Here is a 275,007-nt window from a genome sequence, read left to right as displayed (position 1 = left end):
GTTATTTTTCTTATTATACTTTATCGCTCTTTAGTAAGTTAGCAAGGTAGCGCAAGGAAACAGATGAAAGAAATGGCCCAACCCACTCACAAACACTGTATATACATAAACGCCCACACGCACACACATATACATACCTGTGCTGAGAGGTACAACTGGAGGGATGTCTGATCATTATCTTATGGAGGCGAAGGTGAAGATTTGTAGAGGTTTTCAGAAAAGAAAAGAGAATGTTGGGGTGAAGAGAGTGGTGAGAGTAGGTGAGCTTGGGAAGGAGACTTGTCTGAGGAAGTACCAGGAGAGACTGAGTACAGAATGGAAAAAGGTGAGAACAAACGAGGTAAGGGGAGTGGGGGAGGAATGGGATGCATTTAGGGAAGCAGTGATGGCTTGCGCAAAAGATGCTTGTGGCATGAGAAGAGTGGGAGGTGGACAGATTAGAAAGGGTAGTGAGTGGTGGGATGAAGAAGTAAGACTATTAGTGAAAGAGAAGAGAGAGGCATTTGGACAATTTTGGCAGGGAAATAATGCAAATGAGTGAGAAATGTATTAAAGAAAGAGGCAGGAGGTCAAGAGAAAGATGCAAGAGGTGAAAAACAGGGCAAATGAGAGTTGGGGTGAGAGAGTATCGTTAAATTTTAGGGAGAATAAAAATATGTTTTGGAAGGAGGTAAATAAAGTGCGTAAGACAAGGGAACAAATGGGAACTTCAGTGAAGGGGGCTAATGGGAAGGTGATAACAAGCAGTGGTGATGTGAGAAGGAGATGGAGTGAGTATTGTGAGGGTTTGTTGAATGTGTTTGATGATAGAGTGGCAGATATAGGGTGTTTTGGTCGAGGTGGTGTGCAAAGTGAGAGGGTTAGGGAATATGATTTGGTAAACAGAGAAGAGGTAGTAAAAGCTTTGCGGAAGATGAAAGCCAGCAAGGCGGTGGGTTTGGATGGTATTGCAATGGAATCTAAGGGGGGGGGGTGACTGTGTTGTTGACTGGTTGGTGGGGTTATTTAATGTATGTATGACTCATGGTGAGGTGCCTGAGGATTGGCGAAATGCTTGCATAGTGCCATTGTACCGGGGCGGAGGGGACAGGGGTGAGTGCTCAAATTGCAGAGGTGTGGGTTTGTTGAGTGTTCCTGGGAAGTTATATGGGAGGGTGTTGGTTGGGGGGGGGGCATGTGCAGAGCGTCAGATTGGGGAGGAGGGGTGTGGTTTCGGAGGTGGTGGAGGATGTGTGGCTCGGGTGTTTGCTTTGAGGAGTGTGAGTGAGAGGTGCTTGGAGGGGCGGATGGATTTGTATGTGGCATTTGTGGATCTGGAGAGGGCGTGTGAAAGAGTTGATGGAGATGCTCTGTGGAAGGTACTAGGAGTGTGTGGTGTGGGAGGCGAGTTGTTAGAAGCAGTGAAAAGTTTCTATCGAGGATGTAAGGCATGTGTACGTGTAGGAAGAGAGGAAAGTGATTGGTTCTCAGTGAATGTAGGTTTGCGGCAGGGGTGTGTGATGTCTCCATGGTTGTTTAATTTGTTTATGGATGGGGTTGTTAGGGTGGTGAATGCAAGAGTTTTGGAAAGAGGGGCAAGTATGCAGTCTGTTGTGGATGAGAGAGCTTGGGAAGCGAGTCAGTTGTTGTTCGATGGTGATGCAGCGCTGGTGGCTGATTCATGTGAGAAACTGCAGAAGCTGGTGACTGAGTTTGGTAAAGTGTGTGAAGGGAGAAAGTAAAGAGTGAATGTGAATAAGAGCAAGGTTATTAGGTCAGTAGGGTTGAGGATCAAGTCAATTGGGAGGTAAGTTTGAATGGAGAAAAACTGGAGGAAGTGAGGTGTTTTAGATATCTGGGAGTGGATTTGGCAGCGGATGGAGCCATGGAAGCGGAAGTGAATCATAGGGTGGGGGAGGGGGCAAAAATTCTTGGGGGCCTTGAAGAATGTGTGGAAGTCGAGAACATTATCTCGGAAAGCAAAAATGGGTATGTATGAAGGAATAGTGGTTCCAACAATGTTGTATGGTTGCGAGGCGTGGGCTATGGATAGAGTTGTGCGCAGGAGGATGGATGTGCTGGAAATGAGATGTTTGAGGACAATGTGTGGTGTGAGGTGGTTTGATCGAGTGAGTAACGTAAGGGTAAGAGAGATGTGTGGAAATAAAAAGAGCGTGGTTGAGAGAGCAGAAGAGGGTGTTTTGAAGTGGTTTGGGCACATGGAGAGGATGAGTGAGGAAAGATTGACCAAGAGGATATATGTGTCGGAGGTGGAGGGAACAAGGAGAAGAGGGAGACCAAATTGGAGGTGGAAAGATGGAGTGAAAAAGATTTTGTGTGATCGGGGCCTGAACATGCAGGAGGGTGAAAGGAGGGCAAGGAATAGAGTGAATTGGAGCGATGTGGTATACCGGGGTTGACGTGCTGTCAGTGGATTGAATCAAGGCATGTGAAGCGTCTGGGGTAAGCCATGGAAAGCTGTGTAGGTATGTATATTTGCGTGTGTGGACGTATGTATATACATGTGTATGGGGGGGGTTGGGCCATTTCTTTCGTCTGTTTCCTTGCGCTACCTCGCAAACGCAGGAGACAGCGACAAAGTATAATAAAAAAAAAAAAAATACCTTCCACAGAGCATCTCTATCAACTCTATCATATGCCTTCTCCAGATCCATAAATGCTACATACAAATTCATTTGCTTTTCTAAGTATTTCTCACATACATTCTTCAAAGCAAACACCTGATCCACACATCCTCTACCACTTCTGAAACCACACTGCTCTTCCCCAATCTGATACTCTGTACATGCCATCACCCTCTCAATCAATACCCTCCCATATAATGTCCCAGGAATACTCAACAAACTTATACCTCTATATTTTGAGCACTCACTTTTTTCCCCTTTCTCTTTGTACAATGGCACTATGCAAGCATTCCGCCAATCCTCAGGCACCTCACCATGAGTCATACATACATTAAATAACCTTACCAACCAGTCAACAATACAGTCACCCCCTTTTTTAATAAATTCCACTCCAATACCATCCAAACCTGCTGCCTTGCCAGCTTTCATCTTCCGCAAAGCTTTTACTACCTCTTCTCTGTTTACCAAATCATTTTCCCTAACCCTCTCATTTTTAATACCACCTCGACCAAAACACCCTATATCTGCCACTCTATCATCAAACGCATTCAGCAAACCTTCAAAATACTCACTCCATCTACTTCTCACATCATCACTACTTGTTATCACCTCCCTATTAGCTCCCTTCACTAAAGTTCCCATTTGTTCACTTGTCTTACGCACTTTATTTACCTCCTTCCAAAACATCTTTTTATTCTCCCTAAAATTTAATGATACTCTCTCACCCCAACTCTCATTTGTCCTCTTTTTCACCTCTTGCACCTTTCTCTTGACCTCCTGCCTCTTTCTTTTATACATCTCCCACTCATTTGCATTACTTCCCTGCAAAAACTGTCTAAATGCCTCTCTCTTCTCTTTCACTATTAATCTTACTTCTTCATCCCACCACTCACTACCCTTTCTAATCTGCCCACCTCCCATGCTTCTCATGCCACAAGCATCTTTTGTGCAACCATCACTGCTTCCCTAAATACATCCCATTCCTCCCCCACTCCCCTTACCTCCTTTGTCCTTACCTTTTTTCATTCGGTACTCAGTCTCTCCTGGTATTTCCTTACACAAGTCTCCTTCCCAAGCTCACTTACTCTCGCCACTCTTTTCACCCCAAAATTCTCTTTTCTTTTCTGAAAACCTCTACAAATCTTCACCTTCGCCTCCACAAGATAATGATCAGACATCCCTCCAGTTGCACCTCTCAGCACATTAACATCCAAAAGTCTCTCTTTCGCACACCTATCAATTAACACGTAATCCAATAACGCTCTCTGGCCATCTCTCCTACTTACATATGTATACTTATGTATATCTCTCTTTTTAAACCAGGTATTCCCAATCACTAGTCCTTTTTCAGCACATAAATCTACAAGCTCTTCATCATTTCCATTTACAACACTGAACACCCCATGTACACCAATTATTCCCTCAACTGCCACATTACTCACCTTTGCATTCAAATCATCCATCACTATAACCCGGTCTCGTGCATCAAAACTACTAACACACTCACTCAGCTGCTCCCAAAACACTTGCCTCTCATGTTCTTTCTTCTCATGCCCAGGTGCATATGCACCAATAATCACCCATCTCTCTCCACCCACTTTCAGTTTTACCCATATCAATCTACAGTTTACTTTCTTACACTCTATCACATACTCCCACCACTCCTGTTTCATGAGTAGTGCTACTCCTTCCCTTGCTCTTGTCCTCTCACTAACCCCTGACTTTACTCCCAAGACATTCCCAAACCACTCTTCCCCTTTACATTTGAGCTTCATTTCACTCAGAGCCAAAACATCCAGGTTCCTTTCCTCAAACATACTACCTATCTCTCCTATTTTCTCATCTTGGTTACATCCACACACATTTAGACAACTCAATCTGAGCCTTCGAGGAGGATGAGCACTCCCCGTGTGACTGCTTCTTCTGCTTCACCTTTTAGAAAGTTAAAATATAAGGAGGGGAGGGTTTCCAGCCCCCCGCTCCCGTCCCCTTTAGTCACCTTCTACGACACAAGAGGAATGCGTGGGAAGTATTCTTTCTCTTCTATCCCCGTATACTTTACCAAATTCTAACACAACCAGCACTGTATCAAAAGCGAACAAACACTGACTCATTTCCCAAGCCCTCTCATCCACATTAGACTGCATACTTGCCCCTCTCTCCAAAACCTTGCATTCATCTCCCTAACCACCCCACCCATAAACAAATTAAACAACCATGGAAACGTCACACACATCTGCCGTAAACCAAAATTCACTTGGAACCAATCACTTTCCTCTCTTCCTACTTGTACACATGCCTTACATCCTTGGTAAAAATCACTTGGAACCAATCACTTTCCTCTCTTCCTACTTGTACACATGCCTTACATCCTTGGTAAAAACCTTTCACTGCTTCTTGCAACTTATCTCCCATCCCACACCATATACTCTTAAAATCTTCCACAAAGAATCTCTATCAACCCTTTTATATGCCTTATCCAGATCCATAAATTTACTTATGCCTTACATCCTTGGTAAAAAGTTTTCACTTCTTCTAGCAACTTATCTCCCACACCAAATACTCTTAAAACCTTCCACAAAGAATCTCTATCAACCCTATAATATGCCTTCTCCAGATCCATAAATGCTACATACAAATCCATCTGTTTTTTTAACTATTTCTCACATGCATTCTTCAAAGGAAATACCTGATCCACACATCCTCTACCACTTCTGAACCCACACTGCTCTTCCCCAATCAGATGCTCTGTAAGTGCCTTTACCCTTTCAATCAATGCCCTGCCATATAATTTCCCAAGAATACTCAGCAAACTTATACCTCTGTAATTTGAACACTTACCTTAATCCACTTTGCCTTTGTACAATGGCGCTATATATGCATTCTGCCAATTCTCAGGCACTTCACCATGATCCATACATATAATGAATATCCTTACCAATTAGTCAACAACACAGTCACCCCCTTTTTTTAAATAAATTCTACTGCAATACCATCTAAAACCATCGCCTTCCCTGCTTTCATCTTCCGGAAAGCATTCACTACCTCTTCTCTGCTTACCAAACCATTCGCACACCATCCCAACCAAAGCACCATATATCTGCCACTCTATCATCAAATACAATTAACAAACCTTCAAAATGCTCACCCCTTCTCCTTCTCACTTCATCACTACTTGTTATTACCTCCACATTTGCCCCCTTCACTGATGTTCCAATTTGTTCACTTGTCTTACACACGCTCTTTACCTCCTTCCAAAACATAGTTTTATTCTCCCGAAAACTTAATGATACCCTCTCATACCAACTCTCATTTGCCATCTTTTTCACCTCTTGCACCTTTCTCTTGACCTCCTACTGCCCTCTGTTATATATCTCGTAGTCATTTGCACTAATTCCCAGCAAAATCATCCAAATGCCTCTCTCTTATCTTTCACTAGCGATCTTACTTCTTCATCTCACCACTCACTACCTGTTCTAATCTGCCCACCTCCCACCTTTCTCATACCACATTCATCTTTTGCACAAGCTATCACTGCATTCCTAACTACATCCCATTCCTCCCCCTTTCCCCTTACATCATTTGCTCTCACCTTTTGCCATTTTCCACTCAATCTTTCCTGGTACTTCCTCACACAGATCTTTCCAAGCTCACTTATTCTCACCACTGTCTTCTCCCAAACATTCTCTCTTCTTTTCTGAAAGCCTGCACAAATCTTCAACTTCGCCTACACAAGATAGTGATCAGACATCCCTCCAGCTGCCCCTCTCGGCACATTAACATACAAAAGTCACTCTTTAACAGGCCTATCTATTAATGCGCAATTCACTAACGCCCTCTAGCCATCTCTCCTACTTACATACATTTACTCATGTACATCTCTCTTTTTTAAACCAAGTATTCCCAATCATCAATTCTTTTTCAGCATATAAATCCACAAGATTTTCACCATTTCCAATTACAATAATGAACACCCCATGTACACCAAATATACCCTCAACTGCCACATTACTCACCTTTGCATTCAAATCACCCATTACTATAACCGTCTCGTGCATCAAAACTGCTAACACACTCATTCAGCTGCTCCCACAACACTTGCCTCTCATGATCTTTCTTCTCATGACCAGGTGCATATGCACCAATAATCACCCATCTCTCTCCATCTACTTCCAATTTTACCCATATCAATCTGGAGTTTACTTTCTTACACTCTATCACATACTCCCACAACTCCTGCTTCAGGAATAGTGGTACTCCTTCCTTTGCTCTTGTCCTCTCACCAACCTCTGACTTTACTCCCAAGATATTCCCAAACCATTCTTTCCCTTTACCCTTGAGCTTCATTTCACTGAGAGCCAACATCCAGGTTTCTTTCCTCAAACATAATACCTAATTCTTCTTTTTTCTCATCTTGGTTACATCCATACACATTTAGACCACACAATCTGAGCGTTCGAGAAGGATGAGCAGTCCTCACATAACGCTTTCCTGCTTCCCCTTTTAGAAATTGAAATACAAGAGGGGGGGGAGGGGGGGTCCAGCCCATGTGGACTCATGCCACCTTTAGTTACCTTCTATGACATGCGAGGAATAAGTGGGACGTATTCTTTCTCCCCTATCCCTAGGTTGGCGGGGTGGCAACAGGAATGGACGAAGGCAGCAAGTATGAATATGTATTTTATTTATTTTATTTTGCTTTGTCACTGTCTCCCACGTTAGTGAGGTAGCGCAACGAAACAGACGAAAGAATGGCCAAACCCACCCACATGCACATGTATATACATACACGTCCACACACACAAATATACATAACTATACAGCTCAAATGTACACATATATATACACACACAGACATATACATATATACATATGCACATAATTCATACTGTCTGCCTTTATCTATTCCCATCGCCACCCATGGAATAACAACCCCCTCCCCCCCTCATGTGAGCGAGGTAGCGCTAGAAAAAGACAACAAAGGCCCCATTCGTTCACACTCAGTCCCTAGCTGTCATGTAATAATGCACCGAAACCACAGCTCCCTTTCCACATCCAGGCCCCACACAACTTTCCATGGTTTACCCCAGACACTTCACATGCCCTGGTTCAATTCATTGACTACACGTCGACCCCAGTATACCACATCGTTCCAATTCACTCTATTCCTTGCACGCCTTTCAACCTCCTGCATGTTCAGGCCCCGATAACTCAAAATCTTTTTCACTCCATCTTTCCACCTCCAATTTGGTCTCCCACTTCTCCTCGTTCCCTCCACCTCTGACACATATATCCTATTGGTCAATCGTTCCTCCTCATTCTCTCCATGTGACCAAACCATTTCAAAACACCCTCTTCTGCTCTCTCAACCACACTCTTTTTATTTCCACACATCTCTCTTACCCTTACATGACGTACTCGATCAAACCACCTCACACCACACATTGTCCTCAAACATCTCATTTCCAGCACATCCATCCTCCTGCGCACAACTCTATCCATAGCCCACGCCTCGCAACCATACAACATTGTTGGAACCACTATTCCTTCAAACATACCCATTTTTGCTTTCTGAGATAATGTTCTCGACTTCCACACATTCTTCAAGGCTCCCAGGATTTTCGCCCTCTCCCCCACCCTATGATTCACTTCCGCTCCCATGGTTCCATCCGCTGCCAGATCCACTCCCAGATATCTAAAACACTTTACTTCCTCCAGTTTTTCTCCATTCAAACTTACCTCCCAGTTGACTTGACCCTCAACCCTACTGTACCTAATAACCTTGCTCTTATTCACATTTACTCTTAACTTTCTTCTTTCACACACTTTACCAAACTCAGTCACCAGCTTCTGCAGTTTCTCACATGAATCAGCCACCAGCGCTGTATCGTCAGCGAACAACAACTGACTCACTTCCCAAGCTCTCTCATCCACAACAGACTTCACACTTGCCCCTGTTTCCAAAACTCTTGCATTCACCTCCCTAACAACCCCATCCATAAACAAATTAAACAACCATGGAGACATCACACACCCCTGCCGCAAACCTACATTCACTGAGAACCAATCACTTTCCTCTCTTCCTACATGTACACATGCCTTACATCCTCGATAAAAACTTTTCACTGCTTCTAACAACTTGCCTCCCACACCATATATTTTTAATACCTTCCACAGAGCATCTCTATGAGCTCTATCATATGCCTTCTCCAGATCCATAAATGCTACACAAAAGTCCATTTGCTTTTCTAAGTATTTCTCACATACATTCTTCAAAGCAAACACCTGATCCACACATCCTCTACCACTTCTGAAACCACACTGCTCTTCCCCAATCTGATGCTCTGTACATGCCTTCACCCTCTCAATCAATACCCTCCCATATAAGATTGGGGAAGAGCAGTGTGGTTTCAGGAGTGGTAGAGGATGTGTGGATCAGGTGTTTGCTTTGAAGAATGTATGTGAGAAATACTTAGAAAAGCAAATGGACTTTTGTGTAGCATTTATGGATCTGGAGAAGGCATATGATAGAGCTCATAGAGATGCTCTGTGGAAGGTATTAAAAATATATGGTGTGGGAGGCAAGTTGTTAGAAGCAGTGAAAAGTTTTTATCGAGGATGTAAGGCATGTGTACATGTAGGAAGAGAGGAAAGTGATTGGTTCTCAGTGAATGTAGGTTTGCGGCAGGGGTGTGTGTTGTCTCCATGGTTGTTTAATTTGTTTATGGATGGGGTTGTTAGGGAGGTGAATGCAAGAGTTTTGGAAAGAGGGGCAAGTATGCAGTCTGTTGGGGATGAGAGAGCTTGGGAAGTGAGTCAGTTGTTGTTCGCTGACGATACAGCGCTGGTGGCTGATTCATGTGAGAAACTGCAGAAGCTGGTGACTGAGCTTGGTAAAGTGTGTGAAAGAAGAAAGTTAAGAGTAAATGTGAATAAGAGCAAGGTTAATAGGTACATTAGGGTTAAGGGTCAAGTCAATTGGGAGGTAAGTTTGAATGGAGAAAAACTGCATGGAGTAAAGTGTTTTAGATATCTGGGAGTGGATCTGGCAGCGGATGGAACCATGGATGCGGAAGTGAATCATAGGGTGGGGGAGGGGGCGAAAATTCTGGGAGCCTTGAAGAATGTTTGGAAGTCGAGAACATTATCTTGGAAAGCAAAAATGGGTATGTTTGAAGGAATAGTGGTTCCAACAATGTTGTATGGCTGTGAGGCCTGGGCTATGGATAGGGTTGTGTGCAGGAGGGTGGATGTGCTGGAAATGAGATGTTTGAGGACAATATGTGGTGTGAGGTGGTTTGATCGAGTAAGTAATGTAAGGGTAAGAGAGATGTGTGGAAATAAAAAGATCGTGGTTGAGAGAGCAGAAGAGGGTGTTTTGAAATGGTTTGGGCACATGGAGAGAATGAGTGAGGAAAGATTGACCAAGAGGATATATGTGTCAGAGGTGGAGGGAACGAGGAGAAGTGGGAGACCAAATTGGAGGTGGAAAGATGGAGTAAAAAACATTTTGAGTGTTCGGAGCCTGAACATGCAAGAGGGTGAAAGGCGGGCAAGGAATAGAGTGAATTGGATCGATGTGGTGTACCGGGGTTGACGTGCTGTGAGTGGATTGAATCAGGGCATGTGAAGCATCTGGGGTAAACCATGGAAAGCTGTGTGGGGCCTGGATGTGGAGGGGAAGCTGTGGTTTCGGGCATTATTGCATGACAGCTGGAGACTGAGTGTGAACGAATGAGGCCTTTGTTGTCTTTTCCTAGCGCTACCCCGCACATATGAGGGGGGAGGGTGATGGTATTCCATGTGTGGCGAGGTGGCGATGGGAATGAATAAAGGCAGACAGTGTGAATTGTGTGCATGGGTATATATGTATGTGTCTGTGTGTGTATATATATGTGTACATTGAGATGTATAGGTATGTATATTTGCGTGTGTGGACATGTGTGTATATACATGTGTATGGGGGTGGGTTGGGCCATTTCTTTTGTCTGTTTCCTTGCGCTACCTTGCAAACGCAGGAGACAGCGACAAAGCAAAATAAATGAATGTGTGTGGATGTAACCAAGATGTGAAAAAAGGAGAGATAGGTTGTATGTTTCAGGAAAGGAACCTGGATGTTTTGGCTCTGAGTGAAACGAAGCTCAAGGGTAAAGGGGAAGAGTGGTTTGGGAATGTCTTGGGAGTAAAGTCAGGGGTTAGTGAGAGGACAAGAGCAAGGGAAGGAGTAGCAGTACTCCTGAAACAGGAGTTGTGGGAGTATGTGATAGAATGTAAGAAAGTAAATTCTCGATTAATATGGGTAAAACTGAAAGTTGATGGAGAGAGATGGGTGATTATTGGTGCATATGCACCTGGGCATGAGAAGAAAGATCATGAGAGGCAAGTGTTTTGGGAGCAGCTGAATGAGTGTGTTAGTGGTTTTGATGCACGAGACCGGGTTATAGTGATGGGTGATTTGAATGCAAAGGTGAGTAATGTGGCAGTTGAGGGAATAATTGGTATACATGGGGTGTTCAGTGTTGTAAATGGAAATGGTGAAGAGCTTGTAGATTTATGTGCTGAAAAAGGACTGATGATTGGGAAAACCTGGTTTAAAAAGCGAGATATACATAAGTATACTTATGTAAGTAGGAGAGATGGCCAGAGAGTGTTATTGGATTACGTGTTAATTGACAGGCGCGCGAAAGAGAGACTTTTGGATGTTAATGTGCTGAGAGGTGCAACTGGAGGGATGTCTGATCATTATCTTGTGGAGGCTAAGGTGAAGATTTGTATGGGTTTTCAGAAAAGAAGAGTGAATGTTGGGGTGAAGAGGGTGGTGAGAGTAAGTGAGCTTGGGAAGGAGACTTGTGTGAGGAAGTACCAGGAGAGACTGAGTACAGAATGGAAAAAGGTGAGAACAATGGAAGTAAGGGGAGTGGGGGAGGAATGGGATGTATTTAGGGAATCAGTGATGGATTGCGCAAAAGATGCTTGTGACATGAGAAGAGTGGGAGGTGGGTTGATTAGAAAGGGTAGTGAGTGGTGGGATGAAGAAGTAAGAGTATTAGTGAAAGAGAAGAGAGAGGCATTTGGACGATTTTTGCAGGGAAAAAATGCAATTGAGTGGGAGACGTATAAAAGAAAGAGACAGGAGGTCAAGAGAAAGGAGCAAGAGGTGAAAAAAAGGGCAAATGAGAGTTGGAGTGAGAGTATCATTAAATTTTAGGGAGAATAAAAAGATGTTCTGGAAGGAGGTAAATAAAGTGCGTAAGACAAGGGAGCAAATGGGAACTTCAGTGAAGGGCGCAAATGGGGAGGTGATAACAAGTAGTGGTGATGTGAGAAGGAGATGGAGTGAGTATTTTGAAGGTTTGTTGAATGTGTTTGATGATAGAGTGGCAGATATAGGGTGTTTTGGTCGAGGTGGTGTGCAAAGTGAGAGGGTCAAGGAGAATGATTTGGTAAACAGAGAGGAGGTAGTAAAAGCTTTGCGGAAGATGAAAGCCGGCAAGGCAGCAGGTTTGGATGGTATTGCAGTGGAATTTATTAAAAAAGGGGGTGACTGTATTGTTGACTGGTTGGTAAGGTTATTTAATGTATGTATGACTCATGGTGAGGTGCCTGAGGATTGGCGGAATGCTTGCATAGTGCCATTGTACAAAGGCAAAGGGGATAAGAGTGAGTGCTCAAATTACAGAGGTATAAGTTTGTTGAGTATTCCTGGTAAATTATATGGGAGGGTATTGATTGAGAGGGTGAAGGCATGTACAGAGCATCAGATTGGGGAAGAGCAGTGTGGTTTCAGAAGTGGTAGAGGATGTGTGGATCAGGTGTTTGCTTTGAAGAATGTATGTGAGAAATACTTAGAAAAGCAAATGGATTTGTATGTAGCATTTATGGATCTGGAGAAGGCCTATGATAGAGTTGATAGAGATGCTCTGTGGAAGGTATTAAGAATATATGGTGTGGGAGGCAAGTTGTTAGAAGCAGTGAAAAGTTTTTATCGAGGATGTAAGGCATGTGTACGTGTAGGAAGAGAGGAAAGTGATTGGTTCTCAGTGAATGTAGGTTTGCGGCAGGGGTGTGTGATGTCTCCATGGTTGTTTAATTTGTTTATGGATGGGGTTGTTAGGGAGGTGAATGCAAGAGTTTTGGAAAGAGGGGCAAGTATGAAGTCTGTTGGGGATGAGAGAGCTTGGGAAGTGAGTCAGTTGTTGTTCGCTGAAGATACAGCGCTGGTGGCTGATTCATGTGAGAAACTGCAGAAGCTGGTGACTGAGTTTGGTAAAGTGTGTGAAAGAAGAAAGTTAAGAGTAAATGTGAATAAGAGCAAGGTTATTAGGTACAGTAGGGTTGAGGGTCAAGTCAATTGGGAGGTGAGTTTGAATGGAGAAAAACTGGAGGAAGTGAAGTGTTTTAGATATCTGGGAGTGGATCTGGCAGCGGATGGAACCATGGAAGCGGAAGTGGATCATAGGGTGGGGGAGGGGGCGAAAATTCTGGGAGCCTTGAAGAATGTGTGGAAGTCGAGAACATTATCTCGGAAAGCAAAAATGGGTATGTTTGAAGGAATAGTGGTTCCAACAATGTTGTATGGTTGCGAGGCGTGGACTATGGATAGAGTTGTGCGCAGGAGGGTGGATGTGCTGGAAATGAGATGTTTGAGGACAATGTGTGGTGTGAGGTGGTTTGATCGAGTAAGTAACGTAAGGGTAAGAGAGATGTGTGGAAATAAAAAGAGCGTGGTTGAGAGAGCAGAAGAGGGTGTTTTGAAATGGTTTGGGCACATGGAGAGAATGAGTGAGGAAAGATTGACCAAGAGGATATATGTGTCGGAGGTGGAGGGAACGAGATGTGGGAGACCAAACTGGAGGTGGAAAGATGGAGTGAAAAAGATTTTGTGTGATCGGGGCCTGAACATGCAGGAGGGTGAAAGGAGGGCAAGGAATAGAGTGAATTGGATCGATGTGGTATACCGGGGTTGACGTGCTGTCAGTGGATTGAATCAGGGCATGTGAAGCTGTCTGGGGTAAACCATGGAAAGCTGTGTAGGTATGTATATTTTGCGTGTGTGGAGGTATGTATATACATGTGTATGGGGGTGGGTTGGGCCATTTCTTTTGTCTGTTTCCTGGCGCTACCTCGCAAACGCGGGAGACAGCGGAAAAAAAAAAAATTCATACTGTCTGCCTTATTCATTCCCATCGCCACCTCGCCACACATGAGATAAAAACCCCCTCCCCCCGCATGTGCGTGAGGTAGCGCTAGGAAAGGACCCATTCGTTCACAGTCAGTCTCTAGCTGTCATGTATAATGCACCGAAACAATAGCTCCCTTTCCACATCCAGGCCCCACAAAACTTACCATGGTTTACCCCAGACGCTTCACATGCCCTGGTTCAATCCACTTGACAGCACATTGACCCCAGTATACAACATCGTTCCAACGCACTCTATTCCTTGCACACCTTTCACCCTCCTGCACGTTCAGGCCCCGATCTTTCCACCTCCTATTTGGTCTCCCGCTTCTCCTTCGTTCCCTACACCTCTGATATATATATCCTCTTGGTCAATCATTCCTCACTCATTCTCTTCATGTGCCCAAACCATTTCAAAACACCCTCTTCTGCTCTCTCAACCACACTCTTTTTATTTCCAAACATCTCTCTTACCCTATTATTACTTATTCAATCAAACCACCTCACACCACATATTGTCCTCAGACATCTCATTTCCAGCACATCCACCCTCCTCTACACAACTCTATCTATAGCCCACACCTCGCAACCATATAACATTGTTGGAACCACTATTCCTTCAAACATACCCATTTTTGCTTTCTGAGATAATGTTCCCGACTTCCACACATTCTTCAACGCTCCCAGAAATTTCGCCCCCTCCCCCACCCTATGATTCACTTCCGCTTCCATGGTTCCATCCGCTGCCAGATCCACTCCCAGATATCTAAAACACTTCACTTCCTCCAGTTTTTCTCCATTCAAACTTACCTCCCAATTGACTTGCCCCTCAACCCTACTGTACCTAATAACCTTGCTCTTATTCACATTTACTCTCAGCTTTCTTCTTTCACACACTTTACAAAACTCAGTCACCAGCTTTTGCAGTTTCTCACACGAATCAGCCACCAGCACTGTGTCATCAGTGAACAACACAGACTCACTTCCCAAGCCCTCTCATCCACCATAGACTGCACACCTTGCCCCTCTTCGCAAAACTCTTGCATTCATCTCCCTAACAACCCTATCCATAAACAAATTAAACAACCATGGAGACATCATGCACACCTCCTGCAAACCTACTCTCACTGAGAACCAATCATTTTCCTCTCTTCCTACATGTACACATGCCTTACATCCTAAATAAAAACTTTACACTGCTTCTAACAACTTACTTCCCACACCATATATTCTCAATACCTTCCACTGAGCATCTCTATCAACTCTATCACTTGCCTTCTCTAGATCCATAAATGCTACACACAAATCCATTTGCTTTTCTAAGTATTTTTCACATACATTCTTCAAAGCAAACACTTGATCCACACATCCTCTGCCACTTCTGAAACCACAATGCTCTTCCCCAATTTGACGGTCTGCACATGCATTCACCCTTTCCATCAATACCCTCCCATATAATTTCCCAGGAATACTCAACAAACTTATACCTCTGTAATTTGAGCACTCACTTTTATCCCCTTTGCCTTTGTACAACGGCACTATGCAAGCATTCCACCAATCCTCAGGCACCTCACCATCAGTCAAACATACATTAAATAACCTTACCAACCAGTCAACAATACAGTCACCCCCATTTTTAATAAATTCCACTGCAATACCATCCAAATGCGCTGCCTTGCCAGCTTTCATCTTCTGCAAAGCTTTTACTACCGCTTCTCTGTTTACCAAATCATTTTCCCTAACCCTCTCACTTTGCACACCACCTCGACCAAAACACCCTATATCTGCCACTCTATCATCAAACACATTCAGCAAACATTCAAAATACTCACTCCATCTCCTTCTCACATCACCACTACTTGTTATCACCTCCCCATTTGCCCCCTTCACTGAAGTTCTCATTGATTCCCTTGTCTTACGCACTTTATTTACCTCCTTCCAAAACATTTTTATTCTCCCTAAAATCTAATGATACTCTCTCACCCCAACTCTCATTTGCCCTCTTTTTCACCTCTTGCACCTTTCTCTTGACCTCCTGCCTCTTTCTTTTCTACATCTCCCACTCATTTGCATTATTTCCCAGCAAAATTAGTCCAAATGCCTCTCTCTTCTCTTTCATTAACAATCTTACTTCTTCATCCCACCACTCACTCACTACCCTTCCTAATCTGCCCACCTCCCACGCTTCTCATGCCACAAGCATCTTTTGCGCAAGCCATCACTGCTTCCTTAAATACATCCCATTCCTACCCCACTCCCCTTACCTCCTTTGTTCTCACCTTTTTCCATTCTGCCATTCTGTACTCATTTTCTCCTGGTACTTCCTCACACAAGTCTCCTTCCTAAGCTCACTTACTGTCACCACTCTCTTCACCCCAACATTCTCTCTTCTTTTCTGAAAACCTCTAAATATCTTCACTTTCGCCTCCACAAGATAATGATTAGACATCCCTCCAGTTGCACCTCTCAGCACATTAACATCCAAAAGTCTCTCTTTTGCGCGCCTATCAATTAACGTGTGATCCAAAAACGCTCTCTGGCCATCCCTCCTACTTACATATGTATACTTATGTATATCTCTCTTTTTAAACCAGCAGTCCTTTTTCAGTAAATAAATCTACAAGCTCTTCACCATTTCCATTTACAACACTGAACACCCCATGTACACCAATTATTCCCTCAACTGCCACATTACTCACCTTTGCATTCAAATCACCCATCACTATTACCCGGTCTCGTGCATCAAAACTACTAACACACTCACTCAGATGCTCCCAAAACACTTGCCTCTCATGATCTTTCTTCTCATGCCCAGGTGCATACGCTCCAATAATCACCCATCTCTCTCCATCCACTTTCAGTTTTACCCATATCAATCTAGAGTTTACTTGCTTACACTCGATCACATACTCCAACCACTCACGTTTCAGGAGTAGTGCTACTCCTTCCCTTGCTCTTGTCCTCTCACTAACCCCTGACTTTACTCCCAAGACATTCCCAAACCACTCTTCCCCTCACAAGTCGTATATGGCGACTAAAGGGGATGGGTGCGGGGGCTTAAAACCCTTTCATTTTTGTACTTCAAATTTCTAAAAGAGGAAACAGAAGAAGGAGTCATGCGAGGAGTGCTCATCCTCCTTGAAGGCTCAGATTGGGGTGTCTAAATGTGTGTGGATAGAACCAAGAAGAGAAAAAAGGAGAGATAGGTAGTATGTTTGAGGAAAGGAACTTGGATGTTTTGGCTCTGAGTAAAACGATTGTTTTGGGATTGTTTTGGAAGTAAAGTCAAGGGTTGAAGAGAGGACAAGAGAGAGGGAAGGAGTAGCACTACTCCTGAAACAGGATTGGTGGGAGTATGTGATAGAGTGTAAGAGACTAAACTAGATTGATATGGGTAAAACTGAAAGTAGATGGAGAGAGATGGGTTATTATTGGTGCCTATGTACCTGGTTATGAGAAGAAAGATCATGACACGCAAGTGTTTTGGGAGCAGCTGAGTGACTGTGTTAGCAGCTTTGGTACTCGAGACCCTGTTATAGTGATGGGTAATTTGAATGCAAAGGTGAGTAATGCGGTAGTTGAGGGTATAATTGGTGTACATGGAGTGTGCAGTGTGGTAAATGGAAATGGTGAAGAGCTTGAAGATCTGTGTGCTGAAAAAGGACTGGTGATTGGGAATACCTGATTTAAAAAGAGATATACATAAGTATACATATGTAAGGCATGTACAAAGCATGAGATTTGGGAAGAGCACTGTGGTTCCAGAAGTGGTAGAGGATGTGTGGATAAGGTGTTTTCTTTGAAGAATGTATGTAAGAAATACTTAAAAAACAAATGGATTTGTATGTACCATTAATGAATCTGGAGAAGGAATATGATAGAGTTCATAGAGGTGATCTGTGGAAGGTATCAAGAGCATATGGTGTGGGAGGCAAATTGCTAGAAGCAGTGAAAAAATTTTATCAAGGATGTAAGGCATATGTACGAGTAGGAAGAGAAGAAAGTGACTGGTTCTCAGTGAATGTCGGTTTGCGGCAGGGTTGCATGATGTCTCCATGGTTGTTTGATTTTTTTATGGATAGGGTTGTTAGGGAGGTGAATGCAAGAGTTTTGGAAAGAGGGGCAAGTATGCAGTCTATGGTGGATGAGAGGGCTTGGGAAGTGAGTCAGTTGTTATTCGCTAATGATACAGCGCTGGTGGCTGATTCGGGTGAGAAACTGCAGAAGCTGATGACTGAGTTTGGTAAAGTATATGAAAGAAGAAAGCTGAGAGTAAATGTGAATAAGAGCAAGGTTATTAGGTACACTAGGGTTGAGTGAGAAGTCAACTGGGAGGTAAGTTTGAATGGGGAAAAACTGGAGAAAGTAAAGTGTTTTAGATATCTAGGAGTGGATTTGGCAGCAGATAGAACCATGCATGCGGAAGTGAGTCGAAGGGAATGAAGGTTCTGGGAGCGTTGAAGAATGTGTGGAAGGCGAAAAAATTATCTCGGAAAGCAAAAATGGGTATGTTTGAAGGAATAGTGGTTCCAACAATGTTATATGGTTGCGAGGCGAGGGCTATACATAGGGTTGTGCGGAAGAGGGTGAATGTGTTGGTAATGAAATGTTTGAGGACAATATGTGGTATGAGGTGGTTTGATCAAGTAAGTAATGAAAGGGTAAGAGGGATGTGTGGTAATAAAAAGAGTGGTTGATAGAAAAGAGGGTGTATTGAAATGGTTTGGTCACATGAAGAGAAAGAGTGAGGAAAGATTGACGAAGCAAATATATATGTCAGAGGTGGAGGGAATGAGGAGAAGTGGGAGACCAAATTGGAGGTGGAGGGATGGAGTGAAAATGATTTTGAGCAATTGGGGCCTGAACATGCAGGAGGGTGAAAGGCATGCAAGGAATAGAGTGAATTGGAATGATGTGGTATTCCGGGGTCGACGTGCTGTCAATGGATTGAACCAGGGTATGTGAAGCGTCTGGGGTAAACTATGGAAAGTTTTTTGTGGCCTGGATGGGGAAAGGGAACTGTGGTTTCAGTGCATTACACATGAAACCTAGAGACAGAGTGTGGACGAATGTAGCCTTCATTGTCCTTTCCTAGCGCTACCCCGTGAGTGTGCGGGGGGAAGGGGGTTGTCATTTCATGTGTGGCAGGGTGGCAACGGAAATGAATAAAGGCAGCAAGTATGAATTATGTAGTGTGTATATATATATATATATATATATATATATATATATATATATATATATATATATATATATATATATATATATATATATATATATATATATATATATATGTCTGAGTATGTATATATATGTATACTTTGAAATGTATAGGTATGTACATGTGCGTGTGTGGAACTATGTATATACATGTGTATGTGGGTGGGTTGAGCCATTCTTTCATCTATTTCCTTGCGCTACCTCGATAACGCAAGAGACAGCGACAAAGTATAATAAAAACATATGTAAGTAGTAGAGATGGCCAGAGAGCGTTGTTGGATTACATGTTGATTGACAGACGCATGAAAGAGAGACTCTTAGATGTTGATGTGCTGAGAGGGGCAACTGGAGGGATTTCGGATCATTATCTTGTGTAGGCAAAGGTGAAGATTTGTAGACGTTTTCAGAAAAGAAGGGAGACTGCCGGGTTGAGGAGAGTGGTGAAAGTAAGTGAGCTTGGAAAGAAGACTTGTGTGAGGAAGTAACAGGAGAGATTGAAAGCAGAGTGGAAAAAAGTGAGAGCAAATGACGTCAGGGGAGTGGGGGAGTAATGGGATGTATTTAGGAAAGGAGTGATGGATTGCACAAAAGATGCCTGTGGCATGAGAAAGGAAGGTGTGCAGATTAGAAAGGGTAGTGAGTGGTGGGATGAGGAAATAAGATTGTTAGTGAAAGAAAACGAAGAGGCATTTGGATGATCTTTGCAGGAAAATAGTGCAGATGACCAGGAGACGTATAAAAGAAAGAGGCAGGAGGTCAAGAGAAAGGTGCGAGAGGTGAAGAAGAGGGCAAATGAGAGTTAGGGTGAGAGAGTATCATAAAATTTTAGGGATAGGGGAGAAAGAATACTTCCCACGCATTCCTCACATGCTGTAGAAGGGGACTAAAGGGGACAGGAGTGGGGGGCTGGAAACCCTCCCCTCCTTGTATTTTAACTTTCTAAAAGGGAAACAGAAGAAGGAGTCACAAGGGGAGTGCTCATCCTCCTTGAAGGCTCAGATTGGGGTGTCTAAATGTGTGTGGATGTAAGCAAGATGAGAAAAAAGGAGAGATAGGTAGTATGTTTGAGGAAAGGAACCTGGATGTTTTGGCTCTGAGTGAAACAAAGCTCAAGGGTAAAGGGGAAGAGTGGTTTGGGAATGTCTTGGGAGTAAAGTCAGGGGTTACTAAGAGAACAAGAGCAAGGGAAGGAGTAGCACTACTCCCGAAACAGGAGTGGTGGGAGTATGTAACAGACTGTAAGAAAGAAACTTCTTGATTGATATGGGTAAAACGGAAAGTGAATGGAGGGAGATGGGTGATTATTGGTGCATATGCACCTGGGCATGAGAAGAGAGATCATGAGAGGCAAGTGTTTTGGGAGCAGCTGAGCAAGTGAGTCAGTAGTTTTGATGGGTGATTTGAATGCAAAGGTGAGTAAGGTGGCAGTTGAGGGAATAATTGGTGTACATGGGCTGTTCAGTGTTGTAAATGGAAATGGTGAAGAGCTTGTAGATTTATGTGCTGAAAAAGGACTGGTGATTGGGAATACCTGGTTTAAAAAGAGATATACATAAGTATACGTATGTAAGTAGGAGAGATGGCCAGAGAGCGTAATTGGATTAAGTTTTAATTGATAGGCGCGCAAAAGAGAGACTTTTGGATGTTAATGTGCTGAGAGGTACAACTAGAGGGATGTCTGATCATTATCTTGTGGAGGCGAAGGTGAAGATTTGTAGAGGTTTTCAGAAAAGAAGAGAGAATGTTGGGGTGAAGAGAGTGGCGAGAGGAAGTGAGCTTGGGAAGGAGACTTGTGTGAGGAGAGACTGAGTACAGAATGGAAAAAGGTGAGAACAAAGGAGGTAAGGGGAGTGGGGGAGGAAAGGGATGTATTTAGGGAAGCAGTGATGGCTTGCGCAAAACATGCTTGTGGCATGAGAAGCGTGGGAGGTGGGTAGATTAGAAAGGGTAGTGAGTAGTGGGATGAAGAAGTAAGATTATTAGTGAAAGAGAAGAGAGAGGCATTTGGATGATTTTTGCATGGGAAATAAGGCAAATGAGTGGGAGTTGTATAAAAGAAAGAGGCAGAAGGTCAAGAGAAAGGTGCAAGAGGTGAAAAAGAGGGCAAATGAGAGTTGGGGTGAGAGAGTATCATTAAATTTTAGGGAGAAGAAAAAGATGTTTTGGAAGGAGATAAATAAAGTGCATACAACAAGGGAATCAATGGTAACTTCAGAGAAGGGGGCTAATGGGGAGGTGATAACAAGTAGTGGTGATGTGAGAAGGAGATGGAGTGAGTATTTTGAAGGTTTGTTGAATGTGTTTGATAATAGAGTGGCAGATATAGGGTGTTTTGGTCGAGGTGGTGTGCAAAGGGAGAGGGTTAGGGAAAATGATTTGGTAAACAGGGAAGAGGTAGTAAAAGCTTTGCGGAAGATGAAAGCCGGCAAGGCAGCAGGTTTGGATGGTATTGCAGTGGAATTTATTAAAAAAGAGGGTGACTGTATTGTTGACTGGTTGGTAAGGTTATTTAATGTATGTACGACTCATGGTGAGGTGCTGAGGATTGGCGGAATGCTTGCATAGTGCCATTGTACAAAGAGAAAGGGGAGGTGGAAAGATGAAGTGAAAAAGATTTTGAGTGATCTAGACTGAACATACAGGAGGGTGAAAGGCGTGCAAAGAATAAAGTGAATTGGAACAATGTGGTATACTGGGGTCAACATGCTGTCAATGGATTTAACCAGAGCATGTGAAGCGTCTGGGGTAAACCATGGAAAGTTCTGAGGGGCCTGGATGTGGAAAGGGAGTTTCGGTGATTATTACATGACAGCTAGAGACTGAGTGTGAACGAAAGTGGCCTTTGTTGTCTTTTCCTAGCACTACCTCGCACACATTTGGGGGGAGGGGGTTGTTATTTCATGAGTGGCAGGGTAGCGATGGTAATTAATAAAGGCAGACAATATGAATTATGTACATGCGTATATATGTATATGTCTGTGTGTGTATACATATGTATGTGTTGAGATGTATAGGTATGTATATTTGCGTGTGTGGACGTGTATGTGTATACATGTGTATGTGGGTGGGTTGGGCCATTCTTTCGTCTGTTTCCTTGCGCTACCTCGCTAACACAGGAGACAGCGACAAAGCAAAAAATAATTTTTTTTTTATTATTATACTTTGTCGCTGTCTCCCGCGTTTGCGAGGTAGCGCAAGGAAACAGACGAAAGAAATGGCCCAACCCCCCCCCCCCCCCATACACATGTATATACATACCTCCACACACGCAAATATACATACCTACACAGCTTTCCATGGTTTACCCCAGACGCTTCACATGCCCTGCTTCAATCCACTGACAGCACGTCAACCCCGGTAAACCACATCGCTCCAATTCACTCTATTCCTTGCCCTCCTTTCACCCTCCTGCATGTTCAGGCCCCGATCACACAAAATCTTTTTCACTCCATCTTTCCACCTCCAATTTGGTCTCCCTCTTCTCCTTGTTCCCTCCACCTCCGACACATATATCCTCTTGGTCAATCTTTCCTCACTCATCCTCTCCATGTGCCCAAACCACTTCAAAACACCCTCTTCTGCTCTCTCAACCACGCTCTTTTTATTTCCACACATCTCTCTTACCCTTACGTTACTCACTCGATCAAACCACCTCACACCACACATTGTCCTCAAACATCTCATTTCCAGCACATCCATCCTCCTGCGCACAACTCTATCCATAGCCCACGCCTCGCAACCATACAACATTGTTGGAACCACTATTCCTTCAAACATACCCATTTCTGCTTTCCGAGATAATGTTCTCGACTTCCACACATTCTTCAAGGCCCCCAGGATTTTCGCCCCCTCCCCCACCCTATGATCCACTTCCGCTTCCATGGTTCCATCCGCTGCCAGATCCACTCCCAGATATCTAAAACACTTCACTTCCTCCAGTTTTTCTCCATTCAAACAAAAAAAATACAAATGAATAAATAAAAAGATACTTTAGAAGGAGGTACATAAAGCGCATAAGATAAGAGAACAAATACGAACATTGGTGAAGATGGCTAACGGGGAGTTAATAACAAGTACTGGTGAAGTGCGAAGGAGATGGAGTGAGTATTTTGAAGGTTTGTTGAATGTGTTATATGACAGAGTGGCAGATACGGGATGTTTTAGTTGAAGTGGTATGTAAATTGAGAGGGTCAGGGAGAATGGTTTCGTAGACAGAGAAGAGGTAGTGAAAGCTTTGTGGAAGATGAAAGCTGGCAAGGCAGCAGGTTTGGATGTTATTGCAGGGGAATTTAATAAAAAAGGGGTGACTGTGTTGATGACTGGTTGGTGAGGAGATTCAATGTGTGTATGGTTCTTGGTAAAGTGCCTAAGAATTGGCAGAATACATGCATAGTGCCATTGTACAAAGGCAAAGGGGATAAAGATGAGTGTTCAAATTAGAGAGGTATAAGTTTGTTGAGTATTCCTGGGAAAATATATGGGAGGGTATTGATTGACAGGGTGAAGGCATGTACAGAGCATTAGATTGGGGAAGAGCAGTGTGGTTTCAGAAGTGGTAGAGGATGTGTGGATCAGGTGATTGCTTTGAAGAACGTATGTGAGAAATACTTAGAAAAACAAATGGATTCGTATGTACCATTTATGGATCTGGAGAGGGCATATGATAGAGTTGATAGAGATGCTCTGTGGAATGTATTATTTATTCAATCTTATCATACTTTGTCGCTGTCTCCCACGTTAGCAAGGCAGCGCAAGGAAACAGAAAAAAGAATGGCCCAACCCACCCACATACACATGTATATACATATGCTTCCACACACGCACATATATATACCTATACATCTCAACGTATACATACATATACGCACACACAGACATATTCATATTCATAACACTGTCGCTGTCTCCCGCGTTAGCGAGGTAGCGCAAGGAAACAGACGAAAGAAAGGCCCAACCCACCCACATACACATGTATTTACATACACGTCCACTCACGCACATATACATACTTATACATCTCAAAGCATACATATATATATATATATATATATATATATATATATATATATATATATATATATATATATATATATATATATATATATATATATATATATATATATATATATATATGCACGCATTCCGCCAATCCTCAGGCACCTCACCATGAGTCATACATACATTAAATAACCTTACCAACCAGTCAACAATACAGTCACCCCCTTTTTTAATAAATTCCACTGCAATACCATCCAAACCTGCTGCCTTGCCGGCTTTCATCTTCCGCAAAGCTTTTACTATGGAAAGCTGTGTAGGTATGTATATTTGCGTGTGTGGACGTGTGTATGTACATGTGTATGGGGGGGGTTGGGCCATTTCTTTCGTCTGTTTCCTTGCGCTACCTCGCAACCGCGGGAGACAGCGACGAGGTAAAAAAAAAAAAAAAAAAAAAAAAAAAAAAAAAATATATATATATATATATATTTTTTTTTTTTTTTTTTTTTGCTTTGTCGCTGTCTCCCGCATTTGCGAGGTAGCGCAAGGAAACAGACGAAAGAAATGGCCCAACCCACCCACATACACATGTATATACATACGTCCAAACACGCAAAATATACATACCTACACAGCTTTCCATGGTTTACCCCAGACGCTTCACATGCCCCGATTTAATCCACTGACAGCACGTCAACCCCGGTATACCACATCGCTCCAATTCACTCTATTCCTTGCCCTCCTTTCACCCTCCTGCATGTTCAGGCCCCGATCACACAAAATCTTTTTCACTCCATCTTTCCACCTCCAATTTGGTCTCCCTCTTCTCCTCGTTCCCTCCACCTCCGACACATATATCCTCTTGGTCAATCTTTCCTCACTCATTCTCTCCATGTGCCCAAACCATTTCAAAACACCCTCTTCTGCTCTCTCAACCACGCTCTTTTTATTTCCACACATCTCTCTTACCCTTACGTTACTTACTCGATCAAACCACCTCACACCACACATTGTCCTCAAACATCTCATTTCCAGCACATCCATCCTCCTGCGCACAACTCTATCCATAGCCCACGCCTCGCAACCATACAACATTGTTGGAACCACTATTCCTTCAAACATACTCATTTTTGCTTTCTGAGATAATGTTCTCGACTTCCACACATTCTTCAAGGCTCCCAGAATTTTCGCCCCCTCCCCCACCCTATGATCCACTTCCGCTTCCATGGTTCCATCCGCTGCCAGATCCACTCCCAGATATCTAAAACACTTCACTTCCTCCAGTTTTTCTCCATTCAAACTCACCTCCCAATTGACTTGACCCTCAACCCTACTGTACCTAATAACCTTGCTCTTATTCACATTTACTCTTAACTTTCTTCTTTCACACACTTTAGCAAACTTAGTCACCAGCTTCTGCAGTTTCTCACATGAATCACCCACCAGCGCTGTATCATCAGCGAACAACAACTGACTCACTTCCCAAGCTCTCTCATCCCCAACAGACTTCATACTTGCCCCTCTTTCCAAAACTCTTGCATTCACCTCCCTAACAACCCCATCCATAAACAAATTAAACAACCATGGAGACATCACACACCCCTGCCGCAAACTTACATTCACTGAGAACCAATCACTTTCCTCTCGTCGTACACGTACACATGCCTTACATCCTCGATAAAAACTTTTCACTGCTTCTAACAACTTGCCTCCCACACCATATATTCTTAATACCTTCCAAAGAGCATCTCTATCAACTCTATCATATGCCTTCTCCAGATCCATAAATGCTACATACAAATCCATTTGCTTTTCTAAGTATTTCTCACATACATTCTTCAAAGCAAACACCTGATCCACACATCCTCTACCACTTCTGAAACCACACTGCTCTTCCCCAATCTGATGCTCTGTACATGCTTTCACCCTCTCAATCAATACCCTCCCATATAATTTACCAGGAATACTCAACAAACTTATACCTCTGTAATTTGAGCACTCACTCTTATCCCCTTTGCCTTTGAACAATGGCACTATGCACGCATTCCGCCAATCCTCAGGCACCTCACCGTGAGTCATACATACATTAAATAACCTTACCAACCAGTTAACAATACAGTCACCCCCTTTTTTAATAAATTCCACTGCAATACCATCCAAACCTGCTGCCTTGCCGGCTTTCATCTTCCGCAAAGCTTTTACTACCTCTTCTCTGTTTACCAAATCATTTTCCCTAACCCTCTCCCTTTGCACACCACCTCGACCAAAACACCCTATATCTGCCACTCTATCATCAAACACATTCAACAAACCTTCAAAATACTTTCTAAAATGGGAAACAGAAGAAGGAATCACGCGGGGAGTGCTCATCCTCCTCGAAGGCTCAGATTGGGGTGCCTAAATGTGTGTGGATGTAACCAAGATGTAAAAAAAGGAGAGATAGGTAGTATGTTTGAGGAAAGGAACCTGGATGTTTTGGCTCTGAGTGAAACGAAGCTCAAGGGTAAAGGGGAAGAGTGGTTTGGAAATGTCTTGGGAGTAAAGTCAGGGGTTAGTGAGAGGACAAGAGCAAGGGAAGGAGTAGCAGTACTCCTGAAACAGGAGTTGTGGAAGTATGTGATAGAATGTAAGAAAGTAAATTCTCGATTAATATGGGTAAAACTGAAAGTTGATGGAGAGAGATGGATGATTATTGGTGCATATGCACCTGGGCATGAGAAGAAAGATCATGAGAGGCAAGTGTTTTGGGAGCAGCTGAATGAGTGTGTTAGTGGTTTTGATGCACGAGACCGGGTTATAGTGTTGGGTGATTTGAATGCAAAGGTGAGTAATGTGGCAGTTGAGGGAATAATTGGTATACATGGGGTGTTCAGTGTTGTAAATGGAAATGGTGAAGAGCTTGTAGATTTATGTGCTGAAAAAGGACTGATGATTGGGAATACCTGGTTTAAAAAGCGAGATATACATAAGTATACTTATGTAAGTAGGAGAGATGGCCAGAGAGCGTTATTGGATTACGTGTTAATTGACAGGCGCGCGAAAGAGAGACTTTTGGATGTTAATGTGCTGAGAGGTGCAACTGGAGGGATGTCTGATCATTATCTTGTGGAGGCTAAGGTGAAGATTTGTATGGGTTTTCAGAAAAGAAGAGTGAATGTTGGGGTGAAGAGGGTGGTGAGAGTAAGTGAGCTTGGGAAGGAGACTTGTGTAAGGAAGTACCAGGAGAGACTGAGTACAGAATGGAAAAAGGTGAGAACAATGGAAGTAAGGGGAGTGGGGGAGGAATGGGATGTATTTAGGGAATCAGTGATGGATTGCGCAAAAGATGCTTGTGGCATGAGAAGAGTGGGAGGTGGGTTGATTAGAAAGGGTAGTGAGTGGTGGGATGAAGAAGTAAGAGTATTAGTGAAAGAGAAGAGAGAGGCATTTGGACGATTTTTGCAGGGAAAAAATGTAATTGAGTGGGAGACGTATAAAAGAAAGAGACAGGAGGTCAAGAGAAAGGTGCAAGAGGTGAAAAAAAGGGCAAATGAGAGTTGGGGTGAGAGAGTATCATTAAATTTTAGGGAGAAAAAAAAGATGTTCTGGAAGGAGGTAAATAAAGTGCGTAAGACAAGGGAGCAAATGGGAACTTCAGTGAAGGGCGCAAATGGGGAGGTGATAACAAGTAGTGGTGATGTGAGAAGGAGATGGAGTGAGTATTTTGAAGGTTTGTTGAATGTGTTTGATGATAGAGTGGCATATATAGGGTGTTTTGGTCGAGGTGGTGTGCAAAGTGCGAGGGTTAGGGAAAATGAGTTGGTAAACAGAGGAGAGGTAGTAAAAGCTTTGCGGAAGATGAAAGCCGGCAAGGCAGCAGGTTTGGATGGTATTGCAGTGGAATTTATTAAAAAAGGGGGTGACTGTATTGTTGACTGGTTGGTAAGGTTATTTAATGTATGTATGACTCATGGTGAGGTGCCTGAGGATTGGCGGAATGCGTGCATAGTGCCATTGTACAAAGGCAAAGGGGATAAGAGTGAGTGCTCAAATTACAGAGGTATAAGTTTGTTGAGTATTCCTGGCAAATTATATGGGAGGGTATTGATTGAGAGGGTGAAGGCATGTACAGAGCATCAGATTGGGGAAGAGCAGTGTGGTTTCAGAAGTGGTAGAGGATGTGTGGATCAGGTGTTTGCTTTGAAGAATGTATGTGAGAAATACTTAGAAAAGCAAATGGATTTGTATGTAGCATTTATGGATCTGGAGAAGGCATATGATAGAGTTGATAGAGATGCTCTGTGGAAGGTATTAAGAATATATGGTGTGGGAGGCAAGTTGTTAGAAGCAGTGAAAAGTTTTTATCGAGGATGTAAGGCATGTGTACGTGTAGGAAGAGAGGAAAGTGATTGGTTCTCAGTGAATGTAGGTTTGCGGCAGGGGTGTGTGATGTCTCCATGGTTGTTTAATTTGTTTATGGATGGGGTTGTTAGGGAGGTGAATGCAAGAGTTTTGGAAAGAGGGGCAAGTATGAAGTCTGTTGGGGATGAGAGAGCTTGGGAAGTGAGTCAGTTGTTGTTCGCTGATGATACAGCGCTGGTGGGTGATTCATGTGAGAAACTGCAGAAGCTGGTGACTGAGTTTGGTAAAGTGTGTGAAAGAAGAAAGTTAAGAGTAAATGTGAATAAGAGCAAGGTTATTAGGTACAGTAGGGTTGAGGGTCAATTGAATTGGGAGGTGAGTTTGAATGGAGAAAAACTGGAGGAAGTGAAGTGTTTTAGATATCTGGGAGTGGATCTGGCAGCGGATGGAACCATAGAAGCGGAAGTGGATCTTTTTTACTCCATCTTTCCACCTCCAATTTGGTCTCCCACTTCTCCTCGTTCCCTCCACCTCCGACACATATATCCTCTTGGTCAGTCTTTCCTCACTCATTCTCTCTATGTGACCAAACCATTTCAAAACACCCTCTTCTGCTCTCTCAACCACACTCTTTTTATTACCACACTTCTCTCTTACCCTTTCTTTACTTACTCAATGAAACCACCTCACACCACATATTGTCCTCAAACATCTCATTTCCAGCACATCCACCCTTCTCTGCACAGCTCGATCTATAGACCACGCCTCACAACCATAAAACAGTGTTGAAACCACTATTCCTTCAAACATACCCATTTTGCTTTCCAAGATAGCGTTCTCAACTTCCACACATTTTTCAACACTCCCAGAACTTTCGCCCCCTCCCCACCCTATGACTCACTTCCACTTCCATGGTTCCATCCACTGCCAAATCCACTCCCAGATATCGAAAACACTTCACTTCCTTCAGTTTTTCTCCATTCAAACTTACCTCCCAATTGACTTGTCCCTCAACCCTACTGTACCTAATAACCTTGCTCTTATTCACATTTAATCTCAGCTTGCTTCTTTCACACACCTTACCAAATTCAGTCACCAGCTTCTGCAGTTTTTCACATGAATCAGCCACCAGCGCTGTATCATCAGCATACAACTACTGACTCACTTCCCAAGCTCTCTCATCCACAACATATTGCATACTTGCCCCTTTTTCCAAAACTCTCACATTCACCTCCCTAACAACCCCATCCATAAACAAATTAAACAACCATGGAGACATCACGCACCCCCTCCGCAAACCGACATTCATTGAGAGCCAATCACTTTCCTCTCTTCCTACTCGTACACATGCCTTACATCCTTGATAAAAACTTTTCGCTGCTTCTATCAACTTGCCTCCCACACCATATATTCTTAATACCTTCCACAGAGCATCTCTATCTACTCTATCATATGCCTTCTCCAGATCCAGAAATGCTACATACAAATCCATTTGCTTTTCTAAGTATTTCTCACATACATTCTTCAAAGCAAACACCTGATCCACACATCCTCTACCACTTCTGAAACCACACTGCTCTTCTCCAATCTGATGCTCTGTACATGCCTTCACCCTCTCAATCAATACCCTCCCATATAATTTCCCAGGAATACTCAACAAGCTTATACCTCTGTAATTTGAGCACTCACCTTTGTCCCCTTTGCCTTTGTACAACGGCACTATGGAAGCATTCCGCCAATCCTCAGGCACCTCACCATGAGTCATACATACATTAAATAACCTTACCAACCAGTCAACAACACAGTCACCCCCTTTTTTAATAAATTCCACTGCAATACCGTCCAAACCCGCTGCCTTGCTGGCTTTCATCTTCTGCAAAGCTTTTACTACTTCTTCTCTGTTTACCAAATCATTCTCCCTAAGCCCTCTCACTTTTCATACCACCTTGACCAAAACACCCTATATCTGCCACTCTATCATCAAACACATTCAACAAACCTTCAAATAACTCACTCCATCTCCTTCTCACATCACCACTACTTGTTATCACCTCCCCATTTGCCCCCTCCAGTGATGTTCCTATTTGTTCCTTTGTCTTATGCACTTTATTTACCTCCTTCCAAAACATCTTTTCATTCTCCCTAAAACCTAATGATACTCTCTCACCCCAACTCTCATTTGCCCTGTTTTTCACCTCTTGCACCTTTCTCTGTGGAAAGTATTAAGAGTATATGGTTTGGGAGGTAAGTTGCTAGAAGCAGCAAAAAGTTTTTATCGAGGCTGTAAGGCATATGTATGAGTAGGAAAAGAGGAAAGTGATTGGTTCCATGGGAATGTCAGTTTGTGACAGGGGTGCGTGATGTCTCCATGGTTGTTTAATTTGTTTATGGATAGGGTTGTTAGGGAGGTGAATGCAAGAGTTTTGGAGAGAGGGGGCAAACATGCAATGTGTGGGGATGAGAGGGCTTGGGAAGTGAGTCAGTTGTTGTTCGCTGATGATACAGCGCTGGTGGCTGATTCGGGTGAGAAACGTGCAGAAGCTGGTGACTGAGTTTAGTAAACTGTAAGAAAGAAGAAAGCTGAGAGTAAATGTGAATAAGAGCAAGGTTATTAGGTTCAGTAAGGTGGAGGGACAAGTCAACTGGGAGGTAAGTTGGAATGGAGAAAAACTAAAGGAAGTGAAGTGTTTTAGATATCTGGGAGTGGATTTACCAGCAGATGGAACCATGGAAGCGGAAGTGAATCACAGGGTGGGGGAGGGGGCAAAGGTTCTGGGTGCGTTGAAGAATGTGTAGAAGGCAAAAACATTATCTTGGAGCAAAAATGAGTAAGTTTGAAAGAATGAGCAATAGATAGTGTTGTACGGAGGGTGGATGTGTTGGAAATGAGATGTTTGAGGTGGTGTGAGGTGGTTTGATCGAGAAAGGAATGAAAGGGTAAGAGAGATGTGAGGTTATAAAAAGAGTGTGGTTGAGAGAGCAGAAGAGGGTGTCTTGAAATGGTTTGGTCATATAGAGAAAATGAGTGAGGGAAGATTGACAAAGAGGATATATACGTCAGAGGTAGAGGGAACAAGGAGAAGTGGGAGGCAAAGGTGAAGATTTGTAGAGGTTTTCAGAAAAGAAGAATGAATGTTGGGGAGAAGAGAGTGGTAAGAGTAAATGAGCTTAGAAAGGAGACTTGTGTGAGAAAGTACCAGGAGAGATTGAGTGTAGAATGGCAAAATGTGAGAGCAAATGACATGAGGAGAAAGGGTGAGGAACGGAATGTATTTAAGGAAGCAGTGATGGCTTGCGTAAAAGATGCATGTGGCATGAGAAAGGTGGGAGGTGGGCAGATTAGAAAGGGTAGGAAGTGGTGGGATGAAGAAGTAAAGTTGTCAGTGAAAGAGAAAATAGAGGCATTTGGATGATACTTAAAAGGAAGGAGTGCAAATGACTTGGAGACATATAAAAGAAAGCAACAGGAGGTCAACAGGAAGGTGTTGAAAAAGGTTGAAAAAAAGGGCAAATGAAAGTTGGGGTGAGAGAGTATCCTCAAATTTTAGGGACAATAAAAAGATGTTCTGTAAGGAGGTAAATAACGTGCATAAGACAAGAGAACAAAGGGGAACATCGGTGAAGAGGGAAAGGGGGGAAGTAGTAACAGGTAGCGATGAAGTGAGGAGATGGAGCATGTTTTTGGTCAGGGTGGTGTGTGAAGTGAGAGGGTCAGGGAGAATGGTTTGGTTAAGAGAGAAGAGGTAATGAAAGTTTTGCAGATGAAATCCAGCAAGGCAGCAGGTTTGGATGGTAATGCAGTAGAATTCATTAAGAAAGGAGCATACGACTGTGTTGTTGATTGGTTGGTACAGATATTCAATGTATGTATGGATCATGGTGAAGTCCCTGAGGACTGGCAGAATGCATGCATAGTGCCTCTGTACAAAGGCAAAGGGGAGAAAGGTGAGTGTTTAAACTACAGAGACATAAGTTTATTGAGTATTCCTGGGAACTTGTATAGGAGGGTAGTGACTGAGAGGGTGAAAGTATGTACAGAATGTCAGACTGGGGAGGAGCAGTGTTGTTTCAGAAGTGGTAGAGAATGTGTGGAACAGAAGTGTGCTTTGAAGAATGTGTGATAAATTACTTAGAAAAACAGATAGATTTGTATGTAGCATTTATGGATCTGGAGAAGGCATATGAGAGGGTTGATAGAGATGCTTTATGAAGGATTTAAGAGTATATGGTGTGGGAGGTAAGCAGCTAGAAGCAGTGAAAAGTTTCTACCAAGGATGTAAGGCATGTGAACAAGTAGGAAGAGAGGAGAGTGACTAGTTCTCAGTGAATGTCAGTCTGCGGCAGGGGTGTGTGAGTCCCTATGGTTGTTTAATTTGTTTATGGATAGGGTGGTAAAGGAGGTAAATATAAGAGGTTTGGAGAGAGGGGTGAGTATGCAGTCTGTTGTGGATGAGAGGGCCTGGGAAGTGAGTCAGTTGTTGCTCTGGTGGCTGATTCAAGTGAGAAACTGCAGAAGTTGGTGACTGAGTTTGGAAAAATGTGTGAAAGAAGATGAGAGTAAATGTAGAATTGAGGGACAAGTTAACTGGGATGCAAGTAGGAATGGAGAAAAACTGGAGGAAGTGAAGTGTTGTAGATATCTGGGAGTGGATATAGCAGTGAATGGAACCATGGAGGTGTAGAGTCACAGGATGGGTGAGGGGGCAAAGGTTCTGGGAGGATTGAAGAATGTTTGGAAGGAGAGAATGTTATCTCAAAGAGCAAAAATGGCTATGTTTGAAGGAATAGTAGTTCTAACAATGTTACATGGTTGTGAGATATGGGCTATAAATAGGGTTGTACAGAGGAAGGTGGATGTGTTGGAAATTAAATGTTTGAGGACAATATGTGGTGTGAGGTGGTTTGATCGAGTAAGTAATGAAAGGGTGAGAGAGATGTGAGAAAAAAAAAGCAAGTAGTTGAGAGAGCAGAAGAGGGTGTGTTGAAATGGTTTGGACATATGGAGAGAATGAGTGAGGAAAGATTGAAAGAGAGGATATATGTGTCAGTGGCGATGGAAGGATGGAGTGAAAAAGATATTGGGCGATTGGGGCCTGAACATACAAGAGGGTGAGAGGCTTGCAAGGAATAGAGTGAACTGGAACGATGTGGCATACCGGGGTTGACATGCTGTCATTGGACTGAACCAGGGCATGTGAAACGTCTGGGGTAAACCATGGAAAGGTCTGTGGGGCATGAATGTGGATAGGGAGCTGTGGTTTCGGTGCTATATACATGACAGCTAGAGACTAAGTGTGAAAGAATGTCGCCTTTTTTAGTATGTTTTCCTGGTGCCACCTTGCTGAAGCAGGGGTTAGCGATGCTGTTTCCTATGGGGCAGGGTAGTACCAAGAATGGATGAAGGGAAGCAAGTATGAATATGTACATGTGTATATACATGTCTTTGTACATGTATGTATATGTTGATATGTATATGTATGTATATGTGCATGTATGGGCATTTATGCATATAAGTATATGAGTGGATGGGCCATTCTTTGTCTGCTTCCTGGCGCTACCTGGCTGATGCAGAAAACAGCAATTAAGTATAATAAAATAAATGAAATAAATATCACATCCACTTACACTCATTCTTTAGCTGTCATGTGTAATGCAAAAAGACCACAGCTCCCCATCCACATCCAGGCCCCACAGACCTTTCCACAGTTTACCCTGGACGTTTCATATGCCCTGGTTCAGTCCAATAACAGCAAGTCAACCCCAGTGTACCACATCGTTCCAATTCACTCTATTCCATGCATGCTTTCCACCATCCTGCATGTTCAGGCGCCGATCACTCAAAATCATAATGAAGGTTGGAGGTGTAAGTATGGAATTGAAGAAAGGATTAAGGAACAACTTGGTCCTTCCAATCTTGACCTATGGAGCTGTAACATGGACATGGAATGAGTCATAGAGATCAAGAATCCAGGCTGTGGAAATAAGTTATTTAAGAGCTTGTGAATATGAAAAGATGGAATGAAGAAAGAAATGAGGGGATGTATGAGAGATGTGGTACGGCAGAGATTATTGAGTGGTAGAGGGGGTGAAATGTAATATTTTGAGACAGTTTTGACACACAGAAAGAATGCAAGACAAGCTTACAAGGAGAGTATATGAGAGTAAAAGTAAAGGGGTTGGTGTGAAATGAAGACCACCTGTGACATGGGTAAATAGGGTGAAAGAGTACTGGAAGGAGAGACAGTGGGGAAGAATGTGGGGAATAGTGTCGAGGGAGGCATGTAGGGACTGGGATAAGTGGACACTCTTTTGCCATGGCCATCCTCCTTTATGTGAGTTCCCAAAGGGAACAGGTGTGAGAGATATACACAGATACACAGTTGCCACCATCCAAGGCAAAACATGTATAGTTCTGGTATGCACTGGCTGCAACCAGTGCTTGCTGCCATCCACTGCAAAACATGCACAGTGTTAGCACCTATATTTAGCAACCAGTGTTTGCTACCATCCACAACAAAACATGCACAGTGTTTTTAATTCCTTCTTTAGGTATCTTATATATTTAGTAAAAGATCTTCATTCCAAAGCAAATTAACTTACTGTGTATGAAGCCTCCTTTCAAATTTTCAAATATATACAGTTTTATTCTTATGAGTGAGATTTTCAAATTTTGCTTTGTAAGTCACAAAAATGTTTAATCTTCCAAGAAAATAAGAACTACATGAGCACTTATTTTCTCATATTAAGAGGCTTTGATCAATTTCTATACAATTCTCATGTTTCTCTGTTGGTCACACAGATATGAGAGAAAAGACATTTTTAAGTAGATAAATGCTTATCAATAAAATTATGGATGAATGCATCATGAATCTCTAAATCAAAACAAAAGTGTAGGTTTCAAAGAGTTAGTAAAGTAATGAATGGAAAAAATGATCCAGATCAGCATCCACAAATCTGAAATTAGAAGACAAAAGAAAAACTGAATAGATAAACTCACTTGCTAATACCGTGGGCCATAATAAGGGCACTTAAGATGGTTTCACTGACTGGTATGTTCCACTGTTTCATGATGTTAAGAGTGTTGGTAGCCCCTGCTACATCCCCATGGTGACCCAATAACAGCATTAACGATTCCAAGACTCTTTTACTAGGTTCCAGTTGGTGATGCTCCAAACGGCTAAATATATCCTATGGAAAATTGATTTTGTAGTGATGGATAGAGAGAGAGTAAACATACATACAAACATATACATATTTGCACACAAACATTATGTTTAACAATGTTATTATCATTATCATTATTATTACTATCATCCTTGGGATAGGGGAGAAAGAGTACTTCCCATGTATTCCCATGGAAATCCTCCCCTCCAGTTTTACTTTTCCAAAAGAAAGAACAGAGTTGGGGGCCAAGTGAGGAATTTTCCATCTAAGACTCACTCATCTGTTCATGAATGCTACCTTGCTAATGTGGGAAATGGGTGGTACATATGAAAAAAATATACTTTTCATTATCATCATTACTATTATTATCAATCATTATCATCATTATTATTATTCTTATCATTATCATTATCATCATTATACATAATCACTGTTTCCCACAATAGTGAAGTAGCACCAGGAAACAAAGAATGGCCCATCCACTCATATACACACATATATACATGCTCACATATGCACATATACATACGCAAACATTACTTACATACATACACATGTATATATTCATACCAGCTTGCCTTCATCCATTCCTGTTGCTACCCCGCCCAACAGGAAAACAGCATCTCTATCCCCTGCTTCAGTGAGGTAGTGCTAGGAATACAGACAAAATGGCCACATTCATTCACACTCCTAGCTGTCATGTGTAATGCACCTGAAATCACAGCTCCCTATCCACATCCAGGCCCAAAAGACCTTCACATGCTCTGGTTCAGTCCACTGACAGCACATCGACCCTGGTATACCACATCGTTCCAATTCACTCTATTCCTTGCATGCCTCTCACTCTCCCGTATGTTCAGGCCATGACTGCTCAAAATCTTTTTCACTCCATCCTTCCACCTCCAATTTGGTCCCCGCTTCTCCTTGTTCCCTCCACCTCTGACAAATATACTCTTTTTGTCAATCTTTCCTCAGTCTCTCCATATGTCCAAACCATTTCAACACCCCTTCTGCTCTCTCAATCATACTCTTTATATTTCCACACATCTCTCTTACCCTTACATTACTTACTTGATCAAACCACCTCACACCACATATTGTCCTCAAACATCTCCTTTCCAACACATCCACCCTCCTCTGTACAACCCTATCTATGGCCCATGCCTCACAACCATTTAACATTGTTGGAACTACTGTTCCTTCAAACAAACCCATTTTTGTTTTAAAAGATACGTTCTCTCCTTACACACATTCTTCATCGCTCCCAGAACTTTTGCCCCCTCCCCCACCCAGTGACTCACTTCCGCTTCCATGGTAACTTCCACTGCTAAGTCCACTTCCAGATATCTTAAACACTTCACTTCCTCTAATTCTTATCCATTCAAAATTACATCCTAATCAACTTGTCCCTCAACCCCACTGAACCTAATAACCTTGCTCTTATTCACATTCACTCTCAGCTTTCTTCTTTCACACACTTTTCCAAACCAGTCACCAACCTCTGCAGTTTCTCATATATATCAGCCACTAGAGTTGTATCACCAGCAAACAACAACTGACTCACTTCCCCAGTCCCTCTCATCTACAACAGACTGCATACTTGCCCCATTCTCTAAAACTCCTGCAATTACCTCCCTAACCACCCCATCCATAAGCAAATCAAACAACCATGGGGACATCAGACACCCCTGCCACAGACCAACATTCACCAGGAACTAATCACTCTCTTACAACTCGTACACATGCCTTACATCCTTGGTAAAAACTTTTCACTGCTTCTAGCAACTTACCTCCCACACCATATACTCTTAAAACCTTCCACAAAGCATCTCTATCAACCCTATCATATGCCTTCTCCAGATCCACAAATACTACATACAAATCCATTTGTTTTTCTAAGATTTTCTCACATAACTGATCCTCTACCACCTCTGAAACCACACTGCTCTTCCTCAATCTGATGCTCTGTACAAGCCTTCACCCTCTCAATCAATACCCTCCCATATAATTTCCTAGGAATACCCAACAAATTTTTGCCCCTATAATTTGAACATTCACCTTTATCCCCTTTGTCTTTGTACAATGGCACTATGCATGCATTCTGCCAATCCTCAGGCACTTCATCATGATCCATACATACACTGAATATCCTCATCAACCTATCAACAACAAAGCCACCCTGTTTTAATAAATTTCACTGCAATACTATCCAAACCTGCCGCCTCACCGGATTTCACCTCCCACAAAGTTTTCACTACCTCTTCTCACTTCACCAAATCATTCTCCCTAACCCTTTCACTTTGTACACCACCCCGACCAAAACACCCTATATCTGCCACTCTATCATGAGACATATTCAAAGAATCTTCAAAATACTCACTCCATCTCCTTCTCACTCCATTACTATCTGTTATCACTTCCCAACTTGCCCCCTTCACCAATGTTCCCATTTGTTCTATTGTCTTATGCACGCTATTTACCTCCTTCCAAAACATCATTTTATTCTCCAAAAATTTAATGATACCCCCTCACCCTAACTCTCATTTGCCCTCTTTTTCGACTCTTGCACCTTTCTCTTGACCTCTTGCTGCTTTCTTTTATGCATCTCCTAGTCATTTGCACTAATTCCCTGCAAACATCATCCAAACGCCTCTCTTTCTCTTTCATTATCAATCTTACTTCTACATCCCACCTCCCTCCACTCACTACCCTTTCTAATCTGCCCAACTCTCACCTTTCTCATACAACATGCATCTTTTGCACAAGCCATCACTGCTTTCCTAAATAGATCTCATTCCTCTCCCACTCCCCACACAGCATTTGCTCTCCCCTTTTGCCATTCTACACTCAATCTCTCCTGATACTTCCTCACACAAGTCTCCTTTCCAAGCTCACTTACTCTCACCACTCTCTTCTTCCCAACATTCTCTCTTATTTTCTAAAAGCCTCTACAAATCTTCACCTTCACCTCCACAAGATATTATCAGAAATCCCTCCAGCTGCCCCTCTCAGCACATCAACATCCAAAAGTCTCTCTTTTACATGCCAATCAATTAACACGTACTTCAATAATGCCCTTTGACCATCTCTCCTACTCACATATGTATACTATGTCTATCTCTCTTTTTAAACCTGGTATTCCTAATCGCCAGTCTTTTTTCAGCACACAAATCCACAAGCTTTTTCATCATTTCCATTTACAACACTCAACACCCCATGTACACTGCCACATTACTCATCTTCTCATTTAAATCGCCCATCACAATAACCCAGTCTCGTGCATCAAAGCTGCTAATACACTCACTCCACTGCTACCAAAACATTTGCCTCTCATGATCTTTCCTCTCGTGACCAGGTGCATAGGCACCAATAATCACCCATCACTCTCCATCCACTTTCAGTTTTACCCAAAACAATCCAGAATTTACTTTTTTACACTCAATTACATACTCCCAAAACTCCTGCTTCAGGAGTAGTGCTACTCCTTCCTGGGCTCTTGTCCTCTCGCCAACCCATGACTTTACTCCCAAGACTTTCCCAAACCACTCTTCCCCTTATCCTTGAGCTTCGTTTCACTCAGAGCCAGAACATCCAGGTTTCCTTCCTCAAGCATACAACCCATCTCTCCTTTTTCCTCATCTTGATTACATCCACACACATTCAGACACCCATATCTGAGCCTTCAAGGAGGATGAGCACTCCCCGCTTGACTCATTCCTCTGTTTCTCTTTTTAAATATTTAAATACAAGGAGGAGGGGGTGTCCAGCCCCCTGCTCCCATCCCCTTCAATTGCCTTCTACGACATGTGGGGAATATCTGGGAATCATTCTTTCTCCCCTATTATTATCATTATCTATTTTATCTATTTTATTATACTTTGTCGCTGTCTCCCGCATTAGCGAGGTAGCACAAGGAAACAGACGAAAGAATGGCCCAACCCACCCATATACACATGTATATACATAAACGCCAACACACGCACATATACATACCTATTCATTTCAACATATACATACATATACTTACACAGACATATACATATAGATACATGCACATATTCATATATGCTGCCTTCATCCATTCCCACCACCACCCCGCCAAACATGAAATGATACCCCCTCACCCAGCATGCGCATGAGGTAGTGCTAGGAAAGAACAACAAAGGCCACATTCGTCCACACTCAGACTCTAGCTGTCATGTGTAATGCACCAAAACCACAGCTCCCTTTCCACATTTAGGCCCCACAATACTTTCCATGGTTTACCACAGATGCTTCACATGCCCTGGTTCAATCCACTGACAGCACATCGACCCCAGTATTATTATCATTATTTTATCTATTTTTATTATAATTAATCGCCATCTCCCACATCAGAGGTAGCGCGAGGAAACAGACAAGGAGTGGCCCAACCAACCCACACACACACATATATACATAAACGCCCATACACGCACATATACATACATACACATTTCAACATATATATACACATACATACGCAGACATATACACATATATATACACATGTACATGTTCATAATTGCTGCCTTCATCCATTCCCGTTGCCACCCCGCCACACATGAAATAGCATCCCCCCCCAGCAAGGCAGCACCAGGAAAAGACAAAAAAGGCCACATTCATTCACACTCAGTCTCCAGATGTCTTGTGTAATGCACCGAATGCTCCCTTTTTACGTCCAGGGCCCACACACCTTTCCATGGTTTACCCCAGATGCTTCATATGTCCTGGTTCAATCCAGTGACAGCACATTGACCCCAGTATTCCACATTGTTCCAATTCACTCTATTCCTTGCATGCCTTTCACCCTCTTGTATGTTCAGGTCCTGATCGCTCAAAATCTTTTTCACTAAATCCTTCCACCTCCAATTTGGTCCCCCACTTCTCTTCTTCCCTCCATCTCTGACACATATATCCTCTGTCAATCTTTCTTCACTCATTCTCTCCATGTGTCCAAACCATTTCAACACACCCTCTTCTGCTCTCTCAACCACACTTTTTGTCACCACACATCTCTCTTACCCTTTCATTACTTACTCGATCAAACCACCTCACACCACATATTGTCCTCAAACATTTCATTTCCAACACATCCACCCTCCTCCACACAACCCTATCTATAACCCATGCCTCACAACCATATAACATAGTTGGAAGCACTACTCCTTCAAACATACCCATTTTTGCTTTTTGAGATAACATTTTTGCTTTTTACACATTCTTCAACACTCCCAGAACCTTTGCCCCCTCCCCCACCCTGTGACTCACTTCCACTTCCATGGTTCCATTCACTGCTAGGTTCACTCCCAGATATCTATGACACTTTACTTCCTCTAGTTTTTCTCTATTCAAATTTACCTCCTAATTAACTTATTCCTCAACCCTACTGAATCTATAACCTTACTCTTATCCACATTTATTTTTAATGTTTTTCTTTCACACACTTTATTATCATACTGTTATTACTACCATTATCATTATTATTTACCCCTGCAGATAGGTAAGGAAAAACTATAAACATATTTCCTTCATGTCATACAAGGCAACTAGGAAGGGCAGTGATGGGAGGGTGTTGGAAGGAAAGGAAATAAGCTCCCTTACAACTGCATTCCAAAAGAGGGAACAGAAGAAGGAAGCAAGTGAGGATTTATCATTTATGGTTCAGTTTTCTCTTCTTGGCGCTATCTTGTTAAGGTGGGAAATAGCGATGTGGTAAGAAACATTACTATTGAGAAACATCAGCCAAAAGGATTAAGTAGAAAAATTAGGTTGGAACATTAGGCAGGATCATTAAGGCAGAAGTAGTAGGTTGGAGCATTAGGAAGAATCATTAGGTTGACTCATTAGGTAAAAGCAGTCAGTATGAACATTCAGAGCCTTAGGAAACACTTTACAAGAGTGGCCTATTAAGGGTGAGGCAGTAAAGGTTAAGAAGCAGCAATGGAGTTCACCAGCTATAGATACTCTTTTGCTGTGGCAACCCCTTTGAAGGAATTCCCACAGGGAATGGGCATCAGAGATATAGACAGATAGATAATGGACGTGAGTGTTCAAATGGGGAAGTTCAGTGGCTCGTAACAGGTAAAAGAGAAGAGCATGAGCAATACCTACAGGGACTGGAAGCTGTACATGAGAAAACTGTACACCAAAAGGAGGGCGCAAGAGCTGAAAACGATAAATTGGAGATGGGGTGAGAAAGTATCAGCGGAGTTCAGAATGAATAAGAAATATTTTGGTAGGAAGTGTATGGTGTGATGAGAACAAGAGAAAATAAAACTATCAGTGTAGGGAGCAGATGGATAAGTGGTATCAGGCAAAGAAGACATACAGAGGAGGTAAAGCAAGTATTATGAAGAACTGCTCAATATGTTACATGATAGACTGGCAGATGAGGAGTGTTTGGGATAGGGAGGTATGCATAACAACAAAATCTTCAAAAATTATTGGGTGAAAAGAGAAATGGTGAAACACTTATGTAGGATGAAGTGTAACAAAGCAGAGTGGATGGGATGGCCACTGAATTTCTCAAGAAGGGGTGACAGTGATAATGACAGGTCAAGCATGACCTTAAATTTATAAATAGCCCAATGTGAGGCACTTGAGGACTGGAAGAATGCATAAAGGCAAGGGGAACAAAAGTGAATGCTTGAATTATAAAGGTATGAGTCTGTTGAGTATACCTGGTAAGTTGTATGAGAGTGGTGAGTGAGAAGGGGTGGCATGCACAAAGCATAAAACTAGGGACAAGCAGTGTGGTTTCAGAAGCAGTAGAGGATGTGTGAAAAATGTCTTTGCTTTGAAAATTGTGTGTAAGAAATACTTGGAGAAATACACAGATTTCTCAAAAGCATTTACAGGTCTGGAGAAGTCTTGTGACAGTGAGGTCAATGTTCATGAGGAGAGAGACTAGAGGTGGGATGAAACTTTGTTCTGGCCAATTATATCTGGCTGGAACCCATTCTTTTTCAATGGTCTGGTTCCAGTCAAAATACAAACTTTATGAAGATAGACATCAAGATGAAATCAAACACTTTCATGGTGGAAAAAAAGGTTAACTGTAGGGTTTTGTGGTATATTCTTTCAGCAAGTAATGTTAAGAGATTTTTAAAATCAACCAAACATAACCTAGACATATGACAGAATCATTTGAATGTGATACAATTTGGCACATGTCCTGCCCTTCATTTGTATTGTTGTTATTTGTTCTTACTACACCACAAGTTGTCAATTTCTATTGGCAACTCTCATCTCCTAACCAGGATATGTGGCTCTATCACATGTCCAAGTTAGGTAAGATTTGGTTGGTTAATCTTAGAAAAAAATAACATTACCAGCTGAAACAACATATCTAAAAAAAACGTAAAATCAACTTTTATTTTTCAATGCTATGTGGCTCTATCACAAGTCCAAGTTAGGTAAGATTTGGTTGGTTAATCTTAGAAAAAATAACATTACCAGCTGAAACAACATATCTAAAAAAAACGTAAAATCAACTTTTATTTTTCAACGCATGAAAATTTTTGGCTTCAAAATAATATACAGTCCTTTAACCTGAAAAATTTTAATTTTGGCCAGAACTAGAGCTTAAAAGATGGGGTTCATTCAAAGGGGAAAGGTAGCTAAATTTTAGGTACAAGAACTTTGAAGCAGATGGGATTCATTCGAAGACCAGGAGCAAATTATAATCATCAATCTGATCCATATTGCTGCCTGCTGTGACCACTCTCCCAATATTCTGGATCTGCTTTTGTACCTCTAATCCTTTAGGCTCTAGCTACAAAACCTCATCCCCAAATGGTTCATCTGACCACACACATTAATGTATCTATTCTAATGGCAGCACCTTCTGAATATATATATATATATATTGGTACCTCAAAAAAGCTGACCGGAATAACTGACTAAAATCCTTTTCTGACTTTCCTTAGGAAGATATGACTCATGCGATAATGTTTCTATCTCCATCAAAGGCACAGCAGAGCTAATTGTGACAGGAAAATGAGCACTCATCCCCTCTTCCTCCAAGATGACCACTTCCACCAATCCATGTTTAAAATACTCCAATTCTGAGGCCATTTAGGCAAGGGATCAGGCATATCGGGTTGGAAAACCTCTCCTTCCTCAGACTCCCATTCAGCATTCAATCATAATCACTGCAAGTACATTATCTATATGAAGAGATGGACAATAAAGCGATAATCCAATAACAGATAATTAATTTTTTTTTTTCTTTTTTGCTTTGACGCTGTCTCCCGCGTTTGCGAGGTAGCGCAAGGAAACAGACGAAAGAAATGGCCCAACCCACCCCCATACACATGTATATACATACACGTCCACACATGCAAATATACATACCTACACAGCTTTCCATGGTTTACCCCAGACGCTTCACATGCCCTGATTCAATCCACTGACAGCACATCAACCCCGGTATACCACATCGATCCAATTCACTCTATTCCTTGCCCTCCTTTCACCCTCCTGCATGTTCAGGCCCCGATCACTCAAAATCTTTTTCACTCCATCTTTCCACCTCCAATTTGGTCTCCCACTTCTCCTCGTTCCCTCCACCTCTGACACATATATCCTCTTGGTCAATCTTTCCTCACTCATTCTCTCCATGTGCCCAAACCACTTCAAAACACCCTCCTCTGCTCTCTCAACCACGCTCTTTTTATTTCCACACATCTCTCTTACCCTTACGTTACTTAAAAAAAAGTGATTTATGAGTATAAATATTGTATTGCATATATATATATATATATATATATATATATATATATATATATATATATATATATATATATATATGGGAAACAGAAGAAGGAGTCACGCGGGGAGTGCTCATCCTCCTCGAAGGCTCAGAGTGGGGTGCCTAAATGTGTGTGGATGTAACCAAGATATGAAAAAAGGAGAGATAGGTAGTATGTTTAAGGAAAGGAACCTGGATGTTTTGGCTCTGAGTGAAACGAAGCTCAAGGGTAAAGGGGAAGAGTGGTTTGGGAATGTCTGGGGAGTAAAGTCAGGGGTTAGTGAGAGGACAAGAGCAAGGGAAGGAGTAGCAATACTCCTGAAACAGGAGATGTGGGAGTATGTGATAGAATGTAAGAAAGTAAATTCTCGATTAATATGGGTAAAACTGAAAGTTGATGGAGAGAGGTGGGTGATTATTGGTGCATATGCACCTGGGCATGAGAAGAAAGATCATGAGAGGCAAGTGTTTTGGGAGCAGCTGAATGAGTGTGTTAGTGGTTTTGATCCACGAGACCGGGTTATAGTGATGGGTGATTTGAATGCAAAGGTGAGTAATGTGGCAGTTGAGGGAATAATTGGTATACATGGGGTGTTCAGTGTTGTAAATGGAAATGGTGAAGAGCTTGTAGATTTATGTGCTGAAAAAGGACTGATGATTGGGAATACCTGGTTTAAAAAGCGAGATATACATAAGTATACTTATGTAAGTAGGAGAGATGGCCAGAGAGCGTTATTGGATTACGTGTTAATTGACAGGCGTGCGAAAGAGAGACTTTTGGATGTTAATGTGCTGAGAGGTGCAACTGGAGGGATGTCTGATCATCATCTTGTGGAGGCTAAGGTGAAGATTTGTATGGGTTTTCAGAAAAGAAGAGTGAATGTTGGGGTGAAGAGGGTGGTGAGAGTAAGTGAGCTTGGGAAGGAGACCTGTGTGAGGAAGTACCAGGAGAGACTGAGTACAGAATGGAAAAAGGTGAGGACAATGGAAGTAAGGGGAGTGGGGGAGGAATGGGATGTATTTAGGGAATCAGTGATGGATTGCGCAAAAGATGCTTGTGGCATGAGAAGAGTGGGAGGTGGGTTGATTAGAAAGGGGAGTGAGTGGTGGGATGAAGAAGTAAGAGTATTAGTGAAAGAGAAGAGAGAGGCATTTGGACGATTTTTGCAGGGAAAAAATGCAATTGAGTGGGAGATGTATAAAAGAAAGAGACAGGAGGTCAAGAGAAAGGTGCAAGAGGTGAAAAAAAGGGCAAATGAGAGTTGGGGTGAGAGAGTATCATTAAATTTTAGAGAGAATAAAAAGATGTTCTGGAAGGAGGTAAATAAAGTGCGTAAGACAAGGGAGCAAATGGGAACTTCAGTGAAGGGATCAAATGGGGAGGTGATAACAAGTAGTGGTGATGTGAGAAGGAGATGGAGTGAGTATTTTGAAGGTTTGTTGAATGTGTTTGATGATAGAGTGGCAGATATAGGGTGTTTTGGTCGAGGTGGTGTGCAAAGTGAGAGGGTTAGGGAAAATGATTTGGTAAACAGAGAAGAGGTAGTGAAAGCTTTGCGGAAGATGAAAGCCAGCAAGGCAGCAGGTTTGGATGGTATTGCAGTGGAATTTATTAAAAAAGGGGGTGACTGTATTGTTGACTGGTTGGTAAGGTTATTTAATGTATGTATGAATCATGGTGAGGTGCCTGAGGATTGGCGGAATGCGTGCATAGTGCCATTGTACAAAGGCAAAGGGGATAAGAGTGAGTGCTCAAATTACAGAGGTATAAGTTTGTTGAGTATTCCTGGTAAATTATATGGGAGGGTATTGATTGAGAGGGTGAAGGCATGTACAGAGCATCAGATCAGGGAAAAGCAGTGTGGTTTCAGAAGTGGTAGAGGATGTGTGGATCAGGTGTTTGCTTTGAAGAATGTATGTGAGAAATACTTAGAAAAGCAAATGGATTTGTATGTAGCATTTATGGATCTGGAGAAGGCATATGATAGAGTTGATAGAGATGCTCTGTGGAAGGTATTAAGAATATATGGTGTGGGAGGCAAGTTGTCAGAAGCAGTGAAAAGTTTTTATCGAGGATGTAAGGCATGTGTACGTGTAGGAAGAGAGGAAAGTGATTGGTTCTCAGTGAATGTAGGTTTGCGGCAGGGGTGTGTGATGTCTCCATGGTTGTTTAATTTGTTTATGGATGGGGTTGTTAGGGAGGTAAATGCAAGAGTCCTGGAAAGAGGGGCAAGTATGAAGTCTGTTGGGGATGAGAGAGCTTGGGAAGTGAGTCAGTTGTTGTTCGCTGATGATACAGCGCTGGTGGCTGATTCATGTGAGAAACTGCAGAAGCTGGTGACTGAGTTTGGTAAAGTGTGTGGAAGAAGAAAGTTAAGAGTAAATGTGAATAAGAGCAAGGTTATTAGGTACAGTAGGGTTGAGGGTCAAGTCAATTGGGAGGTGAGTTTGAATGGAGAAAAACTGGAGGAAGTGAAGTGTTTTAGATATCTGGGAGTGGATCTGGCAGCGGATGGAACCATGGAAGCGGAAGTGGATCATAGGGTGGGGGAGGGGGCGAAAATTCTGGGGGCCTTGAAGAATGTGTGGAAGTCGAGAACATTATCTCGGAAAGCAAAAATGGGTATGTTTGAAGGAATAGTGGTTCCAACAATGTTGTATGGTTGCGAGGCATGGGCTATGGATAGAGTTGTGCGCAGGAGGATGGAGGTGCTGGAAATGAGATGTTTGAGGACAATGTGTGGTGTGAGGTGGTTTGATCGAGTGAGTAACGTAAGGGTAAGAGAGATGTGTGGAAATAATAAGTGTGTGGTTGAGAGAGCAGAAGAGGGTGTTTTGAAGTGGTTTGGGCACATGGAGAGAATGAGTGAGGAAAGATTGACCAAGAGGATATATGTGTCGGAGGTGGAGGGAACGAGGAGAAGAGGGAGACCAAATTGGAGGTGGAAAGATGGAGTGAAAAAGATTTTGTGTGATCGGGGCCTGAACATGCAGGAGGGTGAAAGGAGGGCAAGGAATAGAGTGAATTGGAGCGATGTGGTATACCGGGGTTGACGTGCTGTCAGTGGATTGAATCAAGGCATGTGAAGCGTCTGGGGTAAACCATGGAAAGCTGTGTAGGTATGTATATTTGCGTGTGTGGACCTATGTATATACATGTGTATGGGGGGGGGTTGGGCCATTTCTTTCGTCTGTTTCCTTGCGCTACCTCGCAAACGCGGGAGACAGCAACAAAGTATAATAAAAAAAAAAAATAATATATATATATATCATCTTGTGGAGGCTAAGGTGAAGATTAGTATGGGTTTTCAGAAAAGAGGAGTGAATGTTGGGGTGAAGAAGGTGGTGAGAGTAAGTGAGCTTGGGAAGGAGACCTGTGTGGGGAAGTACCAGGAGAGACTGTGTACAGAATGGAAAAAGGTGAGAACAATGGAAGTAAGGGGAGTCGGGGAGGAATGGGATGTATTTAGGGAATCAGTGATGGATTGCGCAAAAGATGCTTGTGGCATGAGAAGAGTGGGAGGTGGGCTGTTTAGAAAGGGTAGTGAGTGGTGGGATGAAGAAGTAAGAGTATTAGTGAAAGAGAAGAGAGAGGCATTTGGACGATTTTTGCAGGAAAAAAATGCAATTGAGTGGGAGAAGTATAAAAGAAAGAGACAGGAGGTCAAGAGAAAGGTGCAAGAGGTGAAAAAAAGGGCAAATGAGAGTTGGGGTGAGAGACTATCAGTAAATTTTAGGGAGAATAAAAAGATGTTCTGGAAGGAGGTAAATAGGGTGCGTAAGACAAGGGAGCAAATGGGAACTTCAGTGAAGGGCGTAAATGGGGAGGTGATAACAAGTAGCGGTGATGTGAGAAGGAGATGGAATGAGTATTTTGAAGGTTTGTTGAATGTGTCTGATGACAGAGTGGCAGATATAGGGTGTTTTGGTCGAGGTGGTGTGCAAAGTGAGAGGGTTAGGGAAAATGATTTGGTAAACAGAGAAGAGGTAGTAAAAGCTTTGCGGAAGATGAAAGCCGGCAAGGCAGCAGGTTTGGATGGTATTGCAGTGGAATTTATTAAGAAAGGGGGTGACTGTATTGTTGACTGGTTGGTAAGGTTATTTAATGTATGTATGACTCATGGTGAGGTGCCTGAGGATTGGCGGAATGCGTGCATAGTGCCATTGTACAAAGGCAAAGGGGATAAGAGTGAGTGCTCAAATTACAGAGGTATAAGTTTGTTGAGTATTCCTGGTAAATTATATGGGAGGGTATTGATTGAGAGGGTGAAGGCATGTACAGAGCATCAGATTGGGGAAGAGCAGTGCGGTTTCAGAAGTGGTAGAGGATGTGTGGATCAGGTGTTTGCTTTGAAGAATGTATGTGAGAAATACTTAGAAAAGCAAATGGATTTGTATGTAGCATTTATGGATCTGGAGAAGGCATATGATAGAGTTGATAGAGATGCTCTGTGGAAGGTATTAAGAATATATGGTGTGGGAGGCAAGTTGTTAGAAGCAGTGAAAAGTTTTTATCGAGGATGTAAGGCATGTGTACGTGTAGGAAGAGAGGAAAGTGATTGGTTCTCAGTGAATGTAGGTTTGCGGCAGGGGTGTGTGATGTCTCCATGGTTGTTTAATTTGTCTATGGATGGGGTTGTAAGGGAGGTAAATGCAAGAGTCCTGGAAAGAGGGGCAAGTATGAAGTCTGTTGGGGATGAGAGAGCTTGGGAAGTGAGTCAATTGTTGTTCGCTGATGATACAGCGCTGGTGGCTGATTCATGTGAGAAACTGCAGAAGCTGGTGACTGAGTTTGGTAAAGTGTGTGGAAGAAGAAAGTTGAGAGTAAATGTGAATAAGAGCAAGGTTATTAGGTACAGTAGGGGTGAGGGTCAAGTCAATTGGGAGGTGAGTTTGAATGGAGAAAAACTGGAGGAAGTGAAGTGTTTTAGATATCTGGGAGTGGATCTGTCAGCGGATGGAACCATGGAAGCGGAAGTGGATCATAGGGTGGGGGAGGGGGCGAAAATTTTGGGAGCCTTGAAAAATGTGTGGAAGTCGAGAACATTATCTCGGAAAGCAAAAATGGGTATGTTTGAGGGAATAGTGGTTCCAACAATGCTGTATGGTTGCGAGGCGTGGGCTATGGATAGAGATGTGCGCAGGAGGATGGATGTGCTGGAAATGAGATGTTTGAGGACAATGTGTGGTGTGAGGTGGTTTGATCGAGTAAGTAACGTAAGGGTAAGAGAGATGTGTGGAAATAAAAAGAGCGTGGTTGAGAGAGCAGAAGAGGGTGTTTTGAAATGGTTTGGGCACATGGAGAGAATGAGTGAGGAGAGATTGACCAAGAGGATATATGTGTCGGAGGTGGAGGGAACGAGGAGAAGAGGGAGACCAAATTGGAGGTGGAAAGATGGAGTGAAAAAGATTTTGTGTGATCGGGGCCTGAACATGCAGGAGGGTGAAAGGAGGGCAAGAAATAGAGTGAATTGGAGTCATGTGGTATACAGGGGTTGACGTGCTGTCAGTGGATTGAAGCAAGGCATGTGAAGCGTCTGGGGTAAACCATGGAAAGCTGTGTAGGTATGTATATTTGCGTGTGTGGACGTGTGTATGTACATGTGTATGGGGGGGGGTTGGGCCATTTCTTTCGTCTGTTTCCTTGCGCTACCTCGCAAACGCGGGAGACAGCGACAAAGTATAAAAAAAAAAAAAAAAAAAAAAAAAAAAAAAAAAAAAAAATCATCATCCCTGGGGATAGGGGTGAAAGAACAGATAATTATCAAAGTTAATCTTAATGGGACTACTATTGGAAGTGAACTTCCATAATCATCACTGGACCAGTTAACTTCCAATAGCTCAATTCTTTAGTCAAATAATATCTATCAATTTTTTGAGTGACAAAATTTTTATCATTTTACATGGCTGACTCATGTGAGAAACTGCAGAAGCTGGTGACTGAGTTTGGTAAAGTGTGTGAAAGAAGAAAGTTAAGAGTAAATGTGAATAAGAGCAAGGTTATTAGGTACAGTAGGGTTGAGGGTCAAGTCAATTGGGAGGTAAGTTTGAATGGAGAAAAACCGGAGGAAGTAAAGTGTTTTAGATATCTGGGAGTGGATCTGGCAGCGGATGGAACCATGGAAGCGGAAGTGGATCATAGGGTGGGGGAGGGGGCGAAAATCCTGGGAGCCTTGAAGAATGTGTGGAAGTCAAGAACATTATCTCGGAAAGCAAAAATGGCTATGTTTGAAGGAATGGTGGTTCCAACAATGTTGTATGGTTGCGAGGTGTGGGCTATGGATAGAGTTGTGCGCAGGAGGATGGATGTGCTGGAAATGAGATGTTTGAGGACAATGTGTGGTGTGAGGTGGTTTGATCGAGTAAGTAGCGTAAGGGTAAGAGAGATGTGTGGAAATAAAAAGAGTGTGGTTGAGAGAGCAGAGGAGGGTGTTTTGAAATGGTTTGGGCACATGGAGAGAATGAGTGAGGAAAGATTGACTAAGAGGATATATGTGTCGGAGGTGGAGGGAACGAGGAGAAGTAGGAGACCAAATTGGAGGTGGAAAGATGGAGTGAAAAAGATTTTCTGTGATCGGGGCCTGAACATGCAGGAGGGTGAAAGGAGGGCAAGGAATAGAGTGAATTGGATCGATGTGGTATACCGGGGTTGACGTGTTGTCAGTGGATTGAATCAGGGCATGTGAAGCATCTGGGGTAAACCATGGAAAGCTGTGTAGGCATGTATATTTGCGTGTGTGGACATATGTATATACATGTGTATGAGGCTGGGTTGGGCCATTTTTTCGTCTGTTTCCTTGCGCTACCTCGCAAATGCGGGAGACAGCGACAAAGCAAAAAAAAAAAAATTCTTTTATCCTGGGATAAGTAAGAAAGAATACTTCCCACACATTTCCCACGTGTCGTAGAAGGCGACTAAAGGGGAAGGGAGCAGGGGGCTAGAAACCCTCCCTTCCTTGTATTTTGACTTTCTAAATGGGGAAACAGAAGGAGTCACGCAGGGAGTGCTCATCCTCCTCGAAGGCTCAGATTCGGGTGTCTAAATGTGTGTGGATGTAACCAAGATGAGAAAAAAGGAGACATAGGTAGTATGTTTGAGGAAAGGAACCTGGATGTTTTCGCTCTGAGTGAAACAAAGCTCAAGGGTAAAGGGGAAGAGTGGTTTGGGAATGTTTTGGGAGTAAAGTCAGGGGTTGGTGATAGGACAAGAGCAAGGGAAGGAGTAGCACTACTCCTGAAACAGGAGTGGTGGGAGTATGTGATAAAGTGTAAGAAAGTGAACTCTAGATTGATATAGGTAAAACTGAAAGTGGATGGAAGAGATGAGTGATTACTGGTGCCTATGCACCTGGGCATGAGAAGAAAGATCATGAGAGGCAAGTGTTTTGGGAGCAGCTGCATGAGTGCGTTGGTAGTTTTGATGCACGAGACCGGATTATAGTGATGGGTGATTTAAATGCAAAAGTGAGTAATGTGGCAGTAGAGGGAATAATTGGTATACATGGGGTGTTCAGTGTTGTAAATGGAAATGGTGAAGAGCTCATAGATTTGTGTGCTGAAAAAGAACTGGTGATTGGGAATACCTGGTTTAAAAAGAGAGATATACATAAGTATATGTATCTTAGTAGGAGAGATGGCCAGAGAGCGTTATTGAATTACATGTTAATTGATAGGCGCGTGAAAGAAAGACTTATGGATGTTAATGTGCTGAGAGGTGTAACTGGAGGGATGTCTGATCATTATCTTGCAGGAGGCAAAGGTGAAGATTTGTAGAGGTTTTCAGAAAAGAGAGAATTTTGGGGTGAAGAGAGTGGTGAGAGTAAATGAGCTTGGGAAGGAGATTTGTGCAAGGAAGTACCAGAAGACTCTGAGTGCAGAATGGAAAAAGGTGAGAGCAAAGGACATAAGGGGAGAGGGGGAGGAACGGGATGCATTTAGGGAAGCAGTGATGGCTTGCGCAAAAGATGCTTGTGGCATGAGAAGCGTGGGAGGTGAGCTGCTTAGAAAGGGTCTGAGTGGTGGGATGAAGAAGTAAGATTATTAGTGAGAGAGAAGAGAAAGGTATTTGGACAATTTATTTGTAGCGAAAGTGTAAATGACTGGGATATGTATAAAAGAAAGAGGCAAGAAGTCAAGAGAAAGGTGCAAGAGGTGAAAGAGGGCAAATGAGAGTTGGGGTGAGAAAGTATCATTAAATTTTAGGGAGAATAAAAAGATGTTTTGGAAGGAGGTAAATAAAGTGCGTAAGACAAGAGAACACGTGGGAACATTGGTATACAGGGCTAATAGGAAGGTAATAACAAGTAGTGGTGATGTGAGAAGGGGATGGAGTGAGTATTTTGAAGGTATGTTGAATGTGTTCGATGATAGAGTGGCAGATATAGGGTGTTTTGGTCGAGGTGGTGTGCGAAGTGAGAGGGTTAGGGGGAATGATTTGGTAAACAGAGAAGAGGTATTGCAAAGGAATTTATTTTAAAAGAGGGTGACTGTGTTGTTGACTGGTTGGTAAGGATATTCAATGTATGTATGGCTCATGGTGAGGTGCCTGAGGATCGGCAGAATGCATGCATAGTACCATTGTACAAAGCAAAGGGGTTAAAGGTGAGGGCTCAAATTACAGAGGTATAAGTTTGGGAAATTATATGGGAGGGTATTGAGTGAGAGGGTCAAGGAATGTACAGAGCATCAGATTGGGGAAGAGCAGCGTGGTTTCAGAAGTGGTACAGGATGTGTGGATCAGGTGTTTACTTTGAAGAATGTACATGAGAAATACTTAGAAAAACAAATGGATTTGTATGTAGAATTTATGAATCTGGAGAAGGCATATGATAGAGTTGATAGAGATGCTCTGTGGAAGGTATTAAGAATATATGGTGTGGGAGGCAAGTTGTTAGAAGCAGTGAAAAGATTCTATCGAGGATGTAAGGCATGTGTACGAGTAGGGAGAGATGAAAGTAATTGGTTCTCAGTGAATGTCAGTTTGCAGAAGGGGTGCGTGATGTCTCAATGGTTGTTTAATTTGTTTAGGGATGGGGTTGTTAGGTAGGTGATTGCAAGAGTATTGGAGTGAAGGGCAAGTATGTAGTCTGTTTTGGATGAGAGGGCTTGGGAAGTGAGTCAGTTGTTGTTCATTGGTGATACAGCACTGGTGGCTGATTCATGTGAGAAAATGCAGAAGCTGGTGACTGAGTTTGGTATAGTGTGTGAAAGAAAAAAGCTGAGTGCAAATGTGAATAAGAGCAAGGTTTTAAGTACAGTAGGGTTGAGAGACAAGTCAATTGGGAGGTAAGTTTGAATGGAGAAAAACTGGAAGTGAAATGTTTTAGATATCTTGCAGTGGATTTGGCAGCGGATGGAATCATGGAAGCGGAAGTGAATCACAGGGTGGAGGAGGGGGCGAAAGTTCTGGGAGCCTTGAAGAATGTGTGGAAGGCAAGAACATTATCCAGGAAAGCAAAAATGGGTATGTTTGAAGGAATAGTGGTTCCAACAATGTTATATGGTTGCGAGGCATGGTATATAGAAAGAGTTGTGCAGAGGAGGATGGATGTGTTGGAAATGAGATGTCTGAGGACAATATGTGGTGTGAGGTGGTTTGATCGAGTAAGTAATAAAAGGATAGGAGAGATGTGTGGTAATAAAGAGTGTGGTTGAGGGAGCAGAAGAGGGTGTTTTGAAATGAAGTGGTCACATGAAGAGAATGAGTGAGGAAAGATTGACAAAGAGTGTATATGTGTCAGAGGTGGAGGGAACCAGGAGAAGTGGAAGACCAAATTGAAGGTGGAACGATGTGGTATACCGGGGTCAATGTGCTGTCAATGGATTGAACCAGGGCATGTGAAACGTCTGGGGTAAACCATGGAAAGTTTTGTGGGGCGTGGATGTGGAAAGGGAGCTATGGTTTCGGTGCATTATACACGACAGGTAGAGACTGAGTGTGAATGAATGCGGCCTTTGTTGTCTTTTCCTAGCGCTAACTCGTGTGCATGCAGGGGGAGGGGGTTATCATTTCATGTGTGGCAGGGTGGCGACGGAAATGAATAAAGACAGCAAGTATGAATTATGTGTATATATGTGTATGTCTGTGTATGTATATATAAGTTAAAATGCATAGGTATGTATATGTGTGTGTGTGGACGTGTATGTATATACACGTGTATGTGGGGGGAGTTGGGCCATTTCTTTCGTCTGTTTCCTTGCGCTATCTCACTAATGCAGGAGACAGCGACAAAGTATGATAAGTAAATAAATCTATTTTATCATTATTTATTTTGCTTTGTCGCTGTCTCCCGCGTTAGCGAGGTAGCGCAAGGAAACAGACGAAAGAATGGCCCAACCCACTCCCATACACATGTATATACATACACGTCCACACACGCAAACATACATACCTATACAACTCAATGTATACATATATATACACACACAGACATATACATATATACACATGTACATAATTCATACTGTCTGCCTTTATTCATTCCCATCGCCACCTCGCCACACATGGAATAACAACCCCCTCCCCCCTCATGTGTGCGAGGTAGCACTAAGAAAAGACAACAAAGGCCACATTCGTTCACACTCAGTCTCTAGCTGTCATGTAATAATGCACCGAAACCACAGCTCCCTTTCCACATCCACGCCCCACAGAACTTTCCATGGTTTACCCCAGACGCTTCACATGCCCTGGTTCAATCCATTGACAGCACGTCGACCCTGGTATACCACATCATTCCAATTCACTCTATTCCTTGCACACCTTTCACCCTCCTGCATGTTCTGGCCCCGATCGCTCAAAATCATTTTCACTCCATCCTTCCACCTTCAATTTGGTCTTCCACTTCTCCTGGTTCCCTCCACCTCTGACACATATATCCTCTTGGTCAATCTTTCCTCACTCATTCTCTCCATGTGACCAAACCATTTCAAAACACCCTCTTCTGCTCTCTCAACCACACTCTTTTTATTACCACACATCTCTCTTACCCTATTATTACTTACTCAATCAAACCACCTCACACCATATATTGTCCTCAAACATCTCATTTCCAGCACATCCACCCTCCTGCGCACAACTCTATCCATAGCCCACGCCTCACAACCATACAACATTGTTGGAACCACTATTCCTTCAAACATACCCATTTTTGCTTTCCGAGATAATGTTCTCGACTTCCACACATTCTTCAAGGCTCCCAGAATTTTCGCCCCCTCCCCCACCCAATGATTCCCTTCCACTTCCATGGTTCCATCCGCTGCCAAATCCACTCCCAGATATCTAAAACACTTTACTTCCTCCAGTTTTTCTCCATTCAAACTTACCTCCCAATTGACTTGACCCTCAACCCTACTGTACCTAATAACCTTGCTCTTATTCACATTTACTCTCAACTTTCTTCTTTCACACACTTTACCAAACTCAGTCACCAGCTTCTGCAGTTTTTCACATGAATCAGCCACCAGCGCTGTATCATCAGCAAACAACAACTGACTCACTTCCCAAGCTCTCTCATCCACAACAGACTGCATACTTGCCCTCTTTCCAAAACTCTTGCATTCACCTCCCTAACAACCCCATCCATAAACAAATTAAACAACCATGGAGACATCACACACCCCTGCCGCAAACCTACATTCTCTGAGAACCAATCACTTTCCTCTCTTCCTACACGTACACATGCCTTACATCCTCGATAAAAACTTTTCACTGCTTCTAACAACTTGCCTCCCACGCCATATATTCTTAATACCTTCCACAGAGCATCTCTATCAACTCTATCATATGCCTTCTCCAGATCCATAAATGCTACATACAAATCCATTTGCTTTTCTAAGTATTTCTCACATACATTCTTCAAAGCAAACACCTGATCCACACATCCTCTACCACTTCTGAAACCACACTGCTCTTCCCCAATCTGATGCTCTGTACATGCCTTCACCCTCTCAATCAGTACCCTCCCATACAATTTACCAGGAATACTCAACAAACTTATACCTCTGTAATTTGAGCACTCACTCTTATCCCCTTTGCCTTTGTACAATGGCACTATGCAAGCATTCCGCCAATCCTCAGGCATCTCACCATGAGTCATACATACATTAAATAACCTTACCAACCAGTCAACAATACAGTCACCCCCTTTTTTAATAAATTCCACTGCAATACCATCAAACCCCGCTGCCTTCCCGGTTTCATCTTATGCAAAGCTTTTACTACCTCTTCTCTGTTTACCAAATAATTTTCCCTAACCCTCTCACTTTGTACACCACCTCAACCAAAACACCCTATAACTGCCACTCTATCATCAAACACATTCAACAAACCTTCAAAATACTCACTCCATCTCCTTCTCACATCACCACTACTTGTTATCACCTCCCCATTTGCGCCCTTCACTGAAGTTCCCATTTGCTCCCTTGTCTTACGCACTTTATTTACCTCCTTCCAAAACATCTTTTTATTCTCCCTAAAATTTAATGATACTCTCTCACCCCAGCTCTCATTTGCCCTCTTTTTCACCTCTTGCATCTTTTTCTTGACCTCCTGCCTCTTTCTTTTAAAAATCCACTCATTTGCATTATTTCCCAGCAAAAATTGTCCAAATGCCTCTCTCTTCTCTTTCACTAATAATCTTACTTCTTCATCCCACCACTCACTACCCTTTCTAATCTGCCCACCTTCCACGCTTCTCATGCCACAAGCATCTTTTGCGCAAGCCATCACTGCTTCCCTAAATACATCCCAAGTAAATAAACATGCTTTCTTTTAAGTATCTTCAGTATAATTGTTATTCTTTCTTTTTAATTCTATTTCTTGTAATAGGAAAATCCAAACTATAATCGGTTTATATAACGGATATAATCAATTTCTCCCCTATCCCTGGGGATAGGGGAAGAAGAATACTTCCCACTTATTCCCCGCAGTTCGTAGAAGGCGTCTAAAGGGGACAGGAGCAGGGGGTTAGAAACCCTCCCCTCCTTGTATTTTAACTTTCTAAAAGAGGAAACAGAAGAAGGATTCATGCATGGAGTGCTCGTCCCCCTCTAAGGCTCAGATTGGGTTGTCTAAATGTGTGTAGATGTATCAAAGATGAGAAAAAGGAGATATATGTAGTATGTTTGAGGATAGAAACCTGGATGTTTGGCTCTGAGTGAAATGCAGCTCATTGATAAAGGAGAGGAGTGGTTTGAGAACGTTTTGGGAGTAAAGTCAGGGGTTGGTGAGAGAAGAGCAAAAGAAGTAGCACTACTCCTGAAGCAGGAGTTGTGGGACTATGTGATAGAGTGTAAGAAAGTAAACTCTAGATTGATATGGGTAAAACTGAAGGTGAATGGAGAGAGAGGGGTGATTATTGGTGCCTATGCACCTAGTCACGAGAAGAAAGATCATGAGGGGCAATTGTTATGGGAGCAGCTGAGTGAGTGTGTTAGCAGCTTTGACACACGAGACCCGATTATAGTGATGGACGATTCGAATGCGAAGGCGAGTAATGTGGGAGTTGAGGGTATAATTGGTGTACATTGGGTGTTCAGTGTTGTAAATGGAAATGGTGAGGAGCTTGTGGACTTGTGTGTTGAAGAAGGCCTGGTTGAGGGTCAAGTTAATTGGGAGGTAAGTTTGGATGGAGAAAGACTGGAGGAAGTGAAGTGTTTTAGATATCTGGTAGTGGATTTAGAAGCAGATGGAACCTTGGGAGCGGAAGTGAGTCACAAGGTGGGGGAGGAGGCGAACTCCTGGGAGCGTTGAAGAATGTGTGGATGGCAAGAACGTTATCTCGGAGAGCAAAAATGGGTATGTTTGAGGGAATAGTGGTTCCAACAATGTTTTATGGTTGCGAGGCATGGGCTATAGATAGGGTTGTGCGGAGGAGGGTTGATGTGTTGGAAATTTGGAAATGAAATGTTTGAGGACAATATGTGGTGTGAGGTGGTTTGAAAGGGTAAGAAAGAGGATGTGTAGTAATAAAAAAAAAGTGTGGCTGAGAGAGCAGAAGAGGGTGCATTGAAATGATTCGGTCACATGGAGAGAAGGAGTGAGGAAAGACTGACAAAGAGGATATATGTGTCAGAGGTGGAGGGAACAAGGAGAAGAGGGAGACCAAACTGGAGGTAGAAGGATGGGACGAAAAAGATTTTGAGCGATTGGGGCCTGAACATACAGGAGGGTGAAAGGCGTGCAAGGAATAGAGTAAATTGGAACGGTGTGGTATACCGGGGTCAACGAGCTGTCAATGGATTGAACCAGGGCATGTGAAGCATCTGGAGTAAACCATGAAAGTTTTGTGGGGCCTGGATGTGGAAAGGGAGCTGTGATTTCGGTGCATTACAAATGACAGCTAGAGACTTGGTAAGAACGAAAATAGCATTTGTTGTCTTTTCCTACCGCTTCCTTGCATGCACGCAGGGGAAGGGGTGTGCTGTTTCATGTAAGGTGGGGTGGCAACAGGAATGGATGAAGGCAGCAAGTATGAATACGTACATGTGTATATATGTATATGTCTGTGCACATATATCTATGTATACGTTGAAATGTATAGGTATGTATATGTGCATGTGTGGATGTTTATGCATATGAATGTGTATGTTGGTGGAGTATCCCTTCTTTCATTATACTTTTATTATACTTAGTCAGCGACTAAGTATAATAATAAAAAATAATTCATTTACTTTGTTGTTCATCCTATTTGCTGTCATTCACATGTATATAAGATAATATGTCAAGTGTTATATAAATAAAGTAGATAGCTCAGATATATTGTTTCTTTGCTTCATACGACCAACGCAATGATGCAATGATTAATTCTTACTATTTCTGTATAGTGATGAAAATGATATGGAGAGAGATGGGTGATTATTGGTGCCTATGCACCTGCGTATGAAAAGAAATATCATGAGAGGCAAGGGTTTTGGAAGGAGCTGAGTGAATGTGTTAGCAGCTTTGATGGACAAGACTGGGTTACAGAGATGGGTGATTTAAATGCCACGGTGAGTAATGTGGCAGTTGAAGGTATAACTGGTGTACATGGGGTGTTCAGTATTGTAAAAGGAAATGGTGAGGAACTTCTGGATTTGTGTGTTAAATAAGGCCTAGTAAATGTGAATACATGGTTTGAAAAAAAAATATATATACACATCCACACACACAAATATACATACCCATACATCTCAATGTACACATATATATACACACACAGACACATACATATATACACATACACACAGTTCACACTGTCTGACTTTATTCATTCCCATCGCCACCTCGCTTCACATGGAATAACATCCCCCTCCCCCCTCATGTGTGCGAGGTAGCGCTAGGAAAAGACAACAAAGGCCCCATCCGTTCACACTCAGTCCCTAGCTGTCATGCAATAATGCCCGAAACCACAGCTCCCTTTCCACATCCAGGCCCTACACAACTTTCCATGGTTTACCCCAGACGCTTCACATGCCCTGATTCAATCCATTGACAGCACGTCGACCCGGTATACCACATCGATCCAATTCACTCTATTCCTTGCCCTCCTTTCACCCTCCTGCATGTTCAGGCCCCGATCACTCAAAATCTTTTTCACACCATCTTTCCACCTACAATTTGGTCTCCCACTTCTCCTCGTTCCCTCCACCTCCGACACATATATCCTCTTGGTCAATCTCTCCGCACTCATTCTCTCCATGTGCCCAAACCACTTCAAAACATCCTCTTCTGCTCTCTAAACCACGCTCTTTTTATTTCCACACATCTCTCTTACCCTTACATTACTTACTCGATCAAACCACCTCACACCACACATTGTCCTCAAACATCTCATTTCCAGCACATCCACCCTCCTGCGCACACCTCTATCCATAGCCCACGCCTCGCAACCATACAACAGTGTTGCAACCACTATTCCTTCAAACATACCCATTCTTGCTTTCGGAGATAATGTTCTCAACTTCCACACATTCTTCAAGGCTCCCAGGATTTTCGTCCCCTCCCCCACCCTATGATTCACTTCCGCTTCCATGGTTCCATCTGCTGCCAGATCCACTCCCAGATATCTAAAACACTTTACTTCCTCCAGTTTTTCTCCATTCAAACTTACCTCCAAATTGGCTTCACCCTCAACCCTACTGTACCTAATAACCTTGCTCTTATTCACATTTAATCTTAACTTTCTTCTTTCACACACTTTACCAAACTCAGTCACCAGCTTCTGCAGTTTCTCACATGAATCAGCCAACAGCGCTGTATCATCAGCGAACAACTACTGACTCACTTCCCAAGCTCTCTCATCCACAACATATTGCATACTTGCCCCTCTTTCCAAAACTCTTGCATTCACCTCCCTAACAACCCCATCCATAAACAAATCAAATTAAACAACCATGAAGACATCACACACCCCTGCCGCAAACCTACATTCACTGAGAACCAATCACTTTCCTCTCTTCCTACACGTACACATGCCTTACATCCTCGATAAAAACTTTTCACTGCTTTTAACAACTTGCCTCCCACACCATATATTCTTAATACCTTCCAAAGAGCGTCTCTATCAACTCTATCATATGCCTTCTCCAGATCCATAAATGCTACATACAAATCCATTTGCTTTTCTAAGTATTTCTCACATACATTCTTCAAAGCAAACACCTGATCCACACATCCTCTACCACTTCTGAAACCACACTGCTCTTCCCCAATCTGATGCTGTGTACATGCCTTCACTCTCTCAATCAATACCCTCCCATATAATTTTCCAGGAATACTCAACAAACTTATACCTCTGTAATTTGAGCACTCACTCTTATCCCCTGTGCCTTTGTACAGTGGCACTATGCACGCATTCCGCCAATCATCAGCCACCTCACCATGAGTCATACATACATAAAATAACCTTACCAACCAGTCAACAATACAGTCACCCCCTTTTTTAATAAATTCCACTGCAATACCATCCAAACCTGCGGCCTTGCCGGCTTTCATCTTATGCAAAGCTTTTACTACCTCTTCTCTGTTTACCAAATCATTTTCCCTAACCCTCTCACTTTGCACACCACCTCGACCAAAAGCACTATATCTGAGACTCTATCATCAAACACATTCAACAAACCTTCGAAATACTCAATCCATCTCCTTATCACATCACCACTACTTGTTATCACCTCCCCATTAGCCCCCTTCACTGAAGTTCCCATTTGCTCCCTTGTCTTACGCACTTTATTTACCTCCTTCCAGAACATCTTTATATTCTCCCTAAAATTTAATGATACTCTCTCACCCCAACTCTCATTTGCCTTCTTTTTCACCTCTTGCACCTTTCTCTTGACCTCCTGTCCCTTTCTTTTATACATCACCCACTAATTTGCATTTTTTTCCCTGCAAAAATCGTCCAAATGCCTCTCTCTTCTCTTTCACTAATAATCTTACTTCTTCATCCCACCACTCACTACACTTTCTAATCAACCCACCTCCCACACTTCTCATGCCACAACCATCTTTTGCGCAAGCCATCACTGCTTCCCTAAATACATCCCATTCCTCCCCCACTCCCCTTACCTCCTTTGTTCTCACCTTTTTCCATTCTGTACTCAGTCTCTCCTGGTACTTCCTCACACAAGTCTCCTTCCCAAGCTCACTTACTCTCACCACTATCTTCACCCCAACATTCACTCTTCTTTTCTGAAAACCCATACAAATCTTCACCTTCGCCTCCGCAAGATAATGATCAGACATCCCTCCAGTTGCACCTCTAAGCACATTAACATCCAAAAGTCTCTCTTTCGCGCACCTGTCAATTAAGACGTAATCCAATAATGCCCTCTGGCCATCTCTCCTACTTACATACGTATATTTATGTATATCTCGCTTTTTAAACCAGGTATTCCCAATCACCAGTCCTTTTTCAGCATATAAATCTACACGCTCTTCACCATTTCCATTTACAACACTGAACACCCCATGTATACCAATTATTCCCTCAACTGCCACATTAATCACCTTTCCATTCAAGTCACCCATCACTATAACCCGGTCTTGTGCATCAAAACCACTAACACTCATTCAGCTGCTCCCAAAACACTTACCTCTCATGATCTTTCTTCTCATGCCCAGGTGCATATGCACCAATAATCATCCATCTCTCTCCATCAGCTTTCAGTTTTACCCATATTAATCGAGAATTTACTTTCTTACATTCTATCACATACTCCCACAACTCCTGTTTCAGGAGTAGTGCTACTCCTTCCCTTGCTCTTGTCCTCTCACTAACCCCTGACTTTACTCCCAAGACATTCCCAAACCACTCTTCTCCTTTACCCTTGAGCTTCGTTTCACTCAGAGCCAAAACATCCAGGTTCCTTTCCTAAAACATACTACCTATCTCTCCTTTTTTCACATCTTGGTTACATCCACACACATTCAGACACCCCAATCTGAGCCTACGAGGAGGATGAGCACTCCCCGCGTGACTCCCTCTTCTGTTTCCCATTCCAAAAAGTTAAAATATATATATATTATTATTATTATCATTTTGCTTTGTCGCTGATGATACAGCGCTGGGGGCTGATTCATGTGAGAAACTGCAGAAGCTGGTGACTAAGTTTGGTAAAGTGTGTGAAAGAAGAAAGTTAAGAGTAAATGTGAATAAGAGCAAGGTTATTAGGTACAGTAGGGTTGAGGGTCAAGTCAATTGGGAGGTAAGTTTGAATGGAGAAAAACTGGAGGAAGTAAAGTGTTTTAGATATCTGAGAGTGGATCTGGAAGTGGATGGAACCATGGAAGCGGAAGTGGATCATAGGGTGGGGGAGGGGGCGAAAATCCTGGGAGCCTTGAAGATTGTGTGGAAGTCGAGAACATTATCTCGGAAAGTAAAAATGGCTATGTTTGAAGGAATAGTGGTTCCAACAATGTTGTATGGTTGCGAGGCATGGGCTATGGATAGAGTTGTGCGCAGGAGGGTGGATGTGCTGCAAATGAGATGTTTGAGGACAATGTGTGGTGTGAGGTGGTTTGATCGAGTAAGTAATGTAAGGGTAAGAGAGATGTGTGGAAATGAAAAGAGTGTGGTTGAGAGAGCAGAAGAGGGTGTTTTGAAATGGTTTGGGCACATGGAGAGAATGAGTGAGGAAAGATTGACCAAAAGGATATATGTGTCGGAGGTGGAGGGAACGAGGAGAAGTGGGAGACCAAATTGGAGGTGGAAAGATGGAGTGAAAAAGATTTTGTGTGATCGGGGCCTGAACATGCAGGAGGGTGAAAGGAGGGCAAGGAATAGAGTGAATTGGATCGATGTGGTATACCGGGGTTGACGTGCTGTCAGTGGATTGAATCAGGGCATGTGAAGCGTCTGGGGTAAACCATGGAAAGTTGTGTGGGGCCTGGATGTGGAAAGGGAGCTGTGCTTTCGGGCATTATTGCATGACAGCTAGAGACTGAGTGTGAACGAATGGGGCCTTTGTTGTCTTTTCCTAGTGCTACCTCGCACACATGAGGGGGGAGGGGGATGGTATTCCATGTGTGGCGAGGTGGCGATGGGAATAAATAAAGGCAGACAGTGTGAATTGTGTGCATGGGTATATTTGTATGTGTCTGTGTGTGTATATATATGTGTACATTGAGATGTATAGGTATGTATATTTGCGTGTGTGGACGTGTATGTATATACATTGTGTATGGGGGTGGGTTGGGCCATTTCTTTCGTCTGTTTCCTTGCGCTACCTCGCAAACATGGGAGACAGCGAAAAAAAAAAAATATATATATATATATATATATCAGCACATAAATCTACAAGCTCTTCACCATTTCCATTTACAACACTGAACACCCCATGCATACCAATTATTCCCTCAACTGCCACATTACTCACCTTTGCATTCAAATCACCCATCACTATAACCCGGTCTCGTGCATCAAAACCGCTAACACACTCATTTAGCTGCTCCCAAAACACTTGCCTCTCATGATCTTTCTTCTCATGCCCAGGTGCATATGCACCAATAATCACCCACCTCTCTCCATCAACTTTCAATTTTACCCATATTAATCGAGAATTTACTTTCTTACATTCTATCACATACTCCCACAACTCCTGTTTCAGGAGTATTGCTAGGACTGATGATTGGGAATACCTGGTTTAAAAAGCGAGATATACATAAGTATACTTATGTAAGTAGGAGAGATGGCCAGAGAGCGTTATTGGATTACGTGTTAATTGACAGGCGTGCGAAAGAGAGACTTTTGGATGTTAATGTGCTGAGAGGTGCAACTGGAGGGATGTCTGATCATTATCTTGTGGAGGCTAAGGTGAAGATTAGTATGGGTTTTCAGAAAAGAGGAGTGAATGTTGGGGTGAAGAAGGTGGTGAGAGTAAGTGAGCTTGGGAAGGAGACCTGTGTGGGGAAGTACCAGGAGAGACTGTGTACAGAATGGAAAAAGGTGAGAACAATGGAAGTAAAGGGAGTGGGGGAGGAATGGGATGTATTTAGGGAATCAGTGATGGATTGCGCAAAAGATGCTTGTGGCATGAGAAGAGTGGGAGGTGGGCTGTTTAGAAAGGGTAGTGAGTGGTGGGATGAAGAAGTAAGAGTATTAGTGAAAGAGAAGAGAGAGGCATTTGGACGATTTTTGCAGGGAAAAAATGCAATTGAGTGGGAGAAGTATAAAAGAAAGAGACAGGAGGTCAAGAGAAAGGTGCAAGAGGTGAAAAAAAAGGGCAAATGAGAGTTGGGGTGAGAGACTATCAGTAAATTTTAGGGAAAATAAAAAGATGTTCTGGAAGGAGGTAAATAGGGTGCGTAAGACAAGGGAACAAATGGGAACTTCAGTGAAGGGCGTAAATGGGGAGGTGATAACAAGTAGCGGTGATGTGAGAAGGAGATGGAATGAGTATTTTGAAGGTTTGTTGAATGTGTCTGATGACAGAGTGGCAGATATAGGGTGTTTTGGTCGAGGTGGTGTGCAAAGTGAGAGGGTTAGGGAAAATGATTTGGTAAACAGAGAAGAGGTAGTAAAAGCTTTGCGGAAGATGAAAGCCGGCAAGGCAGCAGGTTTGGATGGTATTGCAGTGGAATTTATTAAGAAAGGGGGTGACTGTATTGTTGACTGGTTGGTAAGGTTATTTAATGTATGTATGACTCATGGTGAGGTGCCTGAGGATTGGCGGAATGCGTGCATAGTGCCATTGTACAAAGGCAAAGGGGATAAGAGTGAGTGCTCAAATTACAGAGGTATAAGTTTGTTGAGTATTCCTGGTAAATTATATGGGAGGGTATTGATTGAGAGGGTGAATGCATGTACAGAGCATCAGATTGGGGAAGAGCAGTGTGGTTTCAGAAGTGGTAGAGGATGTGTGGATCAGGTGTTTGCTTTGAAGAATGTATGTGAGAAATACTTAGAAAAGCAAATGGATTTATATGTAGCATTTATGGATCTGGAGAAGGCATATGATAGAGTTGATAGAGATGCTCTGTGGAAGGTATTAAGAATATATGGTGTGGGAGGCAAGTTGTTAGAAGCAGTGAAAAGTTTTTATCGAGGATGTAAGGCATGTGTACGTGTAGGAAGAGAGGAAAGTGATTGGTTCTCAGTGAATGTAGGTTTGCGGCAGGGGTGTGTGATGTCTCCATGGTTGTTTAATTTGTTTATGGATGGGGTTGTAAGGGAGGTAAATGCAAGAGTCCTGGAAAGAGGGGCAAGTATGAAGTCTGTTGGGGATGAGAGAGCTTGGGAAGTGAGTCAGTTGTTGTTCGCTGATGATACAGCGCTGGTGGCTGATTCATGTGAGAAACTGCAGAAGCTGGTGACTGAGTTTGGTAAAGTGTGTGGAAGAAGAAAGTTGAGAGTAAATGTGAATAAGAGCAAGGTTATTAGGTACAGTAGGGGTGAGGGTCAAGTCAATTGGGAGGTGAGTTTGAATGGAGAAAAACTGGAGGAAGTGAAGTGTTTTAGATATCTGGGAGTGGATCTGTCAGCGGATGGAACCATGGAAGCGGAAGTGGATCATAGGGTGGGGGAGGGGGCGAAAATTTTGGGAGCCTTGAAAAATGTGTGGAAGTCGAGAACACTATCTCGGAAAGCAAAAATGGGTATGTTTGAGGGAATAGTGGTTCCAACAATGTTGTATGGTTGCGAGGCGTGGGCTATGGATAGAGATGTGCGCAGGAGGATGGATGTGCTGGAAATGAGATGTTTGAGGACAATGTGTGGTGTGAGGTGGTTTGATCGAGTGAGTAACGTAAGGGTAAGAGAGATGTGTGGAAATAAAAAGAGCGTGGTTGAGAGAGCAGAAGAGGGTGTTTTGAAATGGTTTGGGCACATGGAGAGAATGAGTGAGGAGAGATTGACCAAGAGGATATATGTGTCGGAGGTGGAGGGAACGAGGAGAAGAGGGAGACCAAATTGGAGGTGGAAAGATGGAGTGAAAAAGATTTTGTGTGATCGGGGCCTGAACATGCAGGAGGGTGAAAGGAGGGCAAGAAATAGAGTGAATTGGAGTCATGTGGTATACAGGGGTTGACATGCTGTCAGTGGATTGAAGCAAGGCATGTGAAGCGTCTGGGGTAAACCATGGAAAGCTGTGTAGGTATGTATATTTGCGTGTGTGGACGTGTGTATGTACATGTGTATGGGGGGGGGGGGGTTGGGCCATTTCTTTCGTCTGTTTCCTTGCGCTACCTCGCAAACGCGGGAGACAGCGACAAAGTATAAAAAAAAAAAAAAAAAAAAAAAAAAAAAAATATATATATATTTTTTTTTTTTTTAATTTTCCAAAAGAAGGAACAGAGAAGAGGTCCAGGTGAGGATATTCCCTCAAAGGCCCAGTCCTCTGTTCTTAACGCTACCTCGCTATCGCGGGAAATAGCGAATAGTATGAAAAAAAAAAATATATATATATATATATATTTTTTTTTTTTTTTTTTTTTTTATACTTTGTCGCTGTCTCCCGCGTTTGCGAGGTAGCGCAAGGAAACAGACGAAAGAAATGGCCCAACCCCCCCCATACACATGTACATACACACGTCCACACACGCAATATACATACCTACACAGCTTTCCATGGTTTACCCCAGACGCTTCACATGCCTTGATTCAATCCACTGACAGCACGTCAACCCCTGTATACCACATCGCTCCAATTCACTCTATTCCTTGCCCTCCTTTCACCCTCCTGCATGTTCAGGCCCCGATCACACAAAATCCTTTTCACTCCATCTTTCCACCTCCAATTTGGTCTCCCTCTTCTCCTCGTTCCCTCCACCTCCGACACATATATCCTCTTGGTCAATCTTTCCTCACTCATTCTCTCCATGTGCCCAAACCACTTCAAAACACCCTCTTCTGCTCTCTCAACCACGCTCTTTTTATTTCCACACATCCCTCTTACCCTTACGTTACTTACTCGATCAAACCACCTCACACCACACATTGTCCTCAAACATCTCATTTCCAGCACATCCATCCTCCTGCGCACAACTCTATCCATAGCCCACGCCTCGCAACCATACAACATTGTTGGAACCACTATTCCTTCAAACATACCCATTTTTGCTTTCCGGGATAATGTTCTCGACTTCCATACATTTTTCAAGGCTCCCAAAATTTTCGCCCCCTCCCCCACCCTATGATCCACTTCCGCTTCCATGGTTCCATCCGCTGACAGATCCACTCCCAGATATCTAAAACACTTCACTTCCTCCAGCCTCTCACCATTCAGACTCACCTCCCAATTGACTTGACCCTCAACCCTACTGTACCTAATAACCTTGCTCTTATTGACATTTACTCTTAACTTTCTTCTTCCACACACTTTACCAAACTCCGTCACCAGCTTCTGCAGTTTCTCTTATGTGAATAAGAGCAAGGTTATTAGGTACAGTAAGGTTGAGGGGCAAGTCAATTGGGAGGTAAGTTTGAATGGAGAAAAACTGGAGGAAGTAAAGTGTTTTAGATATCTGGGAGTGGATCTGGCAGCGGATGGAACCATGGAAGTGGAAGTGGATCATAGGGTGGGGGAGGGGGCGAAAATCCTGGGAGCCTTGAAGAATGTGTGGAAGTCGAGAACATTATCTCGGAAAGCAAAAATGGCTATGTTTAAAGGAATAGTGGTTCCAACAATGTTGTATGGTTGCGAGGCATGGGTTATGGATAGAGTTGTGCGCAGGAGGGTGGATGTGCTGCAAATGAGATGTTTGAGGACAATGTGTGGTGTGAGGTGGTTTGATCGAGTAAGTAATGTAAGGGTAAGAGAGATGTGTGGAAATGAAAAGAGTGTGGTTGAGAGAGCAGAAGAGGGTGTTTTGAAATGGTTTGGGCACATGGAGAGAATGAGTGAGGAAAGATTGACCAAAAGGATATATGTGTCGGAGGTGGAGGGAACGAGGAGAAGTGGGAGACCAAATTGGAGGTGGAAAGTTGGAGTGAAAAAGATTTTGTGTGATCGGGGCCTGAACTATGCACGCATTCCGCCAATCCTCAGGCACCTCACCATGAGTCATACATACATTAAATAACCTTACCAACCAGTCAACAATACAGTCACCCCCTTTTTTAATAAATTCCATTGCAATACCATCCAAACCTGCTGCCTTGCCGGCTTTCATCTTCCGCAAAGCTTTCACTACCTCTTCTCTGTTTACCAAATCATTTTCCCTAACCCTCTCACTTTGCACACCACCTCGACCAAAACACCCTATATCTGCCACTCTATCATCAAACACATTCAACAAACCTTCAAAACACTCACTCCATCTCCTTCTCACATCACCACTACTTGTTATCACCTCCCCATTTGCGCCCTTCACTGAAGTTCCCATTTGCTCCCTTGTCTTACGCACTTTATTTACCTCCTTCCAGAACATCTTTTTATTCTCCCTAAAATTTAATGATACTCTCTCACCCCAACTCTCATTTGCCCTTTTTTTCACCTCTTGCACCTTTCTCTTGACCTCCTGTCTCTTTCTTTTATACATCTCCCACTCAATTGCATTTTTTCCCTGCTAAAATTGTCCAAATGCCTCTCTCTTCTCTTTCACTAATACTCTTACTTCTTCATCCCACCACTCACTACCCTTTCTAATCAACCCACCTCCCACTCTTCTCATGCCACAAGCATCTTTTGCGCAATCCATCACTGATTCCCTAAATACATCCCATTCCTCCCCCACTCCCCTTACTTCCATTGTTCTCACCTTTTTCCATTCTGTACTCAGTCTCTCCTGGTATATATATATATATATATATATATATATATATATATATATATATATATATATATATATATATATATATATATTATCCCTGGGGATAGGGTGAAAGAATACTTCCCACGCATTCCTCACGTGTCGTAGAAGGCGACTAGAGGGGATGGGATGGAGGGGCCAGACATCCTCCCATCCTTGTATTCTAAATTTCTAAAAAATGGGAAACAGAAGGAGTCACGTGGGGAGTACGCATCCTCCTCGTAGACTCAGATTGGGGTGTCTAAATGTGTGTGGATGTAACCAAGATGTGAAAAAAGGAGAGATAGGTAGTATGTTTGAGGAAAGGAACCTGGATGTTTTGGCTCTGAGTGAAACGAAGCTCAAGGGTAAAGGGGAAGAGTGGTGTGGGAATGTCTTGGGAGTAAAGTCAGGGGTTAGTGAGAGGACAAAAGCAAGGGGAGGAGTAGCACTACTCCTGAAACAGGAGTTGTGGGAGTATGTGATAGAATGTAAGAAAGTAAATTCTCGATTAATATGGGTGAAACTGAAGGTTGATGGAGAGAGATGGGTGATTATTGGTGCATATGCACCTGGGAATGAGAAGAAAGATCATGAGAGGCAAGTGTTTTGGGAGCAGCTGAATGAGTGTGTTAGTGGTTTTGATGCACAAGAGCGGGTTATAGTGATGGGTGATTTGAATGCAAAGGTGAGTAATGTGGCAGTTGAGGGAATAATTGGTATACATGGGGTGTTCAGTGTTCTAAATGGAAATGGTGAAGAGCTTGCAGATTTATGTGCTGAAAAAGGACTGGTGATTGGGAATACCTAGTTTAAAAAGCGAGATATACATAAGTATACGTATGTAAGTAGGACAGATGGCCAGAGACATTATTGGATTACGTGTTAATAGACAGGCGTGCGAAAGAGAGACTTTTGGATGTGAATGTGCTGAGAGGTGCAACTGGAGGGATGTCTGATCATTATCTTGTGGAGGCTAAGGTGAAGATTTGTATGGGTTTTCAGAAAAGAAGAGTGAATGTTGGGGTGAAGAGGGTGGTGAGAGTAAGTGAGCTTGGGCAGGAGACTTGTGTGAGGAAGTACCAAGAGAGACTGAGTACAGAATGGAAAAAGGTGAGAACAATGGAAGTAAGGGGAGTGGGGGAGGAATGGGATGTATTTAGGGAATCAGTGATGGATTGCGCAAAAGATGCTTGTGGCATGAGAAGCATGGGAGGTGGGTTGATTAGAAAGGGTAGTGAGTGGTGGGATGAAGAAGTAAGATTATTAGTGAAAGAGAAGAGAGAGGCATTTGGACGATTTTTGCAGGGAAAAAAATGCAATTGAGTGGGAGATGTATAAAAGAAAGAGACAGGAGGTCAAAAGAAAGGTGCAAGAGGTGAAAAAGAGGACAAATGAGAGTTGAGGTGAGAGAGTATCATTATATTTTAGGGAGAATAAAAAGATGTTCTGGAAGGAGGTAAATAAAGTGCGTAAGTCAAGGGAGCAAATGGGAACTTCAGTGAAGGGCACTAATGGGGAGGTGATAACAAGTAGTGGTCATGTGAGAAGGAGATGGAGTGAGTATTTTGAAGGTTTGTTGAATGTGTTTGATGATAGAGTGGCAGATATAGGGTGTTTTGGTCGAGGTGGTGTGCAAAGTGAGAGGGTTAGGGAAAATGATTTGGTAAACAGAGAAGAGGTAGTGAAAGCTTTGCGGAAGATGAAAGCCAGCAAGGCAGCAGGTTTGGATGGTATTGCAGTGGAATCTATTAAAAAAGGGGGTGACTGTATTGTTGACTGGTTGGTAAGGTTGTTTAATGTATGTATGACTCATGGTGAGGTGCCTGAGGATTGGCAGAATGCGTGCATAGTGCCATTGTACAAAGGCAAAGGGGATAAGAGTGAGTGCTCAAATTACAGAGGTATAAGTTTGTTGAGTATTCCTGGTAAATTATATGGGAGGGTAGTGATTGAGAGGGTGAAGGCATGTACAGAGCATCAGATTGGGGAAGAGCAGTGTGGTTTCAGAAGTGGTAGAGGATGTGTGGATCAGGTGTTTGCTTTGAAGAATGTATGTGAGAAATACTTAGAAAAGCAAATGGATTTGTATGTAGCATTTATGGATCTGGAGAAGGCATATGATAGAGTTGATAGAGATGCTCTGTGGAAGGTATTAAGAATATATGGTGTGGGAGGCAAGTTGTTAGAAGCAGTGAAAAGTTTTTATCGAGGATGTAAGGCATGTGTACGTGTAGGAAGAGAGGAAAGTGATTGGTTCTCAGTGAATGTAGGTTTGCGGCAGGGGTGTGTGATGTCTCCATGGTTGTGTAATTTGTTTATGGATGGGGTTGTTAGGGAGGTGAATGCAAGAGTTTTGGAAAGAGGGGCAAGTATGAAGTCTGTTGGGGATGAGAGAGCTTGGAAGTGAGTCAGTTGTTGTTCGCTGATGATACAGCGCTGGTGGCTGATTCATGTGAGAAACTGCAGAAGCTGGTGACTGAGTTTGGTAAAGTGTGTGAAAGAAGAAAGTTAAGAGTAAATGTGAATAAGAGCAAGGTTATTAGGTACAGTAGGGTTGAGGGTCAAGTCAATTGGGAGGTAAGTTTGAATGGAGAAAAACTGGAGGAAGTTAAGTGTTTTAGATATCTGGGAGTGGATCTGGCAGCGGATGGAACCATGGAAGCGGAAGAGAAATCATAGGGTGGGGGAGGGGCGAAAATTCTGGGAGCCTTGAAGAATGTGTGGAAGTCGAGAACATTATCTCGGAAAGCAAAAATGGCTATGTTTGAAGGAATAGTGGTTGCAACAATGTTGTATGGTTGCGAGGCATGGGCTATGGATAGAGTTGTGCGCAGGAGGGTGGATGTGCTGCAAATGAGATGTTTGAGGACAATGTGTGGTGTGAGGTGGTTTGATCGAGTAAGTAATGTAAGGGTAAGAGAGATGTGTGGAAATAAGAAGAGCGTGGTTGAGAGAGCAGAAGAGGGTGTTTTGAAATGGTTTGGTCACATGGAGAGAATGAGTGAGGAAAGATTGACCAAGAGGATATATGTGTCAGAGGTGGAGGGAACGAGAAGTGGGAGACCAAATTAGAGGTGGAAGGATGGAGTGAAAAAGATTTTGAGTGATTGGGGCCTGAACATGCAGGAGGGTGAAAGGCAGGCAAGGAATAGAGTGAATTGGAACAATGTGGTATACCGGGGTCGACGTGCTGTCAATGGATTAAACCAGGGCATGTGAAGCGACTGGGGTAAACCATGGAAAGTTGTGTGGGGCCTGGATGTGGAAAGGGAGCTGTGGTTTCGGTGCATTATTACATGACAGCTAGAGACTGAGTGTGAATGAATGGGGCCTTTGGTGTCTTTTCCTAGCGCTACCTCGCACACATGAGGGGGGAGGGGGACGTTATTCCATGTGTGGCGAGGTGGCGATGGGAACAAATAAAGGCAGACAGTATGAATTATGTACATGTGTATATATGTATATGTCTGTGTGTGTATATATATGTGTACATTGAGATGTATAGGTATGTATATTTGCGTGTGTGGACGTGTATGTATATACATGTGTATGCGGGCGGGTTGGGCCATTCTTTCGTCTGTTTCCTTGCGCTACCTCGCTAACGCGGGAGACAGCGACAAAGCAAAATAAATAAATAAATAATATATATTTTTTTTTTTTTTTCAAACTATTCGCCATTTCCCGCGTTAGCGAGGTAGCGTTAAGAACAGAGAACTGGGCCACTGAGGGAATATCCTCACCTGGCCCCCTTCTCTGTTCCTTCTTTTGGAAAATTAAAAAAAAAATTGAGAGGGGAGGATTTCCAGCCCCCCGCTCCCTCCCCTTTTAGTCGCCTTCTACGACACGCAGGGAATACGTGGGAAGTATTCTTTCTCCCCTATCCCCAGGGATAAATAATATATATATATATATTTTTTTATACTATTCGCCATTTCCCGCATTAGCGAGGTAGCATTAAGAACAGAGGACTGGGCCTTTGAGGGAATATTCTCACCTGGCCCCCTTCTCTGTTCCTTCTTTTGGAAAATTAAAAAAGAAGAAAAAAAAAAAGCAGCAATTGAGTATAATTTGAAAAAATAAAAAATAATAATACAAACAAATATTAAAAACTGATTCATTTTTGCCTTAAATTTTACGTCAGTAATAACTCAGCCATTACTGACTCCCTTCCTGATCCCCGGTTCTAACTCCCACAGTCCCCTTTCCCTTTCCTCCCCTATACTGTTCCTGTACCAAATAGGTACAGGCAAGGTTACAAGCAGAGGCAGATGTGTCCATTGATCTTGTTGGTTGACAGTTGCCAATTATCTAGCCGGGAAAGAATTCTATTAAGACTCATGAACTTTTTAATTATCATGTAAAAAAGGTAAATAAAATACTTATAAGGATATACATTGGTTGTTCTTTTTTCTCATAATAAATAGGAGAACCAGATCTAAAAAAGGACAAACTGTCCTTAAAAGAACAGACCTAGTAACCCTGTCACACACTGTGGATTTGGCTGCATTGGCAGTAGTCGGTAACACTGTTCAAAATCACTGTCAACTTGATAGCATCCAGGTCTCTAACTTGACCCAATCACCTGGGCCACAAGCATGCTCTCCTCACCTGTATTAGTCTGGCTGGTTTCCAAACTTATGATGTCTTAAAAGAGGCATCAGTCCAGGTCAGCAAGTGATTCAACATTTAGGACAAGGTAGTCAGGACAACCACTGACAACGGGTCAAACTTCGTGAAGACTTTCATCCAGTATGATGGCCAGGTGGACCTGTTACCTGACCTTGAAGATGTTGGTAGACTGTCTGAGGCCAACTCAGACAACAAGGACACTGTGGCTGAGGGTGACAACATCATCAACATTGTTACCCTCGGCAAACTTCTTTGCAAGGAACCCAAGCACCCCAGTCTACCAGTCCACATGAAGTGTGCAACTCAAACCTTCAGTCTGGTGGCCTCTGTGGACTTGGGCAAGGGCCTCCTCAAGTAGACGGGCTCTGCTGTTGCTGCCTTCAATGCCCTCAACAAGAAGTTCCATGGCAAGGCTCAAGCACTCTTGAATGCCAAGGGGAGAAGCACTCAGATTGGCAACACCACTGAGAAGGCACTGGGCAGGAGGCCGGTGGTCCCTAGCAAGACAAAGTGGATTGACGTGTACAACTCAATCGTCATCCTCATAAACATCCTGGCCACCAAGAAGGGTGAGCTCAACAGATTCCTTAACCACATGGAGAAAACCTCTCAGCCTTCAATGACCAGGAAATAGCCTTCCTGAAGGAGTGGGCCAAAGTCATGTCCCATGTCGCTATCATCCTTGAAAGCATCCAGGGGGAGAAGAATGCCTACCTTGGAGCCCTCCTTCCCACAGGTGGCCATCACCCTTATGAAGGTCAGGAACTTGAAGAACAGCTTGGCCATCTGCACGCCACTAGTCAACATCCTGGCAGCAGCCATCACCACATGGTTCAACCACTCCCTGAGCAACCAGGACTACCAGCTGCCTTCCACCTAAAGTTCCAGCTCCACTGGCTGCATAGGCTTAACAGCAACCTAACAATCTCTTTCAAGCCGCCATGGAGGATGAGGTCAAGAGAGAGCACTGAGGGACCAGAAGGGTGACAGCACCACCTGCTCCAGCGACGGCAGCATGCAGTCACTGCTGTGCATGCCTGAAAACTTCTTTGTTGGGTGGACAGCCGCTGGCTCAAGTACCAGTGTCAAGCAGAGGGCAAAGAAACTTATCGACACCTTGCTGGACACTAATGGGAAGGAGGGCATAGCCAACTCTGACTTCATGGGGGAGGAGATCTTCATGAACCTCTTCCTGAAGTACAACACACCCATTCCGTTCTCTTCCATGGTGAAACGGTTATTCTCTCTTGGCAAGGACATCCTAAGGCCCAAGAGATCAAAACTGTCAGCTGGGCCTAACTTTGAGAAATTAGTCTTCCTGAAGGACAACCAGCACAAAGTGTGAGTGTGTGACTCATAGACTCGAAAAAGACTCATTGTCATAATGTGATTACTATATCATCTTAAGTTGTCAGTAATTAGTAATTACTTCTTTTACATTTCGAGTTGGCAAATTGTTAATTCTGAGTTTGTATCAAAATATTGTACCACACAGTACAATACACAGTACAATACCACACAGTACAATACGAGCAGTTTGGAAGACTCTTCTTCTAGTTTAATTTCCCAAAACCTTTAGCGGCATCTAACAGAAAACATCTTGGCATTTGCTAATCTGGTTGATATTTCCATAATTGAAGGTAGAGGATAGTGTTGGCTCTTCACAGCCTTACTTAAATCTCTTGGATCTAGGCATATCCTTAATTCACTTCCCTTATGCACAATAACTGTACTATTAACCTAATCTGTGGGATTACTTTCTCTAATGATAAAACCTTTCTTTTCCATGTCCTCTAATTCACGTTTCAATCTATCTCTCAGAGCAACAGGCACTTTACAGGGTGGATGAGCCACTCAGCTAATCCTTGAATCAACCTCTAGATGCAGTTCATCCTCTAGGCATCCTAATCCAACAAATACATTTTTATACTTGTGCAACACCTTATCAGTGGTTGTGTCTAAGTTGGTCTCTGACTTTGCTTGATTCATGAACTTGACTAACCCTAACAATTCACATGCATTCTTACTCATCTGTGGCACACAATTTACAACAACAATGAAGAAAGTGAGCTGATATTTGCCAGAGTTATGTAAATATATCATTTGACACTTACCAAGGGGTTTAATTTTACTTCCAGTGAAAGCAATCAATATAGTCTTACAGCCTTTGTGCATTTTAACTCGTTTTCTTTTTAGCTTGTCGCAGATTCTTTTAGGCAATACATTAACTTCAGCTCCTATATCAGATTGGAAAGACACTGGTTGATCATGAAGGAGAAGAGCAAACCAGTCTTCTGAATCTGGTCCTCTTAACTGGATGGAGATTACCTTGGACACTGCTTTTGCTGACTTCTTCAGGACATATAAACCTCTAGTAGCACCCTTCAGAGTCAAACGAAAAATCTTTTTTGCCAGGCTAACGGACACTCTTGCCTTTTCCTGAACTGCTAAAATTGTCACACCAACTCTTGAAATGCCCAGTCCTGCCACACCTCACACACTGTTTGTTACTAGCTGGGCAGTGTATCCTTCCATGCTTGAAGCCACAGAACTTACAGGTCCTTTGTGATGTGTTGCCAGGAATTAAGGACTGATACTCACTTTCTATTTTGACTTCACACTGTGGATATTCAAACTGCTTACAGATGCACCAAACTCCTTCATCTCCTCTTCAAATGCCTCATGAGCTCTACACAGTAGTACGACTTCATCAAGGGTCATGTCGCCTTTCCTCAACAGCTGTCCAAGTAGCTGATGATACATGTAATTCCTGTCTCTGATCATTTCATCCTTCGAGGCACCAAACTCAGTTTGTAGCCTTCTTTCTTAGGTTAGTAACAAAACTAACAATAGTTTCATCACCCTGTTGCACTCTACTATTAAAAATGTTTCTTTCATAAGCGACATTCTTCTTTGGCTGTAAACATTCATGCAACTTCTCAGTAAGAGTCTTGTATTTCTTTTTTTCAGCTTCCTCTACAGGCTGAGCGTTATATATATCTAGTAGCTCTCTTCCACCACGGTTTAGCAATAAGGCAATTATCACCTCATCCTACTTTTCATCTTTCTAGGAACTCAGTAGATATATCTCAACTTCCCGCTGGAATCTTCTCCAGTTCTCTGATGTGTTACCTGATAATATCAGGAGTTCAGGATGCTCATCCTGTATTTTCTAGGCAACCACAACAATGGCACAGGGAGAATGCCAGCACCTCAGTTCTTGCCACCAACCTTCTTCCCTCTCACACAAGTAGCTCTTCTTTATAGCCAAAAGCATGTGAGACGTCGACACACCTAATGCCATGTAATATGTGCCATGTCAGAAGGCTTTACAATGAACAAGGCAGAGGGAGTGAGAAAAACTATGTTTCCATAAGTGGTGCCAAGCTACTGTTATTGTTCCAACAATACAGAATCACACCTTAATCCCATGCATCATGATGTCTTTTAAAAAGAAACATGATAAAACTGCCTGCTATAAAAGCAACAAATAATACAAATATAATGTCATATAATGAAAATATAATTTCCATATATCCCTGGGGATAGGGGAGAAAGAATACTTCCCACGCATACCTCACGTGTCGTAGATGGCGATTAAAGGGGTACGGGAGCAGGGGGCCAGAAACCCTCCCCTCCTTGTATTTTAACTTTCTAAAAGGGGAAACAGAAGAAGGAGTCACGCGAGGAGTACTCATACTCCTCGAAGGCTCAGATTGGGGAGTCTAAATGTGTGTGGATGTAACCAAGATGAGAAAAAAGGAGAGATAGGTAGTATGTTTGAGAAAAGGAACCTGGATGTTTTGGCTCTGAGTGAAACGAAGCTCAAGGGTAAAGGGGAAGAGTGGTTTGGAAATGTCTTGGGAGTAAAGTCAGGGGTTAGTGAGAGGACAAGAGCAAGGGAAGGAGTAGCACTACTCCTAAATCACGAGTTGTGGGAGTATGTGATAGAGTGTAAGAAAGTAAATTCTCGATTAATATGGGTAAAACTGAAAGTTGATGGAGAGAGATGGGTGATTACTGGTGCATATGCACCTGGGCATGAGAAGAAAGATCATGAGAGGCAAGTGTTTTGGGAGCAGCTGAATGAGTGTGTTAGTGGTTTTGATGCACAAGACCAGGTTATAGTGATGGGTGATTTGAATGCAAAGGTGAGTAATGTGGCAGTTGAGGGAATTATTGGTATACATGGAGTGTTCAGTGTTGTAAATGGAAATGGTGAAGAGCTTGTAGATTTATGTGCTGAAAAAGGACTGGTGATTGGGAATACCTGGTTTAAAAAGTGAGATATACATAAGTATACGTATGTAAGTAGGAGACCCTTCATCAAGGGTCATGTTGCCTTTCCTCAACAGCTGTCCAAGTAGCTGATGATACATGTAATTCCGTCTCTGATCATTTCATCCTTCAAGGCACCAAACTCAGTTTATAGCCTTCTTTCTTAGGTTAGTAACAAAACTAACAATAGTTTCATCACCCTGTTGCACTCTACTATTAAAAATGTTTCTTTCATAAGCGACATTCTTCTTTGGCTGTAAACATTCATGCAACTTCTCAGTAAGAGTCTTGTATTTCTTTTTTTCAGCTTCCTCTACAGGCTAAGCGTTATATATATCTAGTAGCTCTCTTCCACCACGGTTTAGCAATAAGGCAATTATCACCTCATCCTACTTTTCATCTTTCTAGGAACTCAGTAGATATATCTCAACTTCCCGCTGGAATCTTCTCCAGTTCTCTGATGTGTTACCTGATAATATCAGGAGTTCAGGATGCTCATCCTGTATTTTCTAGGCAACCACAACAATGGCACAGGGAGAATGCCAGCACCTCAGTTCTTGCCACCAACCTTCTTCCCTCTCACACAAGTAGCTCTTCTTTATAGCCAAAAGCATGTGAGACGTCGACACACCTAATGCCATGTAATATGTGCCATGTCAGATGGCTTTACAATGAAGAAGGCAGACGGAGTGAGAAAAACTATGTTTCCATAAGTGGAGCCAAGCTACTGTTATTGTTCCAACAATACAGAATCACACCTTAATCCCATGCATCATGATGTCTTTTAAAAAGAAATATGATAAAACTGCCTGCTATAAAAGCAACAAAAATACAAATATAATGTCATATAATGAAAATATAATTTCCATATATCCCTGGGGATAGGGGAGAAAGAATACTTCCCACGCATTCCTCACGTGTCGTAGAAGGCGACTAAAGGGGACGGGAGCAGGGGGGCCAGAAACCCTCCCCTCCTTGTATTTTAACTTTCTAAAAGGGGAAACAGAAGAAGGAGTCACGCGAGGAGTGCTCATCCTCCTCGAAGGCTCAGATTGGGGAGTCTAAATGTGTGTGGATGTAACCAAGATGAGAGAAAAGGAGAGATAGGTAGTATGTTTGAGAAAAGGAACCTGGATGTTTTGGCTCTGAGTGAAACGAAGCTAAAGGGTAAAGGGGAAGAGTGGTTTGGAAATGTCTTGGGAGTAAAGTCAGGGGTTAGTGAGAGGACAAGAGCAAGGGAAGGAGTAGCACTACTCCTAAATCACGAGTTGTGGGAGTATGTGATAGAGTGTAAGAAAGTAAATTCTAGATTAATATGGGTAAAACTGAAAGTTGATGGAGAGAGATGGGTGATTATTGGTGCATATGCACCTGGGCATGAGAAGAAAGATCATGAGAGGCAAGTGTTTTGGGAGCAGCTGAATGAGTGTGTTAGTGGTTTTGATGCACAAGACCGGGTTATAGTGATGGGTGATTTGAATGCAAAGGTGAGTAATGTGGCAGTTGAGGGAATAATTGGTATACATGGAGTGTTCAGAGTTGTAAATGGAAATGGTGAAGAGCTTGTAGATTTATGTGCTGAAAAAGGACTGGTGATTGGGAATACCTGGTTTAAAAAGTGAGATATACATAAGTATACGTATGTAAGTAGGAGACCCTTCATCAAGGGTCATGTCGCCTTTCCTCAACAGCTGTCCAAGTAGCTGATGAAACATGTAATTCTGTCTCTGATCATTTCATCCTTCAAGGCACCAAACTCAGTTTGTAGCCTTCTTTCTTAGGTTAGTAACAAAACTAACAATAGTTTCATCACCCTGTTGCACTCTACTATTAAAAATGTTTCTTTCATAAGCGACATTCTTATTTGGCTGTAAACATTCATGCAACTTCTCAGTAAGAGTCTTGTATTTCTTTTTTTCAGCTTCCTCTACAGGCTAAGCGTTATATATATCTAGTAGCTCTCTTCCACCACGGTTTAGCAATAAGGCAATTATCACCTCATCCTACTTTTCATCTTTCTAGGAACTCAGTAGATATATCTCAACTTCCCGCTGGAATCTTCTCCAGTTCTCTGATGTGTTACCTGATAATATCAGGAGTTCAGGATGCTCATCCTGTATTTTCTAGGCAACAACAACAATGGCACAGGGAGAATGCCAGCACCTCAGTTCTTGCCACCAACCTTCTTCCCTCTCACACAAGTAGCTCTTCTTTATAGCCAAAAGCATGTGAGACGTCGACACACCTAATGCCATGTAATATGTGCCATGTCAGATGGCTTTACAATGAAGAAGGCAGAGGGAGTGAGAAAAACTATGTTTCCATAAGTGGAGCCAAGCTACTGTTATTGTTCCAACAATACAGAATCACACCTTAATCCCATGCATCATGATGTCTTTTAAAAAGAAATATGATAAAACTACCTGCTATAAAAGCAACAAATAATACAAATATAATGTCATATAATGAAAATATAATTTCCATATATCCCTGGGGATAGGGGAGAAAGAATACTACTCACGCATTCCTCACGTGTCGTAGAAGGCGACTAAAGGGGACGGGAGCGGGGGGCCAGAAACCCTCCCCTCCTTGTATTTTAACTTTCTAAAAGGGGAAACAGAAGAAGGAGTCATGCGAGGAGTGCTCATCCTCCTCGAAGGCTCAGATTGGGGAGTCTAAATGTGTGTGGATGTAACCAAGATGAGAGAAAAGGAGAGATAGGTAGTATGTTTGAGAAAAGGAACCTGGATGTTTTGGCTCTGAGTGAAACGAAGCTAAAGGGTAAAGGGGAAGAGTGGTTTGGAAATGTCTTAGGAGTAAAGTCAGGGGTTAGTGAGAGGACAAGAGCAAGGGAAGGAGTAGCACTACTCCTAAATCACGAGTTGTGGGAGTATGTGATAGAGTGTAAGAAAGTAAATTCTAGATTGATATGGGTAAAACTGAAAGTTGATGGAGAGAGATGGGTGATTATTGGTGCATATGCACCTGGACATGAGAAGAAAGATCATGAGAGGCAAGTGTTCTGGGAGCAGCTGAATGAGTGTGTTAGTGGTTTTGATGCACAAGACCGGGTTATAGTGATGGGTGATTTGAATGCAAAGGTGAGTAATGTGGCAGTTGAGGGAATAATTGGTATACATGGAGTGTTCAGTGTTGTAAATGGAAATGGTGAAGAGCTTGTAGATTTATGTGCTGAAAAAGGACTGGTGATTGGGAATACCCGGTTTAAAAAGTGAGATATACATAAGTATACTTATGTAAGTAGGAGAGATGGCCAGAGAGCGTTATTGGATTACGTGTTAATTGATAGATGCAAGAAAGAGAGACTTTTAGATGTAAATGTGCAGAGAGGTGCAACTGGAGGAATGTCTGATCATTATCTTGTGGAGGTGAAGGTGAAGATTTGTGGGGGTTTTCAGAAAAGAAGAGAGAATGTTGGGGTGAACAGAGTGGTGAGAGTAAGTGAGCTTGGGAAGGAGACTTGTGTGAGGAAGTACCAGGAGAGACTGAGTACAGTATGGAAAAAGGTGAGAACAAAGGAGGTACGGGGAGTGGGGGAGGAATGGGATGTATTTAGGGAAGCAGTGATGGCTTGCGCAAAAGATGCTTGTGGCATGAGAAGAGTGGGAGGTGGGTTGATTAGAAAAGGTAGTGAGTGGTGGGATGAAGAAGTAAGATTATTAGTGAAAGAGAAGAGAGAGGCATTTGAACGATTTTTGCAGGGAAAAAATGCAAATGAGTGGGAGAGGTATAAAAGAAAGAGGCAGGAGGTCAAGAGAAAGGTGCAAGAGGTGAAAAAGAGGGCAAATGAGAGTTGGGGTGAGAGAGTATCATTAAATTTTAGGGAGAATAAAAAGATGTTTTGGAAGGAGGTAAATAAAGTGCATAAGACAAGGGAGCATATGGGAACTTTAGTGAAGGGGGCTAATGGGGAGGTGATAACAAGTAGTGGTGATGTGAGAGGGAGATGGAGTGAGTATTTTGAAGGTTTGTTGAATGTGTTTGATGATAGAGTGGCAGATATAGGGTGTTTTGGTCGAGGTGGTGTGCAAAGTGAGAGGGTTAGGGAAAATGATTTGGTAAATAGAGAAGAGGTAGTAAAAGCTTTACGGATGATGAAAGCCGGCAAAGCAGCAGGTTTGGATGGTATTGCAGTGGAATTTATTAAAAAAGGGGGTGACTGTATTGTTGACTGGTTGGTAAGGTTATTTAATGTATGTATGATTCATGGTGAGGTGCCTGAGGATTGGCGGAATGCGTTCATAGTGCCATTGAACAAAGGCAAAGGTGATAAGAGTGAGTGCTCAAATTACAGAGGTATAAGTTTGTTGAGTATTCCTGGTCAATTATATGGGAGGGTATTGATTGAGAGGGCGAAGGCATGTACAGAGCACCAGATTGGGGAAGAGCAGTGTGGTTTCAGAAGTGGTAGAGGATTGTGGATCAGGTGTTTGCTTTGAAGAATGTATGTGAGAAATCCTTAGAAAAACAAAAGGATTTGTATGTAGCATTTATGGATCTGGAGAAGGCATATGATAGAGTTGATAGAGATGCTCTGTGGAAGGTTTTAAGAATATATGGTGTGGGAGGCAAGTTGTTAAAAGCAGTGAAAAGTTTTTATCGAGGATGTAAGGCATGTGTACGTGTAGGAAGAGAGGAAAGTGATTGGTTCTCAGTGAATGTAGGTTTGCGGCAGGGGTGTGTGATGTCTCCATGGTTGTTTAATTTGTTTATGGATGGGGTTGTTAGGGAGGTGAATGCAAGAGTTTTGCAAAGAGGGGCAAGTATGCAGTCTGTTGTGGATGAGAGAGCTTGGGAAGTGAGTCAGTTGTTGTTCGCTGATGATACAGCGCTGGTGGCTGATTCATGTAAGAAACTGCAGAAGCTGGTGACTGAGTTTAGTAAGGTGTGTGAAAGAAGAAAGTTAAGAGTAAATGTGAATAAGAGCAAGGTTATTAGGTACAGTAGGGTTGAGGGTCAAGTCAATTGGGAGGTAAGTTTGAATGGAGAAAAACTGGAGGAACTAAAGTGTTTTAGATATCTGGGAGTGGATTTGGCAGCGGATGGAACCATGGAAGCGGAAGTGAATCATAATGTGGGGGAGGGGGCGAAAATTCTGGGAGCCTTGAAGAATGTTTGGAAGTCGAGAACATTATCTCGGAAAGCAAAAATGGGTATGTTTGAAGGAATAGCAGTTCCAACAATGTTGTATGGTTACGAGGTGTGGGCTATGGATAGAGTTGTGCGCAGGAGGGTGGATGTGCTGGAAATGAGATGTTTGAGGACAATATGTGGTGTGAGGTGGTTTGATCGAGTAAGTAATGTAAATGTGAGAGAGATGTGTGGAAATAAAAAGAGTGCGGTTGAGAGAGCAGAAGAGAGTGTTTTGAAATGGTTTGGTCACATGGAGAGAATGAGTGGGGAAAGATTGACCAAGAGGATATATGTGTCAGAGGTGGAGGGAACGAGGAGAAGTGGGAGACCAAATTAGAGGTGGAAAGATGGAGTGAAAAAGATTTTGAGTGATCGGGGCCTGAACATGCAGGAGGGTGAAAGGTGTGCAAGGAATAGAGTGAAATGGAACGATGTGGTATACCGGGGTCGACGTGCTGTCAATGGATTGAACCAGGGCATGTGAAGCGTCTGGGGTAAACCATGGAAAGTGTGTGGGGCCTGGATGTGGAAAGGGAGCTGTGGTTTCGGTGCATTATTATATGACAGCTAGAGACTGAGTGTGAATGAATGGGGCCTTTGGTGTCTTTCCTAGCGCTACCTCGCACACATAAGGGGGGAGGGGGTTGTTATTCCATGTGTGGCGAGGTGGCAATGGGAACAAATAAAGGCAGACAGTATGAATTATGTACATGTGTATATATGTATATGTCCGTGTGTATATATATATATATGTACATTGAGATGTCTAGGTATGTATATTTGCGTGTGTGGACATGTATGTATATACATGTGTATGTGGGCGGGTTGGGCCATTCTTTCGTCTGTCTCCTTGCACTACCTCGCTAATGCGGGAGACAGCGACAAAGCAAAATAATAATTATAATAATTATCATTACAGTCACTACCTCACCATCATGCCCTAAAGACCATCAGCTGACCTCACAGGCATCATGTTGGCTGGAGGATGAATCCTAATATACCTTATTATGAAGAATGACATAGTGTTTTAACCCCTACTCTGGACATTCTCACTTAAATCCTCACAAGGATACATCTATAAGTGAGAGAGAAATGTTTCCAAACCACTAAGAGCTATTCTAGAACTCTAGGTTTGCATGAGATCCTGAGATAATGGCACAACTAGACCCACTTACAAAATTCCATACCTTACCTTTCCATAACTGTTTCTGTTTCTAATATCTATTCTACTTACATTAACACCTGAAATAATACATTTCCAGTTGTAGTTAACCAAAAGCATAAATGTCAATAACATCTATCAATACATCTGCCAGAAAACATCCCTTTCTAAACAACCTTTCAAATATAGAGAATCCATGCAAAATGAACATGAGAAACAGTAGATCTTTGGCTCATAGATTTAGAATGCTTTCTAACCTAGAACAAAGGCCCAGAATTAAGAAATACTCACACGGCAAAGAATATGTAAGGAAGGACGTCACATGCTCAACCAGTCTAGAAAAAAAGGTCTCCTACATAAAATCAAGATTAACAAAACAAGTAACCACATTCTAAATTCATGCTAATCAGGAACAAGATCTATCTAGGGCCATAATATGCTAGATCCTTTCAGTGTGGAGATATAAACCACAATCCCTTAAGTCAATGAGGACAAAGATTAGCATGCACTCATAGTGTAAGAAATTGCCCTTTTATAAGGTGTTGCACTGGTATTTTTAATACAGTATCATCATTTTCTCTTAATTTCAATCTTTAACCAACAATCTAACAATCAACATTAAATCATCTACTAATTACATAAGATGAGTCAAGTGCATACAGTCATGGAATTTCCAAAGGAATTAATTTTCCAGAATTAGGGAATCTAACCCTACAGGAAAGCAAGGGCAGGGATGTCCTATTCTCTGATGGAGAATCACTATTTCGCTTTAATGCAACCTTACAAATTACTTCAATATTTCATAATTTTCTGTGCTTACCTCGAAGGTGCAGGAAGATTCAGCAAGCAAACATGTCTGCAGGTACAGCTCAAAGTGCTCACATGTAAGATGTGCATCTGAAATGTTTAAAAGCAGCTGCTACAAACAAAAAGTTATACATCCAAAATCATTCACAGCCAAGAAAAAATATCAATCTATAATTCAAGAAACTAGGACTGAAAAAAAATCTGTAATTAATGAAATATCTGCTGAGTGAAATTATTTTCACAAGAAATGTTACAAGATAAGCAAAAATCGGTTAAAAGAGATGACATTAATTTCCAAAATATTAATCAATCATGAAGGCCAATGGTCAAAAGCCTTATCAGCCACACAATGTAAGGAATTTGTAGTTTCACTAAATTTTTTTAAAGTATCAAGGATATTCTCAAGTGACCTCTTTTGCAAAATTTGCAATAAACATTTAAACTCTCAAGCAGAAAAGTGTTCAGCCTTAAGTTGTTCACTTATCTACAAAAAACTCAACGCTAAGAAAGTGGAAAACATATAATGCTGCACATTCATCATGGTTAAAACAGGCTTTGTATTTATTTGAACAGAATTTGAAAAAGATTTCATAAAAATTTTATTCATGCATGTGTGTGTCTGTGATAACTGAATAATGGAGAGGACTTTCTTTACTTTCTTCACTCTCTGCATTCAGTGTTTCTTTGAGTAGCTTCTCCCATTCATTTATCACTTTATTACTAGAAAAAAATAATTTCTAGCTCATTTCTTGCTTTTTGTTTCTTGTTGAGCCTTTTCATGATTCTATTACTACTGAATTTAAAGAAATCATAAGTAAGTTGTGCAATTCAGAAATTGTACAGTAAAGGGATGGTGTTTTACATTCATGGGACCCCATCTCATAAATTTACTTTATAATCAACGGTGTTGTTAAGTTTTTGTAGTGAATGTATCCCTTGTCTCTTAACTTAATTTGCTCCACCCCAAAACAACTTCCTTATTACAAAAGCACTACTTCACATCTTTTCTGATTTACTAAGACACTTGCCACATCCTCTAGATGAACTAACATTCCTAATATCAAACTGCTGCTTACTATAAAATATCAACTTTGTCAAAATGATTACAAACCTTAAAAGCTCTAATCATGTCTCTTTTCTTTGTTCTCTACTTCAGCATAAGAGAATTTGTAGTTCATATCCTATCCCTCTAATTCAACTCCATTATTTTATGATCATTCTTTATTGCACTCTGTTGGACTTTTTCAATCAGTTGAATACATAAATGGTTCTTCAAGTAAGGTACCCAAAGTACTGATTCATACTTCAGCTGAGGTCCAATATATACTAACACCACTGTTTTTTGCAATTCAAGATACTGAAATGTCCAAAGAAAAAAATGTTTTTTCAATTTCTATTGGCAAACCCTTGATTATCTGAAAAAATTAGAAAAATAAAAAAAGATTTATAAAAATACTTCAAATCATGTGTGCACCATGCCACAACAATTAGTGTACTCACTACTGTGTTCTGTGGAAATGGTGACTGTTAAATCAAATTAAAGAATCAAAAGTAAGAGAAATTGATGATATTGTATTACAGAAACCAGTCCAACACCTTATAAAATGGCAACTTCATATACTGTGAGATCATATTAATCTTTCTCCTCATTGACATACAGGAATGAGGTTTAAAGTTTCATGCCAGGAAAAGACAAAAAAAAAAAAAATGCCACATTCATTCACACTCAGACTTTAGCTGTCATGTGTAATGCACTGAAACCACGGCTCCCTTTCCACATCTAGGCCCCTTACACCTTTCCATGGTTTACCCCAGACGCTTCACATGCCCTACTTCAAAACAATGACAGCACGTCTACCCCGGTATGCCACATTGTTCGAATTCACTCTATTCCTTGCACGCCTTTCACTCTCCTGTATGTTCAGGCCCCGATCGCCCAAAATCTTTTTCACTCCATCCTTCCACCTCCAATTTGGTCTCCCTCTTCTCCTCATTCCCTCCACCTCTGACAAATATATCCGCTTTGTCAATCTTTCCTCACTCATTCTCTCCATGAGTACAAACCATTTCAACACAACCTCTTCTGCTCTCTTAACCACACTCTATATAATACCACACATCCCTCTTATCCTTTCATTACTTACTCAATCAAACCACCTCACACTACATATTGTCCTCAAACATTTCATTTCCAACACCCCCCCCCCTCCCCCATACAATCCTCTCTATAGCCAATGCCTCGAAACCATATAACATTGTTGGAACCACTATTCCTTCAAACCTACCCATTTTTGTTCTCCGAGATAACGTTCTAACCTTCCACACATTCTTCAACACTCCCAGAACCTTCGCCCCCCACTCCCCCACCCTGTGACTCTCTTCTGCTTCCATGGTTCCATCCACTGCTAAGTCCACTTGGAGATATCTAAAATACTTCACTTCCTCCAGTTTTTCTCCATTCAAACTTACTTCCCAATAACTTGTCCCTCAGCCCTACTAAACCTTGCTCTTATTCACATCCACTCTCAACTTTCTTCTTTCACACACTTTACCAAACTCAGTCACCAACCTCTACAGTTTCTCACCCGAATCAGTGCTGTATCATCAGCGAACAACAACTGACTCACTTCCCAAGGTCTCTCATCTACAGCAGACTGCGTACTTGCCCCTCTCTCCAAAACTCTTGCATTCACCTCCCTTAACAACCCCATCCATAAACAAATTAAACGCCCATGGAAACATCACACATCCCTGCCACAAACAGACATTCACTGGGAACCAATCACATTCCTCTCTTCCTACTCGTACACATACATTACATCCTTGGTAAAAAAAATTCACTGCTTCTAGTAGCCTACCTCCCACACCATATACTCTTAAAACCTTCCACAAAGCATCTCTATCAATCCTATCATGGGCCTTCTCCAGATCCATAAATGCCACATACAAATCCTGTTTTTCTAAGTATTTCTCAAACACATTCTTCAAAGCAAACACCTGATCCATATATCCTCTATCACATCTGAAACCACAATGCACTTCCCCAATCTGATGGTCTGTACATGCCTTTACCCTCTCACTCAATACCCTCCCATATAATTTCCCAGGAATACTCAACAGACTTATGCCACTGTAATTTGAACGCTCACCTTTATCCACTTTGCCTTTATACAATGGCACTATGCATGAATTCTGACAATCCTCAGACACTTCACCATGATCCATACATACAGTGAATGTTCTTACCAACCAACCAACAACACATTCACCCCCTTTTTTAATAAATTCCACTACAATACAATCCAAACTTGCCGCCTTGCCTGCTTTCATTCTCACTTTGCACACCACCCCAAACAAAACACCCTATATCTGCCACTCAATCATCAAACACATCCTATAAACCTTCAAAATACTCACTCCATCTAACCATCACTACTTGTTATTACTTCCCCATTTGTCCCCTTCAAGAATGGTCTCATTTGTTCTCTTGTCTTACACACGTTATTTACCTCCTTCCAAAACATCTTTTTTATTATTATTATACTTGGTCTCTGTCTCCCACATTAGCAAGGTAGCTTGAGGAAACAGACAAAAGAATGGCTTAACCCACCCACATACATATGTATATACATAAACGCCCACACAAGCACATATACACAGCTATACATTTCAATGTACACATACATATACATTTTTTTTTTATTTTGCTTTGTCGCTGTCTCCCGCGTTTGCAAGGTAGCGCAAGGAAACAGACGAAAGAAATGGCCCAACCCACCCCCATACACATGTATATACATACACGTCCACACACACAAATATACATACCTATACATCTCAATGTATACATAAATATACACACACAGACATATACATATATACACATGTACATAATTCATAGTCTGCCTTTATTTATTCCCATCGACACCTCGCCACACATGGAATAACATCCGCCTCCCCCCTCATGTGTGTGAGGTAGCGCTAGGAAAAGACAACAAAGGCCACATTCATTCACACTCAGTCTCTAGCTGTCATGTAATAATGCCCGAAACCACAGCTCTCTTTCCACATCCAGGCCCCACAGAACTTTCCATGGTTTACCCCAGACGCTTCACATGCCCTGGTTCAATCCATTGACAGCACATCGACCCCGGTATACCACATCTTTCCAAATCACTCTATTCCTTGCACGCCTTTCACCCTCCTGTATGTTCAGGCCCCGATCGCTCAAAATCTTTTTCACACCATCCTTCCACCTCCAATTTGGTCTCCCACTTCTCCTCGTTCCCTCCACCTCTGACACATATATCTTCTTTGTCAATCTTTTCCCACTCATTCTCTCTCTGTGTCCAAACCATTTCAAAACACCCTCTTCTGCTCTCTCAACCACACTCTTTTTATTACCACACATCTCTCTTACCCTTTCATTACTTATTTGATCAAACCACCTCACACCACATATTGTCTTCAAACATTTCATATCAAACACATCCGCCCTCCTCCGCACAACCTTATCTAGGGCCCATGCCTCACAACCATATAACATTGTTGGAACCACTATTCCTTCAAACATACCCATTTTTGCTCTCCGAGATAACATTCTCGCCTTCCACACAGTCTTCAATGCTCCCAGAACCTTCACCCCTCCCCCATCCTCTCACTCATTTCTGCTTCCATGGTTCCATCTGCTGCTAAATCCACTCCTTGATTCTAAAACACTTCACTTCCTCCAGTTTTTCTCCATTCAATCTTACCTCCCAATTAACTTGTCCCTCAACCCACTGAACCTCATAACCTTGCTCTTATTAACATTTACTCTCAGCTTTCTTTCACACACTTTATGAAACTCAGTCACCAACTTCTGTAGTCTCTCACCCAAATCAGCCACCAGTGCTGTATCATCAGCAAACAACAACTGACTCACTTCCCAAAATCTCTCATCCACAACAGACTGCATACTTGCCCCTCTCTCCAAAACTCTTGCATTCACCTCCCTAACAACCCCATCCATAAACAAATTAAACAACCATGGAGACATCACGCACCCCTGCCGCAAACCAACATTCACAGGGAACCAATCACTTTCCTCTCTTCCTACACGTACACGTCTTACATCTTTGATAAAAACTTTTCACTGCTTCTAGCAACTTAACTCCCACACCATATACTCTTAATACCTTCCAAAAAGGCATCTCTATCATATGCCTTCTCTAGATGCATAAATACTACATACAAATCCATCCATTTTTCTAAATATTTCTCACATACATTCTTGAAAGCAAACAACTGATCCACACATCCTCTACCACTTCTGAAACCACACTGCTCTTCCCCAATCTGATGCTCTGTACATGCCTTCACCCTCTCAATCAATACACTCCCATATAATTTCCCAGGAATACTTAGCAAACTTATACCCCTGTAATTTGAGCACTCACCTTTATCTCATTCGCCTTTGTACAATGGCACTATGCATGCATTCCACCAATCTTGAGGCACTTCACAGTGAACTATGCATACACTGAATATCATTACCGACCAGTCAACAACACAGTCACCCCCTTTTTTAATAAATTCCATTGCAATACCATCCAATATTGCTGCCTTGCTGGCTTTCATCTTCCGCAAAGCTTTCACTACCTATTCTCTGTTTACCAAATCATTCTCCCTGACCCTCTCACTTTGCACACCACCTCGACCAAAACATCCTATATCTGCACTCTATCATCTAATACATTCAACAAACCTTCAAAATACTCACACCATCTCCTCACTTCAACACCACTTGTTATTACCTCCCCATTAGCCCCCTTCGCCGATGTTCTTATCTGTTCTCTTGTCTTACATACTTTATTTATCTCCTTCCAAAACATCTTTTTATCCTCCCTAAAATCTAATGATACTCTCACCCCAAATCTCATTCCCCCTCTTTTTCACCTCTTGCACCTTTCTCTTCACCTCCTGCCTCTTTCTTTTATACATCCAGTCATTCGTGCTACTTCCCTGCAAAAATCATCTAAACACCTCTCTCTTCTTTTTCAGTAACAATCTTACTTCTTCATCCCACCACTCACTACCCTTTCTAATCTGCCCAGCTCCCACCTTTCTCATGCCACAAGCATCTTTTGTACAAGCTATTACTGCTTCCCTAAATACATCCCATTCCTCTCCCACTCCCCTTACTTCATTTGCTCTCACCTTTTTCCATTCTTTACTCAATCTCTCTTGCTACTTCCTCACACAAGTCTCCTTCCCAAGCTCACTTACTTTCACCACCCTCTTCACCCCAACTTTCTCTCTTCTTTTCTGAAAACCTCTACAAATCTTCACCTTTGCCTCCACAAGGCACCCCGCCAGTTGCCCCCTCATCACATTAACATCCAAAATTCTCTTTCACATGCCAATCAATTAACATATAATCCAATAACGCTCTCTGGCCATCTCTCCTACTAAGATACATATACTTATGTATATCTCTCTTTTTAAACCAGGTATTCTCAATCATCAGTCTTTTTTCAGCACACAAAACTACAAGCTCTTCACCATTTCCATTTACAACACTGAACACCCCATGTACACCAATTATACCCTCAACTGCCACATTACTCATCTTTGCTAAATATCTAAATCACCCATCACTATAACCCGATCTCATTCATCAAAGCTGCTAACACATTCACTCAGCTGCTCCCAAAACACTTGCCTCTCATGATCTTTCTTCTCATGACCAGGTGCGTAGGCACCAGTAATCACCCATCTCTCTCCATCCACTTTCAGTTTTACCCATATCAATAAAGAGTTTACTTTCTCACACTCTATCACATACTCCCACAACTCCTGCTCCAGGAGTAGTGCTACTCCTTCCTTTGCTCTTGTCCTCTCACCAACCCCTGACTTTACTTCCAAGACATTCCCAAACCACTCTTCCCCTTTACCCTTAAGCTTCATTTCATACAGAGCCAGATCATCCAGGTTCCTTTCCTCAAACATGCTACCTATCTCTCCTTTTTTCTCATCTTGGTTACATCCACATACATTCAGACACCCTAATCTGAGCCTTCGAGGAGAATGAGCACTCCCGCATGACTCCTTCTTCCGTTTCCCCTTTTAGAAAGTTAAAATACAAGGAGAGGAGGGTTTGTAGCCCCCGCTCTAGTCCCCTTTAGTCGCCTTCTATGACACATGGGGAATGAGTGGGAAGTATTCTTTCTTCCCTATCCCCAGGGATAAACATTTTTTTATTCTACCTAAAATTTAATGATACTCTCTCACTCCAACTCACATTTGCCCTCTCTTTCACCTCTTGCACCTTTCTCTTGACCTCTTTTATACATCACCCGGTCATTTGCACTACTTCCCTGCAAAAATCATAGAAATGCCTCTCTCTTCTCTTTCACTAACAATCTTACTTCTTCATCCCACCACTCACTACCCTTTCGAATCTGTCCACCTCCCACCTTTCTCATGCCACATGCATCTTTTGTGCAAGCCATCACTGCTTCCCTAAATACATTCCATTCCTCCCCCACTTCCCTTGCATCATTTGCTATCACCTTTTACCATTCTATACTCAATCTCTCTTAGTACTTCCTCACACAAGTCTCCTTTCCAAGGTTACATACTCTCAACACTTTCTTCTCCCGAACATTCTCTCTTCTTTTCGCCTCCATAAGATAGTGATCAGACATCCCTCCGGCTGCCCTTCTCAGCACATTATCATCCAAAAGTATCTCGTTTACATGGCTATCAATTACCATGTAATCCAATAACACCCTCTGACCATCTCTCTTAATCACATACATATACTTATGAATATCTCTCTTTTCAAGCCAGGTATTCCCAATCACCTCTCCTTTTTCAGCATATGCCCATATACATACATATGCATAACAAAATATACACATATGCATACATATACATACACATAAACAGACATCTACATATATAAAGAGTCACATATTCATACTTGCTTGCCTTCATCCATTCCCGGTGCTACCCTGCCCCACAGGAAACAGCATCACTACCCCCTGCTTCAGTGATGTAGTGCCAGGAATAGATACTAAAAGGCCACATTCTTGAGCTGTCATGTGTAATGCATCGAAACCACAGCTCCCTATCCACATCCAAGCCCCAAAAACCTTTCCATGGTTTACCCCAGAAGTTTCACATGCCCTGGTTAAGTTCATTCAAAGCATGTCCATCCAGGTATACCAGATCGTTCCAATTCACAAAATTCCTTGCACAACACTTACCCTCCTGTATGTTCAAGCTCCAATTGTTTAATTCAATTTCACTCCATCATTCCACCTCAGGGGAAGTGAAGTGTTTTAGATATCTGGGAGTGGATCTGTCAGCGGATGGAACCATGGAAGCGGAAGTGGATCATAGGGTGGGGGAGGGGGCGAAAATTTTGGGAGCCTTGAAAAATGTGTGGAAGTCGAGAACATTATCTCGGAAAGCAAAAATGGGTATGTTTGAGGGAATAGTGGTTCCAACAATGTTGTATGGTTGCGAGGCGTGGGCTATGGATAGAGATGTGCGCAGGAGGATGGATGTGCTGGAAATGAGATGTTTGAGGACAATGTGTGGTGTGAGGTGGTTTGATCGAGTAAGTAACGTAAGGGTAAGAGAGATGTGTGGAAATAAAAAGAGCGTGGTTGAGAGAGCAGAAGAGGGTGTTTTGAAATGGTTTGGGCACATGGAGAGAATGAGTGAGGAGAGATTGACCAAGAGGATATATGTGTCGGAGGTGGAGGGAACGAGGAGAAGAGGGAGACCAAATTGGAGGTGGAAAGATGGAGTGAAAAAGATTTTGTGTGATCGGGGCCTGAACATGCAGGAGGGTGAAAGGAGGGCAAGAAATAGAGTGAATTGGAGTCATGTGGTATACAGGGGTTGACGTGCTGTCAGTGGATTGAAGCAAGGCATGTGAAGCGTCTGGGGTAAACCATGGAAAGCTGTGTAGGTATGTATATTTGCGTGTGTGGACGTGTGTATGTACATGTGTATGGGGGGGGGGTTGGGCCATTTCTTTCGTCTGTTTCCTTGCGCTACCTCGCAAACGCGGGAGACAGCGACAAAGTATAAAAAAAAAAAAAAAAAAAAAAAAAAATATATATATATGTATATACATACGTCCACACACGCAAATATACATACCTACACAGCTTTCCATGGTTTACCCCAGACGCTTCACATGCCTTGATTCAATCCACTGACAGCACGTCAACCCCGGTATACCACATTGCTCCAATTCACTCTATTCCCTGCCCTCCTTTCACCCTCCTGCATGTTCAGGCCCCGATCACACAAAATCCCTTTCACTCCATCTTTCCACCTCCAATTTGGTCTCCCTCTTCTCCTCGTTCCCTCCACCTCCGACACATATATCCTCTTGGTCAATCTTTCCTCACTCATTCTCTCCAGGTGCCCAAACCATTTCAAAACACCCTCTTCTGCTCTCTCAACCACGCTCTTTTTATTGCCACACATCTCTCTTACCCTTACGTTACTTACTCGATCAAACCACCTCACACCACACATTGTCCTCAAACATCTCATATATATATATATATATATATGTATATATATGTGGTTTTGATGCACGAGACCGGGTTATAGTGATGGGTGATTTGAATGCAAAGGTGAGTAATGTGGCAGTTGAGGGAATAATTGGTATACATGGGGTGTTCAGTGTTGTAAATGGAAATGGTGAAGAGCTTGTAGATTTATGTGCTGAAAAAGGACTGATGATTGGGAATACCTGGTTTAAAAAGCGAGATATACATAAGTATACTTATGTAAGTAGGAGAGATGGCCAGAGAGCGTTATTGGATTATGTGTTAATTGACAGGCGTGCGAAAGAGAGACTTTTGGATGTTAATGTGCTGAGAGGTGCAACTGAAGGGATGTCTGATCATTATCTTGTGGAGGCTAAGGTGAAGATTTGTATGGGTTTTCAGAAAAGAAGAGTGAATGTTGGGGTGAAGAGGGTGGTGAGAGTAAGTGAGCTTGAGAGGGAGACCTGTGTGAGGAAGTACCAGGAGAGACTGAGTACAGAATGGAAAAAGGTGAGAACAATGGAAGTAAGGGGAGTGGGGGAGGAATGGGATGTATTTAGGGAATCAGTGATGGATTGCGCAAAAGATGCTTGTGGCATGAGAAGAGTGGGAGGTGGGCTAATTAGAAAGGGTAGTGAGTGGTGGGATGAAGAAGTAAGAGTATTAGTGAAAGAGAAGAGAGAGGCATTTGGACGATTTTTGCAGGGAAAAAATGCAATTGAGTGGGAGATGTATAAAAGGAAGAGACAGGAGGTCAAGAGAAAGGTGCAAGAGGTGAAAAAAAGGGCAAATGAGAGTTGGGGTGAGAGAGTATCATTAAATTTTAGGGAGAATAAAAAGATGTTCTGGAAGGAGGTAAATAAAGTGCGTAAGACAAGGGAGCAAATGGGAACTTCAGTGAAGGGCGCAAATGGGGAGGTGATAACAAGTAGTGGTGATGTGAGAAGGAGATGGAGTGAGTATTTTGAAGGTTTGTTGAATGTGTTTGATGATAGAGTGGCAGATATAGGGTGTTTTGGTCGAGGTGGTGTGCAAAGTGAGAGGGTTAGGGAAAATGATTTGGTAAACAGAGAAGAGGTAGTGAAAGCTTTGCGGAAGATGAAAGCCGGCAAGGCAGCAGGTTTGGATGGTATTGCAGTGGAATTTATTAAAAAAGGGGGTGACTGTATTGTTGACTGGTTGGTAAGGATATTTAATGTATGTATGACTCATGGTGAGGTGCCTGAGGATTGGCGGAATGCGTGCATAGTGCCATTGTACAAAGGCAAAGGGGATAAGAGTGAGTGCTCAAATTACAGAGGTATAAGTTTGTTGAGTATTCCTGGTAAATTATATGGGAGGGTATTGATTGAGAGGGTGAAGGCATGTACAGAGCATCAGATTGGGGAAGAGCAGTGTGGTTTCAGAAGTGGTAGAGGATGTGTGGATCAGGTGTTTGCTTTGAAGAATGTATGTGAGAAATACTTAGAAAAGCAAATGGATTTGTATGTAGCATTTATGGATCTGGAGAAGGCATATGATAGAGTTGATAGAGATGCTCTGTGGAAGGTATTAAGAATATATGGTGTGGGAGGAAAGTTGTTAGAAGCAGTGAAAAGTTTTTATCGAGGATGTAAGGCATGTGTACGTGTAGGAAGAGAGGAAAGTGATTGGTTCTCAGTGAATGTAGGTTTGCGGCAGGGGTGTGTGATGTCTCCATGGTTGTTTAATTTGTTTATGGATGGGGTTGTTAGGGAGGTAAATGCAAGAGTTTTGGAAAGAGGGGCAAGTATGAAGTCTGTTGGGGATGAGAGAGCTTGGGAAGTGAGTCAGTTGTTGTTCGCTGATGACACAGCGCTGGTGGCTGATTCATGTGAGAAACTGCAGAAGCTGGTGACTGAGTTTGGTAAAGTGTGTGGAAGAAGAAAGTTAAGAGTAAATGTGAATAAGAGCAAGGTTATTAGGTACAGTAGGGTTGAGGGTCAAGTCAATTGGGAGGTGAGTTTGAATGGAGAAAAACTGGAGGAAGTGAAGTGTTTTAGATATCTGGGAGTGGATCTGGCAGCGGATGGAACCATGGAAGCGGAAGTGGATCATAGGGTGGGGGAGGGGGCGAAAATTCTGGGGGCCTTGAAGAATGTGTGGAAGTCGAGAACATTATCTCGGAAAGCAAAAATGGGTATGTTTGAAAGAATAGTGGTTCCAACAATGTTGTATGGTTGCGAGGCGTGGGCTATGGATAGAGTTGTGCGCAGGAGGATGGATGTGCTGGAAATGAGATGTTTGAGGACAATGTGTGGTGTGAGGTGGTTTGATCGAGTGAGCAACGTAAGGGTAAGAGAGATGTGTGGAAATAAAAAGAGCGTGGTTGAGAGAGCAGAAGAGGGTGTTTTGAAGTGGTTTGGGCACATGGAGAAGATGAGTGAGGAAAGATTGACCAAGAGGATATATGTGTTGGAGGTGGAGGGAACAAGGAGAAGAGGGAGACCAAATTGGAGGTGGAAAGATGGAGTGAAAAAGATTTTGTGTGATCGGGGCCTGAACATGCAGGAGGGTGAAAGGAGGGCAAGGAACAGAGTGAATTGGAGCGATGTGGTATACCGGGGCTGACGTGCTGTCAGTGGATTGAATCAAGGCATGTGAAGCGTCTGGGGTAAACCATGGAAAGCTGTGTAGGTATGTATATTTGCGTGTGTGGGCGTATGTATATACAAGTGTATGGGGGGGGGGGGGCATTTCTTTCGTCTGTTTCCTTGCGCTACCTCGCAAACGCGGGAGACAGCGACAAAGTATAATAAAAAAAAAATATATTTTATTTTTTTTATTATACTTTGTCGCTGTCTCCCGCGTTTGCGAGGTAGCGCAAGGAAACAGACGAAAGAAATGGCTCAACCCCCCCCATACACATGTATATACATATGTCCACACACGCAAATATACATACCTACACAGCTTTCCATGGTTTACCCCAGACGCTTCACATGCCTTGCTTCAATCCACTGACAGCACGTCAACCCCGGTATACCACATCGCTCCAATTCACACTATTCCTTGCACTCCTTTCACCCTCCTGCATGTTCAGGCCCCGATCACACAAAATCTTTTTCACACCATCTTTCCACCTCGAATTTGGTCTCCCTCTTCTCCTCGTTCCCTCCACCTCCGACACATATATCCTCTTGGTCAATCTTTCCTCACTCATTCTCTCCATGTGCCCAAACCACTTCAAAACACCCTCTTCTGCTCTCTCAACCACGCTCTTTTTATTTCCACACATCTCTCTTACCCTTACGTTACTCACTCGATCGAACCACCTCACACCACATATTGTCCTCAAACATCTCATTTCCAGCACATCCATCCTCCTGCGCACAACTCTATCCATAGCCCACGCCTCGCAACCATACAACATTGTTGGAACCACTATTCCTTCAAACATACCCATTTTTGCTTTCCGAGATAATGTTCTCGACTTCCACACATTTTTCAAGGCCCCCAGGATTTTCGCCCCCTCCCCCACCCTATGATCCACTTCCGCTTCCATGGTTCCATCCGCTGCCAGATCCACTCCCAGATATCTAAAACACTTCAATTCCTCCAGTTTTTCTCCATTCAAACTCACCTCCCAATTGACTTGACCCTCAACCCTACTGTACCTAATAACCTTGCTCTTATTCACATTTACTCTTAACTTTCTTCTTCCACACACTTTTCCAAACTCAGTCACCAGCTTCTGCAGTTTCTCACATGAATCAGCCACCAGCGCTGTATCATCAGCGAACAACAACTGACTCACTTCCCAAGCTCTCTCATCCCCAACAGACTTCATACTTGCCCCTCTTTCCAAAACTCTTGCATTTACCTCCATAACAACCCCATCCATAAACAAATTAAACAACCATGGAGACATCACACACCCCTGCCGCAAACTTACATTCACTGAGAACCAATCACTTTCCTCTCTTCCTACACGTACACATGCCTTACATCCTCGATAAAAACTTTTCACTGCTTCTAACAACTTTCCTCCCACACCATATATTCTTAATACCTTCCACAGAGCATCTCTATCAACTCTATCATATGCCTTCTCCAGATCCATAAATGCTACATACAAATCCATTTGCTTTTCTAAGTATTTCTCACATACATTCTTCAAAGCAAACACCTGATCCACACATCCTCTACCACTTCTGAAACCACACTGCTCTTCCCCAATCTGATGCTCTGTACATGCCTTCACCCTCTCAATCAATACCCTCCCATATAATTTACCAGGAATACTCAACAAACTTATACCTCTGTAATTTGAGCACTCACTCTTATCCCCTTTGCCTTTGTACAATGGCACTATGCACGCATTCCGCCAATCCTCAGGCACCTCACCATGAGTCATACATACATTAAATAACCTTACCAACCAGCCAACAATACAGTCACCCCCTTTTTTAATGAATTCCACTACAATACCATCCAAACCTGCTGCCTTGCCGGCTTTCATCTTCCGCAAAGCTTTCACTACCTCTTCTCTGTTTACCAAATCATTTTCCCTAACCCTCTCACTTTGCACACCACCTCGACCAAAACACCCTATATCTGCCACTCTATCATCAAACACATTCAACAAACCTTCAAAATACTCACTCCATCTCCTTCTCACATCACCACTACTTGTTATCACCTCCCCATTTGCGCCCTTCACTGAAGTTCCCATTTCCTCCCTTGTCTTACGCACTTTATTTACCTCCTTCCAGAACATCTTTTTATTCACCCTAAAATTTAATGATACTCTCTCACCCCAACTCTCATTTGCCCTTTTTTTCACCTCTTGCACCCTTCTCTTGACCTCCTGTCTCTTTCTTTTATACATCTCCCACTCAATTGCATTTTTTCCCTGCAAAAATCATCCAAATGCCTCTCTCTTCTCTTTCACTACTACTCTTACTTCTTCATCCCACCACTCACTACCCTTTCTAATCAACCCACCTCCCACTCTTCTCATGCCACAAGCATCTTTTGCGCAATCCATCACTAATTCCCTAAATACATCCCATTCCTCCCCCACTCCCCCCACTTCCATTGTTCTCACCTTTTTCCATTCTGTACTCAGTCTCTCCTGGTACTTCCTCACACAGGTCTCCTTCTCAAGCTCACTTACTCTCACCACCCTCTTCACCCCAACATTCACTCTTCTTTTCTGAAAACCCATACAAATCTTCACCTTAGCCTCCACAAGATAATGATCAGACATCCCTCCAGTTGCACCTCTCAGCACATTAACATCCAAAAGTCTCTCTTTCGCACGCCTGTCAATTAACACGTAATCCAATAACGCTCTCTGGCCATCTCTCCTACTTACATAAGTATACTTATGTATATCTCGCTTTTTAAACCAGGTATTCCCAATCATCAGTCCTTTTTCAGCACATAAATCTACAAGCTCTTCACCATTTCCATTTACAACACTGAACACCCCATGTATACCAATTATTCCCTCAACTGCCACATTACTCACCTTTGCATATATATATATATATATATATATATATATATATATATATATATATATATATATATATATATATATATATATATTCTTTCTTCTTTCACACACTTTACCAAACTCAGTCACCAGCTTCTGCAGTTTCTCACATGAATCAGCCACCAGCGCTGTATCATCAGCGAACAATAACTGACTCACTTCCCAAGCTCTCTCATCCCGAACAGACTTCATACTTGCCCCTCTTTCCAAAACTCTTGCATTCACCTCCCTAACAAACCCATCCAAAAACAAATTAAACAACCATGGAGACATCACACACCAATGCCGCAAACCTACATTCACTGAGAACCAATCACTTTCCTCTCTTCCTACACGTACATATGCCTTACATCCTCGATAAAAACTTTTCACTGCTTCTAACAACTTGCGTCCCACACCATATATTCTTAATACCTTCCACAGAGCATCTCTATCAACTCTATCATATGCCTTCTCCAGATCCATAAATGCTACATACAAATCCATTTGCTTTTCTAAGTATTTCTCACATATATTCTTCAAAGCAAACACCTGATCCACACATCCTCTACCACTTCTGAAACCACACTGCTCTTCCCCAATCTGATGCTCTGTACATTCCTTCACCCTCTCAATCAATACCCTCCGATATAATTTACCAGGAATACTCAACAAACTTATACCTCTGTAATTTGAGCACTCACTCTTATCCCCTTTGCCTTTGTACAATGGCACTATGCACGCATTCCACCAATCCTCAGGCACCTCACCGTGAGTCATACATACATTAAATAACCTTACCAACCAGTCAACAATACAGTCACCCCCTTTTTTAATAAATTCCACTGCAATACCATCTAAACCTGCTGCATTGCCGGCTTTCATCTTCCGCAAAGCTTTTACTACCTCTTCTCTATTTACCAAATCATTTTCCCTAACCCACTCACTTTGCACACCACCTCGACCAAAACACCCTATATCTGCCACTCTATCATCAAACACATTCAACAAACCTTCAAAATACTCACTCCATCTCCTTCTCACATCACCACTACTTGTTATCACCTCCCCATTTGCGCCCTTCACTGAAGTTCCCATTTCCTCCCTTGTCTTACGCACTTTATTTACCTCCTTCCAGAACATCTTTTTATTCTCCCTAAAATTTAATGATACTCTCTCACCCCAACTCTCATTTGCCCTTTTTTTCACCTCTTGCACCTTTCTCTTGACCTCCTGGCTCTTTCTTTTATACGTCTCCCACTCACCTGCAAATTTTCCCTGCAAAAATCGTCCAAATGCCTCTCTCTTCTCTTTCACTAATACTCTTACTTCTTCATCCCACCACTCACTACCCTTTCTAATCAACCCACCTCCCACTCTTCTCATGCCACAAGCATCTTTTGCGCAATCCATCACTGATTCCCTAAATACATCCCATTCCTCCCCCACTCCCCTTACTTCCATTGTTCTCACAAGTTAAGAGTAAATGTGAATAAGAGCAAGGTTATTAGGTACAGTAGGGTTGAGGGTCAAGTCAATTGGGAGGTGAGTTTGAATGGAGAAAAACTGGAGGAAGTGAAGTGTTTTAGATATCTGGGAGTGGATCTGGCAACGGATGGAACCATGGAAGCGGAAGTGGATCATAGGGTGGGGGAGGGGGCGAAAATTCTGGGAGCCTTGAAGAATGTGTGGAAGTCGTGAACATTATCTCGGAAAGCAAAAATGGGTATGTTTGAAGGAATAGTGGTTCCAACAATGATGTATGGTTGCGAGGCGTGGGCTATGGATAGAGTTGTGCGCAGGAGGATGGATGTGCTGGAAATGAGATGTTTAAGGACAATGTGTGGTGAGGTGGTTTGATCGAGTGAGTAACGTAAGGGTAAGAGAGATGTGTGGAAATAAAAAGAGCGTGGTTGAGAGAGCAGAAGAGGGTGTTTTGAAATGGTTTGGGCACACGGAGAGAATGAGTGAGGAAAGATTGACCAAGAGGATATATGTGTCGGAGATGGAGGGAACGAGGAGAAGAGGGAGACCAAAGTGGAGGTGGAAAGATGGAGTGAAAAAGATTTTGTGTGATCGGGGCCTGAACATGCAGGAGGGTGAAAGGAGGGCAAGGAATAGAGTAAATTGGAGCGATGTGGTATACCGGGGTTGACGTGCTGTCAGTGGATTGAATCGGGGCATGTGAAGCGTCTGGGGTAAACCATGGAAAGCTGTGTAGGTATGTATATTTTGCGTGTGTGGACGTATGTATATACATGTGTATGGGGGTGGATTGGGCCATTTCTTCCGTCTGTTTCCTTGCGCTACCTCGCAAACGCGGGAGACAGCGACAAAGCAAAAAAAAAAAAAAAAAGAAGAAGAATATATATATATATATATATATATATATATATATATATATATATATATATATATATGTGTGTGTATGTATATATATGTATGTGTGTGTGTGTGTATATGTGCGTATGTATGTGTATGTGTGTGTATGTGTATATGTATATATATATGTATATTATCCCTGGGGATAGGGGTGAAAGAATACTTCCCACGTATTCCTCGCGTGTCGTAGAAAGCGACTAGAGGGGACGGGAGCGGGGGGCCAGAAATCCTCCCCTCCTTGTATTAACTTTCTAAAATGGGAAACAGAAGAAGGAGTCACGCGGGGAGTGCTCATCCTCCTCGAAGGCTCAGAGTGGGGTGCCTAAATGTGTGTGGATGTAACCAAGATGTGAAAAAAGGAGAGATAGGTAGTATGTTTGAGGAAAGGAACCTGGATGTTTTGGCTCTGAGTGAAACGAAGCTCAAGGGAAAAGGGGAAGAGTGGTTTGGGAATGTCTGGGGAGTAAAGTCAGGGGTTAGTGAGAGGACAAGAGCAAGGGAAGGAGTAGCAATACTCCTGAAACAGGAGTTGTGGGAGTATGTGATAGAGTGTAAGAAAGTAAATTCTCGATTAATATGGGTAAAACTGAAAGTTGATGGAGAGAGGTGGGTGATTATTGGTGCATATGCACCTGGGCATGAGAAGAAAGATCAAGAGAGGCAAGTGTTTTGGGAGCAGCTGCATGAGTGTGTTAGTGGTTTTGATGCACAAGACCGGGTCATAGTGATGGGTGATTTGAATGCAAAGGTGAGTAATGTGGCAGTTGAGGGAATAATTGGTATACATGGGGTGTTCAGTGTTGTAAATGGAAATGGTGAAGAGCTTGTAGATTTATGTGCTGAAAAAGGACTGATGATTGGGAATACCTGGTTTAAAAAGCGAGATATACATAAGTATACTTATGTAAGTAGGAGAGATGGCCAGAGAGCGTTATTGGATTACGTGTTAATTGACAGGCGTGCGAAAGAGAGACTTTTGGATGTTAATGTGCTGAGAGGTGCAACTGGAGGGATGTCTGATCATTATCTTGTGGAGGCTAAGGTGAAGATTTGTATGGGTTTTCAGAAAAGAAGAGTGAATGTTGGGGTGAAGAGGTGGTGAGAGTAAGTGAGCTTGAGAAGGAGACCTGTGTGAGGAAGTACCAGGAGAGACTGAGTACAGAATGGAAAAAGGTGAGAACAATGGAAGTAAGGGGAGTGGGGGAGGAATGGGATGTATTTAGGGAATCAGTGATGGATTGCGCAAAAGATGCTTGTGGCATGAGAAGAGTGGGAGGTGGGTTGATTAGAAAGGGTAGTGAGTGGTGGGATGAAGAAGTAAGAGTATTAGTGAAAGAGAAGAGAGAGGCATTTGGACGATTTTTGCAGGGAAAAAATGCAATTGAGTGGGAGATATATAAAAGAAAGAGACAGGAGGTCAAGAGAAAGGTGCAAGAGGTGAAAAAAAGGGCAAATGAGAGTTGGGGTGAGAGAGTATCATTAAATTTTAGGGAGAATAAAAAGATGTTCTGGAAGGAGGTAAATAAAATGCGTAAGACAAGGGAGCAAATGGGAACTTCGGTGAAGGGCGCAAGTGGGGAGGTGATAACAAGTTGTGGTGATGTGAGAAGGAGATGGAGTGAGTATTTTGAAGGTTTGTTGAATGTGTTTGATGATAGAGTGGCAGATATAGGGTGTTTTGGTCGAGGTGGTGTGCAAAGTGAGAGGGTTAGGGAAAATGATTTGGTAAACAGAGAAGAGGTAGTGAAAGCTTTGCGGAAGATGAAAGCCGGCAAGGCAGCAGGTTTGGATGGTATTGCAGTGGAATTTATTAAAAAAGGGGGTGACTGTATTGTTGACTGGTTGGTAAGGTTATTTAATGTATGTATGACTCATGGTGAGGTGCCTGAGGATTGGCGGAATGCGTGCACAGTGCCATTGTACAAAGGCAAAGGGGATAAGAGTGAGTGCTCAAATTACAGAGGTATAAGTTTGTTGAGTATTCCTGGTAAATTATATGGGAGGGTATTGATTGAGAGGGTGAAGGCATGTACAGAGCATCAGATTGGGGAAGAGCAGTGTGGTTTTAGAAGTGGTAGAGGATGTGTGGATCAGGTGTTTGCTTTGAAGAATGTATGTGAGAAATACTTAGAAAAGCAAATGGATTTGTATGTAGCATTTATGGATCTGGAGAAGGCATATGATAGAGTTGATAGAGATGCTCTGTGGAAGGTATTAAGAATATATGGTGTGGGAGGAAAGTTGTTAGAAGCAGTGAAAAGTTTTTATCAAGGATGTAAGGCATGTGTACGTGTAGGAAGAGAGGAAAGTGATTGGTTCTCAGTGAATGTAGGTTTGCGGCATTGGTGTGTGATGTCTCCATGGTTGTTTAATTTGTTTATGGATGGGGTTGTTAGGGAGGTAAATGCAAGAGTTTTGGAAAGAGGGGCAAGTATGAAGTCTGTTGGGGATGAGAGAGCTTGGGAAGTGAGTCAGTTGTTGTTCGCGGATGATACAGCGCTGGTGGCTGATTCATGTGAGAAACTGCAGAAGCTGGTGACTGAGTTTGGAAAAGTGTGTGGAAGAAGAAAGTTAAGAGTAAATGTGAATAAGAGCAAGGTTATTAGGTACAGTAGGGTTGAGGGTCAAGTCAATTGGGAGGTGAGTTTGAATGGAGAAAAACTGGAGGAAGTGAAGTGTTTTAGATATCTGGGAGTGGATCTGGCAGCGGATGGAACCATGGAAGCGGAAGTGGGTCATAGGGTGGGGGAGGGGGCGAAAATCCTGGGGGCCTTGAAGAATGTGTGGAAGTCGAGAACATTATCTCGGAAAGCAAAAATGGGTATGTTTGAAGGAATAGTGGTTCCAACAATGTTGTATGGTTGCGAGGCGTGGGCTATGGATAGAGTTGTGCGCAGGAGGATGGATGTGCTGGAAATGAGATGTTTGAGGACAATGTGTGGTGTGAGGTGGTTTGATCGAGTGAGTAACGTAAGGGTAAGAGAGATGTGTGGAAATAAAAAGAGTGTGGTTGAGAGAGCAGAAGAGGGTGTTTTGAAGTGGTTTGGGCACATGGAGAGGATGAGTGAGGAAAGATTGACCAAGAGGATATATGTGTCGGAGGTGGAGGGAACAAGGAGAAGAGGGAGACCAAACTGGAGGTGGAAAGATGGAGTGAAAAAGATTTTGTGTGATCGGGGCCTGAACATGCAGGAGGGTGAAAGGAGGGCAAGGAATAGAGTGAGTTGGAGCGATGTGGTATACCGGGGTTGACGTGCTGTCAGTGGATTGAAGCAGGGCATGTGAAGCGTCTGGGGTAAACCGTGGAAGGCTGTGTAGGTATGTATATTTGTGTGTGTGGACGTATGTATATACATGTGTATGGGGGGGGGTTGGGCCATTTCTTTCGTCTGTTTCCTTGCGCTACCTCGCAAACGTGGGAGACAGCGACAAAGTATAATAAAAAAAAAATGTATATATATATATATATATATATATATATATATATATATATATATATTTTTTTTTTTTTTTTTTTTTATACTTTGTCGCTGTCTCCCGCGTTTGCGAGGTAGCGCAAGGAAACAGACGAAAGAAATGGCCCAAACACCCCCCCCCCATACACATGTACATACACATGTCCACACACGCAAATATACATACCTACACAGCTTTCCATGGTTTACCCCGGACGCTTCACATGCCTTGATTCAATCCACTGACAGCACGTCAACCCCTGTATACCACATCACTCCAATTCGCTCTATTTCTTGCCCTCCTTTCACCCTCCTGCATGTTCAGGCCCCGATCACACAAAATCCTTTTCACTCCATCTTTCCACCTCCAATTTGGTCTCCCTCTTCTCCTCGTTCCCTCCACCTCCGACACATATATCCTCTTGGTCAATCTTTCCTCACTCATTCTCTCCATGTGCCCAAACCATTTCAAAACACCCTCTTCTGCTCTCTCAACCACGCTCTTTTTATTTCCACACATCTCTCTTACCCTTACGTTACTTACTCGATCAAACCACCTCACACCACACATTGTCCTCAAACATCTCATTTCCAGCACATCCATCCTCCTGCGCACAACTCTATCCATAGCCCACGCCTCGCAACCATACAACATTGTTGGAACCACTATTCCTTCAAACATACCCATTTTTGCTTTCCGGGATAATGTTCTCGACTTCCACACATTTTTCAAGGCTCCCAAAATTTTCGCCCCCTCCCCCACCCTATGATCCACTTCCGCTTCCATGGTTCCATCCGCTGACAGATCCACTCCCAGATATCTAAAACACTTCACTTCCTCCAGTTTTTCTCCATTCAAACTCACCTCCCAATTGACTTGACCCTCAACCCTACTGTACCTAATAACCTTGCTCTTATTCACATTTACTCTTAACTTTCTTCTTCCACACACTTTACCAAACTCCGTCACCAGCTTCTGCAGTTTCTCACATGAATCCACCACCAGCGCTGTATCATCAGCGAACAACAACTGACTCACTTCCCAAGCTCTCTCATCCCCAACAGACTTCATACTTGCCCCTCTTTCCAAAACTCTTGCATTTACCTCCCTAACAACCCCATCCATAAACAAATTAAACAACCATGGAGACATCACACACCCCTGCCGCAAACCTACATTCACTGAGAACCAATCACTTTCCTCTCTTCCTACACGTACACATGCCTTACATCCTCGATAAAAACTTTTCACTGCTTCTAACAACTTGCCTCCCACACCATATATTCTTAATACCTTCCACAGAGCATCTCTATCAACTCTATCATATGCCTTCTCCAGATCCATAAATGCTACATACAAATCCATTTGCTTTTCTAAGTATTTCTCACATACATTCTTCAAAGCAAACACCTGATCCACACATCCTCTACCACTTCTGAAACCACACTGCTCTTCCCCAATCTGATGCTCTGTACATGCCTTCACCCTCTCAATCAGTACCCTCCCATATAATTTACCAGGAATACTCAACAAACTTATACCTCTGTAATTTGAGCACTCACTCTTATCCCCTTTGCCTTTCTACAATGGCACTATGCACGCATTCCACCAATCCTCAGGCACCTCACCATGAGTCATACATACATTAAATAACCTTACCAACCAGCCAACAATACAGTCACCCCCTTTTTTAATAAATTCCACTGCAATACCATCCAAACCTGCTGCCTTGCCGGCTTTCATCTTCCGCAAAGCTTTTACTACCTCTTCTCTGTTTATCAAATCATTTTCCCTAACCCTCTCACTTTGCACACCACCTCGACCCAAACACCCTATATCTGCCACTCTGTCATCAGACACATTCAACAAACCTTCAAAATACTCATTCCATCTCCTTCTCACATCACCACTACTTGTTATCACCTCCCCATTTACGCCCTTCACTGAAGTTCCCATTTGCTCCCTTGTCTTACGCACCCTATTTACCTCCTTCCAGAACATCTTTTTATTCTCCCTAAAATTTACTGATAGTCTCTCACCCCAACTCTCATTTGCCCTTTTTTTCACCTCTTGCACCTTTCTCTATAAATATATATATATATATATATTATCCCTGGGGATAGGGGAGAGAGAATACTTCCCACGTATTCCCTGCGAGTCGTAGAAGGCGACTGAAAGGGGAGGGAGCGGGGGGCTGGAAATCCTCCCCTCTCTTTTTTTTTTTTTTTTCCAAAAGAAGGAACAGAGAAGGGGGACAGGTGAGGACATTCCCTCAAAGACCCAGTCTTCTGTTCTTAATGCTACCTTGCTAATGCGGGAAATGGCAATTAGTATGAAAGAAAAGATATATATATATATATATATATTCCCTGGGGATAGGGGAGAAAGAATACTTCCCACGTATTCCCTGCGTGTCGTAGAAGGCGACTAAAAGGGAAGGGAGCGGGGGGCTGGAAATCCTCCCCTCTCGTTTTTTTTTTTTTTTCTTTTTTTTTTTTTCTATTTTTTATAATTTTCCAAAAGAAGGAACAGAGAAGAGGGCCAGGTGAGGATATTCCCTCAAAGGCCCAGTCCTCTGTTCTTAACGCTACCTCGCTATCGCGGGAAATAGCAAATAGTATGAAAAAAAAAAAAAAAAAAAAAATATATATATATATATATATATATATATATATATATATATATATATATATATATATATATGGTGATTGGGAATACCTGGTTTAAAAAGCTAGATATACATAAATAGACGTATGTAAGTAGGAGAGATTGCCAGAGAGCGTTATTGGATTACGTGTTAATTGACAGGCGTGCGAAAGAGAGACTTTTGGATGTTAATGTGCTGAGAGGTGCAACTGGAGGGATGTGTGATCATTATCTTGTGGAGGCTAAGGTGAAGATTTGTATGGGTTTTCAGAAAAGAAGAGTGAATGTTGGGGTGAAGAGGGTGGTGAGAGTAAGTGAGCTTGGGAAGGAGACTTGTGTGAGGAAGTACCAGGAGAGACTGAGTACAGAATGGAAAAAGGTGAGAACAATGGAAGTAAGGGGAGTGGGGGAGGAATGGGATGTATTTAGGGAATCAGTGATGGATTGTGCAAAAGATGCTTGTGGCATGAGAAGAGTGGGAGGTGGGTTAATTAGAAAGGGTAGTGAGTGGTGGGACGAAGAGGTAAGATTATTAGTGAAAGAGAAGAGAGAAGCATTTAGACGATTTTTGCAGGGAAAAAATGCAATTGAGTGGGAGATGTATAAAAGAAAGAGACAGGAGGTCAAGAGAAAGGTGCAACAGGTGAAAAAGAGGGCAAATGAGAGTTGGGGTGAGAGAATATCATTAAATTTTAGGGAGAATAAAAAGATGTTCTGGAAGGAGGTAAATAAAGTGCGTAAGACAAGGGAGCAAATGGGAACTTCAGTGAAGGGTGCAAATGGGGAGGTGATAACAAGTAGTGGTGATGTGAGAAGGAGATGGAATGAGTATTTTGAAGGTTTGTTGAATGTGTTTGATGATAGAGTGGCAGATATAGCTATGGTGTTTTGGTCGAGGTGGTGTGCAAAGTGAGAGGGTTAGGGAAAATGATTTGGTAAACAGAGAAGAGGTAGTAAAAGCTTTGCGGAAGATGAAAGCCGGCAAGGCAGCAGGTTTGGATGGTATTGCAGTGGAATTTATTAAAAAAGGGGGTGACTGTATTATTGACTGGTTGGTAAGGTTATTTAATGTATGTATGACTCATGGTGAGGTGCCTGAGGATTGGCGGAATGCGTGCATGGTGCCATTGTACAAAGGCAAAGGGGATAAGAGTGAGTGCTCAAATTACAGAGGTATAAGTTTGTTGAGTATTCCTGGTAAATTATATGGGAGGGTATAGATTGAGAGGGTGAAGGCATGTACAGAGCATCAGATTGGGGAAGAGCAGTGTGGTTTCAGAAGTGGTAGAGGATGTGTGGATCAGGTGTTTGCTTTGAAGAATGTATGTGAGAAATACTTAGAAAAGCAAATGGATTTGTATGTAGCATTTATGGATCTGGAGAAGGTATATGATAGAGTTGATAGAGATGCTCTGTGGAAGGTATTAAGAATATATGGTGTGGGAGGCAAGTTGTTAGAAGCAGTGAAAAGTTTTTATCGAGGATGTAAGGCATGTGTACGTGTAGGAAGAGAGGAAAGTGATTGGTTCTCAGTGAATGTCTGTTTGCGGCAGGGGTGTGTGATGTCTCCATGGTTGTGTAATTTGTTTATGGATGGGGTTGTTAGGGAGGTAAATGCAAGAGTTTTGGAAAGAGGGGCAAGTATGAAGTCTGTTGGGGATGAGAGAGCTTGGGAAGTGAGTCAGTTGTTGTTCGCTGATGATACAGCGCTGGTGGCTGATTCATGTGAGAAACTGCAGAAGCTGGTGACTGAGTTTGGTAAAGTGTGTGAAAGAAGAAAGTTAAGAGTAAATGTGAATAACAGCAAGGTTATTAGGTACAGTAGGGTTGAGGGTCAAGTCAATTGGGAGGTAAGTTTGAATGGAGAAAAACTGGAGGAAGTAAAGTGTTCTAAATATCTGGGAGTGGATCTGGCAGTGGATGGAACCATGGAAGCGGAAGTGGATCATAGGGTGGGGGAGGGGGCGAAAATCCTGGGAGCCTTGAAGAATGTGTGGAAGTCGAGAACATTATCTCGGAAAGCAAAAATGGGTATGTTTGAAGGAACAGTGGTTCCAACAATGTTGTATGGTTGTGAGGCGTGGGCTATGGATAGAGTTGTGCGCAGGAGGATGGATGTGCTGGAAATGAGATGTTTGAAGACAATGTGTGGTGTGAGGTGCTTTGATCGAGTAAGTAACGTAAGGGTAAGAGAGATGTGTGGAAATAAAAAGAGCGTGGTTGAGAGAGCAGAAGAGGGTGTTTTGAAATGGTATGGGCACATGGAGAGAATGAGTGAGGAAAGATTGACCAAGAGGATATATGTGTCGGAGGTGGAGGGAACGAGGAGAAGTGGGAGACCAAATTGGAGGTGGAAAGATGGAGTGATAAAGATTTTCTGTGATCGGGGCCTGAACATGCAGGAGGGTGAAAGGAGGGCAAGGAATAGAGTGAATTGGATCGATGTGGTATACCGGGGTTGACATGCTGTCAGTGGATTGAATCAGGGCATGTGAAGCGTCTGGGGTGGGCCATGGAAAGCTGTGTAGGTATGTATATTTGCGTGTGTGGACGTATGTATATACCGAGAGGATATATGTGTCGGAGGTGGAGGGAACGAGGAGAAGTGGGAGACCAAATTGGAGGTGGAAAGATGGAGTGATAAAGATTTTCTGTGATCGGGGCCTGAACATGCAGGAGGGTGAAAGGAGGGCAAGGAATAGAGTGAATTGGATCGATGTGGTATACCGGGGTTGACGTGCTGTCAGTGGATTGAATCAGGGCATGTGAAGCGTCTGGGGTGGGCCATGGAAAGCTGTGTAGGTATGTATATTTGCGTGTGTGGACGTATGTATATACATGTGTATGGGGGTGGGTTGGGCCATTTCTTTCGTCTGTTTCCTTGCGCTACCTCGCAAACACGGGAGACAGCGACAAAGCAAAAAAAAGTATATATATATATATATATATATATATATATATATATATATCCCTGGGGATGGGGGAGAAAGAATACTTCCTACGTATTCCCTGCGTGTCGTAGAAGGCGACTAAAAGGGGAGGGAGCGGGGGGCTGGAAATCCTCCCCTCTCATTATTTTTTTTAATTTTCCAAAAGAAGGAATAGAGAAGGGGGCCAGGTGAGGATATTCCCTTAAAGGCCCAGTTCTCTGTTCTTGACGCTACCTCACTAACGCGGGAAATGGCGAATTGTTTGAAAGAAAGAGAGAAATATATATATATATATATTTCATTATACTTGATCACCATTTCCCGCATTAGTAAGGTATCTCCAGGAGACATATGAAGAGACACATCCACTAACATACATGTATATATATACACATCCACACATACATGTACATATACATACATAACCACATACATTTATTTAGTCATTTATTCATTTATTTTGCTTTGTCGCTGTCTCCTGCGTTAGCGAGGTAGCGCAAGGAAACAGATGAAAGAATGGCCCAACCCACCCACATACACATGTATATACATACACATCCACACACACACATATACATCTCAACGTATATATATATATACACACACAGACATATACATATATACACATGTACATAATTCATACTGTCTGCCTTTATTCATTCCCATCGCCACCCCGCCACACATGAAATAACAACCCCCTCCCCCTCATGTGCGCGAAGGTAGCGCTAGGTAAAGACAACAAAGGCCACACTTGTTCACACTCATGTAATAATGCACCGAAACTACAGCTCCCTTCTCACATCCAGGCGCCACACAACTTTCCATGGTTTACCCCAACGCTTCACATGCCCTGGTTCAATCCACTGACAGCACGTCGACCCCGGTATACCACATCGTTCCAATTCACTCTATTCCTTGCACACCTTTCATCCTCCTGCATGTTCAGGCCCAAACCACTCAAAATTTTTTTCACCCCATCTTTCCACCTCCAATTTGGTCTCCCACTTCTCCTCGTTCCCTCCACCTCTGACACATATATCCTCTTGGTCAATCTTTCCTCACTCATTCTCTCCATGTGACCAAACCATTTCAAAACACCCTCTTCTGCTCTCTCAACCGCACTCCTTTTATTACCACACATCTCTCTTACCCTTACATTACTTACTCGATCAAACCACCTCACACCACATATTGTCCTCAAACATCTCATTTCCAGCACATCCACCCTCCTCCGCACAACTATATCTATAGCCCATGCCTCGCACCCATATAACATTGTTGGAACCACTATTCCTTCAAGCATACCCATTTTTGCTTTCCAAGATAACGTTCTCGACTTCTACACATTCTTCAACGCTCCCACAACTTTCGCCCTCTCCCCTACCCTGTGATTCACTTCCATTTCCATGGTTCCATCCGCTGCCAGATCCACTCCACTTCCTCCAGTTTTTCTCCATTCAAACTTACCTCCCAACTAACTTGTCCCTCAACCCTATGGTACCTAATAACCTTGTTCTTATTCACATTTACTCTCAGCTTTCTTCTTTCACACACTTTACCAAACTCAGTCACCAGCTTCTGCAGTTTCTCACATGAATCAGCCACCAGCGCTGTATCATCAGCGAACAACAACTGACTCACTTCCCAAGCTCTCTCATCCACAACAGACTGCATTCTTGCCTCCTCTTTCCAAAACTCTTCCATTCACCTCCATAACAACCCCATCAATAAAAAATTAAACAACCATGGAGACATAGCACACCCCCTCCCGCAAACAGACATTCACTGAGAACCAATCACTTTCCTCTCTTCCTACTCATACACATGCCTTACATCCTCAATAAAAGCTTTTCACTGCTTCTAACAACTTGCCTCCCACACCATATATTCTTAATACCTTCCACAGAGCATCTCTATCAACTCTATCATATGCCTTCTCCAGATCCATAAATGCTACATACAAATCCATTTGCTTTTCTAAGTATTTCTCACATACATTCTTCAAAGCAAACACCTGATCCACACATCCTCTACCACTTCTGAAACCACACTGCTCTTCCCCAATCTGATGCTCTGTACATGCCTTCACCCTCTCAATCAATATCCTCCCATATAATTTACCAGGAATACTCAACAAACTTATACCTCTGTAATTTGAGCACTCACTTTTTCCCCTTTGCCTTTGTACAATGGCACTATGCACGCATTCCGCCAATCCTCAGGCACCTCACCATGAGTCATACATACATTAAATAACCTTACCAACTAGTCGACAATACAGTCACCCCCTTTTTTAATAAATTCCACTGCAATACCATCCAAACCTGCTGCCTTCCCGGCTTTCATCTTACGCAAAGCTTTTACTACCTCTTCTCTGTTTACCAAATCATTCTCCCTAACCCTCTCACTTTGCACACCACCTCGACCAAAACACCCTATATCTGCCACTCTATCATCAAACACATTCAACAAACCTTCAAAATACTCACTCCATCTCCTTCTCACATCACCACTACTTGTTATCACCTCCCCATTAGTCCCCTTCACTGAAGTTCCCATTTGTTCCCTTGTCTTACGCACCTAATTTACCTCCTTCCAAAATATCTTTTTATTCTCCCTAAAATTCAATGATAACCTCACCCCAACTCTCATTTGCCCTCTTTTTCACCTCTTGCACCTTTCTCTTGACCTCCTGCCTATTTCTTTTATACATCTTCCACTCATTTGCATTATTTCCCTGCAAAAATCGTCCAAATGCCTCTCTCTTCTCTTTCATTAATAATCTTACTTCTTCATCCCACCATTCACTACCCTTTCTAATCTGCCCACCTCCCACACTTCTCATGCCACAACCATCTTTTGCGCAAGCAATCACTGATTCCCTAAATACATCTCATTCCTCCCCCACTCCCTTTACCTCCTTTGTTCTCACCTTTTTCCATTCTGTACTCAGTCTCTCCTCCTACTTCCTCACACAAGTCTCCTTCGCAAGCTCACTTACTCTCACCACTCTTTTCACCCCAACGTTCTCTCTTCTTTTCTGAAAACCTCTACAAATCTTCACCTTTGCCTCCAAAAGATAATGATCAGACATCCCTCCAGTTGCACCTCTCAGCATATTAACATCCAAAAGTCTCTCTTTCGCGTGCCTATCAATTAACATGTAATCCAATAACGCTCTCTGGCCATCTCTCCTACTTACATAAGTATACTTATGAACATCTCTCTTTTTAAACCAGGTATTTCCAATTATCAATCCTTTTTCAGCACATAAATCTACAAGCTCTTCACCATTTCCATTTACAACCCTGAACACCCCATGTACACCAATTATTCCCTCAACTGCCACATTACTCAACTTTGCATCAAATCACCCATCACTATAACCCAGTCTCGTGCATCAAAACTACTAACACACTCACTCAGCTGCTCCCAAAACACTTGCCTCTCATGATCTTTCTTCTCATGCCCAGGTGCATATGCACCAATAATCACCCATCTCTCTCCACCCACTTTCAGTTTTACTCATATCAATCTAGAGTTTACTTTTTTACACTCTATCACATACTCCCACCACTCCTCTTTCAGGAGTAGTGCTACTCCTTCCCTAGCTCTTGTCCTCTCACTAACCCCTGACTTTACTCCCAAGACATTCCCAAACCACTTTTCCCCTTTACCCTTGAGCTTCATTTCACTCAGAGCCAAAACATCCAGGTTCCTTTCCTCAAACATACTACCTATCTCTCCTTTTCTCTCATCTTGGTTACATCCACACACATTCAGACACCCCGATCTGATCCTTCAAGGATGATGAGCACTCCCCTTATGACTCCTTCTTCTGTTTCCCTTTTTAGAAAGTTAAAATACAAGGAGGGGAGGGTTTCCAGCCCCCCGCTTCCATCCCCTTTAGTCGCCTTCTACGACATGTCAGGAATGTGTGGGAAGTATTCTTTCTCTCTTATCCCCAGGGATACATACATTTATTATCATTCATACTTATTATACTTTGTTGCTGTCTCCCACATTAGCGAGGTAGCACAAGGAAACAGACGAAAGAATGGCCCAACCCACCCACATACACATGTATATACATACACATCCACACACACACATATACATACCTATACATTTCAACGTATACATATATATACATACACAGACATATACGTACATACATATGTACATAATTCATACTTGCTGCCTTTATTCATCCCGTCACCACCTCGCCACATATGAAATGACACCCTTTTCCCCCCCGCACGCGCACAAGTTAGCACTAGGAAAAGACAACAAAGGCCACATTAGTTCACACTCAGTCTCTAGCTGTCATGTATAATGCACCAAAACCACAGCTCTCTTTCCACATCCAGGCCCCACAGAACTTTCCATGGTTTACCCCAGACGCTTCACATGCCCTGGTTCAATCCACTGACAGCACGTCGACCCCGGTATACCACATCATTCCAATTCACTCTATTCCTTGCACACCTTTCACCCTCCTATATGTTCAAGCCCAGGTCACTCAAAATCATTTTTCACTCCATCTTTCCACCTCCAATTTGGTCTACCACTTCTCGTTCCCTCCACCTCTGACACATACATCCTCTTTGTCAATCTTCCCTCACTCATTCTCTCCATGTGACCAAAGCATTTCAACACACCCTCTTCTGCTCTCTCAATCACACTCTTTTTATTACCACACTTCTCTCTTACCCTTACATTACTTACTCGATCAAACCACCTCACACCACATATTGTCCTCAAACATCTCATTTCCAGCACATCCACCCTCCTCCGCACAACTATATCTATAGCCCATGCCTCGCAACCATATAACATTGTTGGAACCACTATTCCTTCAAGCATACCCATTTTTGCTTTCCAAGATAATGTTCTCGACTTCTACACATTCTTCAACGCTCCCAGAACTTTCGCCCTCTCCCCTACCCTATGATTCACTTCCATTTCCATGGTTCCATCCGCTGCCAGATCCACTCCCAGATATCTAAAACACTTCACTTCCTCCAGTTTTTCTCCATTCAAACTTACCTCCCAACTAACTTGTCCCTCAACCCTATGGTACCTAATAACCTTGCTCTTATTCACATTTACTCTCAGCTTTCTTCTTTCACACACTTTACCAAACTCAGTCACCAGCTTCTGCAGTTTCTCACATGAATCAGCCACCAGCGCTCTATCATCAGCGAACAACAACTGACTCACTTCCCAAGCTCTCTCATCCACAACAGACTGCATTCTTGCCCCTCTTTCCAAAACTCTTCCATTCACCTCTCTAACAACCCCATCCATAAACAAATTAAACAACCATGGAGACATCACACACCCCTGCCGCAAACCTACATTCACTGAGAACCAATCACTTTCCTCTCTTCCTACTCTTACACATGCCTTACATCCTCAATAAAAACTTTTCACTGCTTCTAACAACTTGCCTCCCACACCATATATTCTTAATACCTTCCACAGAGCATCTCTATCATCTCTCATATGCCTTCTCCAGATCCATAAATGCTACATACAAATCCATTTGCTTTTCTAAGTATTTCTCACATACATTCTTCAAAGCAAACACCTGATCCACACATCCTCTACCACTTCTGAAACCACACTGCTCTTCCCCAATCTGATGCTCTGTACATGCCTTCACCCTCTCAATCAATATCCTCCCATATAATTTACCAGGAATACTGAACAAACTTATACCTCTGTAATTTGAGCACTCACTTTTTCCCCTTTGCCTTTGTACAATGGCACTATGCAAGCACTCCGCCAATCCTCAGGCACCTCACCATGAGTCATACATACATTAAATAACCTTACCAACTAGTCAACAATACAGTCACCCCCTTTTTTAATAAATTCCACTGCAATACCATCCAAACCCGCTGCCTTCCCGGCTTTCATCTTACGCAAAGCTTTTACTACCTCTTCTCTGTTTACCAAATCATTCTCCCTAACCCTCTCACTTTGCACACCACCTCGACCAAAACACCCTATATCTGCCACTCTATCATCAAACACATTCAACAAACCTTCAAAATACTCACTCCATCTCCTTCTCACATCACCACTACTTGTTATCACCTCCCCATTAGTCCCCTTCACTGAAGTTCCCATTTGTTCCCTTGTCTTACGCACCTTATTTACCTCCTTCCAAGATATCTTTTTATTCTCCCTAACCTCTCACCCCAACTCTCATTTGCCCTCTTTTTCACCTCTTGCACCTTTCTCTTGACCTCCTGCCTATTTCTTTTATACATCTCCCACTCATTTGCATTATTTCCCTGCAAAAATCGTCCAAATGCCTCTCTCTTCTCTTTCATTAATAATCTTACTTCTTCATCCCACCATTCACTACCCTTTCTAATCTGCCCACCTCCCACACTTCTCATGCCACAACCATCTTTTGCGCAAGCCATCACTGATTCCCTAAATACATCCCATTCCTCCCCCACTCCCCTTACCTCCTTTGTTCTCACCTTTTTCCATTCTGTACTCAGTCTCTCCTACCTCCTCACACAAGTCTCCTTCGCAAGCTCACTTACTCTCACCACTCTTTTCACCCCAGCGTTCTCTCTTCTTTTCTGAAAACCTCTACAAATCTTCACCTTTGCCTTCAAAAGATAATGATCAGACATCCCTCCAGTTGCACCTCTCAGCATATTAACATCCAAAAGTCTCTCTTTCGCGTGCCTATCAATTAACATGTAATCCAATAACGCTCTCTGGCCATCTCTCCTACTTACATAAGTATACTTATGAACATCTCTCTTTTTAAACCAGGTATTCCCAATTATCAATCCTTTTTCAGCACATAAATCTACAAGCTCTTCACCATTTCCATTTACAACAATGAACATCCCATGTACACCAATTATTCCCTCAACTGCCACATTACTCAACTTTGCATCAAATCACCTATCACTATAACCCAGTCTCGTGCATCAAAACTACTAACACACTCACTCAGCTGCTCCCAAAACACTTGCCTCTCATGATCTTTCTTCTCATGCCCAGGTGCATATGCACCAATAATCACCCATCTCTCTCCACCCACTTTCAGTTTTACTCATATCAATCTAGAGTTTACTTTTTTACACTCTATCACATACTCCCACCACTCCTCTTTCAGGAGTAGTGCTACTCCTTCCCTTGCTCTTGTCCTCTCACTAACCCCTGACTTTACTCCCAAGACATTCCCAAACCACTTTTCCCCTTTACCCTTGAGCTTCATTTCACTCAGAGCCAAAACATCCAGGTTCCTTTCCTCAAACATACTACCTATCTCTCCTTTTCTCTCATCTTGGTTACATCCACACACATTCAGACACCCCGATCTGATCCTTCAAGGATGATGAGCACTCCCCTTATGACTCCTTCTTCTGTTTCCCTTTTTAGAAAGTTAAAATACAAGGAGGGGAGGGTTTCCAGCTCCCCGCTTCCATCCCCTTTAGTCGCCTTCTACGACATGTCAGGAATGTGTGGGAAGTATTCTTTCTCTCTTATCCCCAGGGATACATACATTTATTATCATTCATACTTATTATACTTTGTTGCTGTCTCCCACATTAGCGAGGTAGCACAAGGAAACAGACGAAAGAATGGCCCAACCCACCCACATACACATGTATATACATACACATCCACACACACACATATACATACCTATACATTTCAACGTATACATATATATACATACACAGACATATACGTACATACATATGTACATAATTCATACTTGCTGCCTTTATTCATCCCGTCATCACCTCGCCACACATGAAATGACACCCTTTTCCCCCCCGCATGCGCACAAGTTAGCACTAGGAAAAGACAACAAAGGCCACATTAGTTCACACTCACTCTCTAGCTGTCATGTATAATGCACCAAAACCACAGCTCTCTTTCCACATCCAGGCCCCACAGAACTTTCCATGGTTTACCCCAGACGCTTCACATGCCCTGGTTCAATCCACTGACAGCACGTCGACCCCGGTATACCACATCATTCCAATTCACTATATTCCTTGCACACTTTTCACCCTCCTATACGTTCAAGCCCTGGTCACTCAAAATCATTTTTACTCCATCTTTCCACCTCAAATTTGGTCTACCACTTCTCGTTCCCTCCACCTCTGACACATACATCCTCTTTGTCAATCTTCCCTCACTCATTCTCTCCATGTGACCAAAGCATTTCAACACACCCTCTTCTGCTCTCTTAATCACACTCTTTTTATTACCACACTTCCCTCTTACCCTTTCATTACTTACCCAATCAAACCACCTCACACCACATATAGTCCTCAAACATCTCATTTCCAGCACATCCACCCTCCTCCGCACAACCCTATCTATCGCCCACGTCTCGCAACCATACAATATTGTTGGAACTACTATTCCTTCAAACATACCCATTTTTGATTTCCAAGATAATTTTCTCGCCTTCCACACATTCTTCAACACTCCCAGAAGCTTCGCCCCCTCCTCACCCTGTGACTCACTTTCACTTCCATGGTTCCATCCACTGCCAGATCCACTCCCAGATACCTAAAACACTTCACTTCCTCCAGTTTTTCTCCATTCAAACTTACCTCCCATTTGACATGAACCTCAACCCTTCATAACCTTGCTCTTATTCACATTTACTCTCAGCTTTCTTCTTTCACACACTTTACCAAACTCAGTCACCCACTTCTGCAGTTTCTCACATGAATCAGCCACCAGTGCTGTATCATCATCGAACAACAACTGACTCACTTCCCAAGCCCTCTCATCCACAACAGAACGCATACTCGCCCCTCTTCCCAAACCTCTTGCATTTACCTCCCTAACAAACCCATCCATAAACAAAGTAAACAACCATGGAGACATCGCACACCCCTGCCACAAACTGACATTCCATGGGAACCAATCACTTTCCTCTCTTCCTACTCGTACGCATGCCTTACATCCTCAATAAAAACTTTTCACTGCTTCTAGCAACTTGCCTCCCACACCATATACTCTTAATATCTTCCACAGAGCATCTCTATCAACTCTATCATATGCCTTCTCCAGATCCATAAATGCTACATACAAATCCATTTGTTTTTCTAAGTATTTCTCACAAACATTCTTCAAAGCAAACACCCGATCCACACATCCTTTACCACTTCTGAAACCACACTGCTCTTTCCCAATCTGATGCTCTGTATATGCCTTCACCCTCTCAATCCATACCCTCCAATATAATTTCCCAAGAATACTCAACAAACTTATACCTATGTAATTTGAACACTCACCTTTATCCCCTTTGCCTTTGTACAATGGCACTATGCATGCATTCTGCCAATCCTCAGGCACTTCACCATGAGCCATACATATAGTGTATATCCTCATGAACCAGTCAACAACACAGTTATCCCCTTTTTTATTAAATTCCACTGCAATACCATCCATACCTGCCACCTTGCCAGCTTTCATCTTCCGCAAAGCTTTCACTACGTCTTCTCTGTTTACCAAACCATTCTCCCTGACCCTCTCACTTTACACACCACCTCGTCCAAAACATCCTATATCTGCCACTCTATCATCTAGCACATTCAACAAACCTTCCAAATACTCACTCCATCTCCTTCTCACATCACCACTACTTGTTATTACCTCCCCTTAGCCCCCTTCACTAATGTTCCCATTTGTTCTCTTGTCTTACGCACTTTATTTACCTCCTTCCAAATCATCTTTTATTCTCCCTAAAATTTAAGGATACTCTCTTATACATCTCCGTCATTTGCACTATTTCCCTGCAAAAATCGTCAAAATGCCTCTCTCTTCTCTTTCACTATTAATCTTACTTCTGCATCCCACCACCCTTTCTAATCTGCCCACCTCCCACGCTTCTCATGCCACAAGCATCTTTTGCGCAAGCCATCACTGCTTCCCTAACTACGTCCCATTCCTCCACCACACCCCTTATGTCCTTTGCTCTCACCTTTTTCCATTCTGCACTCAGTCTCTCCTAGTATTTCCTCAAACAAGTCTCCTTCCCAAGCTCACTTACTCTCACCACTCTCTTCACCCCAACATTTTCTCATTTTCTGAAAACCTCTACGAATCTTCACCTTAACCTCTACAAGATAATGATCCAACATCCCTCCAGTTTCACCTCTCAACACATTAACATCCAAAAGTCTCTCTTTCACATGCTTATCAATTAACAGGAAATCCAATAATGCTCTCAGGCCATCTCTCCTGCTTACATACGTATACTTATGTATATCTTTGTTTTTAAACCAGGTATTCCCAATCACCAGTCCTTTTTTCAGCGTAAAAATCTACAAGCTCTTCACCATTTCCATTTACAACCCTGAACACCCAATGTACACCAATTATTCCCTCAACTGCCACATTACTTACCTTTGCATTCAAATCACCCATCACTATAGCCCAGTCTCGTGCATCAAAACTACTAACACCCTCACTCAGCTGCTCCCAAAACACTTGCCTCTCATGGTCTTTCTTCTCATGTCCAGGTGCATATGCACCAATAATCACCAATTTCTCTCCATCCACTTTCAGTTTTATCCATACTTTCTTACACTCTATCATATACTCCCACAACTCCTGTATCAGGAGTAGTGCTACTCCTTCCCTTGCTCTTGTCCTCTCACTAATCCCTGACTTTACTCCCAAGACATTCCCAAACCACTCTTCCCCTTTACCCTTGAGCTTCGTCTTACTCAGAGGCAAAACATAGAGGTTCCTTTCCTCAAACATACTACCTATCTCTCCTTTTTTCCTCATCTTGGTTACGTCCACACACCTTTAGACACCCCAATCTGAGACTTCGAGGAGGATGAGCACTCCCCACGTGACTCCTTCTTCTGTTTCCCCTTTTAGAAAGTTAAAATACAAGGAGGAGAGGGTTTCTAGACCCCGCTCCCATCCCCTTTAGTCACCCTCTACGACACTTGAGGAATATGTAGGAAGTATTCTTTCTCCCCTATCCCAAGGGATACATATATACACATGTACACATTAATACTTGCTCACCTTCATCTATTCCTGGCACTATCCTACCTCACAGGAAACAGAATAGCCATCCTCTGCACCAGCGGGATAGCGCCAGAAAACACGAACAAAGGCCACATCCACTCACATCCATACACGAGCTGTCATGTGTAATGCATTGAAACCATAGCTCCCTATCCACATCCAGGCCCAACAGACCTTCCCATAGTTTACCCAAGACTTTTCACATGCCTGATTCAGTCCATTAACGGAACACTGAACCCCGTGTATCAAATCGTTCCAACGCACACTATTTCGTGCATGCCTTTCACCCTCCTGCATGTTTAGGCTCCAACTGCTCTGAAACTTTTTCACTACATCCTTCGGCTTTCAATTTGGTATCCCACTTCTTATTCCCTCCACTTATGACAAATATACACTCTTTGTCAATCTTTCCTCACTCATTTCAATGCACCCTCTTCTGCTCTCTCAACCACATTCTTCATATTTCCATAAATCTCTCTTACCCTTTCATTACTTACTCAAACCACCTCACACCACATATTGTTCTCAAACATTTCATTTCCAACACATTCACACTCCTCACACAACCCTATTTATAACCCATGTCTCACAACTATATAAAATTGCTGGAACTAATATTCCTTCAAACATATCCGTATTTGTTCTCTCTTTCCAAACATTCTTCATCACTCCCAGGACCTTTGCTCCTTCCTCCACCCTACAACTTACTTCTGCCTCCATGGTTCCATTTCCTGCCAAGAACACTCCCAACTTAACTTGTCACTCAACCATACTGAACTTGATAACCTTGCTCTTATTCACATATGCTCCCAACTTTCTTCTTTTGCACACTTCCAAACTAAGCCACCAACTTCTGCATTTCTCACTTGAATCAGCCAGCCACCAGTGCTGCATCATTGGGAAGCAACAACTGACACACATCCCAAGCCTTCTCATCTCAACAGACTGCATACTCATCCCCTCTCTCCAGGACTTGCATATACCTCACTCATCGCCCAGTCCGTAAACAAATTAAACAATCATGGTGACATCACACAACCCTGTCGCAGACCGACCTTCACTGGGAATCAATCACGCTCCTCTCTTCCTACTCATACGCATACTTTATACCCTTAACAAATACTTCTCTGCTTCTAGCAGCTAACCTTCTACATCATATATTCTTAAGTCCTTCCACAAAGCATCTATCAATCCTATCGTGCTAAGTTCTTCCACAAAGCATCTCTATCAATCCTATCGTACTAAGTTCTTCCACAAAGCATCTCAATCAATCCTATCATACAACTTCTCCAGAACCGTAAATGCCACATATAAATCAATCTTTTTTCCTACGTACTTCTCATATGCACTCTTCAAAGCAAAAACCTGATCCTCACATCCTCTACCGGTTCTGACACACAGCTCCTCCCCATTCTGAAGCTCTGTCCATGCCTTCACCATCTCAATCAATCACCTCCCATACAATTTACTAGGTATACTCATCAAATTTATGCCTCTCTAGTTTTAACACTCACCTTTATCCCCTTTGCCTTTATACAGTGACACTATACATGCACTCCCAATCCTCAGGCACTTCACCATGATCCATACATACACTAAAATCCTTATCTACCAATCAACGACACAGTCACCCCCTTTCTTAATAAATTCAACCGCAACATCATCCACTCTCGCCACTTTGCCAGATTCCATCTTCCGCAAGGATTTCACCAACCCTTCTCTCTACACCAAAGCACTCTCCATGACTCTCTCACTTTGCATACAATCCTGACTAAAACATACTACATCAGCCACTCTTATCAAAAACATTCAACAATCCTTCAATTACTCACTCCATGTCCTCCTCACTCCATCACTACCTGTTATCACTTTCCTTTTCACCCTTCACCAATATTTCCATTCGTCTCTTGTCTTTCACACATTATTTTCCTCCTTCCATGCATCATTTTACCCTCCCTGAAGTTTAATGATAATCTCTCACCCCAACTCTAATTTGCCCTATTTTTCAACCGTTGCACCTCCCTCTAGATCTCCTGCCACTTTCTCTAATATATCTCCCATCCATTTGCATTCCTTCCTAGTAAGTATTGCCCAAAAGCCTCCCTTTTCTCTTTCACTAACAACTTTACTTCATTCTGCACTAACAACCCTTTTTCATCTGCCCATCTCCCACCTTTTGCATGCCACATGCATGTTTTGCACATGCCATCACTGCTTCCCTATATACTTCCCATTCCTCATCCACTGCCCTCACTTCACTTGCTTTCACCATTTGCCATTCGACACTCAATCTCTCCCAGTATTTCTTCAAACAAGTCTCCTTAACAAGCTCACTTTCTCTCACCACACTCTCCTCCCCAACAGTGTTTCCTCTTCTTCAAAAACCTCTATAAATCTCCACCCTTGCCTCCACAAGACAGTCATCAGACATCCAACCAGCTACCCCTCTTAGCATATTTACATCCAAAAGTCTCTCTTTTATATGCCTATCAATCACTATGTAATCTAATACTGCCCACTGACCATCTTTCCTACTCACATATGTATATATATGTATATCTCTCTTTTTGAATCAGGTATTCCCAGTAACCACTCTTTTTTCATCACATAAATCCACAAGCTCCTAGCCATTTCCAATCACAACACTGAATACCCCAAGTACACCAATTATACCCTCAGCTGCCACATTACTTACCCTCACATTTAAATTACCCATCACTAATGTCTGGTCTCATGCACCAAAAATTCAGAAACACTCACTCAGCTGTTCCCAAAACACTTGCTTCTTTGATCTCTCTTCTCATGGCCAGGTGCATAAGCACCAATAATCACCCATCTCTTGTTATCCACTTTCAGTTTTACCCACATCAATCTAAAATTTACTTCATTACACTCTATCACACACTTACACAACTCCTGCTTCAGGCACAGTGCTACTCCTTCCTTAGCTCTTGTCCTCTCACCAACCCCTGGCTTTACTCCCAAGACATTTCCAAACCATTATTCCCCTTTACCCTTGAGCTTCATTTCACTCAGAGCCAGAACATTCAGGTTTCTTTCCTCAATTGTAATACCTATCTCTCTGCTCTTCTCATCTTGGTTACATTCACATACATTCAGAAATCTAAATAAATTTCTACCTCTGGAGTCCTTTCTATTCTTATGAGGCTCTGGAGTGCTCAGGAAGCTGGCCAAATTCCCCAGTCAAGATCATAGGTCATAAAATGTTATGATGTGTGTGTGTGTGTGTGTGTGTGTGTGTGTGTGTGTGTGTGTGTGTGTGTGTGTGTGTGTGTGTGTGTGTGTGTGTGTCCAGAAAGTGCTGGGCAATTGAATAGTATGTGCTGAGTGTTTTCTTTACAGTAGTTGCATCATGGGCATGAAGGTTCATGCTACATGTTGAAGCAGTGTTAGCAGTTTTGTGAGGATGGGTAATGGCCAGAGTGTAAGAAGGAGAGTATGACTCATGCTTGTCTGGGAGTCTGGTTTCTGATGGGTTTATGTCCAGAAGGTTGGAGTTTAAGACTGAGTTAGGAGGTCCGACATTTAGTGCTTGCTGGGCTATTTCAGTGTGCATGTGTTTTGTTATCGTTATATTTGCTGGGAGTGTGGGGAACTGTGAGTTAAAGGTTACTGATGTGTGAGGTAGAGGTAGGTTTTTATTTCTATTTGGAGGTTGGTGGTTAATTGCAGGGTGACTGAAGTGGGACAAGCCTGGTACTGTTGCAAAGAATTGAGTGCCAAGCATATTGACGTGGGACTGTTTTGGGAAAGTCTTTGTTTCACAGTGAAAGTGTTGAGTATTTGTATAAGTTAAGCTTCCAGTGACTGTTCTGAGAGCACTTTTTTGCAGTCTGCACATGCCACATATCCTTAAAGTCATGCATTTTATATCCACAATCCATTATAGAAAAATATATCCTCATTATAAAAATTACTTTGATAAAATCAGATTACAGTGACTTTAAGCAATTAATATACGGTTGCCTTTTGGATATTTCAACTTACTTGATTTGGTGGACAATAGCCATACATGCTGAACAAGATCTGCACATGGTCGATATTCATCTTCTGCCATCCTTAGGGTGAAATGGAGAAGCTTCATACAATCACTTTCTGTTAAATCCCCCACGTGATGATCCAAACACTCTACAGCTCGTTCTATGTCCTTAGCATTCAGATGACCCAGTCTTTCCAATTTCATTTTCAGCACATCAAAGGTTTTGCCTATTTTGGTTTTCTCATCCCTGTTGGAGCTGATGTTGGATACTATCTCATTGACGGCATCTGAGTCAGAGTGAAACAGCTTCAAATGTCTACCCCTAGTGTTGTCTCCAGTAGAAGTAAACAGCATTTTATCTATGACTTCCCTGAAAATAAAGTAAACATTCATTAATGACAACAGGGCAAAACATTATTAAAAATCCTTCAAAATGTAACACTTAATACAAGAAAAATTTACAATGATTTTCTGTGACAAAATACACAGAAAAAATAGACTCACACTTCTAACTATAATATAAAAATGACATCATCATCAATACACCAAACTATCCATTTATCTATCTATCTATTGATCTATGCAAATAGAATATTCAAGTCAAACTTAGGGATAGGGGAGAAAGAATACTTCCCATGTATTCCCCACGTGTCATAGAAGGAGACTAAAGGGGGTGAAGCTGGAAGCTGGAAACCTTCCCCTCCTTGTATTTCAATTTCTAAAAAGGAAAACAGAAGAGGAGTCAAGAGCGGAGTGCTTATCCTCCTCAAAGGCTCAGATTGGGGTGTCTAAATGTGTGCAGATGTGACCAAAATGAGAAGAAAGGAGAGATAGGTAGTGTGTTTGAGGAAAGAAACCTAGATGTTTTGGCTCTGAATGAAACGAAGCTCAAGGGTAAAGGGGGAGAGTTGTTTGGAAGTCTTGGGAGTAAAGTCACGACTTTGTGAAAGGAAAAGAGCTAAGGAAGGAGTAGCACTACTCCTGATGCAGGAGTTGTGGAAGTGTGTGATAGAAAGTGAGAAAGTAAATTCTAGATTGATGTGGGTAAAACTGAATGTGGATCGAGACAGATGGGTGATTATTTGTGCTTATGCACCTGGTCATGAGAAGAAAGATCATGAGAGGCAAGTGTTTTGGGAGCAGCTGAGTGAGTGTGTCAGCAGCTTTGATACATGAGACCAGGTTTTAGTAGCGGGTGATTTAAATGCGAAGGTGAATAATGTGGCACTTAAGGGTATAATGGGGTATTCACTGCTGCGAATGGAAATAGAGAGCTTGTGGATTTGTGTGCTGAGAAACGACTGGTGATTGGGAATACGTGGTTTAGAAAGAGATATATATAAGAGGGGACGGGAGCAGGGGGCCAGAAATCCTCCCCTCCTTGTATTTTTTTTAACTTTCTAAAATGGGAAACAGAAGGAGTCACGCGGGGAGTGTTCATCCTCCTCGAAGGCTAAGATTGGGGTTTCTAAATGTGTGTGGATGTAACCAAGATGTGAAAAAAGGAGAGATAGGTAGTATGTTTGAGGAAAGGAACCTGGATGTTTTGGCTCTGAGTGAAACGAAGCTAAAGGGTAAAGGGGAAGAGTGGTTTGGGAATGTCTTGGAAGTAAAGTCAGGGGTTAGTGAGAGGACAAGAGCAAGGGAAGGAGTAGCAGTACTCCTAAAACAGGAGTTGTGGGAGTATGTGACAAAATGTAAGAAAGTAAATTCTCGATTAATATGGGTAAAACTGAAAGTTGATGGAGAGAGATGGGTGATTATTGGTGCATATGCACCTGGGCATGAGAAGAAAGATCATGAGAGGCAAGTGTTTTGGGAGCAGCTGAATGAGTGTGTTAGTGGTTTTGATGCACAAGACCGGGTTATAGTGATGGGTGATTTGAATGCAAAGGTGAGTAATGTGGTAGTTGAGGGAATAATTGGTATACATGGGGTGTTCAGTGTTGTAAATGGAAACGGTGAAGAGCTTGTAGATTTATGTGCTGAAAAAGGACTGGTGATTGGGAATACCTGGTTTAAAAAGCGAGATATACATAAGTATACATATGCAAGTAGGACAGATGGCCAGAGAGCGTTATTGGATTACGTGTTAATTGACAGGCGCGAAAGAGAGACTTTTGGATGTTAATGTGCTGAGAGGTGCAACTGGAGGGATGTCTGATCATTATCTTGTGGAGGCTAAGGTGAAGATTTGTATGGGTTTTCAGAAAAGAAGAGTGAATGTTGGGGTGAAGAGGGTGGTGAGAGTAAGTGAGCTTGGGAAGGAGACTTGTGTGAGGAAGTACCAGGAGAGACTGAGTACAGAATGGAAAAAGGTGAGAACAATGGAAGTAAGGGGAGTGGGGGAGGAATGGGATGTATTTAGGGAATCAGTGATGGATTGCGCAAAAGATGCTTGTGGCATGAGAAGAGTGGGAGGTGGGTTGATTAGAAAGGGTAGTGAGTGGTGGGATGAAGTAAGATTATTAGTGAAAGAGAAGAGTGAGGCATTTGGACAATTTTTGCAGGGAAAAAATGCAATTGAGTGGGAGATGTATAAAAGAAAGAGACAGGAGGTCAAGAGAAAGGTGCAAGAGGTGAAAAAGATGGCAAATGAGAGTTGGGGTGAGAGAGTATCATTAAATTTTAGGGAGAATAAAAAGATGTTCTGGAAGGAGGTAAATAAAGTGCGTAAAACAAGGGAGCAAATGGGAACTTCAGTGAAGGGATCAAATGGGGAGGTGATAACAAGTAGTGGTGATGTAAGAAGGAGATGGAGTGAGTATTTTGAAGGTTTGTTGAATGTGTTTGATGATAGAGTGGCAGATATAGGGTGTTTTGGTCGAGGTGGTGTGCAAAGTGAGAGGGTTAGGGAAAATGATTTGGTAAACAGAGAAGAGGTAGTAAAAGCTTTGCGGAAGATGAAAGCTGGCAAGGCAGCAGGTTTGGATGGTATTACAGTGGAATTTATTAAAAAAGGGGGTGACTGTATTATTGACTGGTTGGTAAGGTTATTTAATGTATGTATGACTCATGGTGAGGTGCCTGAGGATTGGCGGAATGCGTGCATAGTGCCATTGTACAAAGGCAAAGGGGATAAGAGTGAGTGCTCAAATTACAGAGGTATAAGTTTGTTGAGTATTCCTGGTAAATTATATGGGAGGGTATTGATTGAGAGGGTGAAGGCATGTACAGAGCATCAGATTGGGGAAGAGCACTGTGGTTTCAGAAGTGGTAGAGGATGTGTGGATCAGGTGTTTGCTTTGAAGAATGTATGTGAGAAATACTTAGAAAAGCAAATGGATTTGTATGTAGCATTTATAGATCTGGAGAAGGCATATGATAGAGTTGATAGAGATGCTCTGTGGAAGGTATTAAGAATATATGGTGTGGGAGGCAGGTTGTTAGAAGCAGTGAAAAGTTTTTATCGAGGATGTAAGGCATGTGTACATGTAGGAAGAGAGGAAAGTGATTGGTTCTCAGTGAATGTAGGTTTGCGGCAGGGGTGTGTGATGTCTCCATGGTTGTTTAATTTCTTTATGGATGGGGTTGTTAGGGAGGTGAATGCAAGAGTTTTGGAAAGAGGGGCAAGTATGAAGTCTGTTGGGGATGAGAGAGCTTGGGAAGTGAGTCAGTTGTTGTTCGCTGATGATACAGCGCTGGTGGCTGATTCATGTGAGAAACTGCAGAAGCTGGTGACTGAGTTTGGTAAAGTGTGTGAAAGAAGAAGGTTAAGAGTAAATGTGAATAAGAGCAAGGTTATTAGGTACAGTAGGGTTGAGGGTCAAGTCAATTGGGAGGTAAGTTTGAATGGAGAAAAACTGGAGGAAGTAAAGTGTTTTAGATATCTGGGAGTGGATCTGGCAGCGGATGGAACCATGGAAGCGGAAGTGGATCATAGGGTGGGGGAGGGGGCGAAAATCCAGGGAGCCTTGAAGAATGTGTGGAAGTCGAGAACATTATCTCGGAAAGCAAAAATGGGTATGTTTGAAGGAATAGTGGTTCCAACAAAGTTGTATGGTTGCGAGGCGTGGGCTATGGATAGAGTTGTGCGCAGGAGGATGGATGTGCTGGAAATGAGATGTTTGAGGACAATGTGTGGTGTGAGGTGGTTTGATCGAGTAAGTAACGTAAGGGTAAGAGAGATGTGTGGAAATAAAAAGAGCGTGGTTGAGAGAGCAGAAGAGGGTGTTTTGAAATGGTTTGGGCACATGGAGAGAATGAGTGAGGAAAGATTGACCAAGAGGATATATGTGTCGGAGGTGGAGGGAACGAGGAGAAGTGGGAGACCAAATTGGAGGTGGAAAGATGAGTGAAAAAGATTTTGAGTGATCAGGGCCAGAACATGCAGGAGGGTGAAAGGAGGGCAAGGAATAGAGTGAATTGGATCGATGTGGTATACCGGGGTTGACGTGCTGTCAGTGGATTGAATCAGGGCATGTGAAGCGTCTGGGGTAAACCATGGAAAGCTGTGTGGGGCCTGGATGTGGAAAGGGAGCTGTGGTTTCAGGCATCATTGCATGACAGCTAGAGACTGAGTGTGAACGAATGGGGCCTTTGTTGTCTTTTCCTAGCGCTACCTCGCACACATGAGGGGGGAGGTGGATGGTATTCCATGTGTGGCGAGGTGGCGATGGGAATGAATAAGGGCAGACAGTGTGAATTGTGTGCATGGGTATATAGATATGTGTCTGTGTGTGTATATATATGTGTACACTGAGATGTATAAGTATGTATATTTGCGTGTGTGGACGTGTATGTATATACATGTGTATGGGGGTGGATTGGGCCATTTCTTTCGTCTGTTTCCTTGTGCTACCTCGCAAACGCGGGAGACAGCGACAAAGCAAAATAAATATATAAATAAATAAATATTGCATGACAGCTAGAGACTGAGTGTGAACGAATGGGGCCTTTGTTGTCCTTTCCTAGCGCTACCTTGCACACATGAGGGGGGAGGGGGATGTTATTCCATGTGTGGCGAGGTGGCGATGGGAATGAATAAAGACAGACAGTGTGAATTGTGTGCATGTGTATATATGTATGTGTCTGTGTGTGTATATATATGTGTACATTGAGATGTATGGGTACGTATATTTGCGTGTATGGACGTGTATGTATATTTGCGTGTATGGACGCGTATGTATATACATGTGTATGGGTGTGGGTTGGGCCATTTCTTTCGTCTGTTTCCTTGCGCTAACTCGCAAACACGGGAGACAGCGACAAAGCAAAGCAAAAAAGCATATATAAGTATACATATGTGAATAGGAGAGTTGGTCAAAAGGCATTACTGGAGTATGTGTTATGAGAGGATTTTGGATGTTAATGTGCTAAGAGGGGCAGCTGGAGGGATGTCTGATCACTATCTTGTGGAGGTATTCAAAAAAGAAGAATGTTGGGGAGAAGAGAGTGGTGAGAGTAAGTGAGCTCGGAAAGGTGACTTGTGTGAGGATGTATCAGGAAAGATTGAAAGCAAAAGAGCAAAATGTGAGAGCAAATGATGTAAAGGGAGTGGGTGAGGAATGGGATGTATTTAGGGAAGCAGTAATAGCTTGTGCAAAAGATGCATGTGGAATGGGAAAGGTGAGAGGTTGGCAGATTAGAAAGGGTAGTGAGTGGTGGAATGAAGAAGTAAAGTTGTCAGTGAATGAAAAAAAGAGAGGCAATTGGACGATACTTACAAGGAAGGAGTGCAAGTGACTGGGAGTTCAAGATAAAGGTGCAAGGGTTGAAAAAGAGGGCAACTGAGAGTTGGGGTGAGAGAGTATCAAACTTTAGGGAGAATAAAAAGATGTTTTGGAAGGAGATAAATAACGTGCATAAGACAAGAAAACAAATGGGAGCATCGGTGAAGGGGGCAATCGGGGAAGTAATAACAGGTAGAGATGAAGTGAGATGAGATGGAGTGAGTATTTTGAAGGTTTGTTGAATGTGCTTGATGACAGAGTGGCAGATATAGGGTGTTTTGGTTGGGGTGGTGTGCAAAGAGAGAGGATCAGAGGATCAGGGAGAACAGTATGGTTAAGAGAGAAGAGGTAGTAAAAGCTCTGTGGGAGATGAAATCTGGCAAGGTGGCAGGTTTGGATGGTAATGCACTGGAATTTATTAAGAAAGCGGGTAACCGTGTTGTTGATTGGTTGATGAGGATACTGAATGTATGTATGGATCATGGAGAAGTGCCAGAGGATTGGAGGAATGCATGCATAGTGCCACTGTACAAAGGCAAAGGGGATAAAGGTGTGTGTTCAAACTACAGAGGTATAAGTTTGTTGAGTATTCCAGAGAAATTATTTGGGAGGGTATTGACTGAGAGGGTGAAGGATGTACAAAGCATCAGATTGGGGAGAGCAAGTGTGATTTCAGAAATGGTAGAGGATTTGTGGATCAGGTTTTGCTTTGAAGAATGCATGTGAGAAACACTTGGAAAACAGATGGATATGTATGTAGCATTTATGGATCTTGAGAAGTCATATGATGGAGTTCATAGAAATGCTTTGTGGAAGGTTTTAAGAGTATACGGGGAGGAAGAAAAGGGTTTTTAGATATCTGGGGTGGATTGGCAGCGGATGGAACCATGGAAGGGGAAGTGGATCATGGGTGGGGGGGGGGGGGCGAAAACCCTGGGAGCCTTGAAGAATGTGTGGAAGTCGAGAACATTATCTGGGAAAACCAAAAGGGGTATGTTTAAAGGGGAATAGTGGTTCCAACAATTTTGTTTGGTTGCGAGGCGTGGGCTTTTGGATAGATTTTGTGCGCAGGAGGATGGATGTGGGGAAATGAGATGTTTGAGGACAATGTGTGGGGTGAGGTGGTTTGATGAGTAAGAAAGTAAGGGAAAGAGAGATGTGTGGAAAAAAAAAGAGCGTGGTTGACAGAGCAGAAGGGGGTTTGTTTTGAAAGGGTTTGGGGGCAATGGAGAGAATGAGGGGGAAAAGATTGCCCAAAGAGGATATAGGTGTCGGAGGTGGAGGGAACGGGGGAAAGTGGGAGACCAAATTGGAGGGGGGAAAGATGAGGAAAAAGATTTTCTGTGATCAGGGCCAGAACATGCAGGAGGGTAAAAGGAGGGCAAGGAATAGAGTGAATTGGATCGATGTGGTATACCGGGGTTGACGTGATGTCAGTGGATTGAATCAGGGCTGTGAAGCGTCGGGGGGTAAACCAGGGGAAAGTTGTAGGTATGTATATTTGCATGTGTGGACGTATGTATTTTACATGTGTTTTGGGGGGGGGTTTGGGGCCCTTTTTCTTTCGTCTTTTTCCCCTTTTCGCAAACCTCGAAAAACCGGGAGACAGCACAAAGCAAAAAAAAAAAAAAAAAATATAAGATATATTCCCCCAAGGGAAGCGATTTCAGTTGTTTTTCGTGAGGATCAGCGCTGGTGGCTGTTTCATGTGAAAAAACTCCCAAAAGTGGTGACTGATTTTTGGAAAAGTGGTGAAAAAAGAAATTTTAAGAGTAAATGTGAATAAAGAAAGGGGTTATTAGGTACGTAGGGTTGAGGGTTTAAGTTTAAAATTTGGGGGGTTTAAATTTGAATGGAGAAAAAAAAAGGAGGAAGAAAAATGTTTTAGATATTGGGAGTGGATCGGGCAGTGGATGGAAAAATGGAAGCGGAAGTGGAATTTATAGGGTGGGGGGGGGGGCCCAAAATCCGGGGGGCCTTGAAGAAAGTGTGGAAAGTCGAGAACATTATCTCGGGAAAACAAAAAAAGGCTATGTTTGAAAGGGAAAAGTGGTTCCCAAAAATGTTGTATGGTTGCGAGGCGTGGGCCCATGGATGAGTTGTGCGCAAGGGGGTGGATGTGCTGGAAATGAGATTTTTTGAGGACAATGGGGTGGGTGTGAGGTGGTTTGGGTCGGGGTAGTAACTAAGGGTAAGAGAGATGTGTGGAAAAAAAAAAAAAGAGGGGTGGTTGAAGGGGCGGGGAGGGTTTTTTTTGGGAAAAGGTTTTGGGACATGGAGAAAATGAGTGAGGAAAGTTTTACCAAGAGGATTATGTGTCGGAGGTGGAGGGAACGGGGAAGTGGGGGGGAAACCAAATTGGAGGGGGAAAAGGGGAAAAGTGAAAAAGATTTTCTGTGATGGGGGGGCCCTGAAATGAGGAGGGTGAAAGGAGGGAAAGGGAAAAATAGAGTAAATTTGGGATCGATGTGGTATACCGGGGTTGACGTGCTGTCATTTGGATGTTTTCAGGGCAGGGTAAAGCTCGGGGGGAAAAACCAGGGAAAACTATGTAGGTATGTATTTTTTGCTTTGTGTGGAGTATTTTTATATACATGTGTATGGGGGGGGGTTTGGGGCATTTCTTTCGTCTGTTTCCTTGGGCTCCTTTGCAAACGGGGGGGAGACAGCGACAAAGCAAAAAAAAAAAAATATTTTATTTTTTTTCCCGGGGGGATGGGGGTTAAAAGAATATTCCCACGTTTTTCCTAAGTGTTTTAAAAGGTGACTAGAGGGGACGGGATGGAGGGGCCGAAACCCTCCTTCCTTGTTTTTTTAACTTTTAAAAAAAAAAAGGATTTCACGCGGGGAGTGCTCATCCCCCTGTTTAGACTCAGTTTGGGGTGTCTAAATGTGTGTGGATGTAACCAAGATGTGAAAAAAGGAGAGATAGGTAGTTGTTTGGGAAAAGGGAAACCTGGTTTTTTTGGCTCTGAGTGAAACGAAGCTCAAGGGAAAAGGGGAAGAGTGGTTTGGGAAGTCTTGGGGTAAAGTCAGGGGTTAGTGAGAGGAAAGGGGCAAGGGAAGGAGTAGCATTACTCCTGAAAACAGGAGTTGTGGGATTTATGTGATAGAATGTAAGAAAGTAAATTCTCGATTAATATGGGTAAAACTGAAAGTTGAGGGAGAGAGATGGGTGATTATTGGTGCATTGCCCCTTGGGCATGAGAAGAAAGTTTCCTGAGGGGCAAGTGTTTTTGGGAGCGCTGAATGAGTGTGTTTGTGGTTTTGATGCACAAGCCCGGGTTATAGTGATGGGTGATTTGAATCAAAGGTGATAATGGGGCCCTTTGGGGGAAAATAATTGGTTTTACAGGGGGGTGTTCAGTGTTGTAAATGGAAATGGTGAAGAGCTTGTAGATTTATGTGCTAAAAAAGGGGGGGGAAATTTGGTGATTGGGAATACCGGGTTTTAAAAAAAAGCGAGATATACATAAGTTACTATGAAGTGGGGACAGATGGCCAGAGAGCTTATTGGATTACTTTTGGTTAAATTTGGGCGGGGCCCCGGCAAAAAGAGAGACTTTTGGAGGTTAATGTGTGAGAGGGGGGAATGGAGGGATGTTTGATCTTTAATCTTGTGGAGGAAAGGGGTTGAAGTTTGTATGGGTTTTCGGGAAAAGAAGATGAATTTTGGGGGGTGAAGAGGGTGGTGAGGTAAGGAGCTTGGGAAGGGACTTGTTGGGGAAATTCAATTTCCCAGGAGAAAATGGTTTTAGAAGGGAAAAAAAGGTGGGGGAACAAGGGAAAAGTAAGGGGAGTGGGGGAGGGAATGGGATGTTTTTAGGGAATCAGTGATGGATTGCGCAAAAGATGTTGTGGCATGAGAAGAGTGGGAGGGGGGTTTAAATTGGGAAAGGGTAGTGAGTGGTGGGATGAAGTAAGATTATTAGTGGAAAAAGAAGAGTGAGGCCTTTGGACAATTTTTGAAAGGGAAAAAAAGCAATTGGGGGTGGGAGATGGGTTAAAAAAAAGAGAAGGAGGGGCAAGAGAAAGTGCAAAAGGTGAAAAAAATGGGGGAAAAGAGGTTGGGGTGAGGAGTATCATTAAATTTTAGGGAGAATAAAAAGGGTGTTCTGGAAGGAGGTAAAAAAAAGTGGTTTAAAAAAAGGGAGCAAATGGGAACTTCAGTGAAGGGATAAATGGGGAGGTGATAACAAGTAGTTTGGGGTGTAAGAAGGAGATGGAGGGGAGTATTTTGAAGGGTTTTTTGAATGGTTTGTGATTGAGTGGCGATATTGGGTGTTTTGGTCGAGGTTTGGGGTGCAAAGTGAGAGGGTTAGGGAAAATGTTTTTGGGAAAACAGAGAAGGGGTAGTAAAAGCTTTTTCGGAAGATGAAAGCCGGCAAGGCCCCCGGGCCGGGGTTTTGGAAAGGTATTGCAGTGGGAAATTTTTTAAAAAAGGGGGGGGGACTGTATTGTTTTATGGGTTGGGGAAGGGGTTTTCTAATGTATGTATGATCATGGTGAGGTGCCTGAGGATTTTGGGGAATGCGTGCATTTGGCCATTGTACCCAAAAGGGAAAGGGGATAAAAGTTTAGTGTCAAATTACAGAGGTATAAGTTTGTAGTGGTAAAAGGATGTTTTGGATCAGGTGTTTGCTTTGAAGAATGTATGTGAGAAATACTTAGAAAAGCAAATGGATTTTTATGTAGCATTTATGGATCTGGAGAAGGGATATGATAGAGTTGTTGGGGATGCTCTGTGGAAGGATTAAGAAAAATATGGGGTGGGAGGAAAAATTTTTAGAAGCAGTGAAAAATTTTTTTTTCGGGATGTAAGGCATGTTTTACATGTAGGAAAAGAGGAAAGTGATTGGTTCTCAGTGGGAAATTTTGGTTTGCGGCGGGGTGTGTGATGTCTCCTGGTTTTTTAATTTCTTTATGGATGGGGTTGTTGGGGGGGTAAATGCAAAAGGGTTTTGGGAAAAAGGGGCCCAAATTTTGAAGTTGTTGGGGATGAGAGAGCTTGGGAAGTGAGTCAGTTGTTTTGTGATGATACAGCGCTGGTGGTGATTCCTGTGAGAAAATGAGAAATGGGGGACTGAGTTTGGTAAAGTGTGTGGAAGAAAAAAAAGTTAAGAGTAAAAAGTGAAAAAGAGCAAGGTTATTTGGTACAGTGGGTTTAGGGCAAGTCAATTGGGAGGTAAATTTGAAAGGAGAAAAAATGGAGGAAGTAAAATGTTTTGATATCTGGGAGTGGATTTTTGGGAGCGGATGGAACCCTGGAAGCGGGGAAATGGATCATAGGGTGGGGGGGGGGGGCGAAAATTCCCGGGGGCCTTGAAGAATGTGTGGGAAAAGTCGAGAACATTATCTCGGAAAGCAAAATGGGGGATGTTTGAAGGAATAGTTTGGGTTCCAAAAAATGTTGTATGGTTGCGAGGCGTGGGCTATGGATAGAGTTTTTGCGAGGAGGATTTGGGTTGCTGGAAATGAGGTGTTTGAGGACAAAATTTTTGTGGTGTGAGGGGTTTGATCGAGTGGGGTAAATAAGGGTAAGAGAGATGTGTGGAAATAAAAAGAGCGTGGTTGACAGAGCAGAAGGGGTTTTTTTGAAATGGTTTTGGGGACTTGGGGAGAATGAGTGAGGAAAGATTTTACCCAAGAGGATATAATTTTTCGGAGGTGGGGGGGAACGGGGAAGTGGGAGACCAAATTGGAGGTGGAAAAAATGGAGTGAAAAAGATTTTGAGTGATGGGGCCTAACATGCAGGGGAGGGTGAAAGGAGGGCAAGGAATTTGAGTGAAATTGGGGGCGATGTGGTATACCGGGGTTGACGTGTTTTCAGTGGATTGAACAAGGGATGTGAAACATCTGGGTTAACCCTGGGAAAGGTTTTGTAGGTATGTATATTTTGGGGGGTGGACGTATGTATATCATGTGTAGGGGGGGTTGGGCCATTTCTTTCGTCTGTTTCCTTGGGCTACCTCGCAAACGCGGGGGGGACAGGACAAAGTATAAAAAAAAAAAATAATTATAAAAAGTTTTTTGAGTATTCCCGGTAAATTATATGGGAGGGTATTGATTGAGAGGGTGAAAGGGATGTACAGGCATCAGATTGGGGAAGAGCAGTGTGGTTTCAGAAGTTTTTAGAGGATGTGTTGGGTCAGGTGTTTGCTTTGAAGAATGTATTTTGAGAAATACTTAGAAAACAAAAGGATTTGTATGTAGCATTTATGGGTCTGGAGAAGGAAAATGGGTAGGGGTTGATAGAGATGCTTGTGGAAGGAAATTTAAAAATATATGGTGTTTGGGGGGCAAGGGTTTTTAGAAGCAGTGGGAAAAATTTTTATCGAGGATGTAAGGAAAGTGTTCTGAGGAAAAGAGGAAAAATGATTGGTTTTCCGGAATGTAGGTTTTGCCGGGGGGGGTGGGGTGATGTCCCCCATGGTTTTTTCTTTTTTTTATGGATGGGGTTGTTAGGGAGGTGGGCTGCCCAAAAATTTTGGAAAGGGGGGGCAAGTATGAAGTTGTTTTTTAAAGAGAGGCTTGGGAAAGTTGGGCAGTTGTTGTTCGTGATGATACAGCGCTGGTGGCTGATTCATGTGAGAAAATGCAGAAGCTGGTGACTGAGTTTGGTAAAGTGTGTGGAAGAAGAAAGTTAAGAGTAAATGTGAATAAGAGCAAGGTTATTAGGTACAGTAGGGTTGAGGGTCAAGTCAATTGGGAGGTGAGTTTGAATGGAGAAAAACTGGAGGAAGTGAAGTGTTTTAGATATCTGGGAGTGGATCTGGCAGCGGATGGAACCATGGAAGCGGAAGTGGATCATAGGGTAGGGGAGGGGGCGAAAATTCTGGGGGCCTTGAAGAATGTGTGGAAGTCGAGAACATTATCTCGGAAAGCAAAACTGGGTATGTTTGAAGGAATAGTGGTTCCAACAATGTTGTATGGTTGCGAGGCGTGGGCTATGGATAGAGTTGTGCGCAGGAGGATGGATGTGCTGGAAATGAGATGTTTGAGGACAATGTGTGGTGTGAGGTGGTTTGATCGAGTGAGTAACATAAGGGTAAGAGAGATGTGTGGAAATAAAAAGAGCGTGGTTGACAGAGCAGAAGAGGTTGTTTTGAAGTGGTTTTGGCACATGGAGAGAATGAGTGAGGAAAGATTGACCAAGAGGATATATGTGTCGGAGGTGGAGGGAACGAGGAGAAGAGGGAGACCAAATTGGAGGTGGAAAGATGGAGTGAAAAAGATTTTGTGTGATAGGGGCCTCAACATGCAGGAGGGTGAAAGGAGGGCAAGGAATAGAGTGAATTGGAGCGATGTGGTATACCGGGGTTGACGTGCTGTCAGTGGATTGAATCAAGGCATGTGAAGCATCTGGGGTAAACCATGGAAAGTTGTGTAGGTATGTATATTTGCGTGGGTGGACGTATGTATATACATGTGTATGGGGGGGTTGGGCCATTTCTTTCGTCTGTTTCCTTGGGCTACCTCGCAAACGCGGGAGACAGCGACAAAGTATAATAAAAAAAATAATATATAATAAGTTTGTTGAGTATTCCTGGTAAATTATATGGGAGGGTATTGATTGAGAGGGTGAAGGCATGTACAGAGCATCAGATTGGGGAAGAGCAGTGTGGTTTCAGAAGTGGTAGAGGATGTGTTGATCAGGTGTTTGCTTTGAAGAATGTATGTGAGAAATACTTAGAAAAGCAAATGGATTTGTATGTAGCATTTATGGATCTGGAGAAGGCATATGATAGAGTTGATAGAGATGCTCTGTGGAAGGCATTAAGAATATATGGTGTGGGAGGCAAGTTGTTAGAAGCAGTGAAAAGTTTTTATCGAGGATGTAAGGCATGTGTACGTGTATGAAGAGAGGAAAGTGATTGGTTCTCAGTGAATGTAGGTTTGCAGCAGGGGTGTGTGATGTCTCCATGGTTGTTTCATTTGTTTATGGATGGGGTTGTTAGGGAGGTGACTGCAAAAGTTTTGGAAAGAGGGGCAAGTATGAAGTCTGTTTTGGATGAGAGAGCTTGGGAAGTTAGTCAGTTGTTGTTCGCTGATGATACAGCGCTGGTGGCTGATTCATGTGAGAAACTGCAGAAGCTGGTGACTGAGTTTGGTAAAGTGTGTGAAAGAAGAGAGTTAAGAGTAAATGTGAATAAGAGCAAGGTTATTAGGTACAGTAGGGTTGAGGCTCAAGTCAACTGGGAGGTAAGTTTGAATGGAGAAAAACTGGAGGAAGTAAAGTGTTTTAGATATCTGGGAGTGGATCTGGCAGTGGAGGGAACCATGGAAGCGGAAGTGAATCATAGGGTGGGGGAGGGGGCGAAAATCCTGGGAGCCTTGAAGAATGTGTGGAAGTCGAGAACATTATCTCGGAAAGCAAAAATGGCTATGTTTGAAGAAATAGTGGTTCCAACAATGTTGTATGAATGCGAGGCGTGGGCTATGGATAGAGTTGTGCGCAGGAGGATGGATGTGCTGGAAATGAGATGTCTGAGGACAATGTGTGGTGTGAGGTGGTTTGATCGAGTAAGTAATGTAAGGGTAAGAGAGATGTGTGGAAATAAAAAGAGCGTGGTTGAGAGAGCAGAAGAGGGTGTTTTGAAATGGTTTGGGCACATGGAGAGAATGAGTGAGGAAAGATTGACCAACAGGATATATGTGTCGGAGGTGGAGGGAACGAGAAGTGGGAGACCAAATTGGAGGTGGAAAGATGGAGTGAAAAAGATTTTGAGTGATCGGGGCCTGAACATGCAGGAGGGTGAAAGGCGGGCAAGGAATAAAGTGAATTGGATTGATGTGGTATACCAGGGTTGATGTGCTGTCAGTGGATTGAATCAGGGTATGTGAAGCGTCTGGGGTAAACCATGGAAAGTTGTGTGGGGCCTGGATGTGGAAAGGGAGCTGTGGTTTCGGGCATCATTGCATGACAGCTAGAGACTGAGTGTGAACGAATGGGGCCTTTGTTGTCTTTTCCTAGCGCTACCTCGCACACATGAGGGGGGAGGTGGATGGTATTCCATGTGTGGCGAGGTGGCGATGGGAATGAATAAAGGCAGACAGTGTGAATTGTGTGCATGGGTCTATATGTATGTGTCTGTGTGTGTATATATATGTGTACATTGAGATGTATAGGTATGTATATTTGCGTGTGTGGACGTGTATGTATATACATGTGTATGGGGGTGGGTTGGGCCATTTCTTTCGTCTGTTTCCTTGCGCTACCTTGCAAACGCGGGAGACAGCGACAAAGCAAAATAAATATATAAATAAATAAATATTGCATGACAGCTAGAGACTGAGTGTGAACGAATGGGGCCTTTGTTGTCCTTTCCTAGCGCTACCTCGCACACATGAGGGGGGAGGGGGATGTTACTCCATGTGCGGCGAGGTGGCGATGGGAATGAAAAAAGACAGACAGTGTGAATTGTGTGCATGTGTATATATGTATGTGTCTGTGTGTGTATATATATGTGTACATTGAGATGTATGGGTATGTATATTTGCGTGTATGGACGTGTATGTATATTTGCGTGTATGGACGTGTATGTATATACATGTGTATGGGTGTGGGTTGGGCCATTTCTTTCGTCTGTTTCCTTGCGCTAACTCGCAAACACGGGAGACAGCGACAAAGCAAAGCAAAAAAGTATACTTATGTGAACAGGAGAGTTGGTCAAAAGGCATTACTGGAGTATGTGTTATGAGAGGATTTTGGATGTTAATGTACTAAGAGGGGCAGCTGGAGGGATGTCTGATCACTATCTTGTGGAGGTATTCAAAAAAGAAGAATGTTGGGGAGAACAGAGTGGTGAGAGTAAGTGAGCTCAGAAAGGTGACTTGTGTGAGGATGTATCAGGAAAGATTGAAAGCAAAAGAGCAAAATGTGAGAGCAAATGATGTAAAGGGAGTGGGTGAGGAATGGGATGTATTTAGGGAAGCAGTAATAGCTTGTGCAAAAGATGCATGTGGCATGGGAAAGGTGAGAGGTTGGCAGATTAGAAAGGGTAGTGAGTGGTGGAATGAAGAAGTAAAGTTGTCAGTGAATGAAAAAAGAGAGGCAATTGGAAGATACTTACAAGGAAGGAGTGCAAGTGACTGGGAGGTCAAGATAAAGGTGCAAGGGTTGAAAAAGAGGGCAACTGAGAGTTGGGGTGAGAGAGTATCAAACTTTAGGGAGAATAAAAAGATGTTTTGGAAGGAGATAAATAACGTGCATAAGACAAGAAAACAAATGGGAGCATCGGTGAAGGGGGCAATTGGGGAAGTAATAACAGGTAGAGATGAAGTGAGATGAGATGGAGTGAGTATTTTGAAGGTTTGTTGAAAGTGCTTGATGACAGAGTGGCAGATATAGGGTGTTTTGGTTGGGGTGGTGTGCAAAGAGAGAGGATCAGAGGATCAGGGAGAACAGTATGGTTAAGAGAGAAGAGGTAGTAAAAGCTCTGTGGGAGATGAAATCTGGCAAGGTGGCAGGTTTGGATAGTAATGCACTAGAATTTATTAAGAAAGCGGGTAACCGTGTTGTTGATTGGCTGATGAGGATACTGAATGTATGTATGGATCATGGAGAAGTGCCAGAGGATTGGAGGAATGCATGCATAGTGCCACTGTACAAAGGCAAAGGGGATAAAGGTGAGTGTTCAAACTACAGAGGTATAAGTTTGTTGAGTATTCCAGAGAAATTATTTGGGAGGGTATTGACTGAGAGGGTGAAGGGATGTACAAAGCATCAGACTGGGGAAGAGCAAGTGTGATTTCAGAAATGGTAAAGGATTTGTGGATCAGGTTTTGCTTTGAAGAATGCATGTGAGAAACACTTGGAAAAACAGATGGATATGTATGTAGCATTTATGGATCTTGAGAAGTCATATGATGGAGTTCGTAGAAATGCTTTGTGGAAGGTTTTAAGAGTATACGGTGTGGGAGGTAAGTTGCTAGAAGCAGTGAAAAGGTTTTACCAAGGATGTAAGGCATGTGAACGAGTAGGAAGGAAGGAGAGTGACGGGTTCCCAATGAATGTTGGTCTGCAGCAGGGGTGTGTGATATCCCCATGGTTGTTTAATTCCTTTATGGATGGGGTTCTTAGGGAGGTAATCGCAAGAGTTTTGGAAAGAGGGGTGAGTATGCAGTCCATTGGGGATGAGAGGGCCTGGGAAGTGAGTCAGTTGTTGTTCACCAATGATACAGCTCTGGTGGCTGATTTGAAAATGAAACTGCAGATGTTGGAGACTAAATTTGGAAAAGTATGTGAAAGGAAAAAGTTGAGAGTAAATGTGAATAAGAGCAAGGTCATTAGGTTAAGCAAGGTTGAGGGACAAGTTAATTGGAATGTAAGTTTGAATGGAGAAAAATTGGAGGAAGTGAAGTGTTTTAGATATCTGGGAGTGGACTTAGTAGCAAATAGAACCATGGAAGCAGAAGTGAGTCACAGGATGGGGGAGGAGGCAAAGGTTCTGGGAGCAATGAGGAATGTGTAAAAGGAGAGAACGTTATCCCTGGGAGCAAAAATGGGTATGTTTGAGGGAATAGTAGTTCCAACAACATTTTATGGTTGCAAGGCATGGGCTGTAGATAGGGTTGTGTGGAGGGGAGGGCGTGTGTTGAAAATGAAGTGCTTGAGAACAATATGTGGTGTGAGGTGGTCTGATTAAGTAATGAAAGGGTGAAAGTGGAGTGTGGTTGAGAAAGCAAAAGAGGGTGTGTTGAAATGGTTTGGACATATGGAGAGAATGGGTGAGGAAAGACTGACAAAGAGGATATAGAGGATATATGTGTCAGAGGTGGGGGGGGACAAGGAGAAGCAAGAGACCAATTTGAGCGATCGGGGCCTGAACATACAGGAAGGTGAAGAGGCATGCAAGGAATAGAGTGAACTGGAAAAATGTGGTACACCGAGGTCGACATGCTGTCAATGGACTGGACCAGGGCATGTGAAACGTCTGGGGTATATATGGAAAGGGCTGTGGTTTTGGTGTATTACACATGACAGCCATAGAATGAGTGTGAACGAATGTGGCTTTTTTTGTCTGTTTTCTTGGCCCTAATTCGCTGAAGCATGGGGTACCAATAATGTTTCCTGTGGGACAGGGTAGTGCCAGGAATGGCTGAAGGCAAGCAAGTATGAATATGTACATGTATATGTGTATATGCTGATATGTATATGTATGTATGTGTATGGGCATTTATGTATATATATGTGTATATGAGTGGATGGGCCATTCTTTCTCATTTTGTCTTCATCTGTTTCCTGGCACTACCTCGATGACTTAGGAAACAGTGATCAAGTATAATAAATAAATAAATAATGACTTAGTAACATGGGGAGGCTTTCAAATTGGTAAAAATTTCTACACTACTAACACTCTTCCTGTGCAGCTTCTCAGAAATGAATGTTTTCTTAATCTATACCTGATGGACTTTGGTACAGGCCACCAAGACCACAGTAGCCTGATAGGCCACCACTGTGTGGGTGGCTGGGGTGGGAAGGGCCATGCAGGATACCAACCAACAAGAAACATATTGGAAAAGATGCTAAGAAGTGATTCTATATCATCAAAGTAGTAGATGAATGGAAAAAGCTAAGTGATGAAACAGCAAAAGTTGACAGGAACAGGAGTAATTAAACATTTGTAGTTACCTATTTGAACAGTTAACATGACACTGAAGTCAGGCACTTTATACCATTGAAAGGGGTGGGGGTCTGGGGAAGGGAGGGATATGCAGGGGGTGGGAGTTGGTTGAGAGGATGGCCATTTGGGGGTTACAGGTTGGGGGAATGGAAGGCCTGGCTGGGGGGAAAGGATCTGGGAAATGGAAGGCTATGCAAAAGCAGAAGGTAAAAAATGGGAGGACAGTGCAAGGGGAAGGGATCAGGAGAAGGGAAAGCCATGCAGTGGGTTGGGGTCATAGAATGAAGAAAATGTTTGTGTGGACATTCAACCATTATGGCACCAAAATTGATCGAGGCTTCCAAGCCCTAAATGACTGACTCTTCAAAGACAGGTTCATAAACAGCCACAAATATGGTAAATATAGATACCCAAGTATGTACAACTGCAAAATCATGCAGAACAACACACACTTAAAAAGGATATAACCATGAAACCACAGTTATACACAATTTCTTTTGTGAAAGTCAAATGAGATATTAAGTTCCAAAGCCACATCAATGTTATGGAACATTCTGAGATATCAATACAGAAGGACTTAGAACATGGGAAGCAGCAAATACTCAATTCAGGTTAGAAAAGAGAGGTATAGTTTAGTAGTGTAGGTTTTGAAAACTGAAGAGCCTTTTCTTTCTAAGGTTGTGTTCCATAGACATGAGACATATTCCCAAAGAATTTATGGGTCAGGACCTTTCAGATTTGTGAATGGGAAAGCTGTTGATGCCATGAACAATCGGGATGATGAATAGGTGATAGGTGAGAGTAGTGAAGCAGCCCTCCAATCAATGATAAAGCTGTTCAAAAAATTCTCAGAGGAGACGCATAAGATGTTCCATCTTTTGCAAAATTCAGGTCAGACAACAGAAGTGACAGAGAACAAACTTGCTACACTGATAAATTAAGAAAAAGGAAAACAAACTCGTGAATGAAGTTGAGCTAGAAAGGTAAGGTGAGAATGAAGAGTCAAAGATTTTTAAAAATTTAGTAAACAAAACAATCATTGAAGGGAAGGAAAGGAAAACAAAGGATTTTGTAGTGCAGGGAATAACAAATAAGAATTTTAAAAAGCTGTTATCCCTGAGGATTGGGGAGAAAGAATACTTCCCACGCATTCGTCACGTGTCGTAGAAGGCGACTAAAGGGGACGGGATGGGGTGGCTAGAAACCCTTCCCTCCTTGTATTTTAACTTTCTAAAAGGGAAAGCAGAAGGAGTCACACGGGGAGTGCTCATCCTCCTCGAAGGCTCAGATTGGGGTGTCTAAATGTGTGTGGATGTAACCAAGATGAGAAAAAGGAGAGATAGGTAGTATGTTTGAGGAAAGGAACCTGGATGTTTTAGCTCTGAGTGAAACGAAGCTAAAGGGTAAAGGGGTAGAGTGGTTTGGGAATGTCTTGGGAGTAAAGTCAGGGGTTAGTGAGAGGACGAGAGCAAGGGAAGGAGTAGCACTACTCCTGAAACAGGAGTGGTGGGAGTATGTGATAGAGTGTAAAAAAGTAAATTCTAGATTGATATGGGTAAAACTGAAAGTGGATGGAGAGAGATGGGTGATTATTGGTGCACATGCACCTGGGCATAAGAAGAAAGATCATGAGAGGCAAGTGTTTTGGGAGCAGCTGAATGAGTGTGTTAGTAGTTTTGATGCACGAGACTGGGTTATAAAGATGGGTGATTTGAATGCAAAGGTGAGTAATGTGGCAGTTGAGGGAATAACTGGTGTACATGGGCTGTTCAGTGTTGTAAATGGAAATGGTGGAGAGCTTGTAGATTTATGTGCCAAAAAAGGACTGGTGATTGGGAATACCTGGTTTAAAAAGCGAGATATACATAAGTATACATACATAAGTAGGAGAGATGGCCAGAGATCGTCATTGGATTACGTGTTAATTGACAGGCGTGCGAAAAAGAGACTTTTGGATGTTAATCTGCTGAGAGGTGCAACTGGAGGGGTGTCTGATCATTATCTTGTGGAGGCGAAAGTGAAGATTTGTAGAGGTTTTCACAAAGGAAGAGAGAATGTTGGGGTGAAGAGAGTGGTGAGAGTAAGTGAGCTTGGGAAGGAGACTTGTGTGAGGAAGTACCTGGAGAGACTGAGTACAGAATGGAAAAAGGTAAGAACAAAGGACGTAAGGGAAGTGGGGGGAAAAATGGGATGTATTTCGGGAAGCAGTGATGGCCTGCACAAAAGATGGTTGTGGCATGAGAAACATGGGAGGTAGGCAGATTAGGAAGGGTAGTGAGTGGTAGGATGAAGAAGTAAGATTATTAGTGAAAGAGAAGAGAGGCATTTGGACGATTTTTGCAGGGAAATAATGCAAATGAGTGGGAGATGTATAAAAGAAAGAGGGAGGAGGTCAAGAGAAAGGTGCAAGAGGCACAAAAGAGGGCAAATGAGAGTTGGGGTGAGAGAGTATCACTAAATTCTAGGGAGAATAAAAAGATGCTTTGGAAGGAGGTAAATAAAGTGCATCAGACAAGGAACAAATGGGAACATCAGCAAAGGGGGCAAATGGGGAGGTGATAACAAGTAGTGGTGATGTGAGAAAGAGATGGAGTGGGTATTTTGAAGGTTTGTTAAATGTGTTTGATGATAGAGTGGCAGATATAGCTATGGTGTTTTGGTCGAGGTGGTGTGCAAAGTGAGAGGGTTAGCGAGAATGATTTGGTTAACAGAGAAGAGGTAGTAAAAGCTTTGCCGAAGATGAAAGCCTGCATGGCAGCGGGTTTGGATGGTATTGCAGTGGAATTTATTAAAAAAGGGGGTGACTGTATTGTTGACTGGTTGGTAAGGTTATTTAATGTATGTATGACTCATGATGAGGTGCCTGAGGATTGGTGGAATGCATGTATAGTGCCATTGTACAAAGGCAAAGGGAATAAAAGTGAGTGCTCAAATTACAGAGGTATAAGTTTGTTGAGTATTCCTGGGAAATTATATGGGAGGGTACTGATTGGGAGGGTGAAGGCATGTACAGAGCATCAGATTGGGGAAGAGCAGTGTGGCTTCACAAGTGGCAGAGGATGTGTGGATCAGGTGTTTGCTTTGAAGAATGTATGTGAGAAATACTTAGAAAAGCAAATGGATTTGTATGTAGCATTCATGGATCTGGAGAAGGCATACGATAAGAGTTGATATAGATGCTCTGTTGAAGGTTTTAAGAATATATGGTGTGGGAGGCAAGTTGTTAGAAGCAGTGAAAAGTTTTTATCGAGGATGTAAGGCATGTGTACGTGTAGGAAGAGAGGAAAGTGATTGGTTCTCAGTGAATGTTGGTTTGCGGCAGGGGTGTGTGATGTCTCCATGGTTGTTTAATTTGTTTATGGATGGGGTTGTTTGGGAGGTGAATGCAAGAGTTTTGGAAAGAAGGGCAAGTATGCAGTCTGTTGTGGATGAGAGAGCTTGGGGAGTGAGTCAGTTGTTGTTTGCTGATGATACAGCACTGGTGGCTGTTTCAGGTGAGAAACTGCAGAAGCTGGTGACTGAGTTAGGTAAAGTGTGTGAAAGAAGAAAGATGAGAGTAAATGTGAATAAGAGCAAGGTCATTAGGTACAGTAGGGTTGAGGGACAAGTCAATTGGGAGGTAAGTTTCAATGGAGAAAAACTGGAGGAAGTGAAGAGTTTTAGACCTCTGGGAGTGGATTTGGCAGCAGATGGAACCAAGGAAGTGGAAGTAAATTATAGGGTGGGGGAGGGGGCCAAAGTTCTGGGCGCGTTGAAGAATGTGTGGAAGTCGAGAGCATTATCTTGAAAAGCAAAAATGGGTATGTTTGAAGGAATAGTGGATCCAACAATGATATATGGTTGTGAGACATGGGCTATAGATAGCTGGAAATGAGATGTTTGAGGACAATATGTGGTGTGAGGTGGTTTGATCAAATAAGTAATGAAAGGGTAAGAGAGATGTGTGGTAATAAAAAGAGTGTGGTTGAGAGAGCAGAAGAGGGTGTTTTGAAGTGGTTTGGTCACATGGAAAGAATGAGTGAGGAAAGATTGACAAAGAGGATATATGTGTCAGAGGAGGAGGGAAAGAGGAGAAGTGGGAGACCTAATTGGAGGTGGAAAGATGGAGTGAAAAAGATTTTGAGTGATCAGGGCCTGAACATGCAGGAGGGTGAAAGGTGTGCAAGGAATAGAGTGAATTGGAACGATATGGTATACCAGGGTCAACGTGCTGTCAATGGATTGAACCAGGGCATATGAAGCATCTGGGGTAAACCATGGAAAGTTCTGTGGGGCCTAGATGTGGAAAGGGAGCTGTGGTTTTGGTGCATTATACATGACAGCTAAAGACTGAGTGTGAACGAATGTGGGCTTTGTTGTCTTTTCCTAGCGCTACCTCGTGCACATGAGGGGGGAGGGGGTTGTTATTTCATGTGTGGCGGGGTGGCGACAGGAATGAATAAGGGCAGACAGGATGAATTATGTACATGTGTATGTATGTATATGTCTGTGAGAGTATATATAGGGATGTATAGGTATGTATATGTGTGTGTGTGTGGATGTGTATGTATATACATGTGTATGTGGATGGGTTGGGCCATTCTTTCGTCTGTTTCCTTGCGCTACCCCGCTAACGCAGGAGACAGCAACAAAGTATAATAAATAAATATAAAGCTGTAATATGCAAAGACCATGATAAAAAATAACTAGAAGAAATGAGAGACTGTGCAGGAAAAATGGGAAGGGTAAAAAATATGTAAATATCAATAATAGTTTTAGCTAACAAGGCTTAAACAACTTACAAAATTTCCTTAATGTTTTAGTCTACTAAACACAGGCTTAAAATAAGGTCCTGAATGATATAATCTCCAAAACAGATGAACATGTACACAATTCTCCCTTTAAGAATAAGATTGATCTAACCCTTCAGGAGACTCAGGAAAGGAAAGGCAATTTGCTTAAACTGAACAGAAAAATGGAATTTCATCCTTATTCAGGTGAACATATAAAGGGTTTCAACAAAAAAAATTCCTTACCCGCAAAACTAACTGAATAGGAAGTCCCAATACAATATAAGAACTAAATGAATAGGAAGTGTTTGTATCATATATGATACTTTTGGAAGAAAGAAAATTGAATAAAACAAGTCCATATTCATCTAAGGGATATTTTGACCTGTTCCTTAACAGACTGATTGTTCATGGACTCACTTCAGGCTGTATAAGATTTTAATGCTTGACAACCAAGCTTAGAAACAACACAAACAGTTAGTAATGATGGTAAGAATTCTTACAATTCTTATATGATTACCAAAATGCATACCAGTTTGGAAATACAAAAGTGAATCATATCAAAGGAGAGAAGCTAGAATGCAATTGCATGATAAGCTATAAGGGAGTCCAAGGGGAATGTGAGATAATAGAAAACCTCGTCAAAGACCATTCTGATCTGAATAATTTCCTACCATAAGGGAAGAAAAAGTGAGATATAGGGAGAAAAGGATGGAACTGAACTAGGATAGCATAAAACTGTTTATTTGAAACACAGGATAGTGGTAGAGATACTATACCCCAGGGTATGCAAACAGCTCTTATGAAGCGTTATGCGGAGAGAAAGAAATGCTAAAAAGAAGGACATAAATGTTAAGGGTAGCACAAAAACAGTGGGGTAAGATTAATTACAGAGAAAAAGGCAATCTTTTTAAAAGTAACCAAAATATATGGGGAGGCAAGGAGAGATGCACAGTGCACTGGAGACAGTAAAAATCTTAAAGGTATTCAGTGGGATATTAAAAAAAAAAAAAGTGTAATTATAATAGCCATACCCATCCAGATGCCTCCCTGCCTGAAAGTACAAGAGAATCTTTAGTTGGCTGCCAAATGAAAGATTTATACTATCTTTTCAAATATTCTGCAGTATCATGTGTAAGCTACTGCACAAGACGCACAACACAGAAAAGGAAAATCCACAGTGCCAGGTGAAGATTGTGTGACTTACGAAACTTTAAACTGCTTAGTTGGTGTCATAAATATCCTTTAATAAATCCATTCAGTATGAGTTATACAGACAGTAAATCACCATCAACAAGAAAGAAAAACGTCCTTTCTTTTCCAAAGGCAACTGTAGGACATATGTCAATAACGTCTTGCTTTTCCAAGATGAATAAAACATTAGACAGGCATGTATAAGTTGAACAGAATAATACATCATGCAATTCACCTAGTTTTTGAAAAGAAAAGATACCTCAGACTATGTTGTAAAGTGTTTACCAAATTATACAGGCAAATGTTGAACTTTTGTTGAATTATTTGGGGCATTTGATAAAGCTGCCTGTGAAGAGTTTATGTGTGAACGGGCTGCACTAGGGGTATCAGAAAAGCTTTTATTTTCAATAGATGACTAACTGCATGGAAGGAAAGCTTGTGTGTGGTACCAAGGATGTTTGTCTGAGGAAGAAATCTTGAAAAGGGAGCTTTAAGTCCAACATTATTCAATATCTTATTGAACAAGATTGCCTCAAACAAAAATCCTGAGGGACTTGCACCCATCATATATAGAGATTACATCCTAATTTGAAGAAACTAAAAAAAAAAATGTGCAGATCGCTTTATACAGTATCAGTGTTCTATCTCAAAAATGAGGCTGGTTATCAATCAAGAAAAAAGTTTTAATATAAATTAAGAGGAACTGAATCTCTATTTCTAAATGGAAAAAATATAAGGATTATGTCAAAATATAAATACTTGGCATGCACAGTGGGTTTACTACAAAACATAAGGAATCAGAGAAGTAAATCATGTCCTCACTCAATGAAGGCTCTAGCGTGTTGTGCTAAAGGAGCTGGGGTACCCATATTAAGAATGATATACATTACTGCCATGAGATTACTTACAGAATATGAAGCACCTGTCCACTGTTGTGTTGGCACAGGAAGGCTGCAAGAGTTTGAGAGCATGCAATGTGAAGCCATGAGAATATCAGGTTGTTAGAAAAATGCATTTAGCAAGATAATGAAAATGTTACTAGAGTGCAGAGCATTTCATTGAAGGTCAAGGAAATTTACAAAGTTGCAGCAATTTGCTTCATGAGAGGTATCTGTGAACTATTGCAAGATATAAATAATGTCTTAAAAATAAATACCTCCTGAAAGCAAAGCAACAGAGAATTCATTGGAGGATTCAGTCTGTTTAAAAACCAAAACTTTTCTTTGTTCTTGGAAGCATGCATTGATATATCCCATACTTAAGAGGGGTGACCATTCTGACCCCTATAACTATCATCCTATTTATTGCTTGGACATCTACCATTTCCAAGGTCTTCGAATCCCTCCTCAACTCCCATACCCTTAGATATCTTAAATCTCACAGTCTTCTATATGATCACCAATATGGGTTCTATAAGGCAAGACCCACCAGTGATGTTCATTCTTTCCTATATATTATTAATGTTTGGTCATCATTCCTCATGACAGGGTGTGGCATCAGGATCTCATCTCTATACCCCCCACCTTCCTTCTTCAAATCTCATCTCCAGCCAATCTGTCTCAATGGCTGTTGATGGATCACTCTCCCCTCCTCTCTCCATCAACAGCAGTGTCACTCAAGGTTCTTTCCTGACCCCTACATTTTTCCTCCTTTTCTTCAACAATTTTCTCTCTTCCACAAATATCAAATGCTCTCATATGCTGACAACTAAACATGGCAATCATCCACATCCTTCATTTCTGCTCCTTCTTCTCTCACTCGATCTGCATCTCATCAACACAATTTCCTCAATAAACTTGGACAGGATATCTCAGTGGGGTTGATGAAATCTAGCTAAGTCTATTGCCTCCAAGAACCACTTTCTACCCATTTCTCTAACAAAAACTCCTCAAAACTCTCATCTCTTCATGGACAGTTCTCTAATTCCACCTCTAGACTCAATGAACATACTTGGTATTACTGTAACATCCACTATTTCTTTGAAACCCCACATTAAAGAAATAGTTAAGTCTGCCTCAACAAAACTGGGAGTTCTCTTTAGATGTCAAAACTTCTTTTCTTCTGAAATTTGCTCCATTTATACAAAGGATTGATTTGTCCTTGTATGGAGTACACACTACTCTAACTTGACAGAGTTGAGTCAAAGGTGGTCAGACTTATAAACTCTCCCATGGTAACTTCAAAATTAAACCCTTTTGCCCTATGCCACAATTCTGGTTCACTTTCCTTCTTCTAGAGGTATCATTTTGGTTTTTGCTCCCAAGAGCTGGCTGTTTGTGTGACCCCACCACTAGATAGACCATGCAATATTCGGAGAGCTGTTGAATCACACGATTACTGTGTGACCGTTGGCAACTCAAGGGTGGGGCATTTTGATAACTGCTTCTTTTCCTACACCTTGAAGATTTGGAACTCTCTATCTCCTCATGTCTTTCCCAACAGCAATGACCTGGCAGATTCTAAAAGACAAGTTTTTCAAGTCCTCCAAAATTCATAAATACTTTCCCTTGTCTTATTTTTCCCTTTCATAATCCTATCTATCTTTCAATTTAGGCCTAGCCTTCATGTGGACTTTATCCTTGATTGGAGCCTCCAATATTAGAAAGAAAAAAAATCACAGATTGGTAAACATCTTGTAAGAAAAGTTATGAGGTTCCACATGAAGCAGAGTTAGCCACAGCGCATACCAAAATGAGGAAATCATTACATGAACCAGGAAAGTTGAGGACTCTGTACAGAGGAACAGTATTCATAATTTACCTAAAATAAATGTACTACATGTATATTGTGATGAGTCGGTTGCGTCAAGTGTCTGGGTAGGATGCAAGATTGTTAAATACACAGTACAAAGTACGAATGACACTAAAGTTGACCTTCAAATGAGCAATTTATATAATCAACACAAGCTGAGTTATATGCAAGAACAGTACACTGAATAAAAGACAAAAAGAAGAATGCAGATGCAGAGTCCAGTTTTCAATACATTACTGGTAACTAGATAATTAATATACGAAACAAAAAAAGGTACGGTTTTCAATTTGTATGTAGCCATAGTCTTAATGATGAAAGGTTGGTATAACAGCAAAAACAATGACCAAAACGGCTGCAGTGAATATTACATGTACTTACATCTTGAAAGAGTTAGGGAGTAAAACAAGGAACATACAATCAGTAGAAAATAGTTTTGGAAGTAATGCAGCATATGAAAAGAGTGAAACATTAAACATTACATACACATCCTCATGAACACAGATTCTACATACGGGAAAGGCAGATGCAGATGAAAAGACTCAATGTTAAGACTGATATATAGATATTACTAGCAACTTAGAGCTGAGAAAAAGGAGCAAAATAAAAAAAAAATGAGTATGAAGAATACCCAGATCCTACACCCTGCCACAGGATGCTTAAATGTCCATTGCTTGATGAATCCAGAAACCCCCAGATAAGTAATGTACTCTGCAGATAGAATGGATGTATAACAATGATGAAACAGATGAAACAATAAAGATATATATACAATTTGCTACTAAGGATAGTTAATATTTGGGAAATCCTTTTATGGATTTATAAAAGCCTTCAGAGGAAAAATATTGGACTAAAGTGAAGATGACTTAATCACTCTATCTTTTTGAGAGGGTGAACGATTCTTTCTCAAAAAATGTATCAATCAATCAAATTGACTCACTTGTCCTATACCTTAATGTTGTTCACTTTCTCTCTTCTGTAAGTATTACCTTGGGTTTTGCTCCCAAAAGCAGGCTGCTTGTGTGCCCCTACAAGCAACAAGACCCATTAAATTTTAGAAATTATGAAATTAGTGTGTGGCCATCAACTACACAACAGTCGTCCATTTTGATACGTTTCATTCCCTACATCTTGAAACTTTGAAACTATCCATTCCCTCGTGTCTTTCCTAACAACTTGGACCTTGCACTTTTTAAAAGGTAGGTGTACCATTCCCTCAGAAATTCTTAAACTATTTTCCCTCTTTCTAATTTTTCAATCTCATTCACCATATTCTCATTTCAATCAAAGCCCAAGCTTGATATGGACTTCTGTCATTGTCTGAAGCCTTCAACATAATAGAAAAAATCTTTAAATACGGCAAAACAGACCAATCATATTCTATAGGTAATAAAGAGGTGGAGCTTAACTGGTATCTTTAATTAAAAACAGAAACTAGCTTTGGATATTAAGTGACTGTGTTCTGTAATGGTGGTTGTGTAATGCATAGAAAACAAAATATAACCTGTGGAGCCTAATCTGGAGCTTTATAATTCATTCTATTGTCAATAAAGGTAAAAAGTGATTGGGTTACAAATATTAGGGAACATATGGGTCAAATGAAAGTAAAAGTATACCAAACACTTAATAAATAAAAAATCTACAGATCCTATGAAAACTACATACCTTCCAAAGGCAGCCAAGATTCATAGTACAGTATTGTAATAATTCAACAACAATAAAGTGAAATTACCCATTTGTGCTGTACAGGAAGGGAGTTTTAAACTTGTAAGACTCCATCTCTTGAACATTCTCTACTATTATAGAACCTCTTAAATTCATGCATGCTGTCTGCATTAATCATATCCTCAGTCAATCTGCTCTATTCATCCACCACTCTCATATTGTAAAAGTATTCCTTGTTTACAAAGTTCTCCTTAATTTCACGTTGTGTCTTTTGGTTGCTCTATCCCTACATCTCCCAACAAACTGTATACTGTCCACTTTGTCAATCTATCTCTTTAAAAATCTGAGGCGGATAAATCTAAAGCCTCCATCCTTTCCTCATATCTTAGCTCTCTTAATTGTTACCATCTTGGCTGCCCTCCTTTGGACATCTATGAGTTCGAGCTTCTTTAAGTGCAGTGACCAAACCTGAGAAGCATGTTCCAGTTCTGCCTTATGAAGTACAAGAATAGCTAGTTAATCATTCTGATATTTGCAATCAGATAGTCTGTCTTCATAACTATTCCCCTATCAGGGGGATTAGTGATAGGTTAGGGACAATTCCCTGCTAGATGACAATTACATTGAGGCCACCTTTTGCCCTGCCCCACCCTTATTACTTTAAACTTACTCGAGTTGCATTTTATCAACCACATTTCAGACCAACTTTATTGTATGCTTAGGTCCCCATGTAAACTGATGTAATCTTACACACTTTTCACTTCTCTCATGACCATTGTAACATTTGCAAAAAAATTTTTCTTTATCATACGTAATCGCCGTCTTGTGTTAGCGAGGTAGCCCAAGGAAACAGACGAAAGAATGGCCCAACCCACCCACATACACATGCATATACATAAACACCCACACACACATACATACATACATACACATACATAGACATATACATACATACATACATACACATGTACATATTCACACTTACTGCCTTCATCCATTCCTGTCACCACCCCACAACACATGAAATAGCATCCCACCCCCTTCCAGTAAGGTAGTGCCAGGAATAGATAAAAAAAAGGCCACATTCATTCACAATCAGTCTCCAGCTGTCATGTGCAATGCACCAAAACCAAAGCCCCCCCCTTCCACATCCAGGCCCCACAGACCCTTCTATGGTTCACCAGGTCGCTTCACTTGCCCTCCCACACCTATACTCTTAAAACCTTCCACAAAGCATCTCTATCCATCCTATCATATGCCTTCTCCAGATCCATAAATGCTACATAAAAATCCATCTGTTTTTCTAAATATTTCTCATACAATCTTCAAGGCAAACACCTGATCCACACATCCTCCACCACTTCTGAAACCACACTGCTCTTCCCCAATCTGATGCTCTGTGCATGCCTTTACCCTCTTAATCAATACCCTCCCATATAATTTCCCAGCAATACTCAACAAAGTTTTTTTTTTTTTTTTTTTTTTTTTTTTATACTTTGTCGCTGTCTCCCGCGTTTGCGAGGTAGCGCAAGGAAACAGACGAAAGAAATGGCCCAACCCCCCCCCCCATACACATGTACATACACACGTCCACACACGCAAATATACATACCTACACAGCTTTCCATGGTTTACCCCAGACGCTTCACATGCCTTGCTTCAATCCACTGACAGCACGTCAACCCCTGTATACCACATGACTCCAATTCACTCTATTTCTTGCCCTCCTTTCACCCTCCTGCATGTTCAGGCCCCGATCACACAAAATCTTTTTCACTCCATCTTTCCACCTCCAATTTGGTCTCCCTCTTCTCCTCGTTCCCTCCACCTCCGACACATATATCCTCTTGGTCAATCTCTCCTCACTCATTCTCTCCATGTGCCCAAACCATTTCAAAACACCCTCTTCTGCTCTCTCGACCACGCTCTTTTTATTTCCACACATCTCTCTTACCCTTACGTTACTTACTCGATCAAACCACCTCACACCACACATTGTCCTCAAACATCTCATTTCCAGCACATCCATCCTCCTGCGCACATCTCTATCCATAGCCCACGCCTCGCAACCATACAGCATTGTTGGAACCACTATTCCCTCAAACATACCCATTTTTGCTTTCCGAGATAATGTTCTCGACTTCCACACATTTTTCAAGGCTCCCAAAATTTTCGCCCCCTCCCCCACCCTATGATCCACTTCCGCTTCCATGGTTCCATCCGCTGACAGATCCACTCCCAGATATCTAAAACACTTCACTTCCTCCAGTTTTTCTCCATTCAAACTCACCTCCCAATTGACTTGACCCTCACCCCTACTGTACCTAATAACCTTGCTCTTATTCACATTTACTCTCAACTTTCTTCTTCCACACACTTTACCAAACTCAGTCACCAGCTTCTGCAGTTTCTCACATGAATCAGCCACCAGCGCTGTATCATCAGCGAACAACAATTGACTCACTTCCCAAGCTCTCTCATCCCCAACAGACTTCATACTTGCCCCTCTTTCCAGGACTCTTGCATTTACCTCCTTTACAACCCCATCCATAAACAAATTAAACAACCATGGAGACATCACACACCCCTGCCGCAAACCTACATTCACTGAGAACCAATCACTTTCCTCTCTTCCTACACGTACACATGCCTTACATCCTCGATAAAAACTTTTCACTGCTTCTAACAACTTGCCTCCCACACCATATATTCTTAATACCTTCCACAGAGCATCTCTATCAACTCTATCATATGCCTTCTCCAGATCCATAAATGCTACATACAAATCCATTTGCTTTTCTAACAAAGTTATGCCTCTGTAATTTGAACACTCACCTTTATCCCCTTTGCCTTTGTACAATGGCACTAAGCATGCATTCCGCCAATCCTCAGGCACTTTACCACGATTCATACATACAATGAATATCCTTACCAACCAATCAACAACAGCCATCCCCTTTATCTAATGAATTCCACTGCAATACCATCCAAACCCGCCACCTTGTCAGCTTTCATTTTCTGCAAAGCTTTCACTACCTCTTCTCTGTTTACCAAACCATTCTCCCTGACCCTCTCACTTTGCACACCACCCTGACCAAAACACCCTACATCTGCCACTCTATCATCAAACATATTCAACAAACCTTAAAAATATTCACTCCATCTCCTTCTCACTCCATCACTACTTGTTATTTCCTCCATATTTGTCCCCTTCACCGATGTTCCCATTTGTTCTCTTGTCTTACGCACTTTATTTACCTTCTTCCAAAACACCTTTTTATTCTCCCTAAAACTTAATGATACCCTCTTACCCCAACTCTCATTTGCAAATATATTCAGGTAAAATTCAATACCATCAGGCAAGTTATCAATATAGATCAAAAAGAGTAATGATCCCAGACGCAAACTCTGTGGCACTCCTCTGGTCACCTCAACCCATCTGAAAAAGGCTCCCCTAACATGCAATTTTTGTTCCCTCCCAGTGAGATGATCTATCCATTATAAGTCTTCCCCTTATTCCTGTTTGGTGATCCAGCTTTTTAGTCTGCATCCTTTGTTGTACAGTGTCGAATGCCTTCAGGCAGTACAAATACAGATAGTTGACCCAGCCTTCCCTTTTGGCTAAGACTGGGCTCAATCTCGCAAAAATCTAAGAGGTTAGTTACACAATTTCCTTTTCCTTGAATTATGCTGCCTCCCACTTGGGAAATTTCTTGTCCATAGAAAGTCATCTATTTGCTTACTAATAATCCTTTCTAGATCTTTACACACCACACTTGTGTCAAGATGCTGAGGACTGTGGCTGCCTGTGGGGAAGTTAGGTCGTCATGCAGAGAGATGTTCAGTCTGTTATTTATTTGTTGAAATTTGTCAGTTGTTAATGCAATGCTCAACCATGGATATGTCTACTTCCATGAGAATAATGGATATCAAATCATATAAATCTTGATTGCCGTGGAGGTCAGGTAATGTTTTCATTGATGCTACTGACTCTTACAAAATCTTTCACCAACATCTATATCAATCAACCCAAATTTATCCCTGATATTCATAACCTTCATTACTATCAGCTCATCTAACAATATAAATCAAAGTACATTGCTCCAAATCACTTATGCAACTTTTTTCTTCTGTATTTTCTAAACTCTACAACCATAACACAATAAAATAAAAGTGCATATCTAAACAGGCAAATTGCGAACTGGTAATTTACCCATAAAAAGAAGTAGTTCGATAATTTTGCCTGTCAGATGGCACTGATGAGTCAAATACTATTTTGCCAACTCAGTTTTTTGGATTCATCAATTTAGGCCCATGGCGATCTTGGTTCATCAACCTCAGCCTACCTTGATTCTGTACAGCGTTTACAAATGGCATGCTCTACCACCGTTAGATTCATAATATTCTGTAACAGTGTTTGCAAAAGGCATGCTCTACCACCATTAGATTCATGATATTCTGTACAGCCTTTACAAAAGGCATGCTCTACCACCATTAGATTCATGATATGTCTACTAATAATGCTGTTTCTATTTGTCTGTTTCTTTTTACAGAATGATAAAGATGTGAGAAATGGGATCTTGTGTGATAATGGATATGCTTATACAAATTACATGTACCTGAATTCCTGATATGCTGGTATATCATGTAGGTACATCAATGCATTGATCATGGACCAAATATTTTCTTGCTCATGAACAACAAACAAACAATTGGTTTATCTCTTACTTTCTAGAAATGAAAAAGATGTTGCTAAGCCAATTACAAAAAATTATTGTATTAGTTTCCACTTACAACATTAGTAATCCCAGGAATGAAATATAAAAAAAAAGCAGGCAAAAAGATGTGTGAACAATGAAATTATAAGAATGAAAATATTTGTGGATCAATTAGTAAATGCACCTCAATATGACACTTCTAAGTTTTATCAATCATTAGGATGACTAAACAAAAAATCATGAATGGAAGCAAACAGCAACAGACTACTGGGTCCTTCTCAGGGTGCTGTGCTGAGAGTGAAAAAAAGCAAACTACACAGGTGACTTACATAGAAATAATGATGAACTAAGATATTAAGGTGAGGTACACATACTACAATGAACTTGACATTTATAGAGGTACAAATTCTAAATGTCAGTTGTGTGTGAGGGATTAAGCTGCTGAGATCTGTCGGGGACAATACAGGTTCACCACCAAATTTCCAGCAACCGATGGTTTGGCACTTCCTTTAGTCCAGACGAAATTACGTGAGGGAACTTGAAATTACTGTGGCCACCAGACTAGTTTACTGGGCACCCACAGATGGCGTGTGTAGGGCGCGCTTACTTACATTCTTTACACTGCACTTGCTGGAGGTCATACCACAATTCTGTGAGATTCTTAGCTTGTTTTGCTTAAATTCAACCCTAGATATGACTTCTAAGACATACGATAGAGTCAGTCGTGGTGTTAAATGTAAACACCAGTCCATACTGATCCAAGATAAAGTAGAGCTGTTGAAAAAATGGACCATGGTCTTCATCAACTGTTTTTTACATATCAAAGGAAAACGAACTTGTTCATGAGTTGCTTGAGTATGCTAAAAGTGTTACAGAACCTGTTGCAAAGGACATGGCAAGTAATCTTAATGAAGAAAATCTAAGCAAGTGGATGAATGTCGACAATGAAACACCGATTGTGCATCATCCTACACTCTGAAATTATAGACACTGTTCTGAATGCTGATAAAAACACTGGAAGTGATGAAGATGACAGTGGTGAAGATGAAACAGATGTAGCTGAAAGACTTTCCATTGAAAAGTTAATTGAATTGACGAGTGAATTAATCAACAGGCTAGAGCAACATATCTTTATCATGAAACAAGAACTAATGAATTTTCATTTGATGCATGAAACATTACACAGGGAACAGTCTAGGCATATGAAGCAACTTCACTTGGATGAAATGTTTAAGAAGATAGCAAAGAAGAATGTGTCCCAAAGGAGTAAGCCTACCGGTACATATGTAAATCCCATGGCTTCAAGTACCCAAGATGTCTCATCTGCAACATCGGAAATCCAAGATAATACGATCAACTATGAAACAGACAGTAATTCTGGCTGCCCTCAACTTCCAGACCTTTGTGATTAGCTTGACAGTTCCAGTAAAAGTCGAAAATCTGCTATTTTGGGAGCAGCAGTGCTGCAGTATTCTTTGTAAGTGAAGAAATTAGTAAATTTGCATTTTATTTTTGTTTAATCTTGTTTACTTAGTACCTGTAATCTTGTTTCACTAATGTTCTATTGGACAAGTACCTGTATTTCACTTATCTATTTAATTTACATTTAATATTTGTTTAATTTAAATTTCTAGCACTCCATGGTATACACTAGACACATGGGAGATGTATGATTAGCGGGTTAGAGGTGTGTTGATAAATTAATATTACGTGACTACAGTTGGTCCGGCAAAATGGTTAATCTGGCAAGGCTTTGGGACCAAGAGTGCTGGAAAATCGGTGGTGTACCTGTAGCATGCTTTTCAGCAGTCGTGTATGTAACAACACCATACTCTTTTCCTTACAAGTAACATATACCGGTTCACACCTCACTTATTTTTTCACACAAGTACTCTTGCCAACTCCTGTATACTCATACAATTTAAGCATAATCACGAGAGTCCAACAAATCTATGGTCCCTAGTCCCTGATATCACGGGGTGCTAAGAATCTCTGGACTTCTGCTTGGCTCTACTACCAATGAGAGAGGGGGCTCTGATAGTTGTAGTTCTGACAACTACCACAAACTTTCCCTCTCTTAGACTTTACTCTTTTTCTACTCGCTACACCAACATATGTGTTCTGTCTAGTAACCTCTTCTCTCTTGATCACCAGCTGTCTAGTACCTCTCCTAATATCTTACTCCTCTCTGAAACACGTTTGTCTAATGATGTTCTCACTAGTCTCTTCTTCATGTCCAACAATAATCTTCACTAATGATTCCAGTTTAAAGGTGGTGTTTGTGCTTATTCCAACATAACACACCTGATGCATGCCTCAAGGACCTTGAGTCCTCAAACTTTGATGTTATATGGCTCAAAATCTGTCTCCCAACCACCACACTTTTCCTCTGTTCACCTATTACTCTCTTAATTCTACAAATTTCACATCTTTCATTGACTATTCAAAGTCCTGCCAGGAGACTATGGCATCCTGTTACCTGCAAGCCGAGATCCTCTACTTCAGGGATTTCACTGTTCACCTCTGGGGTTGGTTGAATTCCTCCCATACAAATGGTGGTGGGATTGATGGCCTCATGTTCTCCATTCTCAATGATTTAGAGGAAATCATCTCCCACTCTTCCCCTATTCTTGACTGGTATCACCACTCTCTAAATATTCTGAATCTGTTTTCTCCTTTAGTCTATCCTGCTGTATGCACACAATCTTGCCCCAAATGATTCATTTGCACACTATCATAAATGTATCTGTTTTAATGGCACCTCCCCTCCAGCAGCCCCTTCTAAGCATACATACTGGCACCTTAACAAAGTTCACTATAATAACTGGCATAACTTCTTTTATGAGTTTACTTGGGTAAATTACTCTTTTATGTGGTGATGCTTCTGTCTCTGCTAAACCCAAAGCAGAGGTTATTCTTGCAGGAATGGAACCATTTGTCCCTTCTTCCTCCAAGATGACTTCTTCTTCCAATCAGGCAAGGGATCATACATATCAGGCTTGGAAAAAGTCCTCCTTCCTCAGACTCCCAATCAGCTTTTATCATTGCCCATAATCTTTTCAAGCATGTTATGCATCAGGCAAAGTGTTCCTCTATTCAAAAGAAGTGCAATCACCTCTCCTTGTCATACACTTATAGGCCTTTAGATATCTCTAACAACTTCTTTACTTTTCTGGTCTGATGGTACTATTGATGTCTCTCTCATAGAGAAAGCAACCGTCTTTGGTTCCCTTTTCTCCTCTAATTCCACCTTGAATGACATTAACATTCCTTCACCCCCTGATGCTCCTCTCACTAATCCTATGCTCCTCCCCGTAACCTCTTTTTGAATTGTCCAAAAAGCACTTCTCTCTCTCTGGATACAAGCAAGGCTTATGTTCCTAATGGCATCCATCCCCATGTACTGAAAGTGTGCCTCTGAACTTGCACCTGTGGTTGCCTGTCTGTTCCATTTCTGTTTAAAAACCAAAACTTTTCCTTCTTCTTGGAAGCATGCATTGATACACCCCATCCCTAACAAGGGTGACTGTTTTGACCCCTCTTACTATCGTCCTACAGCTCTGATATCTGCCATTTCCAAAGTATTTGAATCCTTTTTCAATGCCCATATCCTTAGACACCTTAAAACTGAAAAGTCTTTTCTCTGATCACCAGTATGGATTCCATAAGGCAAGAACCACAGGAGGTATTCTTTCCTATCTTAATAATGTCTAGTCATCATCCCTGGAAGATTCTGGGGAGTTATGTGTAGATGTATTTGACATATCCAAAGCTTTCTACAAGGTATGACATCAGGGTCTCATCTCTACACTCCCTTCTTTAGGTTTCCCTCCTTCACTTTGCTCCTTCATATCTAGTTTCCTCTCTGGCCAATACATCTCTGTGGTTGTTGATGAACCAGCCTCCTTCCCTTCTCTATCAACAGCAGTGTACCTCAAGGTTTTGTCCTGTTCCACACACTTTTTCTCAACAATTTCCACACTTCCACAAATAACCAAATGCACTCATACAATGACGACTTAACAGTGCATAATACTGCATTCATCCACATCCTTCAATTTTGCTCCTTCTTCTCTCACTCACTCTGCATCTCATCTTGACACAGCTTCCTCAATAAATTCAGACTTGGAGAGGATATCTTAGTGGGGAAGATGAAATCTAGTTAAGTTTAATGGAAACACCATATTTTGGAAACAGCTGAGTCTGTCTCTAAGAATTTGTTGTCCAGTTTAGATATCGAAATTTCTTTTCTTCTGAACTGTTGCTCCATTTATACTAAGAATTGATTCATCCTTGTACAGACTAATGTTCTCAAATCTGGGGAGGTTCTTTCTCAGTATCCTTACTTGACAGAGTTGTGTCAAAAGCGATCAGACTTTTAAACTCTCCCAGGCTAACTTCCAGACTTGACCCACATGCCCTGTGCCACACTGTTGGTTCACTTCTCCTATTCTATAGGTATTACTTTGACTTTAACCTCAAGAGCTGGCTGCTTGTGTGCCCCAACCACTTGCTAGACCATACAATACTTGGCAAGCAGCTGTGTCACATGATGACTAAGTGGCTGTTGGCAACTCAAGGGTGGGCCATTTTGCTAACTGTTTCTTTCCCTACAACTCAAAGCTTTGGAACTCCTTAAATTCTCATGTCTTTTCCAATAACTATGATCTGGCACATTTCAAAAGACAGGTTTTTCTCTCTCTCCAAAATTTGTAAAAACTTTCCCTTGTCTCTCCTTTTTCCCCTTCATAATCTTTATATTTCAATTAAGGCCCCGCCATGATGTGGACTTTTCTCTGTGACTGGAGCCTCTAATGAAAAAAGAAAACAAAAAAAAAATACTAAAATAAAGATCTGAAAGGCTTATGAAAATTTGCCAGCCTTTTCACTGATACCAGAACAAAACTCTTGATATTTCTAACTGATTATTAGATATCAAAACTAGAAAGTTCTGTGCTGAATATCTGGTATACAACAAAAATGAAAGAGGAAACACAGTAGACAGTGGTGTCTTGCTGTTAGTTAAAGTCAACCTTAATCTGTACCTGAATAAAAAACTTACCAGTAGAATTAATGGGGTACAAAAGTTAGCTACCAAGAGGATTCCTGAATTGATAAATCCCATGAAAGCCATCTAGAAGGCCTAAATCTAACAAACTTAGAAAAGAGAAGGTCAAGAGGTTATTCAATGCAAACATTCAAATTAACAAAGGCTTTGACAATCTTCATGCAAGTAACTATCTAATGCCATATCTGTCAGATCTCACTTATAATAATGGATATGAACTAATGAGTAAAGGTTTCAATTCGAATGAAGATAAGAGCATTTCCTCAACATAACTGTTAACATATGGAATGGTTTACCAACAAGGGCAGCTGAAATACTTCACCTTAAACCCATAGATGACAATATCTATACCTCCATATCGGTCAAATTCAAAAGTATTTCTCATTATGTCATATGTTTCCTTTGCTTTTTAACTCTTTCAAAATAACAGCCTGAAAAGGGCTCAGTGGTCTGTTGCTGTCTGCTTTTCTTTGCAGCTTTTTGTGAAATCATCCTACTGTCAATAAAATCGAGACGTGTTAAAAGTAACTGCCCATCCTTAATCATGACTTAATCCATTGCATTATATATACTCATCTATATGATCGACAAGTTCATTCAACATCAATCATTACTGATTATCAAGGACCTCTGATGTACAACAGTTAGCATCACGCAAGCCTATGCCACATGGGATCAAACCCTGGTTGCCGTAGCCAGTCCACAGTCCAGCCAACTATTCATTCTACCTTGGGGAATGGTCAATATGGGTACCAGCCATAGGCTAGAGTGTACACATGTGTGTGCATGCATACATGTGAGTAAAGACTTAGTAAGGTTGAGATGGGGAAACACGAGTGTAAAGCTCTTTCCTTGTAATATGAAAACAGTAATCACAAAAATCATTAGTAAATGTATTGATAATATGGTGAGCTAAGAGTGATCATATCACTTGTTTTGTAGATTTAATAAAAACAAGTTTTTGTGTCTCAGTATATAGTGAAGCTAATAAATTACCAAACTTTTAATGATCTCATTATCAATATAGATGACCTTATTCAGAAAAAGGGGTGAACAGAGACTGATTGTCCAAGATCAATGGGCCACGATCCACGTGGGATAAAATAATTTATTTTTTTTTTTTTTTTTTTTTTATACTTTGTCGCTGTCTCCCGCGTTTGCGAGGTAGCGCAAGGAAACAGACGAAAGAAATGGCCCAACCCCCCCCCCATACACATGTACATACACATGTCCACACACGCAAATATACATACCTACACAGCTTTCCATGGTTTACCCCAGACGCTTCACATGCCTTGCTTCAATCCACTGACAGCACGTCAACCCCTGTATACCACATGACACCAATTCACTCTATTTCTTGCCCTCCTTTCACCCTCCTGCATGTTCAGGCCCCGATCACACAAAATCTTTTTCACTCCATCTTTCCACCTCCAATTTGGTCTCCCTCTTCTCCTCGTTCCCTCCACCTCCGACACATATATCCTCTTGGTCAATCTCTCCTCACTCATTCTCTCCATGTGCCCAAACCATTTCAAAACACCCTCTTCTGCTCTCTCAACCATGCTCTTTTTATTTCCACACATCTCTCTTACCCTTACGTTACTTACTCGATCAAACCACCTCACACCACACATTGTCCTCAAACATCTCATTTCCAGCACATCCATCCTCCTGCGCACATCTCTATCCATAGCCCACGCCTCGCAACCATACAACATTGTTGGAACCACTATTCCCTCAAACATACCCATTTTTGCTTTCCGAGATAATGTTCTCGACTTCCACACATTTTTCAAGGCTCCCAAAATTTTCGCCCCCTCCCCCACCCTATGATCCACTTCCGCTTCCATGGTTCCATCCGCTGACAGATCCACTCCCAGATATCTAAAACACTTCACTTCCTCCAGTTTTTCTCCATTCAAACTCACCTCCCAATTGACTTGACCCTCACCCCTACTGTACCTAATAACCTTGCTCTTATTCACATTTTCCCCTGGTTCCTTACCATTACTAGATCTATTAGTTTTCCTAAAGAAGAAAATTCCTTGCAGGTATTACTGAATATACTACCAAGTTAAGAGTAAATGTGAATAAGAGCAAGGTTATTAGGTACAGTAGGGTTGAGGGTCAAGTCAATTGGGAGGTAAGTTTGAATGGAGAAAAACTGGAGGAAGTAAAGTGTTTTAGATATCTGGGAGTGGATCTGGCAGCGGATGGAACCATGGAAGCGGAAGTGAATCATAGGGTGGGGGAGGGGGCAAAAATCCTGGGAGCCTTGAAGAATGTGTGGAAGTCGAGAACATTATCTCGGAAAGCAAAAATGGCTATGTTTGAAGGAATAGTGGTTCCAACAATGTTGTATGGTTGCGAGGCGTGGGCTATGGATAGAGTTGTGCACAGGAGGGTGAATGTGCTGGAAATGAGATGTTTGAGGACAATGTGTGGTGTGAGGTGGTTTGATCAAGTAAGTAATGTAAGGGTAAGAGAGATGTGTGGAAATAAAAAAAGCGTGGTTGAGAGAGCAGAAGAGGGTGTTTTGAAATGGTCTGGGCACATGGAGAGAATGAGTGAGGAAAGATTGACCAAGAGGATATATGTGTCGGAGGTGGAGGGAACGAGGAGATGTGGGAGACCAAATTGGAGGTGGAAAGATGGAGTGAAAAAGATTTTGAGTGATCGGGGCCTGAACATGCAGGAGGGTGAAAGGCGGGCAAGGAACAGAGTGAATTGGATCGATGTGGTATACCGGGGTTGACGTGCTGTCAGTGGATTGAATCAGGGAATGTGAAGCGTCTGGGGCAAACCATGGAAAGTTGTGTGAGGCCTGGATGTGGAAATTATTGTGGGCATTATTGCATGACAGCTAGAGACTGAGTGTGAACGAATGGGGCCTTTGTTGTCTTTTCCTAGCGCTACCTCACACACATGAGGGGGGAGGGGGATGGTATTCCATGTGTGGCGAGGTGGCGATGGGAATGAATAAAGGCAGACAGTGTGAATTGTGTGCATGGGTATATATGTATGTGTCTGTGTGTGTATATATATATGTACATTGAGATGTAAAGGTATGTATATTTGCGTGTGTGGACGTGTATGTATATACAAGTGTATGGGGGTGGGTTGGGCCATTTCTTTCATCTGTTTCCTTGCGCTACCTCGCAAATGCGGGAGACAGCGACAAAGCAAAATAAATAAATAAATTACCAAACAAACTATTAACCATCTCATCATCACTCAAAGATTATCATATTAAGGAAAAAGGGGTGAGCAGAAACTGGTTGTCTGAGATCAGCGAGTCAAGATCCTCATATGGGGTAAAATCAAGGGCACCCATTTATTTTTCTCTATTTTCACACTCCTGTTAGATCTAATAACCTTTCCTACAGAAGGAAAGTGTCTGCAGGTACAGTAACACATTAAGCATCAATTCTGGCAAGCAAAAAGACCAACTACAAGTCAACCAGGGCTTAGTGAAATGTAAGTAAAGAGATGGGTGAAGTCAAACCTGTCAACCTTACCTTACACCCACCTGGAGAGCCACACCCAATCCCTCTGATCCTAGCAGACCTCAACATAACACTATCCTGCTTCAACATAACCCAGAGGTAGCACAAGGGAAAATAAACATCCCTACGCCTGCTTCAACATCACCCAGAGATGGTCAAGGGGAAAATAAACGATGTCAAAAAGAAACTACTCAGCAATACAACATATGACCCATCAATACTACCGCCTTGGCAATATAACGTTTGACTTACAGGCATCAAGTAGTGAGCAAAATAACAATTGACTCACTGGTACCAAGTACTTAGCAAAATTTCAGTTTACAAGTACCAAAGGAATAACTTATGAATTTGGAAGAAATGCATAACAATGAACTTATCATATCTAGCAGAAGGTGATTTAGACTAGGGGAACATGATTTAGGGCATTACCTTTTATCTTATGATAACGGACAATGACAGTGGGGAAGGCTACAATATGAGAAAATGTATGGCCAAAGTATGGAAAAAACTTCTATAAATGAATAGAGCCTAAAAACTAAACTAACTTCACCTAGCAACCTATATTCATAATGTTTTCAACCATATATAAAAAATAAAGTGAAAATTGCCATTTGTATTTAAAGACTAGAAAGTTTGTTAACAATCTGTATTAACTGCCTCCAACTGTATCTAAATAATATGACAAAAAGAACATCTTTGCTATATTTCAATTGCAAAACTGATTATTATGGTAAATTTTGTCCCTTACATGCAATTGGTACGATTTTCATAGATTCTCTTGAATTTTCCTCATAGCTTATTTGATCCTTAAGGCCCTTCAATCACTTTTCATTGGAGGGAAATTTCTCCAAATGATGTTTCCTCAATAAAAATCTTTGCTGCTATGTAAAGTTTCATGAACAAATGTTTCACCCAAATCTGAGTAATTCATCAGTTTAGCAATGCATCAAAACTTTGGAAAATAGCTACATATAAGTTTTGGGTGCATTATATTTTTCCTTGTGATTAAAGAGACAGGAGCAGTATATCTTACTGAACAATATCAAGAGCCATTAACAGTGTGTCCATGAAAATATGGAGTTAATAAAAGAAAATATCATAAAAGAACTTATGAAACCCCTACTAACCTCCCTAACTGTCAATATTTATCTTCATCTTTCATGTTATCAAAATATACCAGTCGTTCTCACGAAAAAGCAGTGCCAATACGGCTCCAGATATCAACAAACAGATGAAGCAGTGTGATCACCAGCAGGAGAACAATATAATAATTCTTTTCTATTTAGCCATCATTTACCTACTAGATAGGGTTAGGCGAAGTTAGGTTGTGTTTACAAGAGAATTATCTACTGTAACATTAACATATTTTTTGATATGCATAACTCTACATGCCTTATCTAATATCATTTAATACAATATGCTCTAAATCATACTTCCAACTATGATTGTAAGCTTTACACACTACAATAGCACTGAGCAGTCAGGTTTCGAACAACTTCATTGACCCTGGGACCAGCCCGTTGGCTTCACAGAGTATTAACCTAATCCAAGCCTTGTAATTATCATAGGTATCAGTCATGAGAAGCTAACCATATCAGTGACCCAAATCCGCGTATTATCGCTTTGGAACTTGAACCTAACGTTACCACTGTCAACTATTTGGCCAAATAACCAATATACAAGAAGACATCATAAGGCAAACTGGCTGGTCGACCGTGAGATCACCTGAACATTATCAAGTTGTATTAACCTCACATAATCACCACTATCACATGTGATGACCTATTGCAATATCGGTACCAAATACTGTCACAATAAACACACTAAAAGTTTAATAAATGAAAATCACGACATTTTGGTGAGACTATCATTATGGTGTGCACCATTAAGAGCTACTGTAATGTTGACCTGCACAATTACCTTGTAGGAAGTGCTGTACTCTGCCACCAATGACTCATCTTGTAATAAGAAACTGCTTGTTGAAATCCATCATTCCTGACCAGTAGTAAACGTCGTAACCAAGAACCCCGAGACACAAGACACACAGCTGTACCCATTGTAAACAAACACAGGCAACGAACACACACGGATCACATACAACGTTTTTGTAAGTCATTTTCTTTTAAATGTTTTTCATGTCAAAATTAAAGCTCTTGTGTTGATAAAATGACTCGAATATTACTTCTCCCTAAATTCAAAAATTAAAGTAGACTACATAACAAAATTTTGATAACTCTAAAATTAGTTATAAATTGGCTAATCTACATGAAAAATATTTGCTAAAAAACTCACCTGCAAATAACGTTGTCTGGTTGTCCGGGACGATCTCATGTCTGATTGGACGATTAGGTTGGTCACAAGTTATGGACGATTAGGTTGGTCACAAGTTATGGACGATTAGGTTGGTCACAAGTTACGGACGATTAGGTTGGTCATAAGTTATGGACGATTAGGTTGGTCATAAGTTATGGACGATTAGGTTGGTCATAAGTTATGGACGATTAGGTTGGTCACAAGTTATGGACGATTAGGTTGGTCACAAGTTATGGACGATTAGGTTGGTCACAAGTTACGGACGATTAGGTTGGTCATAAGTTATGGACCATTAGGGTGGTCACAAGTTATGGACGATTAGGTTGGTCACAAGTTATGGACGATTAGGTTGGTCACAAGTTATGGACGATTAGGTTGGTCGCAAATTATGGACGATTAGGTTGGTCATACGTTATGGACGATTAGGTTGGTCACAAGTTATGGACGATTAGGTTGGTCATAAGTTATGGACCATTAGGTTGGTCACAAGTTATGGACGATTAGGTTGGTCACAAGTTATGGACGATTAGGTTGGTCATAAGTTATGGACGATTAGGTTGGTCACAAGTTATGGACGATTAGGTTGGTCACAATTTATGGACGATTAGGTTGGTCACAAATCATGGACGATTAGGTTGGTCACAAGTTATGGACCATTAGGGTGGTCAAAAGTTATGGACGATTAGGTTGGTCATAGGTTATGGACGATTAGGTTGGTCATAAGTTATGGACGATTAGGTTGGTCACAAGTTATGGACGATTAGGTTAGTCATAAGTTATGGACGATTAGGTTGGTCACAAATTATGGACCATTAGGTTGGTCATAAGTTATGGACCATTAGGTTGGTCATAAGTTATGGACCATTAGGTTGGTCATAAGTTATGGACGATTAGGTTGGTCACAAGTTATGGACGATCAGGTTGGTCACAAGTTATGGACGATTAGGTTGGTCATAAGTTATGGACGATTAGGTTGGTCATGAGTTATGGACGATTAGGTTGGTCATAAGTTATAGACGATTAGATTGGTCATAAATCATGACCATAACTTATGACCATTATGTTGGTCATAAGTTATGGACCATTAGGTTGGTCATAAGTTATGAACGATTAGGTTGGTCACAAGTTATGGACGATTAGCTTGGTCATAAGTTATGGACGATTAGGTTGGTCACAAGTTATGGACGATTAGGTTGGTCACAAATTATGGACGATTAGGTTGGTCATAAGTTATGGACGATTAGGTTGGTCACAAGTTATGGACGATTAGGTTAGTCACAAGTTATGGACGATTAGGTTGGTCATAAGTTATGGACGATTAGGTTGGTCACAAGTTATGGACGATTAGGTTGGTCACAAGTTATGGACGATTAGGTTGGTCATAAGTTATAGACGATTAGATTGGTCATAAGTTATGGACGATTAGATTGGTCATAAGTTATAGACGATTAGGTTGGTCATAAGTTATAGACGATTAGGTTGGTCACAAGTTATAGACGATTAGGTTGGTCACAAGTTATGGACGATTAGGTTGGGCATAAGTTATGGACGATTAGGTTGGTCATAAGTTATGGACGATTAGATTGGTCATAAGTTATGGACGATTAGGTTGGTCATAAGTTATAGACGATTAGGTTGGTCACAAGTTATAGACGATTAGTTTGGTCACAAGTTATGGACGATTAGGTTGGTCACAAGTTATGGACGATTAGGTTGGTCACAAGTTATGGATTTCGAAATGCTTCTATATTTTATATCCCAAATACAGTAGTTTACAAAATGCAATAGGAAAAGAGAACTAGTCACTTGCAAAACATACGGTATAAACAACTTTAACAATGAAACCAGCGGGAACATGAATACATGTACAATTTTCTCCATTATTGCTTCTAAAAGTAATGTGATTGTAGAGTCCATCTTGGAACTATCTTTAAAGAGAACCAACTGCTATGGGCACCCCAAGTCGCCATATAATATATTGTGTCAAGAGAGAAAAACCGTGTGAGCAGTCGCTTTTCCCAACATTATGTTGCCATGCAAACTTCCCAAGTGTTGCACCGAAGAAGAAGCAACACTTCACGATACAAGACGCAACACAGAAGAAGAAGAAGCAACACTTCACAATATGAAAAGCAACACAGAAGAAGAAGAAGAAGCAACACTTCACGATATAAGAAGCAACACAGAAGAAGAAGAAGCAACACAGAAGAAGCAACATTTCACGATATAAGAAGCAACACAGAAGAATATAAAACAACACTTCACGATATAAGAAGCAACACAAGAAGAAGCAACACAGAAGAAGAAGCAACACTTCACGATATAAGAAGCAACACAGAAGAATAAGAAGCAACACTTCACGATATAAGAAGCAACACAGAAGAAGAAGCAACACAAAAGAATAAGAAGCAACACTTCACGATATAAGAAGCAACACAGAAGAAGAAGCAACACTTCACGATATAAGAAGCAACACAGAAGAAGAAGCAACACTTCACGATATAAGAAGCAACACAGAAGAACAAGAAGCAACACTTTACGATATAAGAAGCAACACAGAAGAAGAAGCAACACTTCACGATATAAGAAGCAACATAGAAGAAGCAACACTTCACGATAAGAAGCAACACAGAAGAAGAAGCAACACTTCACGATATAAGAAGCAACACAGAAGAAGAAGAAGCCACACTTCACGATATAAGAAGCAACACAGAAGAAGAAGCAACACTTCACGATATAAGAAGCAACACAGAAGAAAAGAAGCAACACTTCACGATATAAGAAGCAACACAGAAGAAGAAGAAGCAACACTTCACGATATAAGAAGCAACACAGAAGAATAAGAAACAACACTTCACGATATAAGAAGCAACACAGAAGAAGCAACACTTCACGATATACGAAGCAACATAGAAGAATAAAAAGCAACACTTCACGATATAAGAAGCAAAACAAGAAGAAGCAACACTTCACGATATAAGAAGCAACACAGAAGAATAAGAAGCAACACTTCACGATATAAGAAGCAACACAGAAGAAGAAGCAACACTTCACGATATAAGAAGCAACACAGAAGAATAAGAAACAACACTTCACGATATAAGAAGCAACACAGAAGAAGCAACACTTCACGATATACGAAGCAACATAGAAGAATAAAAAGCAACACTTCACGATATAAGAAGCAACACAGAAGAAGCAACACTTCACGATATAAGAAGCAACACAGAAGAAGAAGAAGCAACACTTCACGATATAAGAAGCAACACAGAAGAAGAAGCAACACTTCACGATATAAGAAGCAACACAGAAGAAGCAACACTTCACGATATAAGAAGCAACACAGAAGAAGAAGCAACACTTCACGATATAAGAAGCAACACAGAAGAAGAAGCAGCAACACTTCACGATATAAGAAGCAACACAGAAGAAGAAGCAACACTTCACGATATAAGAAGCAACACAGAAGAAGAAGCAACACTTCACGATATAAGAAGCAACACAGAAGAATAAGAAGCAACACTTCACGATATAAGAAGCAACACAGAAGAAGGAGCAACACTTCACGATATAAGAAGCAACACAGAAGAAGCAATACTTCACGATATACGAAGCAACATAGAAGAATAAAAAGCATCACTTCACGGTATAAGAAGCAACAGAGAAGAATAAAAAGCAACACTTCACGATATAAGAAGCAACACAGAAGAAGAAGCAACACTTCACGATATAAGAAGCAACACTTCACGATAAGAAGAAGAAGCAACACTTCACGATATAAGAATACTGACCGAAAAAATAAGATTATTCATAATACATCGTTCACATTTTCATCTCGTTGAAGTAAATGAATGAATAAGATTTATGACTGATGACATTTGTAGCATTTGTCTCATCCGTTGATCTTTAGAGCAACATTATGTTATTCAAATGGAAATTATACATTTAACAAATATATTCTAAATTCACTTTAAGTTGAGAGCAATATCTGCACCACTGTCACGTTCAGTAAATTTCTCTCTGAGTCCATTGAACATTTGAGACGATCTGGCAACTAATGCTAAGCGGAATGTAGACTTTAAGCAAGTGAAAGAAATAAGAATGAATATATATATGAACCTTGAAATAAGAACCAATTCTAAAACTAAGATCAGTTGAAACTCTTAGATGAATTGAACCCAAACGTCAAGTGGGCCCAGTGTGACTGTATGTCTCATTGTGACATGCAAATTTCAAGGTACGTGAAAATGTTCTGCTATGGCAACCATCAACGTAGATACCCCACATGTTCTGCTATGGCAACCATCAACGTAGATGCCCCACATGTTCTGCTATGGCAACCATCAACGTAGATACCCCACATGTTCTGCTATGGCAACCATCAACGTAGATGCCCTACATGTTCTGCTATGGCAACCATCAACGTAGATGCCCCACATGTTCTGCTATGGCAACCATCAAGGCAGATGCCCCACATGTTCTGCTATGGCAACCATCAACGTAGATGCCCCACATGTATCCAACTATCTGGCTGACTGGACAAGCCTCCTTGAACCCAGGTTTAATAGTGAACTATTTGTTTAATGTTGTTGATAATAGATAAAAAAAAAAAAAAGAGTGGAATGAATCTAAGGTACCAAGTAAACAACGCTGGGTAGAATTATCTACTCATTTCAAAAAAGGATTTATCGGCAATCAGCATATGACATAAATATTTTTTGTCTCCCTGGAACTATTTCATTATTTGAACATCTTAAAGTACTTACCATCAAACCTTTGCAATCAACAAGTACAAATTTCATGCAAACATATTTGGAATCCTAGTTTAAGCTGTGCCTCTTGTTTTTCAATTCGTGGCCAAAATCAGCATTAAAGCAACAGCTTTGCATAAACACAACTAAATTTAATGAACTAATTTTGTTACACTAATAACAGTTCAATAATGCTAGTGAATTCAGCGTTTCTCTTTGCTCGAGTGCTTTTCGATAGCAAGCAAGCATACATTATCCCTTGGAGAGTGAGGAGGTCACAGGAATTTGTGTTTGGGATTGGAGAACGCTGAGAGGTTGTAGGTTTTCTGGCAGCAACTGCTGCGTAACGGTGTGGTTGGTTGGTTGGTGTGAAATGGGGGGAAGAGGAGTTGGAAGGTGGTCGGGCTTTGAGTTGTTCCCTCCTTGGCGGGCAATGTCCAGACAGCAGCAGTGTGTGGGTGTTTGTACTTTGCACAAATTGGTGTCTAGGCCTTGCATTGGTGATAGCCGTGACCAACCTCAACACAGTGACTTACAGCTCTTTGAGTCATGGCCGTTTTGCAGACACTTAAAACACTAGAATTTTCAGGTACTGGTTAGGTTTAACATTCTTGGCGGGCACTCGAGACCATTGGAAACAAAGTTCGATGGGAGAGTAGACGTCTGCATCAGTTGGATTCGTGCATTGAATTTGTAGAGAACGTGTAGTTAGTTTCAATACTTGCGTCACATGAATTTCTCTATTCTCCTGATCGAAAATCATAACAGTGTTAAGGGTCAGGATAGAGTCAATATTGGTGTGTAGTACAGTGCATCTAGCCAGGAGGGGCAGGTCATGTACACCTTTCCTAATCAGCGGATCAATTAGGGATTTGGATAAGATTGTTCGTTATCATTATTTAGGCAGACTTTGAAAAGTTGTTTGTTGAATTACCCTGCTGGGCCGTACTTTTGTGGTCTGGTAGACAACAGTTAATAATTCAGTGGTTGGGGAGTGGTGTACTGTGCGTACGTCGGGAGGAATAATGACGGTATCAGTGTGTACCGTGTAACGAGATGAGGAACCACAACCCCACATCCTTACATGATCACAGGCTACCCTGGTGGCTCGACGGTTAAAAACAAGTCGTCAGATCGGCAACGAATTCGCAGGATCAGAACCTGAGCTGGTCGCCCATTGACTAAATAAGGTAAGTGGTTGATTATATCAGGTGAAAGATCGTGTATCACGTTAACCAGGAACAGGTCCATAACAAACCTCACCTCCTCAGGAAATGAAATTCCAGAATGGAGTGGGGAAGCATGAGTAGAGCTGTTCAAGCTGTACGATCGCAGATGAGAAGGATGGTAGATGGTAAGTTGAACGATGATATTACACATCAGAGCGGGTAATTGACCGGAGATGGCGTGGTGTGGGGGAGGGGGATGCGCGGGGAGATTAGCGGGCACACGTCGAATTTTCCCCGGGCTGGAAGTTTTCTGTAGCTGTCTCCAGCTGGAAGAACCAACGCAGGAGACTATCCTCTTCTTGCTGACCTGATGCTTCCATCTCTGTATTGCAGGATTTTGGCGGACAAGAACTTCCTCGATCGACATCCACGAAGAAAGAGAGCGTGAGGTAGCTGAACTGGGGAGGAGTGAATGAATGATGGTGATGATAGAAAAGACCCTTTCAGAGAAGGGAAGAAAAGGAGGAGAAAATTGAAGATTCAGCTTAGAGCAAGTGAGATTTAGTAGAAGGTAAAGAACAGGGGCTCAACGCAACGTGCATTGGATGGGTTAGGTTAGGATAAGACAGGACAGAGCAATTGAGGAAGCAAGATAGCAGAGGAAGGGGTCATTTCTTTTTGAAGGAGGGAAAGAATATATGAGGAGAGGGGTGTATCTCTGACGCCAGACACTGGACATGCCTTTATATTCTCCGCGCGGATTCGGCTGGAAGGTCCTTCAGAGTTTTAGTCTTCTTGTATTAGTATATGGGATTTGGATAGTTCCAGGTGGTTCTGTTGAATAGATTGTTGGAGTTGTCTATTCCTAAGTGGTTATCGAAGACTAGTATCCAGCAGGAGTCATAGCCGAGACCGAGACGTTCCACTTGTCTATTGCAAAGTTGTCTCCACCAGATGTTTCAAGATGGCAGGCTCGCTTTCTCTTGGAGCTCTGTGTTCTCGGGCAATTCATTTTATTTTTTTTTTTAAAATTCACATTAGTGCTTTGGTTTGGATTATTTGGAGGGAGAAGATGTTTGTTTTGGCAGCGAGTTACACTGATGGTGGAGCGAAAGTAATCAATGGACGAATCCAGGGTTTCTTGACATACAACTTTTTAAGATTTGCATCTCTGAATCTGTTCAATTTCTCGTGCTCCGCCCCTGTAACAGCTGCCCTTGTTTGAACATGTTTGTTCATTCTTAGATGAACGTCATGATTTAGGCCCAGTACAATGTTGGTATGTGAGGCGGGTATGAGAAAATGACGGTAAATACGGAAGTGTGGGTAGACCTTGGTTACGCTCTCTCCGTCGTACGTTGAGGTAAGATATGTTGGATTTAGCAGCGTTTGATTATGTTCTCCATGTTAACTCCCATAACGGAACGTGGTCAATTACTTTCTGAGCTTTTCTAGTAATGCAAGCGGTGGTAATGGTGCTTATTAGTTGAATTACGTCATATGAGTATTGTAGGATCAAAGAGTCCGCGTATAGAGAGGTTCTGGTAGATCATTTGTGGACATACATAAAGAGCCCACTGGGGGCCAGTGCTGAGCCTTGTTACACCGGCAGTAATGGGGCAAGTTAATTGGAACACGGATTCTTGTATTTCATTGGCATTCTTTGGTTACTGAGGTAATTGGATAAGAGTTGGATGATGGGTCGTGGGAGTTGGCGTGAGTACTTGATTTGTACCTCAAGCCTTCGTGCCAGATAGTGTTAAAGACTTTCTTACATCTTTTTTAATAATGTGTCCGGGTGTTCAGTATATAGTTGGTGATTATGTTTCGTTCATCTTGGGTGATGTGGTCGTAAGCCAAACTCTTTATGTGAGAGGAGGCTGTTCTTCGTGGTGTTGTCCGAGTCTTTTGTTTAAGACTCAAATGTTTTCCTAGTGGACTTAAGTACACTAATTGTTCTGTAGTTAAGAAAGTCTTGGTTGGGTTTATTGGGTTTGGGGATCATTGTGGTTGTTGCAGTTTTGAAATTAGCTGGAACATAGCCTGAGGGTAGTACACACTGTAGAGGGCGGTAATGGCTTTTATTGTTTTATCAGGGAGATGTCATTAATGCCCGAGCTATCTAAGGCTATTTTGGGCGGTTTTAGAATTTTGACCTCGTTGAACGTCATAGGAGTTGTAAGTGGTCGTCTGTAAGGGACTGCAGGTGTAATATGTGCCGTGTCAAGGCGGCTTTAAGGTGAAGAAGGCAGAGGGACTGAGAAAAACAGCGTTTTCATATGTGGCGCCGAGCTAGTGTTATTGTTCTAACAATACAGAATTACACCTTAATCCCGTGCATTATGACAAGTCCTTTTAAAAGAAGTATGATATAATTGCCTGCTACAAAAGCAACAAATAATACAGGTATAATGTCATATAATGAAAATATAATTTGCATATAAACTTTACATCTTTTTCCATTACAAACAAAAAAAATAACTATATAAACTGCACAACATTACTCACAGATATGCAAAGTACATAGATTACTTTTACATCATACATTTGTAGATCGAACCTCTTAGGGGGTTGTACTAGTTTACCTCTAGATGTTCTAACCTCACTGGAATCATGCTTCCTTATTTGTTGTGTCCACTGCGCTTGTCACTTCTTCCGGTTCAGTTCGTCAACTGTTGATTCCTGTTACAGAACCTTTTCCTTCATGACACATCAATTAGTTCGTCATCATAACCACTGGCATGTTTTAGAGAATTTGGGCTTTCTGCTGTCTTATGCAGTTGCTGAATATTTCCTGTAAATCTGATCATTATTCTTACCAAATATGATCAAGGAGCAACCAACCACTATACCCTATTATAACTCTACTTGTTCTGTCATAGATTCTAGCCACATTTCCCTCTTCCAGTTCAGCCCGTAGCTTGTGTCTTGAAGCAGGTGTCTGATGGTGAGTGGGTCTTGTGTCTGGTCGTAACAAGGCTTCAGAAGTGGGGAGTGTGGTTCATGTTCTTCTTCCAAACAATCACTGTCTGAGGCTTGCTGTCCCCACAACAGAAGTATTTCTATAACCCAGTACACTGAGACAAAGTTCCTCTATTGTCTGTACACTTTTTTTCTGCCAGGCCATTCATTACTTTTTGGATAATGGGGGATGAAGTTGTGTGGTCTATTCAATATGACTTACAGAACTCTTTAAATTCTACAGCTGTGAACTGTGGGCCATTGTCACTGTGAATAGTCTGAGCTATTCTGTACCCAGCAAAATTATACATTATATCACAATAGTACTGGAATGAGTATATTCTGACAAGTCAGACTCAAAATATTTGCTGTAATAATCAACAAGCAACAGGTACCTCTTCCCTTTCATCTCAAATACATCAGCTCCAAGTTTTTGCCAAAGGAGTTTTGGGACTTGAGGCATCAATGGTTGCCTTGCTTGGTGGTTACCATAAGCACTACAGGTGTCACAACCACTAATCACATCCTTAAGTTCACCTCCCATTCCAGGCCAATACACAAGATCTCTCGCTATCCTTAGAGACTTTTCTATACCTTGATGGGATTTATGAATGTGTTTGAGGGCCTTCTTATTTCCTTAGGCACTATGATTCTGTTCATTTTATGCAGCATTCCATCTACATAACTTAGCTCATCTCTGTCATTCCAAAAGGCATGGATTTCTCGTGGAGTGTCTCTTACAATCAGGACATCCTAGCTGTTCATGAGTTACTAGATTTACTTCAACCACTACATCATCATTTTGCACTTCTTCAGCCTAGCTGACTCTACTCAGAACATGTTCTTCCCTTTCTTATTATGGACCTCTAAGGAATAGTTCTGCAGTTGGAGAAGCATCCTCTGTAACCCAGGAGGAGCAGATGACAAGGACTTCTTAAAAATACTCTCTAAGGGTTTATGATAAGTCTCTACAACTACTTTACTTCTCCCATACAAATTTGAAAGAAATTTCTCAGCTCCAAAAACAATGGCCAACAACTCCTTTTCAATTTGAGCATAATGTTTATGAGTTTAAGTTCGGGACTTGGCAGCAAAGGCAATAGTCTGATCTTCCTGAAGAATACAAGCCCTTACAGCTTACCCTGAGGCACATCAACAGTCAAGGTTACAGGCTTAGATACATCACAATACATCAAAACTGTTGCTTCACACACCATTTGCTTGAGTTTCAGAAAACATTTCTCTTGTGGATCATCCCATTCAAATTCAGTGTACATCTCCAGTAACCTTCGAGGGAAAGATTGAACACGTTCTTCAATATCACGAGTTAGTATAACGGGTTCTATTGTCTAGCCAATGTCAAGTGATGACCACAATACGTGATGGAGGTTGTTAATGATGTAGGCCGCTCACAACCTCCTAATGTCATCCTTGCTGATTCTTGCCAGCTGGTGGTGCTACTTATAGTGTTGGTGGTATGGTGCCATCATCATGCTACACTGCCACTGTGTCACCAGGTAATGGTAAGTGTTGTTGTAGTGGCACTCTTGTCCTGGAGCAGCAAGTGTACCACACTTGGCCATGTGTTGTCCTGACTGCTGCTACCATGGTCAACTTCCCCATCTGGGCCAGTAATGACCCAGTGATGAGCAACCTGCTAAACCTGACCTGTATTTTGTCCTACTTTATGCCACTAGCACCATGACAGGCTATTGTCTGTCCTCCTGCCATTATGATATACTGGTTTTCCTGCTGACACTATGACGGTTCATTATTGTCCTGCTGCTTCTAGTGTTAGGCAGTGTAAGACATACCGGATGCTCTGTAACACCATATTTACTGTTGAAGATTTTCCTTATTCTATCTTTTCATTTAAGATTGTTTTGCTCTTCCCGTTTTTCCTAAAATTGTCCTGCTAGAAATTAGTAGAGGTTAGGGTGAGAGAATGGGGTATAGGGCCTCTTGAAGTGGTCCTATATTGGCCGTGCCTCGCTATATCAGATGGGCACTGGTAATGAACCAGTCATTACAGCAGACCAATTTACCTTCTGGGCATGAGAGGTTGTTACTGTTGTAGTACAGGTTGAGGCCAGATATACATTGCCATTCCAGTACAATATTCAGTTACGTGACACCTGTGTTACCAGTTACGGTCTGTGAACATTACATCTTCCTGACAGCTTCAGTTCATGTGTCTGGAAGCATCAGTAACACCGTAGTGCTCCCACATGGAAGCATCAGCAACACCGTAGTGCTCCCACATGGAAGCATCAGTAACACCGTAGTGCTCCCACATGGAAGCATCAGTAACACCGTAGTGCTCCTACATGGAAGCATCAGTAACACCGTAGTGCTCCTACATGGAAGCATCAGTAACACCGTAGTGCTCCCACATGGAAGCATCAGTAACACCGTAGTGCTCCCACATGGAAGCATCAGTAACACCGTAGTGCTCCCACATGGAAGCATCAGTAACACCGTAGTGCTCCTACATGGAAGCATCAGTAACACCGTAGTGCTCCTACATGGAAGCATCAGTAACACCGTAGTGCTCCTACATGGAAGCATCAGTAACACCGTAGTGCTCCTACATGGAAGCATCAGTAACACCGTAGTGCTCCCACATGGAAGCATCAGTAACACCGTAGTGCTCCCACATGGAAGCATCAGTAACACCGTAGTGCTCCCACATGGAAGCATCAGTAACACCGTAGTGCTCCCACATGGAAGCATCAGTAACACCGTAGTGCTCCCACATGGAAGCATCAGTAACACCGTAGTGCTCCCACATGGAAGCATCAGTAACACCGTAGTGCTCCCACATGGAAGCATCAGTAACACCGTAGTGCTCCCACATGGAAGCATCAGTAACACCGTAGTGCTCCTACATGGAAGCATCAGTAACACCGTAGTGCTCCCACATGGAAGCATCAGTAACACCGTAGTGCTCCCACATGGAAGCATCAGTAACACCGTAGTGCTCCTACATGGAAGCATCAGTAACACCGTAGTGCTCTCACATGGAAGCATCAGTAACACCGTAGTGCTCCCACATGGAAGCATCAGTAACACCGTAGTGCTCCCACATGGAAGCATCAGTAACACCGTAGTGCTCTCACATGGAAGCATCAGTAACACCGTAGTGCTCCCACATGGAAGCATCAGTAACACCGTAGTGCTCCCACATGGAAGCATCAGTAACACCGTAGTGCTCCCACATGGAAGCATCAGTAACACCGTAGTGCTCCTACATGGAAGCATCAGTAACACCGTAGTGCTCCCACATGCAAGTGTCAACTCCACCATGGCACACACGACTCGTGCATGCATCTCACATTAAGCCATAACGTTGGTGGACCATCACTTACTACCACCCACCCATGATAGGTGGGCTCGCCTGGTGTGCTATACAATCTCAAGCTCATCCACTATAACTCTGGATGACCTGGTCCTGCACAGCTGCTGCACAAGTCAAGTTTCTATCTCGTTAATGTCCCAAGAAAATTGATGCGAAAATTGAGCTTTCTTAGAATGAATTAAGATTTATCCTCATTGATATCATAATTGATCATCGAGTTCACATGAAACATAATACATCATCCAGCAGTGGTCTTACCTGGATGACCTCTCCCATACATCATCCAGCAGTGGTCTCACCTGGATGACCTGTCCCATACATCATCCAGCAGTGACCTTACCTGGATGACCTCTCCCATACATCATCCAGCAGTGGTCTCACCTGGATGACCTCTCCCATACATCATCCAGCAGTAGTCTCACCTGGAAGACCTCTCCCATACATCATCCAGCAGTGGTCTTACCTGGATGACCTCTCCCATACATCATCCAGCAGTGGTTTCACCTGGATGACCTCTCCCATACATCATCCAGCAGTGACCTTACCTGGATGACCTCCCATACATCATCCAGCAGTGGTCTCACCTGGATGACCTCTCCCATACATCATCCAGCAGTGGTCTCACCTGGATGACCTCTCCCATACATCATCCAGCAGTGACCTTACCTGGATGACCTCTCCCATACATCATCCAGCAGTGACCTCACCTGGATGACCTCTCCCATACATCATCCAGCAGTGGTCTCACCTGGATGACCTACCCCATACATCATCCAGGAGTGACCTCACCTGGATGACCTCCCATACATCATCCAGCAGTGGTCTCACCTGGATGACCTCTCCCATACATCATCCAGCAGTGACCTTACCTGGATGACCTCTCCCATACATCATCCAGCAGTGGTCTTACCTGGATGACCTCTCCCATACATCATCCAGCAGTGGTCTCACCTGGATGACCTCTCCAATGCATCATCCAGCAGTGGTCTCACCTGGATGACCTCTCCCATACATCATCCAGCAGTGGTCTTACCTGGATGACCTCTCCCATACATCATCCAGCAGTGGTCTTACCTGGATGACCTCTCCCATACATCATCCAGCAGTGACCTTACCTGGATGACCTCTCCCATACATCATCCAGCAGTGGTCTCACCTGGATGACCTCTCCCATACATCATCCAGCAGTAGTCTCACCTGGAAGACCTCTCCCATACATCATCCAGCAGTGGTCTTACCTGGATGACCTCTCCCATACATCATCCAGCAGTGGTCTCACCTGGATGACCTCTCCCATACATCATCCAGCAGTGGTCTTACCTGGATGACCTCTCCCATACATCATCCAGCAGTGGTCTTACCTGGATGACCTCTCCCATACATCATCCAGCAGTGACCTTACCTGGATGACCTCCCATACATCATCCAGCAGTGGTCTCACCTGGATGACCTCTCCCATACATCATCCAGCAGTGGTCTCACCTGGATGACCTCTCCCATACATCATCCAGCAGTGACCTTACCTGGATGACCTCTCCCATACATCATCCAGCAGTGACCTCACCTGGATGACCTCTCCCATACATCATCCAGCAGTGGTCTCACCTGGATGACCTCTCCCATACATCATCCAGCAGTGACCTTACCTGGATGACCTCTCCCATACATCATCCAGGAGTGACCTCACCTGGATGACCTCCCATACATCATCCAGCAGTGGTCTCACCTGGATGACCTCTCCAATACATCATCCAGCAGTGGTCTTACCTGGATGACCTCTCCCATACATCATCCAGCAGTGGTCTCACCTGGAAGACCTCTCCCATACATCATCCAGCAGTGGTCTTACCTGGATGACCTCTCCCATACATCATCCAGCAGTGGTCTTACCTGGATGACCTCTCCCATACATCATCCAGCAGTGGTCTCACCTGGATGACCTACCCCATACATCATCCAGCAGTGACCTCACCTAGATGACCTCTCCCATACATCATCCAGCAGTGGTCTCACCTGGATGACCTCCTCATACATCGATCAAACTGGCAGTTCCTCGTCATCCAGTATGAGTTGGCCCCCCTCAATATGACACTTGGAATTAAGATGTTTGGATTGTCTTTAGTAATGATGGCAGATGTTGGAGTAGTTCAAGATCACAGCTCTCGTCACTGACTTTGTCTCAACCTCATGATCACTTTTAAGTGACACTAACTGTTTGAATATTACTCTTTAACATTGTCATGAACGAGGCATCATGGCATTCTAGAGTCTTAACTAAGAAGTTATTGACCTAAGCATCATCAGTCATGAGGCAGCGAGATATGTTGATATTTGTGGGATCTTCTCTCCAACACCTCGACTGGCACCAACATGGCATAGTGTAAGATGGCTCTACTACCCATCGCAGACTGACGGATTTCCCAGCTATAAGAGACGTAGTTCATCATGATCGTCTGTCTTGAGGAGATGGCAATTTGGAGGTGGATTGTGGTTAATGATTCACTGGGTCGTTAACCTGCATCACGGAGGGTTAACAGACTCTTAAGGGACGTGTTAGAGGATGAGGTGTCTTGCTAAAGGTTCAGCTGAGTGTTGTGTTGACATGTCATGTAGCAGCCTTTGTGAGGAGTGTGTGACTCGACCTATATAGTGCTACGTGACCTGGACCTGGTCGTGCGTGTTGTAGGTTAGCCTCACATGACCTCCACTCACCACACAATAATGGTCCACTTCTCTAACAACCGGCTCGACCATGATCGCTGAGTCACAATGATTTCATATGATTCTGTTCCTTTGTGTTTAGACATGTTAGGCTGTGTGGTGAATCTATTGTAACCTTAGCCGGAAAACTCGAAGTCCACTGATGGAATTCGTCACTACTTCTATGTAGCTTTAGTGCTGGACCGACTGTAATAACAACTTCTCTCACAACCAAACCTGCAGTTGACATTAGCTTGTCACGAGGGAAAGGTTGTATGTTGTAGGAATATCCCCAGTGTGTACGTGAGTTCTCCTGCCTTCCACAAACACACACACGAGTGTGTACAACTCTCTTCCTTTAACACACAAATAGTCATCCTACACTGAGCTCAACGTGTAGACTCAGTGTGTAATTAGTCCATCATAATTGTTGCCTTCCTTTGCTGTTGTTGAGATTGTTTCCTTTGCTTACCGCTTCACCCACTATTTGTGTTGACCATCGTAAGAACTTGCTTGTTAAGTTAAGAACAGTCATGAAGAGGTTACAGAGAATGGATGGGTCCTCTCAGCATGGGCCATTATGGAAAATATCCCTGGGGATAGGGGTGAAAGAATACTTCCCACGCATTCCTCACGTGTCGTAGAAGGCGACTAAAGGGGACGGGAGCGGGGGGGGGGGGGGCTAGAAACCCTCCCCTCCTTGTATTTTAACTTTCTAAAAGGGGAAACAGAAGAAGGAGTCACGTGGGGAGTGCTCATCCTCATCGAAGGCTCAGATTGGGGTGTCTAAATGTGTGTGGATGTAACCAAGATGAGAAAAAAGGAGAGATAGGTAGTATGTTTGAGGAAAGGAACCTGGATGTTTTGGCTCTCAGTGAAACGAAGCTCAAGGGTAAAGGGGAAGAGTGGTTTGGGAATGTATTGGGAGTAAAGTCAGGGGTTAGTGAGGGGACAAGAGCAAGGGAAGGAGTAGCACTACTCCTGAAACAGGAGTGGTGGGAGTATGTGACAGAGTGTAAGAAAGTAAATTCTAGATTGATATGGGTAAAACTGAAAGTTGATGGAGAGAGATGGGTGATTATTGGTGCATATGCACCTGGGCATGAGAAGAAAGATCATGAGAGGCAAGTGTTTTGGGAGCAGCTAAATGAGTGTGTTAGTGGTTTTGATGCACAAGACCGCGTTATAGTGATGGGTGATTTGAATGCAAAGGTGAGTAATGTGGCAGTTGAGGGAATAATTGGTATACATGGGGTGTTCAGTGTTGTAAATGGAAATGGTGAAGAGCTTGTAGATTTAAGTGCTGAAAAAGGACTGGTGATTGGGAATACCTGGTTTAAAAAGCGAGATATACATAAGTATACGTATGTAAGTAGGAGAGATGGCCAGAGAGCGTTATTGGATTACGTGTTAACTGATAGGCATGCGAAAGAGAAACTTTTGGATGTTAATGTGCTGAGAGATGCAACTGGAGGGATGTCTGATCATTATCTTGTGGAGGCAAAGGTGAAGATTTGTAGGGGGTTTTCAGAAAAGAAGAGAGAATGTTTGGGTGAAGAGAGTGGTGAGAGTAAGTGAGCTTGGGAAGGAGACTTGTGTGAGGAAATACCAGGAGAGACTGAGTACAGAATGGAAAAAGGTGAGAACAAATGACATAAGGGGAGTGGGGGAGGAATGGAATATGTTTCGGGAAGCAGTGATGGCTTGCGCAAAAGATACTTGTGGCATCAGAAGCGTGGGAAGTGGGTTGATTAGAAAGGGTAGTGAGTGGTGGGATGAAGAAGTAAGGTTATTAGTGAAAGAGAGAGGCATTTGGACAATTGCAGAGAAAAAATGCAAATGAGCAAGAGATGTATAAAAGAAAGAGGCAGGAGGTCAAGAGAAAGGGGCAAGAGGTGAAAAAGAGGGCAAATGAGAGTTGGGGTGAGAGAGTATCATTAAATTTTAGGGAGAATAAAAAGATGTTTTGGAAGGAGGTAAATAAAGTGCGTAAGACAAGGGAGCAAATGGGAACTTCAGTGAAGGGGGCTAATGGGGAGGTGATAACAAGTAGTGGTGATGTGAGAAGGAGATGGAGTGAGTATTTTGAAGGTTTGTTGAATGTGTTTGATGATAGAGTGGCAGATATAGGGTGTTTTGGTCAAGGTGGTGTGCAAAGTGAGAGGGTTAGGGAAAATGATTTGGTAAACAGAGAAGAGGTAGTAAAAGCTTTGCGGAAGATGAAAGCCGGCAAGGCAGCAGGTTTGGATGGTATTGCAGTGGAATTTATTAAAAAAGGGGGTGACTGTATTGTTGACTGGTTGGTAAGGTTATTTAATGTATGTATGATTCATGGTGAGGTGCCTGAGGATTGGCGGAATGCTTGCATAGTGCCATTGTACAAAGGCAAAGGGGATAAGAGTGAGTGCTCAAATTACAGAGGTATAAGTTTGTTGAGTATTCCTGGGAAATTATATGGGAGGGTATTGACTGAGAGGGTGAAGGCATATACAGAGCATCAGACTGGGGAAGAGCAGGGTGGTTTCAGAAGTGGTAGAGGATGTGTAGATCAGGTGTTTGCTTTGAAGAATGTATGTGAGAAATACTTAGAAAAGCAAATGGATTTGTATGTAGCATTTATGGATCTGGAGAAGGCAAATGATGAGTTGATAGAGATGCTCTGTGGAAGGTATTAAGAATATATGGTTTGGGAGGCAAGTTGTTAGAAGCAGTGAAAAGTTTTTATCGAGGATGTAAGGCATGTGTACGTGTAGGAAGAGAGGAAAGTGATAGGTTCTCAGTGAATGTAGGTTTGCGATAGGGGTGTGTGATGTCTCCATGGTTGTTTGATTTGTTTATGGATGGGGTTCTTAGGGAGGTGAATGAAAGAGTTTTGGAAAGAGGGGCAAGTATGCAGTCTGTTGTGGATGAGAGAGCTTGGGAAGTGAGTCAGTTGTTGTTCCCTGATGATACAGCGCTGGTGGCTGATTCATGTGAGAAACTGCAGAAGTTGGTGACTGAGTTTGGTAAAGTGTGTGAAAGAAGAAAGTTGAGAGTAAATGTGAACAAGAGCAAGGTTATCAGGTACAGTAGAGTTGAGGGTCAAGTCAACTGGGAGGTAAGTTTGAATGGGGAAAAACTGGAGGAAGTAAAGTGTTTTAGATATCTGGGAGTAGATCTGGCAGCGGATGGAACCATGGAAGCAGAAGTGAATCACAGGGTAGGGGAGGGGGCGAAAATTCTGGGAGCCTTGAAGAATGTTTGGAAGTCGAGAACATTATCTCGGAAAGCAAAAATGGGTATGTTTGAAGGAATAGTGGTTCCAACAATGTTGTATGGTTGCGAGAGGTGGGCTATGGATAGAGTTGTGCGCAGGAGGGTGGATGTGCTGCAAATGAGATGTTCGAGGACAATATGTGGTGTGAGGTGGTTTGATCGAGTAAGTAAAGTAAGGGCAAGAGAGATGTGTGGAAATAAAAAGTGTGGGGTTGAGAGAGCAGAAGAGGGTGTTTTGAAATGGTTTGGTCACATGGAGAGAATGAGTGAGGAAAGATTTTGGAGAGAATGAGTGAGGAAAGATTGACCAAGAGGATATATGTGTCAGAGGTGGAGGGAACGAGGAGAAGTGGGAGACCAAACTGGAGGTGGAAAGACGAAATGAAAAAGATTTTGAGTGATCGGGGCCAGAACATGCAGGAAGGTGAAAGGCGTGCAAGGAATAGAGTGAATTGGAATGATGTGGTATGCCGGGGTCGACGTGCTGTCAATGGATTGAACCAGGGCATGTGAAGCGTCTGGGGCAAACCATGGAAAGTTCTGTGGGTTCTGGATGTGGAAAGGGAGCTGTGGTTTCGGTGCATTATTACATGACAACTAGAGACTGAGTGTGAACGAATGGGCCTTTGTTGTCTTTTCCTAGCGCTACCTCGCACACATGAGGGGGGAGGGGGTTGCTATTCCATGTGTGGCGAGGTGGCGATGGCAATAAATAAAGGCAGACAGTATGAATTATGTACATGTGTATATATGTATATGTCTGTGTGTGTGTATATATGTATACATTGAGATGTATAGGCATGTATATTTGTGTGTGTGGACATGTATGTATAAACATGTGTATGTGGGTGGGTTGGGCCATTCTTTCGTCTGTTTCCTTGCGCTACCTTGCTGACGCAGGAGACAGCGACAAAGCAAAATAATAAATGATAATAATAATAAAAAAAAGTGACTGGCTGCTCAGGACAACTAACTGCCATGGCAATGAAGAATGCTTCGCTGACTAGTGGTGCCACACCAGAGATGATGACACGTGTGTGAGGTTCACCTGACTAGGTGAGGTAGAGGTGCCAGGTGGTGTGCAAACACCTGCACAATATTGGTCTGGAAACTCTCTTACCAGAACGACTGGGCATGAGAGAGAGTTGGCTACATGGTTCAGAAACAGTAGCCATCTACACTCATATGTTATTTATTGTTCATGTGGCAAAAATAACATTAGCAACCATATATACAAATGAAGAGAACTTACTTGAAAGAAATACATTTTTAGCGAACTGAACGGTGTGTTTTACTGGAAAGTCAAAGAAAATCGTAATGCAGATACATGTTGACGAATTAAATACCCATATGTATCCACAGAGTTTCTTGTCCCCACAGGGTTTATTATGACCACACTGTTTATATGATCACATTGTTTATATGACCACAGTGTTTATAACGTATTCTCAGTTTCTACTGTCCCCACAGGGTTTATTGCTCCCAGTGTTTACTGTACCCATGTATTCTGTTTACTCATAAAGTTTACTGTACCCATACTATAACCAGAATGTTTATATTAATTGTAGCCACAAGGTTTACAGTAACAGTGTTTAGTGCAGCCGTAGGTTTGATGTTATTGTTGGGGCGTCAGGACTTGGTTGTGCCATGTGTTTATGTTTGGGTTGGTGATGTAGGAGAATACAAGGGTCTTGCAGAGGAGAGCAGGTCAGTAGTGGGTCTAATGTGGAGGTGGTAGGGATGGTGTTGAGGCTTGGCTGGTGAGGCGGTTACTGATGACTGGTGGAAGATGGCAGGGAAAAACTGCACAAGTTGGTTTCTGTGCTTGGGAGAATGTCAGAAAGGAGAAAGTTGAGAGGAAATGTAAAATGAAAGCAAGTTATTAGGCTTAGAAGTGGAGAGAGACAGATGAGTTGGGTTGTGTTTGAAATGAGAAAACTTGAGAGGAAGTGAAATGTTTTAGACACCTGGAAGTGAACATGGTCAGGCATGGAACCAAGGCACCTGATGTGAGTCATATGGTGGGTGAGGGGACGACCTGATGTGAGTCATATGGTGGGTGAGGGGACGACCTTAGGTGAGTCATATGGTGGGTGAGGGGATGACCTGATCTGAGTCATATGGTGGGTGAAGGGACGACCTGATGTGAGTCATATGGTGGGTGAAGGGATGACCTTATGTGAGTCATATGGTGGGTGAGGGGACGACCTGATGTGAGTCATATGGTGGGTGAGGGGATGACCTGATCTGAGTCATATGGTGGGTGAGGGGACGATCTGATCTGAGTCATATGGTGGGTGAGGAGACGACCTGATGTGAGTCATATGGTGGGTGAGTGGACGACCTGATGTGAGTCATATGGTGGGTGAGGGGACGACCTGATGTGAGTCATATGGTGGGTGAGGGGATGACCTGATGTGAGTCATATGGTGGGTGAGGGGACGACCTGATCTGAGTCATATGGTGGGTGAGGGGACGACCTGATGTGAGTCATATGGTGGGTGAGGGGATGACCTGATGTGAGTTATATGGTGGGTGAGGGGACGACCTGATGTGAGTCATATGGTGGGTGAGGGGACGACCTGATCTGAGTCATATGGTGGGTGAGGGGACGACCTGACCTGAGTCATATGGTGGGTGAGGGAACGGCCTGATCTGAGTCATATGGTGGGTGAGGGGACAACCTGATATGAGTCATCCACCTACTCACCTCCAGCCCATCAGATCTCACTATTTGGAAATCATGATCCCCAAACCAGTGACAGTCAAAGCAAGGACACAGGAAAGAGTTTTCAAGAATCAGAAGGAAATGGCAGGGCAAGATATGAAAACTAGAGGAAAATAAGAATAAGAATACATCTAAAACAAATATGGATACCTAAAATGGAATCCAACTCTCTGAAAGAAGAATTCCTGGAGCCACACAGGATAGACACAATAATGTCCACACTAAAGTAGCACCAAACAAAGGTGGAAAACAAGTCCTTACAATCCCTTGTCTTGACTTTCTCCAACAAAAGCTTTCAGATTAAGAGACCACCTTTTTCAAATCATATGTTGTTGTATCAAACCCAGGTTGAGTCAATCATACAAGTTCCTATATCCAGAGATATATTCCTTGCTGAAAGGCTCTTAAAAATTCTGGGTGCACAAATAAAGCTCCCCTCAATAATCTCAGGAAAAGTAAAAAATCTCTCATGATGTTTCATCGGGCTCAAGGCATGATGCTCTCTTGATGAAATCTTTCAAGGGCAGATGACATAAGAGGTATTTCTAAATTGCATAAATTTCTTTATCAGCCAAAAACCTTGAGTTTAGGGTCATCTTGACCCATACGAGATTGCTGTTCAAGACAAGCAACTGGTCTCCATAGAGAGAAAAACTGGAGATGTTTATCCCAACAGGGGCCTGTCCGATAACAGTAATATGAAAATCCTGAGGGAGGAGTTCTTGAGGGGTGCACTTATGAATGGCATAATTTCTGTGATAAAAGGCAAAAGAACTTAAATATAAGGCATTAGTAACATTCAAGACATCAGTTTCTTCAAGACTGCAATGTTTATCAGAGTTTTCAGACCAACTGGAAATGGTTACGAGTAGAAGGGCAAATGTTATATACAAGATCATCTGTTTGACTTTTCCCAAACCTCCGCCTGTAGAAGTGTTTGAGAAAATTTGTATGAGTAAATTCCAAAGTTCAGTATTGAGTGGTTAGTCTTGAAAAAAAAAAAAAAAGTGATCCAGAGGGATTTAAGGTTATCAAATGAAGAGTATGTTACAGGTGAGGGAGTCACTGGCACCAGGGTTGTTGTCCCACATTGGGGCTATCAGTGTTATTAAACCCTGAAAACCAGCCAGTCTGAAAAAGAAAATCCAGGAAGATGAACTGAGGGAAAAAGATTAATAGGATTCCAATGATTCATTAATTTCAATCTGAAGAGTTAGCATTGGTCATAGCTGCTCCTACATTTAAAACTAGTGAAACACAAAACAAGTAATGCACTGGTTCTAGTGGTAAGGAGATCCACTTGGGGAGGGAAGGGCAATAAATATTATTACTATTGACAATGTATATGAGCTTACTTGGACATATGCCAATGTACCCCTTAAAAATATGAAGCTTTGCAAGACAACCCTTTGGACATAGCCAGGGAGAGATTTTTTTCATTAACAATAAGAGAAGCAACCTCTGTTTATAAGGCATCATATAGCCACAATATTGTACAATGAAAATTGAGTTTAGCATTCGGGACTCAGGACATTTGGGGAGATGGATAATAATGGGAAAAAAAGCTCAATTACATTATTAGGAAAGGACTTTTATATCTCCATCCTAGAGCAAATATCAAAATGGCCCTCTGAAGAATGAAAATCAAATCCTTGATTCATATTGTCCATTCAAACAAGCAGAGAAGTCACTGAAGGTCTCCAAAGCAGGGTTTCTGGAGGTTCAGTTCAAAAGTCCACCTAGCTAAAGATTTGAGAAATTCCCAGGGAAGTGCTATGGGAAGATCTCTGCTTTCTGCATTTTTTTTTCCTAAATGGTAACTTTTCTGGCCTGCAACCTTGTCATGTACTTGGCAAAGAGACACAATGGGCTGGCAATGCAAGCAACTGCAACATTTGTGTAGTCCCAAGTTTTATTCCCAGGAAGACCGAGAGTGCCAGTCTTAGTGTTTCAATCAATTCCTTGCCATGAGACACTTGGCTGGGAAATAAGTGGGACCTGTTCAGGTTGATGATAAAACCCAGTTTTTTAAGTGTTCTGAACCTGAAGCCCTTGACTGGCAAATGCTTCCCTGTTTAGAAGTGACAGATCCAAAATAATTTTTTCCTTATTTGACTTTTCCTTGGAATAGATACAGTATTAATAAGAATGGTCTCACTGAAAGCCCTATAATATCATTACCAATCATCTCTATGTGCAATCCTGAAATCATAGAGTTGGGGCTGTCTTAATATCTTTCTTGAAAGGGATGGTTAAGATACCTTACTCCACCCTGAATCTTTATACCTCAACTTTAGATACATCCAGACATCAGGCTTTCAGAAGAATTATTCAATATTGTCTGCAAAAGGACCTTCACATTACCTCCAGCAAGTCAGGTGCCAAACTTCTACAAACAAATTAAATGAATTGCAAACAACTTGCATTTGCTAACAAATATAAGGACTAGAGTATGACAAGGGAGAATAAACAAGCCAAAGGATGACAACTGGTATGACTACTGTTTAACAATGAAAACAAGTGAAACACTAAGATTGCGAGATAATTTAGAGTTGCTTTAGTTGTGCAATGGGCAGGGGTGGGTTGAATTTCTTACCTTAAGAACACTACAATCAATAGATAGAAGTACACTATGGTGCTAGAGGACCATCTCCTTCCCTTTTATAAGCTTCATGGCATGATCACATTATGCAGGTACTGCGCCCTGCCATAAGGTTGAAAAAGTGATAAAATGATTACCAGGGAAAAATATTCAACTGCTGGAGTGGCCTAGGAGCTCCCTGGACCTTAACACAAATGAGAACAGCTGAAACCAGATGAAAGTCAACCTTGCTTCCGGCAACAACTCTTCAATGCCTCACTTCATTTAGGAGACCCAAAACATGGTAATAGAATACTTCAGGAACCTTACCAATTCCATACACACATCACATATCTGCAGATAGTAATTAAAGCCAAATGAGACATGACAAAGTACTAAAATGTCAGTGTACCATTATTTTTGTGGATGGTGAAGGAGACCAAGAAGTTTTTAGTTGTCAACTATTTTTTTCCAGACAATGTATTTTGGAGGAAATATGCCTGAAACACACCTATCTTGGCCTTGAAATGAAACCTTTGCCTTTGGCATACTCGGAATTAGGTGCACTAATGGTTTTCCTAGACAAGTATGGAAGGAACAGAGAAACCCTCTGGAACTATTCCTTTTACGATAATAAGTAAGAGAGCCCCCACTCACAATCTCCTCACTGCAATTTCCTTCACAGAGATGGTTTACAAAAGGATTTCCTCTTACTGCTGGTTTTGAAAAGCTAAATCTCAGAAATTTCGGAACAGCCTTAAGAGGAAAAAAAGGAGTCACACATGGGGAGGACTGCCAGAGCTTGTCTTTAGCACTGAGATAACAGAGACTGCATTAGTCTCTCTAAATGAAGTTGTAGGCTGTTTCAATACATGCCCAAAGATTCACTAAATGAGGTCAAGTTTTACAGAATACTGTTAGGGAGGGACATGATTCACAAAGGGCAGAGATATCTACAGTCAGAGAAATCTTTTCAAAATAATTTCAAGGGCATAGCATCCTCAGAATTATCATTGCCATCTACCATAGTCTGACATGATACAGCTGCCTTTACTTCATGGAGTATGTTGATAAGACTGTGTACACTAGCCATAAACCATCTTTCTTAAATAAAACCAGAAGACAGAATCTGTATTCCAGCAGTGAAAACAGGAGACTATGCTATGGATCTACTCGCACATCAAGCACAGGGGCAGGACTACCATATTGAAGATGGTACATGGGTCGACTTAGTTTCCCCCAATTCCAAACAAATCTAACACAGTTTAGGGTCTGTCCATTCTTAAAGAGCCTACAAGCTTTAAAAAACACCTGGTAGGTTCCTTAACACCAAAAGAGGCCAAATTAACAAGGTATTCAGAGCTTTCATTTCCACAAAACAAAGTGGTCTAAACTGAGGGATAGAAAGGCAAACTCCCTAGCTTCAGCTTTTTTAAGGTGTTGATGGTAACAGCATATGGAGACAGATGGGGATGTCAGAGAGCAAAAGACTGGAGGAAAGATGGTCAGTCTATGGGGTATGGCATGAATAAATGCTACTCACCACTTTAAACTAGGCACAGTTTGTACTACTTGGTGGTTAACCAAGTTTAACATTGTCCTTCCTAAGGATGGAGGGAGCTAGAATATGATCTTATTGTTGTCCTTCCAGGGGATAAAAGAAACAAATGTAGCATCACATGGCACCTTTAAATGACCCTATGATTGTTGAGAGGACTACTGTCTTTTGCCTTCCTGAAACCTTATGGTCTTCAGAGCATCAAGGAATCTGTCACTAGCACAGTTCCTGTCACAAATATCTGTCACTAACAGACTTTGATGGCTGCTACCCTCAGAGGAAAGGAACATTCTTGCACCAGTAGTGGAGACAGATGCATCACCTACGACCTATGGCAGAATCTCACACTGTAGAAGCATGGAAGCTGGCTATTTACTTTGGTAGTTTGGTTGCTCAAAAACAACCTCATAGGTATCATCCATACACTATCTTTGGATGGCAGATGAAAGAATGTTAGCGATTTGGTCATTAAGTATGTGAATTCATGGCTTCTCGCCCAATGCACTGAAAGGACACAAAAGTAAACACTCAGGATAAAGGGTATATGCAATGGTGGTGCAGAAGGGAGAGAGGATTCGACTCCCCGCACTGCTTGGATGAGTAAGAGGGCAGCTCAGCAAAGTCTGGAGTGAGCCTAGTTGGAGGCTAAGCGCAAAGGAGCTGAAACATCCAAAAGTTTTATCCTTGATTTGGTGCACATGAAAGCTCATAATACATACCTAGTTCCTCTGGGAAGAAGGCAAAAAGACAGGGAAAGGCAGAAGTGGAAAATAATAAAGGCAGAAAACTGAAAAAAATTCATTGTCTGCAAAGCTTTCTGGGATGCTAGAAAATACAGCTGACCATCACCAATGGTGCTGTAGTGTGTATCTGGCATACTTCTAAAAAAAGTCCATAGTTCTAGGTTAATCTTCTCAGGGAGCAGACATCAGAGATATAGATAGATAGCTAGATTGTCAGGTATGTGGACTATCATGAAATATGATTATGGTATAACTAAATCTACCTGAAAATATGCTTACAAAAACTGAGTATCAAATGAACATCCAAGAGAACCAACAAGTGTTAACATCACCTACAGTTGTGCTTTCAAGGTTAACTAAGTCAACAACTGAACTACCTTTTATATTTTCATTTCAGTATTTTTCACTAACTGACCAGGAACTTACTGATTTGCTCACCAGAATTAGCAAATATCCATTACTTCCAGTTGCAGACCACCTAAAGCATGGTCATGGGCAAAATCATGGGCTTCTTCCAGTATATAACTAAACAAAATAAAATTCCTTTAAAATTTCAAAAGGATTTCTTATAAAGGCGATATACTTTAAGTGCAGAATGCAATAAAAAATGCAAGAAGGTGAAACAGAATGTTTGAAGGTATGTGGAATTAGCAGAATAAACAGCATATCAAATGAGCAAAATCAGAAAAGGATGTATGGTAGAGGTCAGTAAAGTGGGATATGAGTGTTAAGGAAGTATAGAAATAAGAGAAGCAAGCAATACTAACACAACGTGTGTGTGTGTGTGTGTGTGTGTAAGAAATATCAGAATGAAAGCTGGAGGCATGGTGGAAGGACAGAATGGGAAACTGTGCACATAAGGTGTTTGTCTGGACAAACCAGCTGAAATGTGGAAAAGCCACATTCATGTAATCAACTACAAAGGTTTCTGGTTATCCAGGTGAATGAAGTTTATTTATACTGACTTATTTCCATACCCTTCTGTTGGAGGAATAAACATTGGTGACCTTCTCTTGCCATCAGCCATCCTGTGACCTTCTCTTGCCATCAGCCATCCTGTGACCTTCTCTTGCCATCAGCCATCCTGTGACCTTCTCTTGCCATCAGCCATCCTGTGACCTTCTCTTGCCATCAGCCATTCTGTGACCTTCTCTTGCCATCAGCCATCCTGTGACCTTCTCTTGCCATCAGCCACCCTATGACCTTCTCTTGCCATCAGCCATCCTGTGACCTTCTCTTGCCATCAGCCATCCTGTGACCTTCTCTTGCCATCAGCCATCCTGTGACCTTCTCTTGCCATCAGCCATCCTGTGACCTTCTCTTGCCATCAGACATCCTGTAACTTTCTCTTGCCATCAGCCATCCTGTAACCTTCTCTTGCCATCAGCCATCCTGTAACCTTCTCTTGCCATCAGCCATCCTGTGACCTTCTCTTGCCATCAGACATCCTGTAACCTTCTCTTGCCATCAGCCATCCTGTAACCTTCTCTTGCCATCAGCCATCCTGTAACCTTCTCTTGCCATCAGCCATCCTGTAACCTTCTCTTGCCATCAGCCATCCTGTGACCTTCTCTTGCCATCAGCCATCCTGTGACCTTCTTTTGCCATCAGACATCCTGTGACCTTCTCTTGCCATCAGCCATCCTGTGACCTTCTCTTGCCATCAGCCATCCTGTAACCTTCTCTTGCCATCAGCCATCCTGTGACCTTCTCTTGCCATCAGCCATCCTGTAACCTTCTCTTGCCATCAGCCATCCTGTGACCTTCTCTTGCCATCAGCCATCCTGTGACCTTCTCTTGCCATCAGCCATCCTTTGACCTTCTCTTGCCATCAGACATCCTGTAACCTTCTCTTGCCATCAGCCATCCTGTAACCTTCTCTTGCCATCAGCCATCCTGTGACCTTCTCTTGCCATCAGCCATCCTGTAAACTTCTCTTGCCATCAGACATCCTGTAACCTTCTCTTGCCATCATCCATCCTGTGACCTTCTCTTGCCATCAGACATCCTGTGACCTTCTCTTGCCATCAGACATCCTGTGACCTTCTCTTGCCATCAGACATCCTGTAACCTTCTCTTGCCATCAGCCATCCTGTAACCTTCTCTTGCCATCAGCCATCCTGTGACCTTCTCTTGCCATCAGACATCCTGTAACTTTCTCTTGCCATCAGCCATCCTGTAACCTTCTCTTGCCATCAGCCATCCTGTGACCTTCTCTTGCCATCAGACATCCTGTAACCTTCTCTTGCCATCAGCCATCCTGTAACCTTCTCTTGCCATCAGCCATCCTGTAACCTTCTCTTGCCATCAGCCATCCTGTAACCTTCTCTTGCCATCAGCCATCCTGTGACCTTCTCTTGCCATCAGCCATCCTGTGACCTTCTTTTGCCATCAGACATCCTGTGACCTTCTCTTGCCATCAGCCATCCTGTGACCTTCTCTTGCCATCAGCCATCCTGTAACCTTCTCTTGCCATCAGCCATCCTGTGACCTTCTCTTGCCATCAGCCATCCTGTAACCTTCTCTTGCCATCAGCCATCCTGTGACCTTCTCTTGCCATCAGCCATCCTGTGACCTTCTCTTGCCATCAGCCATCCTTTGACCTTCTCTTGCCATCAGACATCCTGTAACCTTCTCTTGCCATCAGCCATCCTGTAACCTTCTCTTGCCATCAGACATCCTTGCATCAAACAGTTTGTTGGTTATGGCTCTCTTGCGTGTAGATAAACCTGAGGAATAAACCAGTTCAAATGTTGTTGACCACTGTAATATATAAATGGGCTGAACCTTGCATGTAGAAGAATGATTATGGGTAGACGTGTTTATATGAAATTCCCCAGGACAGTATTAGGAGGTTTACTCAAGTCAGAAAAGACAATATAAGAGAGATGTGTGATAGTAAGAAGAGCATGTTGGGGTTAGGATACGAAGAGAATGACTAATAAGATATGTAAGACAGCACTGGATCAGGTCAACACCTGATAAAACATATCCTTCTGTGTATCTTATGTGACTTCTGAATTCTAACTTACCACTGAAAGAAGGAAAACATTATTCTTACTTCGTTCCCACACCGTATCATGCAATTTCAAAACTAGGCCCATCATTTACGGCATTTGATTCAAACTTCAGGTTTCAACACAAGCAATATATATATATATATATATATATATATATATATATATTTTTTTTTTGCCGCTGTCTCCCGCCTTTGCGAGGTAGCGCAAGGAAACAGACGAAAGAAATGGCCCAACCCACCCCCATACACATGTATATACATACGTCCATACACGCAAATATACATACCTACACAACTTTCCATGGTTTACCCCAGACGCTTCACATGCCTTGATTCAATCCACTGACAGCACGTCAACCCCGGTATACCACATCGCTCCAATTCACTCTATTCCTTGCCCTCCTTTCACCCTCCTGCATGTTCAGGCCCCGATCACACAAAATCTTTTTCACTCCATCTTTCCACCTCCAATTTGGTCTCCCTCTTCTCCTCGTTCCCTCCACCTCCGACACATATATTCTCTTGGTCAATCTTTCCTCACTCATTCTCTCCATGTGCCCAAACCATTTCAAAACACCCTCTTCTGCTCTCTCAACCACGCTCTTTTTATTTCCACACATCTCTCTTACCCTTACGTTACTTACTCGATCAAACCACCTCACACCACACATTGTCCTCAAACATCTCATTTCCAGCACATCCATCCTCCTGCGCACAACTCTATCCATAGCCCACGCCTCGCAACCATACAACATTGTTGGAACCACTATTCCATCAAACATACCCATTTTTGCTTTCCGAGATAATGTTCTCGACTTCCACACATTCTTCAAGGCTCCCAGAAATTTTCGCCCCCTCCCCCACCCTATGATCCACTTCCGCTTCCGTGGTTCCATCCGCTGCCAGATCCACTCCCAGATATCTAAAACACTTCACTTCCTCCAGTTTTTCTCCATTCAAACTCACCTCCCAATTGACTTGACCCTCAACCCTACTGTACCTAATAACCTTGCTCTTATTCACATTTACTCTTAACTTTCTTCTTTCACACACTTTACCAAACTCAGTCACCATATATATATATATATATATATATATATATATATATATATATATATATATATATATATATATATATATATATATATATCACAAGTAATCACTTACAACCAATCTTTCTAAAACACAAATCAGCTGATTGGTATAAACAAGACACACAACTATGACGTCATATGTAAATATGCCAGACAGACAACGAACGTAAACAAACTTATTGTTGGCAGAAATAGGTGATTTATTAACGAATTCTATCATCAATAAAGCTATCCAAATTAGATAGCTTTATTGCTTTATTGCTTTACTGCTTATGTAAGCAGGAGAGATGGCCAGAGAGCGTTATTGGATTACGTGTTAATTGACAGGCGTGCGAAAGAGAGACTTTTGGATGTTAATGTGCTGAGAGGTGCAACTGGAGGGATGTCTGATCATTATCTTGTGGAGGCTAAGGTGAAGATTAGTAAGGGTTTTCAGAAAAGAGGAGTGAATGTTGGGGTGAAGAAGGTGGTGAGAGTAAGTGAGCTTGGGAAGGAGACCTGTGTGGGGAAGTACCAGGAGAGACTGTGTACAGAATGGAAAAAGGTGAGAACAATGGAAGTAAGGGGAGTGGGGGAGGAATGGGATGTATTTAGGGAATCAGTGATGGATTGCGCAAAAGATGCTTGTGGCATGAGAAGAGTGGGAGGTGGGCTGTTTAGAAAGGGTAGTGAGTGGTGGGATGAAGAAGTAAGAGTATTAGTGAAAGAGAAGAGAGAGGCATTTGGACGATTTTTGCAGGGAAAAAATGCAATTGAGTGGGAGAAGTATAAAAGAAAGAGACAGGAGGTCAAGAGAAAGGTGCAAGAGCTGAAAAAAAGGGCAAATGAGAGTTGGGGTGAGAGACTATCAGTAAATTTTAGGGAGAATAAAAAGATGTTCTGGAAGGAGGTAAATAGGGTGCGTAAGACAAGGGAGCAAATGGGAACTTCAGTGAAGGGCGTAAATGGGGAGGTGATAACAAGTAGTGGTGATGTGAGAAGGAGATGGAATGAGTATTTTGAAGGTTTGTTGAATGTGTCTGATGACAGAGTGGCAGATATAGGGTGTTTTGGTCGTGGTGGTGTGCAAAGTGAGAGGGTTAGGGAAAATGATTTGGTAAACAGAGAAGAGGTAGTAAAAGCTTTGCAGAAGATGAAAGCCGGCAAGGCAGCAGGTTTGGATGGTATTGCAGTGGAATTTATTAAAAAAGGGGGTGACTGTATTGTTGACTGGTTGGTAAGGTTATTTAATGTATGTATGACTCATGGTGAGGTGCCTGAGGATTGGCGGAATGCGTGCATAGTGCCATTGTACAAAGGCAAAGGGGATAAGAGTGAGTGCTCAAATTACAGAGGTATAAGTTTGTTGAGTATTCCTGGTAAACTATATGGGAGGGTATTGATTGAGAGGGTGAAGGCATGTACAGAGCATCAGATTGGGGAAGAGCAGTGCGGTTTCAGAAGTGGTAGAGGATGTGTGGATCAGGTGTTTGCTTTGAAGAATGTATGTGAGAAATACTTAGAAAAGCAAATGGATTTGTATGTAGCATTTATGGATCTGGAGAAGGCATATGATAGAGTTGATAGAGATGCTCTGTGGAAGGTATTAAGAATATATGGTGTGGGAGGCAAGTTGTTAGAAGCAGTGAAAAGTTTTTATCGAGGATGTAAGGCATGTGTACGTGTAGGAAGAGAGGAAAGTGATTGGTTCTCAGTGAATGTAGGTTTGCGGCAGGGGTGTGTGATGTCTCCATGGTTGTTTAATTTGTTTATGGATGGGGTTGTTAGGGAGGTAAATGCAAGAGTTTTGGAAAGAGGGGCAAGTATGAAGTCTGTTGGGGATGAGAGAGCTTGGGAAGTGAGTCAGTTGTTGTTCGCTGATGATACAGCGCTGGTGGCTGATTCATGTGAGAAACTGCAGAAGCTGGTGACTGAGTTTGGTAAAGTGTGTGGAAGAAGAAAGTTAAGAGTAAATGTGAATAAGAGCAAGGTTATTAGGTACAGTAGGGTTGAGGGTCAAGTCAATTGGGAGGTGAGTTTGAATGGAGAAAAACTGGAGGAAGTGAAGTGTTTTAGATATCTGGGAGTGGATCTGTCAGCGGATGGAACCATGGAAGCGGAAGTGGATCATAGGGTGGGGGAGGGGGCGAAAATTTTGGGAGCCTTGAAAAATGTGTGGAAGTCGAGAACATTATCTCGGAAAGCAAAAATGGGTATGTTTGAAGGAATAGTGGTTCCAACAATGTTGTATGGTTGCGAGGCGTGGGCTATGGATAGAGTTGTGCGCAGGAGGATGGATGTGCTGGAAATGAGATGTTTGAGGACAATGTGTGGTGTGAGGTGGTTTGATCGAGTAAGTAACGTAAGGGTAAGAGAGATGTGTGGAAATAAAAAGAGCGTGGTTGAGAGAGCAGAAGAGGGTGTTTTGAAATGGTTTGGGCACATGGAGAGAATGAGTGAGGAAAGATTGACCAAGAGGATATATGTGTCGGAGGTGGAGGGAACGAGGAGAAGAGGGAGACCAAATTGGAGGTGGAAAGATGGAGTGAAAAAGATTTTGTGTGATCGGGGCCTGAACATGCAGGAGGGTGAAAGGAGGGCAAGGAATAGAGTGAATTGGAGCGATGTGGTATACAGGGGTTGACGTGCTGTCAGTGGATTGAATCAAGGCATGTGAAGCGTCTGGGGTAAACCATGGAAAGCTGTGTAGGTATGTATATTTGCGTGTGTGGACGTGTGTATGTACGTGTGTATGGGGGTTGGGCCATTTCTTTCGTCTGTTTCCTCGCGCTACCTCGCAAACGCGGGAGACAGCGACAAAGTATAAAAAAAAAAAAAAAAAAAAAAAAATTGCTTAAAAAATTGTTTATATTTTTTCCGAGGTTTTTATTGTTGACATAAATTATCAGGAGATTGTGAAACAAAATCATAAAAGGAGAAAGTTGAAATTGAATGTCAATAAAAGCAATGTTATTAGGTTTAGCAGGGTTGAGGGACAGGTTAGGTAGGATGTCAGTTGGAACAGAACAAAATCGGAAGTGATTTACATATGTGAGAGTGGCAAAGGCAGTGCACCAAATGGAACCATGGAAGTGAAAGCAAGTCATAGGGTTGAGGAGGGAGGCAAAGGTTAATGGAGCATAATGTGAGGAAAGAGAGAATGTTATCTGAAAGAGCAAAAATGTTTGTACGAATAGTAGTTCCAACAATAAATGTGCAGCATGGGCCATGGATAAGGCCGTGTGGAGGAGGGTGGATGTGATGGAAATGAGATGTTTGAGGACAATATGTGGTGTGAGGTGGTTTGATTAAGTAATGAAAGGGTAAGAGAGATGTGTGGTCATAAAAAGTTTGGTTGAGAAAGCAGAAGGTGAGCTGAGATGGTGTAGACATATGCAGACAATAAGTGAGGAAAGGTTGACAAAGAGGATATATGTGCCAGAAGTGGAAGGATATGGTGAACAGAAAGACCAAATTGGAGATGGAAGGATGGAGTAAAAAAAATTTCGAGTGACTGAGGCCTGAATATGCAGGAAGGTGAATGGCATCCAAGGGATAGTAAATTGGAACAATGCAGTATACTGAGGTCGATGTGCTGAATTTACCCTCAGCTTTCTTCATTCACACACTTTACCAAACTCAGTCACCAGCTTCTGCAGTTTGTCACCCAAATCAGCCACAATTCATTATCTATTTCCTTGCCCTACCTTGCTGATGCGGGAAAGGGCAGGTAAATACATTAAATATAATACTTCCATGAGTGAGTGGTGGGATGAAGAAGTAAGATTGTTAGTGAAAGAGAAGAGAGAGGCATTTGGACAATTTTTGCAAGGAAAAAATGCAAATGAGAGGGAGATGTATAAAAGAAAGAGGCAGGAGTTCAAGAGAAAGGTGCAAGAGATGAAAAAGAGGGCAAATGAGAGTTGGGGTGAAAGAGTATCATTAAATTTTAGGGAGAATAAAAAGATGTTCTGGAAGGAGGTAAATAAAGTGCGTAAGACAAAGGAGCAAATGGGAACTACAGTGAAGGGGGCAAATGGGGAGGTGATAACAAGTAGTGGTGATGTGAGAAGGAGATGGAGTGAGTATTTTGAAGGTTTGTTGAATGTGTTTGATGATAGAGTGGCAGATATAGGGTGTTTTGGTCGAGGTGGTGTGCAAAGTGAAAGGGTTAGGGAAAATGATTTGGTAAACAGAGAAGAGGTAGTAAAAGCTTTGCGGAAGATGAAAGTCGGCAAGGCAGTAGGTTTGGATGGTATAGCAGTGGAATTTATTAAAAAAGGGGGTGACTGTATTGTTGACTGGTTGGTAAGGCTATGGTATGATTCATGGTGAGGTGCCTGAGGATTGGCGGAAAGCTTGCATAGTGCCATTGTACAAAGGCAAAGGGGATAAGAGTGAGTTCTCAAATTACAGAGGTATAAGTTTGTTGAGTATTCCTGGTAAATTATATGGGAGGGTATTGATTGAGAGGGTGAAGGCATGTACAGAGCATCAGATTGGGGAAGAGCAGTGTAGTTTCAGAAGTGGTAGAGGATGTGTGGATCAGGTGTTTGCTTTGAAGAATGTATGTGAGAAATACTTAGAAAAGCAAATGGATTTGTATGTAGCATTTATGGATCTGGAGAAGGCATATGATAGAGTTGATAGAGATGCTCTGTGGAAGGTACTAAGAATATATGGTGTGGGAGGCAAGTTGTTAGGAGCAGTGAAAAGTTTTTATTGAGGATGTAAGGCATGTGTACGTGTAGGAAGAGAGGAAAGTGACTGGTTCTCAGTGAATGTAGGTTTGCGGCAGGGGTGTGTGATGTCTCCATGGTTGTTTAATTTGTTTATGGATGGGGTTTTTAGGGAGGTGAAAGCAAGAGTTTAGGAAAGAGGGGCAAGTATGCAGTCTGTTGTGGATGAGAGAGCTTGGGAAGTGAGTCAGTTGTTGTTCGCTGATGATACAGCGCTGGTGGCTGATTCATGTGAGAAACTGCAGAAGCTGGTGACTGAGTTTGGTAATGTGTGTGAAAGAAGAAAGTTAAGAGTAAATGTGAATAAGAGCAAGGTTATTAGGTACAGTAGGGTTAAGGGTCAAGTCAACTGGGAGGTGAGTTTGAATGGAGAAAAACTGGAGGAACTAAAGTATTTTAGATATCTGGGATTGGATCTGGCAGCGGATGGAACCATGGAAGCGGAAGTGAATCATAGGGTGGGGGAGGGGGCGAAAATCCTGGGAGTCTTGAAGAATGTTTGGAAGTCGAGAACATTATCTCGGAAAGCAAAAATGGGTATGTTTGAAGGAATAGTGGTTCCAACGATGTTGTATGGTTGCAAGGCGTGGGCTATGGATAGAGTTGTGCGCAGGAGGGTGGATGTGCTGGAAATAAGATGTTTGAGGACAATATGTAGTGTGAGGTGGTTTGATCGAGTAAGTAATGTAAGGGTAAGAGAGATGTGTGGAAATATAAAGAGCGTGGTTGAGAGAGCAGAAGAGGGTGTTTTGAAATGGCTTGGGCACATGGAGAGAATGAGTGAGGAAAGATTGACCAAGAGAATATATGTGTCGGAGGTGGAGGGAACGAGGAGAAGTGGGAGACCAAATTGGAGGTGGAAAGATGGAGTGAAAAAGATTTTGAGTGATCGGGGCCTGAACATGCAGGAGGGTGAAAGGCGGGCAAGGAATAGAGTGAATTGGATCGATGTGGTATACTGGGGTCGACGTGCTGTCAATGGATTGAATCAGGGCATGTGAAGCGTCTGGGGTAAACCATGGAAAGTTCTGTGGGGCCTGGATGTGGAAAGGGAGCTGTGGTTTTGGGCATTATTACATGACAGCTAGAGACTGAGTGTGAATGAATGGGGCCTTTGTTGTCTTTTCCTAGCGCTACCTAGCACACATGAGGGGGGAGGGGAATGTTATTCCATGTGTGGGGAGGTGGCGATGGGAATAAATAAAGGCAGACGGTATGAATTATGTACATGTGTGTATATGTATATGTCTGTGTGTGTATATATATGTGTACATTGAGATGTATAGGTATGTATATTTGCGTGTGTGGACGTGTATGTGGGTGGGTTCCGCCATTTCTTTCGTCTGTTTCCTTGCGCTACCTCGCAAACGCGGGAGACAGCAAGAAAGCAAAATATATAATATATATATATATTACAGAGGTATAAGTTTGTTGAGTATTCCTGGTAAATTATATGGGAGGATATTGATTGAGAGGGTGAAGGCGTGTACAAAGCATCAGATTGGGGAAGAGCAGTGTGGTTTCAGAAGTGGTAGAGGATGTGTGGATCAGGTGTTTGCTTTGAAGAATGTATGTGAGAAATACTTAGAAAAGCAAATGGATTTGTATGTAGCATTTATGGATCTGGAGAAGGCATATGATAGAGTTGATAGAGATGCTCTGTGGAAGGTATTAAGAATATATGGTGTGGGAGGCAAGTTGTTAGAAGCAGTGAAAAGTTTTTATCGAGGATGTAAGGCATGTGTACGTGTAGGAAGAGAGGAAAGTGATTGGTTCTCAGTGAATGTAGGTTTGCGGCAGGGGTGTGTGATGTCTCCATGGTTGTTTAATTTGTTTATGGATGGGGTTGTTAGGGAGGTGAATGCAAGAGTTTTGGAAAGAGGGGCAAGTATGAAGTCTGTTGGGGATGAGAGAGCTTGGGAAGTGAGTCAGTTGTTGTTCGCTGATGATACAGCGCTGGTGGCTGATTCATGTGAGAAACTGCAGAAGCTGGTGACTGAGTTTGGTAAAGTGTGTGAAAGAAGAAAGTTAAGAGTAAATGTGAATAAGAGCAAGGTTATTAGGTACAGTAGGGTTGAGGGTCAAGTCAATTGGGAGGTGAGTTTGAATGGAGAAAAACTGGAGGAAGTGAAGTGTTTTAGATATCTGGGAGTGGATCTGGCAGCGGATGGAACCATGGAAGCGGAAGTGGATCATAGGGTGGGGGAGGGGGCGAAAATTCTGGGAGCCTTGAAGAATGTGTGGAAGTCGAGAACATTATCTCGGAAAGCAAAAATGGGTATGTTTGAAGGAATAGTGGTTCCAACAATGTTGTATGGTTGCGAGGCGTGGGCTATGGATAGAGTTGTGCGCAGGAGGATGGATGTGCTGGAAATGAGATGTTTGAGGACAATGTGTGGTGTGAGGTGGTTTGATCGAGTAAGTAACTGTAAGGGTAAGAGAGATGTGTGGAAATAAAAAGAGCGTGGTTGAGAGAGCAGAAGAGGGTGTTTTGAAATGGTTTGGGCACATGGAGAGAATGAGTGAGGAAAGATTGACCAAGAGAATATATGTGTCGGAGGTGGAGGGAACGAGGAGAAGAGGGAGACCAAATTGGAGGTGGAAAGATGGAGTGAAAAAGATTTTGTGTGATCGGGGCCTGAACATGCAGGAGGGTGAAAGGAGGGCAAGGAATAGAGTGAATTGGAGCGATGTGGTATACAGGGTTGACGTGCTGTCATGGATTGAATCAAGGCATGTGAAGCGTCTGGGTAAACCATGGAAAGCTGTGTAGGTATGTATATTTGCGTGTGTGGACGTGTGTATGTACGTGTGTATGGGGGTTGGGCCATTTCTTTCGTCTGTTTCCTCGCGCTACCCTCGCAAACGCGGGAGACAGCGACAAAGTATAAAAAAAAAAAAAAAAAAAAAAAAATTGCTTAAAAATTGTTTATATTTTTTCCGAGGTTTTTATTGTTGACATAAATTATCAGGAGATTGTGAAACAAAATCATAAAAGGAGAAAGTTGAAATTGAATGTCAATAAAAGCAATGTTATTAGGTTAGCAGGGTTGAGGGACAGGTTAGGTAGGATGTCAGTTGGAACAGAACAAAATCGGAAGTGAATTTACATATGTGAGAGGTGGCAAAGGCAGTGCACCAAATGGAACCATGGAAGTGAAAGCAAGTCATAGGGTTGAGGAGGGAGGCAAAGGTTAATGGAGCATAATGTGAGGAAAGAGAGAATGTTATCTGAAAGAGCAAAAATGTTTGTACGAATAGTAGTTCCAACAATAAATGTGCAGCATGGGCCATGGATAAGGCCGTGTGGAGGAGGGTGGATGTGATGGAAATGAGATGTTTGAGGACAATATGTGGTGTGAGGTGGTTTGATTAAGTAATGAAAGGGTAAGAGAGATGTTTGGTCATAAAAAGTTTGGTTGAGAAAGCAGAAGGTGAGCTGAGATGGTGTAGACATATGCAGACAATAAGTGAGGAAAGGTTGACAAAGAGGATATATGTGCCAGAAGTGGAAGGATATGGTGAACAGAAAGACCAAATTGGAGATGGAAGGATGGAATAAAAAAAATTTCGAGTGACTGAGGCCTGAATGTGCGGGAAGGTGAATGGCATCCAAGGGATAGTAAATTGGAACAATGCAGTATACCGAGGTTGATGTGCTGAATTTACCCTCAGCTTTCTTCATTCACACACTTTACCAAACTCAGTCACCAGCTTCTGCAGTTTGTCACCCAAATAAGCCACAATTCATCGTCTATTTCCTTGCCCTACCTTGCTGATGCGGGAAACGGCGGTTAAGTTCATTAAATATAATACTTCCATGAGTGAGTGGTGGGAGGAAGAAGTAAGATTATTAGTGAAAGAGAAGAGAGAGGCATTTGGACGATTTTTGCAGGGAAAAAATGTAAATGAGTAAGAGATGTATAAAAGAAAGAGGCAGGAGGTCAAGAGAAAGGTGCAAGAGGTGAAAAAGAGGGCAAATGAGAGTTGGGGTGAGAGAGTATCATTAAATTTTAGGGAGAATAAAAAGATGTTCTGGAGGGAGGTAAATAAAGTGCATAAGACAAGGGAGCAAATGGGAACTTCAGTGAAGGGCGCAAATGGGGAGGTGATAACAAGTAGTGGTGATGTGAGAAGGAGATGGAGTGAGTATTTTGAAGGTTTGTTGAATGTGTTTGATGATAGAGTGGCAGATATAGGTAGTTTTTGTCGAGGTGGTGTGCAACGTGAGAGGGTTAGGGAAAATGATTTGGTAAACAGAGAAGAGGTAGTAAAAGCTTTGCAGAAGATGAAAGCCGGCAAGGCAGTAGGTTTGGATGGTATTGCAGTGGAATTTATTAAAAGGGGGGTGACTGTATTGTTGACTGGTTGGTAAGGTTATTGTATGATTCATGGTGAGGTGCCTGAGGATAGGCGGAATGCTTGCATAGTGCCATTGTACAAAGGCAAAGGGGATAAGAGTGAGTTCTCAAATTACATAGGAATAAGTTTGTTGAGTATTCCTGGTAAATTATATGGGAGGGTGTTGATTGAGAGGGTGAAGGCATGTACAGAGCATCTGATTGGGGAAAAGCAGTGTGGTTTCAGAAGTGGTGGAGGATGTGTGGATCAGGTGTTTGCTTTGAAGAATGTATGTGAGAAATACTTAGAAAAGCAAATGGATTTGTATGTAGCATTTATGGATCTGGAGAAGGCATATGATAGAGTTGATAGAGATGCTCTGTGGAAGGTACTAAGAATATATGGTGTGGGAGGCAAGTTGTTAGAAGCAGTGAAAAGTTTTTATCGAGGATGTAAGGCATGTGTACGTGTAGGAAGAGAGGAAAGTGATTGGTTCTCAGTGAATGTAGGTTTGCGGCAGGGGTGTGTGATGTCTCCATGGTTGTTTAATTTGTTTATGGATGGGGTTGTTAGGGAGGTGAATGCAAGAGTTTTGGAAAGAGGGGCAAGTATGCAGTCTGTTGGGGATGAGAGAGCTTGGGAAGTGAGTCAGTTGTTGTTCCCTGATGATACAGCACTGGTGGCTGATTCATGTGAAAAACTGCAGAAGCTGGTGACTGAGTTTGGTAAAGTGTGTGAAAGAAGAAAGTTAAGAGTAAATGTGAATAAGAGCAAGGTTATTAGGTACAGTAGGGTTGAGGGTCAAGTCAATTGGGAGGTAAGTTTAAATGGAGAAAAACTGGAGGAAGTAAAGTGTTTTAGATATCTGGGAGTGGATCTGGCAGCAGATGGAACCATGGAAGCGGAAGTGAATAATAGGGTGGGGGAGGGGGCGAAAATCTTCGGAGCCTTGAGGAATGTTTGGAAGTCGAGAACATTATCTCGGAAAGCAAAACTGGGTATGTTTGAAGGAATAGTGGTTCCAACAATGTTGTATGGTTGCGAGGCGTGGGCTATGGATAGAGTTGTGCGCAGGAGGGTGGATGTGCTGGGAATGAGATGTTTGAGGACAATATGTCGTGTGATGTGGTTTGATCGAGTAAGTAATGTAAGGGTAAGAGAGATGTGTGGAAATAAAAAGAGCGTGGTTGAGAGAGCAGAAGAGGGTGTTATGAAATGGTTTGGGCACATGGAGAGAATGAGTGAGGAAAGATTGACCAAGGGAATGTATGTGTCAGAGGTGGAGGGAACGAGAAGTGGGAGACCAAATTGGAGATGGAAAGACGGAGTGAAAAAGATTTTGAGTGATCGGGGCCTGAACATGCAGGAGTGTGAAAGGCGGGCAAGGAATAGAGTGAATTGGATCGATGTGGTATACCGGTGTCGACGTGCTGTCAATTGATTGAATCAGAGCATGTGAAGTGTCTAGGGTAAACCATGGAAAGTTCTGTGGGGCCTGGATGTGGAAAGGGAGCTGTGGTTTTGGGCATTATTACATGACAGCTAGAGACTGAGTGTGAATGAATGGGGCCTTTGTTGTCTTTTCCTAGCGCTACCTCGCACACATGAGGGGGGGGGGGATATTATTCCATGTGTGGCGAGGTGGTGATGGGAATAAATAAAGGCAGACAGTATGAATTATGTACATGTGTGTATATGTATATGTCTGTGTGTGTATATATATGTGTACATTGAGATGTATAGGTATGTATATTTGCGTGTGTGGACGTGTATGTGGGTGGGTTGGGCCATTTCTTTCGTCTGTTTCCTTGTGCTACCTCGCAAACGTGGGAGACAGCGACAAAGCAAAATATATAATATATATACATATATTACAGAGGTATAAGTTTGTTGAGTATTCCTGGTAAATTATATGGGAGGATATTGATTGAAAGGGTGAAGGCGTGTACAAAGCATCAGACTGGGGAAGAGGAGTGTGGTTTCAGAAGTGGTAGAGGATGTGTGGATCAGGTGTTTGCTTTGAAGAATGTATGTGAGAAATACTTAGAAAAGCAAATGGATTTGTATGTAGCATTTATGGATCTGGAGAAGGCATATGATAGAGTTGATAGAGATGCTCTGTGGAAGGTATTAAGAATATATGGTGTGGGAGGCAAGTTGTTAGAAGCAGTGAAAAGTTTTTATCGAGGATGTAAGGCATGTGTACGTGTAGGAAGAGAGGAAAGTGATTGGTTCTCAGTGAATGTAGGTTTGCGGCAGGGGTGTGTGATGTCTCCATGGTTGTTTAATTTGTTTATGGATGGGGTTGTTAGGGAGGTGAATGCAAGAGTTTTGGAAAGAGGGGCAAGTATGAAGTCTGTTGGGGATGAGAGAGCTTGGGAAGTGAGTCAGTTGTTGTTCGCTGATGATACAGCGCTGGTGGCTGATTCATGTGAGAAACTGCAGAAGCTGGTGACTGAGTTTGGAAAAGTGTGTGAAAGAAGAAAGTTAAGAGTAAATGTGAATAAGAGCAAGGTTATTAGGTACAGTAGGGTTGAGGGTCAAGTCAATTGGGAGGTGAGTTTGAATGGAGAAAAACTGGAGGAAGTGAAGTGTTTTAGATATCTGGGAGTGGATCTGGCAGCGGATGGAACCATGGAAGCGGAAGTGGATCATAGGGTGGGGGAGGGGGCGAAAATCCTGGGGGCCTTGAAGAATGTGTGGAAGTCGAGAACATTATCTCGGAAAGCAAAAATGGGTATATTTGAAGGAATAGTGGTTCCAACAATGTTGTATGGTTGCGAGGCGTGGGCTATGGATAGAGTTGTGCGCAGGAGGATGGATGTGCTGGAAATGAGATGTTTGAGGACAATGTGTGGTGTGAGGTGGTTTGATCGAGTGAGTAACGTAAGGGTAAGAGAGATGTGTGGAAATAAAAAGAGCGTGGTTGAGAGAGCAGAAGAGGGTGTTTTGAAGTGGTTTGGGCACATGGAGAGGATGAGTGAGGAAAGATTGACCAAGAGGATATATGTGTCGGAGGTGGAGGGAACAAGGAGAAGAGGGAGACCAAATTGGAGGTGGAAAGATGGAGTGAAAAAGATTTTGTGTGATCGGGGCCTGAACATGCAGGAGGGTGAAAGGAGGGCAAGGAATAGAGTGAATTGGAGCGATGTGGTATACCGGGGTTGACGTGCTGTCAGTGGATTGAAGCAGGGCATGTGAAGCGTCTGGGGTAAACCATGGAAAGCTGTGTAGGTATGTATATTTGCGTGTGTGGACGTATGTATATACATGTGTATGGGGGGGGGGTTGGGCCATTTCTTTCGTCTGTTTCCTTGCGCTACCTCGCAAACGCGGGAGACAGCGACAAAGCAAAAAAAAAAAAAAAAAAAAAATATATATATATATATATATATATATATATATATATATATATATATATATACTTCCATGAAAATACGTCAGACTTTATCCCAATATCATATCTTCTCAAGTTGTTGTGAAAAGAAGGTCCTGCTCATGGTTACCAAAGATAAAAGTATTTTTTCTTTACCCATGCCATGAACTGAATCCTGACTACATACTGTAAATTTGACACAAAATCCAGTTTCGTGTACTGTACGTTATTTCAGTTTCAAGCTTTGTTTTCGAAATATCACTATTCATAGCTCCACCATAAAAGAAAGTTAACAAAATGTTTCCACTTTTTAATTAGTTCCTTGACTAAGAATGCTAATGCATTTTTTGCGAAATTGTCTGACCTTCCAAGTTCTCCAAAATATTCCCTCCCAATGATAGAATCTGTTCTCTCATTATCAAATTCATATTGCATAACACTCATGCCATTAAAAATAATGCCACAAAATTTTTCCTGTGTTGATCCTCCCAGCTTTATCTTTCAACATACTTAGAGTATGGGTAATATAACTTACATTCATATCAATTCTGCATAACCATCTTTCCAATATACCTACAAAAGTTAAAGCAAAAATATTGCAAAGATATCTGTGGGCTTTAGGATTCTGGTAGTGGGTATCTAAAACAAAACTTTTTGTTGTCATAACTTTTTTTTGTACTTTGAACACTTTACCATAACCCTAGAAAAAGTCTAAAACATTATGGAGAAGGAACATACCTTGAAGCATTTCCTATCCAATTTTCAGAAGTGCATATTCTAAATGAAATAATCTGAAGCTGTTTTTTAATCCCCTTATCATTGTTCTGCATTTCTTTACTACTTTTGCTGTTGGTGACATCTTTTTATTGCTCCTGAAATAATTGTAATAGATAATTTGGATTATATTTATTTTCCTACATTTAGTCACTGTCTCCCGCATTAGTGAGGTAGCACAGAGAAACAAACGAATGAATGGCCAAACCCACCCACATACACATGTATATACATAAATGTCTACACATGCACATATATATATACATATACATTTTAACATATACATAGATATAGGAGAGACTGAGTACAGAATGGAAAAAGGTGAAAACAATGGAAGTAAGGGGAGTGGGGGAGGAATGGGATGTATTTAGGGAATCAGTGATGGATTGCGCAAAAGATGCTTGTGGCATGAGAAGAGTGGGAGGTGGGTTGATTAGAAAGGGTAGTGAGTGGTGGGATGAAGAAGTAAGATTATTAGTGAAAGAGAAGAGAGAGGCATTTGGACGATTTTTGCAGGGAAAAAATGCAATTGAGTGGGAGATGTATAAAAGAAAGAGACAGGAGGTCAAGAGAAAGGTGCAAGAGCTGAAAAAGAGGGCAAATGAGAGTTGGGGTGAGAGAGTATCATTAAATTTTAGGGAGAATAAAAAGATGTTCTGGAAGGAGGTAAATAAAGTGCGTAAGACAAGAAAGCAAATGGGAACTTCAGTGAAGGGCGCAAATGGGGAGGTGATAACAAGTAGTGGTGATGTGAGAAGGAGATGGAGTGAGTATTTTGAAGGTTTGTTGAATGTGTTTGATGATAGAGTGGCAGATATAGGGTGTTTTGGTCGAGGTGGTGTGCAAAGTGAGAGAGTTAGGGAAAATGATTTGGTAAACAGAGAAGAGGTAGTAAAAGCTTTGCGGAAGATGAAAGCCGGCAAGGCAGCAGGTTTGGATGGTATTGCAGTGGAATTTATTAAAAAAGGGGGTGACTGTATTATTGACTGGTTGGTAAGCTTATTTAATGTATGTATGCTTCATGGTGAGGTGCCTGAGGATTGGCGGAATGCGTGCACAGTGCCATTGTACAAAGGCAAAGGGGATAAGAGTGAGTGCTCAAATTACAGAGGTATAAGTTTGTTGAGTATTCCTGGTAAATTATATGGGAGGGTACTGATTGAGAGGGTGAAGGCATGTACAGAGCATCAGATTGGGGAAGAGCAGTGTGGTTTCAGAAGTGGTAGAGGATGTGTGGATCAGGTGTTTGCTTTGAAGAATGTATGTGAGAAATACTTAGAAAAGCAAACGGATTTGTATGCAGCATTTATGGATCTGGAGAAGGCATATGATAGAGTTGATAGAGATGCTCTGTGGAAGGTATTAAGAATATATGGTGTGGGAGGCAAGTTGTTAGAAGCAGTGAAAAGTTTTTATCGAGGATGTAAGGCATGTGTACGTGTAGGAAGAGAGGAAAGTGATTGATTCTCAGTGAATGTAGGTTTGCGGCAGGGGTGTGTGATGTCTCCATGGTTGTTTAATTTGTTTATGGATGTGGTTGTTAGGGAGGTAAATGCAAGAGTTTTGGAAAGAGGGGCAAGTATGAAGTCTGTTGGGGATGAGAGAGCTTGGAAAGTGATGTTGTTGTTTGCTGATGTTACAGCGCTGGTGGCTGATCCATGTGAGAAACTGCAGAAGCTGGTGACTGAGTTTGGTAAAGTGTGTGAAAGAAGAAAGTTAAGAGTAAATGGGAATAAGAGCAAGGTTATTAGGTACAGTAGGGTTGAGGGTCAAGTCAATTGGGAGGTAAGTTTGAATGAAGAAAAACTGGAAGAAGTAAAGTGTTTTAGACATCTGGGAGTGGATCTGGCAGCGGATGGAATCATGGAAGCGGAAGTGGATCATAGGGTGGGGGAGGGGGCGAAAATCCTGGGAGCCTTGAAGAATGTGTGGAAGTCGAGAACATTATCTCGGAAAGCAAAAATGGGTATGTTTGAAGGAATAGTGGTTCCAACAATGTTGTATGGTTGCGAGGCGTGGTTGATAAACACTGCATAAGCTGCCTTCATCTTTAGTCGCTTTCTACGACACGTGAGGAATGCGTGGGAAGTATTCTTTCTCCCCTACCCCCAGGGATATGCAAGCATTCTGCCAATCCTCAGGCACCTCACCATGAATCATACATACATTAAATAACCTTACCAACCAGTCAACAATACATTCATCCCCCTTTTTAATAAATTCCACTGCAATACCATCCAAACCAGCTGCCTTGCCCGCTTTCATCTTCCGCAAAGCTTTTACTACCTCTTCTCTGTTTACCAAATCATTTTCCCTAACCCTCTCACTTTGCACACCACCTCAACCAAATCACTATATCTGCTACTGTATCATCAAACACATTCAACGAACCTTTAAAATACTCACTCCATCTTCTTCTCACATCACCACTACTTGTTATCACCTCCCTATTAGCCCCCTTCACTGAAGTTCCCATTTGTCCCATTTGTTCCCTTGTCTTACACACTTTTTATGCAAATGAGTGTGAGATGTATAAAAGAAAGAGGCAGGAGGTCAAGAGAAAGGTGCAAAAGGAGAAAAAGAGGGCAAATGAGAGTTGGGGTGAGAGAGTATCATTAAATTTTAGGGAGAATAAAAAGATGTTTTGGAAGGAGGTAAATAAAGAACAATAATAAGGGTATTAAAAAACAGCTTCAGATTATTTCATTTAGAATATGCACTTCTGAAAATTGGATAGGAAATGCTTCAAGGTATGTACCTTCTCCATAATGTTTTAGACTTTTTCTAGGGTTATGGTAAAGTGTTCAAAGTACAAAAAAAAAAGTTATGATAACAAAAATTTTGTCTTAGATACCCACTACCAGAGTCCTAAAGCTAACAGATATCTTTGCAATATTTTTGCTTTGACTTTTGTAGGTATATTGGAAAGATGGTTATGCAGAATTGATATGAATGTAGGTTATATTACCCATACACTAAGTATGTTGAAAGATAAAGCTGGGAGGATCAACACAGGAAAAATTTTGTGGCATTACTTTTAATGGCATGAGTGTTATGCAATATGAATTTGATAATGAGAGAACAGATTTTATCATTGGGAGGGAATATTTTGGAACTTGGAAGGTCAGACAATTTGGCAAATAATGCATTAGCATTCATGATTAAGGAACTAATTAAAAAGTGGAAACAAATTTTGTTAATTTTCTTTTATGGTGGAGCTATGAATAGTGATATTTTGAAAACAAAGCTTGCAACTGTAATAACGTAAAGTACACGAAACTGGATTTTGCGTCAAATTTACAGTATGTAGTCAGGATTCAGTTCATACATCAGTTTTCAGTAAATGGCATGGGCAAAGAACAATCCTCTTATCTTTGGTAACAACGAGCAGGACCTTCTTTTCACAACTTGAGAAAATATGATATTGGGATAAAGTGTGACGTATTTTCATGGAAGTATTATATTTAATGTACTTAACCGCTGTTTCCCGCATCAGCAAGATAGGGCAAGGAAATAGATGATGAATTGTGGCTGATTCGGGTGAGAAACTGCAGAAGCTGGTGGCTGAGTTTGGTAAAGTGTATGAAGAAAGTTGAAGGTAAATATGAATAAAAGCAATGTTATTAGGTTCAGTAGGGTTGAGGGACAAGTCAACTGGGAGGAAAGTTTGAATGGAGAAAAACTGGAGATAGTGAAGCTTTTAGATATCTGGGAGTGGATGAGTGGATTTAGCATTGGATTGATGTGGAAGTGAGTCACAGGGTAGGGTAGAGGGCAAAGGTTTTGGGAGCGTTGAAGAATGTGTGGAATACGAGAACATTATCTCGGAAAGCAAAAATGGGTATGTTTGATGGAATAATTGTTTCAACAAAGTTTATTTGGCTGCAAGGCGTGGGCTATAGATAGGGTTATGTGGAGGAAGATGGATGTGTTGGAAATGAGGTGTTTGAGGGCAATATGCAGTGTGAGGTGGTTTGATGGGGTAAGTGATGAATGGGTAAGAGGGGTGTGTGGCGACAAAAAGAATGTGGTTGAGAGAGCAGAAGAGAGTTGTTTGAAATGGTTTGTACACATGGAAAGAATGAGTAAGGATAGATTGAGATAGAGGATACATGTGTCAGAGGTGGATGGAAGAAGGAGAAGTAGGAGACCAAATTGGAGGTGGAAGGATGGGGTGAAAAAGCTTTTGAGCGATCCGGGTCTGAATCTACTGCAGGATGAAAGGCATGCAAGGAATAGAGTGAATTGGAATGATGTGGTATACTGAGGCAGACGTGCTGTCAATGGACTGAACCAGGGCATGTGAGATAATGTTCTGTTATTCCATACCTCACTGTTCCTACTATATTTCCAAGACCCTAAAAATTTGATGAATCAAATGGATGTTGGTTTCTGACAGTAATTTTCCAGCTGTTGCTTGTATTTTGCACTGTATAGACGGATGCCTCAATTATTGATTTGTAAAAATTGCTTTTATGCTGTCATACAAAAGTATTTCAACTGCCATTTGCTCTTTTGATTTAATCCATTACCTTTAAAAGTGAATACATATATTGTTACCTTATTTGACCCTTTGAAATATCACATTTTTTGTTTATATAGTCTTTCCTTGGTTTATACACCATGGATACAAACCTTAAAACTTTTTTACTTTTTATTTTTTTTTATTATACTTTGTCGCTGTCTCCCGCGTTTGCGAGGTAGTGCAAGGAAACAGACGAAAGAAATGGCCCAAACCCCCCCCCATACACATGTATATACATACGTCCACACACGCAAATATACATACCTACACAGCTTTCCATGGTTTACCCCAGACGCTTCACATGCCCTGCTTCAATCCACTGACAGCACGTCAACCCTGGTATACCACATCGCTCCAATTCACTCTATTCCTTGCCCTCCTTTCACCCTCCTGCATGTTCAGGCCCCGATCACACAAAATCTTTTTCACTCCATCTTTCCACCTCCAATTTGGTCTCCCTCTTCTCCTTGTTCCCTCCACCTCCGACACATATATCCTCTTGGTCAATCTTTCCTCACTCATCCTCTCCATGTGCCCAAACCACTTCAAAACACCCTCTTCTGCTCTCTCAACCACGCTCTTTTTATTTCCACACATCTCTCTTACCCTTACGTTACTCACTCGATCAAACCACCTCACACCACACATTGTCCTCAAACATCTCATTTCCAGCACATCCATCCTCCTGCACACAACTCTATCCATAGCCCACACCTCGCAACCATACAACATTGTTGGAACCACTATTCCTTCAAACATACCCATTTTTGCTTTCCGAGATAATGTTCTCGACTTCCACACATTCTTCAAGGCCCCCAGGATTTTCGCCCCCTCCCCCACCCTATGATCCACTTCCGCTTCCATGGTTCCATCCGCTGCTAGATCCACTCCCAGATATCTAAAACACTTCACTTCCTCCAGTTTTTCTCCATTCAAACTCACCTCCCAGTTGACTTGACCCTCAACCCTACTGTACCTAATAACCTTGCTCTTATTCACATTTACTCTTAACTTTCTTCTTCCACACACTTTACCAAACTCAGTCACCAGCTTCTGCAGTTTCTCACATGAATCAGCCACCAGCGCTGTATCATCAGCGAACAACAACTGACTCACTTCCCAAGCTCTCTCATCCCCAACAGACTTCATACTTGCCCCTCTTTCCAAAACTCTTGCATTTACCTCCCTAACAACCCCATCCATAAACAAATTAAACAACCATGGAGACATCACACACCCCTGCCGCAAACCTACATTCACTGAGAACCAATCACTTTCCTCTCTTCCTACACGTACACATGCCTTACATCCTCGATAAAAACTTTTCACTGCTTCTAACAACTTGCCTCCCACACCATATATTCTTAATACCTTCCACAGAGCATCTCTATCAACTCTATCATATGCCTTCTCCAGATCCATAAATGCTACATACAAATCCATTTGCTTTTCTAAGTATTTCTCACATACATTCTTCAAAGCAAACACCTGATCCACACATCCTCTACCACTTCTGAAACCACACTGCTCTTCCCCAATCTGATGCTCTGTACATGCCTTCACCCTCTCAATCAGTACCCTCCCACATAATTTACCAGGAATACTCAACAAACTTATACCTCTGTAATTTGAGCACTCACTCTTATCCCCTTTGCCTTTGTACAATGGCACTATGCACGCATTCCGCCAATCCTCAGGCACCTCACCATGAGTCATACATACATTAAATAACCTTACCAACCAGTCAACAATACAGTCACCCCCTTTTTTAATAAATTCCACTGCAATTCCATCCAAACCCGCTGCCTTGCCAGCTTTCATCTTCCGCAAAGCTTTCACTACCTCTTCTCTGTTTACCAAATCATTTTCCCTAACCCTCTCACTTTGCACACCACCTCGACCAAAACACCCTATATCTGCCACTCTATCATCAAACACATTCAACAAACCTTCAAAATACTCACTCCATCTCCTTCTCACATCACCACTACTTGTTATCACCTCCCCACTTGCGCCCTTCACCGAAGTTCCCATTTGCTCCCTTGTCTTACGCACTTTATTTACCTCCTTCCAGAACATCTTTTTATTCTCCCTAAAATTTAATGATACTCTCTCACCCCAACTCTCATTTGCCCTTTTTTTCACCTCTTGCACCTTTCTCTTGACCTCCTGTCTCTTTCTTTTATACATCTCCCACTCAATTGCATTTTTTCCCTGCAAAAATTGTCCAAATGCCTCTCTCTTCTCTTTCACTAATACTCTTACTTCTTCATCCCACCACTCACTACCCTTTCTAATCAACCCACCTCCCACTCTTCTCATGCCACAAGCATCTTTTGCGCAATCCATCACTGATTCCCTAAATACATCCCATTCCTCCCCCACTCCCCTTATGTCATTTGTTCTCACCTTTTTCCATTCTGTACTTAGTCTCTCCTGGTACTTCCTCACACAGGTCTCCTTCTCAAGCTCACTTACTCTCACCACCCTCTTCACCCCAACATTCACTCTTCTTTTCTGAAAACCCATACAAATCTTCACCTTAGCCTCCACAAGATAATGATCAGACATCCCTCCAGTTGCACCTCTCAGCACATTAACATCCAAAAGTCTCTCTTTCGCACGCCTGTCAATTAACACGTAATCCAATAACGCTCTCTGGCCATCTCTCCTACTTACATAAGTATACTTATGTATATCTCGCTTTTTAAACCAGGTATTCCCAATCATCAGTCCTTTTTCAGCACATAAATCTACAAGCTCTTCACCATTTCCATTTACAACACTGAACACCCCATGTATACCAATTATTCCCTCAACTGCCACATTACTCACCTTATTTTCTTTACGAAGCAAAGGTAGTGTAATATGACACATTAATTTGCCTAATTTAAACTTTAAGACTATATATGTTTTATCCAGGAGAGACTAAGTGCAAATGGAAAAAGGTGAGAGCAAAGGACGTAAGGGGAGTGGAGGAGGAATGGGATGTATTTAGGGAAGCAACGATGGCTTGCACAAAAGATGCTTGTGGTATGAGAAGCATGGGAGGTGGGCAGATTAGAAAGGGTAGTGAGTGGTGGGATGAAGAAGTAAGATTATTATTGAAAGAGAAGAGAGAGGCATTTGGACGAGTTTTGCTGGGAAATAGTGCAAATGACTGAGAGTGTATAAAAGAAAGAGGCAGGAGGTCAAGAGAAAGGTGTAAGATGTGAAAAAGAGGGCAAATGAGAGTTGGGGTGAGAGAGTATCATTAAATTTTAGGGAGAATGAAAAGATGTGTATGTTTGAAGGAATAGTGGTTCCAACAATGTTATATGGTTACAAGGTGTGGGCTATAGATAGAGTTGTGCGGAGGAGGGTGGATGTGTTTGAGGACAATATGTGGTGTAAGGTGGTTTGATCGAGTAAGTAATGAAAGGGTAAGATGTGTGGTGATAAAAAGAGTGTGGTTGAGAGAGCAGAAGAGGGTGTTTTGAAATGCAGAGAATGAGTGAGGAAAGATTGACCAAGAGGATATATATATGTTTGAGGAGGAGGGAATGAGGAGAAGTCGGAGACCAAATTGGAGGTGAAAAGATGGAGTGAAAAAGATTTTGAGTGATCGGGGCTTGAACAGGCAGGAGGGTGAAAGGCATGCAAGGAATAGAGTGAATTGCAACGATGTGGTATACCGTGGTCAACGTGTTGTCAATGGATTGAACCAGGGCATGTGAAGCATCTGGGGTAAATCATGGAAAGTTCTGTGGGGCCTGGATGTGGAAAGGGAGCTGTGGTTTCGGTGCATTATTACATGACAGCTAGAGACTGAGTGTGAACGAATGGGGCCTTTGTTGTCTTTTCCTAGCACTACCTCACACACATGAGGGGGGAGGGTGTTGTTATTCCATGTGTGGTGGGGTGGCGATGGGAATAAATAAAGGCAGACATTGAATTATGTACATGTGTATATATGTATGTGTCTGTGTGTGTATGTGTGCGTATGCATTGGGATGTGTAGGTGTGTATATTTGCGTGTGTGTATACATGTGTGTGTGGGTGGGTTGGGCCATTCTTTCGTCTGTTTCCTTGCGCTACCTCGCTAAAGCGGGAGACAGCGACAAAGCAAAATAAATGATAAATAAAATACGTTGAAATGTATAGGTATGTATATATGTGCGTGTTATCCCTGGGGATAGGGGATTAAGAATACTTCCCACGTATTCCCTGCGTGTCGTAGAAGGCGACTAAAAGGGGAGGGAGCGGGGGGCTGGAAATCCTCCCCCTCTTTTTTTTTTTTTTTTTTTTTTTCTTTTCAAAAGAAGGAACAGAGGGGGCCAGGTGAGGATATTCCAAAAAAGGCCCAATCCTCTGTTCTTAACGCTACCTCGCTATCGCGGGAAACGGTGAATAGTATGAAAAAAAAAAAAAAAAAATATGTGCGTGTGTGGACGTGTATGTATATACATGTGTATGTGGGTGGGTGGGTTGGGCCATTCTTTCGTCTGTTTCCTTGTGCTATGTCGCTAACGCGGGAGACAGCGACAAAGTATAATAAAATGAAGTAAAATATAATATTTAAATGCATGTACATATTCATACTTTCTGCCTTCATCCATTCCTGTCACCACCCTGCCACACATGAAATTAGCTTCCCCCCCTCTCCCCATCCTGCGAGGAAGAGCTAGGAAAAGACAAAAAATGCCGAAGTTCATTGACACTCCGTCTCTAGCTGTCCTGTGCAATGCACAAAAACCACAGCTACCTTTCCTCATCCAGGCCCCACAGACCTTTTCATGGTTTACCCCAGATGCTTCACATGCCTTGGTTCAATCCATTGACAGCACATACACTCCATTATACTACATCATTCCAATTCACTCTATTCCTTGCACGCCTTTCACCCTCCTGCATGTTCAGATCCTGATTGCTCAAAATCTTTTTTCACTCCACCCTTCCTTTTCTAATGTGGTCTCCCTCCTCTCCTTCTTCCCTCCATCTCTGAAACATATATCCTCTTTGTCAGTCATTCTTCACTCATTCTCTCCATGTGTCCAAACCATTTCAACACAGCATCTTCTGTTCTCTCAACCATACACTTTTTATTAACACACATCTCTCTTACCCTTTCATTGCTTACTCAATCAAACCACCTCACACCACATATTGTCCTCAAACATTTCATTTCCAACACATCCACCCTCCTTCGCACAACCCTATCTATAGCCCATGGCTCGTAACCATATAACATTGTTGGAACCACTATTCCTTCAAACATACCCATTTTTGCTCTCCAAGGTAATGTTCTTGCCTTCCACACATTCTTGAATGCTTCCAGAACCTTCGCTCCCTCCCCCACCTTGTGACACTTCCGCTTCCATGGTTCCATCTGCTGCTAAGTCCACTCCCAGATATCAAAAACACTTCACTTTCTCAAGTTTTTCTCCATTTAAACTTACCTCCCAAGTAGCTTGTCCCTCCACCCTACTGAATCTAATAACTTGCTCTTATTCACATTTACTCTCAACTTTCTTCTTTCACACACTTTAGCAAACTTAGTCACAAACTTCTACAGTTTCACACTTGAATCAGCCATAAGCACTGTATCATCAGTGAACAACAACTGACCCAATTTTCAGGCCCTCTCATCCCAAACAGACTGTATACTTGCCCCTCTCTCCAAAACTCTTGCATTCACCACCCTAACCACCCCATCCTTAAACAAATTAAACAACCAGGGAGACATCACATACCCCTGCCATAAACTGACAATCACTGGGAACCAATCACTTTCCTCTCTTCCTACACGTACACATGCCTTATATCCTTGGTAAAAACATTTCACTGCTTCTCGCAACTTATCTTCCACACCATATACTCTTAAAACCTTCCACAAAGCATCTCTATCCACCCTATCATATGTTTCTCCAGGTCCATAAATGCTACACACAGTTCCATCTGTTTTTCTAAGTATTTTACACATGCATTCTTTAAAGCATTATTGGATCATGTGTTAATTGATAGGCACGCGAAAGAGAGACTTTTGGATGTTAATGTGCTGAGAGGTGCAACTGGAGGGATGTCTGATCATTATCTTGTGGAGGCGAAGGTGAAGATTTGTAGGGGTTTTCAGAAAAGAAGAGAGAATGTTGGGGTGAAGAGAGTGGTGAGAGTAAGTGAGCTTGGGAAGAAGACTTGTGTGAGGAAGTACCAGGACAGACTGAGTACAAAATGGAAAAAGGTGAGAACAAAGGAGGTAAGGGGAGTGGGGGAGGAATGGGATGTATTTAGGGAAGCAGTGATGTCTTGCGCACAACATGCTTGTGGCATGAGAAGGGTGGGAGGTGGGTTGATTAGAAAGGGTAGTGAGTGGTGGGATGAAGAAGTAAGATTATTAGTGAAAGAGAAGAGAGAGGCATTTGGACAATTTTTGCAGGGAAAAAATGCAAATGAGTGGGAGATTTATAAAAGAAAGAGGCAGGAGGACAAGAGAAAGGTGCAAGAGGTGAAAAAGAGGGAATGTGTACGTGGGTGGGTTGGGCCATTCTTTCGTCTGTTTCCTTGCACTACCTCGCTAAAGCAGGAGACAGCGACAAAGCAAAATATAATAATAAAAATAATATTCTTTAAAGCAAACACCTGCTCCCCACATCTTCAACCACTTCTGGAACCACATTGCTCTTTCCCAATCTGATGCTCAGTACATGCCTTTACCCTTTCAATCAATACCCTCTCATAATTTCCCAGGGATACTCAACAAACTTATTCCTCTGTAATTTGAACACTCCTTTTCCCTTTGCCTTTGTACTGTGGCACTATGCATGAATTCTGCTAAAACTCAGGCATTTCACCATGGTCCATTTTTTTTTCCACTGTCTCCCGCGTTTGTGAGGTAGCGCAAGGAAACAGACGAAGGAAATGGCCCAACCCACCCCCATACACATGTATATACATACATCCACACACGCAAATATACATACCTACACAGCTTTCCATGGTTTACCCCAGACGCTTCACATGCCCTGATTCAATCCACTGACAGCACGTCAACCCTGGTATAAAACATCGATCCAATTCACTCTATTCCTTGCCCTCCTTTCACCCTCCTGCATGTTCAGGCCCCGATCACACAAAATCTTTTTCACTCCATCTTTCCACCTCCAATTTGGTCTCCCACTTCTCCTCGTTCCCTCCAACTCCAACACATATGTCCTCTTGGTCAATCTTTCCTCACTCATTCTCTCCATGTGCCCAAACCATTTCAAAACACCCTCTTCTGCTCTCTCAACCACGCTCTTTTTATTTCCACACATCTCTCTTACCCTTACGTTACTTACTCGATCAAACCACCTCACACCACACATTGTCCTCAAACATCTCATTTCCAGCACATCCATCCTCCTGCACACAACTCTATCCATAGCCCACGCCTCGCAACCATACAACATTGTTGGAACCACTATTCCTTCAAACATACCCATTTTTGCTTTCCAAGATAATGTTCTCGACTTCCACACATTCTTCAAGGCTCCCAGGATTTTTGCCCCCTCCCCCACCCTATGATCCACTTCGGCTTCCATGGTTCCATCCGCTGCCAGATCCACTCCCAGATATCTAAAACACTTTACTTCCTCCAGTTTTTCTCCATTCAAACTTACCTCCCAATTGACTTGACCCTCAACCCTACTGTACCTAATAACCTTGCTCTTATTCCCATTTACTCTTAACTTTCTTCTTTCACACACTTTACCAAACTCAGTCACCAGCTTCTGCAGTTTCTCACATGAATCAGCCACCAGCGCTGTATCATCAGCGAACAACAACTGACTCACTTCCCAAGCTCTCTCATCCCCAACAGACTTCATACTTGCCCCTCTTTCCAAAACTCTTGCATTCACCTCCCTAACAACCCCATCCATAAACAAATTAAACAACCATGGAGACATCACACACCCCTGCCGCAAACCTACATTCACTGAGAACCAATCACTTTCCTCTCTTCCTACACGTACACATGCCTTACATCCTCGATAAAAACTTTTCACTGCTTCTAACAACTTGCCTCCCACACCATATATTCTTAATACCTTCCACAGAGCATCTCTATCAACTCTATCATATGCCTTCTCCAGATCCATAAATGCTACATACAAATCCATTAGCTTTTCTAAGTATTTATCACTTACATTCTTCAAAGCAAACACCTGATCCACATATCCTCTACCACTTCTGAAACCACACTGCTCTTCCCCAATCTGATGCTCTGTACATTCCTTCACCCTCTCAATCAATACCCTCCCATCTAATTTACCAGGAATACTCAACAAAGTTTTTTTTTTCTTGCTTTGTCGCTGTCTCCCGCGTTTGCGAGGTAGCGCAAGGAAACAGACGAAAGAAATGGCCCAACCCACCCCCATACACATGTATATACATACGTCCACACACACAAATATACATACATACACAGCTTTCCATGGTTTACCCCAGACACTTCACATGCCCTGATTCAATCCACTGGCAGCACGTCAACCCTGGTATACCACATCGATCCAATTCACTCTATTCCTTGCCCTCCTTTCACCCTCCTGCATGTTCAGGCCCCGATCACACTCATGGTAAGGTGCCTGAGGATTGGCGGAATGCGTGCATAGTGCCATTGTACAAAGGCAAAGGGGATAAGAGTGAGTGCTCAAATTACAGAGGTATAAGTTTGTGTTTTGAAATGGTTTGGGCACATGGAGAGAATGAGTGAGGAAAGATTGACCAAGAGGATATATGTGTCGGAGGTGGAGGGAACGAGGAGAAGTGGGAGACCAAATTGGAGGTGGAAAGATGGAGTGAAAAAGATTTTGTGTGATCGGGGCCTGAACATGCAGGAGGGTGAAAGGAGGGCAAGGAATAGAGTGAATTGGATCGATGTGGTATACCAGGGTTGACGTGCTGTCAGTGGATTGAATCAGGGCATGTGAAGCGTCTGGGGTAAACCATGGAAAGCTGTGTATGTATGTATATTTGTGTGTGTGGACGTATGTATATACATGTGTATGGGGGTGGGTTGGGCCATTTCTTTCGTCTGTTTCCTTGCGCTACCTCGCAAACGCGGGAGACAGCGACAAAGCAAGAAAAAAAAAACTTTGTTGAGTATTCCTGGTAAATTAGATGGGAGGGTATTGATTGAGAGGGTGAAGGAATGTACAGAGCATCAGATTGGGGAAGAGCAGTGTGGTTTCAGAAGTGGTAGAGGATATGTGGATCAGGTGTTTGCTTTGAAGAATGTAAGTGATAAATACTTAGAAAAGCTAATGGATTTGTATGTAGCATTTATGGATCTGGAGAAGGCATATGATAGAGTTGATAGAGATGCTCTGTGGAAGGTATTAAGAATATATGGTGTGGGAGGCAAGTTGTTAGAAGCAGTGAAAAGTTTTTATCGAGGATGTAAGGCATGTGTACGTGTAGGAAGAGAGGAAAGTGATTGGTTCTCAGTGAATGTAGGTTTGCGGCAGGGGTGTGTGATGTCTCCATGGTTGTTTAATTTGTTTATGGATGGGGTTGTTAGGGAGGTAAATGCAAGAGTTTTGGAAAGAGGGGCAAGTATGAAGTCTGTTGGGGATGAGAGAGCTTGGGAAGTGAGTCAGTTGTTATTCGCTGATGATACAGCGCTGGTGGCTGATTCATGTGAGAAACTGCAGAAGCTGGTGACTGAGTTTGGTAAAGTGTGTGAAAGAAGAAAGTTAAGAGTAAATGTGAATAAGAGCAAGGTTATTAGGTACAGTAGGGTTGAGGGTCAAGTCAATTGGGAGGTAAGTTTGAATGGAGAAAAACTGGAGGAAGTAAAGTGTTTTAGATATCTGGGAGTGGATCTGGCAGCGGATGGAACCATGGAAGCCGAAGTGGATCATAGGGTGGGGGAGGGGGCAAAAATCCTGGGAGCCTTGAAGAATGTGTGGAAGTCGAGAACATTATCTTGGAAAGCAAAAATGGGTATGTTTGAAGGAATAGTGGTTCCAACAATGTTGTATGGTTGTGAGGCGTGGGCTATGGATAGAGTTGTGTGCAGGAGGATGGATGTGCTGGAAATGAGATGTTTGAGGACAATGTGTGGTGTGAGGTGGTTTGATCGAGTAAGTAACGTAAGGGTAAGAGAGATGTGTGGAAATAAAAAGAGCGTGGTTGAGAGAGCAGAAGAGGGTGTTTTGAAATGGTTTGGGCACATGGAGAGAGAACACCTTGTGTAGTGGTGAGGGTTCATGTAGGAGTGAACACCTTGTGTAGTGGTGAGGGTCATGTAGGAGTGAACACCTTGTGTAGTGGTGAGGGTTCATGTAGGAGTGAACACCTTGTGTAGTGGTGAGGGTTCATGTAGGAGTGAACACCTTGTGTAGTGGTGAGGGTCATGTAGGAGTGAACACCTTGTGTAGTGGTGGGGGTTCATGTAGGAGTGAACACCTTGTGTAGTGGTGAGGGTCATGTAGGAGTGAACACCTTGTGTAGTGGTGAGGGTCATGTAGGAGTGAACACCTTGTGTAGTGGTGAGGGTCATGTAGGAGTGAACACCTTGTGTAGTGGTGAGGGTCATGTAGGATTGAACACCTTGTGTAGTGGTGAGGGTCATGTAGGAGTGATCACCTTGTGTAGTGGTGAGGGTCATGTAGGAGTGATCACCTTGTGTAGTGGTGAGGGTCATACGGAGGTACCAACTGTGTGGTCACATTATCCAACACTACATTACATTGTCACACTACAGACAGCTTGTGAACCTTTTCATGGAGGAAATGATATTCAGAACCAAATAAATATTATATTGAATGTGTATATGATATGATGAGTCATTATGAATAATGGTTTGATACCGTCCATGATGATCAAGTGTACCAGGTTAACAACCAGGCAGGTATTAAGTCTGGTTCTGATGACCTTCATCTGGTTTCTGCATGTTGAGGATGGCCAGCAAGTTGACCCGGTGTGTGGCACAGAATATCAGTTTGACGTAGCAGATCAAACCTCAGAGAAGATTTGTTCACTTCAACTGTTACAGGGAAATTTGGACACAATATCTACAATTCTTGTTCAAAGTGACATTAGTTCCTCGTACGTCTTGATCTCAGTATTTCCCAGAATTTTATATATTGAGTTTTGTGATCATGTAAGGTCGAGTCTATTTAGCTGGACATAATTCACTTTCAAAGTTTGAGTCGATGAAGTATTTTGGTGTACGTTTGTCCACATGATGACTTGACGTCTGGAGCTGGGATACGGTTGTCAATGTTACAGGTAATGGAATATTTGTTGTGTCTTGGTATGGTAACTATTGTGAGCACTCATGATATCACTCAACTCTTGGTATGGTCACCATTGTGAGCACTCATGATATCACTCAACTCTTGGTATGGTAACCATTGTGAGCACTCATGATATCACTCAACTCTTGGTATGGTAACCATTGTGAGCACTCATATCACTCAACTCTTGGTATGGTAACCATTGTGAGCATTCATGATATCACTCAACTCTTGGTATGGCAACCATTGTGAGCACTCATGATATCACTCAACTCTTGGTATGGTAACCATTGTGAGCACTCATGATATCACTCAACTCTTGGTATGGTAACCATTGTGAGCACTCATGATATCACTCAACTCTTGGTATGGTAACCATTGTGAGCACTCATGATATCACTCAACTCTTGGTATGGTAACCATTGTGAGCACTCATGATATCACTCAACTCTTGGTATGGTAACCATTGTGAGCACTCATGATATCACTCAACTCTTGGTATGGTCACCATTGTGAGCACTCATGATATCACTCAACTCTTGGTATGGTAACCATTGTGAGCACTCATGATATCACTCAACTCTTGGTATGGTCACCATTGTGAGCACTCATGATATCACTCAACTCTTGGTATGGTAACCATTGTGAGCACTCATGATATCACTCAACTCTTGGTATGGTAACCATTGTGAGCACTCATGATATCACTCAACTCTTGGTATGGTAACCATTGTGAGCACTCATGATATCACTCAACTCATGGTATGGTAACCATTGTGAGCACTCATGATATCACTCAACTCTTGATGTTCGTATTAAGTATATGTTCTCCCATGCCAGCCTAATTGTTCCTTACAACTCACACACTATCTACTCGATTTGGAATTTGCGATGGAATATCATACATCAATTTGCGATGGAATATCATATATCAATTTGCGATGGAATATCATACATCAATTTGCGATGGAATATCATATATCAATTTGCGATGGAATATCATATATCAATTTGCGATGGAATATCATATATCAATTTGCAATGGAATATCATATATCAATTTGCGATGGAATATCATACATCAATTTGCGATGGAATATCATACATCAATTTGCGATGGAATATCATATATCAATTTGCGATGGAATATCATATATCAATTTGCGATGGAATCTCATATATCAATTTGCGATGGAATATCATATATCAATTTGCGATGGAATATCATACATCAATTTGCGATGGAATATCATACATCAATCTGCGATGGAATATCATACATCAATTTGCGATGGAATATCATATATCAATTTGCGATGGAATATCATACATCAATTTGCGATGGAATATCATATATCAATTTGCGATGGAATATCATATATCAATTTGCGATGGAATATCATATATCAATTTGCAATGGAATATCATATATCAATTTGCGACGGAATATCATACATCAATTTGCGATGGAATATCATACATCAATTTGCGATGGAATATCATATATCAATTTGCGATGGAATATCATATATCAATTTGCGATGGAATCTCATATATCAATTTGCGATGGAATATCATATATCAATTTGCGATGGAATATCATACATCAATTTGCGATGGAATATCATACATCAATCTGCGATGGAATATCATACATCAATTTGCGATGGAATATCATATATCAATTTGCGATGGAATATCATATATCAATTTGCGATGAAATATAATATATCAATTTGCGATGGAATATCATACATCAATTTGCGATGGAATATCATACATCAATTTGCGATGGAATATCATACATCAATTTGCGATGGAATATCATATATCAATTTGCGATGGAATATCATATATCAATTTGCGATGAAATATCATACATCAATTTGCGATGGAATATCATACATCAATTTGCGATGGAATATCATATATCAATTTGCGATGGAATATCATATATCAATTTGCGATGGAATCTCATATATCAATTTGCGATGGAATATCATATATCAATTTGCGATGGAATATCATACATCAATTTGCGATGGAATATCATACATCAATCTGCGATGGAATATCATACATCAATTTGCGATGGAATATCATATATCAATTTGCGATGGAATATCATACATCAATTTGCGATGGAATATCATATATCAATTTGCGATGGAATATCATATATCAATTTGCGATGGAATATCATATATCAATTTGCAATGGAATATCATATATCAATTTGCGACGGAATATCATACATCAATTTGTGATGGAATATCATACATCAATTTGCGATGGAATATCATATATCAATTTGCGATGGAATATCATATATCAATTTGCGATGGAATATCATATATCAATTTGCGATGGAATATCATATATCAATTTGCGATGGAATATCATACATCAATTTGCGATGGAATATCATACATCAATTTGCGATGGAATATCATACATCAATTTGCGATGGAATATCATATATCAATTTGCGATGGAATATCATATATCAATTTGCGATGAATATCATATATCAATTTGCGATGGAATATCATACATCAATTTGCGATGGAATATCATACATCAATTTGCGATGGAATATCATACATCAATTTGCGATGGAATATCATATATCAATTTGCGATGGAATATCATATATCAATTTGCGATGAAATATCATACATCAATTTGCGATGGAATATCATACATCAATTTGCGATGGAATATCATATATCAATTTGCGATGGAATATCATATATCAATTTGCGATGGAATATCTTACATCAATTTGCGATGGAATATCATACATCAATTTGCGATGGAATATCATATATCAATTTGCGATGGAATATCGTATATCAATTTGCGATGGAATATCATATATCAATCTGCGATGGAATATCATCTATCAATTTGCGATGGAATATCATACATCAATTTGCGATGGAATATCATATATCAATTTGCGATGGAATATCATATATCAATTTGCGATGGAATATCATATAGCAATTTGCGTTGGAATATCATGTATCAATTTGCGATGAAATATCATATATCAATTTGCGATGGAATATCATACATCAATTTGCGATGGAATATCATACATCAATTTGCGATGGAATATCATACATCAATTTGCGATGGAATATCATATATCAATTTGCGATGGAATATCATATATCAAGTTGCGATGAAATATCATACATCAATTTGCGATGGAATATCATACATCAATTTGCGATGGAATATCATATATCAATTTGCGATGGAATATCATATATCAATTTGCGATGGAATATCATACATCAATTTGCGATGGAATATCATACATCAATTTGCGATGGAATATCATATATCAATTTGCGATGGAATATCATATATCAATTTGCGATGGAATATCATATATCAATTTGCGATGGAATATCATCTATCAATTTGCGATGGAATATCATACATCAATTTGCGATGGAATATCATGTATCAATTTGCGATGGAATATCATATATCAATTTGCGATGGAATATCATACATCAATTTGCGATGGAATATCATACATCAATTTGCGATGGACTATCATACATCAATTTGCGATGGAACATCATGCATCAATTTGCGATGGAATATCATATATCAATTTGCGATGGAATATCATATATCAATTTGCGATGGAATATCATGTATCAATTTGCGATGGAATATCATACATCAGTTTGCGATGGAATATCATATATCAATTTGCGATGGAATATCATACATCAATTTGCGATGGAATATCATCTATCAATTTGCGATGGAATATCATATATCAATTTGCGATGGAATATCATATATCAATTTGCGATGGAATATCATATATCAATTTGCGATGGAATATCATTCATCAATTTGCGATGGAATATCATACATCAATTTGCGATGGAATATCATACATCAATTTGCGATGGAATATCATACATCAATTTGCGATGGAATATCATACATCAATTTGCGATGGAATATCATATATCAATTTGTGATGGAATATCATACATCTATTTGCAATGGAATATCATATATCAATTTGTGATGGAATATTGTATATCAATTTATATCTGTGGGTTTACAATACATCAGAAATACCTTAACTAGTTGTATTAGAATTGACTTTGGACACAAGAATTTCTTTGCAGCAACAAGTGAAGTATGATCATTATCCTGGTACCAGCCTACCTGACCATACTGGTAGTCGTCATGATCATCATCCTGGTACCATCCTACCTGACCATACTGGAACCAGCCTACCTGACCATACTGGTAGTCTTCATGATCATCATCCTGGTACCAGCCTACCTGACCATACTGGTACCATCCTACCTGACCATACTGGTAGTCGTCATGATCATCATCCTGGTACCAGCCTACCTGACCATACTGGTAGTCGTCATGATCATCATCCTGGTACCAGCCTACCTGACCATACTGGTACCATCCTACCTGACCATACTGGTAGTCGTCATGATCATCATCCTGGTACCATCCTACCTGACCATACTGGTAGTCGTCATGATCATCATCCTGGTACCATCCTACCTGACCATACTGGTAGTCGTCATGATCATCATCCTGGTACCATCCTACCTGACCATACTGGTAGTCGCCATGATCATCATCCTGGTACCATCCTACCTGACCATACTGGTACCAGCCTAACTGACCATACTGGTACCAGCCTATCTGACCATATTGGTAGTCGTCATGATCATTATCCTGGTACCAGCCTACCTGACCATACTGGTAGTCGTCATGATCATCATCCTGGTACCATCGTACCTGACCATACTGGTAGTCGTCTTGATCATCATCCTGGTACCAGCCTACCTGACCATACTGGTAGTCGTCATGATCATCATCCTGGTACCATCCTACCTGACCATACTGGTAGTCGTCATGATCATCATCCTGGTACCATCCTACCTGACCATACTGGTAGTCGTCATGATCATCATCCTGGTACCAGCCTACCTGACCATACTGGTAGTCGTCATGATCATCATCCTGGTACCATCCTGCCTGACCATACTGGTACCAGCCTAACTGACCATACTGGTACCAGCCTATCTGACCATATTGGTAGTCGTCATGATCATTATCCTGGTACCAGCCTACCTGACCATACTGGTAGTCGTCATGATCATCATCCTGGTACCATCGTACCTGACCATACTGGTAGTCGTCTTGATCATCATCCTGGTACCAGCCTACCTGACCATACTGGTAGTCGTCATGATCATCATCCTGGTACCATCCTACCTGACCATACTGGTAGTCGTCATGATCATCATCCTGGTACCATCCTACCTGACCATACTGGTAGTCGTCATGATCATCATCCTGGTACCAGCCTACCTGACCATACTGGTAGTCGTCATGATCATCATCCTGGTACCATCCTACCTGACCATACTGGTACCAGCCTACCTGACCATACTGGTACCAGCCTATCTGACCATACTGGTAGTCGTCATGATCATTATCCTGGTACCATCCTACCTGACCATACTGGTAGTCGTCATGATCATCATCCTGGTACCATCCTACCTGACCATACTGGTAGTCGTCATGATCATCATCCTGGTACCATCCTACCTGACCATACTGGTACCATCCTACCTGACCATACTGGTAGTCGTCATGATCATCATCCTGGTACCAGCCTACCTGACCATACTGGTAGTCGTCATGATCATCATCCTGGTACCACCTACTGCCTACTGGTAGTCGTCATGATCATCATCCTGGTACCAGCCTACCTGACCATACTGGTAGTCGTCATGATCATCATCCTGGTACCATCCTACCTGACCATACTGGTACCATCCTACCTGAGCCATACTGGTACCAGCCTACCTGACCATACTGGTACCAGCCTACCTGACCATACTGGTAGTCGTCATGATCATCATCCTGGTACCATCCTACCTGACCATACTGGTACCAGCCTACCTGACCATACTGGTACCAGCCTACCTGACCATACTGGTAGTCGTCATGATCATCATCCTGGTACCAGCCTACCTGACCATACTGGTACCAGCCTACCTGACCATACTGGTAGTCGTCATGATCATTATCCTGGTACCAGCCTACCTGACCATACTGGTACCAGCCTACCTGACCATACTGGTACCAGCCTACCTGACCATACTGGTAGTCGTCATGATCATTATCCTGGTACCAGCCTACCTGACCATACTGGTACCAGCTATGACCATACCTGGTACCAGCCTACCTGACCATACTGGTATCGTCATGATCATCATCCTGGTACCAGCCTACCCTCCACCTACTGACCATACTGGTACCAGCCTACCTGACCATACTGGTAGTCGTCATGATCATTATACTGGTACCAGCCTACCTGACCATACTGGTACCAGCCTACCTGACCATACTGGTACCAGCCTACCTGACCATACTGGTAGTCGTCATGATCATTATCCTGGTACCAGCCTACCTGACCATACTGGTACCAGCCTACCTGACCATACTGGTACCAGCCTACCTGACCATACTGGTAGTCGTCATGATCATTATCCTGGTACCAGCCTACCTGACCATACTGGTACCAGCCTACCTGACCATACTGGTACCAGCCTACCTGACCATACTGGTAGTCGTCATGATCATCATCCTGGTACCAGCCTACTTGACCATACTGGTAGTCGTCATGATCATCATCCTGGTACCAGCCTACCTGACCATCCTGGTACCAGCCTACCTGACCATACTGGTAGTCGTCATGATCATTATCCTGGTACCAGCCTACCTGACCATACTGGTAGTCGTCATGATCATTATCCTGGTACCAGCCTACCTGGCCATACTGGTAGTCGTCATGATCATCATCCTGGTACCAGCCTACCTGACCATACTGGTACCAGCCTACCTGACCATACTGGTACCAGCCTACCTGACCATACTGGTAGTCGTCAGTGGTTGATGGTAGAAGGTAGAGGAGGCCTCCTGCTGGGGAGGTGAGCGGCGGGGTCACGACCCTCGCTGCTCGTGTGTTCTCTCTACGTCGTCCACATAATAGACTGGAAAGATACACCAGGTTCACACACCACACTCGACCACAAGTGACCATCATTCCCTTCACAGTAGACACTTTAGAAGCTTCCAGTGTCGACTACCATTCATGGCCAGTGTTCTCCTGCCACTTTTGGTCTGTCTCTTCATATTTCACCACTCTCACAGGTCGGTGTAAGACATGAGGATCCCACCACCAGCATGGTGATGATGGCTGGTAGGAAGTATGGATCCAGTGACTGGAGACCACAAAGGATGGGTGTGAGGCTGAGGTGTGTCGGGGTGAGAAGGTGGGCAGTCTTCCCAAGTCCTCCATGTGAAGCTGAACATGAAGTAACATCTTACATAACTTCGAGAAAGAATCATTTTTGCAAAATATGTTGAAGGAGAGAATTTGGTTTTGAGGAATCGCTGGAAGTAGTTTCCCTTGTGATATTATCTACGTACCACAATGTAATATGAAAATACTGAACATGTATAAAGACCAGCGGGTGTCTTCACGTACACTTGATATGACGTGGAAGCATTTAGTGAGGTGGTATAACATCAAGACGTTATGTGTGGCAAGTTTTCCTCCAGGTGTTGCTCTGTACACCTGCAGGTCTTGTACTGACACGAGGAAAGTGTGCTTGCTTAGTAACATGTGCTAAAAGAGAGACTGTAGGTATAATATTGTTCTGTGTACTTTTTCTACAAATAACATTTATATTATCCTACGTAGTGCCTGGTCGAGAGATTCATCATACATAGAAGACAATAAAGAATGTTCTACACTAAATTGGTATACAGTTGACCAACCTCTGTGTTCTCACATGTTTGAAAGACCCCGTTGGATCGTCGATCCTAAGTATGTTTATCAAATCACTCAACACTAAATACATCGTGTCATTGTACCTCGCACTGGTGCTATACATCGTGTCATTGTACCTCGCACTGGTGCTATACATCGTGTCATTGTACCTCGCACTGGTGCTATACATCGTGTCATTGTACCTCGCACTGGTGCTATACATCGTGTCATTGTACCTCGCACTGGTGCTATACACGACACGGCTCTTACATAAGACAGCCATGGCATTTACTCCATTGTCAGTGACACTTGACAACTGAAAACATTATCTCACGTTTTTCAGTCTGATCCAGTTTTCCCTGACAATTTTAAGCTTGTAAACTTTCCATTGCACAAACCTAACTTTCAATGAATTCCTTCATCTGTAACGCAGATAGTAAGCTAAGGAAGGTGTTCACTTGACTACCAGAGTGGATATGATGGACATCCTGACTGATATCAAAGTAGAAGAGAAAATGACGACATGAGTTAGTAAATGTTGACATAATGTGTCTCACTTCAAGTTGGGTGGCGGCTGTAAGAGTTGTTATGGTCAGGTGTGTGTTGGTGTCTGGTCTGGCTCTGGGTTGATGGTTATGTCTGTCAGGTTGTCACATGGTTGTTGGTCTTCAGCAAGATTTAGGTTCACGAACTATCATCTCTTCAGTAAGTGAAGCTACAATGACTGGTGGAATTGGTTCTTTTGTTACCTCTTAATCTTTTCCCCTGGGTCAATAACTTTGTCCCAGCTCTAGACACAATCACTGTCTATATTCCTACTTGGTATTCTCCATCATGCATGTAGACACCATTTGTCTGGTGGCTGTAAGGTAGGTACAGCTGTCTGTTCTGCTACAGTGTTGGGTCAACCTGTTGTATCCATGTCACCTCTCCACACATACCAGAGCTGATCACCTCTTACGCTCTGGATCTGATTTTGTATGTTTGGCTATTGTATGTATATAGCCTCTCTCTCTCTCTCTCTCTCTCTCTCTCTCTCTCTCTCTCTCTCTCCATATATGCCCAATAATGAATTCCGATTCAATGTTAGAACAAGTCACGTGACAGCACTACAGCCACAACCTTTGATCACATAATACGACCCATTTCATTCGGCCAAATGATTACAAATCACAACGAACTATTCTGCCAACAGTGAAATTTCATTTCCACTCTCTTAGCCACAGATACATAGCAACAAACATACGATTGTGTTTTGTGTTTACTGAAGATGCCATTCATGAAAATAGAACCATGAAGCGATGGATGATGTAAGAATCCCGTGAATGTACAGCCAAACTACTGGGGTAATGATAGCAAGTATCACAAACTACTGAGGTAATGATAGCAAGTATCAACACCTCAACACCTGCAACATGATGATAGCTCTGGTTATTATCTGGGTAGTGCTGACCCCCAGCCCAGTATCAACACCTGCAACATGATAGCTCTGGTTATCATCTGGGTAGTGCTGACCCCCAGCCCAGCATCACATACCATTGTCCACATTAATCAGAAAATGTTCACTAAGTGGTCGAGTGTGGAAGTGCCCGTCATCCATCATGCTGGTCTTCATAACAAGCCAGCAAGAATTGTGTGTTTTGTAACGTCCAAAAATGAATGAGGAAACATCAGATCCAAATTATTCCTTTTACCAAAAAAATAGATAATAGAAAAAGATTGATTATGATTAATACAAAATAAACTAACTGATTTCCTGAAGAGAATTTCTGTGCAACAGTTGGCAAGAATGTCTGAGTGCCATATGAAGCGTCCTGCTCCTCCACCTTCTCTCATCTGCACAGTCTCGTCTACACAATTTTTTTTCCAAAAATAAAACACCCGATACACTCCCACACACACCTGTACCACAAACTACCCCCAACCTCCGATACACTACCACACACACCTGTACCATCCACTCCCCCAACCTCCGATACACTACCACACACACTTGTAGCACCCACTCCCCCAATCTCCGATACACTACCACACACACCTGTACCACCCACCACCCCAACCTCCGATACACTACCACAAACACCTGTAGCACCCACCACCCCCAACCTCCGATACACTACCGCACACACCTGTACCACCCACCCCCCCAACCTCCGATACACTACCACACACACCTGTACCACCCACTCCCCCAACCTCCGATACACTACCACACACACCTGTAGCACCCACTCCCCCAACCTCCGATACACTACCACACACACCTGTACCACCCACCATCCCCAATCTCCGATACACTACCACACACACCTGTACCACCCACCACCCCAACCTCCGATACACTACCACACACACCTATACCACCCACCACCCCCAACCTCCGATACACTACCACACACACCTGTAGCACCCACTCCCCCAACCTCCGATACACTACCACACACACCTGTACCACCCACCACCCCCAACCTCCGATACACTACCACACACACCTGTACCACCCACTCTCACAACCTCCGATACACTACCACACACACATGTACCACCCACCACCCCCAACCTCCGATACACTACCACACACACCTGTACCACCCACTCCCCCAACCTCCGATACACTACCACACACACCTGTACCAGCCACCACCCCAACCTACGATACACTACCACACACACCTGTACCACCCACTCCCCCAACCTCCGATACACTACCACACACACCTGTATCACCCACTCCCCCAACCTCCGATACACTACCACACACACCTGTACCACCCACTCCCCCAACCTCCGATACACTACCACACACACCTGTACCACCCACCACCCCCAAACTCCGAAACACTACCACACACACCTGTACCACCCACCACCCACAACCTCTGATACACTACCACACACACCTGTACCACCCACTCCCCCAACCTCCGATACACTACCACACACACCTGTACCACCCACTCCCCCAACCTCCGATACACTACCACACACACCTGTACCACCCACTCCCCAACCTCCGATACACTACCACACACACCTGTACCACCCACCACCCCAACCTCCGATACACTACCACACACACCTGTATCACCCACTCCCCCAACCTCCGATACACTACCACACACACCTGTACCACCCACTCCCCCAACCTCCGATACACTACCACACACACCTGTACCACCCACTCCCCCAACCTCCGATACACTACCACACACACCTGTACCACCCACTCCCCCAACCTCCGATACACTACCACACACACCTGTAGCACCCACTCCCCCAACCTCCGATACACTACCACACACACCTGTACCACCCACCACCCCAACCTCCGATACACTACCACACACACCTGTACCACCCACACCCCCAACCTCCGATACACTACCACACACACCTGTAGCACCCACCACACCCAACCTCCGATACACTACCACACACACCTGTACCACCCACTACCCCCAACCTCCGATACACTACCACACACACCTGTACCACCCACCACCCCCAACCTCCGATACACTACCACACACACCTGTACCACCCACTCCCCCAACCTCCGATACACTACCACACACACCTGTAGCACCCACCACCCCCAACCTCCGATACACTACCACACACACCTATACCACCCACTCCCCCAACCTCCGATACACTACCACACACACCTATAGCACCCACCACCCCCAACCTCCGATACACTACCACTCACACCTGTAGCACCCACCACCCCCAACCTCCAATACACTACCACACACACCTGTACCACCCACTCCCCCAACCTCCGATACACTACCACACACACCTGTAGCACCCACCACCCCAACCTCCGATACACTACCACACACACCTATACCACCCACTGCCCCAACCTCCGATACACTACCACACACCCCTGTAGCACCCACCACCCCAACCTCCGATACACTACCACACACACCTGTAGCACCCACCACCCCCAACCTCCGATACACTACCACACACACCTGTACCACCCACTCCCCCAACCTCCGATACACTACCACACACACCTGTAGCACCCACCACCCCCAACCTCCGATACACTACCACACACACCTGTACCACCCACTCCCCCAACCTCCGATACACTACCACACACACCTGTAGCACCCACCACCCCCAACCTCCAATACACTACCACACACACCTGTACCACCCACTCCCCCAACCTCCGATACACTACCACACACACCTGTATCACCCACTCCCCCAACCTCCGATACACTACCACACACACCTGTAGCACCCACCACCCCCAACCTCCGATACACTACCACACACACCTGTACCACCCACTCCCCCAACCTCCGATACATTACCACACACACCTGTAGCACCCACCACCCCCAACCTCCGATACATTACAACACACACCTGTACCACCCACTCCCCCAACCTCCGATACACTACCACACACACCTGTAGCACCCACTCCCCCAACCTCCGATACACTACCACACACACCTGTACCACCCACCACCCCAACCTCCGATACACAACCACACACACCTGTACCACCCACTCCCCAACCTCCGATACACTACCACACACAGCTGTAGCACCCACTCCCCCAACCTCCGATACACTACCACACACACCTGTAGGACCCACTCCCCAACTTCCGATACACTACCACACACACCTGTACCACCCACCACCTCCAACCTCCGATACACAACCACACACACCTGTAGCACCCACTCCCCCAACCTCCGATACACTACCACACACACCTGTACCACCCACTCCCCCAACCTCTCAAGGAACGCATTTATAACACCAGTAGACTTAAACCCGAAGTCATCCTAATTTGCGGCAACCATAAACAAGATATGTACAATGTAACTGATGTTCACAACAAATGGGACAAGGTAATGGTAAGTGTCTCCCTCCTGCATGAAGGCCACGGTTGTGATGTTATGATGATTAATGACGTCATGAATATCTTATACATATGAGACGTATATATTAAAGTTTTGTATAATTCTGGACCAATATGTTGTACAGAGTGAAGATGGAGGCATCTAACTCACTCTACATTAGAAAATCAGTTTAATAATGTGTTATAACATGCAATATACAATATTTACTTCAGTATACATCAGTGTAAGTGTTTCTGAGTCTCACATCCACCACAGTATTCACACCTCTGCTCAGTGTGGCTTCTTAAGGCAGATGGTCTGTCTGACATCACTGGGGATGCCAAGCCCTTGATCCTCCTCTTCCCCACCAAGCTTATGGGATCAGGTTCCTTTGCACCAAGATTAAGGAGCCAACAAGACAAGACTGGGACATTACACATTGTTTATAATCATGTGTATGCTGGGGGCAGGTGAGTGGGGAAGGGGATCAGAACACTTTCATGTATGTTTCCAACATCAAAAAAGAAAATCATGGAATTCACCTTTTGTACTTGCGCATGTTGGGAGATCAGAGCCCTCCCCTGGTTCCATGGTCGCTTATACTATCAGATTGGGGAAATCAGATCCCCATCATGATACTGTCTATTACCAGGTTTGGCGGATCAAAACTTTCCTATGTTCCCATAACTCAGGAACCAGCATCCCTCCACTGCCATATTTCATGTTAGGATACGAGAGCCAAATCTCATGTTATAATTGACCACACCTTCAGAATATAGGACCAGGACCATTCTGTGGTGGTATGTACCTGTGGGAGTGAGGTTTAGGACTGTATGGTGGTAGGCAGCTATGGGAGTAAGGTTTAGGACTGTATGGTGGTAGGCAGCTGTGGAAGTGAGGTTTAGGACTGTATGGTGGTAGGCAGCTATGGGAGTAAGGTTTAGGACTGTATGGTGGTAGGCAGCTGTGGAAGTGAGGTTCAGGAGTGTATGATTGTCATTACCCATAATAATGAGGCTCAGGTGTGTATGGTGGTCAGTACCCATAATAATGAGGCTCAGGTGTGTATGGTGGTCAGTACCCATAATAATGAGGCTCAGGTGTGTATGGTGGTCAGTACCCATAATAATGAGGCTCAGGTGTGTATGATGGTCAGTACCCATGATAATGAGGCTCAGGTGTGTATGATGGTCAGTACCCATAATAATGAGGCTCAGGTGTGTATGATGGTCAGTACCTTCAGTAATGAGGCTCAGGTGTGTATGATGGTCAGTACCCATAATAATGAGGCTCAGGTGTGTATGGTGGTCAGTACCCATAATAATGAGGCTCAGGTGTGTATGGTGGTCAGTACCTTCAGTAATGAGGCTCAGGTGTGTATGATGGTCAGTACCCATAATAATGAGGCTCAGGTGTGTATGATGGTCAGTACCTTCAGTAATGAGGCTCAGGTGTGTATGGTGGTCAATACCCATAATAATGAGGCTCAGGTGTGTATGGTGGTCAGTACCCATAATAATGAGGCTCATGTGTGTATGGTGGTCAGTACCCATAATAATGAGGCTCAGGTGTGTATGGTGGTCAGTACCTATAATAATGAGGCTCAGGTGTGTATGATGGTCAGTACCCATAATAATGAGGCTCAGGTGTGTATGATGGTCAATACCCATAATAATGAGGCTCAGGTGTGTATGGTGGTCAGTACCCATAATAATGAGGCTCAGGTGTGTATGGTGGTCAGTACCCATAATAATGAGGCTCAGGTGTGTATGGTGGTCAGTACCCATAATAATGAGGCTCAGGTGTGTATGGTGGTCAGTACCTTCAGTAATGAGGCTCAGGTGTGTATGATGGTCAGTACCCATAATAATTAGGCTCAGGTGTGTATGATGGTCAGTACCTTCAGTAATGAGGCTCAGGTGTGTATGGTGGTCAATACCCATAATAATGAGGCTCAGGTGTGTATGGTGGTCAGTACCTTCAGTAATGAGGCTCAGGTGTGTATGATGGTCAATACCCATAATAATGAGGCTCAGGTGTGTATGGTGGTCAGTACCCATAATAATGAGGCTCAGGTGTGTATGGTGGTCAGTACCTTCAGTAATGAGGCTCAGGTGTGTATGGTGGTCAGTACCCATAATAATGAGGCTCAGGTGTGTATGATGGTCAGTACCTTCAGTAATGAGGCTCAGGTGTGTATGGTGGTCAATACCCATAATAATGAGGCTCAGGTGTGTATGATGGTCAGTACCTTCAGTAATGAGGCTCAGGTGTGTATGGTGGTCAGTACCCATAATAATGAGGCTCAGGTGTGTATGGTGGTCAGTACCTTCAGTAATGAGGACCAGAGCCTACGTAACCATGTAAGAGACAGTTGTAGATAATGTATGGCAACTCAGACCAGAGCCTACGTAACCATGTAAGAGACAGTTGTAGATAATGTATGGCAACTCAGACCAGAGCCTACGTAACCATGTAAGAGACAGTTGTAGATAATGTATGGCAACTCAGACCAGAGCCTACGTAACCATGTAAGAGAGTTGTAGATAATGTATGGCAACTCAGACCAGAGCCTACGTAATCATGTAAGAGACAGTTGTAGATAATGTATGGCAACTCAGACCAGAGCCTACGTAACCATGTAAGAGACAGTTGTAGATAATGTATGGCAACTCAGATCAGAGCCTACGTAACCATGTAAGAGACAGTTGTAGATAATGTATGGCAACTCAGGCATCTTACAACAGAGGAGAGTATAACGTGGTCAGCCACTTGCTTTACAGTACAATGTACACATGACTCCACACATTATGGGAGAAAGTAATATTACGTTGGTTTCATTCATTATATACACGAAGAACCTCTGGTCGATATTCCAAGAGAGGAGTTTCTGTAAGGTCGAAACTCTCAACTTAATGCAAAAGAACGTGTAGATATGGCTTTAACAAATGGAATACAAGAAAATAATGTAGATATACTGTAGGTGACATATAGCGTCCACCTCCAGACATACAGATAACCTGAGTGTTGTCTGTCCCAGCCAGACGTGTGGCAGCAGAATTCTCTGTCTGTCTCTACATCTCTGTGATTTCCTATACCTGCATACACATCTCCCTTCCCTCTCCCTCTGTATATATACACTTATGTATGGATGAAAGATTGGCTGAATCGTTGTATGATTGTATTACAAGGAATATACATACAAATGTATGAACACATACTACCCGTCACACAAAGTTTGAAGTAAGCTGCCAATCCTCGCTTGCTGACTGTGTCATTTTCTTAACTGTAAAGAGAGTAACAATAATGATTCCTAAAGTCAATTCATAATGATTAAATGTGATTCGTGTGTGGTGAGCCTCCAGCAACCAATATGACGTTCTACTGAATATGCAAAGCAATATGTTGTAGGACTTGTGTTGTGCGCAACAAACATAAGAACAAATATGGAGTTTGTTCGCTACGCTCGCCTGTTCGTTACGCAAAATGTTCCAGAGGAATGGAAATGTGCCAATATAACATCGATATTCGAGAAAGATGATAGATTACTGTTCGGCAGTTATTGTCCAATCAGCTTAACGTCTGCAGATGGTAAAATAATGGAAACCATCGCTAGGAATATAACAGATTGTAAACCATTTACAGAACCACGCACATCTTACACGATTCTCAGCCAAGTTGTGGACGACTCCGCTCATGTGTGACGACACATCTGCTGGATCACTGTTATGATCCACGTGTGTGATGAGAGTAAAGCAGTTGATGTTACCTATCTAGATTTCCAAGAAGCATTGCATGATGTTCCATATCAGTGGTTGCTAACACAAGTCACATGATGTAGATGGGATTGTACTTCATTGGTTGGGAAATTGGTTGACTGGCCGTAAACAATGATTAATGGTCGAGCCTGAGAATGGTTAGACGTAACAAGTGGTGTGCCACAGGGATCACTCTTGGGACCAGTTCTCTTTCTCATACATATTAATGATATTGATAATTATAGATTGTGCGTTATTCATGTCAAAATTCGCGGACGATACCAAGTTGCGAAATAAATCTACAACACATGTGAACGTCTGCAACTTTAAAATGACATAGAGGAACTTATGGACCGTCTTTATATGTGGCAAATTGATTTTAATATTGACAGATATTGATAAGTGCAAAGTTTTACATATCGGTACTAGACATTAACAGGCAATCTATAATATGAATTCGGTTGAGCTACAAAAGGTAAATGAGGAAAAGGACTTGCGTGTGATCATCTCTGGTGACCTTAGTAAAGCCAAGTAAACAGTGCATGGATGCAGCAGACATGCGAACAAAGTTCTTGGAGTCGTAGGTAGGGTTCGAATCTAAGTCTCAACAATTAATCCCACTCTCTTCAACTCACTGCTTCGTCTTCATCTGGAATATTGTGTGTAGTTTTGGTCACCCAACTTGAGGAAAGACATAGATGGAGTGAAGAGAGTACAGAGCAGAGCTACCAAAACGATATCCGGTATGAGAAATGAATTTGATGTGAGCAGAATAAAAGAATGGAATTTATCTAGCTAAATAAATGAAATGGTGATCTAAGTATCCAAAATCACTACAGGTTTCGATGACCTCGATCTCTGGAGCTGCTTAAGGATAGATGTGTATGATATCACTCGTAGTAATGGATACAAACTCGTGGGCAAATGTGTTACGTCACATGAGGCGAAGTGCTTCATCTTTAATAGAATTGTTCACGCACGGAGCGATCTACCAATGAGAGAAGTTGAAAGCAATACCGTAAATACGTTTAAGCATAAGCGTGATAAAGATTGTGCTTCACAACTAACATTATCTACACTCCCTTAGCAATACGATCAGTTTACACGTCATCTTCTGTGAAAAATCCTGCCACATTAATCTCTTCCAGCATCACATACAGCGTCGTTATAACCCACTGGTTTGTTGATGTTTGAATTCAGCTGTATTTCAAAATGTGCAGACCACATGCATCATGCTGGGTACGAGGGAAGACCTCCTCTCTGTCATCACGGTAATGTGCAGACCACATGCATCATGCTGGGTACGAGGGAAGACCTCCTCTCTGTCATCACGGTAATGTGCAGACCACATGCATCATGCTGGGTACGAGGGAAGACCTCCTCTCTGTCATCACGGTAATGTGCAGACCACATGCATCATGCTGGGTACGAGGGAAGACCTCCTCTCTGTCATCACAGTACAGTCACTGAGGCTTGTGTGTGTGTGGTGTTAGTAATGCATCACACTCTGGCATTATCATACATCGGTTGGTATGTTGTTCTTATGTTGAAGCCTCCAGTCATGGACGAAAGTCCACATCAAGGCCGGATCTTGATTGAAATATAGAGAGAATTATGAAACAAAAAGAAAACACAAAGGAAAGTATTACATTAAGGGTCAGTATGCTACACTGTGAACGATATCAATGTTCAAAATTGGCCCAGTCATCGTTAAGTTGTCGTTCACCTTGGCTGAGTTGCCTTATCTCACGCACTCAACCATCGTGCTCAAGAGTTGACGTGGATGTACGTAAGAGTTGACGTGGATGTACGTAAGAGTTGACGTGGATGTACGTAAGAGTTGACGTGGATGTACGTAAGAGTTGACGTGGATGTACGTAAGAGTTAACGTGGATGTACGTAAGAGTTTACGTGGATGTACGTAAGAGTTGACGTGGATGTACGTAAGAGTTGACGTGGATGTACGTAAGAGTTGACGTGGATGTACGTAAGAGTTGACGTGGATGTACGTAAGAGTTGACGTGGATGTACGTAAGAGTTGACGTGGATTTACGTAAGAGTTGACGTATTTACGTAAGAGTTGACGTGGATGTACGTAAGAGTTGACGTGGATTTACGTAAGAGTTGACGTGTATTTACGTAAGAGTTGACGTGGATGTACGTAAGAGTTGACGTGGATTTACGTAAGAGTTGACGTGGATGTACGTAAGAGTTGACGTGGATGTACGTAAGAGTTGACGTGGATGTACGTAAGAGTTGACGTGGATGTACGTAAGAGTTGACGTGGATGTACGTAAGAGTTGACGTGGATGTACGTAAGAGTTGACGTGGATGTACGTAAGAGTTGACGTGGATGTACGTAAGAGTTAACGTGGATGTACGTAAGAGTTGACGTGGATGTACGTAAGAGATGACGTGGATGTACGTAAGAGTTGACGTGGATGTACGTAAGAGTTGACGTGGATGTACGTAAGAGATGAGTTGTGGTATATCTAAGTCAACCTTCCTAAGTCAAGAGATGATCAACATGGCACTACGTTTACTATGTATAGTGGATGTTGGCTAGACTCATCTGATGATGTTACTATGTATAGTGGATGTTGGCTAGACTCATCTGATGATGTTACTATGTATAGTGGATGTTGGCTAGACTCATCTGATGATGTTAGAGAAACGAGAGGCAGTTCTTACCATGAGATACGAGTCCTGGACCACTGCTGGTATTAGTGGCCCGTGTTCCTGCAGGTGTGGGTGAGAGTGTAGGATCTCACGTGATGATGTGAGGGAGGGAGAGGAGGCGGGGTGAGAAGTGAGGAAGATGGAAAGATGAGTAAATGTTCAGAGAGAGAGAGAGAGAGAGAGAGAGAGAGAGAGAGAGAGAGAGAGAGAGAGAGAGAGGAGAATACGTGGATGAAGAAAAAATGATCTATGAATACTATATAATTTTGGTCTGTAAGTAACAAGAATGCATAACATATTCGACTACTCATGGAGTAGTTAAGCAATCACTAAGGCAAGGTTCGTTACGTACGTGTTGGAGGAGACTGGTAGATATCACAACCATTCACAGGTAACGCACCTTGAATTACCGTGTAAGTAGCCTCACGTCAGTTCCAAGAAAGAAATGGAAAAAATATTGAGACAAAATTATGCCATTTCTTAATGATCACGAAACGTGATCGGTCAACCAACATGACTTTCTTGACGAGAGAAGTTGTATAAAACATTTACGAAAATTCTTTGGCGTTATACATTACACTTGGGACTCAAAAATGCCCTCAGCTGGGGTGTGCCTAGACTTTGACAAGGCATGAATTAATGACTGGCTCACACGTGCAGCAAAGTAACGTTAAGTTTTGACTGACGAAGCTTCAGACTGGCTGAACGTGACGACTGGTGTGTCTGTGGCTCCAGTCTTTCTGACACATACATTAATAATCAGAGATGAGTCGTACTTATATCCACGATCTCAGAATATACGGATCATACAAAACTGGAAGGTAGAGATTTAATGGACAAAACTGCATTAATTCAGTGAGTTCATAACAACGCAACAGAGTGGTCAGAAAAATGGCAGATGAAATTTAACGCACATGAAGGGAACTCCGCTACATAAAGTGGATGAAGAGAAGGAGGAGGTCGGTGTTGTTATTAGTAACAATCTGAAGTGCACTAAACACTGTCTTGCTGCAAATAGAAAAGGAAACCGGAGGCTATGTTGTATATAGAGGAACATCAGGAGACCGGAGGCTATGTTGTATATAGAGCAACATCAGGAAACCGGAGGCTATGTTGTATATAGAGCAACATCAGGAGACCGGAGGCTATGTTGTATATAGAGCAACATCAGGAGACCGGAGGCTATGTTGTATATAGAGGAACATCGACGACAAAACATCAGCAACAATGTTGATCCATCTTAACGTTTTGATTGTATAGTTCAGTTCTGGTCTCCAAACTACAAGAAAGGTGAGGAGACGTTAGAACAAGTACAAAGATGGACGACAAAACTAATTCCAACCCTGAGAAATCTGACGTATGAAGAGATTAAGACGATTACATCTGCCTTCCTCTTAAGAAGTGTGGACTTTGTGGTGACCAAACAAGTTTTCAAACTTCTACTAAATACGACGACGTATTTACGAAGATCTTAATGAAATACAAGATACGGTTACTACGACAATAGAATAAGATGTAGAGCTAAGAGATGTAACACTGACTTGGGAAGCAAGTAGATGAGTTGAGCACTGCAATAGATTACCGTCAGACGTGGTTGATGCAAATATTATGAACATATTGAAAAAGTTGTTATATATAGATATTTTTTCATCAGCTCAGGTATACAACTGAATGAACATGAGGAGAAGAACAATACATATATGAATTCATCCTTTTTCTTCGTGCCAGATCCCAAGAATATATTGTGGTGCAGCAGAAGGTGGGAGAGTGCAGCTAAATTTTTATACCAAAGATTTCAGTTTCCACTTGTCACCTCCCTGCTGGCTTACTTAAAAATGCATGGCATCTTTTTACAATCTCTTCTTCCTGTTGTGTGTTGTTGCCTGGGAGAGTGGAGGATGAGGAGAGAACCTTCATACTGTTCTATCTTGACCTCATCCACATAGAACAGATATAACAATAAGTCAAGGTCAAAAAAATTGAATGATCTAGACCTGGGTCATCTGTCTCTCCCACGTACTCCAGTGTATATTGGTCGAGGCGTCATGAAGATCTCCGTCCTTCACTTCTGCCTTACAGGTCAATATACCTGTGAACACAGACCACAAAGACCTGCCTAGGACGGGTAGGTGTTGTTCTTTCCTTTACTGGATACTACTGAGCCAGCTGGGTGGGTGTTTGTGGCCCTCCAGTGTTGACCTTAACCGTTGTATGACCCCAGACCACCGACCTCCACACACCAGGTGAAGCTCCAGCACACACACACGACACAGAAGGATCATCAGCTCAGACACATATACGATGAAGCAGTATCGGTAACTTGATAAGTTTTTCGATTGTACGTATTTTTCAAACTTGGAAGTTATCATATTACTATCATGTTGTGTCATGACCTCTCAGTGTATCTCTCGTAGCATCAATATACCCAGTGTCATGACATGGTTTCATAAATCATTTGACTCACCTGTCGTGACTTTCCACAATAACCACTGTGTGTTTGTTGACCCAGAATTGAAAATCAAAATAACATACCTTGCTCTCGTTGTGCAGATTTGAGTCTGTATGAAAACATATGTGTACGTCGGTTGGGCTGTGGCCCAACGATCGATTCCTAGCCAGAGAGAGAGAGAGAGAGAGAGAGAGAGAGAGAGAGAGAGAGAGAGAGAGAGAGAGAGAGAGAGAGAGAGAGAGAGAGAGAGAGAGGACCCACCAATGGGCATTGTTAGTAAAGCAAAGAAGAGCCTCACTATCATTTCTGCAGGATTTTTGTTCTCTCTCTCTCTCTCTCTCTCTCTCTCTCTCTCTCTCTCTCTCTCTCTCTCTCTCTCTCTCTCTCTCTCTCTGCATACATCCAGAAGTACTTGCAGAGTTGATCAATCTTTTCTTTTCCATATGAAAGGTTTTTATATCATATACATTTGCCTTTTTCCTTGTGGCTGTCCCGCATAAATTCTCATATATGGTTCACGTTTTCCAGGAGTACAATGCTGTGGCTTAGCCAGTCATGGAGGATCAGTTGTCGTGCATCCTCAGGTCTACGTGTACGGCATTATGAATTATTTCTTCCTTAACTCTATCACTTTCTTGAGCTGGTCTCCATACAAACGTAGTAACACTGAATTTCATTTTCTTTATACATACACAGAATAATTTCATGACCAACTTTATATCTCTGGCTATGACAGAAGTCTTTATCCTAACTATCACATGGTTCAGGGTACTATCTTATCACCATGAAAGTTGTCATTATCATTCCACACACACACACACACACACACACACACACACACACACACACACACACACACACGAGCACCACAAGTGGAACATGAGAATCTTCGTGTCGTCTCGTGCACACAGTTTGACCAGCGGCGGAACATGAGGCTGGTGAGACAGCCAGGCATACATTACATACTGCAGTTGGTTCATACATCTGTAATGATTGTTAATTAGATGGGTTTATTATGGTTCCTACGATAAGAACTACTTGTAATCATTATTTTTGCTGCATTTTCAACTGTACGTTTGCACGTCATCAAGCGAGGCATTAAGCCGACAGGTAAAGCCATGTAAAACAGCAACATGTTCTCACCTCGCTGGAATATATACAAGAGAACCATGTTCAGTGCTTAAGCTTAGCGTACACGGCCACCCATTTGCATGAGCAGCGGACAAAGCTTGACTGTTACATAGGAATTAAAACAGAAACTGACCATTTAGTTCTCTGAGGCTGTTTTTGACAGTGGAATTATCAGAGATCAGAAACTCAGAGATTATTTTGGTAAGATTATAAACTAAAGAGACGCTACTGTAGTCGTGTTTAAGATGCCAAGTATTTGTCAGTCATATGCATAAAGGTGTTACTTTTAGCTACTTTAATTAGTAGATCATTCCCTACGTTGAAAATTCTATTAAAGAAAAAATACTCCACCTCATTCCAAGTAAAATGTTGACCCACGAGATTGTGTGCAATACTTGGAAAGATATCAGACCAATCTAGCCTTAATTTTGAATAGTTCTGTCATATTACCTCTTAACCATCACTGTTCTAAATCAAGTCGTCAAGTCAAGTGTAACAGGTCTGGTTTCTCCGTCCCGGAATCATCTTAGCTGCTTCCCGCTGCTGCACGGGGCTTCATTCTGCCTGTATTGTTTACATGTAGATTGATCAGAAGTGAACACGGTACGTGAAGTGAGCGTCCACCACTGAATGGTAAAGAACGAGGAGGACTTTCTTAGATTCGAATACCCTACCTATGAATCTAAGAATGTTGTTTGCCTTTTTACTTATTACAGTTATCTTCCCTATTTACCAATAAATGTTATAGTTACCCATTATAACTTATTCAGTTTTCTTTGAGAAATTGTATACTCTAAGGTCAGGCCTCTCTCTCAGGGATGGCTATGAGAGGAAGATATGATGATACAAAGCTGTTGTTGGTCAATGTAATCTGTACACATCTCAGTCATTACAAACCCTTGTTATATAATTGAGGACAGTGAATTTGCCAGAGTGATGTTAAGTATAGTAATATATAGAGAGATCTATATATCAAGAATGAATTGTATCATTTACGTTACGAGAGAGCCATGTTTCTTTAGCTATTATATTTTCATAGAATTTTATGTGTTTGGTATTTGTCCAACTTGAGAAGAAGGGAAAAGTGTGTATATCATTACGGCAGTCTGGTGTCAGGAGATGTTAGCCAGATGGTAAGGGAATCTGTGTCTAGCCCAAAATCTCTCTGTTAACGGAAGCTGTTATTTCAGTTATCTGTTTTAAGGGTCTATGGGCTGATTATACACCCTTTAATGTGTAAGGAGTGGAGGCAGAACGTAACATACTGTTTCTATACACAGCTGACCAAGCATTACACTGCACCTTAGCCATTTGTCTCTCTCATATATCTATTTTGCAGCACAACAGATTATGTACCTCTCTTACCTTATCGTTGTCACTACCTATGTGTAAAGCGTTGCATTTATCGATGTTATTATACTTTTGTCACTTACAAACTTAGTCCATCAGTTTACCTAGGCCACTTTGAAGCTGTAGATTTTCAATATCTGCTGTAGATTTTTCTCCCAGCTTAGTATCGCTTACGAATTTTCATTCTTGCAACGTAACCCATTACAAATGAGCTCCACATGTAATTCTTGCAATAAGTTTCAGCCATATGTCTTGATAGTCTATGTTAATGTACTTAGTACACGAAACCAATTGATCGAAGTAGAGGCAATCGTATTTAAAAGAAAATGACTGTATGGTCGGTGTCTCTGTATCTTGGTTACGTACTGACGACAGGGATTACCTTGCCAAATACACTATTTCCGGCACCAATCTATTTCACAGTGATACGTGCAAGTAAAGTAGACGGAGGTTCATCACTTATATGTCAATCTTATCTTTAACTTGTGCTACACTCTGTTGTGGCTTTATGTCTGTGGAAATTAAAGATAAGAGTTGCGGACAGTAACAGTAGGATTAGTTAACAGGCCTCCCTCACAGACACAATAGATAAACTAAAGACTTTATGATCAGTTATCAGAAATATGTAATGAACAACATTCAAATATTGAGGGAGATTTTATCATATAGGCATTCAAGTGAGGAGTATCCCTTTCTAGTAGCTGTGGGCGTGCGCTCTGTCTGAACATGCACGATATTGTCCTAACATAATTAGTTGAGAAACTTGCTCGTGAAGATAACATATCAAACTTGGTTCTAACTACAAATGAGGACTTGGCTGTAGTGCTGAAGTTGGAGAAAAGTTGTGTGTGGGTGATCACCGACAAATTACTTTTGAGTTACATTTTCTCACATCTTATAATGCTGATCAACATGAAAATCGCCAAGAAATGCCAGGATTTACCCTTGCAAATTTTATTGATCTTCGCACTGATTTTGACAGACAAACATGTGATGATATCATCAACGAAAGTGATATGGACATAGCTTGGAAAAGCTTCAGTAAGACATTCAGAGCAGTAGAGGGACCTTACGTGCTAGTGCGTAGCAAAGTCGTTTTCCTAAACTAAACCAAATTGGCGGAACAGTAAAATAAAGAACTGCTCATTTTCTGGAAAAATAACGCATCATGATGGAGTAAACAGAGTAAGACTAAGTTATATAATCTTTAGTTTAGAGTTAAGACACTTGTACGTCAAAATAAACGTCAGTATGAAGCTCATATTGCAGAAGATAGCAAGAGAAACCTCAGGATTTTGTAGGGATGTTAGATGCTAGAAAGCAATTACCCAGACAACTGGTCCTTGAAATACGAGAAGTGGTGACTTGGCTCAAGACAATGAAGCCACGACACAGATTTTGAATATGGTTTTCTCATCACTATTTACTAGTCAAGACATGACTCACATCCCGGGTCCAGTTGTAGTGCTGAGAGAGGCAAACATCTTACCACATACTGATGTACAAGGTTAAGATATTTCATCATCGCTTACTGAGATGAAAGACATTACAATGGAAGACCCAGATAAGTATGATCCCAGGATTTCAAGAGAAGTGATCAATAACATTGCTAAACCCTTAACAGCTCTTTCCAGGAAGTCACTTGTTATGAGGAAAGTTCTTGTGAACTAGAAGTTAGATAATGTGATAATGACCTTCAAGTATTATCTCCAGTTAGTTTGAAGCTGTAGCTGGTAAACCTCTGCAAACTGAAATTCGAGAGAATATTGTAAATTATGCAAAGAACCACCACTTAATGAGCCACTGTGAGCCTGGTTTCCCACGAAATCACTCATGTCTAAGAAATAATCTTGATTTCTTATATGATATTTTAACATATATAATAAAAGTGAAGGGGATGAATCGTCTCTTTAGAATTTCAGGAATAATTATTCAGTAAAGTTCTTCATCAAAGGCTATCAACAAGATCTAAGTCACAGAATAAATAACCTATGAAAGGTAAATAAAGAAAAAGGTTCTTGTTCTGTATTCTTTCACGACCTAAGACCAAGTAAACAGCAGTAAAGAAGGTGTAAAATAGTAAGGCTTTCGAGTTAAAGTATGAGACATAATCCTTACATTGAACAATTCATTGATGGCTCCCCACCTGATACATTGTGGTCAGGTTTGGTCGCCATATTTGAAAACAAGTCAGACAGAATGGAGGGAGTACAGGGTGAGCCACGAAGATGATTCCTGGACTGAGGAACAAAATCTATAAGAGCAGACGAGATGACTGATAATCATTAAGGTGAAAAATGAAAAAAAGTTAATACTTGACTTGATGCTGGCCTTCCACATTATCTTAGGTTAGGATGGTCTCAGTCCCAGCAGCTACTTCAAGCTACATATGTTTGATTTTACTTGTCGTAATGGATACAAGCTAGTGGACTTTTACTTTGTGTAGAGCAAAGTATTATCTATTTTCAACAGGATTGTTAACATATGGAACGATTTACTAATGACTGAAGCAGCAACATTACTACAACATTTTGTTGTATATAAAGTTTGCTGAAATCTCTCATTAAGTCATCTATCAGCTTTTCTTCTTTTAGTACACCAGTCTCTGACCTGATCCCTTTTTACCAGCACAAACAACCTCGAAAGCTGCTGTTTGATGCTATTTGATTTCCTTTGTATTCCCATTGTATTCTTTTATTTCTTGCTTCATTCAGATCAGGAACCCAAAGACCCTTGAGGCTAAAGCATCATCGAAATCCCCAAGTACTCAGGAGATGCAAGCTTCTATTCTTGGCTCACAGTATAGCGATTCAGAGAGGGAAATACCTGCTGCATTATTGGCTAATACCAACCTAACGAGGACCTGTACTAACTGTATGACCTTTGAACTTTAGTGTTCTGGTAGTGAGACACTTTCTCGACCAACTAAATATCTTGAGGTTGATATCATTCATCAACATGAAAGAATGGACGATAGAAAAAATCTTCAAATGCATTAAAACAAAACAATTCCATTTTCCTCATAATATCAAATCCTTATATTAACCCGGTAATTGTGAAATGATAAGTTTTTCATAAAGTGATTTCAACAGTCACTTACCTACTATAGTTCAAGTGAAATGTACATATCTAGCCTCATTGTTGAGAGTAATGTGATCACATAGTTCCCCCGGAATCAACATGATACTTGCGCCACAGTTTCCACACTGCAAGGAGGCCAGTCAGAGGGCCATAGCCTGGCTGATGCAAGGAGGCCAGCCAGAGGGCCATAGCCTGGCTGATGCAAGGAGGCCAGCCAGAGGGCCATAGCCTGGCTGATGCAAGGAGGCCAGCCAGAGGGCCATAGCCTGGCTGATGCAAGGAGGCCAGCCAGAGGGCCATAGCCTGGCTGATGCAAGGAGGCCAGCCAGAGGGCCATAGCCTAGCTGATGCAAGGAGGCCAGCCAGAGGGCCATAGCCTGGCTGAGTCCTAACCCATTATGGGAGATGGGGGTCGGGAGTGGGGCTGGGAGAGTAGGCAGGTGATGGGGTCAACACCTGGTGAGAGTGGTTATGGAGAGAGGCTGTGATGAGGGAGGGTAGGTGGACAAGCTGGTGTAGTGGCAACCAATACGAGAAGGACGACACAAATGTTTGTTTACATGAAGTTATAATGTATCCTGGGGAAGGATCAGTAGCGAGGAGGAGAGGGGAAATGTTTCTCTTAGTTACATACGACCCCAGCAGATGATACAAGCTCAGATGAAGTCTAGCCTGCTTTTCCTTTTTGTGTAAAACAAATTAAGATTTTACAGCTGAAAATAGATATAAGCAGAATATTTTAGAATCTGACTCTGTGAGGTGGGCCATACATGCCATAGAGGTAAACGAATCGCTGCCGGCGTTCGCTTGAAACCAGACCACATCTTGGGAGGAAACATTTGACGACTGGTTTAAACCAGACCACATCTTGGGAGGAAACATTTGACGACTGGTTTAAACCAGACCATATCTTGAGAGGAAACATTTGACGACTGGTTTAAACCAGACCACATCTTGGGAGGAAACATTTGACGACTGGTTTAACAAACTAAATGTGTCTGTCTGTTTCGTGCGGTTTACCATCATCATAATGCATGCTCTCTCTCTCTCTCTCTCTCTCTCTCTCTCTCTCTCTCTCTCTCTCTCTCTCTCTCTCTCTCTCTCTCTCTCTCTTCCACCGGTTCAGCTGCGGCTCAACTGGCCTCTGGTAATATCATGATAATCAGGTTGACGGCAAGGCTTAACAAGAGGGAAACCCTAATTGAGACTCATTGGACCTCATTACGGGCCGCTCAGAGCACATTTGTTTTGACCCAAACGATATATTTTCCCCATTACAGATACTGCAGCATGTAGTATTAGCCTCACAGCTTTCTAGCAATGTTTTCATGTTTTTGTTAACAGATTTTGCTCATTACAGCTGGTTGTCTTATCAGATCTTAGGAGTGGATGGCCATAATGCACATATTCAAGATGGGTATTTTGAGATAATAGATTTGGTAATCGATTTACTCTCACTTAACAGTCGAATATGATACTTACATGAATGTTCAGATAAGATATAGATATCATGAGTGAACACAACTCTCCATATGTCTCATTACCCCACAAAACTTCACCAGAGAATTCTTCAGAATGGAAGACAAGCAGAGACGGGGAAACGGAGGTAGCAGAGGACGTATAGATGTGAGCCAAGGAAGAGGTTTGGTGTCGCTGGTGTCCAGGCTGAGAATGAAAAACGATAGAAGTGCAGAGCAGCAGTAAGGATAGACGCTAACGGGTGAGGTGAGGAGGCTGGAGGAGGGAGTGAGTGTAGTGGAGGAGGTGAGGGAGGGTCATGGGACACACGTCTCTGGCGCTGCAGATCTTGGTGTCCGCCACTAGAGCAGTGTACAAGGTGGCCGAGGTTATTCATCAGTGCCACCAGGAGACACACAGCCTGGCTCCTACTGATGGCGGCGACCTGAGTGCAAACTCGCCACACGAAATTGTTCACGACAGTAATATGAGGACGATACTGTGGGTGTACTACACCTGTGGCCAAGAGGAAGAACAGCAGTTGACTAATGATGTAAGGACAGTGTAACTTGGTAGGAATGATAATGGAAATAATACCTAGAAATAATGAAACTAACAACTTTTCTGAATTGCGTCATAAAGTATTGTTGTTATCAGGAAGGAAGTGTATCGTGAACAGAAAATATTGACGGATTAAGGAAGATCATAGAGAGAAGGATGCATATAAATGCATTCATTATAAGACCTGCGAGTGAGAAATGGTAACATGATATCAAAATCATAAGCAGGAAGATAAGCGAGGAGAGAAGACACATTAACAAATGGCTCTACTAACACAACACTGGGAGAAGAGAGGTTGAGAAGAATGTTTAACTTGAGGGATGTAATGACATGCGTGTGGCAGGAGGTGGGAGGAATGATGAAGGTGGAACATTGTGTGGCTCACCCCTACTGGTCACCTCCCTGGGATGAGAGATGCCAGCTTAGTGCTTGGCTCCTCCTCCAGGAACCAAACTGGTGGCGACAGGCTCTGCCAGCCCAGCACGCTGACCTCCTGCAAGAGATCGCCAGAGAAGCCTCGAATATGGAAGATCTTCTCTGGGGAGGATGAAGACACCATGTAGGTTACGGACTGGAACACTTCATAATGGTACGTATACACACGAACATTATGAAACATGGCAATTATGAAGGAGAGATATTCAAATGTTCTTGGATTGGCAGAAACTTAACTAATAAAAAAGAAGGTAAAAGAATTAGGATATGATGACGTCACTTGCTATAATGCAATATTTGGAGTCACCAGTGACACTGTGTCTTGTTCACTAGAGGGTTAGGGAGCAGCTCGAGTCAGATGGAGCTGGAGTGATACGGCAGGACATCACAACACCAGGACTCTGATCTTGTAACAGATAATCTTATGTGATAAACTGGAAGACACAGGACGACTTTACATCTCCCGAACCAAATGGCTCATTCCAATACTAAACCTACGGTACACATTACATGGTACATACAGTAAGTACATGGTCAACATACGGTATACATTACATGGTACATACAGCAAATACATGGTCAACATACGGTATACATTACATGGTACATACAGTAAGTACATGGTTAACAAACGGTACACATTACATGGTACATACAGTAAGTACATGGTTAACAAACGGTACACATTACATGGTACATACAGTAAGTACATGGTCAACAAACGGTACACATTACATGGTACATACAGTAAGTACATGGTTAACAAACGGTACACATTACATGGTACATACAGTAAGTACATGGTTAACAAACGGTACACATTACATGGTACATACAGTAAGTACATGGTCAACAAACGGTACACATTACATGGTACATACAGTAAGTACATGGTTAACAAACGGTACACATTACATGGTACATACAGTAAGTACATGGTCAACAAACGGTACACACACCACTTACTCATGGTAATGTTTTCTAATCCACTATAATCATACTCTACATCCTTCATGATACTTTCTGTTGTGTTCATCACTGCTGATTTTTCTACTTACTACAAGATTATGTCTCCCTGCCTGCTGCTGACGAAGTTTGACCTGTCATGGTAATACATTCCTGATTCACTTATGATTATTATCATCTGTGTCGTCATGAATACGTTCTCTGGTCATCACATTCTCTAGACACAGCAGCTCACTCCCAGGACCGCTGACACCAGACCTTGACCACACGTCAGGCAACACTACGTCCAGTACACAAGAACCGCTGACACCAGACCTTGACCACACGTCAGGCAACACTACGTCCAGTACACAAGAACCGCTGACACCAGACCTTGACCACACATCAGGCAACACTACGTCCACTACACAAGAACCGCTGACACCAGACCTTGACCACACGTCAGGCAACACTACGTCCAGTACACAAGAACCGCTAACACCAGACCTTGACCACACGTCAGGCAACACTACGTCCAGTACACAAGAACCGCTGACACCAGACCTTGACCACACATCAGGCAACACTACGTCCAGTACACAAGAACCGCAGACACCAGACCTTGACCACACGTCAGGCAACACTACGTCCAGTACACAAGAACCGCAGACACCAGACCTTTGACCACACGTCAGGCAACACTACGTCCAGTACACAAGAACCGCTGACACCAGACTTTGACCACACGTCAGGCAACACTACGTCCAGTACACAAGAACCGCTGACACCAGACCTTGACCACACGTCAGGCAACACTACGTCCAGTACACAAGAACCGCTGACACCAGACTTTGACCACACGTCAGGCAACACTACGTCCAGTACACAAGAACCGCTGACACCAGACCTTGACCACACGTCAGGCAACACTACGTCCAGTACACAAGAACCGCTGACACCAGACCTTGACCACACGTCAGGCAACACTACGTCCAGTACACAAGAACCGCTGACACCAGACCTTGACCACACATCAGGCAACACTACGTCCAGTACACAAGAACCGCTGACACCAGACCTTGACCACACATCAGGCAACACTACGTCCAGTACACAAGAACCGCTGACACCAGACCTTGCCCACACGTCAGGCAACACTACGTCCAGTACACAAGAACCGCTGACACCAGACCTTGACCACACGTCAGGCAACACTACGTCCAGTACACAAGAACCGCTGACACCAGACCTTGACCACACGTCAGGCAACACTACGTCCAGTACACAAGAACCGCTGACACCAGACCTTGACCACACATCAGGCAACACTACGTCCAGTACACAAGAACCGCTGACACCAGACCTTGACCACACGTCAGGCAACACTACGTCCAGTACACAAGAACCGCTGACACCAGACCTTGACCACACATCAGGCAACACTACGTCCAGTACACAAGAACCGCTGACACCAGACCTTGACCACACGTCAGGCAACACTACTGTCCAGTACACAAGAACCGCTGACACCAGACCTTGACCACACGTCAGGCAACACTACGTCCAGTACACAAGAACCGCTGACACCAGACTTTGACCACACGTCAGGCAACACTACGTCCAGTACACAAGAACCGCTGACACCAGACCTTGACCACACGTCAGGCAACACTACGTCCAGTACACAAGAACCGCTGACACCAGACTTGACCACACGTCAGGCAACACTACGTCCAGTACACAAGAACCGCTGACACCAGACCTTGACCACACGTCAGGCAAACACTACGTCCAGTACACAAGAACGCTGACACCAGACTTTGACCACACGTCAGGCAACACTACGTCCAGTACACAAGAACCGCTGACACCAGACCTTGACCACACGTCAGGCAACACTACGTCCAGTACACAAGAACCGCTGACACCAGACCTTGACCACACATCAGGCAACACTAGGTCCAGTACACAAGAACCGCTGACACCAGACCTTGACCACACGTCAGGCAACACTACGTCCAGTACACAAGAACCGCTGACACCAGACCTTGACCACACATCAGGCAACACTACGTCCAGTACACAAGAACCGCTGACACCAGACCTTGACCACACATCAGGCAACACTACGTCCAGTACACAAGAACCGCTGACACCAGACCTTGACCACACATCAGGCAACACTACGTCCAGTACACAAGAACCGCAGACACCAGACCTTGACCACACATCAGGCAACACTACGTCCAGTACACAAGAACCGCAGACACCAGACCTTGACCACACATCAGGCAACACTATGTCCAGTACACAAGAACCGCTGACACCAGACCTTGACCACACATCAGGCAACACTACGTCCAGTACACAAGAACCGCAGACACCACTCTATCGACAACAAATTCCATCACAATGAAAAAAAAATATCGTTTCATTGTTTCTTCCATTTTCCTAATGTAGAATTTCCATACAACAAATGGAAATTGATTGCGAGGTTGCTTTCTTAACAAAAACTAAATTTATCAGAAAGATAGAAATGAGCAGATGATCATCATGATGCAGGAGGAGGTTTGTGTGCCTTGCTTATTCTTGATGGCAGATGTTATGTACATATCGTGAGGAGAATGTTATTAATGTTTACTCATTATCATAACAACATGAGAGAGACTGGCTTTGTGTACTTTAAGAAAAATATTGACCAAGTTCTGCATGATAACTTGTACCTCAGGTCCAAGCGAAATGATCTGGCCTTAATATTACTGATAAAATACATTCCCTTAAATACGGAAGAAGAAAAGGATAATAAGCGATGGTTCCCTCCTCATCCTCCACTGCCCCAGGCTGGGCGGGAAACATGTAAACATAAGATAACTTGCAGCAAGAAATACACATGAAGGAAAACTTTATACTTGAGTCAGACAACAGAATAAACGTGAATATGTCCTGCATCCCATCACTATGTGTGTATTATAAACGTGAATATGTCCTGCATCCCATCACTATGTGTGTATTATAAACGTGAATATGTCCTGCATCCCATCACTATGTGTGTATTATAAACGTGAATATGTCCTGCATCCCATCACTATGTGTGTATTATAAACGTGAATATGTCCTGCATCCCATCACTATGTGTGTATTATAAACGTGAATATGTCCTGCATCCCATCACTATGTGTGTATTATAAACGTGAATATGTCCTGCATCCCATCACTATGTGTGTATTATAAACGTGAATATGTCCAGCATCCCATCACTATGTGTGTATTATAAACGTGAATATGTCCTGCATCCCATCACTATGTGTGTATTATAAACGTGAATATGTCCTGCATCCCATCACTATGTGTGTATTATAAACGTGAATATGTCCTGCATCCCATCACTATGTGTGTATTATAAACGTGAATATGTCCTGCATCCCATCACTACGTGTGTATTATAAACGTGAATGTGTCCTGCATCCCATCACCATGTGTGTATTATAAACGTGAATATGTCCTGCATCCCCTCACGGCAACAACATGGTCGAGGAGAGACGAGTGGTTAAGAAGGTAACACAGTGATACGTTATGATGATTGGTTAAGAAGGTAACACAATACGTTATGATGATTGGTTAAGAAGGTAACACAGTGATACGTTATGATGATTGGTTAAGAAGGTAACACAGTGATACGTTATGATGATTGGTTAAGAAGGTAACACAATACGTTATGATGATTGGTTAAGAAGGTAACACAGTGATACGTTATGATGATTGGTTAAGAAGGTAACACAATACGTTATGATGATTGGTTAAGAAGGTAACACAATACGTTATGATGATTGGTTAAGAAGGTAACACAGTGATACGTTATGATGATTGGTTAAGAAGGTAACACAGTGATACGTTATGATGATTGGTTAAGAAGGTAACACAATACGTTATGATGAGTGGTTAAGAAGGTAACACAGTGATACGTTATGATGATTGGTTAAGAAGGTAACACAGTGATACGTTATGATGATTGGTTAAGAAGGTAACACAGTGATACGTTATGATGATTGGTTAAGAAGGTAACACAATACGTTATGATGATTGGTTAAGAAGGTAACACAGATACGTTATGATGATTGGTTAAGAAGGTAACACAATACGTTATGATGATTGGTTAAGAAGGTAACACAGTGTTACGTTATGATGATTGGTTAAGAAGGTAACACAATACGTTATGATGATTGGTTAAGAAGGTAACACAATACGTTATGATGATTGGTTAAGAAGGTAACACAATACGTTATGATGATTGGTTAAGAAGGTAACACAATACGTTATGATGATTGGTTAAGAAGGTAACACAATACGTTATGATGATTGGTTAAGAAGGTAACACAGTGTTACGTTATGATGATTGGTTAAGAAGGTAACACAGTGTTACGTTATGATGATTGGTTAAGAAGGTAACACAGTACGTTATGATGATTGGTTAAGAAGGTAACACAATACGTTATGATGATTGGTTAAGAAGGTAACACAGTGTTACGTTATGATGATTGGTTAAGAAGGTAACACAGTGTTACGTTATGATGATTGGTTAAGAAGGTAACACAATACGTTATGATGATTGGTTAAGAAGGTAACACAGTGTTACGTTATGATGATTGGTTAAGAAGGTAACACAGTGATACGTTATGATGATTGGTTAAGAAGGTAACACAGTGTTACGTTATGATGATTGGTTAAGAAGGTAACACAGTGTTACGTTATGATGATTGGTTAAGAAGGTAACACAGTGTACGTTATGATGATTGGTTAAGAAGGTAACACAGTGTTACGTTATGATGATTGGTTAAGAAGGTAACACAGTTACGTTATGATGATTGGTTAAGAAGGTAACACAGTGTTACGTTATGATGATTGGTTAAGAAGGTAACACAGTGTTACGTTATGATGATTGGTTAAGAAGGTAACACAGATACGTTATGATGATTGGTTAAGAAGGTAACACAGTGTTACGTTATGATGATTGGTTAAGAAGGTAACACAGTTACGTTATGATGATTGGTTAAGAAGGTAACACAGTGTTACGTTATGATGATTGGTTAAGAAGGTAACACAGAGTACGTTATGATGATTGGTTAAGAAGGTAACACAGTGTTACGTTATGATGATTGGTTAAGAAGGTAACACAGTGTTACGTTATGATGATTGGTTAAGAAGGTAACACAGTGTTACGTTATGATGATTGGTTAAGAAGGTAACACAGTGTTACGTTATGATGATTGGTTAAGAAGGTAACACAGTGTTACGTTATGATGATTGGTTAAGAAGGTAACACAGTGTTACGTTATGATGATTGGTTAAGAAGGTAACACAGTGTTACGTTATGATGATTGGTTAAGAAGGTAACACAGTGTTACGTTATGATGATTGGTTAAGAAGGTAACACAATACGTTATGATGATTGGTTAAGAAGGTAACACAGTGTTACGTTATGATGATTGGTTAAGAAGGTAACACAGTGTTACGTTATGATGATTGGTTAAGAAGGTAACACAGTGTTACGTTATGATGATTGGTTAAGAAGGTAACACAGTTACGTTATGATGATTGGTTAAGAAGGTAACACATTACGTTATGATGATTGGTTAAGAAGGTAACACAGTTACGTTATGATGATTGGTTAAGAAGGTAACACAGTGTTACGTTATGATGATTGGTTAAGAAGGTAACACAGTGTTACGTTATGATGATTGGTTAAGAAGGTAACACAGTGATACGTTATGATGATTGGTTAAGAAGGTAACACAGTGTTACGTTATGATGATTGGTTAAGAAGGTAACACAATACGTTATGATGATTGGTTAAGAAGGTAACACAGTGTACGTTATGATGATTGGTTAAGAAGGTAACACAGTGTTACGTTATGATGATTGGTTAAGAAGGTAACACAATACGTTATGATGATTGGTTAAGAAGGTAACACAATACGTTATGATGATTGGTTAAGAAGGTAACACAGTTACGTTATGATGATTGGTTAAGAAGGTAACACAGTGTTACGTTATGATGATTGGTTAAGAAGGTAACACAGTGTACGTTATGATGATTGGTTAAGAAGGTAACACAATACGTTATGATGATTGGTTAAGAAGGTAACACAGTAATACGTTATGATGATTGGTTAAGAAGGTAACACAGTGTTACGTTATGATGATTGGTTAAGAAGGTAACACAGTGTTACGTTATGATGATTGGTTAAGAAGGTAACACAGTTACGTTATGATGATTGGTTAAGAAGGTAACACAGTTACGTTATGATGATTGGTTAAGAAGGTAACACAATACGTTATGATGATTGGTTAAGAAGGTAACACAGTGTTACGTTATGATGATTGGTTAAGAAGGTAACACAGTGTTACGTTATGATGATTGGTTAAGAAGGTAACACAGTGTTACGTTATGATGATTGGTTAAGAAGGTAACACAGTTACGTTATGATGATTGGTTAAGAAGGTAACACAGTGTTACGTTATGATGATTGGTTAAGAAGATAACACTGTTACGTTATGATGATTGGTTAAGAAGATAACACAGTGTTACGTTATGATGATTGGTTAAGAAGGTAACACAGTGTTACGTTATGATGATTGGTTAAGAAGGTAACACAGTTACGTTATGATGATTGGTTAAGAAGGTAACACAGTTACGTTATGATGATTGGTTAAGAAGGTAACACAGTGTTACGTTATGATGATTGGTTAAGAAGGTAACACAGTGTACGTTATGATGATTGGTTAAGAAGGTAACACAGTGTTACGTTATGATGATTGGTTAAGAAGGTAACACAATACGTTATGATGATTGGTTAAGAAGGTAACACAGTGTTACGTTATGATGATTGGTTAAGAAGGTAACACAGTGTACGTTATGATGATTGGTTAAGAAGGTAACACAGTGTTACGTTATGATGATTGGTTAAGAAGGTAACACAGTGTACGTTATGATGATTGGTTAAGAAGGTAACACAGTGTTACGTTATGATGATTGGTTAAGAAGGTAACACAGTGTTACGTTATGATGATTGGTTAAGAAGGTAACACAGTGTTACGTTATGATGATTGGTTAAGAAGGTAACACAGTGTTACGTTATGATGATTGGTTAAGAAGGTAACACAGATACGTTATGATGATTGGTTAAGAAGGTAACACAGATACGTTATGATGATTGGTTAAGAAGGTAACACAGTGTACGTTATGATGATTGGTTAAGAAGGTAACACAGTTACGTTATGATGATTGGTTAAGAAGGTAACACAGTGTTACGTTATGATGATTGGTTAAGAAGGTAACACAGTTACGTTATGATGATTGGTTAAGAAGGTAACACAGTGTTACGTTATGATGATTGGTTAAGAAGGTAACACAATACGTTATGATGATTGGTTAAGAAGGTAACACAATACGTTATGATGATTGGTTAAGAAGGTAACACAGTGTTACGTTATGATGATTGGTTAAGAAGGTAACACAGTGTACGTTATGATGATTGGTTAAGAAGGTAACACAATACGTTATGATGATTGGTTAAGAAGGTAACACAGTGTACGTTATGATGATTGGTTAAGAAGGTAACACAGTGTTACGTTATGATGATTGGTTAAGAAGGTAACACAATACGTTATGATGATTGGTTAAGAAGGTAACACAGTGTACGTTATGATGATTGGTTAAGAAGGTAACACAGATACGTTATGATGATTGGTTAAGAAGGTAACACAATACGTTATGATGATTGGTTAAGAAGGTAACACAGTGATACGTTATGATGATTGGTTAAGAAGGTAACACAGTGTTACGTTATGATGATTGGTTAAGAAGGTAACACAGTGTTACGTTATGATGATTGGTTAAGAAGGTAACACAGTGTTACGTTATGATGATTGGTTAAGAAGGTAACACAATACGTTATGATGATTGGTTAAGAAGGTAACACAGTGTTACGTTATGATGATTGGTTAAGAAGGTAACACAGTGTTACGTTATGATGATTGGTTAAGAAGGTAACACAGTGTTACGTTATGATGATTGGTTAAGAAGGTAACACAGTGTACGTTATGATGATTGGTTAAGAAGGTAACACAGTGTTACGTTATGATGATTGGTTAAGAAGGTAACACAGTGTTACGTTATGATGATTGGTTAAGAAGGTAACACAGTGTTACGTTATGATGATTGGTTAAGAAGGTAACACAGTGTTACGTTATGATGATTGGTTAAGAAGGTAACACAGTGTTACGTTATGATGATTGGTTAAGAAGGTAACACAGTGTTACGTTATGATGATTGGTTAAGAAGGTAACACAATACGTTATGATGATTGGTTAAGAAGGTAACACAGTGTTACGTTATGATGATTGGTTAAGAAGGTAACACAGTGTTACGTTATGATGATTGGTTAAGAAGGTAACACAATACGTTATGATGATTGGTTAAGAAGGTAACACAGTGTTACGTTATGATGATTGGTTAAGAAGGTAACACAATACGTTATGATGATTGGTTAAGAAGGTAACACAGTGTTACGTTATGATGATTGGTTAAGAAGGTAACACAATACGTTATGATGATTGGTTAAGAAGGTAACACAGTGTTACGTTATGATGATTGGTTAAGAAGGTAACACAGTGTTACGTTATGATGATTGGTTAAGAAGGTAACACAGTGTTACGTTATGATGATTGGTTAAGAAGGTAACACAGTGTTACGTTATGATGATTGGTTAAGAAGGTAACACAGTGTTACGTTATGATGATTGGTTAAGAAGGTAACACAGTGTTACGTTATGATGATTGGTTAAGAAGGTAACACAGTGATACGTTATGATGATTGGTTAAGAAGGTAACACAGTGTTACGTTATGATGATTGGGTTGAAGAATTATTCAGTAGGGAAAGTGGCTGGTGATGGTCAAGTTTAGTCTCAGCATATTAACTGTATCACTGTGACTACATTTTCCATGAGCTTATTGCAGGTGTCGATAATGTCGTTGATGGAGAAATATTTCGTGCCATCCAGATGAACTCGGTGAACTCAAGTTTAAACCCATTGTCTTTGTATTACTAGTGTGACAGTAAAGAAGAAACTTCCTATATCGACATGGTTGAATCCTTCAGTTATTGTAAAACATTCTGTTGATTTATCTGTCTTACTAATTCACTTCTCTTCATATGGTTTGTTGCAAGATGATACAATCAATTTAGTTGGTTTTTGCTGCACTGTTCCCAGTGTAAGAATATCCTTACACAGGTGGGTCACCTTGACCTGCACCGCACATTCCAGGTCGGGTCTAACTAGACTAAGTATAATGGTAATACCACACGCCTGCTTTCGTATGTCAATTTTCTGTCACTATATCTTAACATACCATCTGCTGTCTTGGTAGCTTCGTCATAATGCTTGAAGATGTTGTAGACAGCGACTCCCAGATCCCTCACACAAGGGCTAGCCTTAATCTTGTGGTCCATCACTTCATAATCAAATTTCTTGTTGAGATTTCTGCTTGTATCAGCTGACATTTAATGAAGTTAAACGTTGTCTTTTTCTCGACCATTTAACTGTTTTATCCACATCCTGTAAAATTAGCCTCTCTTCCTCCGCTAATATGGCATTGCCGATCTTATCCGTATATTAAGACACTAAGTTACTCAGTTATTATCATAAATGACGACAACATAGGAGCGCACTAGTAACGGGTGACCACAGTCAACATCCATTACGACTCTTCCCTCCCTCTCACGTGACCAAGCTACAACCCGGTTTCCTACACCACCAGTAACCCCAGGACTCTGACGTCAACCATCAAGTTATCATGGCCAACTTTGTCAATGTTTGTGAAACCCTGAACTATGATGTCTATTGTGTTCGTCTTGTTGTGGGTACTGAACTGTTTATGGTGAAGTTCAAGGCTGATTGTAAGCATGATGTGTGTCTTCTAAACCCATACTGTGTATCATTGATCACAATGTGTTGTTCAAGGTAAGCTAAGATTTAATCCCAAATAATGGACTCCAAATGTTTCCATATACCTGATGGGAAGCCAATGGAACGGTAATTGCCAGGCATTGTACGGCTTCCCTGTTTGAGTACAGGGGTAAGCTATGCCAGTCCTGCCATGCTATTCCATCCTGGAGAGATTAATTGAAAACATAGATGAACGGTTTGACAGTTTCATATTGGACGAGTTGTATTACTCGTGGATAGAAACGATCATGACCGGAACTTATATTCATCTTATCTGAGTAAGTTCTTTCCTTACTGTGACAGTGAATTATCTTCGACAAAAATGGTAAGTCTAGCAGATTGACCTTCTACATTAGATATATACATATAGTTCACCTGTTCATGTCTGCATGATGAAAATCTTCAAGAGTGATTGAAAATTTATCCTTTATTGCTCGTTGTAAACTCTCGGACATTACAGTGTAGAGAGAGAGAGAGAGAGAGAGAGAGAGAGAGAGAGAGAGAGAGAGAGAGAGAGAGAGAGAGAGAGAGAGAGAGAGAGAGAGAGAGAGAGAGAGAGAGAGAGAGAGAGAGATTGTTAGTCATGCTCAGAGTTCAAGGAAATATGCAGGCGTCACATCCCAATATCCAGCTACATTTGTGATGGCTGAATATTGAGGATTTTGTTGCGTGAGTCACATTTTGCCACGTCGTGTATCAGTACACCAGTAACCCTCTCGTTATATCCAGTGACAGAAGGGATGGTTGGGAGAGTGAGGACTGGGCAAGGTGAGGAGCAAGAGAAGGTCGGGGTACAGGAGAACACTGTGTTAGGTGAGGACTGGGGAAGGTGAGGAGCAAGAGAAGGTCGGGGTACAGGAGAACACTGTGTTAGGTGAGGACTGGGGAAGGTGAGGAGCAAGAGAAGGTCGGGGTACAAGAGAACACTGTGTTAGGTTGGAGAAGAGGAAGAATGGAGTTGTGTATTGAGGAAAACTAAGAAAAGTCACAAAAATCAGAGACCTTGATAACATCTGATCCACATAAAGATAATGATGTACTACTCGTTCCCTAACAACTATACATATACATACAACTGTTCGTTGCCAAGATAACAACTTACCGAAGAAATGTACACATGTGTCTACTAAACACGCATTTAAACAACGTTAATACACTTGAAGATAACTCCATATCTGATCCATTCCGATGAAATTTAACTTTATACCTGAAAGATCAGGTGCTTGAATAACCAGTATATCTTTGTAGAACTACTTCTCACACATGAACCCTCACCACACACCTGGTGATTATCACACATGGGAATAGCCACCACACATGTGACCACAACTCCAGACTTAACAATGGTCGTGGAGTAATGAAACATCTGAACATCCACCATCACTTAACAACCACAAACCACCTGAACCATCACCACAAACACTTGGTACTGAATAACATCCATAGGATCATGGTGTGTCCAGCTGTATTAGTGGTAGGAGAAGCTGGCAACAGCTGGTCAAAGTGAAGGAAGGTTCAGGTAACAACAGCAGCTTCAGTGGTGGGAAGACAGAGACCAAGTGATGAACTCTTATACAGGAGGAACCACACACGCCGCCACAAGTTGTCTCATTCCCGACCCACCAGCAAACTTTACCTCACCTCCACTTGCATCACTGTTCAACATTCCGTGTTCCCTCCACAGTTTGGGTCTACAGTCGTGATATAGGATGCGTCTTCTCCTTGTGGGGACTCTAAGATTTTAGTGTACGTCTTCTCACTATAGATAATATATGTATGATATTACATTGAATATCTTGGTACAATGTCTTATGTTCACATGGACAATTTTGCCTCACTGTGGTGTGTATGTTTGCTCTCCCAGTTGAGGGATATATGTGTCTCTCCTTTATGTCTTCTTCCTTCGTCTTCTTGTCCAACATGTATTTTGGTACAGTAAGTTCAAGTACCCGTTTATTGATCTGTCTGTATAACCATTTTTGATATGAACCTTTCCTTTACAGTTCATAATCAGATCCCGGATTATGATCAGGCCGATCACGTGATGAACTCTTATACACGAGGATGTTCATATAACTTGTGAACATTGGCTCATGAACTTTCCTTCTTCATCTTGATACATTACACACATATCAGCTCAAACAATCATCACCAAAACGTCATAATTATCACCACACGTTAGGATAATTCATGATTATCACGATAATTCACATCTAACACTGATTATGGATTCCAGGAAACCATTCAGAACTGGAGGTTTACCACAGTTGAGTGTGAACTATTACTACGTAAGTTTTCTTCCTTACAACAACAACCGCGTCATCTTCTGTACCAGCCAATACCACACTGTGGGCGGGCGGGGAGGGTCTGATGACGCAACGACCAACATTGTAGTGTTGGAATCTGTGTTGCCAGGGTTATAGTGATGGCCGGTTTTGTGTGCAGTTGTCTATTAGTGCTTTACGGGGAAGGAGTTGTACACTCGTGTATGTGTGTGTGTGTGTGTGTGTGTGTGTGTGTAGCTCTGCAGTCGCACATATTCTTATTTCGTTTGAATCTGTATGTTTGTTTTGGTATATATATTGATAAGTAAGCATGCTCTCTCTCTCTCTCTCTCTCTCTCTCTCTCTCTCTCTCTCTCTCTCTCTCTCTCTCTCTCTCTCTCTCTGCAGGTACTATACATCATGAAGTTGTGAGTGCGTGAGTCGTGTGCTACAGTGGTGGTGGTGATGATCCAGCTCTGCAGGAGGACTCAGCCTCCACTCTGCTCTAGCATCAGGTTGAGGCGCACGTTCCACAACACACACACACACACACACACACACACACACACACACACACACACACACACACACACACACACACACATCCCCGGACATATCGCACCTGGCTGAGCTGCCAGGACCCCGCGCCCACACCACACCACCTGCCGTCATCCTGGGCTGATGATCATACCGTGTTCACGTTAGGCTGGAGAGAACAACATTACTCTCTTGTGTTAGGCTGGAGGCGATCTGTTCACCACTTGGTCATGAAGACTTAATGTCCTGACTTACTGAATCCATTTCCTTTGACAATAACCTGAACTCCTGGACATAATGATCTCCAGACCATCATTTTATGATTGATCCTGTAAAGCTATAACGTAATCGATGAAGATAATGACATACTCCCTTAAGGCGATGACGTATGTCTTCAGATGATGACTTGATCCCTGTGAGGAGATGACTTAGTGTCTGAGACGATGACTAACTTCCTTGTGACAGTCACTATAGAGAAAGTTTTGTTACCCTGTGTTCAATACGTAAGTTGACTTGACTCAGATGTTGGGTTCATTATGTTCAACTGGTACGTTCATTATAAGAATACGACTTACTCATCATTCCCGAGAGGTGTGTTCGTGACTTACTCATCATTCCCGAGAGGTGTGTTCATGACTTACTCATCATTCCCGAGAGGTGTGTACATGACTTACTCATCATTCCCGAGAGGTGTGTACATGACTTACTCATCATTCCCGAGAGGTGTGTACATGGTTCATAAATGGCTTTGTGATCTGAGTCCTCCAGCATTATAGCACAGGAACTCGAATATATGACACTCACATGATACATTGATCGTGCTATATTGACGGTGTTCACTGGGGCTGACTTACATATATATCCTCACCACAATGTCCTCGACGATCCTCTTTATTCATTATTGAAAGATATTTGTCTGTAGGATCAATGTGCTGTGTGATGAATGTAGGATCAATGTGCTGTGTGATGAATGTAGGATCAATGTGCTGTGTGATGAATGTAGCATCAATGTGCTGTGTGATGAATGTAGGATCAATGTGCTGTGTGATGAATGTAGGATCAATGTGCTGTGTGATGAATGTAGGATCAATGTGCTGTGTGATGAATGTAGGATCAATGTGCTGTGTGATGAATGTAGGATCAATGTGCTGTGTGATGAATGTAGGATCAATGTGCTGTGTGATGAATGTAGGATCAATGTGCTGTGTGATGAATGTAGGATCAATGTGCTGTGTGATGAATGTAGGATCAATGTGCTGTGTGATGAATGTAGGATCAATGTGCTGTGTGATGAATGTAGGATCAATGTGCTGTGTGATGAATGTAGGATCAATGTGCTGTGTGATGAATGTAGGATCA

The 275,007-nt window shown here is 42.2% G+C and overlaps 1 protein-coding gene across 1 annotated transcript; it reads right to left on the bottom strand.

Moving 5' to 3' along the window:
- Positions 1-35,337: 35,337 nt before the first annotated feature.
- Positions 35,338-171,106, bottom strand: LOC139765309 (uncharacterized). The gene is made up of 4 exons (XM_071692696.1): positions 170,950-171,106; positions 127,068-127,429; positions 85,547-85,623; positions 35,338-35,547 (listed from the first exon to the last, which is right to left on the bottom strand). Exons 1-4 carry the CDS (start codon positions 171,084-171,086, stop codon positions 35,353-35,355), a joined length of 771 nt encoding a protein of 256 aa, XP_071548797.1. The 5' UTR covers positions 171,087-171,106; the 3' UTR covers positions 35,338-35,352.
- Positions 171,107-275,007: the final 103,901 nt, after the last annotated feature.

Source organism: Panulirus ornatus, chromosome 54 (genome assembly GCF_036320965.1).
Source record: "Panulirus ornatus isolate Po-2019 chromosome 54, ASM3632096v1, whole genome shotgun sequence".
Taxonomy (NCBI): Eukaryota; Metazoa; Arthropoda; class Malacostraca; order Decapoda; family Palinuridae; genus Panulirus; species Panulirus ornatus.
Note: the sequence above shows the minus strand (reverse complement) of the source record. Positions and strands in the feature narration are given on the sequence as shown.

What these genes read in the sequence shown, in the direction of transcription:
- LOC139765309 (XM_071692696.1), bottom strand. Translation starts at nt 171,086, where the DNA reads ATGGGTACAGCTGTGTGTCTTGTGTCTCGGGGTTCTTGGTTACGACGT. An exon ending in AGTACAGCACTTCCTACAAG is followed by an intron (nt 127,430 to 170,949) that starts GTAATTGTGCAG and finishes CTTTATTTTCAG; the next exon opens with GGAAGTCATAGATAAAATGC. An exon ending in AATCTTCCTGCACCTTCGAG is followed by an intron (nt 35,548 to 85,546) that starts GTAAGCACAGAA and finishes AATTTTCCATAG; the next exon opens with GATATATTTAGCCGTTTGGA.